Here is a 206,403-nt window from a genome sequence, read left to right as displayed (position 1 = left end):
ATCTGCCTGGTTTTTGCTCTTAGTCTGTGGAAGTTTTCTCTGAAATGTCATTCTTTACCCTTGCCACAGCAGACTTAGGCATAGGTCCACAAAAAGACCCGGTGAAATCTGGTTATCTGCCTGCACCAGTGCAATTTGCAAAACTTTTGCTGGCCTAGAATGGGACTTGGGTAGAATTGAGATACATAAATAGAAGGGTACAATTCAAAAAACCTTTGCCTGATCTCCTAGGTAATTTTAAAGGTAAAAAATTTACTCTGCGATGTGCTTAGATTTCTACTTCTGCATAGGTGTAAAACTGCTTCCTTCTTGCCAGGTCTTTGCTCGGTTTAACGCTTTTCTCATCCTTGCATCCACAGATTAGGTATCTGGTATCTTAAGTTCCTTGAAAAGCCTGATCCGGTAGCTGTGGCTGTAGGGTGCCTCATACAGGCCAATGCATCTTCAGTCTTGGTGTGAAAATCCTTATTATCTGTCCTGGTACTCAAATGAGGCTGGTGATTAAGATGGGCTGAGGAGGTGATGGCACTTGCCCTGCTTGTTGCTGAAGTTGTGCCTCGCTGCAGAATGGAAGGTACATAAGGCTGCAAGATCTAAGGGCCGGGGTACTGAGCTCTGGTCCCCACTTCTGGGTCAGTTTAAAACATTAAATGGCGTCAAAACAGCTTAAAGAAGTTCACCATCAAAGCTATTGCTAACTTCTTCAGGAGCATCACTTTCCACATGTTGGGCTTTAGGGTCTTTCCTTTAATTCACACTCTTCTGTGAGCTTCTACCTGTCTCTCTGTCCTTGACAAGCAGCACGGTAGACTGGCACTAAATTGGCAGCTACAGGTTCCAGAACTTTTTAGTTGAGTGGTGATAAAATTAACATTTTTCTTGGGTCATCAGTGGCAGCTTTTGGCATGTAGGTTGCTAAGACATATTTGTGAGTCGGCATCATCAGTGGTGCCAGCACAATCTTGGGACTTTTGAGCTTTGTCATTTTGACAATTGCTCTCAAGCACCAGAATGTGTGTGTATGTACATGTATGTATAAGCACACGTGTCTATACCTTTCTTCACCAAAAGGGCAGTCGGGCACTGGATCAGGCTGCCCAGGGAAGTGGTTGAGTCCCCATCCCTAGAGGTATTTAAAAGAGGGATAGACACGGTGCTTAGGAACATGGTTTAGTGATGGACGTGGCAGTGATAGGTTAATGGTTGGACTTGGTGATCTTAAAGGTCTTTTCCAACCTTAACAATTCTATGATTCTATGAAATAACATTTTTCTTGAATTTTTGGACTTAATTTTCCGAATCAGATTATTACAATTGGAAAGTGAGAAAAACTTTCCTCTTCATTGGCATATGCAATTTCTGATATACCTCCAATTCTTTTGAAGACAGAAAAAATAATGCCAAAGTAAACTACAGGTCTTAATTTAATTAGAGTTGCATAAATAGGAAGCCAATTAAAAAAAAAAAAAAACCACACAAATAATACACACCACCCAAGCATCTCCAATTTATGCTCTTTATTGAGTTTCTTTATACCCGGTTTTGCTCTGGTATGAATAAATACACTGTAGTTACGAGTCTTTTAAAGAAATAATAACACTGTACTTCTGCCATCATCATACTGTATTTGTACAAGCTATTTTTTTACAGATCCATGTTCCCAGCTTTTTTTTAAATGAGGAGAATATAAAACTTTCTGGAAAACAAAACAAAAAAATGCTAGAGCTTTTTGGGATGTTGCCCAAATAAAATTTTCTATATGAAAATTATTAACATTTCAGCTACATTTAAAATATGCTTTTATATTTTACTTTCTCCTGTTTTGCAAGTTTATTCACTTGCTCGGGGCATTGAGTAGGAGGGAGGGAATTTCAGATCATTACTTGATGTCTTGCTGACTGCTGATGATCCATGAACCATGGGGTGAGAAACTCCTCTCACGAATAACTTGAATTATCAGCTTAGATAGCAGTACACCTACTTCCTTTAATATTAGGAAATCACAAATCTATACTTAGAATGAGAAATATCATTTTGACAATGCTAGCATCATCTAATTAATACTAAGATTTTTCAAGAGTCAGTCATGGTACACAGAATAATTGCTGTGCAGTTTCATGTGACATTAAACCACCCCTACTGTGCTATTACAGTTTCCTTATTTATATACTAACTTATACAAGGAGAGGTTAATTAGGTTATTTTTTAATACAGCAGATATTGCATCCAATAAACTCTAGTTTTAAATAGTGGCAAAGTTCCTCTCCAAAATGGTTCCTCTCCAAAATGGTTGTATGATTTAAACACTGCATAAAGCCTGATTCTGGATGTAGTGATTTCTCCTGACTGCTGGAATTGATGATTCCTTACATGTGGCAGGTGAGTGAACAGATTGTGTTGCAAGGAATGGGAGAGAGCCTAAACACTGCAGTGAATACAATACAATATAATGAAAGAAACCTAAACAAAATTCTAGTGGACAACTCCATGGGTAAAACATTTTCTGGATGGCTGGGATCAGGAGGTAGGTGTTAAGGGGTTGTACTCTGCCCAGAAGCTGGTCTGTCCTGGGACCTCTTCTATTCAACATTTTTGTTCGTGACCTGGAGGAGACTCTCATCAAGTTTGCAGATGCCACCAAATCGCAGGAACCAGTAAATACGGTGGAAGTCAGGACCAACATTCAGGGGGACCTGGAGAGGCGGCAGGAATGGGCTGATAGGAACCCTTCACGAAATTCAACGAGGACAGATGCAGAGCCCGGCGCCTGGGAAGGAAGAGCCCCTCGCAGAACTACAGACTGGGGACTGCCGGGCTGGGGAGCGGCTCTGCTGAAAGGGACCTGGGGCACAGCAAGAAGAAGAGCCAGCATCGTGCCCTGGCAGCAGAGGAGGACAACAGCCTCCTGGGCTATACAAATGGGAGCATGGTCACTAGGTCAACAGAAGCAGCTGTTCTCCTCTACTCGGCCAACCACATCTAGCTGCTGCATCCAGTTTGGGGACTTCTGTACAGGAAAGACCTTGGCCAACCACCACAGGTCCGGCAAAGGCCACCAGGACGGTCAGGGGCTGGAGCACTCTCCCTTTGAGGAGAGGCTGAGGGAGCAGGGCTCATTCACCCTGAAGAAGAGAGGGCTGCTGGGGGACCTCACAACAGCCCCCCGGGCACCTACAGGGAGGTCAGAAAGAACAGGGGTCCAGGCTCTCACAGTCATGCATGGTAGGAAGGTGGGAGAAAATGGGCACAAATTGAAAAGGGAGGTGCGGCCTGCACATACTACTTTTTCACCCCCAAAAGAGTGCAGCAGTGACACCGATTGCCCAGAGAGGTTGTGCATTCTCCATCTTCGGGAGTGTTTCAAGACCCACTGGATAAAGTCCCGAGCAAACTGCTCTGACCCCACTGGTGGTCCTGCTTTGAGCAGCAGGTACAACTAGAGACCTCTTGAGGTCCTTCCCATGCTGCATTGTTCTGTCCTATGAGATCCAGTGGGAAAGTCAGATGGCAGAGGTATAATAGTAAACAGTCAAGTCAGGGAAGTATCCTGTAATAGTTTCTATCGGTGTTTTTTGTTTGCTTGCTTTTTTTAAAGTCCAAAGTACAACATTTGTGGCCTCAGCTAACCTTAGAAGCATAGTCAAAATAGTCTTGAATGTTTGGAGACCTGCACAAAAGAGAATATTGATATTTAATACTTCTCCATGGTGGTGTCCTGGAGCCAGTGCTCCAGAGGACTCTGAGTCCAGTCTTGGTGTTACTGGTCAGGTCAGTCCTTTGTCCTTAATACCAGGTGGTGGGAAGCTGCCTAGTCTCCACTGGGCCGGGAGCAAAGACATTCTGCCTTGTAAAACTGCCAGTGGCCTAAACAGACAGAAATATTTCCTCAAATCGTGAGCACCTAGTTAGCGGGTTCAGCAGCTGGCCAGCCTGTAATTGTTTAGTGCTTCCCTCGCTGGCGTCAGTGGGAATTACTGCGGTAGGAACTGCTGTAGGGGACAAATTGATCAGCTAAGAGAGGCTTAAAGATCTGAATGCTGAGGTTACTGACAGCAGTTGAGGTTTCCCGAACTAAGTAGAGGGCTACAAGATTCCTGGTTAGATTTTCTTTACTCACAGCTGGGGAAGAAGCTGCGGGATTCCACTCTGAGAAAAAAGTCCTTTGCAAGCTCCTATTCGTTATGTGTCTCCTGATCTTAGTGTATTATTTAACCACCAGCCCGCATCACTCTCAACAGCACTTAGATACCATTTCAACAGGGGCCTTAAATACCTGGGGTGAGCTGGAAACCAGGTGCTGTGCCACAAAGCAACATCTGCACCTTGCTTACATGCTCGGTTGGCATCTCCGTGTGCTGATATTACACAATTAAATATTTCAATCTTTGGTGAGTCAGCTTCAGTCTTTTCCACCACCCCCTTCATTAAGAATACAATCCTGCAGATGTTTCCGGGGCTCCTGCCTTCCCTTCAAGCCATCTTCTCAGTAATGGTAAAAATGCCCTCGCTATCCGCCTTTTTCTCGGTGCAGCCACTCTACCTCCAGTCTTCAATAATTCATAAACTTGCAGGAGATGCACCAAAATGATTTTAGCTACCTCCAACTTTTTTGGACAGAAGGATAATAAAAATGATTTCACAGTAACTAAAGTAAGTCAGTTCATTGGTGAAAGCACTTAAACATAACTTATTAGCTATTCAGGAGGAAGGTTTCACTAAAGGTACAATGCATTTATGTATTGAAAGTGCAGCTCAGCTCCTGAAAAATGACTACGTAAATAAGCACTTGTCACATCTTGTTTTTGTTGACTTTTTTTCTTCTCCTTCTAAATTTATTTTCTGCTGTTAACTGGGTTGCTGTCATGGTTTTAACCATGAAGTAGCTGGATTCTAGTCGTGGTGGAGTTAATTGCCAGGGAGTTACACTTGTGTGTTGCCACTGATGAGGCAGTGTTATAGGCATTCGTTCAAGACAGAAAGCGCAAGTCAGCGTCACCCATGGCACAATCTGACCTCCGAAACTTTTTGAGTGTGAGGTTTGAGATGAAAAGATCAGGCTGTGGTCCAGTTTTGTAAGTCTGGGAAAAAATTGTTATCTGAGAATACTGAGATAAATCTACGAAATTTCTTAAACTCTTAATTTCCACTGGACTTAACAGTGTAGGTGCCAGCATGTCTAGTGGTGGGTCCAGAATCACCTTGGCTTCAACAACGCCTGCAGCTCACCTAATTTCCCAGTTTCTTGATATCTGTTGGGCATAGTGGCTGTTAGCACTAATAAACTTAATCCTACCAATGTGCAGAGGGAAAACATAGTTTTGGGGAACCAGAGGTTAAATCAAGCAAAAATAGAGCTGCAGCACTTTTCAAAACTGAGGTGAAGAAGCAGCTGTGGAGGGGTTTCTGACTGCAGACATCAGAATTCAAGTTACTCAAATGTTTGGCTCCTTTTATCTATTTTGGATCTGGCTGTTAGCACCTGAGTACTTGTATACAAAGAATACTTGATAGCGCAATCACAAAAGCAATAAACAGCCTTACAAAGGCATAGATCTAAGGTGACTCCTTCAAGTGGAATCTTACTTTAAGCACGATTTCAATGTCACGTATCATAATTGCATCTAATATTAGAGACTGACTTAAAGCAACACAATGTCAATGACAATATAAAGGCAATCATGAAGAGAGAAGATAACTTAAAAATGTTTGGGGGGATGGAAGGAAAGATTACACTCTAATGAAGACTTCTGTAGACTTTACAAATCTTTTTCAGCACCACTCAGAGGGATTCTTTTTTTCTCCTGAGCTTCTGGACGCTTTAACTGTGTTTCTATTTTGATACTGGAATCTGCCTGGAATCTCTAAATGTGATTTATTTTAGGTTTTTTTCTTTTCTCTTCCTCACACTTGTGAATCTATCTACTGCTAAGCACTAAAGTTGCATATGTAAAGCTGGTTAGCAAGTTGATTAGATTACCAGCTGCTGAGAATTAAATAGGAAAGGGTTTTCTTCTTCCCCTCAGCAACACAACTCCCCTCCCCCAAAGGGATATGGCTTAAAAGGCATGAAGTGAGACTCTTTTGGCTCTATCAGAGTCTGAAGGCAGAATGAAAATGCCAGACCTCTTCCTAAATGACTAGGAGTCTCTATCAGACTTTCTGTGGACACAGGTTGCAGCAGTGTGACCTGCTTATACCAGCTTAATAGCATGTAGCTACTGAAGGCCCCCTTGGCTTGCACGTGGTTCCCCCTTGCAGTAGCACTTGTGATGGGGCTGTAATTTCAATGAACCATGTAACCACATGGTCTCTGGCCTGCACTGATGTGAATGCATAGGGGCACACAGAGGTGCTGGAGAGGAGCTGCCTTTGGCAGTGGGACATCTTAGATCTACTTATGCCAGTCACAAACTAGCATCCTCCATGTGCTTCAGGTTTGGCTACTGTATAATCTCTCCCCTCCCTTAAGTCCCCCGCCAGAGCAATGGGTGCTTGCCTATTTATGCTCAGCTGAAATTTTGAATTGACAGAACTAGCGGTAGTACCTTACAAAATCCACGTAACCAAAGCAAATGAAGACCCTTTGCAGAGGTTAATGCGGCAGCAGAAGTGAGAACAGCATGAGGGGTTAGGCTCTGAAACACAGAAGTTTGCCTGGGCTTTTTCTGCTCATTTAAACAGCTTTACCCCCCTGAAAAAAAACAAAAACAAAAACAAAAACCAACAACACAGAGGTCCAGACAGCATCAGTTGTACTCCAGTCTCACTGGTTTGTAACGAAAGTCAGGTTGCTGGAGCTGAGGTTGAGGCAAGCTTTAAAGGTGACCCTACTGGAGTCTAACAACGCCTGAATTGTCATGATCTCCTACAATAGATACGAATTCCCTTTTTGTTTCAGTGGGCTGCAATTCTAATAATGCCTTGAATGTCAGCAGTGATAACTGTTCCTAATTAGTCCTTCCACTTCTGGGAGGAAGGAAGGAAGGAATCCATAATACAAAATGCATTCTAATGAGGGACGAAACTCTCCTCCTAAGAAAAAGTGCTCCAAGAGCTGCAGAGACTTGCCCCGCTGGGACCTGGCTGACACTTTAGCTTAACACTCAAGAGTTTAAGTGACCCTACAGAATATAAATTCGCTTATGCTACTTCAGCATTAGCTGCTGAGCAGCCAGTGCTTGGGAAAGTTGACCTGTTTATTCAGGTTGACTTGAAGCTTAGCTGAAAAAACACCCGGGTTTTGTTGGATGGAGAGTGGAGGTGGGGAGGGCACATAATTTGGTCCCATCTTGTTAAAGTCTCATTTCAAAAGCCTGTCCATGGATGACAAAGAAACAGAAAAAGCAGAGTGCTGAGGTGTCCTTGCTGCCTGGTCAGCTCATGGTTTTGGGATGTCCCTGGGTGAGGATGCTGAACTCATAAGCAAATGACTTTACAACCCTGAAAATGAGTCTACCGATGCCAGCTGATGTTACCAATAGCCCTTAATAAATATGCAAGCATAGTCTTTTAAAGCCCAATTTAAAAGTTGAGAACACAATGAGTTGAAAGCTATTAATGATGCCAACGGCTAGCCTGTGTGATTCTGGACCAAAGAAGAAAAAAGCCATAGTGAGGGCTTACAAAAGGGCGGGGGCAGGAGGGAGGAAGGCAACACCATTAGTTTACAATATTTCCCAAAATTCAGCAAAAAGTGTGAACATAAATGCTTTCAAATTTTTGAATGACTCAGTGTTTCATAAAAATATGGAAGGGAAAATGATTTCACAAAAGACAAAGGCACTGTTTCAATTAAATAACTCATCCATGCCTGGAAAAGCCACCCTCTGATTCACATTTTCCTCTTCTGTATCAATCCAGCAGAGGCTGGTAATGCTTCTGATTGCAAGTATCTAGTTTTACTTCAGTCAATAAAGGTAAATGTAAGAATGCAGGTTTTTTTCCATCAACCTTTGTGCCTGCTTTTGTACCCCTGCTTGCATTTGAGAAAAAGCATTGAACAGGCCTAAATGCTCTTCATCTCTGATACCTGGTAGCCTATAGCTATACCGATGCAGACTAGTGAAAGAAGGCTGCCTTGCTTTTGTTGCTTTATGAAATACTCCGCTTGTATTTTTAGTTTTTCTGCAACCAGCAAATTGCTAATGCCTCTGACTGGCAGGCAGGATTGCCTGATCCTCATCATTGCTGCAGTTCTGCTACCAATGCCCAGGGCTGAAGAGAATTTTTAACAGCATGAAAGACAGGCTGAATATGACTAGGCGGTAGATTTGGGTTTGGACTTTTTTTTCCTGAGGACTTTGTTTCAGTTTCTTTCATGTCATATATTATTTCTCGGCTTGCGAGGGAGAAAAAAAGAAGTGTTTGTTGTTCTTCTGATTTTTTTTTTTAAAAGAGAAATTCTCCTCTCCCTTCAAAAGGGATTGACATGGTGGACCATGCTTCCAAGAGGGATGTCTCTTCAGTTTTCTTTTCTTCATCAGCCTGCTGGGCACCTTTGTGGAGGTTCAGAAAACTTCTGTTTCCAGTTAAGCAGTGTGGCAACACCTGCATATATCTGGAAATCCTAATAACCCACTCCAAGTTACAGAAGGCAAAAGCACAAAAATTATCTGAAAATTAAAGCTGTGGTGTCTCCCGTATTTTACATCATTTGAATGTGAATAATGAAAACCAGCAACCATCACTCTTGACTGTATAAAAAGTGTACATGAGCAGGTAAGCACTTTAAACAAGAAATATAGTGCCCAAGTCATCTCTGCTATAATGTCCTCAAATTCACTGGAGTTATAGTAGGGATTAATTTGCTTCATAATGTTTGAAGACTGGAGGAAAAAATGAGTTAAAGCTTTCTGCCAGAAATTCCAATCAGCATTGAAGAGAAGAAGTGAATGAATACTACTAAACATAAATTTAAAAAAAAAAAAACCACTCCTCTTATTTGCTCAAAGGTTTAAATGGATGGTTTTAATCCATTTTTTCCTCTCTATACAGTGGCTTCACTTTTAGTGAAAGTTTTACTAGCACAAATAGTTTGGAAAAATGAACTTTACAGCCAGGCACAAGTATTAAGAGAAAACAAATTTTTTTATTCATAAGTGAACATTTGCATGAACAATGCAAATGTATATATCCACTGAGACAGTGGCAACGGAAGAGCTATTGTGATTAAACTCAGCTGAAATATTCTGCAGTAACTACTTGTGCAACTATGGAGTAAAAAGAAATATTAGTGAAAGAAGAAAGGAAATTGCAGTCTGCCTGTAGGTATATTTTTGAGAGCAAAAATAGAAACAAATTTGTGCACTTGAATTATTCACTATGAATTATTCACTTAGATTTGGCCCACTATAATGGATTAAGATGAAGAACTGATATACTGTTATAAAACGTGTGCTCTCATTTGAAACCTATTCCAATCAAAATGGAAGTATTTTGAATTTTTCTAAACATGTCAGTTATGAAATCTGTGGCCAGTGGCCTGATGCTAAGAGAGAAATGGGAAACCTTGATGATTAAGCTATTTGTGAGTACAGTACAATAAATTATTCAGCAAAACAGTTGCAACATCTATAAAGGCAACAAGCCTTAGTTTCTGGCCTGATGCTGTGATGATAAAGAAAGTGCAATCTTCTGTATTGTCCATCTCCTACAGATTCCTTTTTCATGACCATAATTGAAAAAATTACTGGGAATTGCTTCAGTATTGTCTTTCTGGGATTGGGTTTTACCAATCTGCTGATTAATTTACACTGAAGTGAGTGGTTTCTCTAACTACTTTTGACCTTTAAGGTGAAATAACCCCATACATAATCTTCAATGCAAATGTTTATAGCTGCTAAACAATTTTCCAATGCAGCTGGCCATTTTTATATCTTGAAAAACTAGTAATGATACAAACGGTTGATTATGGTTTACAATGGCAATAAACCTCTCAGTATTGGTTGTTACCAAAATAAACTGCCATTCTGTTAAATGTTAAATAACAAGTCATAAACTGCTGAAAACAACCAATTTCTTGTGGATTATTGCCTGAATAAATTTTAGAAGGAAGTGCAGATCATGAAGTTCTGAGCAGCAGATCAGGCCTAATGAAATTTTATATATTTTAAAAAGCTGAAGGATCTCCAAAATAAGATGCAAATGGTAACATACATTAAACAACAAAAAATTAAGTTGCCCAATACTTTATTTTTTGCAAGACTGTTGTTATCCTCAAATACAAGCTATTGCTGTTTTCCATTTTTAGTTCAGGCATTGAAAAACCCTATCAACACCGGCACGTTGAGCCCACTGAGAAGGCAGAGAGGAGCCTGTTTAGATACAAAGCATCTATATGAGAATCCGCACAGAAACAGACGGGTTAGTATCTGCGTTGGAATAATTACTGTTGCTAATCTCAAAAGCAAAAATACCATCAAGCATTCATGGCACAGGCGCCATCTTCCCAACAGTGAGTGACAGAAGACGTCTTCACCATAGCAACGAGAGCTATCTCCTAAGAATAACATTAACCTCCCTTGTTACCAGTTTTAAATCCTTGAGTATAAACAGCAGTTGCAAGGCATGTGTGCCTTGATTGTGCATTTTCATTACTTAATACGTACCAAGCATGTATTAGTGGAAGTAAGACTAAAAAAGACATTACCAGAAGAGGAAGCAATTAAAGGGCTGGAAATACAACTATTAATAATCCAGGCCTGGAATCATGATCAGGGCGAGGTCTCCTGTTCATGCTCATGAAAATCAGACCTTTGCACAGAGAAGCCTGGCCGAGAGCGCTCTTCAACAGCAGCATCCTCCCCCTCGATCCTCAGGTTGATTTTGAACATCAGAGAGTGGTGGGAAAAGAAAGCAAAAGGAGAAAGGGAGAGAGGGTTATTTCTAATTCTCTCCTTTCCTTTCTACACCTCCCTCCTCACACACTCTTTTCTCAGGCAGGGCTGAAATCTAGGAAACTTGAACCAAATATTTTAGCTACTTTAAATTGTTGCATTATGCATTTTTTTTTTCAGAATGTCTGAGCTTCTTCGAGTAAAGCAGATGAAATTCCCCTCATAATAGCCCTGTAGGATATGGTGATATCCTGGGAGTGCCATAAAGATGCCATTAAGAGACATTTCATTTTGGCCTCCAGAGGCTCTGCACTTATCTATTTTGACTTAAACTCTTCCTTCCATCTCTGCAAGAGAGGAACATGACACAGGAGTTGCGCAAAATGAACTCAGATCAGGGAAGACAGGTTGTAAATCGAGACTCGATAGAGCTAAATCATGTTCTCTCGCTTGATCTCTTATCTGATAACTTTTATCCAAAAGGGTATTGAGGAAGTTAATTGCAACTGCTAAGATGAATCTTTAGGAAATATCATTCTCCAGAGCCTTCTTTCCCCAGCTCCCCAAACCCTATGCTGCAGTTTTTTCAAGGCTTCAGGTATGAAATGGTTATCATCTTGTGAATTTCCACCTCCTTATCCTTTCCTACAGAACTGCTCAGATGAAGAAGAAAACTGTAGCTTTTCATTTGCAAGATTTAGGAATCCAGAGAAGCAGAGCACAAGGGGAAAAGGGGGTGGCTTTCTGAATTCAAACACTCACTGTACATGGCAAGCTAAAGACAAAGGTAAAAAAAGAGGTTTATGTTCAGAGACTGAAGTATTATAGACAGTCTCAGATTAGAAACAGGCTGAGATTAGTGTTGTAAACATCTAATTACCTTCTGTGGCATGGCTTCCAGATACACTATCTTGCAAAGATATAGCGGAGTTGTGAGTACATATTAAGACAGCTCTAGGCATATAAAGAACAGGTATTGATAAAGACTGTGGGAGACCTATTTACTCTCTGAAAATAGGTATCATAAAACTCTTGGTGGCAAAATATTGTAACTTACCCCTTGCCGATATGTATTTCAATATTCTCAGGTCACCAAACTAACAACAGAGCCTGTTGTTACTTAATTGAAAGATCATAGGCATGCAAATGTTTGAAGGAAGACAAAAATACGATCAATAGCTGTTGGGAAAGCTCAGGTTATATCAGACTCAAAAGGAGAGCTCTTCCCTCCCAGATAAGATAGATGGGCAGGAAGGACATTATAGTCCATGCAATACATTGAAAATCCCACAAGGCAACTGCTAGTTTAAATTTGCGTGGTCTGTTCCTACAATATGGACGTGTTGAATGGCATTGAGACAAGCCCAGCTCAGATCCCAGAAAACTCCGCTCTGCTACTGCCCTGCTCTGCAACAGGCACAAGAATCATAGAATCATAGAATCATTAAGGTTGGAAAGGACCTCTGAGATCATCGAGTCCCACCGTTACCCTAACTGCCTGGTCCACCTCTAAACCATGTCCCTAAGCACAACATCCACACGTTTTTTGAATATTTCCAGGGGCTGTGATTGTACCACTTCCCTGGGCAGTCTGTTCCAATGCCTAACCACTCTCTCCATGAAGAAGTTTTTCCTAATATCCAATCTAAACCTCCCCTGGCACAACTTGAGCCCATTTCCTCTTGTCCTATCGCTTGTTACTTGGGAGAAGAGATCGACCCCCACCTCACTACAACCTCCTTTCAGGTAGTTGTAGAGAGCGATAAGGTCTCCCCTCAGCCTTCTCTTCTCCAAGCTAAACAAGGTGGGTTTCCAACACTGAAGGTCTGTGGTGCTGGAGACACTGCATCCAGGTGCAACCAGAATCACCTACACCCTGGCAGAACTTCACAAGCCAGCATCAGCTCGTCAGTGAAAAGAGCAATGGGTGGCCCCTAACCTTTCCCTCTTTCTCCCATGAATAACGTTGCATCTGCTGTCATGCTGTCCCCTCTGCAAGTGATTCGAGACCTCCTCTCTGCTCTGTCGCCTGTAAGGGAAGGGAAAATCCTCTAGAAAATCCAGCTACAGGGCTGTAAGTTACTGGCCAAACTCTGAGTTCAGATTAGGTGTTTTGTGATACCAAGGGTCTTCACTGCTAGATGTGCTCTGAGGATGCCTAGTGGATTGGATGCTGCACAAAACATTTTGGCAGGTGTGGGTGTCTTTCTTTGAAAACAAAAAGGGAAGTGTCCCCTTGATCTTTTTGTGTTTAGCTCAAGGGGACTCAAACCCAACTTTTGCATGTCTTTGAAATGTGCCACAGAATACGTCCCATGTCAAGGAAAGCGGTGGGAAGTCTTGGGTTTTGTTCTCTGCTCCAAAGACTGCTTAAAACACAGCAATGACCCTTGAAACAAGAACAGGAAAATCAGCTTCCACCACTCGAGGAAAGACCTGCCTCTCTTGTTTGTATTTGTTATCTGCACAACACACTGGCATCTCTCTGCTTGGCATGGACCTACTGGGAAGCCCTGTTTGATCCATCATGTGTGATGAGGGTTCTCCATGTAGGTTGCAGTTCTGCTACACACAGTGTGCATCTGCAAAGTTCTTGATTGTGGTGATGCACAAAGAATTTTGTGAAATTAGCTTTGGTTAACCAGCATAGCAAACCCTAGCAATATGCACCAGGGTGGTTGGTGTGAGATGGGCTAAATACAGTTCATAGGAAGCAAGAGGCCCCATCTGCTTTGATACCAATGCAAGCACAAACAGCTTCTAACGTTTTGCACACTTAAAATCAAGTAAATTACCATCTTGCTGACAGCTTCAGCAGTGGCACCAAAGCTGATTGGATACAGCATCTGAATTTGTGTGTTATCTGCTTCAAGATCCAAGTGATTTTATATTTTAATGTGTGAGAGAAATGGATGAGTCTGGATACTGAGCCAGCAGATGTATAAGGATCTTGATTGCTCAGGAATACCTTACAGTTATGTATGAGGAGGGAAAGGCATTCGTAAGACATTTCTGGTATGCAGCACAGAGAGAGGCTAAGAAAGTATTCAAAAGTACCACTGGATTCAGTGATCTAGTTTTTCCCTTCCTCATCTTTACGCTGCGCACAGTTAGAGGCAGTGGTTGCACAAGCAAGCATCAGACCTGGTGAACGGCACAAGAGCTGTGTGTTTGTCCAAACACATCACATCCATGGAGAGATGTGTTAATAGTGTACATGGGGAAGCACACCCATTGCATCCACTGATCCCAAGTGGAGCTCTGTAAAAGTCATCATTTTTTCCTAGGTGCTACTGTAGTTTGTATATTCCCCACCGGGATCCATTTAATTCTTGAACTCTCGTTGTATCTGGCATAGCTACTGATGAGGCATTAAACAGAATATTATTTTCATAGCTCTGCTGGCATTCACAGTACTTTTGGGCAAGAGCATGTAATTGTTTATAAGCCAAATGAGATGGCTAGTCCACAAAACCAGCAACAGGTAAGGAGGGTGTGTGGGAAGCAGAGGAGGGGGAGTAAAAAGTAAGCAGTGTGAAGCAAGAGAGGATAAAATCTTTCTGAAGACACGTTTTCTAAAGGAGAAAGAAGATTATCTAACCTTTATTACAAAGAGTTTTCCTTTTGGTGTTTTTCTTTTTGCTGAGCACGGCAGAGTAGAGCTTCATCATGAAATTTAGCAAAAGAAGCGAGTTTTGATGACGGATAAATGTAATATTTTGTTTGTTCAGTGTCTCAAGAGCTGTTCTAAGACGAAGGTTAGAGGTCATTAAACAAATGCAGGCTCCTGTTGTTTTGAAAACACTTAATGGCACATATATTTTATGCTTTGCACTGACAGTTTCTTCATACAAAGCAATCAGTGCTTTGGGTGTGTGTTTCTTTACATGCAGGTGTGGTCAAGACAAAAAGCAAAATCACAAAATGTTTTTGCAGAGTTATATTGTGCTGCAACACTGGCAGTAGCAAGTGGGAGCTCTTTGGGAGGAAAGCACTGGATAGGTGTTAACATGATACCATTTTCTGACCACTATTTTATTCATACACTTTGAAGCAGCTAGATGTTGTTGAAAGGTGGGGTCCCTGAGCCAAATACACTTTCCTCTGTATCTGCAAGTACACAATAAAAAGCATAGGCTGGGGTATGTGTGTTTCCCACCACACGTTAGCATTTTTACTGGCCAGTTGGCTTTCTTCCTTTAGAGCTCACCACCCTCTATATATGCAAGGATGCTCCATGCTGTTACAGTGCCCTGCCATGCAGCTTGCCCAGTTAACTTCATCTTTTTACACCCCATCCAAGGTAGCTGAGAATCCTTAGGAACTTGCACATCCACTTAGGGGCTCCTGTATTCATAAACGCAGAGAGCTCATAGGGCAGATGTCCCACCAAACTGAGTCAGTGGTCCTGCCTACCCCGTCTCCGATAACAGTACGTGTGTATCCCACAACTACACACCAGGCAAGGAGGCACCAGGCAGTGGGCTTCCAGTGGCGTCCCAGTAAGCGGAGGGCTTTGCTTTGGAAGCCAAACTTTATATCCCTTTTCTTTTTTCGTCCATTTGCTCTGCCTACAGCTGTTCTCATTATCTTTATGAATGCCCCATTCCACTGCTCTGCTGGATTTCAGAGTGTGGCTATGGAAGAGGTCTGACACGTCCTGTGGCACGCAGGACAGGAGCAGAAATGTATCCTCAGAACCATTCCCAAATTATCCTCATTTTGTGAAGCTGTCAGAAACCGCAGTAATGATCTTGCTGTAGAAAGGGAGTTTTGAATGACAGTTTGGTTTATGACTCTTAATTTATTTCTCCTTCAGTTGTTGGTCTCATGACTGACTCCTCCTTCCCTCTCCCACTCATGCTGCGCGGTGTCATTCTGCAACAGCTTTCCTTACATTTCACTGTACGCAGCCTCATAATTTTTACCACTGTGAAATGCTTTGGCATATAGGCAGTGAGGAAAAATCTGTGTAACAAGCCTGATGCCTTAGAAATATTTTGCGTGTTCCTCTGCAGAGGATAGAAAGTGTTTTTAAGGGTAAAGTATTCAGTGGAAAAAATGTATTGCTGTATGTCACATGAACACTGTTTTAGAGCTACAGGTACCTGCACAAAGGATAATAAAACATAATAAACACCATCCTGCTAGCCACCTATATGAGAAGCCACAGCTCAGCTGCCATGAGGGTTGAGGCTTGGTAGGAAAGGGACAGGGAGGAGAGAGGGAGAAAGAGAGGAGCCCTCAGACCCTTCCAAGCAGATGGCATCCTGCCTTTCTCATTCACATGCCTGGCCAGTGTGTGACACAGATATCCTAGCAAACCCCGAACCCACGCTTGAATGAAGCAGCAAGCTGTAATGGAAATGCTCCTGCTTGGCCCTTTGCTTGGAAACGCTCTCCTGCAGACACAGCTGGTGCTGAGCCAAGGTGGGATGATACTTTTCCTCTGTTCCCTCCACCCACTTGATGGCCTCCCTGATGGGGATGCCACCGTGGCCACCCCGGGGTGGGGAAGGAGGCCCATCTCCTACCTCCCCTCTTGCTGTGACAAAGTACCCACCTTGCTCTGCACCATATCCGCCCAAATAACGCTTTCCTCAGGAAAAAAAGGTGATGTAGGCAATGCAAGTAGCCGTGGGCTGCCTTTGAAGCGTCCTGAGGCTCTTAGCTGGTGTGCATGCATGTCTCTCTCTCCCATCAAATGATGGGAAGGGAGGTCAAAAGAGCTCAGTTGGAAACAACTGCCAAGGATAGCAAATTCTTACAAATTAACATGCCTTTTGGGAAGGAGGAAGGCAGTGCAATTTTGATGAGAAGGGCTGCTTTCATTTTGGGCTTAATCATGCAAGGTGCTGAGTGCCTTCAGTCCTCATTCATGTTGATGGGAACTGACTGTCCTCAGGCTACCTGGCAGGCATGGTTGCTAGGTCAGTTCTCATTCCCCTCTTCCCTGCAGTCTGTCATTTCACTTCCCAAAGAATGTCTTATTTGATGTCATCTGTAGCACAGGGAATTAATGAGGTTTTCTTTCAGAGTCTTTCAGTTTATCCCCAGGAAATCAGAGGGACAGATATTTCCCTCTGCTAGAAAATAAACCTCTAGGAAGACGAAGGAAGAGAACTGGTTGGATGCTTGTACCATGCCTTTCCCAGAGTGGGAAGGGGTTTGGACCTGCTTTGGGTCTTTGTAAGCCATGCTGAAAAGAAGGGGCAACTGCTTGGTGTCTGACTGCCCTTATGGGCTGTGGTTCTTCTTTCCTCTTTCAAAGCATTGCTAACCCCCAGGGAGCACCTCTGAGCAGTGACCATGCGGTTCCTCCAGAAATGGATGCAAGGCACGCTTAATGTCAATGACATCTTAATCACATGGTGTTTGAAAACCAAAAAGGCCAGGACAAGTACTTCTGTTAGCATGAGAATGATAGTATTTGATAAATAGGGACTGCATGCATCTACTTAAGACGCTCATATGCTGAGCTGTGCAATTCACAAAATGTAAATGGGGTGCTTATCAGATGGATTATTTTCCAAAAGCACAGACAAAATTACAGTAATTACTTTTCCTCCTGCTACATTATCTGTATTCCCAAGAAACTTTATGACTTCATACAGAAAATAAATAAATATTTACTTAAAAGATCAGAACAGCTGAGTAAAGGTTCCCTTCATTTCCCACAAAATCAGCATTTCTCATTAATGGAAAGCTGTTCTTGGCAGCACAAGCTTTTCATGGGGGGCGGGGAGGAACAGGTATTGTCAGTGAAAACTTTTTTCAAGGAGATCACTAGATATTAATCTAGATTTTCAAGAAGCTATAGTTTCCCTCAATTTCCACTTCTTTGACATGGCCTTAGGTGAGAAATGAGTTATCCCCACTCTTCTTCCTTCAGCAACTGAGTGCTTAGGCCCAGCTTCTTAGACATAACCACCAAAGGTATTGCCTGGGAATAATCAATATGAAGGACCCACCATTTTAATGTGAAGTAAAGATTCATCTACTTTGTCAAACCACAGCACTTTTTCTCCCTTAAGCCTGTTCATATACATGCATTTGTTTATATTTTGTGATTCACAAAGAATAAATCTAAAGGACTGGCTTTAACATAAAAAAAAAAAAAAAAGTTCATCTGCCAGGGCTGGTTCAGCTCGTCAAACTGTGTAGATCACAGTGTAATTCTAACACCAACTGGTTCTACAGCATCTCCGAGCTCTGCAGACAAGTAATAAGCAAGCCTTATAACACTCCCCCATCCATCCCAAATGCAACCATTTTAACCTGTTTTAGTTGCTTTTTTATTCTCACATATGAAAAGCTAAAAATTTCTTGGGCATTTGTGTCCTTCATTACTCTAGCGTGATAGTGCCCACAGTGTTTATCCTCAAAATTTCTACCAAATGTGGTAGAAAGTGCTATTTTGTTATAACTGAGAAACTGAAGTGCAGGAAAGTTAGAAGACTTTCCTCATGGCCACCTGGGAAAGTCACAAGGGGTCAAGACCTCAAGCCATGAACTCAGCCGGGACCTTCTCACTTCCTTTCAAGCTTGCTTTTAAGGAAAATGGGTCACAGCATCTTACATCTCTGACCTGGGAATGATGCAGTGTCCTCATGGGGTATGTCCAGATCTAAGACAACCTGGCTGACTGTACACTGTACACTGAAACAGCCCATTCATCACGTTGTTCACCATGAGCTGTGAGGACAGGAACAAGCAGCTGGGTGGTGCTACACACTTTAGCAAAAAACCCAGAAGGACAGCTATTCCCTTAGTGATAGCACCAGGATCTAAGACTACCTCCAGTTCCTAGGACACTGCTTCAGCCTCTGAACTAACCTTCTTCCCATAAAATGCAAACATGCACCATGCATGAATTAACATGCAGGTGCTTGGTAGCTGGGCAGAGACCTTATAATGGGAGCTATGTCATCCCCAAAACATCCATTTGAGTCTAAGTAATCAACACGAAAGTTCAACCTCATCCAGTCCAGTCCATGCCGTAAGTCCATGGAAGTGTCTTGAGAAACATTGCTGTCCTGTAACACATGGGTGCAAATAGTCAGAAAATATCTCAGAAGATATCAAGTAGATGTAACTGAACACCATGAGTGCACCACTGCATAAACTCCTTGAAAGAGCAGCAAAGGGTGAAAATTGCTGATGGCAATTTCCACAGTAGAGTAATTTAGCTCAGAGGCAGAGTGGTGAAGGAGAGAGAGAATCTATGTGTCAGCGTGGGAGAGGGTGAATTTGTACAAGAGGGTGTGCATTAGAGTATGTGTGAGTGTGGAGGAGGTTTAGAAGTGAGTTTCTCAGAATTAGGGCAAATTCTACATTCGTAGTAGACCTTGCAGAGAAGGTGCATGTGCGCACATATTTGGGCTTGGTCTTCTCGGGGTCCTTGGTGTTAAGACAATTCTCTGAAATATATTTCCAGTTCTTGTAAGTGTAAGGGAAAAAAAAACTTTGAAGGTGGGATTCAGGGCCAGCTGAAGACTCAAAACCCAGAAGATGTAGCAGGGATTTAGAAATATATATATATAAGTAGCAAGATTCTTTTTTCAGAAAGTGGAAGGATGGAGAGGGGGAGATGGCAAGGGGGGACTGTTGCTATAATTGCCTGTTGGAAAGAGGCTGGTGCATAGGCAATATTTTCAAAAGAGGAAATATAGGGTGGGTGGGCCTCCCGCCTCCATCACTGGGCAGAGGAAGACATGCAGAGGGTCCTGTGTCACTGAGAATAAGGAGTAGGACTTAAATTAGTACAGATTCCTCCTTCCTCCCTCTTTCACCATACCAGTGCGTTCAGATAGGCAAAAAGAAGATGCTGTTTGCTATAACTCAGGGTCATTGGATGTACACAGGAGAACACTACTTCTAAGAAATCAAAGGCTGAACCAGTGAGAAATGATGTTCTACAGCAATTTAGTAGAAAATATCTTTTTATTGAGATGTGCAGTGAAGTAAATCCAAACTCTTTATGCATACTGCATCTCCAAAATATATGCCAGGCAAACAGAGTCAGATGTTTAGGCTCTGGTTCCTACACGTTGCTGGTTTCCCTGGTAATCCACTCTAGCAGTATTCCAGCTTTGAGACTCCTAAACACAAATTTTTGGGCTCATTTCCAGTCACTTATCTTTCCAGTGGGAACAGTCTATTTCTTACTTCTCCCACTTAGGCACAGCAATTTATACTTCTGATTCATGCTGTGGAGGACTGAGGGGAAGCTTTTATAGTGGTAATACCAATTGTCCCCTATCCCACAGTAACTTTAAAGTGCTTAGCACAACCTCAGGAGGTGTGGGAATGTATGACAGGAAAACAAAGTGTTCATGTAAGTATCAGAATTGCCCTTCGCATTTCCCTTAACCCCCAAAAATCATGTTTACAAAACCAAAGTTTCTTCTAATTAAGAAAACACCTCACAAGGCAAGGATTTCACCTTTAGAGATGTTTCCTTTACCCCCATTTCTGAAAGCATTATAGAATGAAACAAATAAATATATTCTCAGTGGTCATTGATTGTAATGAGTCATTGATCTCTTGGTCAGTAGCTAAAAGACTTTACTCTGACCACATTAACCTATGGATGAATCTAACTATACATTAAGTTGTCTGTATTTCCTTTTCCCTTGCAGTGATTCACTGCAGCATTGGCTAAGGATGAACAACATTTATTGGGGCAGTTTGTGTGGAATAGCTATATTCCCCAAATTTTCAACAGTTAGAAACTCCTAGCTCCAGTAGTCCCTACAGCCAGTGTTAGGATCACATAAAGGATTAAGAAAGCCCATCATTCCTTAATTTTGTCCTTTTGCTTTAATTCTATAAGGGAAATAGAATATAATCCTGAGATTTGGGCAGGCTGCATGCTGACCTTACAGGGCACAGCCAAATTATTGGAGATCAAAGTTTCTCTTAAGATGATTCTATGCTGGTTTTTTATTATGGTCTTCTTTAGGAGTGGAAACCATCTGGGATTGACTGTCCAAATGGAACTCAATTTCTAGAAGCTTTACAGCTTTCCTACATGCATATGGCAATAATTACTTGCAAAATAAAGTCTGTGTGGATTATGTTTTGCCAAATGATTTAGGTATTTCTGATGGATTTCCACCTGTTCAAGTTCTGATTGCCAATTCACTCTATGCAGAAAAAATATAAGAAAGGATCAACATTATGTAACTGAGGTAAACACCTCTTGATCTCCCAAAAGCTGTTTAATTGTTGAAATGTCCTCTTGACTGTGGACTATCACAAACTCTACATATGAATTTTTAAATTGGTTCAAAGCATTAGGCCACAAGCTGCCAGCATCTCTTTGGAATAATTTAATGGTAATGAAGTTAAAGATAGCACTCAAAATAACCCCTTTAAGATGCCAAATCATTAACACATACTTGCATAAATTGCACTTCCAAATGAAAGCTTTTACAAGATTCTGAAAACTTTTGTGTGTTAGGGCCCAAGTACATTCATACACAACTCAGAGTGATAATGTATAAGATAAAGAAGTGACTGAAAAGTCATCAAGGCTCATAGGCCAAAAGCTACAAGAACCTCAAAAAGCCCTTTTTGGCTATGGATGAAATTAGTATTATTATAGACTGGAGAATTAAGTGGGAATTCTGGGTCTCAATTTCTACCTTGGCTCTGGAAGGCAGATATGGTCCACATTAGTCTAAGCTAAATCCCACACAAATGAACTCGTAGGTGTCTGCAATGAGGATGACTAAGCTGCTGTCATGCTCCTGGTGAGTGGAGTCTGGGGAGCTACTCAGCTGGCTGGATACAGGAGCGTGTACCTCTCCCTGAAGCAGTCATCTACATCTGGGTATCTGAATAGCCCTGCAGACTCCTTCAGCCTAGGTTAGTGACTCGCTTTTCCACTCCCTGTAATGGGAACACAGGCACTCTGCTCACATACCAACCCATACCTTTGGGAGTGTAAACTAGGGCCTCATCCTTTGCAGAACCTACATCTCTGAACTAGGTAAGCAAAGGCTTCTGTTGTGTCTCTGTGACTGGCTCCTTGTAGACATAGATAGGTTTGGAGGTCACCTGAAGGGCATTGCAGTGCGAGAGAAACTGGGTGCTATGCGGTACAGTCCCCGTGGCCTGACTGCTCCTGGGCAAGGGAGCGCTAGGCATTAAGGTTCAGGTCTTGAGATCCCTTTCCAAGCAAAGAGTCTTTATATACTAGCCTCTGGCTGATGGGGAGAAGGGGAGACACAGACCTGCAAGCCTCCAGTCTTTGTCTCAAGGCTGCTGACCCACTCTGTGTTTAATTTAAGCAGGACAAGCGGCTCAGTGTACATTGCTGAGCTGGGCTGCTGGGCAGTCCATAGACTATCTCCACCTCAGTCCTTCAGAGGAGAGCTGAGGACTTCAGAGGGCACCATGCCATGAAGATATTTCTGAGTTGCTCTGTGGGCCTGAGAAGAGCTTCATGAGTTTCTTTTGCAGTTCTCTCAGCCCCGTGTTTTGATTTTCCTTGCTGAACTGAGATATTGTCTTCTCTGTTGAGGGCAGTGAAGAAGGATACCAACTGTTCTGGAGACTAAGGTCTGTGACGGATGCACTCAGCCCCTTAACCAAACTAGCAGTAGTTTGGTACGGGCTCCAAAGCAGGCAAAGGCCTGAGCTGCTAACAGGCCAAGAACACCTCTACTTTCAATCTGTTCTCTGAAAACCCATGAAGGAGCAGAGTGACACAGTGAGCATCGATGCATATGAGCTTGGAACACCCATCATGCGATTGACACATGAATAGCGGGTGGCTTTTCCAAGACTCATCAATCAAGGAACAAGGAAAGTCCAAGGAGTCTCATGCATACCTTTCCCGTTGCATGTAATTTGACTACAAGCCAACCACTTCATTCCATAAATATGACAACCCAAATGAGCCTTCTTTGAGCTCTCCCTGCTAGGCAGCGTGGCTGCATGGAGGTGATGTCCCCTTGAGCTGGGATGCCTCTCAAGGTTACTCCTCGAGGCAGAGAGACCTTTTACCAATGACAGATCTTTGGTAAGTGACTGATAGCACGCTGAATTAATACTAATGAAACATTACTAATCCATGTAGCTATTAATTACTATAAACTTTGTGTAGATAATTCCATTAAACACAAATCATTGTCCAAGTCTGAGACTAAGATTGGACCTGGCCGCACCTAAGGTCCATCTGGAGTTTAGAAAGCAAAGGGGTCCACTCTGTACCTCATGACTCAATGGGAGTGTCTTCCTTACCCTTTTCATCTCCGGTTTCTGGGTGGATCACTCTAACTCAATTCTAACACAATTTTCCTTTGTATGTTTCTTCCATGCAGTAATTAATAAAATGAACTTTGCCATCAAACTTACTGAACCTTGGTAAACCACTGTTAAACTTTGTTAAATTCCATCGGATTTATTGAACCCTGTCAAATTATTATTCTTCCTCAATAAAACATGTTGCTGCTTCTCTCTTTTGAGTGAGGTGCATTCCACTCTTTCACGACAAAAGGTGAGGTGCATTCCACTCTCTGGTGCAGCTGGCAGGATGGCAAGTTGTAGCACTGATTACTTACTTACAGAAGCATGGAATAAGTCCGAGTCCCAGATTCTCAGAAGAATGAGCTCACAACCACTGGCATGACTGGGGTGTTATTGAAGAACAATTAAAATTAACAAGAGGAAATATTAAAAATGGTAAAGGAAAAGAAATTATTTGTATGATGTTAGGCACCTGCTTAGAAGCTGCCTGTCAGGGTAGGAAAAAGCATAATAGAAAGAGACAAGATGCGAGAGAGGAAATAGAAGGCAGGAAGGCAGCTGAGTTATTACTGTCCCTGCAAATTGAACAGGTACAGAAGCAGTTACAGGAAGAAAAGGAGAAAAAACAGAAGTTGGAAGAAAAGATCAAGATGATGCTCATGTAGGCCCCGCATCCCCCTAACCCCATGCAAATTAGGAAACTAATAGTGTCCCCAGAGGATTGAGAGGGTGATATTTGGGGTGATCCTGATGACTGTGATGAGGGAAACAGTGACCCCTCGTTCCCCTCAGATTCCTCTGAATATGAGGCTAGACCCACCATTAAAGCAGTACATTCTGATTCCAGTTGGTCCTCAACGACAACTGCTGAAATTTCTAATTGATACGGGAACACAAATTTCAATACTAATGTAACAGGATGCCAAGAAGCTGGGTATGCAACCCAGATAGCAAAGAGTTAAAGTCACCAGAGTAAACAGAGCAAGTATTATTTGCCAAACCATGAAAGTTAATTTATGGCTCCTGGGTGAGAAGTGCATGTTGTCCACTCGCTTTGCCACTGAAAAGCACAATGAAAATATTTTGGGTTTCGATGCTTTGACCGGACAAAACTGGCGCTTGCCAGATGGCAGTGTGTGGTTCCTCAGTACAAGTACTGACCCCAACCCCAGCAGAAATTGGGAGGCTACGGTACATGTACTCTGCACAGCCCCTGCACTCCCTCATTCAAAAATTACCAATGTACCACAGTGTCTGATTTCTGCTGCGGCACAAAATGGAATTACTGATGTAACAGCAGACTTGGAAAAACAGCACATTATTTCCAGAACCCACTCCCCATATAATTCACCCGTCTGGCCAGTATGAAAGTCACATGGGAGATGGTGTCTGACAATGGATTATCGGTGCCTAAATGCCAACACAGCTCCGTTAACGGCTGCAGTACCTAATATTGCAACTTTAACAGCCACACTACAAGCAGCCGCACATCCATGGATAGCAGTGCTAGATGTCAGAGGTATGTTCTTTATGGTCCCCTTGCAGGATGAGGATAAAGAGAAATTTGCTTTTATTTGGAAAGGTATACAATACACCTTTAACAGACTCCCACAGGGGTATAAATATTCACCCACAATTGCTCATGCTGGACTTGAACTTTTACAGACAGTCTCACTCCCTCAAGATGTGAAACTGTATCAATATTGTATCGGGTTTGTGTGGCAAGGTTTTGGTAGCAGAGGGGCTACAGGAGAGGCTTCTGTGAGAAGCTGCCAGAAGCTTCCCCTGTGTCCAATAGAGCCAATGCCAGCCGGCTCCAAGACGGACTCACTGCTGGCCAAGGCCAAGCCCATCAGTGATGGTAGTAGCGCCCCTGGGATAACATATTTAAGAAGGGGGGAAAAAAACCTGTGCAAATGCAGCTGGAGAGAGGAGTGAGAATCTGTGAGAGGAGCAACTCTGCAGACACCAAGGTCAGTAAAGAAGGAGGGGGAGGAGGTGCTCCAGGTGCTGGAGCAGATATTCCCCTGCAGCCCCTGGTGCAGACCATGGTGAGGCAGGCTGTCCCCCTGCAGCCCATGGAGGCTTACGGTGGAGCAGCTATCTACCTGCAGCCCATGGAGGTTAATGGTGGAGCAGATATCCACCTGCAGCCCGTGGAGGACCTCATGGTGGAGCAGGTGGATGCCTGAAGAAGGCTGTGACCCTGTAGGAAGCCCACGCTGGAGCAGGTTTCTGGCAGGACCTGTGGAGAGAGGAGCCCATGCTGGAGCAGGTTTGCTGGCAGGACTTGTGACCCTGCAGAGAACCCACACTGGAGCAGTCTGTTCCTGAAGGACTGCACCCCATGGAAAGGGACCCATGCTGGAGCAGTTTGTGAAGAACTGCAGCCCATGGGAAGGACTCACTTTGGAGAAGTTAATAGAGGACTGTCTCTTCTGGGAGCAGGGGAAGAGCGTGAGGAGTCCTCCTCTTGAGGAGGAAGGAGTGGCAGAAACAATGTGTGATGAACTGACCACAACCCCCATTCCCTGCCCCCTGTGCTGCTTGGAGGGAGAAGGCAGAGAATTCAGAGGTGAAGTTGAGCCTGGGAAGAAGGGAGGGGTGGGGAAAGGTGTTTTAAGATTTAGGTTTTATTTTTTCATTATGCTACTCTGATTTGTTTGGTAATAAATTAAATTCATTTTCCCCAATTTGAGTGTGTTTTGCCTGTGACAGTAATTGGTGAATGATCTCTCCCTGCCCTTATCTTGACCCATGAGCCTTTCATTATATCTTCTCTCCCCTGTCCAGCTGAGGAGAGGCGTGATAGAGTGGCTTTGGTGGGCACCTGGCATCCAGCCCGGATCAACCCACCACAAATATATAGATGATATTCTAATCAGAGGGACCTCCCCTGAAAAAGTGGGAGAAGCAGCAGCAGTGTGGCAGGTGCTATGTAAAGCAGAAGTTGAAATTCTACCTGAAAAATGTCAGGGACCAAGTAGAGAAGTAAAATTATCAGGTACTTGGTGGATTGCAGGTACTGCAGCAATTACACCGGATGCCCTAGGGTAAAATAGAACAACTGCAGATGCCCCAACCTAGGAAAGAATTACAACAGCTTATGGGTACTTTAGGGTACTGGAAGAAGCAGGTACCTGGGCATTCTATCATTGCTCACCCACTGTATTCACTTTTACGAAAGGGAAAGCTGTGGAAATGAAACCCAAAACATGAAGAGGCAGTCAAAATTCTAATACAGGAATTAACGGCATATCAGTCACTGGGGCCAGGATACCCCCGCAACCCTATTATAACAGAATGGGGTCTGGCAAAATATAGTATTTATTGCAATCTATTCCAGACCGGGCAGAGTGGGCCAAGGAGGCCTTTAATGTTTAGCTCAACTCCATTTTAAGAGATAGAACAGAGATATTCCGAGTGGGAAAAGGGACTTTTGTGTTTAGTCCCAGCAGTTAAACAAGTTGAGCCACTAAGGGGTAACCCATCTGGAAAAACCCCGCCGAGGCTTGTATTGTTTTCCCTTTCCAGAAATGATACCTGGAATGATACCAGCACACCTCCCCTGGAGATGAGGTTAACCATCAGAGGATCGCTTGTCCTTCTCGCAGAAGTAATCATTGCCAGCACGAACCAAATTCAGTTCACACATCAACAAGCTTGACCTGCAGGGTGGAGACCCTCACTTCTTTTATTTATGCTAATCAATATGGTAACTATAGTACATTCTGCACCATATATGCTTCTCAGTTGTGGGTGTAATTTACTGTAACAGCAATTACAAGGCAAGGTGATGAGGGCATCTTGCCCACTGAGATTTGAAAGGTAATTTGGGATAATGTGACTCAATTTGAAAAGGATTTCCATTCCTGGTGGCATCTAGCTAATTTCACTTATGACCCCACCGACAGTAAAGCCACAGCTTTTGTTTTGACGATACCCAATGCTTTGGTATACACCATATACCCAATCATCGGGCTGGGATTAAATCACGATGGAACTGTCCTCTATCCATTAGAACACAGAGTCTGGGCCCAACAAAATGGGAACAAATGGCAAACTGTCAATGTTGATGCATGTGTTGTATGGGAACAACGGGGATTTATTTGTGAAAGTAATACCATTAGGGCCCAAGATATTTGTCTTGACACTGAACACAATGTTTGTCATTTTGAAATACATCCTGATGAAGCCCCTGAAACTGTACTTGTCTGTGTTGGAAATGGATGTATTTGTATGAGACCCCTTTGTGATTCTATATTTACAGACAACACCACTGCAGACGGACATAATCACTCAAATATCTGTATTTGCAATTTTATCAAAACTATGGGATGCTACTTGAACTATTGAGCTCCTCTCACAACCCACCAATTGCGACAATCTAACCATACATTGTATCACGTTTTACTGCCTACCCCCATTGGAATGAGTCTCACATTGGTAAGAAAACTGTTGCAACATGATGACCTGAGTCAATTGCTAAAACGAATTCGGATCAACGGACAAAGAACCCTGATTACTGTCCATCATGATGCAGGGAAGATACACCATGTCCTAAATGATTCTGTGATTCTATGTCCTAGAAAGAGTGAAGAAAGACGGAGAACGTCATGGGTGGGAAAATCTTTTTGGATGGTCACCAACAGGAACTGGAATTTTGAATTTGATGCTACATCCAATTGTAGTTTTGTTAGTTTTAACCTTGTTATGTTTACTACTTATAATCATTCTGTATATCAAAGTTTGGCAAGAGATGAAAAGAATTACATCAATCCAACATGTAAAATGTATACAATCAACTGATTCTGTATGTGAAATGGTATATAACTAGCATTAATTGTGATACTTAAACAACTTATCAAATAATTGTACTCATACCACTGATCTGCAATACGCCACATACATATGACAAAGAGGCAAGAGGTAACTGTACTACCACTCTATGAGTTGATGAAGTGGATTGGCTGTAGTCACAGGGTGGAGTGTGGTGGATGCACTCGGCCCCTTAACCAAACTAGTAGTAGTTTGGTACGGGCTCCAAAGCAGGTAAAGGCCTGAGCTGCTAACAGGCCAAGAACACCTCTACTTTCAATCTGTTCTCTGAAAACCCATGAAGGAGCAGAGTGACACAGTGAGCATCGATGCATATGAGCTTGGAACACCCATCATGCGATTGACACATGAATAGCGGGTGGCTTTTCCAAGACTCATCAATCAAGGAACAAGGAAAGTCCAAGGAGTCTCATGCATACCTTTCCCGTTGCATGTAATTTGACTACAAGCCAACCACTTCATTCCATAAATATGACAGCCTAAATGAGCCTTCTTTGAGCTCTCCCTGCTAGGCACCGTGGCTGCATGGAGGTGATGTCCCCTTGCGCTGGGATGCCTCTCAAGGTTGCTCAAGGCAGAGAGCCTTTTATCAACAGCAGATCTTTGCTAAGTGACCGATACTGCGCATAACCTTGTAGTATGGTAACTTTGATTTGGTCTTGGTAACTTTAATTTGTGCCTTGGTAACTTTGATTTGGTCTTTGTAACTGATTTGTGTCTTGGTAGTTTTGAATCATTGTTCAAACGATTGTGCCATACAGTAATAGAGTGAACCTTGCCATCGAACTTCGTTAAGTCGCACTTTACAGCATCACATTATAACTACTTTTGCTAATACTTTTGGCAGTGGTTCTTTAGGTGATCTAAATCACCCGCTCATGACGAGGTCTGACCCTCATATGTAGATATATTGAATCCTTACAGAGCTGGTTGTATATTGGTATTTTGAGAAAGGAAACATTCAGGCTATCTTGCACATGGGGACTGGTTCAAACAAGTGTATTGATAATGGTTTGGTTGTGGTCAGCCTACTTAGGAGGCAGTAACTTGACACTGGGGTTAGTGCAACCAGCTCTGTAGGAATTTTTTACATTGATCTACCATGACTAGTTACACCCAGACTTGCCATTAAAAGTACATTCATTGGTCAGACTGTCATTACCTGGGATGACACTGCTGATGTTGGGTGGAAGACCTCCTTATACTCACAGAGATAAGTCATTGCTGGTGCACATGTGCTGATGGAAAAAGCATAACAACCTTTGGCCATGATGACCGAGTGGAGCAGAAGCTGCTGAAAGTGATGGAAGCCTCTCTGCAGCTGATATATGAGTGGTAAGATTCACCTCCAGACCATGCCTATTAGTCTATTAATCCTCAGACTGCCTAATGAAGGTGCAATCACCATGCACTCCTTCCAGCAGCACATCATCAGCAAGTGTCTCTTCAATATCGCCACTGTAAGAGCTCCTCACCCTGCTGAGGGAAAGAAGGCTGTGCTTGGGACCTCTGCTTTTGCCAAGGAGAGCTGCACTTTACCAGGCTGTAAGGTTGACTTGGAGAATGAATTTTGACAGCAGTTCAATGATCGTTATGGCAGATTTGGGTGGATCAACCAGTTTTAAAGTCTTTTCCTCTTTCAATACAAGTAAGGAATATGAAATTAAACTGCCTGGTTCAAAACCAAAGGAAATATTTCTTCACAGTGAGCAGTCTAGCTGTGTAACTCCTTGCCGCATGGCACAGCAGATGCCAAAAATTTGCATTAGTTCCCAAAAGATGGAATAAATTAATGGAAGAAAAATTAATTAAGGGATAATAAACACGTGGACATCAGCTCTGGAAGACACTACTTGGTATGAGTCCTGGGATGGCTGAGACTTGGTCTAAGCCGTTATGTCTGCTTTTACAATTCACCCTCTTCCCCACTTTGAGAAGAGTATTGTCCATTTACAAAGCTACATTTTGGCCTTACAAGATTTTACAAGATACATCTTTTTCAGTTTCCAATGTAGAGAAAATGGAGCCAAGGGGACATCGAAGAGGAACAGTGTTTGCCTGGCTCCAGCCCCACAAACCCATCACCGCAGGACACGGGCAAAGCAAGCGCCAGACTCAGAATTACTGCTGTGCCTGATGCATCACCATCACAGCCTGAGAATTAGAGGTGTGGATGTGTGTGTGGATCCTAGTCCTACACTCTTTTCTGGGATGACGCAGGCGTGGAAAACTGCAACAACTGGATTTCAAAAAAGCCTCACTAGATTTAAGTTTGGGTTCAAATTCCTATTTAGCAAACTGCATTGTTCTCTCAGGGTTTCTCTGTATTTGTTGACCTCCTCCTGGCAGAACTACCAACTGCTGGCTGGCATTGTATTTTCATGTGTAAGTTTATTTCTTTCTTTCTATGTCCAGGATCATCTTTATGTATCTGTGACATCTTGTTGTGGGACGTGAAAGCTACCTATGCCCCTTCCACATCAGTGAAGCTCTCAGTGTGTCTGTGACTGGTCACTTGACATCTTTCTCTGCTTACCTTACAGCATTCCTCTTTTTCTGTCAATACTTGGGACAGGTCAATCACTTTGAAAAAAAGTTTTAGATTAAATCTAAGGAATGGGAGGGAGTTTACTCAATTTGAGCTAGCACAGTACTGTATAGGGTCATTAAACAACTCTTTTTAGAAACTATTTTAAGATGCATTTATGATATATATCTATACAGCTTTTCCCCTAAGTGACTGGGATTGGAAGCAGTATGAAAAGTCATTTCATGTTTAAAATACCATCACATTTTCCTGGTTGATGATAAATATGGAATTTGACACTAGGAAAATGCTCCTCTATTAATCTGATCAGCTTTTTTGTTTGTTTGTTTTTTTAACTTGTCCCTTTAGAAACATTCTTGTAACCCCTTGGACATATTTTTTTCTTTTCCTCCTCAGAGATACTGAGATGATATTGAGTTACTTGGGAAATTGGATTTGTCAGTTTTATTTCTGGTTGCTGTCTACATTAATTTTATAATTAAAACCCAAAGATGTGTGTCTAATATGTATGAATCTACAAAAAGCAGAAAGAGGAAGTATGCTTAAGCCCATACAAAAGAAGTAGTTTGACACGTGTCAGCGTTACGTTTCAGTGCAAGAAAGGAAATTTTTTTGGCACGGAGCTCAGAGCACATGTAGGCAAACCAAGCAAAAACTCATGAATCTGAAAATTAGGCTGTGAAGTGTTTGTAGTCACAGTCAGTTTTTGCTAAAACATTCAAATACAAATTATTGGATTGCAGATTTGGTATGCACTACAGGTTTTTGCTTATTTATACATCTATTACGTATGTTACATTTTGTATTTAAAGCTGGGATAGGGAAGGAGAAAAAAGTTTAATCAGGGAACTCCTCTCCTACCCATATCCTCTCAACTACATTTTCCCCTGATTCTGATCATTCAATACATTTTAAGCAAGGGGAAATACATGGTTTCCCCCCCTCTCCTCTATTCCATAATGTCTGGCATTATTATGCACCACATACATTATAGCAAGCTATTTGCTTTGTCTGCAGCACCACGACCTTTGTGTGACTTGCCTCTTTTGGAGGTGGTGTGAATAAATCACTGCCTGCATGTGTTGGCAGTGGCAGTGTTCTCTGCTGACTGATACCTTCCCGGAGCGGCGTTGCTTTCACGGGGAAGCAGCAGCAAGGTGGTGCTCTGCAGATTTAGGAGCACCCTGGGTAACAGCAATCGCAGTCCCCACCGCTGAAAACCCTGCTTCAAGTGGCAACATTTACCAGCTATTCCCTTGTTTCACTCAAATCAGAAGGCTCTAGGATGGCTGACAAGTTGTGGTCTAGCATTTCCAGTGAGCCATAGCTGAAGATGGGTCCATAAATTCAGCACCCCCTTAACGAGGTGGCAATGCAGGATCCTGGACTGGACTGAACACTAGATCAGTCTGCTTGAGAGCCTAAACTGGGATGAGATGAAGTCACTGCCACAGACATGCTCCAGCCCTCTGTTTTGAATAAAGAAATTACTGACTGGATACTGTAACCCTTGATTTTCTACCAGCTACCTGTGGTGAAGACCAAGTGCACTTTCCCCATGCTTTTTGCCCTTCAGCTAACTGCAGTATCATGTACCTTGTCATGCTGCCTGAAAAGCAGAGTGTCCTGAGCGAAAGGTGGGAACTATTTCTCCTTTTCCAGCATGGGTGGACTATGAAGGCAAGGTCCAGCCCTGTTTGCACGGGAGCTGTTGAGCCAAGGCTGGATTCTGCCTCTACCTGCCAAATGCCAGACTCAAGTTTTGTAGCTACTTCCCCAGTCATATGGCAGGACTCTTGAGTCACGCTTGCTCTCTTGAATTTAGGTGCTGTAGTGCTGTCAGTGCCTGAACTTAGGTACTGGTAACCCATGGTCTCAGTCAGGCAGTATAGCTTGGGTTTCTGGTTTCTCATATTTGAATTAAAATGTAAGTAACTGGTACCTTTTGGTGTTTCAGGACAAAATGACTCTGAGTATGTAGCCTTTCATCTTTCAAGACTAATTAATATTATGCATTTATATAAATCTTTATGGGTTCTCAGTTGCAATTGCTTGTTCCTTACTTCTTTGTAAATTGGACAGGTTGCCATTTATGTGTAGATTTGCCCTATATATGAGATTGTCAGTGTATGTATTTTATTATGTGGCTTGGTAGACATTTTTCCTTTGCAATTCCCTTCTACCCATATGACTTCCAGTAAAATAAACAGAAATTACATAATGAACAAATTAAAAGGTGTGGTGTGCTGAGGAGATAAAAAGTCCACTCAAATGATCTTGAGACCTCACACAGACACATACACAAACCCACGTCAGTCTGTAGACAGGATGAGAGGGGATAAAGGCTGCATTAAGAAGACCTGAAGAGAGGCCTCCTTAGAAGCCCAGGAAGAATGTCCTACCCATCCATGTGCTATACTTCAAGGCCTGGTTTTCTTGTGTTTCCTTATGTTATGCAGAATGCAAGTGAGTGACTCTCAGACTTTGAATTCAGAGGACCATGGTTATCAATCATGGCTACAGGAAGGTATGCCGCAAAGACATCTGAGCACTATCTGAAAACCCAGCAGTGGCCTTAAGAATGCTGGGCAGTGCACACCTACAGCTGCAGCTAGGGGATCAGTCTGGCAGGTATCCTCAGAACATGCTGGATGGATAAAACCTTGCGCAAAGTGATGGAAACTGGGGCAGTGTGACATCTTGCTTATCCAACAGTCCAGCAGATACAGTGCTCACCTGGCCAAGGAAAAATTAGGCTCTGCTCTCTGGACTATAGCATGAAGTGGTGAGTGCCTCCAGTCACAGGATATTATGTGAAGTTAGTCAAGCGGCTAAAATCTCTCACATCTTTAGCTCTATGTCCACATTCCACCGAAAATCCTGGTACTGATGGCTTTTAAAAGCAAATTCTTGGTAGGAAACATGCATTGTCTGGCTGGGTTTTGGAGTGCTGCTGAGTAGCTTTAATATTGGTTTCAGTTACAGATTCCCATGTATGTGTTTGTTTAGTGACAGCTCTCAGACACACAGTAGTTCAGAAAGGAAAGGGCCTGTGGCTTAGCCCAAGTCTATGTTTTGCCATGTAATACATCTGTGATTAACAAGAACTTTTTAGTAGTGAGTGACATGGCACTTCTGTGACATGGCACAAAGCGGTAATTTCCCAAGATCTCTGCTGGGAGAAGAGCCTTGGTACTCATGTATAGCTTTAAACTTGTCCATCTCCTGCTTAGCTGCAAAGCCGAGACTTTGTTTATCAAGAGTTATTTTCTTTGTTACTCAGCTCTTGATGTGTGCTGTTTAGCTGGGCTCTTGTGGGATTTTGTGTTGCTTATTTTGCCAGCCTAAACATTCTCATTCGGTTTGTTTCACAATGCATCAAATAAAGAGAGTTAATGAAAACCTTACTTTAGATTAGTTACACAGAAGAACAGTAGCATTGATCTTGGGATTGCCCGCAAGGGACCTTTTTGTAACCTTCCCAAAGCATTGAATTACTCACGTGACTTAAACTCTGGAACAGCTTTTGGTTTCCTCTGAACGTTGTTGCATGCCTGGACTGGGGAACTTGGGACAGGTACGAGCCAAATGGGTCTGGGAGCTGAAACCTTATTCTGGTTATTTCTGGAAAACTTTTTGCTGTTCCATCTCCTTTGGAAATTGGCAAATAAAGTCATTTCAAGGCTTTTAGCAAATTTAGGAAGAAAGTGTCCAGGTTCTTTTTTCAATTAGGATCCACTCACTCTTGCCGCAGATAATTCATAGTTTTCTGTTGACTATACAGCTTGTTAACTGCCTGAAACAAGGTTTGAACTACTTAAAAATAAACTTTTCAGAAGAAGAAACCATGTAGAAAGAAGTCCCAAAGATGACAGCCCAGACGGTACCATATCACTTAGCCTGCGAGCAGTAAGTAGAGTGTATTGAGCTGGACAGAGGCTGTACAAACACAGCTATGATGTCTCCTGTGGCCAAACTAGCCTGTTCACTGCTAGTGTTGCTATCTCTGCACGGTACTACGTGACAGTCACATCACTAGTTAGCCTTTGATAAGGGCTCTTTGCCCAGATCCATCCAATTTACCCTCCATTGTCTTTGTCAAGACTGTATATGACAGAAATCTCACCGTTCTTGAAAGACAAACAAAAATTTGAAATCTGAGTCCTGAATACGTACAGATTTCTTGCTGATTGCATGACCAATATACGTCATTGAACTTCTCACCATCTGCCTGTGTTTTATTGCTGTAAATAAAAAGCTGTGCATTGCAGAAAAGCAACAGTTCTGTGCTGCATAAATGACCGCCCAGTTCTCTTTCACCTGCGCATGCACCTCCATGTTTTTCTTCGGATGTTTGAACTGCACGGACCACAAAAATCAAAGAAAACCCATGTTATTCCTGCTCTTGGCTGTAAACCTTTGAAACAATAGGGATTTCAGCCTACACATTGAAATCTCTTCAAAGAGGAAGATCAGTGAAGTGCTCATAAAAGATAAAACTTTTTTTTCATTGCTGCTCCATTTCCCTGTACTAACCTTTGTTTTAAGAGCATCTTATGGCTATAAACTACAAAGGGTTTTCTTTAGACTTAAAAATAATCTCAAAACATTCTGTGTGAACATAACATGAGCTCTTTCTCTGCCTCTCTAATAGGATGAATCTCTTTGTCGGCTACATACTTCCAAATCTTCTTGCTCATTGTAAAGGTTGAGGGGAAAGAATGGGGTCATCAGAGCCTGCTTCTTCATTTGTACTTCAAGAAAGGCTGCCTTCCTCTCCTCAGTCATTGGCTAACCTCCTACTAGGACAGTAGGATATCCATTTTATAGATCAGCGATTCAAATCCAGCCCTGAAACTAAACTTTTAACTAGAAGAAGTTCTGTGGCTTCAAATCAGGGTCAAATGTGCATTCTGCAGATGTCTCCTTCCTCTGCAGTTTGCACAGATGAGGCAAGGACTTCACAGGGATGGAAATGAAATGGCAGGTGATTTCTATACACCTCTGCTGGGACAATATTAGATGCCTTCCCTGTCCTGCCCTGTGGACAAATAAAACACCTGTTTCCAGAGCTGTCAATCAAGAACCTCTCAGGGTAGGAAATGTGTTTTAGAAAACTTCTGCTGTTGAACCACCATCTGGCTTCCTTCTCTGTCGATATGTTTTATTGTGCAAAACAGGCTTCGAGTATCATCCTGCAAAGCAGTTCCTGCCTTGCAATTCTTTATTAGTCAAATCAGCCTTGGACTGGTGGCACGATGTTTATCCACAGCTGTTCATCTTCTGAAGACAAAAGTGTAGATTCCACCCTGATGAGACTTTAGCCTTTTTGTCTCCATCTAACCAAGTGACAAGTTCCACCAAGTGGACAACTAGTTAGAGTAGAGGGGTAAAAATGACATCCTGAAATGAGCTTTGACTGCCTGTCAAATATTTGCTTTCCATGAGTAATATATGTCCTTGCTAGCCTTCAAGGACAAGAAAAATTTTTTTGCTAACATCACCGTTCTTTATCAACCAGTGAACTGCAGAGCTAGAGATGCAGATTTTTCTTGTGGGGGGGAGGGGGCTCCTCTGCCATTGGAAGTTGGTATTATTTGAGCAGCTTATTTCTGGGGTAGAGCCAACTGCAGAGTGATTTTGGAAGGTTCCTCTTTAGAGAGTCTCACACACACCACCCGCCCGAGCTGACCCCATGGGCAGAACCAGCTAAGGAAACTCACAAACTCTCATGCATTCAATACCACCATACTTTACAATGATTTTTGCTACGAAATCTTGTCTTTTTTTCTTCCCTGTTCGCCCTCTTAGTTTATAATAGGCTGCTGGGATGTCCTGGGATTTGTGTGGTTTTTGGATGGAACACCAGGTTCTAACAAAATCCCTCCAGTCTCTATTTTTAATCCTATTTTACGGTCTTCTGTTGCTCCACTCCCATTCCTCTCACAAGCGTGCCATGTCTCGCCCCCTGTGAAATGCAAGTCAGCTTTTAACGTCAGCAACCAGATCTGCAGAGTGTACAATTTTTCCAGCCTCCTCCCCAGACACAAACAGGCTAATCAGCTGTATTCTGTAAGGAGTTTTCAGTGATGAAAACAGAAATGCACCGGAGGGTTAATTTTTAAATATAACACCTCTCCTACAAGAACTGTTTTTTGGGGAAGGGTGAAAAAAAAAAGAGAAAACTTACCTAGTTAAGTGTATAATACTATTATACAGAGCTATTTCACAGCAACTACTTGAGAATCAATCTCTTTCTGGTCTTAGAGTCCTGGAGTAGCCCTTTAAATTCATAGCCTATCTTCTTCCAAATTAACTGGTCTTTGCAGACAAGCCCTTGGCTAACTTATTCTAAAACTCTAAAATAGACAAACCAGTGTCAACGCCAATGCCCAAGGGCCTAACTCAGCCAGCTTTTCACATTAAAGGCATTATGCCTTGTCTGCATCAGACTTCTAAAATGTATCAGCTAATATGTGCTAATGACACGCATTTAAACCCTAGTCTAGACAAAGCCTGTGCGATTGCCCTCTGAATGCTTGATGCGATCAGCTAACATCCTGACAGCAGATCTGATTACCCCTTTTTAATCACGCAAGGCTATAAACATCATAGAATTATCCAGACTTTCACCGTAGCAAAGAACAAACCCTGAAGGCCGTGCATGGGATCTAAGCCCCAACATATCCTCATGGGGCGAGAGCTTTGCCCTTGCACAAACAAGCCTATCAGCGGGGATGGAAAAGCCAGGCTTTAGCATACAGAAATGCATCTATGCAGAGGAGTCTGTTACACCAGAAGGATAAAGAAAATGACCTAGCAGCAATTTACTTGGACTACTGCTTTGACATTTGTGATTAGCTAATAGTCTGATAGGAATAGGAGGCAAAGAGCTGAATCGGAGCAGAGATGTGACTTCATGCCTGTATAGAGCATTGATCAGACTAATTCACGTAACAGCTTTTCTCCGCACATTTTAAAACAGATGTTGAAAAATTGGAAAGGATATTAAAAAAAAGAGAGATGCTTTATAGTAAAACACTTAAAAGCTCAATCTGTTTAGTTTATGAGAAAGAATACTGAGAAGTAAATAGATTACAATGTATAAATATCTTCACGGGGAGAAAATATGCAGTACTATAGGATTATTTAATCTTGTAGAGAAAAGAAAAACTGGCTAGAAGAAGCCAGAAAAAATCAAGTTAGGAAGTCAGGACACAAGTTTGACAATACTAATCTCTTCTAACAAACTACCAAGCAAAAAAGAAAAATCTTTTCCATCACTTGATAACTTTGATTACGGCTGGGTGTTTTTATGGGATATTTATTTTAATCCACCATATGCTATTGGGATCACTACAGAATTAACTGTGACATGGCTAAGATATGAGCAGTCCAAGTGGATGATTTTTTCTTTAGGCTTCAATATTATGTATATAAAAGCACATAAATTGGCAAGAAGCACTTACCAGCCAGAAGTCTGAGCAAATGGTTATAATATGGCTGTGGTAGGATTGCAGGAGTGCTCACTGCTAGGTTTAAAGGAATATGTATTTATTTTTTTCCTCTTGCTGCCCCCCAAATATCCCTGTAGAGGGGGAGTATGGCATTGGAGTCAGCCCATTCAGTCTGAACAGGCACAATGTTTATTGCCCAGTGTGAGGCAAAACACCTAACCAAAGCTACTCCTGAGTATATCCATTTGATTTTGTTTACAAATTAGGATTTCCATGTATTCAATGTAATGGGTTTATGTAGTCAGAGGATCTGCACCTTGTAAGCACAATTTCCTGATTCGGCTGCTTTTTCAGTTGACTTTTACTTGTTTTTAAAACATTCTGTTTTAACTCAGTAAGTAAATAGTCACCTTTTGCAGTCCAAGCAGTCACACTGACTGTGCTCTCGGAGAGTCTGGAAGAAGGAATGACATCCTCCGGATTGTGTCCTGCTTTATAGTCACTTAATGCCAATAAACGTAGGAAGATTTATTTTTTCCTGAGCATCTTAGAATTGCATCCAGAGGAGACTGACTACAGAACAGAACCAGAAGGAATTTGCTGCTGTTTCTACTTTCTTTTTGAGGGAAAAGTTAGGGTAAAAGAGCTGCTGATCTTACCAGGGTAACCAGAGTGACAAGTCAAGGGACAACCTGTACCCTTTCACAGGAAAAAGATGATAAAAGCCTCACATTTCAAATGCTGAACTCTGAGACGCATTTGTTAAGTGGACAAAGTGGGCATCAGGCCTGTATCAGACCTGGCTACTACTGGTAGTGGAGGCACAAAAAGAATATATCTCTCAAACCAAGCAATTCCCTTCCCTCTTCCTCTCCCCAAACCTCGTTCCCCAAATCAACTCACATCAGTGCAGAACATTTTTGTCATACTAACACTGACTGTCAAAGCCATTCTGATTTAAAAAAACCCCAATGCTTGCAAGACCAGAATTTTGACTTAAACAAACCACCCAGAATGCTCTTATGACAAATATTCTAGCTTTAGATTCCACAGCATTTACTGTACATAATGTGTAGCTAAATGTAGCATAGCTTGATACAGGATTTTCTCTAAATCTCAGTATAGCTGCTCCTTAAGTGAATGTGATGGTCTGGCAGTCGTGAGCATGCAAGTTTTGCCTGAAACACACACACTTCAATAAACAATGAGACTCCACTATGTGCAATAGCACAAGGAGATATTACAAATTTCCTTTTTAGTAATGGGGATAATGCAGTCTTCATCAAACATTGCTGTCTCTTGTGGGCATAAAATGCAGTTTAACAGAGAGGTTACACTCATCTCCCTTGAATGTGCAGGGTAAAATGCACATTTGTCCAAGGGGTTTTGCACAGTGTATCTCTTAAGCCTTCAAGTGGGAATCAAATACAGTGCAGTAAGAGGCTGGCCCTTTAAACTGATGAAAGTCAACCCTGCCATCACCCCAAGACAATTCAAAGCTGAGGATGAACTAAAAATCTCTCCTGGGAGAACAGGAGTTCCGGACAACTGAGCTTAAAACTCCCCGCAAAATACCCTCAGCATATTTGGGCAGTTAGAAACCAAATCTTCTCCTGCTCCACTAGTCCCTATTTGAGAAGAGGGGACACTGCTATAACTTTCTGCCATAACTTGCAGTTGCATGCCAGGCTATTGCACAGTCTCACCTCTTAAGCTCATGGTTAGCCTGATGATGTGGTGTCTCTTTGGACTTTCCTTCTCCTGTTTTCTTTCCCACTGCCGTTGTGAGGATCCTGCCAGCTGTAAACGGCTTTGAGTCTTTGCCAAATGCTCATCCTCCTTCAACCTGACTCAGCTGTAGAAACTTGCTTTAGGTCTTGCACTGCCTCATTTCACTAAGTACCACTTGGTCACCTCAACATCTTGCTTTTTCCGGGGGAGAGCACGCTGACTTCTGCTGCAGCTGACCAAGCCTCTGTTCCAGTCATCAGGATAAAGTGACATAGAGAAAGGCTAGTCGCCTTTTCCACCATACTGACTTCTTCTTTTATCATAGTTAAGTGGCATCACCTCATGCCATTTTCACAAGTTGCTTTGCTGCAATGCCCAATAGTGCTAAGAAGAGCACTGCCACCCACTGTACACCACATGGCTCCAGTGGTGTACAGCCACCCTCCAGGGATACACTTCCTATGGAGTACCTCTTTCTGGGCTATGATGGCATCAGATTGACTGACGCTACTGCTCAGACAAGCTGGCTAAAGGGTGCTTCACCAGAATTTAATGTTGGCTTGCAGAACGTCACTGTCTTCTCCATATATCAGTAACATATCTGCAAGAGATAGAATAGACTATTTCAGTGGGAAGGCACCTACAACAATCATCTAGTCCAACTGCCTGACCAATTCAGGGCTGACCAAGTTAAAGCATGTGACTAAGGGCATCGTCCAAATGCCTCTTACAACACTGACAGGCTTGGGGCATCGACCGCCTCTCTAGGAAGCCTGTTCCAGCATTTGACCGCCTTCTCGGTAAAGAAATGCTTTCTAATGTCCAGTCTAGATGTCTTTCAAAGGTGGCTTCCTTGATATTCATCCCATTGTATCACCTCAGGACCCACAGCTGGATCCCCCAAGGGTCATCACAAGGACATTTCAGCGGCTAAGTGATGGAGATGAGCATTTTAATCCAGTTTCCCCCAGAGCCACTGAGCACACAATGTTAAAGCCAGTTCTGGGGCTGAACTTGATCCTCATGAGGATCCCCCTTGAGTTTCAAGGTCTCAGCTGATACATTACAATATTGCAGGATGCCTACATGCTATTTATACTTAATGTTTAGATCTTCTATGGTGGTATCTAAAGGCCAGTGAAGGACGTTCCCTTTTAGCTGGTCCTACGCAAGGACTAAAAAGTCACTCTCCTAAAGCACCTGTGGTCTAGACAGACATGAAAAACCCAGGAAGGAAAAAGGAAGAGAAAACACATGCCGAGCAAATATGGTGATTAGGTTACAAGGTCCTGTCAGTTTTAAGATGTTTTGTGGCTATCTGGGATTGGAGTTGTTTTGTGGGAGAGGAGACAAGCTAAAGGGAAAAAAAAGGAGGGCACAAGAGAAAAGGGAGGACAGAATATAATGAATAAATATGGCATGAAGAAAGCTGAGGTGAAAGTTTTCTCACATCTCTTTTCCCCAGCCTAAGTGCCATCCATACACATTTATGTTACAGTACTTAAATACGAGCTGTCAGACCTAACACATTTTTGCCTGAATTATTCATAAATCTGTATGATCACAAGAGAAGACAGAGTTGTTATTTGGATTAAACTAGTTAATTTTCATTAACATAACTGGCATATAATTACTAGTTTTACCCAAGTAACTTACGTTAACACAGGTTCCGTAACAACCATAATAGAGATGTATGTTCTTTAAATTTTTGTGCATACTGGCTGAAAGTGTAATTTTCTCTCATAATAGACCTGCTAAGCCTCTTTCTTTTTCCCTTTTGTACACAATTAACATTTCATTTAATATTTCTATATTCCAGGTAGATGCCAGAACAGAAATAGGTCCTAAAGCAGTAATCACTAACAGCCATGTAGGAGAGTTCCTTCGTGACTAATTGCATTTGACACTAATTGCTGTTTATTGAAGAACCTGAGTGAAACATCACTCTGACATGTATCTGGATACTCCCTGCATCTGTTGCAATTTGCCCTATTTCCTGCTGTTGGCGCCCCACTTCATAGGGCCAGCTCTCTTGTGGCTGGCTCCTCTGCCTACACAGAGGTGTGACTTGGAGGGGGCTGCTGTTTCTTATCCAGCACCATGCTAAATGCTGTACTGATGCAGTTCCTTAAAGCAGGGCTCTGGGAGGAGCGATTCCTTCCATACTCTTCTGGCTTGGTTGATACACACACTTCAGCTTTCGCTGGCTCTTACAGGAGTGCCGGAGTACTGTGTGTTTGACGGTAAATCCTAAATGATAATTTACATCGATGTCCCTGCTTAAGGGACATCACTAAAAATGAGTTATTCCTTTCCTTGGCTGGCCAAAGGCCAGAAGCATTAGCTGGGAGTTAGAAGGAGTAACTAATTGGATGCATGGTGACTACCCAACACAACACTGAAAATGAGAAATTTGAAGGTGTTCATTTTTAACCTGGCTGCTAGTGTGAAAAAACAAATGAAATCTGTTCAGCTAAACAAAGGTCCGTGCTGGTACTTCCTCTACCAATATTTTTAATTATTTTAATCTTAGCTAATATTGCAAACTCTTTTTTGATGCCTAATTAATTTAACCAAGTTATCTACAATTAATAGTTCAGGTAGGAGAAAGGTAAGTGCCAGGAGACTCTTGCTGGATTGATAAAAATTCAAAAACATCAGAAAAAAAACCTGTACAAACAATATGGTAGAAGTCATATTTATTGATAAAAATTAATATATCTGCTATAAAATTTGTAACAGTAATGCAACTGAATATTTATTTTGATGCATAAACCTGAATGTTACATACCAAATACAATACAGTAACACTGGTTTCCTCCTTATTTACATGTTTATGAAAATTGATATGCAATCCATGTTAAAAGAACTTGTAATGGAGAATAGTTACATTAGAAAAATAATATTCTTGATAAAGCGTTCTTGAGGACTCCAATCACATTTTCAGGCCTCTTTCAATAAGGCAAAAATCCCTGGTACAGCATATAACTTAATTTACAAAATACAATAACTTCAGACACATCTTCAAGTTTTCTTTTGGTATGCTTTTCCTCACTGTAAAATTACTCCGTTTTCTTACTAAACAGAAAGAACTTTCAATAACGAAACTTAATGAGTTCTACTACATATTACATATACATCGCTGTAGCTTAGCGACCATAACCGGGCAATCTTTTTCCTTAACTGTTTGCTCAATGAGCTTTTCTTAGATGTAGGACATGTAGTATCTTGAAATCATTATGACTGTGGTATCTTTCTTCAGTTTTCATAGGAAACAGATCTGTCACATTTTGAAACTTTTTTTTTTAAAATTTTATTTTATTTTAGGAACTGGTGCACAACTACATTTCCACTCACACGAGAACGTCACAAATGTAACTAAAATTAGGCTTGGATAACTTTGAAAACATACTACTATGTGCCCAAACCCAAATTTCTTACTTTAATACTTTATAACCCTGCCATGCTCTAGGAATTATTCTTCTGCATAGCTTCATTACTAGTCACAGTCAGATAGTTTTAATTCCTTCAAAGGCACAAAACTTCCACCTCTTCTCCAGTGTTGCTCCTACACCAGTGAATTCTTGTTTAAACATGCGTGGCAGTCTCATCAAAAGCATTTCTATCTCATTCGCAGAGATCTGAGAAAGAAATAAAGGTAAAATTAAAGTAAGAAAGCTGCCCTGTAGACTGGGAAGAGGAAATATGGAGAACAGAAATAAGGGGAGGAAAAAAAATCCAGGCCAGATGAAAACAACCAACTATTATTTTTTTTTTTTTAACCTTAGCCTGACATGAATTTCCAGACTCCAAAGCAAGTGCAGATTCCTTGCAGGAATGATTCTGCTTTTGTAAGGGGCATCCCACTGCAAAAGGAGACAACTGCTATGTCAGGGCTGCTGCCCCAGTGTGGTACGAAGTCCATCTAAGAACTACAGTTGCAGGTATACTTGCGAGGAGGAGGAAGCAAATGGGACCTTATTCTTCCTTCTCATCCCATGAGCTCTTGAATCCTTCTCCCAGCTCCATCAGTTTTCCTTTTGCAAAAGAACTAACACAGGGACTTTATTTTTAATCAGCTCACTTTTGTTACTTAGTGCTGACTATCCATGGAGACATCTTCTCCCAGTTTGGCCCAGTTCAGCAGCCCCAGATAACTAGGCAGTAAAGTTCCTTGACTTGGCATTGCTCAGGATGTTTTTATGGTTTTGAAAGCTTAATGACTGGTCACCTTCCTAATGGAAAGATGCTCTCATTGCAGAAAACACTTTCGCAAAGGCAACATTTCTGGTATAATCAGAAGGGAACTCAAGAAATGAACAGTCATGGAAAATGAACCATTTTATCCTACTGTTGCTTCTTCTAAAGTGATGGTCATGAAAGGAACAGTAAAGAAATCTATGGGTGCTGCCTGTTATCCACAGGTATCTCCATGGTTTGATAGGCTTCTCTGGCAATGATTATATTTCTGCTTATTCATACTAGTAGGAACCTTCCATGGCGAAAAGTTTTCTTTTTAAAACAATACATAAATATAAAATATGCTAATTATACCTCATTCCACCGAAGGGAGGTGAGGATATATCTATCACCTCTTATTTTCCTGAAGAGGTTAGTGCAGCAGAAAGATTAAATGATTTGTTAAAGGTGGCACTGAAAATCAGTGTTGGAGGCAGTCTAAAGCTCCGGAGTAATCAGGTCCACCTTTTACGTACTCTTATGGCAGTAACGCATAGCTGGTTACTTTTGGGTAACGTATCTGAGCTCTATACTAAGCCCTCAGCCCACACGGGTATGCTGACCTTACCATTCTTGTTCAGGTGACAAATGACAGGCTAACCATGGAAAGTAATTGAAATTCATCTCTGAGATTGCATCTCTGGATTGCGCTATTAAACAGTAATTTGTTGCTACAAGCAGTTACTTCCAAAACAAACCAGCGAGGTCAAATTTTGCAGCTCGTGTTTATTATGCAGCAGGTAGGTTCAGTGGTAGCTCCAGGGGCTGGTGCGTTGGCACCTCGGAGAGATGGAGACAACGCTCCTTCCATGAAGGCTGTGTTTGCAAGTTAAGGGTTTGATCCTGGCAGCCTCACAGAAGTCAACACATTACTCATGGGAGTGGAAATTCAAGGACAGAGCCCACGGACAGGCACAAGAAGAGACCGCAGCAGTGAAGGAGGAGAAAGTTGAAGAGCTCAGTGGACAGAAGCAATGAGCAGCCCAAGGAGCTGGTATTTTAAATGATTGCTGTTGTCACTCAAGAGATACAGAGCTGGAGGGGTCAGCCAGGGGAAAAAGCAGTTGAAACTTAGCCAAATGCTGTGTGTTAAAGAAGGACTTGAAAGACGACTGAGAAGACTGGGCAGACTGGGTGCTGCAGGAACTGGGGACAAGATGAAGGAAGGTGTACATGTGACAGAGGCAGGCAACAGAGAAGCAGAAGAGGAATGGTTGCAGGTTTGAAGCTCTGGATGTATCAGGTCTTGATAAAATCAGATTTTTAAAAAAAAAATTGAAAGTCACCAGTTTCTCACCTCTTTCTACCATCCTCATCCCTTACTCCCTTTTCATTGTGGGTAGCAGTGGACTGTAAAGCACTAGCAAATCTGAGCTGCCGTGGCCTGAGCCTAGTGCCTAAGAACCTGATCATCCTTCCTCACTCATCCATGCAATGGTCTTACTTCCAGTGGGCTTCTAGCTCAGGATCTCCTCTGCTTTTAGCTATACACTTTTTCATAGAAGCAGAAGAAGGGTCCTCCAGAGGCATGAAGCAGCCCATCAAAGCAGCCCATCAAAGCAGCTGGAAGGTGATCTTGGCTATGGGTGACATGGCTGGAGAGAGTGTTCAGGAACAACATATTACCAGGAGTTGTGTCTAACGACCACCACACAAGGAGTGACACTCACATTCTGAGTCCAGGTGCACACCATAGCTACATCCTGACTCCACGTTGCAAGAAGATCTGGGCAAGCACCATCGTCTCCATGTCCAGAGGAAGTATTGGCAGATGTGGATCAGAGCTGTGCCTAACTGCAGAGTGACCCCTGCATCTGCTAAGTATCTCATGCAGTCTAGCATCCTGCAGAGCTGTCGTTTAACACTTAGAGTAGCATTCACCTGATCAAAGGTGGCTATTTCACAGCTGAGCTTCTCACCCTTGACTTGCTTAATATTCAGTGGACAGGAATAGGCCTTTTTGGGGCTTGACTTCATCTCATCCTACAGTAGATATTTAAAAGTAAGTCAAAGCATCTTATCCTACAGATATGTATTGACTATGGACTGTATGAACTGATGCATTAAAAACCACTTTGCACACTATAGTGTGTTGGCCTCACCTTTTTGTTGGTCACACCTTCTCTGAATTTAGCAATAGGATCAGCCAATTCCTTTACGAGGCCTTCTCTGCTTCCACGTGCAGATGAAGGGTATGCTTCATGGTCCATTTTTGTGTCCATGAAAGTTCATGTTCAGTGTGACCCATGACTAACAACTTTTAGAAGAATAAGGAATCATCTCCTAAAACTCTGCACAGTTTGATGGCCATGGCTACACCTGCCTCTTGTTCTGCTTTCTTTCTCCTCAGCTGTATTTCAGGATCATGTATCATAAAATCAGCTGCTATCTTTGCCATTTAAAGCTCTGCTCTTCTTTGCCACAAAGAATAGCGAGGCAGCACAAGGCAAAGACCTCAACACAAGCACGTGCACCGTAATCTGCGAATGAATAAAGACTGCAAACCCCCAAGCCCCATATCCCATTATCTTTCTAATGGAAACGCACGAAGAGTTTAACCTGCAGAAAAGAATAATACAATATTTCTATAGAGAAAACAGATTTTGATTAAATTTTTTTACCCTAGAGTCCAACTGCTGCATATAAGACCAAAGATATTCTATATTGGCTCCAAAAGGGTGGACGTGAAGAAATGTGGATATGATACCTGTATTAAAAACAAATGAACACAAAGTATTGAAATTACCTCAGACAATATATCACTAAAATAAGAAAAATAATTCTGAATAGTCTGTTCTTGCAGGTTTTTCAGTATGAATTATGATTCTTATTTTTCTTACACAACCCAATAAACATTACAAAATGGCATATTTTTAATGCAGTCATAATAACATGGTAAACACAATAGCTCATCTTCAGGAATGACAGCAGTTAGCAAGTAAGTGACCAAGATAATATACTGATGAATAAAGGAATTTCTAAACAAAGACTTGCTGGAAGCATTTCAACTACCAATTTTATGCTTGATTTACCAATATAAAATTTTGGATATTGTAATGGTAAAATTATTGCTTTTTTCCCCTTCACTGGATGCTCTGTTGTGAAAACGTTTCATATAATTCTGTCAGAAACCTCACTCCCTCAAATTTTTCTAGTAATTACGCTGATGCTGGTTATGAAAAGTGCTTAACCCATATTACCCCTAACTGCTGCTGAAGAAAACACAAATCCTTTATGACATATTTACTTATTTACTTTCTCTTAAGAGAGAGCCATTTCTGTCTATCATCTTCATTGTTATTTACAAGATTGTTGTAAAAGGTATGGGAATAAAAGTGACTTAGGAGGAGTCAGGATCTAAGTCTAGAGATTTTTTCTGCAGTGAAAATCAAGTGACAGCATAATAATGATGACCAGGGAAAACAAGATTTGGGGCATCAGAATTGCTATTAAAAGCACTATCCAATCTCTCCTCTTCTAAACAAACAGTGAAAATACAAAATGGCGTGTGTGTTACTTACTGTTTGGGGAGAGTGGAACTGTAAGAATCAGAGCAAATATTTTCAACTCTGTTTGGATGGGTTTCTTAGCTGAACCACCCTGGGGGAAGTTCCTTATATTTAAAGCATAAACACCAGGATTAAAGATGCTTACAAATGACAAAAATGGGTCAGTGTATCTTGTGTACTGCAGGCCATGCTGCTTTCTTGATGCTGAATGAATTAGGATAATCTTGGATTTCATTTTTCCCCAAATACTGGCCATGGTTGAAAATGATAAGTAAAATTTAACTCATTTTAGACTGGCTTTGCAAAGAACATCTTTTTTCCTCCCTCATTTTTCCAATAGCATTTACAAACTTGTGATCCTGCAAAGGGAGGGGCGTGTGTTTCATTTTATACTATGGCGAGTCCTAGCAGCAGTTACCTTCTTTGTGCTGTGCGTGACCATAAGCACACACACAAGAGCTCTTGAAGCAAAAGCCCAGACCATCACACTTGGATGGGTTGACTGGCAATCCAATTTGTACTCAAATCACATTTTACCAGTGGCATTGCATTTGTTATGCGTGTTCCCAAGGCTTTTCAATTCAGGTTGTTCAAAGCTAGCTCTTTCATATAATGTAAATAAAAAGTAATTTGAAAATATTTTGTAGTTATTAACTGGAGTTCCATGATAACTTTTTAGTAATTTTTTTTCTTTTATGCTCTTTTCCTCCAAGACAATATGGAATTTTGTAAAATACAGACAAACTTAGCGAATGGATGGAGGCAAGGCCCATTTTTCCCTTGCTGCACCTGAACATGCTGCAGAGGAAGAGATAACATGAAATCTATCCAGACCAATCTTTTGCCTTTGAACTGTAACAATGAGCCAGTCGTGGGGGTATTACGACCAGTAATATCTGGGCTGAGATTACACTATTTATCTGAGTGTGCTACTGGACAGCTGGCAGATGGGATCCACTTTGGGATACTGCCACCACTTGTTACAGTCAAATAATGAGTGACCTAGAAAAAAAAAGTTCATCATTCTGTTCTTAAAATCCCATCCTTGCTACCCTTCTCACAGAAGTTATCTTTGAACAGATCAAATAATACTGTGCATTGCACTTAAAAGTTCAAAATTTTATTATAACAAGCAAAATAAAATCAATTCATACATTTCTGTACATCCCACTGTTCCACATCTCACCAGTCACAGGAAGTTTGTGTACTAAGCCCTTTACACATTTAAATACATTCTTCACTTTTAAATGACCTTTTTGGTCTGAACTGTCTGAATCCATGCCCCAGCAATAAACCAGCAACTTTTCTGGTGCTTAGCAGATGCAAATGAGTTGCATTTAAACAAATTAAGGTAGTTTTGGAACTATCACCTACTGGGATACCGCTGATTTTGTGAAAAGACCAAACCAAAGAAATGAAACCTGGTCTTTCAGGTCAGCATTCCTGTGAATGGCAACCATGCCACAGGGAGCACTTTGGACCGTGGGCCTTTAGGCTCCATGAAAACCTGCCCCACTGAAACCAAATGCAAAATGTGCACAGATATAAATGGGGCATTTTCCCTCCAAGGGTAGCATGGGTACAGCCATTCCTCTGTGGCTAAATGCTAGGTACCAGTTAGCTGGCCCACTGCCTATAAGCTTTAGCTTTTAGACACTCTTTAGGAGTTTATTTTAAAGATTTTATTCTAGGTAAAGGATATGACAGTCCTTGTGGTATTCTTTATAAATATTCATATTGCTAATTCCCTCACCTAATGTCAAAAGAATAAATCTAGCTTGCTTAATACATCCAGTATACATATTTTTTGCTTGGTAGTTTGCTAATATTATTTGCATCCCCTTCTCCTTCACCATTTTGTCTAATAATCAGATAACAAGTTATACAATTCTAGCATGCTAAATCTTGATGTAAATAGAGTCTTCATACATTCATGCTGGAAGTCTAAATGCAGATCCTGCAATTTTCTTCATACCTGAAATTCTTTCATTAAACTCTGCAGAATTTTTCAGAAAGCAGAAGTTCATTTGTATTTTAGAATTTCTCTTACTAAACGCCATTATGAATACAGATGAGAAATAAAAAAAATCTTTTTTTTTTTTTACTTGTATTAGCACAAAGATGCATGTAAACACATACACAAACCAAAAACTTCTTAAAAGGCATTTTGTTCTCAAAAATCTTCTTTGGGGTTATCTTACCTATTAATAGTGCCTCTTTCTCTGATTTTAGACCTGGGCTTCGTTTCTCTGAATTTTTTTCTCTGTCTTGGTTGACCAATGCTACTGTCAATACGTTGATTTCCTATAAAGTTTAAAAAAAAAAAAAAAAAAACAACAGGTGGTCATGTAGGTTTCATTTACTCCAATTAAACCTGTCTGCTTCCTTTTAACTCTATAAAAAAGATCATTACTTTAATTCACACCTAAAGACAAGCCGATTATAAATAATTGATTTGTTTGCAGAATATTAAGACACTTTTTGAAGTACCTTTATGTCAAGAGCTGCCAAGAAGGGAAATTTTGCTTGTGGAGTAAGTAATAACTTTGGTGCTAGTGCTTCTTCATTATAACAGCTTGAAAGATGTGCAATAAAGTGTGGGGATGGTCAGAAAACTCACATTTTCTAGCTATTAAAGCTGTAAACAAAGACCGCCTCTAGGGAACATGGATGGAAACATTCAGCTACAGCTATAAGAGTAAATTCAACAGTCACTAGCAATGTTTCTCGCTACTAGAGCACAACCATCTACCCTGTTATACTCTTCAGCCAGTGCCTGGCATGGTGTTGGCCCCTATCCCAAACAATTCCCAGGCACGTTTTGGGGGTCAGCACATTTCAGGGACGATTCCTAACAGGCAGTTTGCATAAAGCTGCCTTGTTTTGAGGACTGAAAGAGAGCCAGCCTTAAGGGCAAACAAGTCAAGGCTCTTGCTTTGAGCTCCTTTTTCTGCAAACAGGTGGCCTGAACCATCCCAATCTCAGCCAAGCCATCACGTTAGATGCTCCATCAGAAGTACCGAGGCTGTTGTGTGACACAGATTGCTCTTCTCCTGGGTATATGTGAAGTAAACAAAAGTTATCTCTATTTCAGGGGCATGTAAGTGGCCTCAAAGTGCATTGCACAATATTCAAGCATATACATGGGCTGTTTCCATGGAGCAACCGATATGCAGTAACTCGTTCCTTGGTGAGGCAGTGACTCACGCTGCTGCATCTGCTCTGTGAAATGCTCAGCAGTTCCATGCAAAACCTCGGAGGCAGAGAGCATGGGGTTGGAGATATGGTGGTGTGAGGTGGGACTGTGCAGGAATGGTGCTCTTGTTCTGGTTGGGGGAGTCAAGGTAAGCAGCTGGAGGCTGCATGGGACTGGGCAGCCTTAAATGCAAGTAAATTTGCACTATTCGGTGTAATGATGTGGCCCATCTAGAACATGCACTCGGGGTGGTGCTTTGCTCCAAAACTCTTGGCAAGCATTTTTGGCGATAAAAGAGACACACTGGGCTTGGGTCGCTCTAGGGCATTTCTGAAGATGTGAATAATCCATCCTAAAAAAAGGCAAAAACTCCAAAATATGTCCGATGTGCCTCTTTATAAATGACTAAAAGCTTCACAATCTGTGAGACTGGTAAAAAGAGTCAGGCACTTCCTTTTTTCAATTAAAAAAAAAAACCCAAACAAAAACCCCTCCAACACAAAAAACCCTCAGTGATGTACTCTCTGCTCTTTATAGGCTGACTCCAAGGAGCAGCTGCCTGATATGCAGTGCCTGATGGCTCAGATGCATCATGGGTTCAAATGTTCCCTCATGTTGTGAAGAGGAACAAATTGCCATGCGTCAGCTAAGAAACTGCCTGTGCATTTGAGTGACATACATGCGTATGTGTATCCTTAGCCCCCAGCAACAAGGGGCTATGACAGACCTTAGTCCACAGTGAAGGAGGAGAGAGACGCATTGAGCCACCTGTGGTTTGCTGCAGGTGTAGTGGCCAACTGGGGCATGTCTCCTGGCCAGACGTCTATCTGTAGTTGTGTACATGTAAGCTAGTCAGCCTTTGCTGCCTTTTCAGTCAGTAGAAATGAAATAACTTTTTAGTCATGTATTTTACTTATTTACTTTAGGTTGAAATAAATTGGACCTTAGAGGTGCCTGTTTCGTATTCCTCATTGGCTGCAAAGGGAAACTTCTAGCACAGATTTAGACACCTATGGGTAGGAGGGAGTCTGCAGTTCAAAAGTTGCGGTGATCCCCTCTTAAAATAATGGTGTGCCTGAGCGCTCTGGCAGCTACATCACCTTGACACTAACAGTCCTGTAGTGTTGTAAAGCACAGGGCGCGTTATAGCAGCAGGAGTATGCTCTAAGTTGTCCAGTACTGTTGATTCCCCTCCTGATAGAGCCAAAGGCTAATGCAAACACTCATCTACTGCTGACCATGACATCCAAGAACAGCGAAAGAAAACACAGGGAAGAAACAGAAATAAGAGAACTGTTTGCATGAATTTCTCCATAAGGGCAGTAACGACAAGGGGGTTACAGATCAGAAGAACAGAGATGGATAACAGATTTCATGATACTGCAGCAGAAGAGCAGAGCACCATATGCCACCAGAGCTTGTATAGGTTAAGATGTAACTTTTGACTCCATCAGAGATAGAAAAGCAGTCTAAAAATAACAATTCCTGAGAGGGGAAGTAGAGAGCAGAGAGATGTGTATTTGATATAACAGGCCCCAAACACAACACACTAGCAGTTTCAGATGGGATTAGAAGTTTTGTCAAGCAGTGATGCAGAGAAAGAAACTATATTCCCATTGGGAACAACGAACAGATGGATTCTCATTTAATGCCTAGATTTGAGCCTGTGCAGAACATTTTGTATGATTTATAGGACAGTGTAAATGGATGCTAAAGGAAGTCACATCAAGTCTCCCTTAACTGTGGGTTGGTACAGAGGATAAAGGAGTAAAAAACTGGTTATGGGGGAGCCTGAGGAAACTAAGAGTGGCAAAGATAACTACTCAGCAAACGACTGGCTTTAGAAGAAGGTTGCAGGTTCTTGGAGGTTTGAAAAGGAGAGGTTTCTGCCATCCAAAAGTACATGCCTCACAGAAGATGATAAATTAGACAACTCTGATGTATTCAGCAGCCAAAATTAGCTTGCACAGGCCATGAGAAAATCCAGGGTGTGCATGGTCACATAAAGGATTCAGTAGCAATGCTGCTAGGAATTAATGGTGATTTAAGAGAAACAGGCGTAATTGTGTCTAAAAATGAGTGTGAAATTCACCTAGAAACCAGGCTAATTATAGTGTAAGTGAAAACCTTAAGTATCCGACTACACACTGCAGATACAAATCTGGTACCTCCGAAGCCTCTACAACAAATCCTCATGCAGTTAATTTGCACATTTTTAGAGGCGCTACTTATACCAACCCACAGAAATAAGACTTTTAAGAGTACAAAGGTGAATGAGGCAATAACTAATTGGAAACAAACAGTTAGGTCACCTCTCTGACATGAGAAAAAGCTACTGATCACCAGATGCCTGAGGAAAATTATTTAATGTATACTACATTACAGTATTTCCTTTCTTTCCTGGAGACCATCCTTTATTTAGCAAATTATATTTTCTGAGGCCCTAAGCAGTCTCCTTCAGCAGGTTTCATTATAAAAGGAATATTTTGCTACCATCTGTCAGTTACTGCATTAAAGGACAAGAACACAGCTAGGCATGTGCAAACCAGTACTTATGAGAAGCGAAATGACCTTGCAAGAACTCAATACAGTATGTGGATGGCTTAATCCAGGTTAAATCACACCTGGAGATCATTAGAGACCTGGCCATATTCATCATTCAAAAATTACGTCAGGTAGTGGAGAACATGGGGGCTCGATTTGATGATGACAGCTCCAGAGCAGCTCAGCATGAATGCAACCATTCTGTGTGATGCTCTCACCATTGCCAGCTCGGAGCTTTTCCCTGCAAATGACACTTTCATCGATCAGCAGATGATGAAAAGACACGAATTTCCCTCACAAACCCTATGATTCTGCAGACACCTCTTGGGACCAGCATTTTGATTTGGGGCTCCCTGCTTTTGAACCAGGGAGGGAAAGACAGAGAGAGAGTGTCTCTAGAAAACTTTCAGGAGAACTTGCTGGATAAAACGGAGGACAGCAAATAACAATTTTCTCACATGGACTATGAATTTCCACAGGCAGAACTCTGACACCACCACTGACATGGAGCTGATGGCTGTGGAGAGTCATACACGGCTGTTTTCGCACATGGATGCCATGTCCTGGCCATAAGGTGGGACAGAAGTTGGGTTTTTGTCATTCGCTCATGTACCCTGGCTTCTTTTGGAAGCAAATGCAGAGGCATGGGCAAGTGGATTGCTCCAAAAGGTGCCTGGTCTCACTGTCCACCATGGCCCACCACAGAGCAGCTGGGTCCCACACTGTAGACACAGCAAATAAGAGTGCAACTCCTGGGAGAGCTGCATTTGCCAGGGAGAGACACAGATGTCCTCAAGAGCAGAAGAGATGTGGTGACTTTCTACAGAGGATAGTCACAGGTACTGTAGAACAAAAGGCTAGCTCTGCACTCTGGGGACTAGCAGATCAGAAAGCGCCAGATATTTAGGCTGGATGACTTGGGTCTTTCAGTCCTTCATTGGTTTCTTTTTCCGCCCTATGGGAAAGTATGATATTAAATAAAAAGTTCTCAATCCAGACATCAGTCATCCTCTACAGGCCAGTCTTGCACCAGTGCAAAAAAGGCAGACAGAATATAAAATGTCTGCTCTTGCCTGGGGCTTCTCTCTTTAGCAAAAGTGGTTCTCATTAGCCTAAAAAGTTCTCTAATCCTGAAAACATATGCTAGCTAGCATTCCTAAAAATGGGAGAAGGGAGGACTTGCCATTCCCCATAAATGCTGACCAAGAGCTGAGCAGGGTTTGAACAGTAGCTGCTCTACCTGGAAACTACTCCTGCCAAAGTGCAGTTCCACATCAGTGCAGGACTCTGCTTGAAAGGCAGAATATGGGATTTAATGAATGTGACATTGAAGACACCTGGCATGTCATCAGGATGCAAATGACAAATATCCAAAGAGCTGAAATACTCCCTGTGCTATCTGAGTAATCCAAATATTTGATAATTACCTTTAAATCTAGGGGGAATGATGACTGCTTGCATATTGTCTTCAAAGACCTCATTCCCTTTGTTGTAGTATACGGGATTCTGCAGAATTGTGTGGTGAAGGGGTAAAATAATATTACGCCTTCTGAAAAACCCAGTTAAAAAAAAATCCTACCAAGCTCTGGAAGAGTTTGCAGGATATATTGGCATTTGTACTATATGTACAAAGCAAATTGTCTGAGGCATTAAAACAGTAGCAGAAGAAGGAAAGACTAGATGTTGGGCACAGCAGGCATATGACAGAGCAACCACTGAATGTTGTTAGATGTAAGGCGTACACCGCACTTTCTCATCAGCCAGGGGATTTATGAGAGAAAATGAGTAGAAGGAGAAAAAACCTATATATCTGAAACATAAGCAAAAATCTTGCAGGCTATTAACAGCAGGCCAGAGAGATGCTGTAAACTTGAAAAGAAAAGGTAATTCTATGATTTTGATAAAAGAAAGAACCATGCACATGTGATACCAAACCTGCAGTCCTTAAGCTCTTGAAAGGCATACATGTACCTGCTCTGAGTCCACAGAACTGGGCTTAGACTTTAGATGTGCTTGCCCAAACTGCTTATTGACGGCCAGGTTTGACGATTCTACTGCAAACATGGGTAGAAACTGGCCCGTGACATGAAGACTGAACATTTTTCATTCATTTTCATTTACCTGGGGATCTCTTAAAGTCTGGTATAGTTCTGTTTGCTTTGCCGGTCTTTCTTTAAATGTACTTCAGACCCACATCTGAAAATTTAATCTTGCTGTTTTAACCTGAATGGATCCTAATTCAATTTCCAATCAAGTGAATGGAAGCCTTGCAATAGTTTCAATGCACATCAAGTCAGGCATCTTAAATTTACGGGGACATGCAAGGTTGAGGTACAGAACAACTTCTGACAGCTTAACATGGTTGTCAGTTGAGGATGGGCTACTGTCCTTGTCTATGTTCTTATCCATGGTGAATACAAAATTATTCAATCCAAGTTGAGCTAAACTACAATGAAAGAGCTTATTTAAATTTAACTTAAATCAAATTTCCTTGCAAATGTGGCAATGTGTAAGTACACTCACAGACAGTGATCGTGACTCAGATGATCACAGAATCACAAAATCACTCAGGTGACCTTAGGAGGTCTCTAGTCCAACCTCCTGCTCAAAGCAGGGTCAGAGCTCATGGATAAGCAACAAGGGGTAATAGTCCAATGGCTGGATAAGCCTCAGCAGTTTCTCTGCAACTTCCCAGTTCTGCGCCCTCATCAAACAACATGTGGGATGTGTCATCAACAGATGTGCCTCTGTCCCATGCAGAAGGGATTTTCCAACCACCATCACTTGCTGCTTCCTCCTCATATTTGTGATTAAAGTCTTATCTCCACGAGCACAAAGAAGGACAGAGGTACCATCACAGATGGGGAAAGCCCGATAACCTAATCAGAGAAAAGAGAGTCCCCTGACCCAGCTCCTCCCAGGGCTGTCACAGGAGAGCATCAGCCCCAGGGGTCAAGCATGACACCTATCAAGACCAGTCAATGGAAGCTGTCTCTGGATCATCTTACAGACCGAGGGAGGCACTGCCCGTAGGGGTACGGCACTTGTTATGGGATGTAGGGGAAGAGCATCTTGGGATAGTACAAGACTTAGTTGAGGGTCCTTAGTGGGGAAACAAAAGGCAGGAAAAGGGAGGGATCATGGTGGTTTAAGAAGGGAATAAAAGGGACTGGTCGCATGTAAACAGGTTGTTGGTTAGTACACTTGTCTGGCCATGCCATGCCCTGATCAGTGCATCGCACTCATTAAACTCAATTTCTAACTCTTTTCCTGGGTGAGGGAAACTCTATTCTGTGTGCATGAGGGTGTGTAAGGGGGTCCAAGCACAGCAGCTGGAGTGGGACCAGGGGTCAGACAGCCGTCTGTCTGGGGTGCCGCAGTTAAGAGAGACCACTCTGTGTGCGTATGCTGCTCTGTGATCACTCGTGAGCATCAAGCCAGACCAGCCACTGAGTAGGATAACAAGCCTGGGAGCCACGTATTGAAGTGGCCATAGGTCTGGGATGGATACAGGAGAGACCGGAGAGACCAGAGAGACCGCGCGTGACCTACTGGAGGGACCAGGGGGTCTGCGCCAGCAACTGGGGACATCGTGGGGGCTGGGGGATGATTAAAAGACCTGTTTATGTGTGAGTGTATGTGTGAGGCAGGGGTCAGCTATGGGATAGACTGAGAGTCAAATGCCAGTTACTGGAGGGATCCACACTGTATATATGTGTAAGTCTGCATATATATTTCCCACTAATGGCTCTTTATCTTGATCAGCCAGAAAGGGGAGCAAGATGAGGCCATCAGTGCTGTTTGTGTTTACGAATGCTGAGCTTGTGTTGATCTGTGTGGCTGCCCATGTGTATATGTATGCACGTGACGCATGTGTTGTATACACGTGTTGGTGCACGTGCCTGTGAGGAATACGTGCTCAGCCTCGCTGCAGGTTGTTCACATGGAGCTATGACCACTTTGCCTCTGTCGGGCTGCAGGATTCAGCAGCTCCCGACAACAGCAATGCTTGGTTTGGGCCAAATGGCTCTAATTCTTCCTTTAATGGAGCTTGTTCCCCTTCACGGGCTGCTATGGCACTGTGCTGTGATGCGACATGTTGAAATTTGGTTGAGTGTCTGAACTCTGAAAGTAACTCAAAATTCTCCAGGAACATCGTGTGTGTTACACAGCTCTTCTTTCAGCATGTCCTCTTACAGTGACTGTTTCTCACTCTCTGCTGACTACTCCTCTAAAAATACTCTAATGACTAGAAAATTGCTCATAATCTTTTATTAATATAATTCTTTTGTTGCTGCAAATGAATTGATCTTGTGCTAGGAAATTAACTACTTCCTAGAAATATTGTATTTTACATGGTCCTGGTTCCTCACAGCCTAAGAGTTGATTTCAGTGAAGTGGCTGAGACTGTTAGGTGGTCTTGCTGACACACTGTCTATGTGTAGAGAGGTTTCTTGGCCTTTTCTGTGTGCACTGGGATAACTCAGTTTACAGTAACAAATTACAGTGTTGCATCACGTATAAGAAGAACACAGCAAGGAATGAGGCATCCAACCACCTGCCCAAACCCTGAGCTCTCACCAGCGGCCTGCGCTACTTCTAGACTTAGCACCAGGTCACCAATACAGTAAAAAACCCCTTGATTTTCGGTGGGTTTTTTCCAGGGTCTCAGAGGATCCTTCTGCTTCTACTGTCTACCTAGTGATGCAGAAGTAGGTATTTGCCATATGCTACACTGCTGGTGAATGTTGTAACAGTTTTTGCTTGTGACTGGTCTATCATTAGAAATGATACAGACCAGGTGTCAACTTTTCATTCAGATCAAGCCTAAACTTGACAACTTATTTTCTGCTATGCAAGAAACCAGTGTTGGTTTTGTGAGCCACAGCACACTGTAATTACTTTTAAAGTACACTAATATAGAAATTTACTTTTAAAGTACACTAATATAGAATTTACCACAACTGTAAATTTAAGAGTGCACTGGTATTAACAAATAAACAGTTGACGACTGGGTTGAAAAATTATCTGGCATTAAAATTATAGGAACAACAATGAAGAAAAATTAGAACGGTGAATATAAGACCTTGCAAACGAAGCACTTCAAACACACCTCTATGCATCTAAGATTCGTTTGTCTGATTTATCCTACATGATAGAAGTGTTTTCAGGAGCGAAGATTTATTGTATTATGGTGCTCTTGACATCCTATTTTTCCGATCCATTTGCCAGAGAGATGCTTTTAACTTTTTCATTACAAAGCTTTTACTATTATAACTTTCACCTGCTGAGTTTAGGCAACTAGCAATAATCTGAAAATGCTTTTATCATTGAAACTATCTCTTTATATTGTTCTCATTGTATTTGAGCACATCTATTTTATGGGAATGTACATATGCAAAATATGGATGACTAATATGAAAGTTACTTCATGCTTATTTTTAAAAGTATGATCAGGTTGCTTCATTTTCTAAAGCTGGATTTATGTGTAGGTTCCTGATGTCTTAACACAGATGTTTTATGTGATGTGAAGGTGGTTGTTTTGCAAGGGAAAAGGTAATTGTCATTTTGCACACTTTGTGCTAGGGAACTGAAACAAACCAATGGCTGGCTGAACGAAAGCATCGCCTGCCCACCAGCTCTGCTGAAGTCATTGTGGGAGGGGATACTTCATGTTTACTTCAGACTGAGAACTTGTGAAAGCCCTTTCAAATGGTCTTTAACACAAATACTGCTCTAGCAATCTCCTCGAGAATGATGCACTTCTAAAAAAAAAGTGGAAGACAGAAAAAAAAGGCAATTTGTTTCCCTTCTGGGATGTGTAGAATTGTTCTGAATATGTCTTTGCTGAAATAAAAGGAAATCATTGGGGGGGCGGGAAACAACCTTAAATGTTTTATGAGAGTGAATGGTTTTCAGCAAGGATTTGTATTTGAAAGATACTAATTTTAGGTATCTGAAAACCCAGGGCAACCCCCCTATTCACAGGAATCTCCACATCTGAATATATGAAAGGTACTTGAAACAAACAATTTGGAGCTCTCGTTCCTTTGGATTGGATCTTGATTAGGATGATGAACTCTTCTTCCAAGAAGAGTGTCTCCTGGGAATACTGAAGTTCCTTTCTCGCTTCTGTCACTTTTTGCTGTCTATTCCTTGAAGGACTTTGGCAGGTTGGCGAGAGCCTGGATGTGGTGTACAACCCCCAGGACTGCGGTAGCTGTGGCTGAAGCAGAGGTGGCCTGTCATCCTTCAGGTGGTTGCGGGGGAGCCTGAGTGCTCTGACAAGCCAATCTGCCTTGTACGCTGTGTGGGTTAAGCACACAGCTGCATATGTATAAGGCTGAATGTTACTCCTCGCTAGAAATGACGGGATGACTCCTGTGTATATGTGCAGTATAAATACTCGGGGAAAATGCTTTGGGATGAAAGGCTGCACAGAATGATCAGATATTATTAAAATGTCAGGTAGCTCTGGGCATTGAAGAACTGTCTCCCTGTGGAGCTCATATGAAATTTAAAGTCAAAAAACTTTTGTGATTTGCTGAGTGGGTGGCTGAATGGGTTTTATCATTGTGTCTCAGAGTTCTCTCTTCTCCCTCAGATGATGGGAATTCACTCCAATCAAAAGCCAAGTTAATGCCACTCTGACACTTTTAATTAGGGACAAGGGAAGTGGTGCGATTTCTTGCTGCACATTAACAAAGGGGTTATCGCTACAGCCCAGATCTGCTTCAGGTAGCACAGTCCGTGTCAGAATATACCTTGGTCTGCTGTAGCCGTTTGCTCCCCGTCGATTTAGACCGTGGCTGAAACCACAGAGACTGTGATTCAGCCAGCAGAGAGATCTGTACCGTGCTAATGAAACTCTATTGCCGTCCTCTAATGTGCTGGGGCAGCGAAGGGGAGAACTCAGGGGGACTTGATCTATCAGTGTGTAAGAACTTCTGAAGGCTGAGCAGGCTCTTTGATAACACGGTCCTAAACAGCCAGTTAAACTCCTGTTATTTTTCAGGCCTCACAGTATTGAATTCATGAGGTGGTCATTCCTCATGCCTGCTGTGGTAAGAAAGCTGCTGATCTGCGAATGGTCATAGCTGCTTGAATTTATCATACTCTACATGCCTTAAATTGAAGGAAATGAGAAGAAATGAGTGATGGAAGGGCTACAAATAAATGCCTGGAATGGAAAAGGCAGGGAGTAGAAAGAGGCACGGCCACTCCTCACCCCCTGGTCCTATCCCCACCGGGACAGCAGAACCTGAATACAGACAGTCAATGGGTCTCTGCAGTCCCTGGGGGCTTTACGCCTCACTCCAGTCAGGCTGCAGGCTTCTTGCACCTTCTTTTAACAACGTAACACACTCATGATGAGAAACCAAGCCCCACATGTCTCTCTTCAAGGGGCTATCCTCATCTTTGCACTGCACCATTACTCTTGCTTATCCTCTTTAGACAATTAACTGCATTTGTTCAATGAATTAGTCAACTGAATACAACCTTGCAAAGGGGAGCAGTTACAACAGAGGGGCTGGAGAGTGCACGTAGCTCATGCTCTTCTCAGAAGATGCAGCTTTGAACCTTCTCAGGTGGAGGAGAGAATCAAACCCCAACTTCTGGCATCCCCTGCGAGGGACATAACCCTTGAGCTCTCGGGTATGGAAAGGCTGCCAGCATCCCCTCCCTACCCTCAAACGCACCCAGCTGTCATCACCGCACTTTTTGCAGCACCCACCTGCTCCCATGTGCTCCAGAAATGCCTGCTGCAAGGCCAGAGGACCCCAGCCAAGCCGAGGCAGCTACTCCCTGACTCACATCAGCTTACGAACCCCAGGAACCCAGGAAGCTCAGACAGAAAAGAAACACACTTTTCCTGACATGTGCAAAACCTGCACTGGGGTTTTCTGGCCTATAACTTTAGGGCCAAATTGCTTTTATGTTAGCCATGTAGAGCATATTTTTTTATCACAAGCCTGTGTTGTTCTGCAAAGAGCAAGCCTTTTGAAGAGTGGGCTAGCCAGCAAATGGCTGTTGCACTCACAAGGAAGTGAAGCAAAAGCATCAGCAACCACTTGCGATCTTCATCAATAAGGGCAACCAACTTTTGTCCCATAGTCCCGAATCACTGGGACGATTTGAGCAGGCCTTGCACTCTTCTAGCTCCCTCTCCTCTCCCTGTGTTCAAGGGCCCTTCTCATCTCACCTGGCTTGATGTGACGCAGTCACACAGCACGGAGGTGCGCCATCCTATGGCAGGTGTGTACTAACACATACACTGACATGGGACGTTCACAGCAGGTACCCTTGGGTGCTTCTATTAAAGGTTTGCATAGTGAAGTAGAAGAACAGAACTCTGATGAGATTGATGGAATTACAGACTTCTCCAAAAATTCAAGGGGGTTAGCTTTTTAAATCTTTGCCCAGCTTGTTGCAAAAATGAGCCTCATTTAAGAGCTGTCTTTACTTGTCTTTGGTAAAGATCATCAGTGATTAACCATACTATGTGAAAAGAGAAGACTAGAATGTAGTTAGGGATAACATCACTTTCAGTGTAGCATAAAGTGAGCAATTTAGTAAAATGGTTGAAATATTTCACCCGGGGTATACTCCTCCTCAGAGTCAGGGATCATCTGGTAACTGCTTGAAAAGCAGATACAGAGGGGAAAAATTAAAGGAAGAATCAACATCAAATGTAAGATGCTTGGTTGAACTTGAGAAATGCTCTGATAACAGCTTCAAGCATTCAAATGGAAAAATGCATCCCTACTTAATATTATTGATTTCATGTTTGGAGAAAAAACCACAGAATATTGTGTCCAAGCTGCTGGAGATGCTAACTGGAGGCAGACAGATGAATGAGGTCAAAGTCATTACTTTGTTCAAACAATGAAACTCAAACAGAACAAAAAGCTGCTAAAAACACTTGTGGTGAAATCAGTTTCACTCTCTGAAATATATTCATTTTATTATACCTTGGTGATAATGAAGTAACCCTAAAAGTCTTTTGGTGAAATCCTCGCTTTTTAACCTGATGGGAATTTAATTATTGACTTCAACAGAGTCAAGACTTTACCATGCAATTGCAATCTGGGCGTTCAAAATGGTTCTGCGACCATGACCCATCTCTTGCTTTGGTCTGAACTCGGAGGATTGATAATCTTGACTACCATTTTATAGCACTTTTACAAAGGGTAGGAGTTATTCACAGGAGCTATCCTCCACCTAAGGAAGGCAGATAGCTGTCAAGGGAGAGCACCAAACTCCTGGAAGAAGATCACTGAGTACTTCTAAAGTAAGGCTTATGTAAAAAAATCTCCCTTTCTCCATTAATAATAGAGGGATACCATGGATGTTAACCTTCCCACCCCCATGCGATATATTCACCAAGGCTATATAACTGTATTTGCATGCAGTGCCCTATGTATACTGAACTCGGCAGTGAGCAAAAGGAGATCTTTCTTTGATCAAAACGCAGAATTAACCTATATACAAGAGGCTCCACAGAAAGCCACTGAACTTACAGAAACAGTGGAAGAATAAATTGCCTTTATAGAGTTAGCCACAAAACATGTGATTAGCATTTTCAGTTTGCAACATGTTCTCTACTCGAGCACACCTCCCAGGCAAGATTTTTTTTTTTAGGTTGGGACTAATCAGGTCCCAAGAATCTGGGAACATCCTGGAAGAGGATTATATCTGAAATTATAGTTGTCCATTGGCCCTTATTTTCTCTTCAGTTAAGAAGAGATGTGAATTAAATATCATTATGTGCAGCAATGAAGAGGAAATTAAATGGGGGTAGATTAGAAGCAAGAAGCAATCTTTTCCTAACCACAGGGCTGGAGGAAATGAATGCTCAGTGACAGCACCTCTGGCAGTCCTGGGTGTTGAAGTCTCTGTTAACACCAGGCCAGGATCCCAGGCTCTATGTACCGCCTGAGCCTGACATTTGGCCTTTCCTGCCACAGAGCATAGATGGGAAATGTCAATAGGCATAACAAATATTACTGCATGTACCTCTGGCAAGCCACTCATGAAACACCCTTATGACTGTTTACAGAGCCTTGTAAGATGGTTTTGCTTTCTGGAAATAACAGATGTACTGGCAATACACTAACATTTCTGTTTTTGTCCCCCCAGATTTGTGTGTGCACTGCCATGGCAGGGAGGGTAACATTGCAATTGCCGCAGCCTCTTAGTTAACTATGCTCAATTCTCCTGCAAAAACAAGAGAAAAAAAAAAAAAGATTCATCCATTTATAGCTGGGGCATATTTCAGGAGGGATGTTTTTCTTTTTCCAAAGGTGTCCAGGTCCTTGTTTCCCTTTCAGGATGGTCTCACATAATGGAAATGTAGAAGACACACCAGGATAGGTCTAAGTATATATTTTCATCTGTATCTGCTTTTGCTGAGAAAAATATTTCCCGGTTTTATTTTAAGAAACAATATTTTCTAATGTAAAATATGATGCAGACCAGTGCCATCAGCAGAAAGCCTGAGGACTGCAGAAAGTAATCTTTTTAAGATTATAGTATGGGCTTTCTTGATGTGTATGCACTGTGCCTAAAGTTTCTACTGTCTAGGAGCCTGATTTTCTGCAGAGTAAGTAATCTAAATCTGCCATAGTGTGAAGATTAGATTGTGTATTCAGTGTATAGACATACGTTGCCATTTTTTCTTACCAACACCTCCCACTATTGCTCTGCATGTAAAGGTATTTCATTTGCTGAATTCAACCTGTCAACTGTAACAAATATGTCCTAATCCCATTATATGCATCACAGCTCACTAACAACCACATAGGAGCCACCAAGCCTTTTTCTCTTTGATCATCCCAGATTTGCACACCGGTCAAGGGCAAGAACCATGAGAACAGATGTGGAGAGACAACCTGCAAGGCACAACGCCTGAGCACTACATATTTGTTATAACTGACAATTGTTTAAAATGTACCTCAACTTCCATTTTACAAAGTTCATTACTGCAAAGTTCGTTACTGCAAAGTTTGTTACTAGCAAATGCTTTAACATCCATTCTTTCCCTCTATTTCTCTATTTCCATTTGCGCTGCTACGCCTTCTCTGATTTGATGGTGGCATAATTGTTGAACACATGGCTGCAACTGTGACTCAATAATTGTAGCTGTCTGGTTTCCCTCTTCACCATTAATTTAGGTATTGACTTCTTTTCTTAGGAGTCTATGAGATCATCATGGGAAGAGCTCATGGCAAAGAGGAGCAGAAAATAGAGTTTCTATCCCATGGAAAATTCAGGCATTTAAACAATTCCTGCAATTACAAACTGGAACAAAACATTATGTTTTGAAAAATTAACCATTAACCGAAGATTATGAAATATTTTGTTTTAGATATCGGGGACTTATGTACTGACACACTCTCTTTATACAATTGAAATGTTTCATTTTAATGCTAATTCAGCCTTTATATTATATAAAAATAAAACTTTCAGGCTCTTCAGTTTTATCCAGTTACATATGAGCAGACTGATGGAAATGGAAGCATTTAGGGAATTTTCCTTTAAAACATTTCAATCTCGCAAAATATTGTTTCATCCACATTTTTTGGAGAGGAAGCAAGTTCCTTTAGAAAGTTTCTAAGTCTTACATTTCTAAATTCCTTTAGGAAACCTGCAACTAGCTGTTGTACAAAGACAAGTTCTTAGGTAGCAAATGTGAGCATTTCAAGCTCATGAGTGGATTAATGTCTTTATTTTGGTTTGCAAACAGAATCTTTCAAGGGGCAATGAGACGCTGCGCAGACAGACTGCAATTGCAGATTTGTTGGAGTTATCAGACAATATTGAATGTCTCCTGTCCAAATGCTGAGAGCTATGAGGCTCTATCGACTTCACTGCGGAAACAGACCACAATGAATGAGATTCAGGAAGGGATTAAAAAAGAGGGGACAACATTTCCTTATCACAAAGCAGTTCACAAAATTGGAGCCTTCCATTCAGGTTTTAAATAAAACTGCTTTCCTGGCTGTGCCATTAGACAACACATTGACTAAAATAGATGTTAAAATATATTAGTGTTCAGACTGCTGCTAGTTCTCTTGCCTAGGAGGAAGATATTCTATATAATCAGTTTTAATTTTCATATGTTTATGACAAAACCCAAAGCTGCACAGTTTGGATGACAAACATAGCAGGAAAGTTTTCCTTTTTTCTCTCTCCCCTTATCCAAATTGCTGTTTTGACTGCAATCATTAAGGGAATAACAGAAGCATTTTTTTAGCAGCAGGTTTTGAAAAACATGACCTTAACAAGTCCTTTAACGATTTTGGACAAAATAATGACTCAATGAATTAATTTAGTCCTCTTGTGCAAATAAACTGTTTTCAAATTATGCACATGTATATGAATCACTTCACTCAGAACTAAAATATGGCCAGCCTTGCCCAGCTGCAAGGTGGCAGCCACAGAGACAAACGGTATAACTTTGTAGCTTGAGTAATCCTGGACAGGACACTAAGGCAAAGCATTTCTCTTGCAGTCGTTTCCATGGTATCTTTAACACCCACATACAGCAAGTAGGACATTGGTTGTTAAAGTCTCATCCAAATAAATCCTACAAAGTAAATTGCATGGAACCCAATTTATCTACCTCGAAATGAAGTTTGCTGGGATTTGAACCCGTGGCTTCAGGAAAAAAAAACAGGCATTTCAAAACTGATGTACAAATCATTCAGCCGTTCTATCAGCTTTAAGACATAAATAGTAAATTTGAGACCATATGCATGCATATATATATATATCTCTAAATCTATACATAGATAGCTGTACCTACATTTGCCTGAGATTCATCATGCCCATTGATTTCTGCTAATTCCTTGGCGCTTTTTAACTGCAAAGAGTAAACAAAAAACAAAACAGAACAAAACAAGCACATTACTTGAGTATTTCACACAGTTATCTTTGATTTATTTAAGGGAGCATTTTATAAAGCTTCCAAAGAGAAAAACAGATGGAGCATATAATTCTAATGAGTTTTTGCTCAAACCATTTTGAAACCAACATACTTAAGGCTTGATAGGCTGGCAAAAAAAAAAAAAAAAGGAAAATAATAAGACTGGGTCATTATTTTTTAAATAATTAGATTAGAAAGTAGTTTCAAGGCATAAAAAGTGTACAGAATTGGCTCTCAAGAATAACAAACGATTATTTCATTTCCCATTCTTGTTGCTATTAATTTAAACTTTACAATATTTGTAAGTTGCCACTAGCTAAATAGTGTTTTGCTAATGATTACTTTTGAATGATATATTTTGGGCTGTTTAAGATGCCAAAGTGCTACTGTACGTTTCCCTCCTGAGGAAGCATCTAAATAACTGACATGGCTCCTGGGTATGATGGAAAAGGAGGTGAAGAGAAGAACAGCTCTTTTATTTAACCAGCAGCAGGAAGAACTGAGGAGATGCTGCCAATTCCAAATATATGATCTGAACAAGAACTTTTTTTCCCTCCTGAATTAGCTTTTTGGGGAAAATCCAAGATTACACTGGGGATTGTAAAAATCATTACCAAGAGATTTTAGGAATGTCCTAGCTCATGTCTTGAGCCACAGTGAAATACGCAGTTATTCATCCTTTAATTGAGCAAACACAGAAAGGAGGAGACACTGCAGCTCTCCTGAGCCTATAAGCCAAGGAGGTTTGCACACTTAAATGAAGCACTCAGAACCACCTGCTCTTTAGGTAAATCTCTGAAGAGTCGTACTTTTATTCTAACTTAATTCAGAGCAGATATCGGGTGGGGGGAGATGGGGAACAATAAACAGAACTTTCCTCTACATTCCTTGTTTTTTGCCAAAGAAGCTGGGGTTGATATAAGTGTTGATGATACAGCTGTGATCCTGAATGACAACATTCCTAAAATCCAGGTGAAATGGAACACCATTATGTTTCGATTAGGTGTCTGACTCAGACGCGTTGGCGGACTACCACCCGGGGTGGCTAGGTTACCTCCGTCATCTTTTTGCGGCGTGGCAGCAATAGCTGAACTGTGTGTGATTCAGTTCCCAGCTTCTCACAGTTTCCAATCTGACAATTAAGGTAAGCGGGCCACGATCTCTGCGTACCTTATTATGCATGGCTGTAAACTGCACCAGTTCAGGAACTGCTGCTCAAGCCACTAAACCGGTCCTGATGGAGAGCGAAGGGGGTGGCAATCCCTGATAAAGCAGTACAAAGGATAGCTGGGGACTGCAAACTCATCAGGTGTCCTGGTTCAATTCATTGATGCTCATCTTTCAATACCCTTGAAAAGTCTGCAATTTATACTGACAGCAGGGTGATGCATTTCCAACAAATACTACATGTTTTCCCTGCACTGAAGAAATAACCGTCCTGTGAAACCACCTCACTGTGAGGATGGCTGGTAGGAATGAGCTGAGAGGGCTACTTCCAGCCAAGCACCAAAGTAGGTATTTCTGCATCGCGGTGCAACCAAGAGAGACAATTCCTGATTCTGTCAATTCTTCATTATAGAAATTCACCTCACGTGAGCAGTCCTGGTGAGTTCAGCTGAATTACTCATCTGAATATGAGGTCAGGAGAGCATGCTCGGGTATGTTAAACTGCTCTGCACGCTAATGCCACGTTGTGAGTGCTCGGGGAGTGCTGTTCATTACTTACCTTTCGCCTTTCCTTTTCCAGGCTGATAAAGTGCTGTCACCTCTTGGTGACCGCTGGCTTCTTGGGCACTGCTCCGCATGCGTTCTGCTGGTGACATACCACTCCCCTGTCAGCCACATGTGTGTTTGACAGGAGAGTGGGCTCATCCTCTAGTCTACGTTGGTCTGGCAGGCTTTCACCTCACCATTGTTTCCCACCATCACCACGCTGGCACTGCTCCACCAGTTAATCTAACTCTAAAGCAGACAGGATGCTTGAGCCGTTCCATCTCTTTTATTGCCTGCCGTGCTCAGAAAAGGATGCCAGAGCTCAGGCAAGAAGGTGCTAGCATCCACATCTACACTAGGACCACTGCAGTAGGAGGTGGAGGCAAACCAGTGGAGATAACGGTGGAAAACTTGCAGGTAGAGAATGTGCAGCTGCACTCCCACAGGCTAAAGGGGTAAAGTGCCTTTTTTTCCAATATTGTTTTTTTCTAAATTAAGATTTAAATTACATTCTTCTCTCACATCCTAAATAGTGAAATGTTGGAATAGGAACCTCAGAAAAACATACAATATTGGAAAAGCAGGACTTGCCTTACCCCCTAGGCAGGCTCCATTGCAGGTCGGTGGTGAATGTGATGTTACCAGCAGAGAGCATGCTGAGGCAACACACTGAACTAGTGCCAATAACAACCAAGGGCCTACCTGAAAGGAAAGGAGAAAGGTTGGAAGTCTCTGGTGCATCTAATGCTGCGGTGGGGTAGGTGTGAAACAAACCAGTGGCCATGAATCCTTCTGACAACAAGAGCTAGCGGCCACGGGCCAGATCTGATCCAGAAGCGTCTTGGCTACAGTAATGCAACACAGTGCACAAGCAAACAGGACCTCTCCCAGCAGGATGTCCCAGCCTGGACGCAGCAGGGTTAGTGCAAGCGGATCAATGTGAGATGCTGCTGAGCCTGCAGACGTGCTCAGACACAGCTGCACCTCTCTGTGCAAGCATGCCCGTGGTGAGGCAGGCTGGGATCCCTCTGCCAGCTTGAGATGAAAAGATACATTTTAGCAAACGTATCACAAAAACAAGTCATATAATCGAGATAGGAGCCTGGTGCAATTTATTTTTGAAAGAAATGCTCATATTTACTTGACTCCGCCAGATGATTTTCAATACCCATTGTGGATAAAACACACAGATGAGCTGCGGTGCTTGTAAAGGAAAGCTGTGAGCCTTGGCAAGTGGGGGTCATTACCGCTAGGGCTTCTGCTGTTCTGGAAAGTTTTGGAACTGGTTCAGGGTTGTTGGAGAAGCACACTGGCTGCATAGCACTCCTTAGGAATTCTGGCTACTTACAGTCTTGGCCTTAGGCGTGTTTCAGAGCTAATTCTCGAGAGAAATGCAGATCCATCCTGCCTTTCTTCCAGCTACTGTTTCGTCTGTCTGCCTAGCATGAGTGCACATTTGATTCGCAATTAGTAGGAGTCTGCAGAGATTCAGAAGTCTGCCCTGGTGGTCCCTACTGGGGCCCAGTATTGTAAGATCTTCCTATTCATTTTTGCAGCATTTAATTGCTACCAAAATATAAAATAACTTCAGGAAATTTCATTTTTTTTAAAAGCATTTTATAATGTTATACCTCTAATGCCATGTAAAATGTAAATGAGATACAATTAACTCAAGAGATCTGGTGGATTCTGTGTTTATAAAGATTCTGTCACTACCAAATCCATTCTTCCTCATGACATTTTGTGTAGCACAGTTGTGCTGGTTTTGGCTGGGGCAGAGTTATTTTTCTTCACAGTAGCTAGTATGGGGCTATGTTTTGGATTTGTGCTGGAAACAGTGTTGATAATACAGGCAAGTAGTTTTCATTACTGCTGAGCAGTGCTTACAGAGAGTCAAGGCCTTTTCTGCTTCTCACCCCACCCCACCAGCGAGGAGGCTGGGGGTGCACAAGAAGCTGGGAGAGGACACAGCTGGACACATGACCCCAGCTGACCAAAGGGATAGCCCACACCATATGGGGTCATGCTCAGCAGATAAAGCTGGGGGAAGAAGAAGGAAGGGGCAGACGTTCAGAGCGATGGCGTTTGTCTTCCCAAGTAACCGTTACGCGTGATGGAGCCCTGCTTTCCTGGAGATGGCTGATCACCTGCCTGACGATGGGAAGCAGTGAATGAATTCCTTGTTTTGCTTTGCTTGTGTGTGTGGCTTTTGCTTTACCTATGAAACTGTCTTTATCGCAACCCACGAGGTTTCTCACTTTTACCCTTCTGATTCTCTCCCCCATCCCACTGAGGGGGAGAGTGAGCGAGTGACTGTGTGGTGCTTAGCTGCTGGCTGGGGTTAAACTACAACAGTCTTGCATCAGCTCTCATTTAGAAGGTTATCTTTGTAACCGTTAGTGCTAAGAACATGTATCTGAACATAAAAGCTTTTTTTCCAGAATCTAAATTATTAGTTTCTAGAATATATTTGTCACCAGACAATGATGTGGAACAATGTCACAGCTTTAATAATGAGCATTAAAAAAATCTGAAATAAGCATAATTACTTTTCCCAATATGTACATTAAATGTATAAATCTGTCTGCAGACATATTCAGACATACATGTTGAAAAATCTTGAGCATAAGAATCATCAGCATTTTGAATCTCTGCCATCTAAGCAATTCAGATCCCACAGTCTTTAAATTGCAAATACTTAACCAAGTCACTAAATATTGTAGCTCAAAGTTTATATAGAAAAGATTAAAATAAGGTCTCAAAGCAGAGATTGTGCATGTGCAGCACAGGTGGGGATTTGTGATTTCAGTGTGTTCAAGCCACACGGTCTATAGAGACAACATGTATTTGTGCACACTGTGCTTGCACACAATGCACTGTTTCATCTCTAAATTTACAGATTTAGCACTAGATTTTCTTTTTGTTGTGTAACTATCCATCGTACCATGCTTATAAAACAATTCTATCGAATATACTTCTCAGCGTCATAGAACACCTTAGTATGAAAGGCGTGATAATCAGATTTACAGAGGTTTGCTTCTCACTGGTTAAATAACTGCATTGATAACTACTTTTTTACTGTCATTATGATAAAGTTTTTTGTATACTCATATCTGCATGAATAACACAGGACATGCCAAGCTCTTTTATTTTTCAATACTAGTCTTAAAAGAAAGAGCTGTTTTGTTTCAGGCATATTTAACTCCCAATATTTATTTAAATCCAGAGAGAAAACACACATCACTGATATCTATGTAGAATAATGTAAGAGGAAACGTTACTCAAGACATGAAATTCAATATTGGATAGTATCAAATAAGGGTCTCTCTTCACTCTGTTTTCTCAAACTCTATGTTAGCCTCAGCTGTGTTCACAAATGCTAATCGGAGCAGACACACAGGCCACATAAGTTTAGGTCTTGCTCACAGCATATTCTGTGGTCGGACTCCCATGGATTTTGGAGGTGAAGCCATGAGTCCTCCGTCCCCTTAGCATGCCTAAGCCAGCATTTTTCTCCCACCAGAAACACTCACCTGTTCCTGCAGGACTTTAAGCATCGCTTGTGTATGTGTTTGCTCTTCCTTGGCTTGCTCCAGTTCAGATTTTTTGTTATTTAATTCTTCCTGTATGCTCAGCAATTGCTGCACAAACAAAAGAAGTTTCTGGTTAGCATCATCTGAATCCAAAGCGGTTTTAAATCCTCAGTTTGATAAATCCTCATTTCAAACAATGCTTTGCAGTCTGCTCCTACATTTATTATTGTTGCATAACCTGCTGTGTCTAAATGGACCAGAGGTAAATTACTTTCATCTGCATCTCCTTCTGCAGCAGTGCTCCACGAGTAATGCATCTGTTAATGTGTGTTAAGCTATTTGTTACATTAAAGTAGAAACTCCTGGTACTGTATATCACCCACAGAGCGACTGTCACATTCATCTGAACCAAAATCTTATTTGTAGAAGTATATGCGGTGGTTTTAATAATACTAGGGTAAACACTATGGTACATAAATAATTTAAAAGCATAGCCCTTTAATATAATTAGTCATTGGCCCACAGCCATTTTCATTCTATGCAAAGCAATATTCTGGAAAGCTTTCACACTGAGTTGCCAAGAAGACAAAAGCTTTCCTTTTTTTTCCCTTGTGCTGTGATATTTTATTAGATCAGGAAGACTGACACCCTACAATCAATGTATCAGCCAGGAAGACTGCTGATCTGGACTGTCAAAACAAAAAGCTGTGACCAAAACCTATTTTTATGAAAGAATTCTGGGATGTAGGGACATCTTTAAAAGCCCATGTCCCCTGGTCTTGGCTAGCTTTAGGTTCTGCATGGATTTATTGTGACTGTCAAGAGCAGGTCAGTAGATTTACTTAATTCTGAAATAATTATATATTTTTGTATTGATGCGGTGAATGTTAGACACTGCTGAAGAGCAAGAGGAGAAAAACGCGAGATTAAAAAGGAGTTTATGGTGCTTTCCCTTAGTGATCAAGCAAGGAACCTACGATTTGCTGGAGCAACATATTGCTTGTAAGCACACTCCTTTTTAAGGACTACTTGAACGAGGAATTGCTTTACAAACTTGCATTACTGACCTAACCATGTATCCAAGCATCTAAAGCTTAGTTTATGCTTGTGCTTAGGACTGGTAACTGACTCAAACCGATGTTGCAGGTGTTCAGCATCTTGGTAAGCTACAGCTAGCAAACCTAGAAATAGTCCCTGGCCTTGTTCCACTGCCCTAGAAGTCCCAGGCATCAAAGGACTTGGTGCCAGTATTGTTTTCAGAGCTGCTTGGAAACAGATGAAATTTCAGGGACTGATGGAGTTACTGGTAGCGTATTTCTGTTATAAGTGAACACCAGTATGATGGATTAATTCAGCCACTGAAGTAAAAATACATGTGGGTATATGTCTGATTATATCTCACACACTCTACAGTCCAGCTGGGTTAGCTTTTTGATGGATCCTGCCACCTGGACTGCTCCCTGGGAGCCTTCAAGACACATTCAGGTATGTGTATTCAGTCTACCACAGCACAAGAGCATTTCAAATCTCAAGATTTTACATGAAATAACAAGGTCTGTTCCACTGAGGCTCTTGCCCAACCAACTTTTGTGTGGAAAGATCTACTTTGGCATTTCCTGACCAGGAATGGATTGCCACCTCAGGCCTGCGTTCATCTTGCCTGTTGGGTACTACTCCCTACGTTTTCAGAAGATGCACCAAATCTGTGTATACTGTCATATGTCACACACTGATACCCATGCAGGTCCTTAGCACAGTTACAGCTTTCCAGACATTTCACAACTTTTTAATCCAGAAGGGACCATTTGGTAACCTCATGTAACCTCCTGTTATTACAGACCATTAAGCTTCACCCAGGACAGCTCTAGCTGATGTCTGCAATTTAGAAAGAAGGGACTCCAATCCTCGGAAGAGAAGGAGAGCATACAAGATATCAAAAAGATAGCATAAGCTCTTTCAAGGGTCACTAGCTGAGAGACCTGAGGTTTGGTAAGTAGATGTGTCACCTAATAGGGGCTGGTGAAATGTCCCCTCCTTCCCAGCTGCAACCTGTTTGACCTTACACACCTGAACATGGCGAGGGTTGTTAAGAGAAAGAAGTCTTTGCCCCTCATCTCAGAGTCTTCTCTGCGCAGTTATGTCTCACCAGTGTGGCTAGCCTCTGATGATTCAAAGGGAGGAGCCAAAATGAACGACATGATCCTCACACAAAGCCAGGAATGCATCTAGCCAATTATGTACTGGGGAAAGGAAGCCCTTGTTTTCATCTGCAGGCAATCAGCTGAAACCTTGAAGCATGGGATTTGATCATCATCATTGTCTCAGTGTGGTGCTACAAGTACTTGGGAGTTTGAGGAGGACCTCACAAGAGATCTTGTTTGCTCCACAGCCTCTGAAGGAAGTGAATAGCCATGCATATCCAAGGAGAACATCACCACCATCTAGACTGCGCCTTTATCCTGGTTCAGAGATTTTACTCCAGCTTCTGGGAGAAACCCTAGAGCCCATGCTTCTGAACAATATAAACTCCCATCTGGAAGACCCCAAGTGAGTTTTCAGTCCATCTCTGCCCCTGGAAAGCCTTTTCACTACTGATGACCATTACAAATGGTAGCTCATACCAAGTTTCGCTTCTGGGTTGAACATGTTACACTTCCACCAGAACGGAAATCTCCTTCCCCATCCTACCCACCCCCTCCCCATGGCTCTTCCATGGCCAAGTTTTACATACTGCAGATCAGCTCACAAACTTCCACTCTTTTTTTTTTTTTTCATATCTCCCACTGTGATCTCCCACTGTGACTTAGTCTAATTATACCCCTCTTCCTTTGATCCTGACTTTTTCTGTTATGCGTTTGAGGCAATTTTTCCAAAACTGTCCGAGCATGGGAGGAAGTGGTGTGGACGACACTCTCTGAGAGCACGAGAGAGAGAGAGATGCTCCCATCTCTGCATCTTTGTACTTGGCTCTGGACCGGCCAGGAACAGGGATCCCAGGAAAGCATCCAACACGCTCGGTTTCCCCGGGGTAAGAGAGTGTGCATTCTGGTTGTGGTATGAGCTACAAAGCACTTGATATGAGATAAAACCTTCCAGCAGTCTTCATGGTTTAGCTGTCAACTACTGCAGGCTTGCTGTGTTTGCATAGGCTCATATTTTCAAAGACAGCAAATGGGTCTTATTTTCACAGGGGTGGAAAAGAGAGTATCTGTAACCAAGGTACCATATTCCCAGTCACATATGAGGTTTTTCTTTCATAGAACTGGGACCTTCCCATTCAACCCCCGAAGATGTCAGAATTGTTTAAACCTTGTAGCCATCCCCTGGGGGTTTAACCTTCTCTCTTTTTCTCTCCTTCATATTTATCTCTAAAAGCTGCAGAACCTGCTCATTTTGCATGGGTCAGGTTCTGAGATTTCTTTTTCCTGAATGGTTGATGCCACCGCCAGGAAGTTGTAACAAGGAGTTATACCTGCCAAACAGCATGTTTTTCCCTTCTAGTCTCATTTTGGAAAATGAAGAAAGAGCTTTGACTGAAAAAAAAAAAAAAATCAACCCGAGACAGACGAACAGCCTGAAAAATTTCAGCACAAACACGTGATGTTTGGCAAAATTAGAAGCAAATGGGAAGAGGATCTTACACTGGCAGGAATGAGGCAAGTTTCATAACAGGGACTGCTGTCATGCCTGCTTATTAGCAGACAGCCTCTCCATAAAGATTGTAATGAATGATGCCAAGATGATGGTATTTAATTATTCAAAATTATTTTGTTTTTCACATAATGTGCTTATTAAAAATTGATCCTATAGATATTTCTTCTTCCCTTCAGATTGCTTGCAAGTATACACCATGATCAATTAAAATAAAAAATTGTTCTTGGTTTTAATGTTTGTGCTGTCTGGTACTGTTCCACCTACTTTGCCATCTCACCCAGCGTTTCTGCCAGAGCTTCCCCCCATGCCCACCCACCCACCCAGCATTGGCTACCCTGCTTCCCACCTGTTATATCCTGCTGGCTTCTCTCACAGCTACTGCCAGCACAGCTATCAAAGTGTCCCTTCCTTCAATCTTGCCTCACCTCTCTGGCCATTTCCTTTAAGCCCTGATGTCCCCAACTTTGTGGCACAGCCATGGCATTCAGACAGCAGTTCCCCAGTTTCCTCAGGCAAAGGAGTGACTTCTTGGTTACGCAGCCAGGAAATACCTGGCTCATTCTTCTGCTGTCTTCTAGTGGTCCTCAGTGTGCAATTCTTTGGGTCTCTGAGGGTCCCCTGCAAGTTATGCACGGGTCTTTTCCCTGAGCCAAAACCCCAGTGTCAGGAAGCAGAGAAGCATCTCACGGTGCTCATCGCAGCTCTGAGGATCCTGGAGAGAGACACCTGCACAGCCTAGAGCTCCACCAGCACCAGTATGGAAGCTCAGCTGGTCTGCGTGCAACCAAAACCGTTTGTCACCATGGCTGCCAGGCTGACCCTAAGAGATGAAGCTGTGTAGTAGGTCCAGATCAGACTGGTAGATGTCACCGATATCCTCTTCCTGGCATTTCCAGAGAGTAGACAGGAAGGGAGAAAAAATTAACCTACAGGTTGTCTCTCCAGAGAACAGTAAATGCATTTTAGACAAAAAAATGCAAGACAGATTTCTTGTTTCCAGTGGCAGCTCTGGAGCTGCCCTGTGTAGACATGGTAAATATCACTCTCCAGTGTTAAGCTTCCTTCATTCATGAGGACCAAATCCTCCCTGTACATAAGCGGGTAGCTAATTTCTTTATATGGGGGGAAGGGTCTGTGTGTTTTATTTTGTTTTTTTCACGCATTCCCACCTCCAATGCTGAATCTCTGTCAGAGACAGTTCAGTACCGCCCATATTGCATAGCTCTCAAAAGTGCAGATAGAAAATTACCATCTTAAACCAATCTTCGCAGCTTCTGAAACATTAAATATAGATGGCATTATTGAAGCCAGCTGAATTACTCAGACTGTGTACAATGCGGTGCTAGTGTGGCCAAGAATGCTAACAACTGAACAACACACAGTGCCTTGAAATATATGAGAAGCCCTAAAGGGAAAGTAATAGCTTGCTGTTGTCTACCACTGTGCAGCCATGAAATACTCCTTCTTTTTCCTCTCTTCCTCCCTGCCCACAGTTCTTCATTTCTCCCCAAAAGGCAGCATTACATGTGTACATTCAAATATAAATTATGGACACATCTAGAAGTGTGGTCACACACCAAGCCCAGCAGGACAGAGAAGGGTCTCAGAAGGAAAGCATGGTTTCCAGCAAGAAACCATCAACTCAGCATGCTAAGAAAAGGGAGGCAGATCAGAAGAGACCGCAGGGCCTGAGGCTATACTTAAGATACTGTAAGGCTGACAGAATAATGAAAAAGGAAAACCAGCATTTGCCACAAGTTTAGCAGTTATACTGCTGAATGGTCCTGCCCCTGCTATTTTGGTTATGGTTTTCTCTACAGCTGCTTGAAATGAAGTATGAAAAGGTTACATAGACCTTAAAGAAAGGGAAGTAAAGAGCGGACAAAAGAACACCTCTGAGGTGGGAGCGTTGACTTGGATCACAGGTTGTGCAGGCAGTTTCAGCAAACCCAGCCTGTTCAGCCATGGGAAGGAGGCACAGACTCTTTCTCCCATTTCTGGAGTAGCTGCAGAGTGTCCAGAAAAGATCTGTGGAAAACTCTTCTGAAATGAGTATATCAGTCAAAGAGGGATGGTCTTACACAGCCTAACTGAGCCAACTGAGTTGAATGGCATCTTAGAAACCTGGTGAACTTAGGCAAACCGAATTCTCCTACCCATATAATGTTTGGGGGCAGCATATTACTCTCTACTTAATACCTACAGGGAATATAGCCCTATAGAGGAAAAACGAGGAGCTCTGATTCACTAGGTGCCTAAAATGAAGGCAAAACTTGTGTGCCTCAAATAGGTGGGCTGTATCCCAACTAAGGCTATCTTTTTCAGTCCCAATGAAACCAAGGCTTGCACTCTAAACAGTAACACTGGGAAGCAGTTCTCACTTGTGCAAAAGTGCAGCCCTTTCCCCTAAACCACACAAGAATCAGAAATCTAAAAAGTGTGTAATCACAGGCATTGAAAGGACTGCAGAGTTCACCTAAAAATTAAAACACTCACTTATGCTAGCAATTTCTGAGGTTTTATTCTCTTTTTTCTTTTCCCCAACTAAAACCTTGCTGTGTCTTTTCTAACTTTATTTTATAGAAAGAAAAATAAGTTAGTTTGCCAAATGGAAAAGGGCAAAAATCAGCAAGGAAAATAAGTGTTTCAAAATTCTTAGAAGCTGTTCACAAATACAGAGGGGAAGGATGGTAAATATTTCTTTTCAGAATCCTCCTTAGGTAGAAGGAAAAGAAATAATGAATCAAAATGAAATCTCAGGTACACAACCAATTGCAAAATAAAAATACAAATCCCTGTCCCAGTACTTCCACAGACCGTCTGGAAGAGTGTTTTTCTCTTTTTGTAAGACAGACAAGATTTCATATCACAAATGGCCAGCACATGGCAGGCTTGAATAATGAGAAAGTGACTTGCCAGCTGAGCAAATATGCATTAGTAACAAGACGCTGATGAGGCCAGACAAATCACCAAGGAAACAGAAGAATGTGAAAGACAAGTCAAAGAAGCTTTAGAAATGAGCCCTCAAGGAAGTTAGCCATGTTGCAGCAGTAAGGGTAACATACATGCATCCTAATGTATGACAAGGTATTATTAAAATAAAGACTATGATTGTGGAGTTTTTTAAGGGAGTAAAAAGAAATGCAGTGTAAAAGTGCAATGTTTCGCATCTTTCCCACCTCTCAGGGACTGCCTGTGTCATAGGAACTACGAGGATGGCATTACTTGGATGGATCATGGCGTTTGCAATGACGAAAGAGTCGAAGCCCTGACCCCCCTGCCCTGGGCTGGTGAAGAGCTGCATGTGGATCAACAGCCCAGCTCCTGCTTGTTGAGCATCCACCTGCAAAGTGAGTTTTCTTGGCTCTCTGGCCAGAGGCAAAGACCATGCTGAACATGTTAGCTCCACAGGTTAACCACCTCAGAGGGGGCCAGGGAGCTGGACACACACCTGATGGGCAAGTGCATATGGTGGCACTACTGAAGAACTCTGTCCAGCTGCTTCCTTAGGGAGATGTTTGCCATGCTCCTCTCCCCCTGCTATTAGATTGACTGCAGAGGTCCCACAGCTTTACAGCACTCAGTGTAGGAGCAGACAGGACTGAACCCAAGAAATATGCCAAATGAGAAAAGAGACAGATGGACACAGACACGCTGAAACTGCCTAAAGGGAGGTTACAGAGAAGATGAAGTCAGGCTTTTCTTGGATAAGGGCTGGCGGTGAATAGTAACTTATTCAACAATTTGCATTTCTACATATAAGGAAAATATTCCACAGTGAGGGTGGCCAGCCACTTAAACAAGGGCTCAGAGAAGCTGTGGACTCTCCATTCTTGGAGGTACTGTGAACATAGCTGGGCAAGGTCCTGAACAAAACTGAGACAACTCCAGAGCTGCCCCTGCTTTGAGCAGAGGGATGGTGTGCGTGGCCTCCAGATGTACCTTCTGACTTATGTTCTTCTATGATTCTAAAGAATACCTAATAGATATCAGATAATTAGCTCTCAATTTCTTTTGTTTCTATGAGGCATAGTAATTCAGCCACACAAACTACAACAGGCAATGTTAGGGGCTGGACAGCAGGTGAAAGGAGAACATGGATGATGCAATGAATGGCTTAAGAGCCAGTCTACAGCTTTCCTTTGCCAAGTAATTTTTAAGTATATCTCTTGCTCCTCAAGAAAAACAAGTTCTCTTCAGTCAGCTATGGACTTTTGCAGCAAATGAGGAGAACACCCGAGTCCTTAGGAACCTTACAGAATCAATCCCTTCTCTCAGAAGTTAAATTCTCACAATTTACTAATAGATACTTGATGCTAGCACAGGGATCCCTCTCTGGGCTCTGACTTTCGCAGCTGATTACACAAGGTCTTTGATTTTGATGGTGGTCTGTGGACGGGAGAAGTCTGACCAAAGCCCACTGAACCTCATCAATAAAGCTCCTTCCTACTTTTGCTAAATGAGGTGATTGGCATATTACATAGCCCTTGACTTTACTGGCAATAGGTGAGAGGACAGGTGGGCTTACAGTTTGCTCTGATCCTGATCAAAGGAAGAGGGCTGATCCCACATAAGCGTCATATTCCCTCTGCCCCCGTATCTGTCCTACAAGGCAACCAGTCGGCACCTGGTACGATGCACAGTCAAAAGAAGACATGATCATCCATTCACAGCAACCTCATCTTCTCCAGCCTTTCACCTGTACCTGTCCATTGTGGATACCTCCTCACCAGGCAATTGGACTTGAACTGTATGATCCCATCTCTTCTTTCATGGTACTGAAAATGAGCATGATACAGCACGCTCTTTCTCAACAAACCAAATTAGATTTCTTTAAATTTTGATTTCCTATTCAAGAAGAAATATTTTATTTATTTTGAAGGAGAATAAAAAGACCTGACACATTTTAATTAGATGAATTACATTAGGGAAGAAAATCAATTTACCCAGTATAATTCCCATTGAAACACAATTCCTAGTAGTGGAATCAGAGTTTCTAGTAATGATAGCATCAAACACATTTGGAAACTATGTAATCAGCAAGCCAATGCTAGTATTTAGGATCTTTTAAAGAATTCATATAAGATCACTGGACTGTAAAACTTAGGAGATCTGTCCTTCGTTGCCACTAGACTACACAAGCATGCTAATGAAGATATTAGTTTATTTCTTTCATATTTTAAATAAAATGTGTGCAGCCGATTATTTCTCTCCAAAGTGTTCTTGCTGCCAATCTCAGTATAGCATTACCAGTGGTAGCAGGCAAAAAGATGCCACCCTCCACCATCTTACCACTAGAACAGCTATTGAGAACGTGGTGCTTAAAGCATCTGTGGGCCCGTATTTGCACTTCCCTTAATATCGTTGAAGTGGTGGTGGCAGAAGTGGGAAATTAAACACTACTTTCAATAAGGAAAGGTTGTTAAACACAGAGGAGAACCCATTTGGCTTGTCTGAGATCTGGTAAATAAATAGCACTTAATTGCCAGCTGCTCTTTTTTTATTTTTTTTTTTTTTAATATAATCAGGAAGAGTAAGTATTTTCTGGAAGTTTGAATGTGGACAGTACTGTACAGTACTGAAAAGCACAAGGCAACAAAGATAATATTTATGGGAACATTTCTCTCTGTCCTGGGAGTAGACATATTTCTTAACCAGTTTCCAAATATCAACCATAGGGTGAGAGAAGAAGAGACAGGCCTGGAAGTGAACATCTGGACATCGGGTCCAGTCCCTCACACTTATCTTGTATCCATCTCCTATAAAATTACCAGTGTTGATCAATATTGCCATTACTACTCCAGTGCCACTTTTATAGGAAAACAGAAAGATCTAACTGGAATTCATACTGTAAGAGTAGTAATGAAAAACATTTCCAACTTAATTATTCTGGTCTGTTTATTCAGCAGGTAAAACGCAAATAGAAGGGGTAATGTTTTTTCTGTCTTTTATTTACTCTTCTCTTTAATACTGCATTTGGAGAAGAATCAGTTTATAGTTGTGTGTAAGTACATTGGGTGGGTTATATGCTGAATAGATGTTTGGTGAGCAAAACGTAGGTGGATAAAAAAAGACTACAAATCTCCTCTGCATTTAGGCTATATTAATAAATATAGCCATAACATGCTCCATCTATTCAACAATGATGTTAATTTCAGTGCTAAACTGCTACTAGAAGCTGTATATTTAAAGGTAAATGGTTGTTATAATGGTCATGGCACTCACGTGGCACCAGAATCAGCAATTTTCAGCCAACAGCGTCTGTGTCTGTGACTTCTGACATTTCAGAAAGTTTGTATGTGAGAGAAAGGAATGGCTGTGACAGTTAACAACATCTGTGAAGGATCTGAGAGCTGCAGACCTAAATGCTAGCTGAGGCTTATTGGAATTTAATAGGTGGTAGATTGGTTAGAAGAGCGATGTGGAAAAAAGGTCTCACGATGTCCTATCCTACTAGATGTTGAAAACTCCTGGACAGAAACGTGCTTTTCCTCCCTGTTCCCACTGAAAGAGAGTGGACCATGGGAATAGTCAGTTCTTCCATTACTTGTATGAGAAAAAACTACTTTTCATATAGGATAGGAAGGAATGACCTGAGCAGTGCCATCTTTGCTTGTAGAAAAAAAATTCTGCTAGCTCAGTGAGGACACCTGAAAATGAACAAGCTCTGCTCCAGTGGCAGGGAATGGTAGAAATCCAATTCATTTCAAAGGCAGCACAGTCAGGCCAAGACTAGTTACCTCTGGCTTTTCTACTAAGAATGGTTACTGTGCATTAAAGGTATATGATCTTGCTTAAAAAGCTGAGAGATGACCCTTGTGCCATCTGGCTTAGACAAAAGGGTCCTAATCTAGCTCCCAGTGACTGTACTGTGGAAGCTTTGTCACCCCACAGACCTCGTCACCAAATATGTACCCTGGCCATCTTCCTTCGAGGGAGCAGCGAGTGTAAGGAGGGATATGCAATGCCCTCCAGCAGCTCTTCTCACCCTCCCAACCACAACGGTGAGGCATATCACAGAGTGAAATGTCCTTCCCTGTGTGAACACTGAAAGCCTGAAATGATTGCTAGTCATCTGGCATTTATCAGAGCCCTTTGAAAAAAGGTGCACAAGTCTCAGATGCACGTGCTATTTATTTTACATGCTAAATGATTAGTAAACTGCAAAAGCTAGTCCTCAGTGGGTAGGAAATGTCAGGAGTAACGTGGCCTTTGCAGTAAGACCTTGAGTTGCATATTGAACAGCAAGGACAGGAAGGTATTGAATAGGTAATGATTAACTGTGCACTCTATGTCTGCGGCACCGAACGGGGAAGGGTCTCTGAGGTACATGAAGCAAAATACGCAGGCAGTAGTTCTGGCAATTCCTGCCTTCTGAGTGCTCAGGTTCGCAATCTGCATTGCTGTTCAAGTGAAATTGATATTGTTTGGGGAAAAAAAGAAGACAAGGCAAAAAAAGACTTTCATCACGCTGCATCAGAGTGACACCCATGTGGGTCATCAACAGGGCCAGAATATGCCCATTCTCCTGCTGAGACATCCTGAGCTAACAGAGCTGGTGGCACCCGCAGCAGTCTATCAGCCTTTATGTCAGCCCTACGCCTGCCACCAACGACTGTTCCTATTGTTCTTGCTTGCCATGCCAAGCACTACTTTTAGGAGAGGCACCCCCGCGCAGCCCCTGCTCATGCAATAACCCCATGGCTAGGCTCTAATGCATCACTGCCAATGAAGGGGAGTTCGTGCTGTTGCTGTGTGTTAGGAGTATGAACCCGAGCTCAGCCAATTAATCAGTCCCTTTAGGGGACCAGGGCAATGAGGTGCCTCTTAAATGTCCCTGATACACCCCAGCATTTGCAATAGCAGAACTGTAGGCACTTGTGTACATTTTCTGGAGGAAACATAGGTGGAATCATGATTTAAATGGGGATTTCTGGATGACCACCTTGCCTGCAGGAGCTTAAATCCAGCCCATCATGCTCAGGGAGTTGTGAGAGGAAAGAACATTATCATACATTTACATGATGCAATGAAGCACCGTGCAGAATTACCAGTCTATTGGCAAGTGAACTAGTTCAGGAATCAGTACAGCTATGCAAGAATGGCCCCATACTTTGGCCAATTAAGCCTGACAAAAAGGTGGAACGAACTTGTTCAGTTAGAGAGCCATGCTAAAGGAGGTGTGCTCTACAGAATTAGGACTAACTCGAGGAGTAAAACATTGCATCAATGGCTGTGCTATGGAGGTGGTTCATGAACAACCCCGCATGACCCGTAAAAATCTAAAATTTACTTGGATATGTGCTAATGAGTGCCATCTCCTATGCGGCAAACTGACATTTTTCAAAGGCTTGTAATGTTACCAGTTTCAGGCAGATTTTATAAAGGATATGGAAACTGCATCATTAGTTCAATAGCGACTCACTGTCAAATTCTGAGTCCTTGTTTCAAAGCTTGAAGGTGGCAAGTGCATTTCCTCAAGAATTTTCTTTGGTGGACAACAAACACGAAAAGCACAGTTTTTACACTTTGTTCTTGGAACGGCTGAAACATTTTGATGAGAATTTTTTCAAAAGAATTTTGCTTGCTACTCCACATGGAATACGCTAACCCAAATGGTTAAAATTGTATACCCACTGAAAACTGAGTCTTATAATGGCAAGCATTAAGCAACACTACTAGGTGACATTTTCTGCATTACCTATAGTCATGTACCTGGTAAAACATTTCAGACAGAGAGACAAGATTTAAAAAACTCTTACATCTGTGCTGTGAAGTATTGTAAAAATAGTTACAACGAAAACATCCTTCCTTGTGATCAGAGACTTTGTTAGAGAATACCAAACACTGCTGGAAAAACAGAGCCATTCGAAAAGTGATCTGCTTGGTATGTGTGTTCTCATAGAAATAAATTGAAGGCAATACCACCTATGCAGCAGTGACAAGTTAATTCAATTTCCATCTCAAAATCAGGTAAAGTGTATCTCATTTGTTACCATGGATACAAGACATTATTTCCATTTGTTTGAGATCTCACAGTGGGTATGAAATTAAACTGTGACACAGTTTTATGGAGGAAGTTGACTAAAAACCCCATAAGTTCAATGTCATTAGTCCAAAGGATTTTCTTTTTTAGACACAATAATTAAGCAGGTTGCTACTAGTACCCATAAGGCTTCATAAGCAAACATCTGTGTGATTTTACTGATGCTACTTTGGATCAGTAGGAGTGATGGAAGAGAAAATAAACATTCATTTCATCAGTCCTGCAAATGTGGGAAAGAATCCTGAAAAATGTCCAGATGGTAGAAGTCCATTAAAAATACATTGATGTTGTGTTATATGCTATTGTTTGACACCAAATACGCTTACAAAAAAATTCTTGATTCCCAAAATGCATCCGCTTTTTCTCAGACAAATTTGCTTTTCAGGCTGCAGCTCAAATCACTTGTTCTCTAGTTTTTAAAGTTAGAAGAAGAAGATGTGTATGAAAAAGTGGGGGGGAATGAAGAGGAAAGAAGGAATACATTTTTTTAATGCTGACAAATATGCAGGGTTCAGGAATTCAATGGCATTCAGTTTACCTTGTCTGAAATTAATTTTAATATATACAAAAGGATAAAAGGGAATATAGGTCTCCTTGTTAAATTATTACTACTGAAGTCCTGGCTATATGTTTAATATTTCATAGAGAGACTGATTTCCATAGATGTTGAGCACCTGCTATACTGATGGATTTCAGCTAAGGTTGTCATCTCTCAACATTTACAAAACCAAGCTGAGATAAGCCAGAGTCTACCTACATCAAAGGTTTATTTCTAAATAATCATGCATGAACTGCAGGAAAAGCACAAAGGTTATGAGATGTCACGACTATGGCTAATCATTGAAATCCAAAGCCATCATCCAACTGCTTAATTGACTTTTAATTTCCCACCAAATATTCTGAACTCCACCTCCCCTGCTTCTGTGTTGCTGCCCTCCTCAGCATATTGTCAGACTGGATTATCTGCAATGTCTTCTCCAGCTCCTTGGGCCATCTCTAATTATATCCCATTGGGATTTAGTAGGTCTGACCCCGAGATGGCAAACTAGAAAAACTCAGAACCTCACAGCAAAATTGTCATGAACATAGAAACTCTCAGAGGAATAGGGACTACAGTGTCCATTGCTAGCTGAACAGAGAGATAAGTCGCTCTCTGTTATTCACTTGCATTATTAACATTTGCTTGAAGTTACAACAGAAATCTAGTTCTATTCTACAGACTTGATTATCCTTCATACAGACCCTAGGCAGGAAATTGTAATAATGCAAAATGAGTGTTAGGGCTCTAGCATTTTGATTTAGTAGTATTTTGTGCCCACCTTTCACTAATTTTAATGGAGCATTAGCACCAGGCTGAAATTTAGCACAATATTTACATATGCAGTTAAATTTAATGAAGGCAGTGATATTTAAGGATAAGATTGTGAATAAACCTCAAGCATATCTAAAGTATACTGAAACCTCAAGTATTTCTGATTAATGACTTTATTCCTAAATTCAGGAAAGATTTTATTCCTGAATTATCAATGACTTATTTTCTATTTTTCAAATATTTTATTCAGAATTACTCCACTATACCATAAATCACTCTGATTTTGTAAAATTCTGCAGGCTTAAAGGGGTTTATGTTCATATAAACACATGTGTAGGCTTTTCTTGCGCTCTGTTATTTGGTGTTACGCGGGATTTGCAGACTTGTTGGATTCGATGGGTACTGTGATAGCAATGCAATTCCTAACCCAATCAGGCAGTTCATATGTAAATTACTGTCTCCAGGTTTTTGTTGTTAAAAATTAGTACAATCTGGAAGTGGGTACAACTTGTCCCCTTCTGGAATCTAATAACCAGGAGTGATAGAGGAGCACACGCGCCGCTTTAGGGCACAGATAAAGGAGGCAAGATTAACCTCAGCAGTGACATCTTGAGAAGCTCCGTTCTAGATGGGAGCCCAATCCAGCGTTGTGGTGAGCCATTGCCTTTGCGCTCTGTCATGTAGCAGCTGAATACAAATGCCTGGGCAGGAAAGAGGTTATACACATGCATGTTGAATGAGGGGTGCTTATGTGTTAGTGGACAGGTCAGACGAAGCAGTGGGAGCAGTCTGGATGTGCTTGCCAAGACTTGCCCAGCACGTCAGGAGCACGCTGACAAATAGGGGAGAGTGGATAAGATAAACTGACCCCCCTGCTCCTGCAGGGACACATTGCAGTTTCTGTCTGACTGATGTCAGAGAAAAAGTTTTGTTGCTGCACCAAACCACTTTAAAATTGCCTGAATGAAAAGGTTACCTCCATGGGTCAACATAAATGATAAAAGCTCAGGAGATAGCATTGATGTTACTGTCCACTTGCAAGTTAGCAGGACAGTAATCTGGACAAGCTGGAGATGTCTCAGTCATCCTCAAACAAGAGTCAGCAGAAAAAAGACAAAGCTGAGAAGTGGAGATGCATCTAAAGATGCAGATGAATGCAAACGAAGGCACCACAGAGCACTGGCTACGCTACACTAGACAAACTTTCTTGAACATTTGTGCAGAATTAGGGCTAATTGGATTAAGTGAGGAGAGCAACAGGGGATGTACCCAAGTAATTTGTTCCTAAATAAACATGCATAAGGAGTTTTCTTGAATGATCGATGGGGTTTACAGTTTATGAGTTCCTAAAATGACTATCCCTAAATACGTCCCTAATTCTTTCTCCCCTTTCCCCCATCTAAAATCTGTAAGAATTTGACTCTGAAAAGAAATCAGGACCTTCATGGCTCAGAGTCTTGAGTACAGCACAGCCCCATGGTACCACTTTCCTAAAAAAGAAGACCCATGCTTTTCTTCCATAGCAATACCTGCTGCATGCCTTGCATTGTCTGCTGCAGGAATTGCAGCTGCTGGTCCTTCGTGAGGCTTTCTTCTGTTCGAAAGAGTTGTCCTTTCTCCTGTTTCAGGAGCTCCACTTCATTCCTATAGGCATCCAGTTGCCATCGAAGACTATCGTTCTCTTCCTTTAGTGCATACGCTTGGGCGGCTAGAGCTAAGAGAAAAAGAAAATAAGAAATCAGTAAAATGGATTGTTTCCTTACAAATAATGCAGAGGACATTGTCAGGGGAGATGACAATACAGCTGAAAGCCAGTGAGACATTTCAGAGCTGAGACAAGACCCAGCAGAGCTGAAAATGATTAGGTTCTGGCAAAGACTGTTGCTGGGAAGTTATTTCCTGGGATGGAAGGAGCCATAAAGCGACCCTGGATAATTCAAACGCTACTTGCAATCTGGCTGCTAAATTTAGGCTTATATTTTAGGAAGAAACTGGCATGCAGTCCAAGGGCAAAGCACCCACCAACTTTACAACATTTTCCCAGTGATGTTATAGGAACAGATACAACCGTTTAATAATTATACTAGTGTAGCGGCCAGATGTTCCAATCAGATTTGTGCTAAGGAATTTTGACTACGTAAAGTTGCTGGATTTAATCCCATGAAAGAGGAAACACAGAAATTCCTCTCCAATCTCACTATGAACTACTTTGTAGCAATGGTTATGAGGAACCATTTAGACAGAAAAATGATGTAATAGAGTAAAATTATATAAAATGCAAATGCTCAAAAAAAGTGTTGGCACTACAAGAACATTACTACATTAAAGGCATTGAAAGACACTTAAGTCATTTCCTTAGGAAGCTCCATTTGGCCCCTTTTCAATTTAGAATGGCATTTTTATTATCATAACTGATAGCAGGTGTTTGTGAAGAAATCGATTAGTATGCAGGGATGGAAATTACATTTGCCAAATGACTTGCACAGTCTGCAATATAAGCTAAAATTTGTGTAGCAAAAGGCAGAAGGCTATAAAGCATGTACTAGGAACATTATTTAAATAAATTATCCGAACATAAATACATATAGGGAAGTGTGGCATTCATTACTTTAGAGATGTGGTTGTCATCCTATAGAAGAACCCACTCCTCGTAGTATTTATACTTGGCAGTAGCTGTGGTCATTTGGCATAGCAAACTGCCATACTATACTATTTTCCTTCTTGGAACCTGGTAACACAACAACATTACAGAGCAGCTGTAATTAAAAAACAACAATCTACCATAGCCAATTCTATCAACATTTGGTAACTGAAGCACATAACTGATTTACATTCCTGATTAAATGATTTCAGGCTTGCTATCACAGAATTCTTTCTTGCCCACCTATAATAGCAATATGGTTAAACTCCAAATTATAGGAAATTGTATATTAACTCCATTTAATGTTAGGCCTCTGCTGACTAGACCTTCCACAGATAAAGAGTCCCCTCTTCCCCATGATAACATGATTCAACACGTTTGTGAAATTATATCAACACTTAGATAGAATGTCACAATATTTTAATACCAATAAAAATGTTTTATCTTTGGTAGGACAAAGCTACCTTTTTCTCAGATAATTTTTACTAATTTTAAAATAGTACAAATGCATTATCCAAAATAAAGTACAGTTAGCTACTATTCAAATACAGATGTGGATTGGTTATTGTGCTTAATTTGGATATTCTACAGAATCTCTCTGGAAGATTTAGCAACAGTTACAGTATTGTTACATCAAATTAAATTGTTCCAAAAAGCATGTAATCATCCTTCCATGACAAAATTTACCCTCAAGAAATTGCAATGATGAGTCCAATGGGCAAATAAGAGGATGAAATAATTATATTTTTTTTTGTAAGAGCCAACAAGCTATGCTAAAAAGAAAAAAAAAAAAGGCCAAGCAAATAAAAACCTCAGCTAACAAAAACTCAAGTCGAAATTAAATGGTTTGGGTTAGAAAGGGCCTTTAGAGATCATCTAGTCCAACCCCTCTGCCATGGGTAGGGATGTCTTTCAGGGTGGATCAGGGTGCTCAAAGTCCCATCCAGCCTGACCTTGAACACTTCCAATGATGGGGCATCCACAATTTCTCTGGGCAACCTGTGTCACTGCCCAGAGAAAAATTTCTTCCTTATGTCCAGTCTAAATCTACCCTCTTTCAGTTTGAAGTTGTTGCCCCTTGTCCTGTCACTACAGGCCTTGGTAAAAAGTCTCTCTCTGTCATTTGTATTCTCATACCAATTAGACTCTCCCTGGGAGAGCTGGTTTTGGCTGGGATAGAGTTAATTTTCTTCATAGTAGCTAGCATGGGGCTGTGTTTTGGATTTGTGCTGGAAACAATGTTGATAATATAGGGATGTTTTCATTATTGCTGAGCAGTGCTCACACAGAGTCAAGGCCTTTTCTGCTTCTCACACCACCCCACCAGCGAGAAGGCTGGGGGTGCACAAGAAGTTGGGAGGGGACACAGCTGGGACAGCTGACCCCAACTGACCAAAGGAGTAGCCCACACCATATGGGGTCATGCTCAGCAGATAAAGCTGGGGGAAGAAGAAGGAAGGGAGGGACATTCAGAGTGATGGCGTTTGTCTTCCCAAGTAACCGTTATGCGTGATGGCTGAACACCTGCCTGCCGATGGGAAGTAGTGAATGAATTCCTTGTTTTGCTTTGCTTGTGTGCGTGGCTTTTTCTCTACCTATGAAACTGTCTTTATCTCAACCCATGAGTTTCCTCATTTTTACTCTTTGGATTTTCTCCCCTATCCCACTAGGGGGGAAGTGAGCGAGCGGCTGTGTGATGCTTAGTTGCCGGCTGGAGTTAAACCACGACAATGCAATACTCAATTCCAGCCAGAAACCGCCTATCTTTCTGCTCTCTGAGAGCACAAAAGGAGACTATCATGGGCATACTCAAGTTTTTATGGTGGCTTGAGAGCAGTAGTTCATCTGCTGTCCACTGCATAATCCAGCTCTTAAAAAACTTCTGAGAGCTGCTGTATAAGTGGAGGGTATAAGGCCTACGTACTTGTTAATCACTGTCCCCACTGAAATGTGGGTTAGGACCCAGATTCAGCTGAGGTTCAGGCTGCCCTACCTGGAAAGGCTGCTGTCGTGTATTTTCTGGGTCACACCAAAGCCCAGTTGGAGATCTCCTTCTCCTTCTGTCCACCTGGGTGAGTTCAGGCGATTGAGTGGAGCGAGGGACAGCATGAGAAGTCTGCTACAGGGGCAGCAAATTAGGGGAAATGGAAAGGGCTAGGACATATTGCAATAGTAAGTAACCTGTAGGCGATGAACCTAGCAGGGTTTAAAAAATAACTCATCCAAATGGAGCAAGTCACATTCTGTATGAGCAGTGAAGGTAACTACCCATTTTTTCTTTAGAAATACAATACAGCTTTTTCACTGCTAAAAAATTCAGACTTGCACCTCTGAATGACATTATTTTATTTTGTTATTTTAAAATTATTTTTAGTATACTGTATTAAAACCTATATGACAATAATTACACTACTGTACTACCAAGAAGTCCCATCCAAGGACGGGTGACCCACTATTCTAGATTACAGATACCAGAAGACAAAGGCTGTATTTGGAAGAGGTTACAATCTATTTTAAGACAAAATGGAAATATCCCAAACAACCTAAAGTAAGAGAATAAGAATACAGCAGAGATAACTTTGTGATATTAGACAGGATTCCCAGAGGTGTACAATTTCTTATCAACATTATTATACACTCTGGTGATCTTCCTAGCCATTCATAGTAAGCAATTTAAGATGGAGTCCAAGGTAGAATTATGTCCTCAAATAAGGAGGATGCAACACATATAGCAGCAGTGTAACAGAATACTAAATTGTCACAAGCTTTTAAATGAACTAATTATAGATAAGAGTCCACAAACGATATAGCATTAAATACATGTAGTTCTCTTGCTATTTAATTTAAAGCTACAAATAGTCCAATAGTCCATTCCCAACATGCGTGGACAGAGCGGTTAGCAGACAAGGAGAATAAGTCAAAGAAAGACAGACATCTGGTGGATCCCAGGGGCTCCAGCTCATTCAGCACTGGGTAACTGTTTTAAACAAAATCAGAAACGTTCTTTATGTTGACCTAACATAACTATAATTTTAAGACATTTACATTTTAGTGAACTGGATTCTGGATGCAGACCAATGTCTCTTTTGATTCCAAACAAAATATCTATTATATGTAAAATGAATTATAATTTAATTTTTACTTATATTTCATTTATAATAATTACATATTATTATATTATATATTATATGAAAAAGGCACCTCAATGAATACTAAATTGAAATTAGAGGATAATTTTGGGGGAAAGGGAATCTGCATTTTAAAACATAAATATTTTTCAAATTTTTACAGAAATTTTTGCTGTGATTTAATTGACAAAGCTAATGAATATATTTTTTGTTGAAACAAAAAGTTTACTCAGCTCATCTCAATGCAACTTCTCATGCCATTTTAAGTCTGGTAGTTCAGATACTCATCTACAGAATCCCTCTCTGAGATACGTGTAAAAACATCTTAGGATAAAAAGACAATGAATTCTGAAAGCATTTACAGACGAACTATATACACGAAAGCTAGATCAAAAGAAAACTCCAACAAGAATCTCAAATAGCTGCCTATGCTGCAAGCAGAAGAAAATATTCCTACCTAAACAAACACAGCTGGAAACCAGCTCAATATATGCTTTACAGCATTTTCACTGAGGGATGCAAAATGATACCTGCCAGTCTCAGAGAAATGGCTGGAGGAAGAATAGACATATGTAAGTGGGGGAAACCTTCACATTGATATTTTGAGGACATCTAAGAGGTTAGTGTGATTTCCTTGTGTTGAGGCAGAAGTGCTATATACAATTTGGCAACAGTCTCAGTGGCAAGACAGACTCCGCGTAGTGGACCCAGGCTAGACTCAAAGCAAAAAGACACTCTTTTTAAAACAACAAGTGACTGGCTGATCAGAAATCCACTGAAATCTAAGGATACACTCATTGACTGATGTCTCAGAAGAAACAAACAATTTATTTTTCTAGGGCATCTATCTGGGCTAGTCAGGAGAACGCTTTCTTTATGAGTAGTACTGATCTGTACCTTTTACTTTTAGCTGGTACTCTGTGATTACATTTAACCTAATGCATAATAACGCCCGCTGGAGCCAACACAGAGTAAGTGTTCACAGGTGACACAGGGTAATTGCAGTATTTTATGACTCACATCATGTCATAGTGGCCAGGCAATAAAGTGAATACCCCTTGTCTCTGAATGTATCTATTTATTGAGGAAATTAGGGAGAATTCAAAATTTTCTACCAGTGCTATTAATGCACACCTGGGCTGTGCATTTCTCATTAGATGATGCCCTAGTAACATGACAGTTAACATTAATAGCAGACTACTAATTCACATACTGGGGACACTGAGTTGAAATGCTGGCCTGGTTTTGGCAGTAGCTTATCTCAAGAGTCTGAGGCAATCTGGAAGTAGTATCTGAAAAACAAATGAGCAAACACTAACAACAGTAACAGAAAACCCTCTTGCAAATTCAAGAGCACAGACTTCCCTTAGGTGCTCCTAGCAGAACTTTTTCTATAGATTTTTTTTTTTTCTATAGATTCTTCTACATTTGTATAGAAATAGATCATAAAATTGAAAACTTCTGTGCTTATTTGTCTGTCTTCAGACCTATGGTCTAAGCTCTTCAGCAGAATTTTGCAGCGTTTTGGAACCTCAGCCCATGTATCGATACAGTGACGTGGATGAAAATAGATGAAGAGCATATTCCCAAACCTTCCTGCCATCCGAGTTCTACTAATGCCATTATCCTAATTTCCTGACTTGAAAATAAGGTTTTAAATGATATAATGCTCCTTTTGATAACAGCAACAAGAAAAGCATCAAAAACTGTCAAAATGATGGCTGTTATTATGGTAATTTTTTGCATCACTCCCATTGCAGAGCATTTACAATGTCCAAAAAAGACACAGCTACTTCAAAGAGTTTTCAGCTTGAGGGACTGAACATATGTGAAAGGAGAGAAATAAGGACACAAAGTTCACAGCTATAAATACAAACAATAAAAGTTATCCTTGGCCTCTAGCTAGCTTGCTTGTTTTTCAAATAGGTGAATTGTGAAGCAGTACAACCAGGGGAAAATCAGCAGGTAAAAATGTTTCCAGAGGATCTGGAAGGGCATGAGCTATGCCTTGATGTTGTAGAAAACAGGTTAAGTTATACAACAATGGCATTTGTCATGCGTAAGGAATATGGTCTTAGCAGAAGTATAGCGTGGATGGTCTTAGGAGATATGTTGTGTGTTATCTTGAGAAAGGGCTCAAGTGAGCGCCAAAGAAAAGGAACGCCTGGAATTCAAACACGAGGTCATGAATTTTGACAGAATGAAGGCAGAGGTCAGACTCCAGGAAGAGCTAGGTGGAACAAAAGATGATTTTGGACCTGAGTTCAATATGTGAAGGAAGAGAAAAGGAAACGTGGCAGGACTGCTGGTGGTGGCACAAGACAGGCAGTGGCATTTTTAACAGTTACTGGGTATAAGGAGGAAGAGTTCAAAAGTGAGTAATGGGCCCTGTTTCATGTTGAATACAACGCTGTAAGAGGATACACTGGTGTGTGCGTACTGGCATATGTCAGGAAAAAGCAAAGGTGAGACTGGGGCTACCTTGAAGGAAAAAACTTCCCGTTTCATAGGCTAGATGGGACCACTGGAGCCTCATTCATTCTTACCCTATAGGGGTCTACTTAGTGCTTCAGCCCACATGAAATTAAACTGCGGTACAGTCTGAGGATCCCATTGTGGTCACTCAGTGATAGGGGGTGTGTGAGGTGATGCCAGTGAGTGACCCACACCTTGAGGTGGGTGGGAAGGTCGGGTTTGCAGGAGCTTTGCGAGGTGGCGGGAAGGAAGGCATGGCCCTCTTGCAGACGGAAAGCCGGGTGGCCTCTGAGGTGGAGACACACACTGAGCAACTAGAGAAGTGTTAACCTATGTCTCCACCATGAACTGTCAAAGCTGACCCTCTCTCTGTGTTCTTCACTAGTTGTCAGCTCCTGGCAGAATGAGTTGAGGTCATTATTATCTATAACTGCCCAGCTATATATCCACTTGTCTCACATGTGACTTTTGTAAACACTACCATAAAAACTGAACTCTCAGAACAAGTTTTAGTTACACATGTTCTGTGCACAGTTCAAAGGCATTTGGGAAAGCAACTCTTTGATGGTACCTCCAAGAAGCTTTCTGGAAAAGTAAGACTAATCTACACCTTGGTTGCTTTGAGGCATCTTCTCAGCCCACTTTGCAACAATGATGTCAGGCTCCTGAGTCCTCCGATATCTAAAGTGGTTTTGATCCATTGCCTTGAGTTCCTAGAGGACACTTTCCTTTCTTTATGGACAGTAATGAAATACCCGATCACCAGCATAAATAGTGCTCGGAAGTCAATGATGGGCACAGAGAAATACGTCTGATACTAGCAGATAAAAGCAAAATTATTCTTATACTGCATTCTTAAATAAATGCCTCTTCCATTGTTCTCCCATGTTTCCACAAAAATAGACTATGTATGTCACTTGGGTTTTTTAAAAAAAATCCTTTGGTTGAAGCTTGAAAGCAGCTAGCTAACTAGCCTGAATAAAGTCTGAAAACAGAATTAGAATGGTATAAAAATAAATAATTTGGGGCAATTACAAGCTAACCTAGCCATGAACAGTTCGTTCTTTCCCCCTTCAGACATAATATAACCAAACAGTTAAACAATTTCCACATTTTTTTTCTAATGTTAGGCACACTTCACTTGAATGTCTCAGTACCTGCAAATTTAAACTCTAAGGGCACTAATTATCCTATATGAGGAGGGGTTATTGTCATTAATGTTAGTGGGAGTTAGGGCCCACACATGGGGAGGGAGATTTACTCTTTTACAAAACCTGCTTTATTCAGGTGCAGTTGCTTCAAAGTCCTTTCCTCACCATGCAGCCTATGTTCAATGCAGAGAAGCTCATTATACCAGTTACATTCATGATGATACCAGATGTTCAAATTGAATACTCATGAGAATTATTTTCAGGCTTCCTATTCACATAAAACTTGCTGGCGAACAATTAGTAAATGGAAGGATGCTGCCAAAAAAAAGAAGAAAAAAAAAAGAAAGAAAGAAAAAGGAAAAGTTGCACCATCATTTAACTGCAATTTTATCCATCCCATTCAGTACAGACAGATGTAATATTTGAGAAACCAACGCACTTCTCTGAAGAGAGATTTTCTCAGTTTACAAAATTTCTTCCGGCTTAGCAGACTTCAGCAATAGCACTGTTCTTTCCCAGGTTTACTACACATGTGGCTCACCAGTAATTTATGATGGCTTATTATTTCTTGTGTAATGAAGCATATCTCTTTGCAAATAGCAGAGAAGGTGTAGGGAAAGGGAGGGCAGATTACAGTCCAGCTGGGCCTAATAACAAAATGTAGCACGCAAATGCTGGCTCTGCAGTGGACTAAGAATGCCCCAGAGAGCAGTGCTGCCAGTTCCTGTGGTGTTATGATGAGTCTCACGATATCTGACATTTTATTTAAAGCCCTGGAGAGATCATTAACCAAAAACCTCTGCTTTAAGTTTCTGGACTAGTGGCTTCCAAACTTTCTAGATTGTGGATCAGTACTGGCTCTCTGTATTTCACCATGCTCTCACAAACTCTGACTTTTTATTAAAAACACTAACAAGGTAATTTAATCTCACTGTTTCAGCCAGTCCAAGGAATAAGATGCAGATTACTTACTACAGTCTTACAAGTGATCATTGGCTCAGGAGCTCAGCTTGGGGTCATTTATCTAGACCTCAGGGCTGCAGAAAACTCACCTGAACAGTGAACCAACTTTCTCTAAAGGGCTCAAAAGACAGAAGGCTAATCTCCCACTTTAATCCAACCTTTCTACCCCTCTCTTTGTACCTTCCTCTCTTTTACCCCTGTACTGGTTCTGTTCAGTTCCCTTCCTCCTTCAGCTCCAAACGCATGAGTTCATCTCTTCGTTAATTTGTAATTCCCACTTGCCTGATATTTCCAGATGTTTCTCTCTTCCCTCACTCCTACTTGTTTTGCAGTACGTTCTCCAGTCCCCTCTATACCCAGTTCTGTCCCAGGTAAATTGCAGCATTAAGTGTTTTGGACTTTTCCTACAAAGATGTCACATCACATTACTGAAATGCGTATTTAGAATTTGGAAGAGACCACCTTGTTACAATAATATCAAAGCCTGTCACATTTTAGGTCTATTTTACTTGACAGCATCTCTTTGGAGAACAGGAATCTACATAGCTCGTAAATGATATTTTGACAGTTGCTAGTTAATCTGCCCCGTTGAGACCATTTTCTCCAGGTCACTTCTTTAAAGCAAAGGGCCCTTTTTCTCTCTCCTTTTTGGGCTGCATTTCTTCTACTGCCACCCATGGTATGTACCAAGCCCAACTGACTTGGCATATGCATAAGAGGAGACAGGAGAGGGAAGAGCTGGCTCTGCACAGACAACTGTGATGGGTGGACTGGTAGTTGGGCTGGTTGTTGTGTTGCCTTTCCTGCTTGGTTCTCCTCTTGAATTAGGGGCATAGGAAGCAAGCCATCATAAGAAAATGTAGGGGTATAACCTTGATCAAAAATAGTAGCAATTCTCAGATATTTTCAAAATTCAGTAAAAATGACTCCTTTTCACTGCTTATTAGAGCATTTGGTTTGTGATGAGGTGAATTTTTCAGATACTTTATGTTTACCAATAACTGCTGCCTCAGTTAAATATAATTAATCAAGTACTGAATCTCTTTTAGAGGTTCTGCTTTTTTTCCTTATTGAGAAATAGAACTGTTACAACACTTTTAGAGAGGCTGTGCTTTAAAGATGCCAGCAAAGAAGTGACTTTTTCCTCTAATCAATGATATTAAAAAAATGACTGTATTCCTGTAACACTGAAAATGAACAGAGGAGATTTTAGTCTCGAGGGGGAAGGAGCATGTTCACTCAAGTAAGAAACACGCTGGTTACTGGAGAGATGCCAAGTGGCACTGATGACCCTCTCCCACATCAGTAATGGAAAAACACTGCTTGTATTAATGGTGCTTTGCAACTGGGGGTACAGACATTTGAACTCTGCATAGCACAAGAAATGCTGATGAATGCTCAGTGTTTCATGTATGTTATGTAAATCTTACGTATATTGCATAAATGGATTGTATGTGTGTGTGTACATGTGATACATAAGTTACTTAGGATAGTCAAACATTATTGTATACAGGTAAAACTCTGTATAGGTGGGTTATTGATGGTTACTTCTTAGGAATCAAAGTAATTGCTATATTTTTATTCAGACTTAAACAATAAACACTGGCATTTATAAGATGCATGGCTGCGTTGCTGCTGTTGGCATTCGAACTAGGACTTGCCCAGCACCACTGCAACAACTTGAAAAAAATAATCTGTAGGCCTTATAAATATGAAGAAACTGTCATTGCTACTTGGAAACAAACTTGACAGTGTGCACACGAAGCTCTCAGTTTGTCACATTCACTAGGGAAGAAAAGGCTGATCTGAGTGTTTTAAGTGACTGTGGTGTTTTGAATTGTTCTGATTTACAATAGGCAAATTTGGTCATAAATGTAAAGTGCTTTCTATAAATGCAAGGATAAACCACCTTTGTACAAAATTCTGTTGCACCCTAAATTGCAGGAGAGCATTTATCCATCTGTCTCTCTGACCTTGTACTGGATTGGAGGGCTGAGCTAATATTTCTTTTAAAATTGTGCATAATACTGAAATACTTGCTCAGTTACTTTGGCCTTAGATAAAAATGGATCTTAAATATGGGAGAATGTTTTTACCCCTTTAGAAGGCATAAGCAAATGATCACATGAAGCTTGTAATTTCTTGACTCCTACATTCAGAGACAGCATTTCTTGAGCCATTTATCCCTTATGTGAATGTAAGGGTGTCCAGAAGAGCTGTATCTGCAAGCCAAAACCTCCTTTCCTCTCCTCCATCCTGCCTTCAGCATATTCAGTATCTGCAAATAGAGGCTACTGTGCTTCTTCACAATTTAACATGTTTAGCAGGTATTTTCTCAGCTACTGCAAAATAAAATGTGTTGCAAACTTGCATATGACAGGATTCTACAGAGCTTAGTGGTACTTCCAGTCCTTTCAGAAACAGACAATTTATTGAAATTTGCAAAAAGTGTGTAACTTTGAAGAGATAACTGTGAAATACTCCTTGTACCAGACTTTCTGGGAAAGTAAGTCACTGCTTAGGACTTTGTATCTGTGGGTGTTGAGCAGAAGGTGAGTGCAAACACTCCAAGCAGCAGGCAGTAGCTTGTGGGATCAAGGTCTAACAGCACAGGCATCTCAAAACCTATCAACAAGACATGATGAGACAGATGACTATCTGATAATAGAACAACATGGGGAGAGCTATTGCTTTTTATCATGTTCTTCCTTGACTGTTAGAAGTGCTCACTTGTCTTCAGCTCAGACAAATTTAAGAGGAAAGACAGTGTATATCTAACACACGACAAAGAAGCAATGAAGAAACTGGTGTTGTGGACTAGCAATGACCTTTTCAGAGAGACCCCTGTTTGACATGTGAGGTGGGCATTTGGCAGTTGTAGAAGCAGCTCAGCAATCACTGGATACAAATGCCATAAAGACATACTTGGCACAGCTCTTGCACCTGATGAAACTTGCTATGCATCAAATATTGGGAGGGTTGAATAAATAAACAAAAATATTGCAAAAAGAAAAAAAAAAAAGGGCAATTAGAACTCCTAATTTAAAAACAAACAAACAAACAAACATTAAAAAAAACCCCGACAAAACAAACTACCTTTCTTACAACACAGAAGAAACAAATTTTCCTCTTTTACAGTTCTGTATGCTGATGTTCAAAGAGTCACATGCTGGAATTAGTGGAGAAGTGGGATGAAATCGTATGGTTTTGGTATGGTATCTAGTTCTTCAGTCTGTCATTTCACATGCTAGACAACTGTTCTTTGTTTCCTCTTCTCTCCGACATGAATCTAAAACCAAATAAGACTAAAAGAAGATCACTCACCTCCAAGCAGCTTTGAATCCACTTGGCTTTCACCTTTATGAACCAAATCCTTCAATATATTGGTCACAAAAATGCTATACTATGGATATACCATGGATATGTGTCATTAGTAAGAAGCTTATTTTCTTGAGATGGTCTTTAAGCCAAAACCAAAGAGTAGGACATCATGAAACGCTTCTGAATCTAAGATTCATTCACCAAAGTAAACCAGCATCACTAACTAGTAGTAGTTTTGAGAGTTTCTGTGGCCATCCAGCTTCAAGCATGAGCTCTTCTGGGAGTGGTTTTAACTCCTGGCATGCAACCGCATCACAGACTGCCAGTCAGCTGGACACACACAGAACAAGAAGCTGCATGCTTTGAAAAGGAAGCTTTTAATGCTTTGGAAACTTCAGCCAACCTTGCATGTCTCATGACATAAGGATGGTCCCCAAACCTGCAATCATGAGTTTAGAAGCTTGTGCTGACATTGGAAAAGACTCTGCTTTCTGATCATTACCTCCTCTGACACCTTAGCAATAGCTGATATTTCTTGGATTTAACCATGGATAAGAAGGTACCTAAATCTCCACCTCAAGCAATATCTGCAAGCTTCTCTAATGTGTCAGGGTGAAAAGAGTTTCTGAAAACAACAGGGCATGAAGGGCTGCATAATTAAGAAAACCTAAACCCAAGAGCTTAGTTTAAACAATAATAGAAATGATCTTGCATTGGAGGTCAGAAACAGGGTTTAGGCTGAAGCCACTCTTGAAGGCATCTGTTCTTTATGCTCTATTCAGGATCAACCATCTTCACTGTTATAAATAGGGCTCATTCTCTTGAAGGCTGAATATGAGAGTAAGAGCACAAAAGCTTTATACTTGAGAGAGGGCACTATAAGAAAGGTCACTTTATAGTAAGCATGAAGTGTAATTTGGAGAAGAATGCTAATACCAGCTATATCAGATTGTGAGGAAGCTGAAAACAGCATATGTTCTAATATTGTCTTTTATTGATTTTGCTGCCAACATCCCACTTCAACAATGTTACAGCCGCACTTCAGGATTCTTAATGGAAGGGGATGGAGAAAATCAATATACAGAGCTTGCTTCTGCTCCCACTGAAGTCAATGTGAGTTTCATTATTAACTGCAATGAGCACAGGACAGAGTTCAGTCTGTTTTGTCGCTTTGTGTTTGTTTTTTCTTTCCCTTTTTATTTAACCTCCTAAGGGGCAATGTGTACCGTTATCCTACGTTTTAGAAAAGTTCCATTTAAATAGGGCAATTTCCTATCAAACTGCAAGTCCACACATTCAGAAATGATGCCCTGCTTTATGAAACCTAATGAAAAATTATAGCCTGTATCCTGAACTGGGGAAGTTACAATAAAAGATATAGGATTTGAAATAAATTCTAGTAACAAAATAATTTCTTTCTTAACAATATTTTCATTCAGATATAAAGCAAATCAAAACAGTTTAGCTTTTACTGACTTGTAAAATATTACTTTCCATGTGCATTGTTTGCTCTATTACAAATAGAGGGGATGCACAGAAACTTCTTTTCACTACTATTTTAATGCTATTTACATGAAATGAAATATGCTAAAATTATCTCCAAAATTATAAGCATTATCTTCATTCCAACAACATGCTGTTAATTTTGTTCTAGCATGAACACAAAACATATTTTAACATGCTGTCAAAATGAGACACTAAGAATGTCAATAAAAAGACACTAAAATAAATGTAAATTTAGATTGCTGTCACAAGTGGCTGCTTGGTTTTGTGAAGATGTTAGGTTGCTATAGCATTTTCCATAGCAACTTTGCATCTTATTACATAAATAATCCCTCAGTGTCCTTAAAGCTTACTAAAAACAGGATTAAATCTATTCTCATATGTAATGATCCTGCATAAAACCTTATCAGTACGAAATACCCAGAAAACATGATAAAATGTAATCTAGATAATAGTATTTCTGGCAGTTGAAAAGCATCAAAGCGCAACAGTCTTGTTTTGTAGTAAACGGGACAGCCTCCTAAAACCCATATTAGGAAAATGCCTTTGAAGTGTCTGTTTCCACTAAAAATTGAAAGTTAGGTTAACCCCTTCGTTGCTGTGTCCACAGGACCAGCACAAACCTTCATTCCAAAGCCGGTGTGTTGTGCATGATCCAGAGGCATTGGCCCAGTACCTGGGACGGGACAAGGCTGTCTTTATTCCCCAGGGAAGACGGGCTTGGCAACTACCTTCAGCCCTGATTCATCAAGGCATTTCTGCTAAATTCAGCTGCACAAGAAGCATTATTAGAGCCAAATGGACTTAAAACCAGGGGCATAAAATTAGGCCCCTGCCTACATGCTTCCTGAATTTCAGCCTATTTTTGTAAAAGCTGTGGGAAAAAAGGAATGCATTTTAAGGCACAAAATTGGAGTCTGCCTGATGATAACAGCTCTGAACTGGCATGCTGTGAAAGACACTAGAGCAGACTTTTCCTGGCGTAGAGGGAGTAATCATCGTGTGCTGCTTTCTAGTGATCATCCCTGATGGTCCCTGGGAGCAAAGCTGATTGTCTGCTGTGTCCAGAGCATTTCCATTCAAAGGGAAGTTACTCCACTTGGAGAGCTCAAAAGGGTTGTTCAGCTGTATTCTCCGGCCAGAGAGGGGACGGTGTCAGTACAGTGACAATTCAGAGCTTCAGATTTTAAATACGTTCTTTTCTTCAAGATTGCTTATAAAACCTGGTTAGTAGCTTCTGTTAACAGGGTTTATTTTCCTCTTCATATGCCTTTATATGTTTATTACCGCAGGGCTGATTATGACACCAGCTGCTGATGGCTTTGAAATGGTATTGATTTATTTGAGGAAAAAAGCAATGCTAGCCCACTAATTTCTAAAGTAAATACAGTTTGTTATTTTACATTACCTTTATCAATAAGCATTTAAAAGGAAAAAGGGGAAATTATGGGCTTGTTAAATATCAGTATCACCTTCATAAAATCTGATGCCGAAAAGCTATGGGATGGAGAGGTAGTGACAGAAAAATAAGTCAGACTTTTGTTTAAAACTTAATGTCCCATAAAAACAAAAGATTAGACTTACAAGAAAGGAAGGGAGAAATATCTGATCCCTGGGATCAGAAGGAAGAGGAGGATCTGACATGAGATCTGCTGTGACACTGGGCCAGTCAGAAGGAAAGGAAGAGCAAAGCTCAGCTCCACGCAGCTGGGGTTCAGTAATTTCTATTCAAAGTTGTAACAAGCTATATAAAGCTTTCCTACCAGTTTAATCCAGCTATAAAACACAGTTTCCATTCCACGTGTGCATCTCTGCATTCACACAAACCTTAGAGAATGCAAAAAGATGACTGAATTGCAGAGAAAAGATGAATAAGCATCACACAGATCATTTCGGTGTTGTTTCAGGCTTTCCTTGAAGACTTGCCAGGCTTGCAACTTTCAAGATAGACTTATGAACAATATCACAAAGCCTGTTTTACGCTGTGTGCACAGGCGTGCGATTTTCAAATACTGACTTTCATGAGGACCTACACTCTTCTGCGGGATGGACTGCCCACTATTCAGCCTGTCTCCTAGGGCAGCTGACTTAGCTGATGCTGCAAATAGGACAGATCAGTTCAGGAGAGCACTTAAAGGTCCAGGTTACTGTCAAGGCAGAAAGATCTGCAATGTTTAAGTTTGGCATCTACTTTAGGTATGTTTGAAAATCTTGCCATAGAGGCCTAAATTGTCCTGACTTGGAAGGCAGCACCAATCTTATGTGTTCAAACTGGGCTTCCACTACATAACTTGCAATTTATTATTTGCATGCAGTCCCCGAGATGTCAGTAAGTTACTTCATCACAGGTAATACAATGGTGGTGAGATGCTACAGGGGCCCAACGAATGAGCTATTGCAAGTCTGTTCACCTGGAGAGAGCCCTATACCAAGGCGTTTATCATCCACGTGGACAGGACAGGCAGTAGGTGAATGAAAGGAAGCATCGTTGCCTCCATTTGATAGCAGGGAACTGATACAACAGGAATTCATTGATTAGTCCAGACAGGGGGTATGTAGCAAAGCTGGGATTTGGCCCAGAGCTCTGGGATCCCAGTCAAAAGCCTTAACCACGCGGCCATGCTCCCCGTGTCCCTCTGCAAGCACTGTGCATTTCTTTCTTTTCCATGGTGCCAGCTGCAGTCTCTCACTGAAGTTGGAGTTGTTAGAATTAATGGCACATTGCCGAGAGCACTGCAAAAGGAAGAGATTAACCCACCTCCCCTTAAAGTAAAATTACAGGTGCCTTCTAGGCATAAACCAAACTTCAGCTCTTTTCTACAACACGCAGCTTCACTTCACTAATTCTTAAAATTACTTTGGAGGCTTTTACATGTGGATCCTTACTCCCGGTGCCAGCAGGTGGGAGACGAAGCATCCATAAATCCTGATTGTTCTGAAGATTTTCGTATATCCTCTAGACTCCAGCACTGAATCTCTTTTTTTCCCCCTGAGCTAATGCTTCAGTAGCTGCACCTTGACTTTCAAATGTATTAACTGAGTTGCCAATCATCATTATTATTTTTTTCTTAGCAATCTCCCAGCTTTACTTCAGCAATCCTCTTGTCCCCTTCAAACTCCAAATTCCACATTGCAGAAAAATCACTGTTTAAAGGCTGAATTTTGGAAAAAAAACATCATTCTAAAGGAAGAGCTGATCCCACAGGTGAGATTCACTCAGTCTCATTCCAGCCTTTTGCCAGCTTTCCCCGTAATGCAAATGACCTTTAGGCTGTGAAACCAGGAGGATTTCCTATAAACTAGGCATGCATGCAACCAACTTATTGGTTTCCTTGGGGGGATCTTCAGGGGGTCCTTGCAGCAGTTTGAGATGCTCTCCAACAGAACAAGCAGGTAGCAATGCCTTCCTTTTCCTTGAAGATTCAGCTTGCACACAATAGAGTAGGGTACTAACTAAGCCTGGGGAGCGTGACCTGTGAAACACCTGGGGGAGCAGAAGGTCTTTGCACTGGAGGCAATGTCCCAGCCCTGCAACACGGACTAGAGGGTGGAACACAGGTCCAGGAGACTGATGGTCCCCATTCTCATTCCAGCTCTGCCACTGAGTCACTGATACCAGTAAATCAGGTTCATAAACTAGAAGAGCAATTGGGAAATGAAAGAAGAGGATCTGAGTCTAGAATGGAGTGAAGCACTATGCAACAAGTTCCCCTGGAGCTGTTCTGCATTGTTGCAAGTAACAAGCCCAAATCTTCCCAAACAAATGGCTATTAGTAGATTTCTAATACAAACCATGACTTGATCTCTTGCACAACTTGAAGAAAATATGCAAATCTTTCTTACTAACAGCTTTTTCATCATTTACCTCAAATCCTCAGAACTTATTGTGTACAAAGGCCTCAGCAAAATGTAGTGTTCCTCTGAAATCTGAAGTCTCAAACCTGAAGGGATTGAGTGCACCCTCAGTAAGTTTGCAGATGACACCAAGTTGGGTGGAAGTGTCGATCTGCCGGAGGGTAGGAAGGCCCTACAGAGGGACCTGGACAGGCTGGATCATTGGACCAGGGCCAACTGTATGAGATTCAACAAGGCCAAGTGCTGGGTCCTGCACTTGGGTCACAACAACCCCATGCAATGCTACAGGCTGGGGGAGGAGTGGCTGGAGAGCTGCCCAGCAGAAAAGGACCTGGGGGTGTTGGTTGACAGCCGCCTGAACATGAGCCAGCAGTGTGCTCAGGTGGCCAAGACGGCCAATGGCATCCTGGCCTGTATCAGGAATAGTGTGGCCAGCAGGACCAGGGAGGTGATAGTGCCCCTGGACTTGGCCCTGGTGAGGCCGCACCTCGAGTACTGTGTTCAGTTTTGGGCCCCTCACTATAAGAAGGACATCGAGGTGCTGGAGCGTGTCCAGAGAAGGGCAACGAAGTTGGTGAAGGGTCTAGAGCACAAGTCTTAGGAGGAGCGGCTGAGGGAGCTGGGGTTGTTTAGTCTGGAGAAGAGGAGGCTGAGGGGAGACCTTATTGCTCTCTACAACTCCCTGAAAGGAGGTTGTAGCAAGGTGGGGGTCGGTCTCTTCTCCCAAGTAACAAGCGATAGGACGAGAGGAAATGGCCTCAAGCTGCGCCAGGGGAAGTTTAGGTTGGATATTAGGAAGAACTTCTTCACCGAAAGGGTAGTCAGGCATTGGAACAAGCTGCCCAGGGAAGTGGTTGAGTCTCCATCCCTGGAGGTATTTAAAAGCCGGGTAGACGTGGTGCTTAATGACATGGTTTCGTGGTGGACTTGGCAGTGCTAGGTTAACGGTTGGACTTGATGACCTTAAGGGTCTTTTCCAACCTAAACAACTCTATGATTCTATTAAGTCCAGCACATCTGGATAGCATTCAGGCACTGAAGTCCTTTTGCATAACTTCAGGGCTTAAATGTGTTGCACCGTGTTTTCAAATGTTGGGGCTGGAATCCACCCTCTTTCTTTCATGGTGATGAACAGGTTTCTCTTCAGATATCCTAGAGGAGAGTTTTTATTCTAACCAGTCTAGCTGTGAGGAAATGTGACACACTCAGCACCATACTATCTAGATGCTCACAGAAGTGGAGTTATTTCTGAATGAAAAAGGCTTGAGTTAACAGAAGAAATTACATTGGGAGACAGCTGAAACTACACTTTATCAAGACAGAATGAGGTCTTAGGACCCATTCTAAACTGTTGACTTCATTGAGCCTTCTTGTACTAGGGGTGATTTAACTAGGTGACCTAGTGAAAAAAGACCTGGCACAGATGTTGAAACCTCGGGGAAATCTGTCATTTGTTGTAGCTTTGGGAACGGTAACTGCCCAGGAGTGTTGTTCCCACTGTCGAGTAGGGCAGGCTGAAAAATAATGTTCTCAAGAAAATTGTTGGGATGCAGGACAGGCGGTCCAGAACTCCGGAATTATCCAAACCAATTCATCATGTCTCGTTGCTTCAACCACTTTCGGATTTAGACTTTTAAGCCTTTATGTGTGCATGCTGTCCTTGAATTGAAGAAGCACAATATCTTCTTTGTGTTATTCAGGCCTTGCCCTTCCCATGGTTAAGCATTTAGACAAACATTTTAAGAAAAGGGGTTAAAAATAAAGAAAGTGACAATGTTTTCTTACTGTGAAGAACTGTTTCTTTGTGATAAAAGATTCTTTAAAAGACATTCTTTGTAGAACAGAGGTTACCGTGAATACAAATAGCCACTCCAGTGAGATAAAGAGGTGGTTCTGGAATGACATACTAAAAAAGAAAGAAAAAAATAAAAAGAGAAGGCAGCTAACACAAATAGTAATTTTAAAAAAATGCTAAAAGAAGGAAGAATCACTTTTCTGTACATAAAAATGAAAAAATAAATGTCTTCTCACTTTCTTTTCATTTACCAATGTTTTATACCCAGTAACTTTTTTCATTTAACTCAAGTTCCCTCTATTGTCAATGACAGAAGAATCAAAACCACTTGCTTTAGTTGAGAATGTAATGTTGGAAGAAGAAAGCTATAAAATTAATTTTAGAACTGGATGACTCTACGTATGCAGCAGGCTGGATCATCTCCACTAAGATCAAGAGGATGATGAATGGTACAATGGACAATGACGGACGAGTACTCAAGTGAATTCATATCACTAAATTTTGAGTTACTATGCAACACGGTACTGGGTTTGCTGCTGTTATCACTGAGTGGACTCAAGTCCCCACATTATAACAATACAAATAAACTGAAGTTGTTTGGGATAAAATGCTGTAGAATTCTCAGATATCAAAACATTTGATAGAAATGTCCCTTTTCATGGAAGAAAACCAAAGATGGTTTCCTATTTGTGATGTTACAAAAAGAATGATCGGCATAGCTCTGCCTTAAGTATGCATACGTTAAACCTAGCTGAATTGATGAATATGACAATTCAAAGCATCTTTACTCCTCTTCTGGAGTGCAGGCTGTGGGTATTTCTGGCTCTACCTTCCTGTTGTTAATTCTAATGACTTCCCTCCTTAAGAGTGGACAGAGTCAAGGTAAAATGATTAGATATTCATAAAAATCTCTGATTGCTAGCAGTGCTTTGTCTGCAGAGACCCACTGTCTCAGCTCTGACCATTTGCTAATGGTATCTAGAAAATTCAAACCCACACAATTAGCCAAGCAAAAATGAAGGCTGCCCTTTACAGGTTTCATTGTTTCTTTGTTCTTCCACGAAAAACATTAAATCTCCCTTCAAGAGGGATGCTGTAGTAAAAATTTCTTTGCTAGAAGGACACTCCTTCCTTTTACTTCTGGAGTCATTCAACCTCACACAGCATCTTGTCACAGGAGGAGCGAAAGAGCTCTTCTGTATGTAAGCTTGAATTCACACTTTTATGCAGGCATACAAGGACCTGACACCACTGAATGGATTAAATTCTTTCCTTTCTTAATATGGTGCCTGTATGCAAAGGCCTAGATCAAAATTATCCTCATCATCAGACTCTGTTTCTTTCCATATTACTCCCTCCTTCTTTACCTTCCTTAAAGTTCACTGCTGGCTGGTAGTTCCCAGTCATGCTTTGGCTTTAGCCTCTGTAAATTTTCTTTCTGAAGATGAGTGCCTAGACAGGCAAACCCTTGTTAGCTACTCACAACTTTATTAGCCGATGTCAAGAAACCAAGCAAAGGGTCCATCCGGATCATGCTACCAGTAAGTAATTCAGGCAGCTTCTGAGCCACCTCGTGGAGTGTCCACCCTGGATAGCAGAGCATTTGTAGAGGGCTGAAAAAGTTGCTTTTCTTTCCGCATATTACAAGCACCCTTGTTCTTTCTTTCATGATAGCCATCTAATGAGAGTTAAATTAATGCAGTATGCACTACCATATTGTGAAATATGTACCCTTAAAAGTTAATTCCACAGAACACAGAGTTAAAATGGTATAGTGTATTTGTTAGAGAGCTTACACATTACTATGTATTTGTTGAAAAGAAAGGTAAGGCTTAGAGAATACTGACTAAAACATAACTTCAACTGGTCTCATAGTAAGACATTGTTACAACCATGAAATGAAAGACTGTTATGCAAGACTGCAGCACTAAAGAAACATAATGCTTCCAGCCAAGAACAGAACTGGAGAATTTTCATCATTATAGACCATAGCAGGTGACAGACACCTCCTAGAGACAGCTTGCATCATGCAAATAACTAATTTATGAGGGTTTAAATAAGATACTGTCTTATATAATCAGCTATTAATATATCACTTCTCATATGTAAGTTTTTGTTTGCTTTTAAAAAAACAACAGTTGTATATACGTGACATTACAGAGGGATTTGGCTTTACCTGAATCATCTACTCTCAGCTTTTTACTGGGATTATCACCACTGTCATCATCGGACATTTCCATCTCCTCTTCCCGGCGGATTCCCATGAGCTGTTCACTGTGAGCATTTCGGAGCTCCTAAAACCCAAAATGACCTTTTGTCAGTATTACCTTCCATAAAGTCATTATGTATTATTTAGTATCTCTTTTTAATACTGCTCTGATTTTAATTATACATCATTTATCATTGTAATCATATTTATTTGTATATGAATATTTATAACAACAGTAGCATGGGGAATTCTTCCTGTGAAAGAACGGAGTTTATCAAAGGTAACACTCGGGGAAAACAAGAGAGAAAGTGAGTCTCCACAGTGAGTGATCTTTAGTTCTACTAAACATAGCAGAATGCTTTAACATCAGGGATAATGCTGAAAATTGTGTATAAAGCAGACTGATAAAGAGATTGTCAGCCATAATTCTTGCTTCTCTCTGCGACTTGGGATAGGATTCATCCGGCCAAGTGTAGGTGTCTCCATTAAACAAAGTCATCTTAACTACACCCTAAAAGTGCCTAGTTCTCTCTGCTGATGGTAAAGGGAGCCAAAAGCAGCCAGTGCAGATGGAGCACTCTATATTGTAGGTGCCTAATGCTGGGCAAAGGAATCTCACCCTTTGTCCCTATGCCCAGATCGCCGCGGTTTTAAAAGACCCAGCCCAATAGCGCTGTCCCGAAAATCTCTGCATCTTGATCCAAAACAAGTGCCAGCACAGACAGCCCGGTTTCTGGGCGACCGCCGCAAGGGCAGGCAGGCAGGCAGGCAGGCAGGGAGCCCGCGCACATGTCGCTAGGTAAATGATCAGCAGGCTCGCGGGCTTTGTGGGAAACTAGATGGTCTTTGTTCTGGGTAGAAAAGCTGGCGCGGGTGTAGCGGCTGGCTTTTTAATGGCAGCGCTGAGAAGATTGAGAGGACTCTATTTTGTCCTAATAATCCTGTCAGGTGTAACACGGGGATGCTGCACTGTGATTAGTGTAGGCCTTTTCAGTCCGCAGACAGCTAATTTTTCTGCTGACAAAGAGCTTAATTCCCAAAGAGGTGGTTTGAAATCTTTGAAACAAGGAAGAGTCGCGTGGAAGGAGGAGACAGCATTGAGGAGTCCGACCACTGCTCCGTGCAATTAACAATAAACTGCCAGAGAGGGACTGCGTGAAAAAAGGGAAGGCGTTTCCCTTGAGCTGTACCCTTTGTTCGTCGGCAGATCTCAAATATTCTGATAAATGTATATATATCCATTAATCCCAGCAAAGGCAAGGAGGCTAATTAGTGGGTGTTTTACATGAGAATAATTTCAAATTAAAAAAAAAGTGATTAAAAAGGTAAATTGTCAACCAGTGTCTCATGCAATCAGAGGCACCTCTGGAAGAAATTAGCAAGCCATTTCTTAATTCGTTATTGGAAAAGGCCACCTGCACTTTTTCCTGGGGAAGTATATTGCATACATGAGCAGACATCCGCTTACATTTACTCCCTCTTTAGGGGATAAATGTCCTTGATGCATCAAGGTCTACATTGTCAGCAAAGCCAATAATCTTCCATGGAGAATGTCTATGTGTATGAGCGTTTGCTTTGGGTTTGGGTTTCTAGCAAAGCTTTCCTAAATTCAGAAAAAAACGGAAGGTGATCAGGTAATTAAACAAATTAGCAGATAATGTCATGGTTAGAAAATATGATTTAATTCAAAGATGCCATTTGGTACATTTCATTCATATTTCACATCTGAATAACAGCCATTTCTAAAATATATCAGTTTAGCGAGACCCTTCACATGGCTTTGAATTGTTTTTGTTGTCCTCTTCTTAGAAAATCAAAAGGCAATAATATTTGAAAGAATGAGTAGTGAATTAATATTTCTGGAAAGTCCAACTCTTACACATTTCAGTTTATTAAAGATTTAGAAGCCAGCAAATGAATGACACACCACATCCCTTTAAAGAAAGTTAGTTTAAGAAGGGATGGTCTTAATATAATTGAAATAATTTACTAGCAAATCAGATTTTCATACTTCTCTAAAAGATAAGACAAACACCAATCCCCAACTTCCCGACGTTCAATTGAACAAAGGCTTTATCCACTACTCATGTGAAATATTTGTGAACAAAATGCAAAATACAGTTTGTACCAATAAATTATGCTAACATTTTATTTTAAGTGTCCCATTATCATGAAGTCGTTTGGTATTCACCATAATAGCACTGATAATAAAGAATTCATTTGGTATTCATGCGGATGTTACATTTAGTGCCATTGGTATTCAACTGTAATTTAGCATTAGTTAATGGGCACTTAAAATGTTATCCAAATTATTTATATCACAGCACTTTAGTGTTTCTCAAACTAAGTGTACAACACTTATTTTACAAGTGTACTACAAAATAATTAAATAAGTGCACCTTACCTTCTAAAGTTTTTATTCTGAGACAGAGAAAAATCATTTAGAGGACTGTGATAGTAACAATCAACGTACTGTACTACATGAAGGTAAACCAAGTGTGTGTAAGTTGCTCATATTAAAAAAAAAAAAAAGAAGAAGAAAGAAACCAAAGACAGCGGTACTTACTTTTTAAAATACAGGCTCATAGCGTATATACTGAATTAAAAACGAAAGCTGGATGACCAAAACACAGGATGAGGTCTAGCGCTTCCTTTGCTGCCACTTGCAGCAAGGGGAGTTAGAATCCCATTTCCTCTGCTCATGCTTATGAGAGTCACACATGCATGGTCCCACATTGCTAACTCTGTGTGGTAGTATGATTACATTTATACTGGTTTCTTTGCAAGCATAATACTTAGAATCAATACAGGTGATGTATCTATCTACTTTTTTTAAAGATAAACATAAAACAAATGGGAAGGAGTATGTCATAATTCTGGACTTAATATGCTTAAGTCATTATTTAGGAAAGAAATTCTCTATTTTATTTTCAGGCAAAGTCATCTTATAATGACCATATGATGGCACAACAAGAAAAAAAAAAATCTGTGCTACAGAATACTTCTTTTAAAAACAGATCACGATGACTCCTAAAAAGATATTTTTCAGAAATAATTCTTAATTCTATCCTTAGTTGAAAATATTGTTCCTAATTTCACTACTTCAGTTCATTATTTTAGATAGTAAACATAATCCTCCAATGATTTCCCAAATTTTGCATGAAAAATAAAAACACATTGCTCTCTGTCTTAGTATTATTTAATGACTATTATCATAATGAGAGCAATGGGAGCAATTCATACTGTAGATGAGACTGTATAATGGCCAGTTGATTAACAGCTAAAATGGTAGCTGTAAATATTGCTGAATACACTATGTCCAGCTACAATCACACTCGTTCTGTGTCAATCCAGCTGTGAGATGATGGATAGAAAGTAATAATAAAATCACCAACCTCAGAATGCTTTCGCCAAATGTCTATGTTCTTTCGCTGGGCTTTCGAGAAATGGTCCCAAGCTTTTTGTCTGGTAGAAGCGTTGAAAACGGCGACAATCTGCTCAACTTTGGTGAACAAGGAAGTCAAACAAGACAAGCAATTTATGTTGTGATCACTATAGAGAAGCAAAGCAAAGACACTAGGAGTCTATGGATGATGTCATTACTGAAACAACATCATCAATATCCATCCAATGATGTGTCTTTTGTACTTACATTTTATCAATGTTGGAGATGTCTCCCTTCAAGTCTGTCTCCATAACTTTAGTCTACACAACTTATAACTATGTACCAAAAAACACGCATGCAGCTGCTTCCCCGTGATGTCTGCTACAACTCCCTGTGCAGCCACGCGCCTTTGCATGTGTGGCTATGGGTGCGTGACTACAGAAATGACACTCGAGGCATAAACCTGACACATGTTCCCCTGCGGCAGCTGCGTACAGATGAGCAGGCTGTACAAATGAAAGCATGAAAGACAAGCAGGCTCTGCTTTGAAGGGTGACTATCTGATAGTGGGAATTTGGCAGCAGATGGGAAGGGCTAAACCATACATTAATGCTGCATTCTGTAGCTACAGCTGCGGCTTCTCTTCTATTTAATGTAAAGAGGCTTACCTGTGGTAGATCACTCTGTCCTGTGTCCATGGCCTATGTATGCTCATGTACATGAACAGTCGTGTTTTTGTGCGCGTAAGATGAAGAAGAGATGTGAAATGGACTTCCCTCATTCAACTCTAATGAATTTGTTTTGAAGCCAGACATCAATAGTTAGGTCAATTATCTAGGACCATTAAGATCCTTAAGTTTTTAGCTACTTGTTCATCCTAAATCAGAAACTTTTCTCCCAACACTCTTTTCTTTCTCTTCACATCAGCTAGAAGCAACATTGTCCTTCCACAACAGTCGCCTGCCTAGAAATTATGTGATCAAGATGTAAATTGCTTTAATCTCAGTGCAGTTAACTGCAAGACCACCAAGAAACCCAGATTTTCTACAAACGACCTGGGCTGTGCTCCTGAGTGAGCAGCTGTGCTGACCTGTGAACTCAAACTGAAAAATGCTTCAAGTCTTTGACAAGGTTCTTGGCTATTTATCTCTGTAGATTCCTGGGCTGGAATGATGTCCACTGTTTTGTGAAACTGCAGCTTGCAGCACCTCTCTCCCACCTCTTTCATTGAGAAATGGTGGCAGGAGTGCTGTAATGCCCTCTGATCTGGTTTCTCATCAAGTTGATTGATGGCTGCTCTCCTTCTCCACTCAAGTCACAGATGTGGAGGATCTTATTATACATAGCAACCTATCTTTCCTAAAACAGTGAGCTCACCTAGTAAGTCAGTTATGTACCTTTCACCTCTAGATCTGAAAGTTAACCCCACGCGCTTGAATAGGAGCCCATCTGTTCTCTTTTTCTTACCACTGTTGCAGGCTGCTTTCAGATTCAGGAAGATTACAACATTTTGAATCACATATGGAAGTTTTTCTTTGCAGTCATCAGGGCTGGTTAGGTAACTTCTAAAGCCATAGAAAATAAATGTGGTGTTTTAAAATTAATATTTATATGTAGTTTATACTAAAGAAGGTGCCTCAAAACTACTGCGATGATCTGATCCATTTGTGATCCATTCAAGTTTTAACAGCAGATATGGTAATTTCAGCCTATTAGAACTCACTTGGAGTGAAGGGTGGATGTATCAAGGAAGTTATGCTCTGTATATTTATTCAATTAATTGAAAAGAATGAAAATGCTAAAGCACTCTATTATTATGTGTATAGAAACTGAGGCTAGAATTTAATTACTACCGTTGTGTTGATGACCCAGGTGCTCAGAAAATCTTGCTTAATTAACAATCTGTTTTTAGTTTGCAAGTGGAAATTCAAGTAGAAAAGATTCACAAAGATATGAGGAAGAGCTGGTTTGCCATTTTCCACTAATAGGTATTAATAAGATCATCTGAATTCTGAAAAACATTTGAACTTTAAAGTGTTTAATTTCCATTCTGTGAACAGGTGCTAAGATTTATCAAAAGTCATTAACTGATCATTTCAGAAACTCTCCTCAATGGAAACACAAGCTAGGAAGATGTCAAAGAGTTTTTCTTGCATAACCTCAGTAGACAAAGTGAGCAGAAAAGGGGTCTCTTTCACTCATCTAACTTTCAGGAATTAAAAAAACTAGAGGAGGTAGGATACTGTGAGTACCACATGCTAAAAATCAAGGCATTTAAAGAAACTTTATGCAATAGGCAGCTAGGTATAATAAAAAAGAGAAATGTAGAGGAGAATATGAAACCAGTACATTTCAAAGACCAACATCCCACTACTCTGTATTCAAAGAAAGTGTCAATGTACGTACAGCAATTTCAATATAAACAGCAATCTAGCCTATGAAGTGTTACAAACACACACAGGTAACACCTAATCTAAAAGGTCTCCAAGCATTACATTATCACTAAAGAGCAGCCAAGGCCATGGTTTGACAGAACAGGAAAGTGGCTTCACACCTCTTGGTATTGCATCAATATCCTGCATTCATGTGTTACGAGGTAGCAATCCAATATAAACCCGTTCTGCCAGTTCACATTTGTTTGTAGGTTAATTCATGTTGCATCAAGATTCATTTGTTCTCCCACAGACACCCTGGAAGCCTAAAGCTGGCATAACTCCTGTGCTCTAGGTAATTGGAAGACAAGACATCATGTAGCCGCCCCTGATCAGGATCAAGTTTCTACAGGTAAATGGTCCAGCAGCACACAGTCCATAGGGATCATAGATTCATCCCTAAGGGGAATCCAGGAGATTTTGTATCAGCTGAGAAACTCTCTAGTTAACTCATTTTTCCTCCACGTCTGGGTAAGATTTGGCCAAAGAGAGGCCCCAGATTTTGGCCTGATATCTGCAGAATCTGAGTGTAACAGTTGTTCCGGGTCTCGCTGCTGACCATGGTTTTCAGACTATTTCCTGACCTCCAGAAAGAAATTTCCAAAATGAAATAACAGATTATACCTATCTCTCTAAGGCACCTTGAACTCTAGGATGCACTGTGCTGTCAACTGTGACTGGTAAGTAGAATTATTATGTAACATGAAATATTCATTGTCAAACATCTGTTGGTAAGTTCTATGCTATATCAAATTTTCATTGACCATGTGCAAAGCTGTTTCCTTACCAAATTAGGGTTTAAAAAATCACATTGTTCTGGAAGGGTCCATACCATGTCATTGTTTTTCCTATCAATGTAACTTACAGGATGTAAATAATTGCATGTTTCCTAACAACTTATTCTGCAGCTGGTAATTTATGTGGCATGTTTCAGACAAAGAATTATTATCTAATTGTTTTTCTGCTGAGCTGTAAATAACTAAAAAGAGCCAAACAACTAAGCCTAGAGTGCTATGCAAGCATCAATGTTTAATAAATGCAATGTAACTACAATAGACTTTAGTACAGGTGCCAGCTCATAGTGAGCCCATTAAACGAAAGTTTAAACCTCAGTTTCTGTTGCCATAAAACATGCTACCAGAATAGGGTATTGTTATCAAGTATAAATGTAAAAACAAGAAAAACTAGGAACAACAACAACAAAAATCCCTTAAATGATGCCTGCAGAGGTTGCATGCAAGATTGGATTAAAGGGAAAAGCTAGAATTATCTCCAGGGCAAGAGAATATTTGACACAGGATATTTGAAAATGATACTAACAGAGAAGAACAGAAATAAATGAGAATCTAACTATAGTCTCATCTGTAGATTAAGAGGCAGAGAGAACACTTTTACTCTCCATTACATTTATCAAGCCGGCTATTTTAAATACATGATTGAGTAAAGGCTGAAATTTCTGCTTGGGTTCAGGAGACAAGAAGTAGTCAGTTTTTCCTTTGCTTATTAAGTTATCAGCTGCCATGCATACATGATTATTTTCAATTTCTTGTATGCAATAATAAAGAACATCAGCAACCAAATGTTTTATAATGCCTTATGATAAAAATGAAACAAAATAGAAACTGAAACACAATGTGTTAAAATAAAACCAAAAGTATTCACTGGCAGATAAAATAATCAGATTTCATGTAGAATTTCACTCCAAATTCCACCAATTAGGGACACAGGATGAAAAGGGCTTTGCACTAAATTACTGTAAGTGCAAGAGTAGAATATATGGCAATTTAGCTCAGAAAAATTCTGTAAGAGTGCGACGCTTAACACGCAGGGTAAAAGAAAAATTCCACCCATAAAATTACAGTGTAAAGGAAACTGTTACAGTAAATGTGTAACATGCTTTTCAAATATAGATTCGCAGCGCAGGAAGGATACAGAGTTGGCGTGGTTTGGGTCAGAAGCCTTGTTGCTGAATTCTGAGTAAGCTGGAGTCTGCCAATCGATTTGGCTCCAAGCCCAGCAAACCAAGGAATTACAGTAGTCAAGGCTAGATGCTGTAAGTGAATGGATTAGAGTCTCCAGGTCAGTTTTGGATAGGAAAGAGAATATTTTTGGCAACAGTCCTGAAAGGCATTTGGTGCTGTACTGAATAGATCTTAGCATTAAGTCCAGGGATAAAATCGCACGTAGGCGAATGACATATGACATCAATAAGAGAAACAGTAGACAGATTGCAGAGTAATGAAAGAAACATATATTTTTTTAATCAATCTGGGCCAAACACTCAGTCTTTTGGTTATGATACTGTTTACTTTCAGAAAAGAATTTGCCTTTCACACATTTACAGCTGAAAACCTGCAGCCCCTCCCTGTTACCCAATTCACATGCCACAGAGGGAGAAACAGATGCGATTGCAATTGACTGGCAGAGCAGGAAAACATAAAAGTTGGAAATATCACACTGGAGAAGACTGCAGATAATGCAAGGGATGGATCCTAAAGTAAAGCATACCGCCGGTCGTCAGCTGGATACGTAAGCAAATGCCATTACAGATTTGTATAATGAAGACATAGATTATGACAGCTATGCAAAATGACTCATCTGCCACAAATAAATGGCATTCTTGTTTTGTTTTTGTTTTGGTTTTGTGTTTGGTTGTGGGGTTTTTTTAAATCAAAACAAAAAAAAACCCAGAAAAAATCCATGGGTGTCAAAAAGAAGGTGAATCATGGCTGCAACTCCATCAGAGAAGAGGCTACTATTTGGTCTGCTTACTGGCTGGCTGGCTATAGGTTCCTTAAGACCATAGTCTTAAGACATGGCATGACAAAGGAGAAAACCACAGGACCTATCTATTATATCCCCAGATTCCACGTTTTGGGACAGATCAAGAGAACAGTGCCTCTAGTGATTTATCTTCTGAATTGTTTTGCTGTGTGGTAAGTCAGCTTGCAAGGCTGCCGTTCCTCAACTTGCCCTACTGCCAACAACTACATCTGTACTGGCGATCAAAACCAGCCAGGGACCATTCTCGTTCCCTGAAACCAATGGGCACAACATCCTGAATGTCCCTGCAGCAGCAACGCTTCTCTCTCCCCAAAAAGATGCTTTTGGAGAAACTACTTGGCCTGCACCAAACCCTAAACTGTACCCCCATTGTGTGGGAAAACGCTATCTGGCCCAGAGCAACAAGTTTCTTATGGTTGAACAGTATGGACAAGCCTGCCCTAGCTCAGCTTAATTTACTTCTGTAGACAGAGTCAGTGGAGTCATCTTTTATTAGTAGCCTCGTCTTTTCTGCTCTCCTCCTGATGCAGGGGTCTTGGTGTTGCAGAGAGCTATTACAAGGCTTACCAGAGGAAGAAGGATGTTTTCCTCTTCTGTCTACCTTGACTCACCTACCTGAATACTAGAAAGAATGAGAAACATGTCTAAGTGTCTTCTCTTTAAATTACATTGTATTATTCTACATTTCCCTTTGATTGGGCCTACAGCGGCTGAGACCAAGAGGAGGTTTGTCTGGGTTGATGGTCGATTCCCCTTCCTCTTCCATCTGACTCAGACTGGTCCTAGTCAACGTGCTTGCATGGGTTACTAAGAGGCTGAGTGAATGTCAGTGGTCTACACCTGAGTGATGCAGGAAGAAATATTTTTTCGTAATACAATAAGCAGACTCTTCCACATAGATGAAGGACAAAGTAAAAAATACTTATACCACAGCACAAAGTATAATCCCTGGTCTTGTAAAAACATCAAACCTCAGTGTCAGCAGCTGTTGTTTGCCTTTCTTCTTCTTTCAGCTAAGACACCCCGTGAGGAAGAGTGAAAGAAGGAGCATTATGGAGATACTGAAAATGCCCCCTTTTCAGGATTTATACCGAAACCTGCACAGTGACTTGTCTGAGGTATGTATATCATCAATTAATAGTTCTAGAAATGGAAGAACACTCCTTGTTAAACTTTGAAATAAAAAAATACACTCTGATTAAAGAGAGCCCAGTTTGACCTGCAAGGTATTGCTAGAAAATCTGTCTACAAAATAAGCTTTGAAAATCTTTTAGGTTGTGAAACGTGGTTTAATTTACAACAAGGAAACTGACAGCTTGGTGTAACAGCAAGTGCTGGCGCCGTGCCATGTGATAAATCACTTGGACTCAACAAGACCACTTCACCTCCATGTCATTTCTCAACAAACAGGAACCTGACATCAGGCCAGCACAACACAGTAGGGCAGGTACAAATGTACAGTACCTGCTCTTTTAATGCCACCATCTTATATTACAGAACAGACTTTATGGACCTTGTGTTGACATCTAGAAACAAACCTAAAAAAAACCTCCACGCACCAACCCCCTCCCCCCCAACTCAAAGAAATATTAAGTGAATGCTACGTCCTTCATCAGCTTGACAGGATTATAAGCCATCCCCAACGCACTGCATTTAATTAGCTGTTCTCATTGTTATTTATGGTTAGGCAGACCTTTTTTTCAGTTCTCAGATTTAAAAATAGCAATAGTAGGAACAACTGTTTTTGTAAGCCTGTCCAAAAAAGAACCCCAAGGGAACTCTGAGATGAAGGAACATCATAAAGGTGACTGAACTCTGGTTCAGATCCCATTAAGTGAAGGGACTCTTTCGAAGTAAGGATCTTGCAGATTAGAGTGTTCCTAGGAGATCAACAGGGCTATATTTGTTTTCGGGCATAATATGGTTTCTTTTGCTGAAGAAAAAGAACAGAGAGGTGGATGAAGAGGGTTCAACAGCCATAGCCTCTTCCGGCAACCAAACAAAAAATAGTCTCACACATCTTATGTGAGAACATTTACTTTACTTTGCCATACTTTATGTTCCCCTGCCTGCCATGACTTGTCCCCTTCTTTTTGTTTACTGCCTCCAGCCTCATCTTACTTCTGTATTTTTGTTCCCTCTTTCTGTGTGTGTCCATCTTTCCCTCCCACATAGTCTATCCCTTTTCAAAACTCTTTTCATGCCCCCGTAACATCTCTGTCATCATCACAAACTACACCATTTGGGACAAATCCAGTGATTTGACATGAAGCAAGACTAGTGCCTACTGAAGGGAGCAAGTAATTCCAGCAGTCATAGATTTATAGGGTTATTCATATTTACAAGGTTTATTCATTCACTTATAAGCAGCCTGAACTTCTAGATGTGCAAGCCACATGATGTGTGTGCACAGCCAACTCAGAAAACCTTTTGGGTGAAACTCCCATCTTTCCTTCTTTGCTCCAGTGCCTTACTCTCATCCCTTATTGTTCATTTCCACACATCATTTACAGCTCAGTTCTGTGAAGCATCAGGCCCTTACCGCCATCCCTACTCAGCAAGGCAGCTCAAAACCAAGCACAAATTTCCATGTGATTCAAGCACATGCTTCTTTGCCTTGAACCTTGCTTCATCATCTAGGAGATGCTGCAGGATCCAGGCAAGTGGTATGAGTTGTCAAAATGGGGCCTTGGGAAGAAGTGCTTTTATTTTGCTGTATCCTGCTCTCTCTCTTATTTTGCTTTATTTTGCTATCTCTTGGGAGGAAGTGCTTTTATTTTGCTATAAAACACCATGCATATTTAGTGGCCTACTTTAAAAAAAAAAGTCTTAAAAATAACAAGAGAAGAGCTTTTGTTGAAATTCTGGCCATGCTTGAATCGATACCGAGATTCCTATTGACTTTAGGTGGAGTGAAGGCTACAGACAATGGAAGGAACGAAGAAATTCAGAGAAAATGAAACACAAAGGAGTAAGCTATCTGAAACACTACAGGCTGCAACCACAAAGGGTTATACTGCCAGAAAGTGGGGAGGAATTATAAGAATGCAAGGTAAAATAGAAATGGAGTCTTTCATCTCTATTCTCTGCCACTGCCGCAGCATCCTGGACAGAAATGCTTTTGAGAACATGTGTACATGAGATGGAAAATGGGAGGACAAGTGAAAAAGAATAGAGATACCCAGCTGAGCTTTACTGGAAAAATTATCAGTACAGAAGCAAGCAAAGAGCACACCGACTAAAGGAGCTAATCAAAAGGGACTGGATGGATTGTGGAGGTTATTTTGTATTTAATTTTTTTTTAGAAATACATCAAGGTAGAAAGTAATAGTGGCAACTAATGACATGAATGATTAATGTTTTTATTTGTATTATAGTGGCATGCTATGACACCAACCGAGATCTGGGCTGCACTGTAAAAACACATTATATGACTCAATCTCTTTCACAAAGAGCTTAATGATGACCTAAAAATTGCACATAAAGTAAGCTCATATTTTTGAATTAGTCACTGGCAAATGAAAGAAAGACTGTAAGACCGGACAATTAAAGAGCAGGAAAATCCTTTTAAAAGTTGTTATTAATGCAGAGCAATTGAAAGAATACTCAGAAAGCATGAATGTATATAAAAAGTCTGACTGCAAAGAGAATTTTAACCAGCACGCTCTCACTATCTGTAATGAAACTGGCTTCATTTTTAGTACTAAGAGAATATACTAAAAAGTGGAAGGATTATTGGGAAAAAGGACTGCAGTACGGAATTTGAAGCAAATCAGATAAGATGGTGATTTTAGTAATCACCATCACATCAACGTAAATTCTACCTTTTCTAAAGTAAGAGAGCAACTTTTGAAGTGAACCTGTAATGAGAAAAACAAAACTGATCCCAATCCTTTTTTGAAGAAAGCTCAAAAAAGATTTTTAACATTTTTTCTTCCTTTTTTTATATTAAAAATTCAGATGCTATCTGTGAAGGCACTGATAATGTTAAAACAGATTAAATCATATCCAGAGAGATCAGAGAATGAAAATTAACAAACTTGAAGAGAGGAGAATTTTATTCAGTCTGTTGAGAATGCATTTCCCTTCAGAATTATTTAACTTCAATTTATTTTGTGGGGCAGGGGTGGGGGAGGAAGGAAATTTGTATCAGATACCTACCAGCTATTTGGAAAGAAGTCAGAGTACTGTAATACACCACTAAAGTCCTTCAGTAGGAAGGGAGAGAAAACTCGAGGTGACAATCCTGACCTTCCCAAGGAGGAGGACAGGACACATAGTCTTCTCCCCAAACCTTTGATTCATCTTAATGAGCAGCCCTACTGAATCAGCTCAAAGTTGTATCTAGCCACATACCCTGTGTCACAAATAAAAGGGCTAGCAACAAGCTAAGCAGGTAAACTGCATAATCTCATAATTCCAGGTTTCTTTGGTTTCAGGACTTCTTGAAAGATGAGTATCTGTTTTTACTTCCATGTACCCCTTTATATGCAATGCAAGAGCACAGGGAAGCAAACAAGCTTACTGGCAGCAGAAAGAAGTGGCAGACACCCTGTATATTGAGCTGTGGAGTGAAAATCAGTTTCTCTTGATAGCAAGATGGGAAGAATATCTACATGATGACTGGAACTGGACTATGCAGTTCAGATCTTGAGATCATTTTCAAAAAATGAAAGCAGACAATGGCAGGTAGAGTTGTCATAAAATTCTGGCTGACGATGCTGTGTACTTGCTTTAGATGGTCCCTAATACTCCGGTTGCTCTGGATGCCTCCCTGCCTCCCTCCTCACCCATATCAGCACAGTGCCGTAGCATGCCTGCACAGGAGCTGTTAGATTCAGAGCACCACAGCGTATTGCTCTGATCACAGCTCCTTGCAAAGCTGGGATACCATTCACATACTTCTCCTCTGCACAAGTTTTTCCTCTGTCACCACCATGGCTTTTGTGGCAAAGGTACACCAGCGACATAATGAAAATTGCAGTGCTTTTTCTGACCCTCTCAGAAGTCAGCTTATTGTCCAGGCAAAGTAGGGTGTGACTCAGATGCTGTCTCTTTCCTTCTTTGAAAGAATTAATAATGCCACTTTTATCCACAGATATGAATCCTTTTATTTTGAGACTTTGTAAGTGGCCAAAACCTACAAGGTTTTGGTCCCTGACCACAACTAGAACTGTACCAAGAAAAAGATCCCACATTTTGTACTACTGGAGATTGCATCCTGTCACTTATAAACTCCGTTAAACTTTGTAACAGTTTTGCTTTTACTGCTTATTACGATGGCATGATATTTAGTAGCTGAAATGGAAAAAAAAAGCTGCCAATATGTAGCTTGTCCACAAGGTCCCCTGGAAATATCAGGATCGCCTACTGGTATATACAGGCCCGGAATACTGAGTGCTGGGGATTGCTACACTGGATTGCCACTGGCTTGCCTAATACCAGCTGTAGGGTTGTCACGTAACTGTTGTGAATGAAATTCAGGATGGCAACCTTTAAACATGTCTAAGTGATTTAGGGGGTCTATGTTCTGTTTTCAAAAATTGCTTACTGAGAGTTAATGAACTAATTATTGCTTGCCAAGGTAGGGTGAGAACCTGCAGCACATCTCTTCTCCCTCACGCCAGCTAATGCACAAAGGGATCTCAGGGTCGCCGAGAACTCCTTTCCCTTTCCAGCAACCTCACATCTACCAGGAGGTAAGGACACATCTGTGATTAGTTTCACTGGAACAAATGACTCTGCAGGTTTATACTCCAGCTTGCCCTGTAGGATGAACCATGTGTCTATCCACACCTTCCGACCCGTGTTTTGACACTCAGGCCTTTTACACAAGTTCTAAGTCCCTGGTGATTATCTGTAATCAACTGTGATGGGTTAAAGCTCAGAGGTCCTACAAAGTACAGGGGAAGGACTTCACCCTTGGGAATGCATATAAGGCCACTGCCTTTACTAGCTGATGAACTATCCGTACACATCCCTGAGGTGGGAACGTGCCATAGATGTATGTAGCTCTTCTCTCTGTTCAGAAGCATGTTACGGAAGGCAGGGAGACACCTCCCTCCAGCTGGCCTGGCTCTGGATCAGGTGCCTAAAAGCCATCCGTCAAACACCCTGAGGAAGGTCAATATTGCCTGTCGGAGCACCAGACCTCACCATTTAGAGCACTTTCAGAAGGAGGGAGGCTTAGGTTCAGTTCCTTCAGTGGCATTCAGGGTATTTAAACATATCTTTACGAAAGATTGTCCTGACCACTAAGCACTGACATTCCCTGAAGGCCAGGGAGAGAGCAAAAGTGAAGGCTACCACGAGACAAGGAAGTAATCTGGCCAGGGGCTCCATGACAAAACCCACCCTCCCACTGTTTCCCCCCAGGCATGTGAGAGACTGATTCATAGACCCTGATGGGGACCTGGTGCCTAAGTCCATTGAAGACTTGTCCATTAGTAAAATTGATAAAAATGACCGAATAAGTGAGTGTCATTAGCTGCTCAGTACCCAGCTGTGGGGCACTTCTGTTAATTACACTGGGTATCTATCTACCTGCATACTGGAACACTTCCACCCCGCTGTGTGTCTGACTCTTGAGATATCAAATTAATTTTTGAATATGGGATTTTGGATCTTCACTCATCTATATGTACTTTTGAAAAAGTTGTCAAGGGACAGGGCACTAAATAGTCTGAAACCTCAATAAGAGGTAGACGACATTTACAGTACATGGAGGAGAAAGTCAGAGGAGAGAATTGCAGCTTTGGTGTAGTCTAAAAAACAGTCCAACGCGGATGTCTCTAGGGCTTCCATTTTTCTTAAACATGAGGATCAACATCTATAAGCCTTAGGCTGAAAAGGTGGTTTGGGAGGAAATGAAACGGAGATGCATGGAAAGTCAGGGAGCAGTGTCACATATAACTGTGCTGTGGAAGCAAAGCAGAAGAATTTAGAAATCAAACTGCAAAGACAGAACTACCCAAAATCCTGGAAAACAATCCATATTTTAACCACAGATTCAAATCTAGAAAAACTAAGTAATTGAATAAAAAAGAAGGAAGTGGACATTTTTCTCTCTTTATCCCTTAAATAACTGATGAAGCACCATAACAAGGCTAAGAGTCCCTGTAGAACTTAAATCAGAGGCTGTAAATTGGTGGTGTGACAGCACTAATACACTTTATTTCACTGATTATCCTGGCACAAGTGCCTTGGTCAGGTAATTAATTCACGTGCTGAACACTTGACCCAAATTTTTAGGGGTAATCCGCTTGGTAATCTTCTAAATACCTCCAGGCAGAAATTTGTAGCAGGGATTTCAATACCTGTACTTCTTTAGTAGTTGGGCCATAAGCTGAAATGTTCCGGCCACACTAATCCTCATTAATAAGAAAGCATTTTATACTGAGACCCACATAGACAGTGTGTGTGTTCCAGGTGAGTGCACTTGAAGCCCATTTTCTTAATGTATTTCTTCTTCACTCCCCATAATATTCACTGCTACAATGCTGGCATTTTTAGCTAAACCCAAATTCTTCCCTTATGCTACATCCTCCTGTATCAAGACTACACATAGTAAGTGGGATTAATCTGCTCTGAACAAGACATGTAAAAGTTGGACATCTGATTCTGAGCTAGACCCCTGTGAATCCTCTATGGGCAGCAGAGAAAAAATGGCATCTCCAAGGGATGATTCATTTCACTGGAAGAGCACCATGAGGTAGGTCTGATGACTCATACCCTGGAGATGCTTATTTTTCTCTCCTGACTGCAAAGAAAGCCCAGAATGGTCAGCTCGGAGTTGGACATCTGACCTAGTTCATGACAGAGGAACGTCACATGGTATTTTAAAAATGCTGTAATATTTATGTCAAATGGCCACACAGCTGCAGCATTATATTAGACTTTTGAATCCTTACTGCAAAACAGCAGAAGTGGTTTTTTGCCACTCTGCAGAATTTAACAGGCCACACAAACTTATTTTGGACATCTAGTATTTTCAAATTCTTCTTCATAAAGCAAGTGACACATTGTAACTGATAATATATGACTGTGGGAAAACAATGGAAAAGGACACATGAAAAACATTCCTCAGATCAACTCAAAAACAGGAGAATTCTTGAAAAAGGGAAGCTCATTTCACAGTCTCCATGTTTAGCAATCTTAGGCATACACACGTGTAAAGCAAAACCCATCTGTTCATAGCAAGTTTGCAGAGAATTTTAATAAGATGCATTAATGCTAATAATGGCTAATGTTTATGATGTTTATAGAATAACCAGTGTGGAGCATCTGGAAAGCTCATAAAATTTGTTCTTATAAAATCCACAGGGTGTAACACCTTTCCCTGAGCCTGTTTTGTTGCTGACCTTGTCCTATGCCAGACCTGTCAGAAACTCTCTTCTTCCAGGCATTGCTGTGACTGTGGCACTCTGAAACTCATGTTTCAGACCTATTTCTGCTTTTGTAAGTAAGATCAGCATTCAGCACATTACAGGAACAAACCAGATAGCCAAAACTGCAAGTTTCCACCTGAAACGACAGGGATTTCTATTTCCAAGTGACAGATGTTCTACAACAGTTGGTGACAAACGGGCTAATTTAGACTGATTTAACTAAAGTTCAGCCTGCTGACAATGGGGGATTTTTTTTAATGCAGCTGAAGAAGGCATTTCCGAATGCTAGGGTTGGCTGTTGCACACAAAACTACAGAGGCCCTGGTGTGAACTGAACAGCACGGCCATGCGTGGTGCCTGCATCTCTGCTCCTCACACTGCCTTTTAGTTGCTGAGATGGAAGATGACATTGCCTAGCAAATCACCAAGGGAATGAGCTGGTCTTTAAAATTTACTCACTGAACATACGTCCTCAGAAATCAAATGCCTTTGGCCCAGAATCTTGCTTCCTAAGTTCAGGCATCTAAGCTCTTAAATTAGGACATGTGCCCTGGGGTGAACTGGTCTTCTGAGATGCTGAGCTCTCCATCACGTATGCAGGAAGCTTCCACGGGCTGTTATCCTAACCCAGGCAAGTCCATCCAAGCTTCCGCCTTCAGCCCTAGCTTCTGAAGGATGACCACCGAGCGACCAGAAAAATATCACAGAAAAGCCTTTAGGGCTTATTTTTTTATGTAAAGATTAGGGGTATGATTCAGAAATGACAATGTAACAACTGCATTGTCCTCCATCTGGTGAATTGTCTTGTTTTTTGTTTTTTAACTTGCACATGAGAGCTGGATTCAGGCTCCACCCTTCTGAGTATCATAAAGACTCTTGCTTGAGCAGCCATGAGTAGACATGTTAAAAAACAGCAACAAGGAAATTAGTTTTCTTTCTCCTTTCTTCTTGTAGTTTCTTTTTTCTCCTTTCTTCTTCTCTCTTTTCTCTTCTCTTCTCTTCTCTTCTCTTCTCTTCTCTTCTCTTCTCTTCTCTTCTCTTCTCTTCTCTTCTCTTCTCTTCTCTTCTCTTCTCTTCTCTCCTCTCCTCTCCTCTCCTCTCCTCTCCTCTCCTCTCCTCTCCTCTCCTCTCCTCTCCTCTCCTCTCCTCTCCTCTCCTCTCCTCTCTCTTTTCCTTTCTTCCCTTTGAAGGACACTTGTAGGCAAGATTATTGTTTTATGAGGGAGCCTCATTAAGGTAACTTCATTGATTATATTTCTGTACTAAGGAAATAGCTGCCAGCACTAAATATTTAAGGCAGTTTATCTGCCAAATTAATACTGGCATTGTATCAGCCAAGCAGTCCCGATGCCAGCAGCGGTACACTAAATTCTTCTGCTGTGGGGGTGGCCTGTACACTGTGAATATATCCCTAAAAGTTGCTGAATCCTACTTCCTTTTACCTAAACACAGGCTAAAAATATAACCTAATTGTCCTCTATTCTGTAATTGGCCTACTTAACTAGCTGCAGCACACAGGCTACATATCTCTTCTCTCCACAAAAGCATGATCTTTGTTCAGAGCAGGGAGGCTTCTGTCTGGTCCGTTCCTGAAGCGTTTATGTCTACGCAACAGTAGACATTATGCATAGAGCACGTCTTCGTCTATTAATAAAAAAACTACTGAAACTTTGCTCACCTTGAGAAATAAGCTCTTAGGAATGGTCCTTGTTCCTCCACATTGCCACAGAGTATGGAATAGGATATGAAGTAGAATATGACTGCATTGCAACTACTTACCCCCAAACAAACAAACGAAATGATAAAAAAACCACTACCACCACCACCACCATCACTACAACAACACTGGACAAAAAGGAGTTACTTACATTGAGTGAGGATCCCTGTTAAGGCATTTTTGAAACTCTCCTTGGCTTGCTCCATTTCTTGCTCATGAGCGGCCTTTTCGTTCATGAGCCGGCGGACGTGGCTGTTGGCCGACTGCACCATCGAATAAAACTGGTTTGCAGAGCGACGATTCACCTCGCCTCGCTCAATCCAGGTAAGCAGCACTGTGATGGCCTCTGAAAACTTGCTATCATCTAGAACAATCAAAGCACAGGTTTTAAATTGCAGGCATAAATATCCTGCCGAGAACACATTTTCTGCTCCGCGTCACATTAAAATCACCATAAATCCTGCTTGCAGTATATCATTTTGGGCAACTTTTGGGTCCTTTGTTCTATCAGATGTAGGAAGCCAATACTGCCACGTGAAGCTACATAAATCTTCCTTCAAGACGTGTCTTCTGCTTATATTAATAGCTTTCTCACAACAAAAAGCACTTTCCCCTTACCTGTGGCCTGACTCCTTGCTTTCACAGCATCTCCCTTAAGCCATTCAGTAATATGCAATGACCTTAGAGCGGGAGTGAGGAGACCTCTGTGTTACCGGACCCACTGAGGAAATGAAATGTGTCCACGTTAATCTGCTCAGCTGAAAGCTCAGTCTTGGAGCTTGGGCTCAGCCATACTTTTGTCAACAGATTTCACTAACATCACATTCTTAATTAATGAACAATGACAAGGCTGAACAATTCCTCCTCAAAGCACTGATTAATTAGAAGGAACTGCTTTGAACAGATGATGTGTCTGTTTTGTATTTTGCATTTGTCTGTGGTTTGTTTTACTTTTTTTTTAAAGGAGTCCAGATGAATCCAGGCAAACACCTGGATTACAGCTTTATGTTTACCATTCTAGTAACTAAAGTGATATTTCTCTGCAGAAAGGTCACCAAAATTGGTGGCTAGGTTTTGTGCTCTCCTTCCCCAAGTAATCTTCTTTCCTCTGACAGTGCTCTCAGCTTCCTTAGAAGACTCAGCGCAGCATCCATTACACTTCTGGCTTCATCAGGATTAAGAGGACACATTTTTTTTAAGTCCCACTTAGGCTGAACTGCAAGAAAATATTATTACAACAGAGTGTCTTCCTGTGGAACCAGTTTTGCGCAATTTGATCTCATTTTTTCCCCAGGATTTTATTCTATAAAACTTCCATTTCCCAACAAATCATTTTAAACATCTCATCTAATCCTTATTGTTTAGATTTCTTTATCTATATTTTCGATGGTAGGTATACCTTTCCATAGGAGAAGGTATACAGTTATGGTGGGGAGTAGTAGTATAGTTATAACCAAAAGACACTTAAAATGAAAACTGAAAAATGTTAAACCCAAACATGTTACAGGATACAGAAATGTCGGGCATAGTTTGTAAGACTCTGCTTTCCACGTGCAAAGAATAATGAAATACTAACACTTAAGTGATGATTTGGGCTTTTATTCTTAATCAGTAATCACTTCCCTAAAAGGCGAGGAGCCTAAAGTACAGAGAGAACAAGTGACATGCTCTATGCCCACAGACTGTGAAGAATAGATTTTACACTGCCTGATCTTTAGCATCTTATTAAGTGAAACGTGATTTCAGCTACAGCAACAGGATTTGCTCTCCACAGCTGCATAGGCACGTTCACCCAAAATCCCCCCCAAAACTTGCAAAATAAGAGCATCATAACACCCTCCCTTTGTATGATGATGTATCTGCTGTGACTTTACATTAACATATGATTCATCATCATCATTCACTAAGTAATTGTCTCTGGGGAGCAAGAGTCAGTCAGGCATGTTTTCTTCCCATATTGTCCCCTTGGATTAGACTCTACATCCTAGCTTTGCTGTATACATAGGCGGCAGGTATGTATTGAGTGTCTCTGATGAGTGAGGCTGGCTGAATATGGGCCTCAGAAAAGCCAAATGTCAACAAGGCTCGTGCAAAGCCTCTTCATTGCAAGAAAACACTAGGAGAAGGCTTTCCATGCTTCGGTAAAATCTTCAGCCTGCGAAATACATAGGAGCCGGATGTCATGGATCCAATACAGCCAAGAACTCATCCCTGGAACGTAATGTTTATTATAATTACAGTAGTCAATAAGAATAACCTGTAATGGCTTCTGGCAATGTTAGCATGCAATTTCCAACAGTCTGTACAGTCAGGTCACCCTGCGGATGGCACTAGCCTGTTAACACCAAGCATGTGGCTGATTGTGAGTAGAGAGTAACTACAGCCGAATGTTCCTCTTTCTTCCTTGTAGACATCATTATCTATATCATCACACATAATTTATCACCCAACGCTGAAGTACTATTTAAAGTAAATTATCCCATTCAATCTAGGTCAAGACACGAACAGCAAAGTTGGGAGAAATGATACACAGAAGCACCTCTGAAGAGGTACACCGTGACCTGTGAAGAAACAGTGTGCAGAACTGAGTAAGAATGTTTCATGGAGATGCATGAGGAAAATCCATTGCACAGAACCATTCTCCCTTTTCTTGCTTTAATGTCTCCCCAGTACACAGACGTATGTTGTTTTGCTATAAAGTCTATATGAAATGAAAACACCCCTCCTTTTGTTTTGTTTTTATCAGGCACAGTTGGTGTCTGTGAGGGATGTTCGTAAACATGCCATCCTTCTGCCACATAGATTCTACCCATTTAAAAGGACATGCTGAAAACCTGTTTTCAACGTACTATACTGCCAGGGAGCTGCAGAGGTCTGTGGTCCTGCTAGAGTTAATTCATGGCTCTGTACTAGCAGGAAAAAATCCTTTCGTTGGCAAACATCAGCATCTTCATTGATTACATAATTAGAAGATACATTAAAGAATGCTAGAGGGTAATATATGCACAACAGGAGCACATTAGTAAATAAAATCTTTTCTCTACAGTTTTAAAATTTCCTTATTTCACCTTCATTTCTAACTTTTCTGTTCTTGAGCTGACTACTCAGTGACTGGCATAAGGTATCTCACCGTGAATTAATTTTCTTTATCCAGAATGCAGTGCCTCTTTCTGAGCAATCAGAGGTTCAATTAGAAAATCAGATTTTTATGCCGGATTGTTCATTTATTTTTTATTTAGTAGATAAATAGTAGAAGAAATGCAGCAATGGAATCTAATTTAAGCAGAGCATGAACTGCCTTATGATTGCAGCCATTCATTAAAAAAATAAAACAAAACTCCTAATTCTGTTCAAAACTATTCCCTTGCAGTAGGATGCACATAAATATACACTGTTTAAAAACATACTCTTAAAATAAATTCCTTTATGTAAGACATGCTCCCATATGTAATTGTTCTTCTAAAATGAGCATGCAGCAAATTATTTCTCACATTTAAAGCTTTTTTCTCCTCCAAGTTACAGCATGTTTTAAGAAAATAATGTAGGATTCATCTCCTTTACGTCAACATCTGACTTAGTAATCCCAGGGTCCTGGTACAGTCCATGAAAAGAGATGGACACTTGTCGGACAGGCTTCATCAGTCCTGTTTTAGCTGTCTATTTGAGGGTGAGGTGAACTGTGCCCCAGAAGTGCCTGCTTCTGGGAGCCCGGGATGACCTGCTCATATATAGGCATCTCTGCAACAAACGTCTACCTTCCGTCAGAGTAATCCCAACTGTTACACGGGTGCACCAGTTACAGAACACCTACACAGTGTTTGTGTACCTGTGTTGGGTTTTCAGTTATACTGCAAGCTGAGACACACGCTATGTTGCTTTAACATTGAGAATGGCTTGCTGGGTGTCTGTCGACAGAGATTTCCAGGTGCTGCCAGACTCAATCACAGGCCTCTAGAGATAAGATATTTCAAATTCCTCTTGTATCAACTGAAGATATTTGGCACTTAAATCCTAGCTCACAACTTAGATGAAATGAAATATAAAGAAAAGAAAATTCATCCCTAGAGCTGTCTGGGAAATTGTCAACAGGGATATTTCTATGAAAAAAAAAGGAATAATTGTTGACAAATGTTGTGCATTTTTCTGCTTGTGATTTGACCACCTCTAAGCAATCTCAGCTGGCATAAACTTTTTAATAGAAAAACCAATGACAAGAACCGCTACAAAATGGTATACTGGGAAAAAGTGCTGGAAACAGAGATTTTACTCTCAGTTTATGGAGCTTCCCTGGTGTAACACAGGGCAGAATTCAGCTCAGAGTAATCTGAAATATTGTGACTATTTATCTCTCAATGTTAAGCACCTCCATAAGGTGCTTTCACAACTTTGGTGACAGTTTCTAAGGCCTTAGACATTAGAAAGGAGATAGACTAATCCATCACTCTGAAGCCAGGTGTTCAAACACTCTTATTACTATCATTTTTACATTTACAGACATATTTCAAATATAGCTAACTTTATATTTCTGTATTTTGAGAGTGACGTTGTTTGCTGGACTTCTAGCTAGGACAAGATCAAAGACTGGGCTACAGTTGCTTTTAATCTTGTTGGTATCTTTCCAACCCTGGGCGTTCTCAAATGTCTGAAAAGTATCATTGGAGATAATTCACACAACACTTGGAGCCTGTCTAAATCACAGCAATCCATCTGTGTTGTCCTATGGGCCATGGTGTTGTCCAGAGTCAGCACATACCATCTCTGGTCCCTAATCTTGCTCCCCTGACGCAATCTCCTAGGCTTGCAAGGAGATGCTGAAAAGACAGAGCTGTTCTTTATCCTGATTACTACACCTAGAAAGCTCCTGTGCTGGCTGCATACGTTTTGAGTTGCATTAATGATCTCATTTTTCTCTGGCCCTTCTGTAAGATGGGAAGGGACAGGAGTGCCCTTATGCTAAGCTCTGCCCTGACCGGTAGAAATCCAGCTAACAAACACCCCTTGAAGGTATTCTTGTGAGCACTGAGAATGACTGTGCTGCAGGGCATATAGAGAGGGGACAGGAGTCGTGGGATGTGTCCCAGCTATTTGCCTCTGATTGACAACCTGTCCCTGTCAGCTGTATCTGTGCCATAGGAGGATGTTGCGTCCCCTGCCTCTTCCCCACCTGCTCAGCACCACTCCTTCGCTCACGGTTACACTGCCCTCAGGTCTGCCTGGAGCCGCTCACACTCCAGTTCCAGTCTGTCAAATTGGCCTCAGTCCAGCTACTACAGGAAAGGGGTAGAGGCCAGTTCAGGATGCAAACTTCTTCACTCCATATAACCGCAGCCAGGGAAGGATGTATGGCCAAGGTTACTGTTAATCTGACTTCTGATGTAATAACTTATTATGCTATAACTAAGATTTCTAAACTGCAAATACTGAATTCAATACGAAAAATAATAAACCACAGTGGGTGACTGCTGTGGGTGAATCAGGTCAGGGAAAAGGTTTACAAACCTCTCTCATCAGTAGGTTCAGCCCAGCTCCCCTGTGCATCAGGAACAATTTGCTGCTCAGCACATGCCACTTTTGGTACCACAATGATGACCTATTTTTCTCTTGGTTTAAGAGCTTCTCCTGCACCGAGTGCCTGCCACTGACCTAGAAACACAACTCTTCAGCTACCACCCTCACCTTCTTTTTTCCCCTGCTCAAATACCTTATATAATTGTGCCATGCAACACACACATCAGTCTGGTACTTTGGGGATTAATAACATTTTTAACCCAATGGCACTGCATAATAAGTGAGAATCAGGGAATACAAATTCTTACTGCCAAAGGGTTATTTTAAAGAATGATTAATATCCACCTCACTATTTCTTAAATAGCCTTAACTGTATGCTATAACCAAGAAACTTTTCCAGTTATGTAATAAACGACTAGCTGAAACTAGATTTGATAAAAATATGCATATACATTTACTAAAAGATATCTTAAAAGGTACTCCCTCCTCCCTATATCATCAAACTCTTTCTTCCAAATTAAATCACACAAGGTTCTTCCAGAGGTGGGTGTTTCATGTGAGACACAGAAATCCATTATCTTATCCTGCTGATGCCATTATTTCCAATAAAAAGTAATTATGAGGGTATTGAGTTTCCTCCCTATTCCTCAAAATCACACCACAAACTTTCAGATCGGTGAGCTGCAATTTCCCAGTTCACAGTAATTAACTTGAGTCATTTTGCAGTGTGGTACATTTAATCAAGTGGGTTTATATTAAAACCTTAAAATTCACATTGATACAATACAGATTAGGTGAAGGAGGACACTTTTAGTAATACACTTAACAGCGAACGTATTTCTTGCAGGCTTTCAGAGGAAGGTGCCCAGGGAACTGGGTTACCAGGCTGCCGATAGCTGAACCCACCTTACACTCCTCTGCCAGCAGACAAAAGTGCCCTCGCACCGTGCCTGCTCACAGCCCCTGTGCGAGGCTCTCGGAGCCAGATGTATTGTGTCAGAGCAGATGTCAGCAGCATATGGAAGAAGGAAGGAGAAAATGATGATCTAAAAACGGGAAGGGTGAGTAGAACAGATTTGACGCTAAAGCGTCGAAACATGTCTGTGGTAGGGCTCTGTCCTGATATACTACTAATAAAAAAAGATTGTGCTAAAAAAAGGTCTGGAGTCTTTCAGCAGCAATTAAACCTGGCATTCATTGGATTTGTTCAGAGGATCTCAGCTTTGCATCCCCTTCTGATATAGCCCTGCAATGAGTTCGATCCTTTCTGTGTGAGACTTGCCTCTCTGGATAACTGCACCGCTTCTGCAGCGCTCCACAAGTCTGGCTCTCAAGTGCAGAGTGATAATGAAAGCAGCGTGGTTTTCTTCTCAGTGAAATATCCTATTTCCCAAGCAATTAAATGTTGTTTATATTTCAAATGATGTGCAAGGGTTGAGATTGTCAGGCTTGATGTTACCTGAATCTTGCACAAGATGCATCCCCAGTTAGTTCATTCTACTCTAACTGCCATCTATTTATTTAAATTTCCAATCTGTTCTCTCTTCAGGGGATAATACAGTGCCTGGCAAAGAAGCAGCTTCTCAATTTTTCAAATTATATTTTTTTTAAATGGAAAACCACATGAATAACTTTCCTGTGCTCATAAAAAACCACTGTATTTAAAAGGGAGGTAAATTCCAGGGTATTGTATATAACTTGCAGATATTTATGTCTCCTTTGCTCAAAATATTTAAAAAACAGATAATCAGATATAAAGAGATGTCTTTGTTAGATGGTGCAACTATTTAGCTACCTGCAGCAAATAAGACAGATGTAGTGTTTTAAAGGAGCTTATTTGCAAGAAGTGATTTCTGAAGATGATACCATTAGGTACAGATATGCTTGAATTAAGAATACCATAATGTTCAAAATTCGGCTTTGAAACGCAAATGTCATAAGCACACAGATTAAAATGTTTTGTTCCAATGCACCTGACAGAGCAGCATTCCACTTAAGGATAAAAGGTTCAGCCTATCTCCAGCTGTGTGATGTTCTGGGCACCACATTACTCAACCGTTTGTAAAGCACCCAGGAAAACAGATGTCAGAGTATGCAAATTTGATCCTAAATATCTACCGACACATCTCACTGTGCAGTAATAATGCATCTGATTTAATACCGAGGAATTAAAATCTCAAAGACACGCACCAAACAAAATGCTGCAATGAACCGGGAGGCAAGAAGGTCACGTTTTTATAATGATGTAACAGCAGAAGACACAATATTCTGCCGGTTTTGTTAGAACAAGAATTCAGGGTCTATTCTCAAAGGCTTTTTATGGAGGCAGTTCACATTTACACTTCGCTGTAAAAGACCTTGGTTTCCCAGAATTCACATCTATGAATATCTTGAGATATTTCCTCGAGGAAACACAGATTTTTACCTAAGGCAGGAGGATGTCAAAAAGGAGGCCAGAAGTTTCATTATCCTGAGTTATACTTAGCTGTTATCTTATTCCATGGCAATCAGAGAATGTTTTGATGAAACTACTTGCAATGTCATGAAAAATTTTGGAATATTTGGATCAAAAAGTAGATTTGAAGAGCACCTTTCAAAAAAGTTAAATTTTACGTTACCATTTTAAACAACGGCACCTATTTTTTATTTTGCTTTTTCCCTTCAGATCTACTTTAGTGGTTTGGAAGGTCAAAAAACCTCACAAACAAAAATAACTTGTCATGCAAAATTAAATAGCAGTTTTTCCCAACTACCTTGCAAACCTAAAATGTGTGGTACAAACCTAAAACTCACCAGTATAGCCCTGGTATGAGAAGGAGATCATGTTTTTCCCCATGTTACCTATCTAGTTTGAATGCTGGAGCTCATTTCATTCTGATAGTCCAGGGTCAGTTCTCTTCTGCCTTCTATGTCCTGGAGCCATGAAGAAGGCTTGCAAACATGATATGGGAGTGCATGAAACAAATTTAAATCTAGTATTTTGTGACAAGTCATCTTTCCAATGTAGTAAATCTCTTCTTTTATGAACTATCATGTCCTTGGCTTCTCCCTCTTTTGGCTCTGGCTGTGACCAGCAAAGAAGATCACTAGCAAATTATCAATGCAGACCGGCTCAAAAAATGTTTAATCAATGACAGCTAGTAGCGTAGGCCTATATTTTTAGAGCTACAGGCTCAAATCCATGAGACCTACACCCAAGATACTGGCAATATGTTGCTGCCACATAGTGAAAAGTGGCAACAGCAAAACACGATAGGTGGACAGGGTGAGGAACAACATCACAGGCACTTAGAGAAAAGAAAAGTGAATACACTCTTGGCTAACAACATGAAAGATGAAGAAAAATGTCCACACTGCCAACAAGGAAAAAGTTATGAAGGATTTAATTTGCATGACCCTGGAGACCTTAGTAGAGAAAAAAAAGGAAAAGGAAAAAGAGGAAGAAAAAGAAGCAGAAAAAGAAACAGAAAAAGATAACCCATTAAATAGCACTGTCTGCCACAGGCTAAAATGGGAAGCTGTGAAGAATTACACTGCTCCACAGTTTGATGGCTTTTCCTTATTTCTGCATAAATCAAATGTTCAAACCAAGTTCTTTACAGATATGAAGCGATTTGAGATAGTCCACGTAGATTAGGGAATGGAGAAGAAGTCATAACCCCTCATGTTTTTGCAGGTATGCAAGGCCTCATATGCAATGGTGGTATCTTAGTTGCCAGCCCCAGTCACCAGGCAGTCCATTTTGAGAAAACAGTTCTCTTTTTCTATGAAACTCCATACCAGTAAAGATTTCCTGGCTGAAATTTTATAATGAACTTTTGTTTCCAATCAGCATAAAAGATCCTCTATACTCTCTCACCCAGTCTCCTCTACAGCAGTTACGGCTGTACCAGGTGACTTCAGCACGAGAGGAATAGGAATATGCTGACACTACTGGGGCGAGAGTTTCCAGCCAAGTCCAGTGCACAAAAACAATGATTTCTTTAAGTCTTATGCTGCAGTTTGCAGAAGGTGAAAAAAGATATTGTCACCTCTGTTATAGACTCAATAAATATCTAGACCACAACAGGGGACTGGCTGATGAGCCTAGTTCATCTCTGCTTGCCGTCAGATTTCCTTGCTGTCAGGAATTTCCAAGGTTATTTTGACAACAAAAGTTGCTTGGATTCAGACCAAGTTTTGTCTACATCTGTGATTGCTGAGCAGTATCTTGGGATGACAGTTCTTTGGCTATTTTGACTTGCTTTTCAGCTAGTGTTGCTGAGTGAAGTTCTGGTGGCACTGCAGGAGCTGAAACCTGCACGTTGGGCACCTGCAGCTCTGTCTCATGAGCTGGCAACAGAGCTCAGGAGTCTTTTGAAGTGGGCACCACAGGAAGGCCATGACTTTCCTTAAGAAAACAACTGCAAAGGATCTGCTCAAAACCCGATCTTTCAAGGTAAATCCTGCCAAGAATGGATATATTTTGATCCTTCTTTTCTTTAGGATGAATTGTCCACGCTTTTGCAGCAATGCAAATCTGATGATATCCAGAGATATGAGATTTTGACCACAAGTTTTATACGTGTGTGTGTGTGTACATATATGTATCTTCTGTTAGCTTCACTGAAGTCCACATTTAAATTGTGAATGTATGATGACATGAAATGCCCTTTGCCAGAGTTAAAGAAGTTTTTTTAGTGTTGCTTTACTTCTGGTTTTAGGATGTCAAAAACTGCTCATGTGGTGAATCCATGTTGCCCAAGGGAGGCCATAATTCTACCCCCCTGCCTTATAGATACTGGCTATGATGCCAGAGGAAAGGTAAAGCAGACCAGTATAATGACTGAGCCCCACCTCTGCTTTCTAGAGTACTTAGTACAGGAGACAACTCATGACCAGTGAGAAGACAGGGGACTTCTTTGCATTCTCCGTCCCCAACAATCTATACAGATCCAGAGCTGGTGTCATTAATCTCTCTACAAGGCAACTGCTAATTAGCGAAGTTTTAAAAATTGCAATATGTATTTTTGCTGGATTTTAATGATCTTCTAACCAATAAAAAATAAACTTACCTTTTTGGTTTCTTAATTTATTAGATGTAATTCTGTATGTTTCTGAAAGTTTACCTTTATTTCCAGAGAAATAGTCACGTACATGGTGTTGGTCTATATCATGCTAAAAATATTTCTATATTAAACTTGTGCATATATGCCAAGCTCTGGTCAAATGTCCCTCAGGAGAACCAAAGATCTAAGTACTTGGAATAAGTTTTAATTAAGTATGGAAACTTACCAGAATGAAAAGAAAAACCCTTCTAAATATAGACATCTTAAACATCTTGCAAAAACCCACATTCGGTTGCCCCAAGCAATGGCTAGCCATATGGAAGAAATTGTCCAGATTTCCTGCGTTTTCTGGCTTAGTTCAGGAAACCTCTAGGCCTACTACATAAAGAAAAACTTCCCTATAAAAGATTAACTCCTAAAATATTCAATTGAAAACAGATTCTGGGAACAGATGGATCTGAAACTCTGTATTGTATTGTGTAATCTCTAGAGGAGCTGGACTGGAAGCTAGGTGAGAATTAAAAATTCTTGTATTTGGGCCTCTCTCCTCCTTTTCTCCTGGTCTATCAATCCATCTGGGTTATTTTACCAATCTCCCAGTTACTTCAGAAATTACTTAATAGGGGAGTGTATGTGGTGAGAATATCAGTCAATCAAACTAGTAACAGACCAAGGTAACAGTGACAACTAACAGGGACCAATGCAGTACTCAAAGAGACAGTAGAGTGCATCTCTGCTCCATGCTCCAAGGATGCAACACTTCGCACTCTCCTTCTCCGGTTTCCCAGACATGTTTCATAGTTAGAACAGAGGCCAGTGTGTTGACAGCTAGATAGCCTAAGTCTAATCTGGATAATTCTGAAACGGTAGCAAGAATCAGAGTTTCTTGTGACCTGGCACATAGTAAAGTAACGTGCTTGGCCACCACGTGGGGAAAGAATGCCAAACACAACTGCTAAACACTTAATGAAAACAAACACAACCCTAAGGGGTATGAGGAGTTGTTTGCCTGATCTTTTTTTTAATTTCTTTACCATGAATATTTTTATTTCTTTGCTTTTTACTTTCTATGTTAACTACTAAAGACAGGAATCCTCAAGCTGCACCCTTGAAAAATACTAACTCGGTAAGTGTACCTAGAAAAAAACAAACAAGCAAGCAAACACATACCAAACCAATATGCTATCTTGCACAAGTAATTCTAACCCTAAAGAGGGAATGAAAGAATGGATGGTGTGTGTCAGAGATAAGTTGTACCACTGCATCTGAAGGGCAAGTTAAAATGCAGCTCATGAGGGCAATTTAAATGCTAGGAATTGGGACAGTCGCATGCATGTAATGTAGCAACATATCAGTCAAGGAATAAAGACATTTTAAGAATTAGGCCTTTGATATGAAGGATGTTTGTAACAGGTGGTCTTATGAGAGCGTTTCCAAGCTAGATGATGACAGCAACTGAACAGAAAAAAACCCTACTGTAGTATACTGAATGTTGTGCTTTAGCTGTTAAACCACAGGTAGATGGACAGATGTTATACATTTCTAGCAGGTGGGTGAGTATAATTACCATTGGCATAGAAATGGCAGAGGAATGGGAGAAAGCTAACAGGGCAAATAATGAAATACATCGGAGAGAAATCCGCTCCCCTGCTCTGACTTCTGGATGGCTCCTGCTCTTAAGGAATAATACACTGAAAAGTATCAAATGCTGCTTACCTTTCAATTTTTCAGCCAGCAAAGCAGCTTCGTGTTCAGAATAATGCATTATTGCCGGAGGAGAAGGAGGGCGCAGTCTGTCTTCTTCCATTTTGCGTCTGTGGCGTTCTTCTCGGGCCAGCATTCTTTGTTTGCATTCCCATTCATAAAAGTCATCTCTTGCCTGAGCAAAATCAACATGAAGGCGACCTGAATCCTTTTTGTCTGTGCTAGATCCTAATCTCATGCGGTAACCTGTAACCAACAAGCAGAACTAACTGTTGCAGGACTTATTTGCCTTTTTTTTTTTTCTTTCCCCTGAAGTGCAGTTAAGTAAAAATGTACATTAACAGATTCCCACATATCTACACAGGATCTATCAATCATTGTGCTTTCACAGAAAGATAAACATTCATCCACTCATTTTTCCTTGCAATTTTCTCCATCAACGATCAACACAGTAGATGAGCTGAAAAAGTCGACCCAGAGGTACAGAATCTACATTCCTGTTTAGGAGTCTCTCAAAAATATTTTTCTACCTGATGCTCCCAAACTTTGTAAGTGCAAAGGCTAGCTAAACAAAAAACAACTCCTGGAAAAGGATCTGTTTTGGTTATAATGTAGAGTCCTTCTTCCCCTGATCCTGTTGAGATCATTGTGCAGTTTAGTGCTTTTCTCCAGCCTGTCAAAGGAATTGGAAGTACGGGGAAAGGCTGAGTTTTATAAAAATCATTACTATAGATGAATGAGAAAATTGTGCTACATAAATGCCTGGGCCACAAAGAGGGTGGTGTCATACCTGCACTGATGCTAGATCTCAAATTTTGAGGCTTTATAATTGCAAACACTACTTCCCAGTTCCCCATTGGAAATGATCTGGCAGCAAATATAAAACCACCTACAAATGAGTTGAGTTCAGCATTCTTTAAAGTTATTTTAAAAGTGTGGATGGATTTATTAGACATTTGCAAGACCCCTGTCAGAACAAATAATGAAACCTGTTGTTCCTCATCTTTAGCGATGTTCTACGTATCCATAATTTGGTCAACGTATCATATGCTAAAGCTAGCAGACTGCAAAGGCTTCAAGTCAGAGGCTATGCAGCAGTACAACAGGGCCCTGCTCTGAACTAAAACCCTTGACTGCTGTCAGAGGACAAACAAATCATGCCAAAGCTATAAAAGGAGCTTTTTGTGACCATACTGTAGAAGAGCTTATGCTGGGCACCTATCTTTTTTCAAGTTTTATTTCCAAGTCTGAAAGATACTCGCAGAGCACTTTCTCTAACTTTCAAAATACTGATTCAGAGAAAGTGTGAGAAAGCACTATGTAGAAAGCTGCAAACAGAGCCTTCAGATGCAGGTAAATTAATCAGTCTGCACAGCTTGTTTCTCTATGCCAACCCGCTGCAGTAGCCTCAGAAGCAGAGCAGCCCAGCAGAGACTTCTCAAATCACAGGATGCTGCGGAGATGAACTCTATGCTGAGCTGGCATATAGGAAGCTCTTCAGGAACACACACTGATACAACCACTGTGTAGTAACTCCAGGGGCAGGAAGCTCCCATTCAAAATGGCAGGAAAAATGGTGTTTGATGCTTTTAAACAGCAATCCAAGAGAACCTACCGTTCAGTCTCATGCTTTGCCTGTGGTTTGAAGAGCTTCGGCACCTCACCACCACAGTTAAAACTCAGTTTTGAACTCTCTCCAGGGACAGCAAAGCTAAGACTTATGTAGTAGATTAGGAGCATCTTTGCAAAAATGCGTATCTAGGCATACTCTGTTTGTTTTACTGCTGGAAAAACATCCTGCTGTATGAATACAAGGGACTGTCTGTACTACAGCACATATGAGACAATAGCTTCAAAGACATTAAATATCAATATACATAGTGGTCCTTCCAAAAAAAATAATCCGGGTGCCTTTTGATTTGACATTTTCCTTTCAAACAACTTGTGGAGTTCAGCTAAGTAGCCTGTCAGTGAGGAAGAGATATGACTTCCATTTTCCAACAGGGAGCACAAACCCAGATGAAAAACTTGAGCTAGGTGTTTCAGAGGTCCTTCAAAGCCAGAAGGCATCAAAAACTTCCATGGAACCTACCAAACCTGGTCTCCAAGGTTCACGAGCTTGAGGTGAAGTAGAACTGAATATTGCAAAAGAGGCAAATGAGGGGATTGTTTGTTATTTTAAAGCCCCCTTTATTTTGCTCTGCTTTCCCTTGTTCAGAGGAGTAAACACTACTTTTTCCCCCAGGAGGCTATTTGCGGTCATATATGTAGCTCTAGTCACAAGGCGTTGAAGAGAAGAAATACAGATACACCATATTCAGTGACACATTATAGAAGAAGAGTGTGGGTGACCTTTCAGAGCTGGACCCTGAACTAACAAGGGGGTAATAATGTGGTTTTATCCACAGAGGTGTAGGCATGAAGGGACCAGCCAAAAGGGGTCAGTGGTGCAGCTACCCTGATAACCGTGACAAATGCTAACCACCACCACCCCCCCCCCAGTTCGACTCACCAGCTGCATTCCTCAAATAGTTATCGCTCTATGCCAAAATGGCATTATCAGCAATGTGAAAGGACACTGCCAAGGTGTCAGGTCTCGTGAACCTAAAATTAGATCTCCCAGCTGGGCTGTACTTTCCAGGCAGACAGATTCTCTCTTCCTCTCCCTCATCTTTTGCCTCTGTTGGCAGGAGCACACTGGGCATGGACAGAGAAACACAGCACTGCAGGACGCAAGACTCTTGTGGACCTCGAAGCCCCACTTAATCTGAATAAAGAACTAATGAAAAGAACCGTACATATACAGGTCGTGTGTGCACCGGCAAAGCTGAGTTTCACTAAAGTGGCCGTCATTTTTGAAGTAAATGGGGATAATGGGAAAAAAAAAAAAACATCGAACAGTGTAAATTGCAGTCCAAAACGCAGTACTCTGCGTAGCACTGGACAAATGGTTCCCTTTAGGTGACCATTTTAAGTGCCTCAAATTAACAGATTTTTGAAATTGCCCATGAATCACACTGAAAAGATCTCACTGCTTGTCTAACTCTTAAGACTGAAGGTGGCCAGCCAGCCAGGTGGTTTCCACCAGCACAGAAACTTAGAATAACCTGGGTCGGAAGGGACCTTGAATGTCATCTAGTCCAATTCCCCTCTCAGAGCAGGGTCAACTTCAAAGTCAGATCAGGTTGCTCAGGGTTTGGAATCTTTCCCTTAACAGAAAAAGAAAATGCCTTTGGCATGGCTTCTTGCACCCTCCTACATCAGGCTTTGAGGACACTACAGGACCAATGGCCTGGCCAGTGAAGAACAGACTCCTTGACGGGTCGATAGCCAGCAAGATGCTGTGTAGCAAGGGGTGCACAACTGGCAGGTCCTATCTGGGATATGGGATCCTCAGGCACTCTTTTGGGATGGCAGCTCTGAGCTGTGGGGCAGCTGGGAGGCTTGCTCTTTTCCATACCATGTCTCCTTAATGATGTTTGAGGGTATTTAAATGCATGAGAGAACCACCTGCCATTGCCTCCCCTTCACGCATGAGCAATGAATTGCCCTCACAGACCCCTTCGCCCATCTCTTTGCTCAGGACTGCAGCTAGCACTAACTGCGTGCCTCGCTTGTCATTTTTAATTTCAGTTTTGCACACGGTGGCAGAGGAAAAGATTCTGGGAGCTTGCCAAGACCCTCACTTTAAAGGAGCAGCAACAGGAAAAATTAATGAGGGTGCTAAATAAAAATCAAACACAGTATTTGCGTATCACAGGTCTAGTCAAAACTATATGGCTTGACTTACCTTTGAGTGTTGCTATATTGGGGACCAGCCAGTAGCTGCTCTCTAACTGGGGATCTAGATCAGAGTGTTGATGATGATCATTGAGAACATAAACTAAAACCAGTACATGGTACTAAATGGAAATCCACAGGGCAAAATACCAGCACAGGAAAAATGCATACACAGGTTCTTGGTATATAAACAGGTCTGTCTCAAGCCATCTGTTTGTCCCATATTTTCAAGTCCAGGGCCATCAATATTTGCAGGAGTTACTAAATTGTCAGCCACAAGAGTAAAGTACATACAGTTTGGAGAAAGAGCTTTCTCATGGGCTGGTATGTCAATTTTAGAAAGTCTTTTCCTCAGGAGATCAAAATGTAACTTTCAGGGCTAAAGAAAACCCGCCCTTCCTCAAGTCAACTTTTTAATCACAGTCTTCTACCCATCTCCCAGTCTCGTTTTCATACAGGTTTACTTGGGAATAGAAAGGAAAAAAATCAGTGATTAAACTACTTGATGGATTTTGTAATCACTTGCACTATTCTGATGATAAGCATGGGATAAGTACAAAGTTTGATGAGATTAGATGGGGTAGACAGATAAAACTGATTAGGCAGACAAAATTATCATTATATTACAGATATCAAAGGCATGACTTTCCCCTAATATAACACGCATACTATATTAACCACAAATTCCGTTTGTATGTCTCTTGTCTCTTACAGGTAAAAGAAAATGCCTTAACAATATGCTTTATCCCCACCATTTCAGAATACATTATGTCTGAGAATGGAATAAAGACTGGTTAAAACCCCCCAATATTTCAGTACAAATAAAACATGTCCCTGCCCAGTGCCAGACCTCCCTGCTCTGTGGTGGTGGGGGACAGTCAGTGCTCCCTGTTTCATCTGCACAGTTCAGCGCTGATGACAAAAAGAAGTGAAATTTGGCTGCAGCGTGCCCCTGCTTTTCTTCCTCCTCCCTATCTGCTCCACTGGTTCTTTCCCTGATCTGGTCAGAGACACTAAGTACAACCCTTTATAAGAAAGAAGAGGTATGGAGGAAAAGACAGATGGGGAGGGAGGCTGCGGAGCAGACGGTAAGAGGAAGCATAGACAGCAATGCGACTGTGACGAAAGGAAACGGAGGAAGGAAGGATGGATCAGGAACTTGGAAATAAACTGGCAGAAAATTCAGGATAAAGAAGGATGAGGAAGGGAATCTGCCACCTCCATCTCTGCTCATTTCCCTTATTATGAATGCGCACTCTAGTGCATGATGAACAAGGACACACGGCAGCACAGGGAACCTCTAATTATCAAATCTGGTCCTCCAGGATTTAAGGCATATAAAATTAAAATAAAACTTGACTTGGGGTGAAGCAAAGGGTGCAGTCAACTGACGAGAATCATAGAATCATAGAATCTTTAAGGTTGGAAAAGACCCTTAGGATCATCGAGTCCAACTGTTAACCTAGCACTGCCAAGTCCACCGCTAAACCATGTCCTCAAGCACCACGTCTACCCGGCTTTTAAATACCTCCAGGCATGGAGACTCAACCACTTCCCTAGGCAGCCTGTTCCAATGCCTGACTACTCTTTCAGTGAAGAAGGTTTTCCTAATATCCAATCTAAACTTCCCCTGGTGCAGCTTGACGCTGGTTCCTCTCATCCTATCACTTGTTACTAGGGAGAAGAGACCAACGGCCACCTCGCTACAACCTCCTTTCAGGTAGCTGGAGAGAGCAATAAGGTCTCCCCTCAGCCTCCTCTTCTCCAGACTGAACAACCCCAGCTCCCTCAGCCGCTCCTCCTAAGACTTGTGCTCTAGACCCTTCACCAGCTTCGTTGCCCTTCTCTGGACACGCTCCAGGCACCTCAGTGTCCTTCTTGCAGTGAGGGGCCCAACACTGAACACAGTACTCGAGGTGCGGCCTCACCAGGGCCAAGTCCAGGGGCACTATCACCTCCCTGGTCCTGCTGGCCACACTATTCCTGATACAAACCAGGATGCCACTGGCCTTCTTGGCCACCTGAGCACACTGCTGGCTCATGTTCAGGTGGCTGTCAACCAACACCCCCAGGTCCTTTTCCACCAGACAGCTCTCCAGCCACTCCTCCCCAGCCTGTAGCGTTGCATAGGGTTGTCGTGACCCAAGTGCAGGACCCGGCACTTGGCCTTGTTGAACCTCATGCAGTTGGCCCCGGTCCAATGACCCAGCCTGTCCAGGTCCCTCTGTAGGGCCTTCCTATCCTCCAGCAGATCGACACTTCCACTCGACTTGGTGTCATCTGCAAACTTACTGAGGGTGCACTCAATCCCCTCATCCAGATCATCAATGAAGATGTTGAACAGGACCGGCCCCAACACTGAGCCCTGGGGAACACCACTCGTGACCGGCCGCCAACTGGATTTGACTCCATTCACCACCACTCTCTGGGCTCGGCCATCCAGCCAGTTTTTAACCAGCAGAGAGCGCACATATCCAAGCCGTGAGCAGCCAGTTTCTCCAGGAGAATGCTGTGGGAGACAGTGTCAAAGTCCTTACTAAAGTCCAGGTAGACAACATCCACAGCCTTCCCCTCATCCGCTAAGCGGGTCTCCTTGTCATAGAAGGAGAGCAGGTTAGTGAAGCAGGACCTCCCTTTCATAAACCCATGCTGGCTGAGCCTGATCCCCTGGTTGTCCCGCATGTGCCGCCTAATAGCACTCAAGATGATCTGCTCCATGACCTTCCCCGGCACCGAGGTCAGGCTGACAGGCCTGTAGTTCCCCGGATCCTCCTTCCGACCCTTCTTGTAGAGGGGCGTCACATTTGCTAACTTCCAGTCATCTGGGACCTCCCTGGTTGATCAGGACTGCTGATAAATGATGGAGAGTGGCTTGGCAAGCTCCTCTGCCAGCTCCCTCAGTATCCTCGGGTGGATCCCATCTGGCTCCATGGACTTGTGAGCATCCAGGTGGAGGAGCAGGTCGGTGACTGCCACCTCTTTGACAACTGGGGCTTCATTCTGCATCCTATCTCCATCTCCCAGCTCAGGGGCCTGAAAACCCTAAGGATGACCAGTCTGTCTATTAAAGACTGAGGCAAAGAAGGCATTAAGTACCTCAGCCTTCTCCTCAGCCTTCGTGGCAATGTTTTCCCCCACATCCAACAAAGGATGGAGATTCTCCCTGGCCCTCCTTTTGTCGCTGATATATTTGTAAAAACATTTTTTGTTATCTTTAACTGTGGTGGCCAGTTTAAGTTCTAGCTGGGCCTTTGCCTTTCTGATCTTCTCCCTGCATAACCTCACAACATCCTTGTAGTTCTTCTGAGTCCCCTGCCCCTTCTTCCAAAGGTGGTAAGCTCTCCTTTTTTTCCTGAGTTCCAGCCAAAGCTCTCTGTTCAGCCAGGCTGGTCTTCTCCCCCGCCTGCTCGTCTTACGGCACAACGTCTTCTTCATCTTATGGAGAAGCAGGAAATTGAGCTAAAGGGACACTGGCTCTGGCCCAGGGTGGCAGCCTGTACGTTTCTGAGCTTTTCTTTGCTCTCTTTCTTGTCGCTGTTTTTTTTTATCATATACAGTAATAACAGCTCTTACTGAATCTGGTGAGCCCCTCCTCTACTCCGTTACTGGTGAAGATGGGGCCCCCTAGACAGAAGTTGGAAGCTGGGAAATGTGCTACTGCTTTTTACTACTGCAATGGCTGTAATCTGTCCCAATGAACTACAGCATTATGGAACTAATAAGTGAATAAACAAATAAACAGGAAGGATGGAAACTGGGAAGAGAAGATGAAGAGGGATGAAGAAATGAACTGAAAATAAAAAAATAAGGAAGAAAAAAACAGGGTGGAATGAATATCTGGAATAAAATACAGCAATATTTCAAATAAATCTTTAAACAGACCTCATAAAACTCACAATTTTCTGTAGCTCTTCAAACAGATATTTAAAGCAAGCAGCCAAGTTAGGGAAAAAAAAAAACAAACAACCACAAAACCAAACACAAAAACCTTTGTGAAACAAAGGAGCTAGGTTTTTCCTGACCACGTTTCAAAAGTTCAGGTGTTTTCTTTTCTTTCTTTCTTTCATTTTAAGATGTAGTTGATGCTGATTTGAGAGACCACTTGTTTCTAGCTGTGTGAGCTTCCTACAGACACCTACAGGACATTTGAGGTTATGTCCTTACTGCTAAACAGAAGACGTTCAGGGTGGGAGCCCAAACAAGGTATCCCTAATCGTTAGCTGCCTCCCAGGTTCCATTTGGGATCGTCCCAGTGGCTCCCTCTGAGGTCACCCTACACAGGGTGGGTGGCTGTAAGCCAGTCTGTGTCAGCTCATCTTGGCCAAAGAGCAGTCCCTGGCCCTTTTTTATTTCAGAATACCTTGCATGTGGGGTGAAAGTGTTACACTACACTTGCAGGGCAAAACAATGCTTGTGGGTCTCCCCAGAACCCAGAAAGAGAGATGAATCAGCCTGCGGAGACAAATACATACAGGGGATGAGATCCAGCTCAGAAAGGTGAAGAAGGGCTCAGTTAGGAAGCCAATCCTCATATGAAGAAGCCTGTAACCTTAAGAGGGCACTGACAGTCACTGAAGCCTGATATGTGAAAGCAGAATTGATTTTTGTCTTTCTCCTTTCTCTTTTTCTTTTTTCCCTGTAAGTTAGAGGGGTTTTTTGTCTGTTCCTTTGCTGGAAAATAAACAAGATTCTAAAATTTTACACCTGAGTTTCTGTGGCACTCATTGTCCCGTGAGGCAACAAACGTAGCTTACAGATGGGGCTCAGAATCTAACCCATGTGGTAGCTGAATACATGCACGCATAAAGGCAGACTTTATTCAGACTGCACTGCAAATCTATAAAAATATGCCAATGAAATTGCCAGCCTATCAGAGAAATTGGCACTGGAAAACAGCAGCGTTCCTGGCCTAGTGCCCTCCTCCTTCTATAACCTGTGAGCAAAACTATATAAACCTGTGTAAATCGAAAATAAGATTGTTCTGTAGTGAATTTCAGGTTCTGTTGCATTGTTGTGGGACGGTAGGAAATTGCTACCGGGTAAGCAACATACAAAACCACGCACAAGTCTTGGCAGACACAGAGAAGTACAGAATTGCCCCTTGCCACTCCAAGCTACAGCCACTGAGCTCAAGAAAGACTTGCTGAGATAAAAGCTAAGAAAATAAGCAAACATTAGCATCACAAAATACAAATGAGAAGCAAGGAAAATCCATTAAAGAATGTGAAGTACCAGAAAGGTAAATGGCTTTATCAACCATGAACTCCTCTGCAAAACGAATGTGACAAAAATTCTTCTTGCTTTTCCGAATTGCTGTTATATCTCCACACTGCTCAAAGACTTCCTGAATAATTTCCTCCGTTGCGTTTTCTGGTAATCCTCCAACAAACACTGTTTTACACCCAGGAGGTCTCTCTCTTGTTGAAGGTGGTGGAAGATCTAAGTCAAAACAGAAATCACATTGGAATACAAAATTTGTCTTTTGATCCATTGGCTCTATTCATTCCCCTAATCAGTTCTGGGCAGCAACAGTTATTTGACATAGCATGGAGGCGGAAGAGAGGGAGAAGCAAAATAATTGAATATTGCAGAGATTGTCCAAAACTGATTACTTGAATCTAAACCTTTTCAAGCTTTAGGTGGCATTTCAGAGATTAATTCCTGCCACTGCAGGTTGTTCTCCAGGACAGAAGGTAAGGTCTAAAAGGATCTTTCTTTTCCCCGCACAGTCACACAAAAAGTAGAAAATATTCTGTTTCAAAGCAGGGGAGCTTCTGTAACTGATTTGACCCGAGCACAGATCTCAAGCACTGGTGCAGTACATTCGAAGCCTGAACTTCACCATCTCTAGCTCATACCCATCACTTGCCACACTTGCCAAGTGTGCGGGCCCTCTGCAAGCCAGCCCATGCTGCGTACACCCCCCGCACATGGGCTGGACAGACACCTTTCCCTGGTCTTAGCATAATTTCATTTCTGTCTCAGAGTACAAGAGCACAGCAAACAGAAAAACAAAGTGGGAAACACAACGAAGTGACAGCATGATGAAAATGCTCTACCAGTTATCTGTTTTGTCTTGTTGCCAGATAATGGAGCAGACACCAGCACATGGGAAGGATAACCTCGCTGTTTACAAGTGTCATGAAGTGGAGTGGCTAGAAATGTTATTTTTATGTGTGTATATATATATCTAAAATATATACACACTTAAATCATGAAAACTATTAGATTTTTGAAGGTTGTATAAAAATATACTCTGTCATAACACTTCACCTTGTTTATATGTAGATTACTAGAGTATTCCTCTAAAAGTAATTCTCTCAGAAGGAATCTGATTCATATGACTTAGTTTTTTTGGCCCTTTAACACAGGAAATGGGGTTACAGCCTTAAAATACACATACATATACATATTCACACACACAGCCAGTTTCATTAAACCATGATCTGGGTACACTGCAAATCCAGAGCAGCAGACTATTTGCTTAATTTTCTCCTTTGTCTTCACAGTGATAGTGAAAGCTGCTGGTCTGATGGCTCTGAAACTAAACTCCTGGGGCTAACATACATAAAATCAGGCTTTGTGCCTGAGCTGGTGACTCAGTGGGAAGAGTTTTCCATTTGCACAAAGTCCCAGAAGGGGCAGAAGGAAGCCAGGTCCCAGCTCTCAAAGAGGAGAAACAGGTCATCCGCATGCTGCTCCCTGCAAAACAGCAAGAGAGGAGCCGTAGTCCCCCTTTCCCTCTACCTCCCCCAGGTAGGGACCAGAGCTAGCCAGCATTTGGGTGCTAGGTGCTGTGTTCAGGGACACGAGCGCAGATTGTTCCCATCTAACTGTGGGCACCTGAAGGGGAGCATGGAGATGATCAGCACCGTATAATTATTATATTTTGTGACATTCTGATCTAAAGGAAAGACAGATTTCTACCAGAAGTGTAGAACTTCAGGCTCTGTTAGATGTGTTTAAGTAATTATTTTTCTTTTTTGTACAAACTGAGTAGGTTTTTTTACATGACCTTACAGAGATGAATAAGTATGCTCTGATACCATACCACGCTTTACACACAGAGTAGACCTTAGAAGGAAACACCATACTTGCCTACACTGTATATAAAAACCATAATTTTTATTAGATAAAAAATTTTTCATGCAATATATTTAGGAAAATAACATTATTTCATCAGATCCACTTACTTGGGTTTGGAGGGAAGAGAGTGCAGCTTTTGCAGTGAATTATTTCTTTGACTACAGGCACATCTGTTGGTGGTGGTGGCGGCACTAACCCCATGCCTGGTATCATTGGGTTAATTGGAGTGATTCCAGTCATCATGCTAAGGCTTGGATCAAAGCCTGGTACACAGATTGAATCTGTAAATATATAACATAAAATCCTGGGTTATAAATCTTGAAACCACTTGTTACTATTTTCTTGCACAGACAGTTTTGCTTTAGGCTTTTTTTTTCAAGCATCACTGTTAAAAAAAGGAGAAGGGAAAAGGAAAAATGGAAAAGGGAAAAGGCAGAGCAACAGGGAGGAGAGAGGGAGAAGGAGAAGGAGAGGGAGGGGGACGTGCATTTTCAGTTAAAAAAATAAACTATGCATAAAGAAAGGAATGTTACATAATTTAAAATATTAATATGACTGAGTAAAACACAGCACATTAAAGTGTAAAACCATGCACCATGAATATCTGTTATTATCTGGAATGCAATTTTCTGTTTCATAATGCTACTGTGGGGTTTACATTGCTTTCTGACCAGAGTGTACTAAGAATATAATTTAACATCGATATGCCCTCTCCATCTAATTGTCAGACAGATTTATCACAACATAGCCTTCTCACATAAGTGACCTTGATTTACGAACACTACAGAGAAAGATCCATTTCTGGCTGTTTTATAGAAGTGTAGTCAGCCAAGACTTCTAACCATTTTACCCTGGAATACAAAGTTTCAGCTCTGTAGAATGGGGTCATTTTGAACCTTGGAATTAATTCCTTCTTGTCCTGTTATTTAATAGGATTAGTAGATTCTCTTCAACACATGTATTATTAAAATATACCACTACAACCCCATGAAGTAAAATGCATATTTGGCAAATGTTACTCTTTCTCCTTCCTGATCTCTTTGCCAAGACTTCCATACATATTATTTAAAGCTGAAAGATTTACTGGGGAGCACCAGTGCTGTAACACCAAGAATTGTAATAAGCAGATGTTTCAGATGAACTGAGAGCCAACTTCTGAAATTTTCTTTCGTTAAAAACAAGGCTTTGGGTTTCTTGAGGCATAATGAATAAAATATTTTGAGAGACTGATGTCTTTGTTGGCATAACACTGCTGCTATTTGGTATCATCAATTATTTAAAAGAAGAGAGTTACTTTGGTGTTCTACAGGTTTTCTGCTGAGTTTTCTGGCTAGCAACTGGAAAGTATTTAATGATACATGCAAACGCAGGGTTTGGTAGCTCGGGAGCTTGTTTGTTTTGAAGAAGCAAAGAGGGAAACAACTCCTTCTCTAGGATTTTTATATATATATATATTTAGGAAATTTGAGCTACATTTGCTACGAGGCAGCATGATCAATGGAATGTGACCAGAGAGGCCTGTTTCTTCATCCTAAATCTGCTGCTGAGAAGCTATGTGACCCTGGGTCAGCCCGCTGACCTTTCTGTACCTTAATTTCTGCATCTGCAAAGCAGGTACAATAATACTCACTTAGTGGTGAGGATTAGCTCACACTTTTATAGCACTTTGCAGGTGTAAAGCACTCTGTGGGGGCTGGAAATTAGCATTATGATTCCGGTGAAACATCCATAATCATCTTCTCCAGGAAAGACAAATGAGGATTGAGAACCTCTGCTCCAATAGAGGTTGTATCTGTCTTGGCCGCATGCTCCCTGCTCTCCACACATTGACTGTGAGCCTTCATCACTTTCAGGCAGTTCTGTACAACAAGCGTAGCAAGCGCATAGCAAGCAAGGATTTGCTTTAGGCTTATTGAAGACTAGTATTAATGAAAACTCATGATATTACATTACTTTTTTTAATAAGTGGGCTTATGAAAAAGGATTTGCTCTGGGTATGATGCTTTTCTTCAACATCGATGTATATGCATTGCTTTTCAGATTAAGCTTTGAAACTCAGAGCCTGTCATTTATTTCACAGGATGCAGTGGTGGCTGTATTAAATATTCATGGCTAGTGAATGCTGGGAGATAAAGTCAGAGGTGAAAGGGCAACATGCAATTCAAAGAAGTCCTTAGGCTATGCTAATTTGCTTGATCTCATTTTTAAAAGTCAGACTTCTGGCAGTCACAGCGGTCCATCCTGTGCAGCGCTCTCCTGCTGTGGGTGGAAGTCCACCATTACTACTCACTGCTAAAGCAGCCCACAGAGCTCCGCAGCACGCAAAGCAGAGCACCGCAACAGCACTCAACGCACAGTGTCATACCAATCTTCTCCTAGGATCAGGGAAAACTGGGACTGGAAAGATGCCGAGGGAGGCATCTCATCCATCCCTCTGGACAAATGTAGGATCAGCCGGATATGAAATTTCATATTAAATCCAATATCCTCAGTAGACCCATAGCGTTCTGAGGCAAGGATGGAGCAGGTGGAAACATACAAGAAGATGGGCCAAAGGCCAAGTTCTCCCTGTCCTGTATGCATCTTTCAGGTTCTATGTGACAGCCAAGGAAAAACATCATCATCTGGTGACTGCTACCACAAGTTATATATAACCATTGCTGTTCTCTCTTTAAGACAACTACTAGATATTTTTCAGTTTCTCTACAAGAGTAGTGAACTGAAACAACAGCAAGCTCTGCCCAAACCACAGACACATGCTCTCACTCAAAGGAAAAATGGCAGGTTTCAATAAGGCACAGTTTTCTGAATATTCCTTTGGTAGTGGTGAAGATACAGAGAAAAACAAATCTAAGGGAGATGGCAACAAGTAAAACTCATGTCTACAAACACTGCTAACATGGCCTCAAAAGGGACCTGAGAGGAAGCGCTTTTAGACTGCATGCTAATCGAAGCAGGTTTGTGATTTAAGCGGAAGAAAATTGTTTGCCACTAATTCCTGCCACATTCAAGGAAATGTGACTTTGTAAGTAACTTTGCCTGTGTTAAATAAGTACATGGCTTTGTCATCAGTTTCTTTTACAACTGGAATCAATCTACAACAGCACGAGCAGAGTGCTGGGGGCCAACACTCCCGAAACGTCCTTCCAGGTGCGCTGGGACTCCGTGCCTCCAGAAGGTGACTGTGCTGAGGTATATTGAAGAGGACTGAGTCAATAATTCTTGACATCTAATTCCATACCTTGCAGGAACTAATCCAAACCCCACTAAGGTCAAAGGCAAGACTACTGAAGGCATGGAGAGCTTTTAACCAGGACCAGGTTTGCTTTCTCTGTTCTCTTGAATAAATTGCTTCAGTTTCCCAATGTGTTAAATTGAGAATGAAATGCTTTCATACATCACATGAGAACTGACAGGATGCACGAGTACCATTTGTAGAGCATCCTGGAAATGAAACCATTTCTCTCAATACTAAAACCTATTACTATGCATTGCAGTGATGGAAAATTCAGCTGGATTTCTGAACAGTGAAGATCTTGTTCAGACCCCCAAAGAGAATGGTGGTGCTTGCATCTACAGAGAAGCTGATGCATGCCACCTGCGTATCGCTGACAAACCATGAAGAGAGCCTACAGATGGGATGTCCAAAGGAAATACTGGTCTGGATTCTGAGGTGCAGAGAAAAAGAAACTGATAAAGTCACTGGAAAGGAAAGTCAATAAATTTGCCACATCTGTGATAGGATCCAGAAAAATCCCAAGTTTAACTATATTAATGCTACCAAGTGGTGCAATAATAGAAGTTGGATATATAGCTCTTGTCTAGGGATAGGGGGTGATCATCCATCAGCATCACCACTGCAGTCTGCTCCACGTCCTGGCATAATGCCTATTTGGAGCAGGACCAGGACACCAGAGTTAGAGCTGGAGACAACTCCTGTTGAACTTACTGCTAAGTTTGTTGGTCTACAGAATCAAAGATACTGATAGAGTTATGCAGGATTACAAAAAATGGGAATCAACCCTGCCCACGTACATTGTTTTAACAGATCCATTTGGATACATGATTATTAAGATATTGTAGACATGGATACGCTACATTAAACACAGACAAATACATTAAATTTACATACTACACATCTGAAGAGTCAAACAAGTAATATTTTATGCTTTCAATGATCATAGCATTATTTTTAAAGGGATCTATACGTATATTCATGCAGCTAGGTAAGGGTTTATGATCTCTTGGAATTATAAAAACCAACTTGGCAGAAGAGAGAAAGTTTACATTTGAAAAATGTTCATAAATAATTACTAAATGAAATAATTAAAATGAAAAGTAATCAGAGACAATAAAGAACTTTAAGAATGGAAAAGCACATATTGGTCAAGTTAGAGCCCCTGTGGATACTGTATATAAGGCTTGAATATTCACACATTTGCACAAGAAAGTAAAAGCATTGAACATCAATATTTTCAAGTCCACGTTCTGCCTAAATTTGGCAAAATGAGCTAATTCCTATTTCATCTAATAAGAAATTGGCATGGTGGAGAACAATGAAAACCTCTGAAGAATAAATATCTGGAATTGGCAGTCAGAGAGGCAAGAAGAAAAATCTTCTTGAACACTTGGAGTTGTTTTTAAAGCTCCTTTTTCTTTCAAGTAGAATATAGGAAGAACAAAATGTTTCACATGAACTCTTTGGGTCTGGAAAAAATACAACAATAAAATCCCTTTAAGGATAACTATATTCTAATGGAGTACATAGTGTAAAACAATTGCTTTTATTAGCCTGCATTTTGGGAGTGTAGAAGCAACTTTGTCATCCATAAAAATAGCTACACAATCTTGGAGAAGCATCCTCCTTTCCTTCTTTGGCAACAGTTGCTGTCTGAATCACCTTCTGGTTTTGCCCAAATAACATGGATGCACACTCCTGCCAACTGTGCTTTTGGGGATTGCACTCCATCACCAACACTAAGTTACCACCCCATTTCCACCAGCCCTTACCACAAGTTATATATCTGCTCAATATTACTTTTTAAGGGTATAATCCCCTATGTGATTCTCAGTATTAGCCCTTGGATGTGTTATTTGTTTTGCCTACAACTGCCAATTGTTTCTGTGGTGTTTTATGACAGCTGCCAAGTTGTATTTCTGTTGGATGCATAAGAACACCCATGTGTGCAAACACGGATTTGTTTGTGTGCCCCTACTTGCATGCATGGAAGGTTTCCACCACGGACAACCGGCTGCATGCCGGTGGCTACAGTGCTCAGATGTGCTGGTTGAACACACAGAGAGACAGTGAGTGGTGAAAACAATGATCTGAATGCAAAATAGCTAACCAAACTAAAAAACATTGAAAGGGTCCCCATGGCCTGGGAGTGATAATTTTAGACCTAAGAAAAACAGTCTATTTTTTGCTTGGGTCGAAATACAAAAAAAGATCTGGTTCCAGGAATGGAGTTGCCTGCCAACATGCACTGCAAGAATTAGGACAGTCCAGGCAACAGCTGGTAATAAATGTAGTAAGATGCTCATTAAACTTTGGTTTCTGTGGATAAAAAAAGAAAATCTTCTGGAGACTAGAGATTTGATTGTGTACTTCAGAAACACCATTGACGAATATTTCAAGACTGAACATAGAGTTGATTTCTAAAAGCTGAGATTTAAGTTTTCCTGAAAAAGTCTGCCTCCTTTAAAACAAATATATATATTTATATATATATACACACACATATAGAGAGAGGAGTACATATTACTTGCAGTAGCAAAGAAAGAGTAGCTTCTTTTTTTCCTGAAATCAAGGAAGAACCTTATTAGATAAGAAAAAGGTTGTTATTCTAAAAACTTCTTGTGTTTTTATCTAAATTCTCCCTCAAAATTCTACAGTCTGCCAGTGTCTTTATCCTCATGTCAGTCTCCTTTTTTCTGTATCATTAATTAAGAATGAATATTCAGCTGCAAGCTGGAGATCAAGGTTGGATCACTGTTTTCCCTGGTCATTCAAATCTTAGCATCTTCTGGGGTTCAGAAAGCTTTTGGTAGAAGTTACTCATTTTGTCAGTATTATAGGGCTTTTCTCAATGTAACAAGCCTTCCTCACTGGAAAAAAAGAAGACAAAAGTGGGAGTGGCAGTAGGGCCCCAGATCACTGATGTCCCAAGGAGATGTGCCAATTTAATTTGGTGTTGATCCAGCTGGAGGAGCCCAGTTGTGGAGCACTACTATCAGCCCCAAAGAGCCAGACCTTGGAACGCAGCAGCATGGCAGCCACTGACATCTTCCAGTACATTTCCTTGTCTGTTTAGACATCATTAAACTTCTAGACTTCTCTGTTTCTAAAATAGATGCTGGATTGTCTGGTAAACTTGCAGACACATACCAATAAACAAAGGCGGGGGAAAAATCTGATAGCTCTTCCTTTTGACCAGCATAACCACTATCATCCTGCCTCAGAGCAAGGACCATTTGACTGTGGCCAGTAGCAGATGCCCAGGGAATCAGAATAAGAAATAGGCAGGTAAAGAGCAAACTATTTTAGCTTGTATACATTGAGTGCTTACATATTGCCCGTGGTAGAGATCACAACTGAACAATCCTTTCTCGCAGGCACCTATTCCACATGACTTGGTTTATACCTTTTCACTAAATCCTACTGTGCACCTATTTATATTTTGAATCCATTGGAACCTGTTTATATCTCTGGCTTTCACAGTGTGCTGGTATTAGGGTAGTAACTGAGTGGGGAAATGTGCTTCCTTTGCTTTGCTAAAACAAGGTATTTGGCAGGTCCAGGCATACCTAGTTCTTTCATTCTGAGAAACTGTGAATAGCTGTTCCTTATTCCCTTTATCCACAAGATTACAGATTTTATTTCTGCTTTTATATTTTGCCATCTGTTTGGCACACAATCTTTGTCTCTGCAGAGCTGCTACAAAGGAATATGGATATGGAACCTCTGACTGTGGCCCCTTTTAAAATCCTGAGGAGGTAACTGCATGTGCAGAGATGTCTTTGTAGGTGCCCATCCAGCCCTGAATTTTTTCAAGAATTAAAAGACATGGGCAGATGCTCTTAAATAAGGGCTGCATGAACCCAATCGATGAAGCACCACGTGGGCATAGGACTCCTGCAGGAACAGGAGTAAGGCACATAGCATCAATGTGCATGTGTGGGTGTGTATGTGTGTGTGTGCGCGCCCACGTGCATTCGTACATTCGGAGGAGTGGAAAGGAGGAGCAGGAAATCACCTCCTTGACCTCCAGCTTTCTCAGTTGGCCAGGGGATCCATCTTAACGCCATCCAGCAAGAGCTATATTCTGTGAAACAGAGCCTGGACTGTAGCAAAAACAAGTCTCTAAGGGAATTTTGACAAAAATGGGGCATGAGGGGGAATCCAGATGAATGTTTCTCATTAATAATAAACCAAGTAATAACTTATATGAACTCTACAGTGTCTGCCAGACCCACTCCATAAACAAAGCCCTTGTAGCATCATCAAAACACTTGCCACTTGAAAATTACTTCTATGAGACATATATCACTGACAAATCTTTAGAGCTGTATTATTGTACTTCTGCTTTTTTGAAGAAAGCGCTGTGTCTGCACAGAGGAATAGTTTACAGCAGACAATACCAAAACTTTAGATGCTGTTCCTCAGAGTTGGCTATGCTGTAGCTGCAAACACTAAAAGCAAATCTGGCTTCCTCTTGATCCCTGCCCACAAAATCACCCGACAAACACTATATTTAGAGCAATATACATGACAAAGACTAAATTAAAGAAAACCACCTTCTCTTTTTACAAGCAAATCATGGGTTGAATCACTCCTGGTTCATCCTTTATTGCTGCAGCGCTTGACCCAACAGGACCCCAATCTTGTTTAGAGCTTCTAATGCAATGCAAATAACAGGAGAGAATAGCAAATAATAATAATACAACAAAGTGTTAGCACAATAGGTGACACTCTCCTCCTAAGATGCAACTTCAACACTGTCGTGTAAAGAAATCTACAGTGTCACTGTAATGTTATTTCTATTACTCTTTCTGCTTATGGATAGCCATCAGTGCCATTTTGACCTCAGAGGAGTCTCGGACACTACCTGCCCATGGTGAATCTATTTAGTTTCCCCTTAGAACAGCTCTGCAAAGAAGTACCTGACAGGCAAGCCTGAGAATGAGCTGGAAAACTCAGGACTTGATGCTGAGGGAGTCTGATGGTTTGTCAGTTTTTCACGGCTGACAGCTGCCTGTGTAAGAAGCTAAAACCAGAAAAAATCGACTAATCTTAGTCTCCATCCACAATCGGCTGCTCTTCCATGTGTAAAACCCCATTGCCATTGCAGCGGAAACTTGTGGAGGTGAAAACTGAAGGGGGAAAAAGCAGAAAAATAGGAAAGAAGGAAAAAGGTAAAGAGAAAAACCAAAAGAAATGCAGAGAAGGAGATGAAGGAGAGGGAAAGATGAACAAACAACAGTATTGTCTGGAACCTCTGTGGCATGGGTCCATGCTCTATCTACAGGCTTTTTTGACCAGTGCCAGGATTTTGAGGGATTCAGGAGTTTATAGCACCTCACAATGTCCAGAGTGCTGACCTTCCCAAAGTCCCCGCTGCTTAAGAACCACTCCACGCAGTAGGAACAATGGGCTTCTTCCATCTCCTCATCAATAAATCACTCCCTCATATGGGGTCAGTCACAAGTTCATTGTGAAGAAAATAACAAAACTGCAACTGCAATTCTGCACACTGCCACCTGATCCCCAGTTAATAGCTCCAAAGCTGGTTTGTAAAAATACGGGACTGACCAATATGCAAGATGCAATTGCTTATACAATGTAAAATGTGCACAGCTGTTATTTCCTGACTTTCAAAAGTCTTTGTGCACTCACTATACACTGCCTGGGATAACTCTCTCCAGTTTTGCACTTCTTCATTCCTGTTCTCCAGTTTTGGACTCATCACGGTGGGCTATTCAGTAAGGCTAGCCTTAGCCAAACAAAGTAGCCTCTCTAAGCTCCCTCCATTTGAAGCTGTTCAATCTGTTTGCCTAACGAACCTCTTCTAAAGTAAAACTTTGCTATGTTCCTTGAAAACGCGATCACCTTTTGCCTCAAAGCTCTAGAAGATGAGAATAAGAAATAAATAAAACATGATTATACAGCCTAGGAACTCTTAATGGATTTTTCTTTGCTTGCTATCTAGGAAAGTGCTGTATTCCAGAAATTTGAGAGGCATTTGTATGGGCATAAAAAGAAAAAAAAGGTTATGGAAGATATAAGCACCTAAGCAGAAGTAAATGAATACTGAAAAGAAGTTGGAGAAATAGGAAAAATTTCAGTTCCCAAGTTAGGCTAATACTGAAATATAACCCTTGTAACAGATGAAACATAAAAAGCCGTCAATGCGTAAAAGATGGTAAAATACCATCTTCTGGATATTAATGTGACCTCAGAGAAAATGGGGGAAAAAATGAAATTCAGATATTCCATTGGACATTTCCGAAATGAAAACAAAAGGGACTAATTTTTCTCATGAATCATGAGAGAAATTCTGGCTATTAAACTGGGGTTACCATGTGGATCCTTCAGTCTGTGGAATGCATACAAACACTCTCCTTGCCTTTCCAGGGTCACAGGAGTAACAACAGCCTTGCCAAAACTGGAAAGAAGCTGTACAGTCCAGAAAGGCGTATCACCTGCACGGGCAAGTTCTAGCAGAAACACAAGAAAAACTGGTCTCTGTCAAACTGAAGGATCCTTCCAGCCCTCTAGCCCAGAAACCTGCCTCTAACAGCAAATCCTTAATTTTGTTTAGTACCAGAACAGGACAATCCTGAAGCGAAACCTCCATATAATGATCTCCCAGTCTCCAATACTCTGCAGCTCAGGGGCTTCCTAAGCCAGAGGAAGTTCTGTGACTCCTTCAGGTTTAGTTTTGGATGAGAATACCAACGAGCTTTATTGAATGGGATGTATTTCTCTTGGTGTCATCACTGGAGATGACAGAAAGTTGTCCTGTGAAATCAGCTGGAAAATCTTCAGTGATGGTATTTCAAACTTTTAACCAAGTTATTCTACGTGCATGCTTCTCCTTTAAAAGCCTGAGCAAGCAGGCGTAAAAGAGACTTAAACTATAATGTTAAATGATTGTTCCTGGTACTATTTTCCTAGTTTCTTTCATGTTAAATCATTTAAATAGCAGGGTCCAAACTTCTAAAACCATTGTATCTTTAACCCACAGAGTACTGGAAGGAGGGTAAGTACACTAGATGTAGTAAAGATTTGTTGTCTATAAATGAATGCAGCAAGAAATCTTGATATTTTGTATTATCCTCTACTAGAACTGTTTGACCTCCATATAGTTTATGGCAGTAACTTGTAGGACAATATTTGAATGCTCTGTGCATGGGCAGAATACCTGTTGGATTTGAATTTGATTAACTAACTGTTGAGTAAGTAATAAAGTGGTACTTGGTGAATTAATAAACTGATTATTGGTTAAGAATTAACCATGAATCCTGTCTTGAGAAATACTATGCTACATAAAACATGATCTGAAAAGAAGCCAGAGTTGATAGCAGCAAGTAATGGTCCTGAGTGTCTATAAAAAGAGCTGTCTTAATTAAACTCCAGCGCACTATGACAAAGCTCTTTTGTTAGATTTTGGCTTTAAAAGCCATCTAGCACCTCAGCAAACTGAAAACATTCCTATGTGCTTAGCTCTCACTGCAAAACAGAGTGTTAGGTACTACAGCTCTTCAGGGCCACGAGAAACCGTTAAGCGGCTTTACAGAAGCAGGTATCTTAGCTGATGGCAGGCTCAGGCCACGGGCAGCGTATCTCCACCCAAAACAGAAGGATCTGTGAGATCAGAGGGGTCTCAGCCAGGTATGGCCTGAGGACTGGGTAGCCGCGTGGGGAGGAAAAGAGTGAGTTGTGGTGACGAGAGAGCTTGCACATAGACATAGATGACAAAGGATGTAAAATCAGACAGAACAAGTGACTGAAAGAACAAGCATTTTGCATTGAGGAGTATGGGATGAAAGTCGTATAAACCAAGGGAACAGAAAGTACCACCCAAAGTACAATTCCTTCTACATTCAAAAGAAAAAGAAGGGCAAAAAAGACAATGGAATTGAGCCACAGTGCTCAGGCAACTCTCTCTTCTCCAGCTTTGGATAACTCACAACACCCTCACCTTCGGACTATCTATCTGCAACACCCTCAGTTTTTAGCTAGACACCTGCCAGAAGGGAGACTAATAAAGTGTGCTAGACAAAAATGGAGTATGCTGCTTAAGAAACAGGAGATTTTTTTTATCCTTTCCATTGTTACACCCGTGATTTGACCCGTGTTCTCAAATACAAACAAATAATTAAAAAAGATTAAAAAAATATAAACTGTAAGCTTCCACATGTTAGCATTGTCTTGATCTGCAGCTGGTAAGCTCATGAATGTAATACTGTGCTTGATCTAAAAGTATTTAGAATGATAGTTTTGGAAACATCTCTTCACTAGCTAAGGCTTCCTTTGACCACCTCTCCCCTTCTCAAATTTCTCAGGGTTTGAAAATTTCCTGATGTATTTGCTGCAATTCAAGATAATACTTCAGCTTCCCTTTCCATCTACGAATCTGACTGATTGTTTTTAGATCTTGATGATATAAGCACAAGGGCCCTCTCAGCTCTCTGAAGTGCCTGGTTTAGGCAGCCAGACTCAATGGTCAAATGGCCGGCAATGGTGGTAGCTGGAGTACTCTTCATGGCTGGTAGAGAAATCCCAAATGGGATACCCCTAACTTCATAATAAAACAATTCCCCTTCTTCAACACGCTGTTTGAGTACAGTAATTATTCCATTGACCAGTTTAGAAGAGGCATGACATTAAAACACTGTCAGGAGAGTGTGTGTCACGCTAAGGTAAATAAGGGTAGTCCATATGTTTGAAAGCTGTTATTTCAGCCTTTCAGCAGACTTAGACAGACATTTCTGCAACCTTTGACATCTGGGTCACAACCATAAAGTTTTCAAGCGCACGTACAATAATTATAACATTATGACTAGCTTTTTCAGCTCATCTCCATTCGTCTTGCATCTCCCACAGAGCAGAAAACCCTTCGCTCCACCATCTGGGCATATCTCTAGTACAAGGAAGGTCATCAGCAGCTAGAGATGCCAGAGCAGCCAGCTGCTCTGCAGGCGTCCCTCCCCAGGGCCTCAGTACCGGAGCCATTATCAACGGAACGGTGCGGACTAATAATCCTTGATTTTGGCAAATAGCCCAGGGGCAGCCAGCTGGGATGAGTTAAATTGTCCTGAGGTTCTTTTAAGTTACTCTGGGAGCTGTGCAGGGCAGTGTACAGAACTGGGTTAATGCTTTTGGCCCCCAGTGACTCCTTCCACCTCTCCTGTCTCTCACAGCAAGGGGAAATGTATGGCTCAACTAATAATAAACCAATGCTGAGCATGTGGAGAATACAGTGCCAAATATCAAACAGCTGGGGCTCTCTGGCCAGACATTAGCTAGCCCAATCACAGCATCGCCTCAAGTCATCAAGACAAGAAGTGAAAACAAGGTGGGTAAAAAAGAGACTTCCAAATCAACTGGAAAAACAAATCTTAGAACATTTGTATAAAGCTCTTGTGTCTTGTCAAGGAGTTTATTATGACATAGCTTTTATTTCCTAACAAATATAAACCTCTCATCATGTTCTTGACCAAAAAAGGGACTAAAAAGTTGAGAAATGCTTACAAGAGGAAGACGGAATCTCTCCAAGAGCACTTGCATCTCTGTACCTCCAAAATAGCTTAAAATACAGGCATTGCTCTTGGCTGTCTTTCAGCGTGGGAAAAAAACGGTTATATTTTTCCTTAGAAAGTACAATCTTGACAACATTCTTACAGTGTCATACTTCATTATCCAGTTTAACAGGGAAAAGATCTTGTTTGAAAAGAAATCAGGAGTCTTTACAAATGAACAGCATACTTCAGGAAGCAGAGTGAGACACCGTGTGCACAAAATTAGTTCAACTTCTATCCCGATTAAGGAAGAATCCAGGCTTTGTATCTCTTGTGCATAACATGTTTTAATTTCGATTGTATTAGTGGTTGTGTGCAAAACTTGCAACTTAAAATTCTTGCTGCTAGAAAATTTCATCTGTAATTTCTGGCAGCCTGCACCAAGGGTTCATCTGCTAATATTTCAGAGCAGCGAACTAAAGGCATAGCAATTTCACACACACTCACACACAGAACCAACCCCACCATTCAGAAACGAAATTAGCCTTTTTGGTATTTGCAGTTTATTATGAGAACACTCTACATGTGACTCTCTTTGACAATGCTTTCAAGAAAGATGCAGGTTTATAAACACCAAGAACAGAAGAGACATTAATTATTTCAAGAAGTATCCAATTTTTTTTTCAAATTAAAGGTAAAACCAAATGATGTCAGACAGACTTTATTTCAAATTATAATGATTCTTTATCCCATTTTTAGGGAAAATGCATTTCTTTCTTTGTAACATTTATGGGCTAGAGAATGTTATCCATATTAAGATGCTTCATTGCCTCACCATGTACATTTCCACAGCTAGGGTTCTGTCAATAGTTTTATAATAAACCATTTTTTTCAGAGGTTTGTACAACTATAAAAATATGTTTCAGGATGAAAATTGGCAGTGTTGGTTCTCAGTTCAAGGATACATGATAGTATTGTCCTTAATATATTATTTTTAGCACCTTTTTCCAACATGAAAAAGAAACTCCAACCCAAACTTCCTTCACAGGCTTTGTCAAGCATTTTTTTTAATAGGTGTTGAACTACAATCTCTACTAGTGGGGCAATATAAAAATAACATACAAAACTTGCAGCATGCAAATGTATTGGGGAAAAAGATGCAGTCATATTGGGCATTCAATGTACAACAAATGCAGCATAATTGAGGAATACTCAGTAAATAGTGTGTAATTACTTAAGCTTGCAAAAAGTCTTTGATAAAGTCCTTCCCAAGAGGCTGTGCAGGCATAAAGTGAGAGGCAAAGTCTTGTTGTGACTGAAACAGATCAGAAGCTGGCCAAAGAGACAGGAAAACCAAGACTAGGAACAGACAAGCACTTTCCATCTCAGATGAGCGATGTGATTGGAGGTAATGCGTTGATAATCGTATTGAAAAGAGAGTGAGTAATGATATAGCAAACCCCACAAAAGACATGCAATTATTTGCCTGAAAAAAGTATATATGTCAAGAGGCATTTTAGAGGAACCAAGCACAAGGAAGGCAGCTGTGCACAATGGTATCAGCGCTAACAAATCCCAAATGAGGCTCTTTGCAGAGGATGGGCTGAATAGCTCATGCAGTAAAGATCTGGCAGTGTGGCACTGTATCAAAGGGGCCAGAGAAGCCAATTAAAGGTTAGCCTGGCTAAGAGACAAGAGAAAAAAGTACGGGAGAAATACCGCAGGCCTCTTAGAAAAGCCAGACTCTCACCTGACATACCATGTTCTGAATTAGTCACCCCATCCTCCCCAAGCAATACAAAAGCACAGCAAAAATAGGACAACCAGTATCATCAGGAACATTATAAAGTGGCTTATAGGAACCACCGCTGAAAAAGCCTTGGATTGCTCACTGGGGAGAAGAGGCAGTTATGTAGGAGCATTACAAAGCTCATGAATTTTACAGAGGGGGTAGGTGGACAGGTTCTGTGGGCTCTGCTCCATGATACAAAAGGGGGAAGCATTTAGTGAAATAAATAAAGAGGTTGTAAATGAAGAACAGGTAGGCGGAAACACTTCTTAATTGCAACAAGCAATTACTCCCATGGAACTCCATGTTATGTAAAACTTAACTGAAGGAAGGCCTTATCAGAATTAAAATATAAAGAAAGAAAGAAATACAGACAAAAACACACAGAGAAATGCATCATAGACCTTAGACAACAAAAGTGTTCAAAATGATAAAACAGGAGGCAGGGCTGCTAAGGTCATCTATTATTAAAATCGTCTGACACTTCCTATTACAACACCCTGTTGTCAGTTGCTTTTAGCTTTGCCAATCATTAACAGTTTGGACTAAAATTTTACACGTCAAATACCTGCCTGAGGCTGAAATACTCTGGAAAATTTTAGTCTGAACAATTCAACTGCTGCACAAACGGAGACAGAGAAAAGTACTTGCTTTTTTTATTTCATGTTAAAAAATTTGGTGTTCTGTCTCGGCAGTTGTAGCCCCTCCAGACTTTGGAGGGAGGATGTAATATTTCAGAGGTGAAAAGCCTTTGCATTGTAGTGGTAATATTTGCCATTCTCTTTAAACCCTACCTAAAAATTCAGGCAAATTATGCCTTTGAATAAAATTATATTCGCTCATGCTCTGAAAAATAGATCTATTTTTGGCTTTAATAGCTGAAATCACAAAGGATTACATCTTCCATGAATGTGCCGGATTATGTCTGTGCCTCTGCTCTGCAACCAAGGAAAGAGTTAAAGCAGAAAGAGCTCAGCTCTTGTCAACGTTTGAAATTATTTGTTCCAGCTTTTTAAAACTTGAAACCTAAAGTTGCCTTCTACTTCTGTGCTCTTTTTGCCTTCAGTCTGCAAAGTTTCCAGCTTAGCCAGCGAGGACGAATCTAACCTTGTGACACTTGCTGAGATCAGAGTGGTTAAATCAGAACACTGTCTGAGCAGCTTGATTCTCCTAAAAGCCTGTCAGGTCTGGAGCAGCTAATTGGGTCTTGCCCCATATGTTCTGCCTGTGATTCTTCCAGCAACTGAACACGGAGAGCAACAGAGACAGCAAGCAGATTTTTTCCCAAGTTTTGCTATTCTTGTCTCTCACCTCATTTATGGGGAAAAATATCTTTCATGCTGATCCTAGGACAGGTTTGCAAAGTTCTGAAATTTTAGCTTTTTTCGCTCACTGGCTACTTCATTTGAAACATCTCCACTCTGCAGGAGTTTTGAAGAGAATCAAACTTTTCAGACCATAATCTGCAGTAGGATACATCATGATCAGGATGCATCTAGTCCACTCTGAAGCAGCTGCCAGCTCACCACCCAACACCAGTTTCACCAGGGAGGCAGAAAACAGCTTTTCAAGCAGTAAGTGAGGACCAGGCAGCTGACGGCAGCTTCTTGCAAGTACCCCAGGGCCAAAGAGAGAGCAGGTCAGAGCTGACCATATCACCTACCGTCCCTTGCCCTCCTCTCCATCAGGAGCAGCTCAGTGCACCGTGTTGGGCACAGGAAACGGCATTTGAGGGGCTGCTGGCAGGAGAGGAGAGAAGGGACGGTGAATGGCAGTGCCATCAGCTTGGTTAGCATGGGGTAGATGGCATAAAAGCTGCATGTGGCCGATGCAGCTGGGCTGGCTGAATTCAGTGGAGTCAGTAGATTTGGGTCTTTTTTTCTTTTTGCACACCAGCTGAACTGTTTAGTTCTGTGGGTCATGTTCTCAGCTGTAGTACAGCTGTATTCAGGGGAGCTTAGAGAAGTGGCTTTTAGCACCTGGGACTGTCAGTGACTGCTTTGTCCTTCGATTTGTGCTGAAGTGGCCTCAGGACACTTTTGAGTTTTGTGGGACTGTGGTACTTAACGAAGGCTGCTAATGGGCCACGTGCTCTGCTGCCCTGGTCTGCGTAATGCCGGCTCTCAACCACCTTTGCTATGCCCGTGAATTTTCAGCCTTTCACATTTTAGGCAGCTTTATAGCTTCTTTGCACTGCTGAAATGGGACAGAAGGACCAGGTTAGGAAAGGTCCTTTCTAAGTCTAGCCTGCATACCTTAAAGTCTGTTGTGGTTTAACCAATAAATTTGCCGTTCGAAGAGGTTTCCAACTGGCTCCTTTGATCTCTGGGTTCCAGCACTGAGAGGATTTATGTTTCACACCATGTACTGTAGTTCCAGATATTTAAATCAAGAACATACTCGTCCGAGCTTCACAGGAAAGTATACTACTTCAGATAGAATTATGGCCAGCATCTTTATGTTTTGTTGTCACTTAAGCATTAAACAGCTCCATGCCGCCTTGTATAATTCTCAAAACAGTCAGGTTTCTCAGATTAAATGCCAGTCTCACATTATGAAGCAGGTTGTGTTCCTGAGAACTAAATCACAAAATAACTATGGTCCTAGGCCAGGAATTCATGTGTGTTAATTTTGTACTCACCTTTTCCAGCATTTCCAGATTATAGGTTTTATGTTATCATGAACAGCCATGGTCATGGTACCCCTCAAAACATGAATCGATGTCATTCTGAATCACAGATGAGCTATAGCACATCCATCAAAAAAACACCCTACGTGGCAGAAGTAATGCAAAACCTTTCCCACTTTATCTGCCACTTTATAAATCTGACTGCACTTGTCTGAATCTTTTTCCCTAGGGCTTGTTAAATTTCAGCAGAATTCTCCTTCATGTTGTGAACTGAATATGAAAAAGCCAAGCGACCAAACTGATACTCAGCAAAGCTGAAATGCATAGTAACACTGAATTGAAAGGTGAGCAAACCACACCTTATTACTATGATTTTCTAAGAAAAAGAGTAGGGGGAAAAAAGGAAAAAACGCCTCTTCAGGGTAGAAAGAAAAAAATCTCTTATATCTTGAAAAGGAAAAAGAGGGATAAAAGAGAGACGACTAATACAAGCAAAGACTAAAATGTAAAACACCCAGCAACTCCTTCTTTGACGTTCCCCTTTGAACGCAGTCTGCTGCAGAGCAGAATATTCTAAAATAAATATTTTGGACGGAGCTTTGCATCCAGTTCCACCAGTGCGACTCCACTGCTACTAGCAGGACTGTGCCAGGGTCCCAGGTGGCAAGGATGAAAACAGAAACTCATTACGGAATGAGAAATGTAAGAATGCTTTGGTGAGAGCACGTTCCCTGCAGAGTGCCACGCAAGTAAAAAGAAGATTTAAATAATACTGGCCCTTGATCCTCTCAAAAGCTGAGAGCACATTTATTCAGCTCGAATTCCAAAAACCCAGCCACAGTTTATAAAATGTACTTGATCCCCGTGTAAGACCCTTTGGCATTTTCTTTCAGCGAAAAGATCTCCAGATGTTATTTTTACAGTTCATCTCTAAGTAAATGTATGTGTTTAGCTAAACAGGCTGAAACGCAAGAGCCACCTAAGAGAACAATGATGAAATGCTTGACTTGATTTATGGACCAACTGTCAAACCCTTGTTTATGAACATCTGGCTTGGAAGGTGACTTGAAAAGTTTTTCTGTCAGTAAATATCAGCATAGTAAGCTTTCTACTTACAGACAGCTCTAAACTGTAAATGTAATTAGTGGAGAAATGGCATCAGAGTGTACGTCTAAAGTCACGTTCAGCTTATCCATGCACACAAAATATTCATTTTACAGCACTGCTAGCATGTAATGTGTAATCATTCGCAACTTCTTAATTAACAAAATACACAAAATATCAGGTTCGGAACCAGAAAGTTGCTTTCCCTACAAGCTGCACGAGCAAGTGCAAGGCTGTCTCTCATGACAGCCCTTCAAAGTGAGCTCATGCACCTCCCTGGCAACTTCTCAGAAACCACTGTGGCCTGGATTTGGTAGCCCAGCTTTCTCCCACACCCCTGTACCTGTTCCCTCTAGCTTTGTCACACAGGTCCAGCAGGAGCTCCTGGGAGAGAGGAACCTCACCCGTCATCTGCCCACCTCCATCTATTTCTTAGCACAGTTTCTGCAGTTTCCCATGAACACAACAGCTTGCAAGGGCCTAAATGCCATAACAACATTCCTAATTCAAAGGCTCATATAATCTAAAATCTACAAAGCAGGGCTGAACCCAGGAAAATCAAATTTTTCTCTCCTTCTTCCCCTGTTTTGAGACAACATGCCAACTCTGAGATGACACAATCCAGGAACCCTTTCTGTAATTCAATTCTAGTTCTGAAGCAAAAGTCTACTTTCATCCTGGGTCTAATCTAATATCAGGGAACGATGAGGTTTTTTGTGAGGAATTTCTTTGTTCACTGAGAAACAAAGCAGCAGCTTTATTGTAGAAATTCACTTTCAGCTGAAATGAAGATAACGCCAATCTGGGACCTCACTCTAGATTCAGAGAGATTCATATCACCCACGCCAAAACATCTAACCACGGCACCTCAGACAGGAGCCTTTTCACCTCCTCATATGGCCTGTGGAAAAGGTGGAAGATGATTGTGCAGAGTGATTCAGCCCACGCACAGTAATCTCTGCACCCCCTGAAGGAGATTCCTATCTCTTTCCAGAAGCTATGACAGAAACCTACTGTCATCACACTCCTTTCTTTGGCACTCCTGTTCCACATCCAGTAAGAGGGAGGCAGAAACTTGTACATACTTCCTTGCTATAATGAAACCAGTGGGAAATTACTGGAGTACCTCATTAAATCAACAACAACAAAAAGAAATTAAATTTCAAAATTAAATTTCGAACTCAGCCTTGGTGGAAAACTTACTGTGGACCAGAGAAGCAACTTAGAACAGTCTGTTTTGGTTAAGTCACATTAGAAAAAAACTGTTATATTCCTGAGTGGCTATGCATACAAGCAACAGCCAAGACATTTACTGACAAGGATAGGATGTTCAGACAAGCTTAAAGCATTGAAGAGTTTCTTCACATGAAAACTTCACAAAAGCCATTGACTAGAAATCTGTTGCAAAAGGGACAAGATGAAAAATGTGTCAGACAACTGAAATGGAATGGTAGTCCATTTTGAACGAGGCAAAAGGGATTTAGGAGATAGGGAGCACAGGAAAAGAAGCTGGCGCTTTTTTTAAGACATTGTGGTTATAAATGATAAGAAAAATAAGTATGGAAGCAGCATATTTGTTTCAATTTCCAAAAGTATTTGACAAGTTTCCACAGGAGAGATTAATGACTAAGAGGCACAGAACAAGAATAAAGAAATAAAAAAATCTTCTGTGTATAAAAACTAGCTCAAATTGTTGTTTTGCCCTTAGAGGAAGAATATCCTTCTTACACAAGAGATCTTCTCCTTACAGACATAAATTGACCATTATCCTGTGGGTCTGGATTTGGAGGGCAACTTTAAGAATAATGTTACACATTTGTAACAGTATTGCTGTAGCTGTAATGGTCTAAAGTCATAAGAAAGACAAGGTTTACAGGCCAGTATAGTCAGAGAAAACAGAGAAGCCCATGTTCAGATCAGAGATAGAAGCAGTGAACTTCCAAGCTAAATAGAGGTAGGGAGCACATCCTTTGAGTTTAATTAGAGATGTTAAGTCAGGTAGACAAAAAAGCTGGTTGGCACCTGTAAAAGAGAAGGGAATATTAAAAGGGAAGTGGTGACACGGTGGTTATTCTGTAAAGAAATAGATAGGCAAGCCTGTGGCAGATGGAAAGATTAATAAAGGGAGGAAAATTATAATGTGCTGCAAAACTACTCCTTCCTTTGAATTCACCTTTTTTACTGTCTGCTATAATTAAAGTTTTAGTCCCCTGGTTGCCTCAGACTATCGGAGGGCTGGTGCAATTTTTTCCAGCTACACGAATTGGTCCGAGAAGCAATATAACTTTTACCCACAAAATCTTGCCTTACTTGGCAGGCACGCAGCCGTACAGGCTTGCTGTACAGCGTTCGCTTCTTTGCTCTGTGAGCAAACACATACTGGAGGAGCCCACTGTGACCCTGCCTCTTCTCCTCCCCTTTGCACTCGCAAAGCTTGATTTGTTACTGGCACACGGTCCCTGAGGTCAAGGCAGCACAGGCTGCGAGCGGGCCTGGGCATTAAATGAGGGGGTTGGTTAATTATATGTGATGGAAAAGACTTTGTTTGTTTGTTAGTTTTCCGGCTTTTCTAATCTAAAAGACAGATGAAGCCTGATCTTTTATGGTCAGATTCATTTTTCTTTATTTTACTAACACAAGGAATAAAAATGTACAACCTCTTATTCTTACTGGCTCTGCAGACTTGCATGAGTGGAAGAGGGAAACTGGGTCCTATTCTGCTCTGTATTATTAATGGAGGGACTCTCTCTGCCTAACCCCAGGATCACTCTCTCCTCTTACGTTCATCTCTGGAACTCCAGGGGGGACAATCAAGGCTCCAACCACAATATTTGGCCAGCAACATTTTACTACTGGATTTTACTGATGCCAGAGTGAAAACAGGTTTGTTACCCTTTAAATCCCCAAATGAGTTCGCAGAGCAGGCAGTACTTGCAAACCTGTAAACTCTATTTATATGCAGCCATTCAGTAACATGTACTTTTCTGATATTTTCACTCTCTAACAAAACTGTAAAAGAAAACTATGACAGGTTGTCATCTTTCGATCATAAAAGCACGGTGAGCAATAAAAAAAGTCCTCTGGAGGACTTCTTTAGTTCATGCTTACTATATACATATGTGGATGAGGCATTAAATACAGTATCTCAAGGCTACAGATGAAACAAATCTTGGAAGCACAACAAATAACAGGTCATGTAATCATGTCTAGTGAGATGTGGCTCTCATACAATGTGGTCCACAGAGGCCAGATGCCATTCTGCATCAGAAAATGTGAAATAATTGAGCTAGGATATGGTAAACAACCTAGGAAATGTGTGAAAACCCAGACTGTTTTTGAATTCTAACAAGAAAACACTGAGAAAATATCCACAACAAAATAGATCCACAACCTGATGCCTATTACCAATAAGAAGGAAGAATTAGAGTATACAGTAACAGTGGCTAGAACGTGCAGATGTGTGATCATGTTTCTGTTACACGACCCTTAGAATAATGGAGTCCCTATGTTACAACTTGAGGTAGCTAAGAGACCTTAACGCCCATTAGTAGGTATCTGTTGCATTATAGAGATTTCATTCAAATCTGTGCCAATGCTTTGTTGATGGAAAACTAGAGATCTCTGTCTGTTAAAGGAGCTGTGGTAAAAAAGCCCTCCACTGAGAACTCAGGGCCTCAAATCCCTGGATGAATAGTTGGAAGGATGGTTAGCTCTCGTGTCCCCGATGAGCTCAATTGCTGAGGTAAAACACTGGAAGAGAGGCAGTCCCTAAGGGACACCAAATGGTGTATATGAGTCATTAGCTATCATCATTTTGTTTTCTTAGAACTGCACCTTTACATTTCTAAGGTTTGCACACGTGTAGGGACACGTGCCACCCCACCAGGCAGTGCTGAAGCAGTTTGTTATAGGGAAATATATACTGTGATCCTTCATGGAGATATATGTTCCCTCCTGAGGCCCACTGCTAGGAACACCCATTCATATATAATAGCCCCCTTGCCTTGAAGAGGACAATCTTTCTCATAATGATTACACGCAAGACTGTTTCTGCAGAATTGGATGGTTTGGGTTTGTTTTATCTTAATTCCAGCTTAAATTCCACTCGGACGACAACAACAACAAAAACCAACAGAAATGTGGGCTGTTTGGTCTTTTTGAAGGGAAAATGTAAGACACATGTTCCAAACCACATTTAGATTTTAAAGCTCAGAATTAACACCTTGAATTGCAGCCAGAAATGATCTTAGTCTTGAGGCTGAAAGTCTTTAGTCTTGGGAGTCGATAAATCAGTCATGACATGCCTGAACCGGCTATGGTTTATTATAAAATCAAGCTTGATTATCTACTTGAGGTAATTAGACAGAGCAGAACAAAAGGACACAAAGTTAAAAGGCAACATATGTAGGAAGAACTAGAAGAGATATTTTACTTTACATAGGCCGGTGAATAGCAAGAATGAACTTGTACTTGTACTTGAGATTTTTTCATATACTGAATTTTGGCTAATAACATAAAGGGACCCTGCAATATTTCTAATGAGCAATTTTGTAAATCAGCTACTCTTGGAGCTGCTCAGCTGCAGATTCTCATTCTCTGCTGCCTGCACACAGCCCTGATATCCAGGTGCAGCACCCGAGCTCTCTCCTCTCGCAACCCATGACCCTTCTCTAAGTCCCTAGGGGATTACAAAAGTATTAAAAGCACAGTAAAGAAAACAGGAGTGCTATGACATTTATTACATTAAAGGACAGCAGCACTGTGTTTGGGTATAAACACACTAAATACCGGGAATTAAAAGAAAATAAAATATGTTCACTTTTCTCTTTCCTGTCCTCTTGATTTTGGTGATTTTATTGTTATTTTTAGTAAATATTGAATTTATTTATGGTACTGGCTATTCTTGTAGATAAAGTTGTAGGACATTCTGCAATGTCTTAAAAACACTTCCACAAAGCATGCTTGAAGTGCCAAAATTGTTACCAAAATGCCCCAGAAAAGAAGGTTTCAATGATTATTCCTGGAAAGGGCTCAGTCATGCAAGTCCAATTATAGATCAAGTCCCAAAACAGGAGGTTTCCAATAGAAGGGTTAAATAGATTTGACAGATGCAGCTCAAAATAGGGTAAAACTTCAACACTTCAGTTGGTTATAATATTGCACATTTATTTCTAGTGAAATGAACCATTTGAAATGCAGTTGTCTCAGAGAGAACAAAAAGAGTTGGGAGACGCATATAACTTGCCCTCTCCAGCCACTGCGGTCTGGACATCTCTTTTCTGAAACACAGGTCACGCTGCCAGATCTTTACAAAAAAAGGTGACAATAAGCACACCTGCACCTTCTCCCGTGGTGCTGTCTCCTGCAAATGCTAGCAAAGCTCTTTCCTATTCTCTCACTTCCTTTTTCCCAACCCTTTTCTAAAAATCACAGCAGCGTAGTCAAAGGGGAAGAGCAGACAGGAACTGTCTGCCTGTTCCTAATGTGCGCAATAGAGTTTGCCTGTTTCTCACTGCCTGACTCAGAATATCAGATAAAAAGAGTTAAACCGCTTTTTCACTTACCACCATATTACTGCTGTGCCAAGATACCTATAAAAAAAGCTATATAATAGGCAGGCAGCTCCGTAATCACTGCTGCTTTTCATGCCAATCAGTATTATCCCATTGTTTCCATAAGGTCCCTTACCTACCTGGTTTATCTAAACGAAAGAAAACAGACCATGTGGAATCTGGGCTGGGATTGACTCTTAAGTGTTCAGACAGTGTTTAACTTACTGGAGCTCTCTATCTCTAAGCCTTTCCTGAATGCAAATAACAAATAATTACTAAATAATACAGGCATTGTGGTCAGGAGGAGGAGATCATTTATAAAGGAAAATCAGCTAGGGTCAAGGGAACCGTTTTTTAAGAAAAAAAATCTGATTAAGAAATGTGCACATACAGGAAAGGCAGATAAAGTTGTCCTTGTTATACTAACAGACCTATTAAATTTCTGAAGCAACAATAACAGAATATCTTTAATATTTGGGCAGAACACAATCTAAATACATGCTGCAGAGTATTAGAGCATATTGTACGTATTAAGTTTAATTATCTTGCACCTCCACATCCACTAGCAGAACTACTCCAGTGACCAGCTGCTTCCCATTACAGAGACATTACTCAGAGCTGGTGATGTCACGCACATCATTTGTCACCACCGGAGCATGGGAAGGTGCGGTAAATCCACTGTTTATCTGAATGAAGTCAACATTAGCGAAGTGTTATGTTACAAGCTCCCTTGTATGCCCAGGGATTAGGCTCGCTGAAGCCCAACTTTATTCTTCAATGATGTAGACCATCAAAGACATTTTTCCACACTGATTGCCTCTGGTGATATTTCGCAGAAAGACTCCTGAAGCAAAGTGGATGTGCATCTTTATGCACTTTGTGAGACCTAATTCTCATGCAATAAGCAAAGGGCATTTGAAGGACAGGTGGCAGAAAGGGAAGAAAACCATGCTTATGTCCTTCATCCCAAGGTAAAATGTAGAAAGCAAGCTTCTCTTGCTTGCTCTCCAGGGGCCAAGCTCTAAGCACCAACCTAGCCCATCCAGGCAAAGAGAGCCTGACTAGGGAAGAACAAAAGATTTTATAGCCCTTGATTTGGGGTGACTGCCTGGGGATTCGTTCATGTTCAAGTCTTCCCCTCCCAAGGAAGCCTTGCTTAGTGACTTCTCCAGGCGGTGCCATCTGTGCCATCCTGATCACTGCACTCTCCTGAGAGTGCTCTGCATGGACCGAGTTAACAGTCCTCTTGGGACTGCTGTGCCCATCTCCTGCAGACCATCCACAGAACCTGTTAACAGCTTTGGCTTTAGGGCTTCAGGTAGCATCGCCTTCATCTTGCCATCCAGACTCCATGACTGTGCTCAGCAGGACACCTTCAAATCTGCCATTAACAAGCCTTTTTCTTCCACATAAATACATAACCTCGTATTCCTACCTTGTCTTTGATTAGCTAAAACGGTCAATTATTTGCTCTTTCTGTTGATTTCTATCCACAATAACTCAGTTTTCCCATGAGCAAACTGTACATAACACAGGGGTTACACTGGGTTCCCCATGTCAGTCAAGGAACCTGGGATCCTTGGATGGGGAGTGATGTTTGAAGGGAAAGTGCTGCAAATAAGCTGTGCTCCAGCAGAAGCGAACAGTCATTAGTGAATGGTTCCCAATAACCTCTTGGCTTACTTTATGCAGTGGGATGCTGATAATTACTCATGGACTTTCTTGTCTAGAATAAACAAACACATGGAGCATAGCGGGAATGGAGGCTTTCCAAAGTGAAATAAAAGATGGGGAAAACTTTTGCAAAGATAAAGTATTTCCTTACATTACTTTAATGTAACTTCAAATAAAAACATACCAAACAGGTTTTTGGTGGTATAACTACCAACAGCCAGGAATTAAAAAAAGAACTCCAAAACAAAAGGCCAAAACATCCAAACAATATGGCTTGCATCATAAATTTATTCCAGTATTTTGAGATAGTTAAGAAGAGTTATGCCAAATAGTAATCAATCTGTTTTCCTAAACTGTTCACTGGGCTGGACAAAAGTGTAACAAAAGAGAGAGAAATGCTGTATTCCAGGAAAAAACCTCCCCCCACATACAACACAAGCTTTGCACTTAGTAATTCCCTTCATGTGCCCCTGCTCACCTCTGAGTCTTGTTTATTTGGGACATCCAGCCCCTCATACCATGTTAAAAAGCACTATTTATCTTTAAGCACCAAGCAGATTTTAATCATTATCTTCATCCTTGGCCTCAATTAAGGTCTAATATAGAGGAGGCACTTGAATGACCCAAGAGGTACACTTAACCCTGAATAGTGTGTCAAAGGCACTTAAGAGTTTCTGCCACATTTCCTCCGGCCATCAAATCTCTCCCTCCTTTTTCTGTTGTAACCTGACTGTGTTTGTTCCTAACACTTTAATGTCCCCTGGTGTGAAGTCTCCTTGAGTAACACTCACATGATAGAAAGTGTGATTAACTCTGCAGGTGCTTTTCAGGTCAATGAAAAAAACATACTTGTTACACTAATATATAATACTTCTTTAGAGATGTTCCCAGTGGCTCGACATATTGGGATTCCCACAGTACCTATTCTCTTTCACTCTTGCTGCTCTCCTGTGTCTCAATAATAAAAATACCTAGTTTTATCTGGGTACAAGCTCGACTCTAAATCTTTAGAGTATGTTTCATACCTCTTTAATTATTCTGATCGGTCATTCAGATAATTTCAATGGTAAATCTTTTCCTCTTGACTAAAATGCAATGTTTCTGTAGTGAAGACTATAGAAGTAAAGTAGGAAGGAATTAGAATAAAATTAGGAAAATTATATGATTTTCTTCGGAGTATGCCTCATCACATTTCTCTTGCTCCATAGGCTGGCCTGTTAATGAAACACAATGTATAAAACAGGTTGGGAAGCCATAATAAATGAAAAGATGCCTTCTGAAGATACCTTGTAACCTTGAGAGGTTTGAAAAACCTATGGAAAACTCTGCAGATTTTATTAAGGCTTTTTATATCTTCTTATATTGCCAGATGTCAAGCCAGTGTAGCATTCAGAGCAAGGATAAACATGCTGTACACTACCATGCCACTGGGCTGCTGAAGTCTTCCAGCAGCTAGCTGTGGTCTGCAGCTTACAGGGGCAGGGGAACAAAAGTGCGTGGAGTGCCTTCACCTGCTGTCTGTGCACTTCAAAGCTTACATCTGGAGCACGCTAAACTTTAGTCACAAGTTATAGATGCTCAAGCATTTTTTCCTAAAAAAAGGTTACTATCTTCAGGTCACAGTACAAGTGGCTTATTTTAAAACTTTTGTGGATAGACCCTGTAATCAATTAACAGGAGCTCAGTATTAATTACAGAAAAGGAAGCTGTGTTTTGTTAGGCATGTCCTGGGCGCTTCGAGTTATGTGCTCATTGGTGCATTGGTTCAGTGGCTAAGCAATGAAGTGTAGAAAAAGGAAGCTTTAATAGGTAATGGGATAGCACGGGTAAAATGAAATGAGACTGCCAGATGGCTATCAGTGGCTCCGGGCCTCCAGTAATGGAGAGGCCACAGAAGAAGTACACACACGAGAGCTGGCAGTGTCTTCTGGCCAGCTGACTTCTTAAAGTCTTCAGCACTGCTTAATGTACAGTCTTTCTTTGGGGAACTGCTGAATATAATCAAATATACCTTGATTTCCTACTTTATTTGATTTTTCTTCATTAATGTTACAAAAACAGTACACAACAAGAACAAGGAGGGATATGTTTACAATTTAGTCAGCATATGATGATCTGCAGTCGACAATAATTCATAAAGCATGCCTCATCTATTTTAAGGTAGAAAGACACTGAAACTTAAAGGACTTCTCCATAGCCAAGGCAGACTGGTGAGGGAATTCTTAAGTCTCAGCCCACTCCTGATTTTTCTCAAATAATCCCTAGGTCTCCTCTGCATAGGAATCAGTGACCTCTTGAGATACTGGAGTGAGTACAAGAAGGAAAAGCCATCATGCTAGTCCTCCCCTTGATATGCCCATCACATGGAAAAATGCTTGAGACTAACTGGAATCTGAATATAGTGATTGCCTCATTTACAGTCTTCATTCTGAAGAAAGGGAGAGTCTGAATATTACGTCTCCAAAGACTTGGAGGTCTTGAGCTTGAAAAAAAATTCTGGGAGGGATATTTAACCTCATGTCTTGGGATTTAGGAGTCTCTAGATTGAAATTTCCCAAATTTTTCTATTATCAAAAAGTAAGTCTGGGGTTGCAGTTTCAGGATTGCGACCACTTACTGTCACAGGTGCTGCTTCCAAAAGTGAAGTTTTGCTGAGTTATGACTTGATTTGGAAACCTCTAGTGTGGGGAACTCTGTTCTATATATTAATGATCAAGAGGAGAGCCCATCAGAAGGAGAAGCACTTCAGCGCTGATTTGCCTTTTACATCTCTCCCTGTGAAGTATCTGATACTCAACACTGTCAAAAGCACAATCCTGAGCGAGGTGACCTGATTGGAACTGACAGCTCCTATGTTCTACTGAAATCAGGTCAAAAGACAAGTGTGTGGGGAAAGCACAGACAAATGGAAAAACAGAAAGGTTGATGTAAGTGTCTAATATTTCACAACCTCCAGTGTCTAAAAAATACACGCCTGAGGCCACAGAAATGGTGTATGTTTTTTCTATACCTTTTGGTAAGCAAGATGTTGGGCTTCAAAGCTTCCTAGTCTCTGATTTCACTAGGATTTTGTAGAATTGGTCAAAGTCTAACTTCAGCAAAAACAAGACTGGAGGCCATGGAAAATTTTAATATCTTGAAGCTGAGGCATGTTGGCTGGACTCAGATGGAAAAGAGTGCCTTAATAATTGTCCTGTAACTAAGTAGAAGGCATACCCTTGACTTCTAGGCAGATCTATAACTTTCATCTTGGATGTCTGCCCTTGTTTGTTTTTGTTTTTTTTTTTTTCTGTCAGAGTATACATATGCAGCATAGGGCATGAACTTAACTGAGTCTAAAAGAATTACCACTTATGTACCACTCTTCATGTTCATTTGTACCAGGGAACTTTTAGACATACGCCATTTTTGACTAACAAATGTTTGGGTCATCTAAGTCATTCTGGAGAAAAGCGTCTCAAAATTGCTCCATGTTTTTCAGGGCAATGGTTCATTAGTGAAAGGAGAACTAAACTGAACTGGAGGAGAATATAATTTTCCTGGCAGGATGTCTTCCTTTAGAAAACAGGTGACCTGATGCCATCTGCTGAAACAAATGACAGCATAAGAACACCAAATTCAGCAATGCTAAAATTGCCTTTAAAAAATACCAATGCAAAATCAAAATAAAACATTCTCAATTGGCCTGAGGTCACTGAGTTTTTCCGCTAGTGCTAAAATGTAACAAAACAGCAGACTTGAATGTACTTGAAAGATGTGCTTGAATCAGAGTTGCTGAGTGCACAAAGAGGATTCAGAACTCAAAAAGGTGGAGTACAAACTATCCTTCCCCTCTCACCTGACCATTTTTCTCAAAGTCTCAAAGCGTAGAAAAGAGCAATTTTAAGGCCTGGATAATTCAAAAGCAGTTTAGCAGATTTTCTCCATCCTTTCCAGAATTTTTTTTACTCTGGGCTGAGACCAACCGTGAGAAATTTCAGCCCAAAAGGCAATTTTTTGGAAAAAATTATAACCTGCTGAAAGGGAAGGTTTAGAATGAAAGTGCTTTTCAGCCATAACTATTCCACATCAATCTTTAACACTTTAACTAATGCATTATTAAACTACAGTTTATTGTATGAATTACGTATACATAATGTATAAATGCATATATTAGTGTACATGTAATGCAGTAGCCAAATATTATGGAAAAAGGTAAGCTTTCTGAATAACAATAAGTTTAAGCAAAATATATGTAGAAACAGAAGAGATATTATACAACTATTAACAAGAATCCATCTTTACAAATTAAAGGCTCTGACATTTGCCCAGATCAAAAATCCAATTTTACAGCACTGGGAGATAAGGAATTAAATAGAGTGCAGATATCATCTAAACTGGTATTAAAAGGTTAGCAGTGCTTAAAACTGATTAGTTACCAAGACCAGACAGCCTACATCCCAGGCTGTGAGAATAGTATTGGCCAGATGTTGAGGAAGCTTTAGTTGTCATTTTAACAAACTCTCGGGCTAGGCAAGAGCTTCACAGATTGCAAAGTGAGGAGCATAACTCTGTTACAAGGCAGGCATCCCAGCATGTTACACAGCAGCAAAGTTAACAACAGTTGCAAAAAAAACCCCATCAAAAACCTTTAAAAAGACTTAGTAGATCATATGGGCTCCATACCTACAGGAACAAAAACACCCTGCAGTTTAGGAATTAGGAACCGGTTAGTTTGGGGAAGGAAAGGAAAGTCCATGAATGGATAAGTCCTTTGGAAACTGAAAGATCAGAGAACTAAGAGATATGTCAGGATATAGAGGAATACCATACACCAAATTTCAGACTATGGCAGGTTATGTAAAGACATCCAGGAAAGATCACACTCTCTCCAAGATTAATCTAAACTATTCACTGCTTTCCTAGCTGTCACCAAGGCAGGAAAAAAAAGAATAAAATAAATTTTTAAAGACGGACAAAAAGTTAGCACCGGGACATGGGGGTGTCATGTTCACCTCTGAGAAATGTCACAGATGACAGCAGCAAAAGCAATATGTGACTTCTGGCAAAGATGAGTTCATTACTAGGATTAACAGCAAAAAAGTGAAAAAAGGCAGAAAGGGCTAAGGACTAGTTAGATATTTGGTCAAACATGGTGATGCAAACTCTCACTGAATGCAGATACAGTAAATATATTATAGCAAATAAGTCTATTAAGTCTTTTCATGGTAAATTGTAGTTTTGCCATTACGGATTTGCCGTGAAGAAAATGTATTAAAAACTTATGGATCATAAGGAAATATAATGAAGTGTCAAAGCACCTATTTACATTGAAAATATAAGAGAGTCTCCAGCAAAGGAAAGCAAAAGGAAAGAAAAGAAGTTATTCTGCACCCATAGAGAAATCAGGCGGCACTTCAGTAATTAATATTTATTACTTATGGCACCTTTCATACATTGAAAATGCTGAACAAATACCAACTGACCTGTACAACACTCCTACAATACGTGATACACATAATTATGGAAATTACAGTAGGGAGCTGGCAATGAAATAAAGTCCTGGAGATCCTCCCTTGTGGGGAAAAGCATTGCACATGACATGAGGCTGCCATGTAGGGATTGCATAGCACACCTGAGGACACAATTTACACTGAAACTGGAGAGACAGAGGAAGAGAAGAAGACAAAAAGGTGGGCGAACCTCCACGGGATATGCAACTGTGATGCTTATAAATGAAAGCAGCAGAAGCTGATTTTGACATGTGGCTATTTTCAGGTTTGGAGCTAATTGCATTCAAGTTGAGCGCAGCACCTGCAGCCAAAGCCCCACCAGAAAACAGAAAAAGCTGTTTCCCCACCAGCATGTAGAATTATAAAATGTCGTGAGTTGGAAGGGACCTACGACAATCATTGAGTCCAAGTCCTGACTCTACACAGGACAACCTAAAAGTTAAACCATATATCGAAGAGCATTGTCCAAACGCTTCTTGAACACCAACAGGCTTTGGGCCATGACCACTTCCCTGAGGAGCTTGTTCCAGTGCTTGACCACCCTCACAGTGAAGAACTTTTTCCTAATAACCAATCTGAACATGCCCTGACACAGCTTTAAGCTATTCCCTCGCGCTCTATCACTGGACACCAGAAAGAAGAGATCAGCACTGCCCTCTCCACTCACCCTCATGAGGAAGTTGTAGACAGTAATGAGGTCTCCCCTCAGCCTCCTCTTCTCTAAGCTGAACAAACCTAGTATCCTCAGCTGCTCCTCTTAACAGGCCTCTAGTCCTTTCACCATCTTTCTTGCCTCCCCTTGGACGCACTCTAATATTTTTATATCCTTCTTACCACACACAGCACTCAAGGTGAGGCTGCACCAATGCTGAGTAAAGTAGGACAATCACTTCTTTTAATCAGTTAGCTACGCTGTGCTTAATGCACCCCAGGTTGGTCCTCTTGGCCACCAGGGCACATTGTTGACTGATATTGAGCTTCCCATCAACCAAAAACCCCAGATCCCTTTCTGCAGGGCTGCACTCCAGCATCTTGTCCCCCAGTTCACACGTACATCCAGGATTATACACCGTCCCAGAATGCAGAATCCGGCATTTGTCCTGGTTAAACATCATACGGTTGGTGATTGCCCAGCACTCTAATCTATCCAGATCTCTATCAATCCAGATATTAGGCCTCTCTACCCTCAAGGGAATCAATGGCTGCTCCTCATTTAGTATCATCAGCAAACTTAGTGTAGACCCAACTCCTGCATCCAGGTCATTGATAAAAACATTGAAGAGAACTGGCTCCTGAGGAGTGGATGGCTTTGCTTGTTTCTTTTAATTGGGAGCGTGGGGTCAAAGCCAGAGACCAAGAATCAATTCATGGCCTCCACCAGCTAAACTCTCTGCTTGAGACTGATTCATTATAAATCAGCTTAGTTTACCCGCCTGTAAAACAGGTAATTCAGAGCCAGACCATCAGCTGTGAACTGGCACAGCTCCACTCGGTTCCCAGTGTCAGAAGGGGACATATTTGGCCAAAATTAAGCATCATGCATCCCTGGTGAGGCAGGCAGAGTGATTTACATCATGACCTGGCTCACTGCATCCATGTCTACATGGACGGGCGCAGATATGACAGGATGCTGCTCTGATCCAGATGTTGCACAGCTCTTCTTAAGCTGAAGTGGCAATGCAGCTTCCAGAGGGGATCTGTCATATGCCTGGCATGCGCTTGTGTCTATAAGGCACCCATCCATATAAAAATAATTTTTCTCTACCCCACAGGAGCAATGAAGTTTTATTAATTCCAACTAATCGGGCCCCTACTGTTGACAATGAAGTCTGATATGTCAGGCTCATCTGTGAAACACTGCTGGTTTGAAAATATTATTTTTATTGTTGTTTGTTAGAATAAGCAATCCCCTGCAACAGTCTCCCAAACTATGTTTGGGAAGTGAAATGGCAAAATCAAACAAGAACAACCTCTTGAAATTCAATTTATGGAGTCAGGCAGAAAGTAAATAAGCACACACCTGATAGGAAAGCTTCACTTCACTAATATCAACTGAGCATATGAATTAAACGGGCTTCATGATTTTCTGCCCAATTAACATAACTTCAAAATCTTTCTCCGGTCAAGAGTTCCCAGGACAGGGTATTCCTTGGCAGAATCTCAAGACATCCTGCTTGAACAGAGAAACAGAAACAAATGTTTCTCTTACGTGACCTGCCTCCTGGTTTTGACCAAGCATAAGGATTGATGGTTTAGTTGTTTAATTTCCCCAAAGAGTTGGCTTTTCCACAAGGTTAAAATATAATATGGATTATATACCTGCTACAAGAAGAGACCAATACACAGTATGCAATATTAATCATAGGTGATGTTTTCAGAATATAAAAATATAATATCCCCAGAAATCATTCCATGTATTTTTAAAAGGACTCAAAGAATTCATGGACAGTACAAGAGATCTCTTTAAAAAAGAAAAATATTACCTGTCACAAGCTGTTGTCCAGCTAGTCCTACTGGAACCATCCCCAGGTTATTCATAGCTGTAGCCCAAGCTGTTGGATCAGTGACTGACATGTTAAGTTGTGTTGTATCTAAAGCTATACTTCCCAAACCATCAGCTGCTGCAAGAAAAGAAACACACTGTAAGTAGAAAAGTCAACGCACCAGGATTTTTAACGAAAATCTTCAGTGAAAATGAGATATTATTTTGGGTTTGTTTTGTTTCTTAATTATGATTCACCTTTTAGACCATTGATAATAGTGCTTGGAATTGTATAGCAAAACCTAAAGACATTGGAAACATTCAACAGACATAAAATGGAACAAGAGTGATTCAGCCTGGTTATACGGAAAACTTTTTCACCATGAGGACAGTCAAGCAATGGAACAGGCTGTGCAGTTGCCACCCTTGGCAGCTTTCAAGACTCAACTTGATAAAGCCCTGAGCAACTGGTCTGGGCCCATGGCTGGCCTTGCTTTGAGCAGGAGGTTGGATTGGATACCTTCTGAAGCCCCTCCCAACCTGAATGAATTGCCCTGTAATCCTCTGATATAATTTAATTATATCTAATCTGTGGCAACTTGTCAGAAAGCTGTGAGAAACAAACACACCCTAAGGAAAGACCTGTTTTCCATAAGGTGCAATTTTTTTTGGTAAAAGATTTAAGAATACATTACCCCCTATCTAAAAAGAGGTCAAACCGAATCGATTCACTCTGGGAAATATCAAGTTTTGTTCTAAAACCAGAAGAGAATTATCATGAATATGGTCAAAATAGACTGAGCCCAGGCATGGATTTTCCTGGGTTGGCAAAGAAAGAGTGGGTCAGATAGCTAAGGGATGGTACCTTTCTGATACTGAACCCCCAAACACAAGGTGTGATTACACATTTTTGCTTCCCCCCTCCCCAGTCACAGCTGAAATCAGCTCTTTCCAGCTATTTCCTTATGACCTTTGCAGACCTGAGATATTTACCGGCAGCCATTGCTTTTCCCCAGTTCCTTTTGTTCCTGTTAGACTTCTTCAGCTAGGGATAATTAACTACTGTATTAGCAGCATCTTGAGATGGGATATCACCGAACGCAGGGCCCACACACAGCTCATTAGGCTCTGCAAGAGAAAAGATGAAATCAGCTATCAAGTGCCACAGTCAGAACATAGTTGCAAAATAACAGACCGCTTTGGGAATCCACTCGAAGCTCCTGCCCGCTCCCTCTGGATCATCAGCCCCAGCCTCCTTGCACGCATTTGGCAGCTGCTGTAGAGGCGTTTCAGTGAACGCTCATCCTTGCCTGCTGAACAAACAGCGCCACGTATGAACCTGTCAGACCGCTGAAAAACCCTTCACAAATTAGGTCTTATCAGTAGCTACACAGCCTCCTCAGCATGAAGGCATCAGCTGAAAGAACACATTAAGGGATGAATATGATTTTTTTTTAACTGTTAACAATTAATTGATGCAAGTTTCAAGGAAATAGTCTCCTGTTCTGAGATGAAAAGGAAAAAAAAAATACTCCACAATGACTTACAGAATGGAGCCTGCAGAGACATGGAAAAGTAAGAAAACCTAACAAAGCTGATGATGATGCCTGCTCCTTAACTAACACCGTATCTTTGTCTCACAAAGGTTAGCTAGCTTGAAGCAAAGGTGGAGTATCTGCTTCTAGCTAAACCACATTGCTTTCATCAGGTATCTGTCAGACCATGAATTTTACATAAAGGTAACTTTTTGCTGTTGTTATTGTTGTTTGTGAAGCTCACCACGTCAGCGCATGGCTGGTCGGAAAGGAGGCTGAATGAGCGAACGGGTAAGAGGTGTGACCAAAGGCTGTGAGCTCCCAGCACTCACGGCAAAGGGAGAAAACACTGGGGGGAGGATGATCACACATATATGCCCATGTTAGTCTTTGTGCTTTAGTTATATGTGACTGTGGGTGAAGGGGGGCTGCATTATTTTTTTGGCTGGCCAGTAGCCTAAGGAGTCTGACCTATAGTGTTTGGTACTAGTGGCCAACAACTGACCTTGGGGAGCTCATTAACGCAGTGCAGGTGCATCTCGGGGACTTGCTCAGCCCTAATATATTTGTGCTGTCTTTAAAAAAGGACTTGAAAGACCTTAATTAAGAGGTTTCTAACATGCAAACCCTAAGAATTCATCTTTAGAAAAGACACAATTGACATGATTACACTATATTTTAGCTTAGTACCTCCCACACTTTTCTTTTTTCATGCGATGTGCATGAAGCACAAGCCAGAAAGTTTTGTATTATAGTTCCCTGACACTGCACAGCTCACTTCATAGGAACGTGACCACATCAACAGCTGCAAAAGTGAAGAAAAGTCAGGATCAGACAATGCTGTACATTTTTTAGTACGTTGTAATTTTCAAATAACTAGTATACTAGGGTAAAAAGCATTTTGTTCAAATCTACAGTGGGTCTATTTAAAAGCCAATATTTATCAACTCTTAATATTTGAATTTGTAATTCCAATTCTAATTTGATCTCCACTATTCACGATTCATAACATAAAATAATTTTATGATAAAATTAGCTTTTAAATAACATCTATAAACACCAAACAAACATTGAACGGAAGTCCTCTACATGGAATGTGTCTAACATAATGCAAGTCACCTGAGATTTATGTCAAGTTTTTAAAAACCGGGTGTCTCCTGTTCAGCTTCTTAAACTTGTACTTAGCTCTTTCCACTCAGACTATAAACTTCTGACCACAAACATTTATTTCAAGGTTAGAGCTGGCTGACTTATTCCTTGTCAATAAGTTATTTCTCACACAGTACAGCCCCCCTCACTCTTTATGAATCATTCCCAAATCAATCCTGATTTACAAATACATGCTGAATAGCCCAGATGAGAGTGGTTCACTTCTTCGCGTGACCAGCAGCCTTGTTGCCTTGATGTAGGAAGGCGTGTCTGAAAACCAATAGTGATGAAATGCCTCTTCATAACTTGCTGTGTGCTAGTTGCTTGTCCCCATAATGCATCAACCTGACTACTGGGGAGGAAGGAGGTGCTGCCCCAAGGTTTTGGGGCAAAGGCATCTCAGACAGGTATGGTTTATTGGGATAAGGAGTAGAAAATGGGTGTCGGACTCTCTCCGCCACCCCCTCTCCCCCTGTTTTACTGCCTTATGAAGTGTGTGCCGGGTGACATAACGAGGTCTGCTGCCAAACTCTACACTCTCTTCCCCCTAAACCCACATTGCAGTTGTACCAGCTCTGCCAGAAATGGGAACTGGTCCATAAAGAATCAGTCACTGGGCTAGACAAATGCACCTCAGCCTGCTGGGAATTAATAGGTGACTTTTTTGGTGTTTGCCTTCTACCAGGTTGTCCACATATTTCAAATTTTGGTATACTTTCATGAATTAGCCACAAGTATTTGTTAAAGTCCTTGCAGAGGAGGAAGAATATAACAACAACAGGAATATGAAATAAAGCAGAATCAGTGGGTTAGTTGGTGAAACTCCTGTTCTACTATGCCACCAGCTCTGCCCAGTGTGCCATGAAAGTCTTTGCTCAAAACATAGTCTCATAGCCCACGCTGGCTCTGGTCAGCTTTGCTTTCTTTCTGGCCATCAAGTCTACTATTTTATCAGCAGAACATGGATGCAGTGCAGGCTGAACCAGGGGAAAAAACACAAAAGAGCACGTCAGGAGCCTAAAGTGGAACTAGTCCTATCTAACCAAGAACTGCTGCAGGCTATTTTGTCAGTGGAAGAGAGCTGAATAACAAGCATAAATGCACCTATGAACACCGAATAATTTGCAGCAAGCTGTAGGCAGAACTAATGCTACATCCTGAAGGACACAGCCTGTAGAAACTCGCTCTCTTAGAAAAATACTAATTGTGAACATCCCTTGTACCGACAACTCACCGCTTGCATTAACACAGAGCAACATAATATGGCTAAAATAATCTCACAGGCATTTCACACCTGATTTAGACTCAACCATTACCTTTTGTTTAAAAACTTTTGAAAATTCGGATGTGGGAAGGTTTCATTAATGCTTAAAGTAAAATCAGCTTTGGGCAAATGTCAGCATTTCGTGGTATAGCTCAGACACCGCACTATTATACCCTTCATGACACTGGAAACAAAACAAGCTAGGGAAACAAATAAACCTACTCACTAGGTCACACAAAAAGCAAAGTACTGCATATGATGATAAATACATCTGCTAGTAAAGATTCTTGCTTTCTTAAAAATAAAAGGAATCACTGTGATACTGGTTAAACAGGCAAGAAAGTGTAAGCTTATGCAGGGATCCTGTGTATCCTGAGCAGACATTCATCAAGACCGTTTCACTGACATCACACCTTTAGAAAGCATTCCTGATTTATAACTCATTAGTACTCCTCTGGGCATTAATGACCTGAAGATATATATAAAAGAAATCTGTGTTTATAAACACTTGTGCATGGGGGTAGCTTTGCTCCAAGGGAGTAACTTCAGAAGCAAATAAAGCCATAATCCTGATTTACAGGAGAAAATGTGTAAAGTCTTATGGGCACTGCTGTTCCTTGAGGTTTGGGAGGGGCAGGGATGTTAATACGAACTTCCTTCTTTGAGAGCTTCTAATTAACAAAATTTTAATGCCAAACACTTTCTAAAGCGATTCTATGTTACACTTTTTGTGGTCTCTCTTTTTGCAGACACAATGCAAGTACCAGTCCTTGGATGGTGGATTTTGGGAGACATTTAGACTTTCCTCAGACAGGTTGTCAGGAAGATAAAGCACCCTCAAGTCCATGCCAATGAGCATTTCTCAGTCATAGCAGTCATAGCAGATTGTACTTAGTACGCATATTTTATACCAGGCAATTAAATGCAGTTACCCAAATGAATACAGAAGTCGGTTATATATTGTGCATCAATTATCACAGGCAATGAATGCCATGAGACAAAGAAATTAACACAATATAAAACTAATTCAATAACACGGCAGATTGCTAAGTTAAAACTCTACCCTTTAGATATCCATAACACCACAGACAATGAATTACGACACAAAGCGAAGCTGATTAAATGCACCACTGTAATGAGGCTCTGTGGAGTGCCTGGGTCAGTGGCCAGCCCTGGGATGCGAGGAGGAGGTTCTCTGCCCAGCTCTGACACCGACCTGCTCGGTGACCTTCAGTCATTTCACCTCTTTTGTCTAATTTTAGTGACCACTAAATCCTTCAAGGAAAAGGCTGATGGCCATCAACCTTTTGAAACCTGGGACTACAAGTTGCAGAGACATTAAATGTTATTGGTACCAGTTCTCAAGGCAATGCAGATGGGCAGGAGCGATGTGGTATCTTGTGAACTTTTACATCTAGATGAGTTTTCCAGTTCTTACAAGAACAGCATGTGTGAGGCGTTTGTTACAGTTCACTGTGATTCATAGGACAGTGGTCATTAGGTTGGTCACACTCCACCTGACCTGCCAAAGCACAGGTCATTTACCAGACCAGCTCCAGCTGTCTTCTAAAATACATCAAGTGCTTTGTACTGGTTCTTCCTAGTGTTTTTATTTCTCCAGCTGCAGGCAGCACTCCCAGTAAAGAAGGAAGAAAAAGAAAGAAAAGGTAGACAAGGATTTGCTGTCAGTCACTATGCATTTCTTCCTGACCGTCCTAGGATGAAGAAGCAAGCTGGGAGTAGCAACAATGAACATGACACTTTTGTGCTGCCGCCATCCTACCTGGTGCACATGAAAAAAAAAGAACATCTCCAATGTGACTCTAAAGATGGCTTTTATTTAATAGTATTGCATGTGCAGTGTTTTAAGAAGAGGCGTTGTCTCATATTTTTGCATGGTTAGTGGTATGTTAACACCTAGAAAACCTGACCTAAATTCTGAAATTCAAAAGGAATTGAAGGAAAACACACATTTCTTGCAACAATTTATGAAAAACATTTACTAATTCAATTAAAAAAAAATAGATGAGGTACCAGAGCATTTTTGAAAAAGTGTCTTATTTTCTGGGATGGGACCCTAACTTAGGCATCTAACGTATACTTCATCCCCCCACAGCTCTACTGAAGAGAAGCCAGCTGCTTTCCAGGGTCTCCAGAGAGTCACCCTGTTTACCTGGTTTTGTCTGTCACGTCTCCCTCTTACAGGAGGCCTTTGAAAGCAAAGATCGATTCTGCAGGAACTGGCACTTTCCTTAAGAAAACAGCTTCATTAGGCACAAGCCAGTGAAGATAAGCAGGGTCCGACCCTTGGAGCCTAAATGGGAGCTCTGGTTATGTGTTCACTTACATAATTCTTCTGATTTTTTGTCTTATGAATGAATTACACCACCTTTGTTCATTCTAGATTTTGCCATTAAAAAACTACATTGTCATCTTATAAACTCATAAAACATATGCTGCAGCATTAAGAGATTTCACTTTTCACTATGTACAGTGAATAAGTACGGTTTTGCAGCGTTACAAAGGATCCTTTCCACCAATTTTCACTGAAAAACAGTTAACAAGTAAATCATGGCCATACTGATAGGACTAAGACAACTTAGAGAAAAATGACAATATATTTACAGTTTCCCTATAAATTAAACAAAGCCAATTTGCACAAACCACATTTTCTGGAAGAACTGCTCATTTGAGATGCTGCATTACTTAAATCCTCTGCCCCAGTACTTCTTGAAGATAACACACGGTACACACAAAGGCCAGATTTCCCTCAGAGAGCGGAACACTGGAAGATTTCAACAGCGGAAAAAAAAATAAAACAAAGGTCTTCAAGACAAACAGGTGTTCTCTTGAGATGCTTCTTGAAAGGTCACCCGGTAATATTTCATGCTAAATCCCGAACTTCAGTGGCATCTCAGAGCAAAGCCTTAACAGGTTACAAATGTGCTTTTTCTTTTGTGTGTATTTTAGCAGCTGCAGTCTGAATATGCTGAAGTCTATAAATAACAGAATCTGGATGCACATTAAGCAAAGCATTACACAAGTCCAGCTTAGTGATTGAAAAAGCATATGCACTTCCAAAATCATCTGGAAGGGAAAAAAAAAAGCAACTTTGCAGGCTAGCAATGCAGTGCAGCCTTGATAAAAACACGTCTGATTATTCCTTGAACCTAAAACGCTGTTGTGAATTGATGATTGTGTCTCTGCTTTTCAGTCTACTGAGACAGCTTGCAATTGTGAATCACTTGCTTCCCATTTAAGAGGACAGTGGCTTACTGACTAAATTGGACCAATCCTTCCTTTAAATTTCTGCATTTTAAGAATTTATATTTAACAACAAAAAAAAATTATTCTGAAATCTTTTAATTAGTTACAGTGGTATTTTAATAGTAGGCCTTGCATCACACTGTTTTCTACTAAAGGCCACCGACTGCTTTAGAAACATGACATCCCACACCACTGTATTTCACACAACAGAGAAAGCACCCAAAGCAGGTCTTGAGCAAACATACTTTAGCAACTTCACTGGAAGGCTGAATACTGAAATGAGAGGTGCTGGAATACCTCCTTGATGCCATAAAGTACCTGGGCCAGTCATTATAAGTGTGCTATACATGCTATTTCTTATCTATCTGGGCTTGAGGGAACACCTATATAAATGCACCACACTTACCACATACCTTCTCCCACTCTACCATACAATGTCCTTACCTCATGTTTACTAGAGCTACTTCAAGCAGCTGCAGTACAAAGGGTTGTTTGGTTGGAGTTTTTTAAGAAAGACAGATGAAGAAAAAAAAAAAAGACCAAGGCAACCTGGGACACACTTCCAGAAAGCGCATTTTAGCTTCCTGGCTAACCTAAAGTGAAATCACTCCCCTGCCACCTCCTGAAAAAATGAACGGCTTGACGGGTAAGCCCTGTCTGTGGCAGAGCCCTGGGGATGGTATCATACAGTCCATCAGAGGCAGGGGAGCCTCGTTACTGAATTTCCAAATGAATAGAGACTGCTCTCTTCTAGCCCCAGAAGACCAGGAGACAGTTGAGTTCCACATGGCAACATTATGTATGGAAAATCTATTTTAAGTAACTTTTTAGAAGTTTCTAAAACGCATTCATTATCATTTTTCTTCTCCTTCGAAGCCTGTATAATTGAACTCCTGGAGTTAAAGCAGCCTGTCTTTTCAGGCAGAGATTCATGGAAAAAAAACCTCTTGTCAATCAAAGCATTTTCATATTTTTAAAATATAGTTTTATCATTGGTCCAAATTGTGAAAAGAGGTGACATCTAAGTGTCCTTGGTTAAGCGCCTGGGTGATCTGCAGAGCACTTTTTCACAGAGTACTGAAGCTATCATCTAAAGTCATATTGATCAAAATTTTATGCAAGACCATCAAGTATTCTCTCAGTGATGGCTGATAAGTCAAACTCTGGAAAAGAGGTTTAGGCTTGTTTTGTTTGTTTTAATTCAAGGTTTCTGGTGATAAATTCTGCTTAAGAGAAAAACTCAGTATCTCTCCTATCAAGTTACATCTGTCCTCATTCCAAAAGCTGCCATCCCCTCTTAGCACATCACACTCAAGATCTTTTCACCAGCTACAAGCTCTGAATTGGTAGTGTGCTCCCTGGTCTCATTTATCTTTTATTCCTTCCATTCCTCTTAGTATATCTCCCGTTCTTCTCCATTTACCTCACAATACTCTTTCTTGCTTTCCTTTGTATTTTTTTTGTTTCCATCCATTGACTCCACGCTTCCCCTTACAATGGAGGCACATTTCTTGCCTTAGTCTGCCACGGGCCATTCCCTCATCCAAATATCTCTTCACAGCCAAGACAGTATTGTCTGTTATACTGTGCTGTTTTATTAGGGGAGTGAGGGATTCATCTCACCTAACTTCAACTAACGCAGACGTCTATGCCTGAGCTTTTTTGCTGCCCTCATTGCCAATGCGGAGAACAAGATACTTCCAACAGCCTGTTTCAGACACCCACCTTGCTAGGCAATGACATACACCTTGGAGGCACACACCTCACTTCTCTGGCAAGAAGTCTACACTGCAATTTTGGATATGGACACCTGCTTTGTCAGACACCCATGGGATGAGGTGAGCTGGGCTGAGCGAGCTGTGCCTTGGGAGCCCAACCACCACTCAGCTACCTGCGTGCTGTATTAATCCCAGCAAGACACTCAGTCCTGAGGGACTCGGCTCCCACTCCTGTCCTTTGCCTGCCTGATAACTCCAGCACAGCAAACCTCAGGAGAACAGAAATCATGAGTCAGTTTGGAATAAGTCATGAGAATGTCCCCAAATATAGATACATATGGATATTTAGAGAGAGAGATGGTTTGCTTTCTGATTTTTTTTCCTGCTTATCCCCAGTGAATATGCCAACATATGACTATTAGTGTTTGACAACGGGAGCTGCCCACTCAAACACATTTTCTACAACTGTGATGCCCTACATCTGCCTGTTCTCTGGAGAGAGAATTCATCTTGGACCTTTTCTACCTACTTCCAAATGAATCCCATCTCCTCAGCCCCATTTCTTTACCAGACACTTAACTCCCTTGCTTCTTGCAGCTCCCATTTTAAAGAAAGGTAAGTGTGGACCACACACACCTCTCAGCTACCACAGTCCCCTATTTCTGCCCATCAGCCTTGCCCAGGCTGCTACTGGCTTTCTTTATGCTTCATGCCATGGTTGGGGGCAGCATCTTATTTTGAGTAGGAGGTGAGGACAGCTATAGGGAGCTACCCTCTGTCCTTTCCCTTTTCCCAGGTTGTTTGCTGCAGGTAAATGAGGGGAACAAAGATTTAGCAACTCCCACAGGATGGAGCAGAGCTTCCAGGGTCTTTGTGCTCCCTCATACCCATTGGCTTTCAGCAGAGGTTGAATTAAGTTGCTAAGCAGAGTTAGGAATTTTGTCTGTTTTCTGAACATTTGTGTATGGGATCCCTAACAAGTTACTGCAGGGCTGCAGACTTAGGAATATCACATACTCGGTGCGTGTGGTCTTCTTGGACACCTTCTTTCTCTTCCATTGAGGGAGAAGCAATCCCATATTTAACACAAGGTCAGATCAGGAGAATAGCAGTTACTGTGCATCAGCTATGATCAGGCAACAAAAATTATTTCAAGGCTTCTCCCTTGTAACTAGCTGTCAGGGGGGCAGGGCGGAGGAGGCTTAAGCTGTAGATCATGGTGAATATAATGATGCTAAAAGCCCGCCCTCCCTCACTCCCTCCAGGCAGTCCTGCTGTACCTTTACCCAGCCAACAACCCTTCCGCTCCCCTTTCCCTGAAACACTTTCTTGTGTGTGCATTTGCTTTCTCCAATTTCAATTATAACTCTTCAGGGCAGGAAATCATGTGGATTTTCCCTCAGGCAGGGCTAAAACCTACTATAGACCCAGCACCCCTTGTGCTGTAATTGGACTGATGCTGGCTCTAGCCCCCTGGGCAGGGATGTCAGCGAGCCAGCGATGCTCTAAGACCCAGGGGCAAGGCCACCCTCCTGCCAGGCTTCTGCATAGCACCTCGTGCAGCCAGGCTTGTGTCCCTTTTGAGACTTTTAAGATGCTACTGTGATGTAAAATTAGGAACACCGGTGATGATAGCATCCCGCTCTCTCCTCATGCAGGCCCTCCACCCCTTTCATGTAGTTAATAATCCTTTCACCCACCCTTTTCCGAAGTGGTGTAGATTTGTTTGTCTTGTCTTATTTGAATTATAAACTCTTCAGGGCAGAGAATTTGCCTTTATCTACGTCGGTAAAGTACAATGTAAATTTACTGCACTATATAAATATTTTCTAATAACAAGGGCAATAACAAGAATAATGTATTTACTTTACTGTAACACAGTATTTCCAGGCTTCAAGATACAATCAGAAACAACCCAAAGTCAACAACAAGACCAAAAGATTTGCAGAACCTTTAACTGTGAAGTGGAAGCCATGAAGCCACTGTGCGAAACTTTGGTAAATTAGTTACTTATATTCATAAATAGAAGTTGTTCCTGCAGTAAAAATCCTTGCAAATTGGCCCTCCAGAAAATATAAAGCAGAATGTAACCAGTGTAAACCAGCAGAGCACTGCTTCACATGTGTATTATGAGGGTCACAAATGGCCTACTAGTTACTTTTTAAACAAATGCAATGTTAATACTTTCACTGCAACATTATGAATAAAGCATTTGGCCTGTAGCTATGAATATGGTAACTGATAGCTTTTGACTTGTTTGTTTATATTGTCATCCAGCAAATTTCTGTACCATGGTCTCCTGGGACTAAATCTTGACTTCACCCCTTGAATGTGCAGAGGACACAGCGTGTGTAAAGGGCGCTGGGGTGCAGCAGTTTCCCTCAGCTGCCCCCAGTGTAGCTCGATGGCTGCCGCTCGATGCCCTCCCCACAGCAGCACAGAGCCCTTCTGGCACACAGGAGGGGGAACGGGGCGCCAGGGTCAGTGTCCGTGCCGCTTTGGCACCATCTCTGCTCATGTTGTTAATGGTTTGTTTGTTCTTTTAAGCTCCAAGGTATCAAATTAATCAAAATAATTGTGATGATGCAAGGGACAAAGCCGACAGGAGTATGAACTACCCTTGTTTATCCAGGTGATACTACAGGAGGTGCAAAGCAGATGCATGTAGAGGACAAAGCCCTGTCCTTTGAATTTACCGTCTGAATAGAAAACATTTTGTGAGACTGGTGCATTTCTGTCTAAAATAGATGGTTTAATTTAGGAGCGCCTGGGTGACACTAGTGGCCTGTGATATATAAGTGGTCAGGTTAAATGACCTCTATGTACCTTCTTGCCTGAAGCCCAGAGCAACAGCCAGTGGAGCAGTCTGAATGGGTCCCATTTATTATTCTTTTAATTGCCTGCTAATATTTCTTTCAGTAGGAAAGACTAATAGACCCCTGCTATCTCCAAATGTCTTCCAAACTATCCAAAATTGCAGTTCAGCCAAAACAAATAAGGAGTCTTCAGTTCTCCAGAAATGGAAAAGCAACTGGACGGGGATCCAGGAGATTCCTGTTCCTCATATGCCTCTGCAATAGGCCTTGGGCAAGTAATTTAAACTGTCTATGCCTTGATCCCCCCACCCATGAAATGGTGTGATAATACTTTCTTTATCTCACACTTTATTAATCTTGCCTAGTCAGGCTGTTCTCTGCATATGGGGAATGTCCAGGGGAATGCACCACGCTCCACAGCGGGGAATGCACCACAGGACCATGACCTGGGCCTGCAGATAACATAGGATTGCATTAGGTCGAGGAATATTTTTTTTTCCTAGTAAAAATCAAAACCAAAGCAGAGTAGAACAAACAAAAGAAAGACAATGATCATAATTTCTTATGGAATCACTATCTGAATGTGGAGAAAATAGCAAGTTTCCTTTAAAAGGACTCGCAATGAAATTCACACTCTGTCAGGTGTAAATTACAGCCTGTATCTCATCTTGTTCTATCTACAGCTCCTTTCTTAGTCATGCATAGCAGCAGTGTACAAAAATATTTCCTGCGTGTGATCAAGCGAGTATGGGCACATAAGATGCAAACAAAATATGAGACTTTAAAAAAATTGTTTACTGGTATCTTAAAAGAGAACTAAAAGTTTGTAATCATGTCATTTCTCAATCAGGTAACTGATTTACTTGGGAACACAATTGTGCTTGGGAACACAAGTCAAATAAATCTATGAAATATTTTCTTTAGGAAGTTACAGGGAACTGAGGTAGCTAAAAATAAATGACAAAAAAAAATCTCAGGAACATGATTATATTGTGCAATCACAAATATAGTAGATCACTTAAATTAAGTCTTGATCGTAACAGAGATGCTCAGTGGAATAGCATGGGAGATATGCTTTTCATCCTTTTTTCCCAGTGTTTTACACAACACCTTCTGATTGCATATGCTTTAAGACATCTAATAGATTACTTCAGGCAAATATCTATACACCATACTGAACGCTGCAGAAACCCAGTTTCATCTACGCTCATCTTTGAAACAGTGAACTCCTCCCCACGTCCCATGGGTTGGTGACACTGTGAAGTGCATCACTGGCACACAGTGAAGCATCACCAAGTTCGGGAGGAGTCGCCAGATGGAGTTGTAGCATATTGTTGTGTCAGTCCGTATTTCAGGGTACAAACATGATTTCAGCCTTGGTAGAAATTCAGTGATGTTGTTAATCTTCTTTAGGACAACTGTGGCTAGGGGCAAGGGAGCAGCATATTCAGTTCAACTACATGGCCAGAAATGCCTGAGGTAGGAAATTCTCTCTTTTAAGTTGCCAATTTCCTTTCATCCAGGAATAGTTTAAAAAGTGTTAATTGTTAAGCTATCTATACAAAGACTATACCTAAGCTTTACTACCGATTAGCTCTCCAAATGCTTATCAATTGGTGATGCCTTGATGTCTGCCACAGCTCAGAGGAGAAGCAATAATTTTCTAGATGATAATCAAGCCCCTTTGTTTGGCACTTAAGTTAAAAATTTCCTTGTTGCATGAATAAACCAGCTTTGTATGGTTTCCAGTGAATGAAAAGAGATGCCATACTTGCTACAAATGGCAACAGATCCTCTGAAGAACCTGCAGACAAGGTACCAGATTTTCATGTTGTCTTCAGCACAGTTTTTGCACTTTCCAGGATAAGGCAATCAAGCTTTGACCTTTGGCTTCCTAGTAATCAACATCTGGGCCAGTAAATTCAGCTTAATTGCGGTCCATGCATGTTTCTTAGGGGGTTTTAACGGTGGAAAGATTCATGCCATCTCATCTCAGTGCTACGAAGTTTCACGTATGCAGATCCATCACTGAGAATGGCCTGGCCTCTGTTATCATTAATTGAAGCATATTATGAGACTTGGCAGAAAAAAAATATCCAAATTTGAAATGTCAAGAGACAGATCCATCTAGTTTCACATCCTGTTGTTATAATATACCTTAATTACAGTTAATTAGGAGATATTGTTCCTGGTGGAAGAGCATCTGACACAGCTTTCGTGGGTGATTAAACATAGAACAGAATCGGATACATTTGTTGAATGCGGGATCTGTTTATTATGACTGTACAACTCTATCTAGAATATCATTCCTATTACATAGCAAAACAAAAGAAAGTAACAGGCCAAAAATATTTCCCTTGCCTCGTGATGCTTTATTATTCCCTGCTGTCTTCTTAACTTTTCTACTGCTGGCCCCTTAGGACTCTAGCTCATGATCCAGCTCCCACTGAAGTTAATCAGGGGCTTCTCAGTTGGCTTCAGCTGAGCCACATCGGGTCCTAAATGAACAGCAGATAGAGAAAAGGGCTGAGGGAAAACAAGTGCTACAGGGATTGACCTCTGTGGAAGAACAATGCAGTTGGATGTGATGTCAATGAGGGCTTCAAAGCCATTTGTGAAAGAGCAATCTGATTTATTGGAGGAGAGTGATTAGCTGGAACTCTTTCCTCATGCAGTATAAAATGCAAAAAGTGGAAACCCAGACTGAGGCCATGAGCTCAGCTTCTGCTGGTGTCAATAAGGTTTGTGCACACTCATTGATCTATGGCTGAATATGACCCTGATATATGTTTTGCTGGGCTGCCTGAGATCATTGCTCGTGCTTAGAATAGAAATGGCAGGATTGGTTTTATCACTGAAAAGTAAGCAGTGCATGTCTTCTGCCTGAAAAGTAACCAAATTAACACTTGTGAAGTAATCTTTTTTCTCAGTTAAAAAAAAGTAGCATTATTGGCTAGATTAGTTGTACTAGAAAAAGTCTTGTTTTTCACAAACCCTATGCACGCTGGTTTCCTAAACGCTCATTTACTCTGAACTGCAACAATTGTGATAAATCATTTGCTGTTCACTCCTTAGTGCAACTACATGCTTTGGGCAAAGATTTTTTTATTATTTATTTATTTTTAAAAGCAAAACCACTCTTTTGACGCATTTTTCCATTCCCAGTGATGGATTTTATCTTTGATATGTGATCCAGCTATTTAACTACCTCTCACCACTTCTCCCATGAATTGTTTATACAGCAACTTGGCAGCACAATTTGCATATCACAGGAAAGATCCCATTACATGTTCCCAGAGGTGCGGTTTCACCAGCTTTATCACTTTCTGCCACCTATGCATATCCCCGAAGCAGAGTGTCTGCTTAATCCAGACAGGCGCTTCTTGGCTGCCAATAGTAATTAAACATTAATGGTGCAGTTACAAAATTTTCAGTCACTCAAAACTTATCTCCCCATTGTCTTCAATAAATATAATACCTAAAAAATATATTTATCTTTTCATACAAATTTTCCTGCTGCTGAAAGATCACAGACCGTTACCTTTACTGTATTCTGTTCAGCTGTTGCAGACTTGACCTAAAATAATTAGACAAGGAACAAATGCACAAAGAAGGAAAAGTTGAAAAGAAGGGATACGTGCTTAGAAGCAGAGTAACTCAATGTACCACAGAAGAGCGGGAGAATACTTGGGGCTGGAGATGGTATTTGCTCTCCGGACTCTTATTTGGTGATGGAAGGGAGCAATGGCTCTAACTGCAGGCTTCTTGGTGATGAAAAGCCCATGTTTGGGTGTATTCCAGGTTATTCTTCACCCATTGTATGAAACATAAAAAAATGACAGCAGCATAACTTTCACTGAGAGGAACACTTACTCCAAGAGCACTCTAGCAACATCAAAGCATACAACCACCGGGCATCAGGGGACAGAAATTAAAGGGAAGCCAGACCCACACCACAGTAAAACACCAACAAATTTCCTTGCACAAAGCATTGCTGCCTCCCAATAAGCAGACAAAGAGTCCTGCGCCTTCAAATAGAGTAAGTAGACTTATTAACAAAAACAGCCTCCTTAGAAAGTACTCCAGGCAACCTTAGTAACACCACCCATCAGCTGCAGACAGTGCAATAGCTGCCCCAGCAACTTTCTCTCTAGCAATGCCAAACCCACAAAATCCTTAATACCACAGAAGGCTGGAAGACAGAGAAGGGGTTGATTCACTGACAAAACTAAGGGGCTATTGAGTCAGTAGCCTTTGAGCCACAAGGTCAACCTCAGTGAACAGTGATTGAAACTTGTTATCCTCCCATAGCCCGAGAGCGCATTACATATAGTGCAACAGCCGGCAGTCACAGTGACAGAGCAAAAGGCAGATTAAGCACAGCTGTCCCCTCAGGTCTGGGGATAGCCTGGCGGGCAGGAAGGAAAACCTGAGCTGTTCCCGCCTGTTTAAAAGAGAACATCTAGTTTTCAAGCCTGTCAGCATGATCCTTTTCAAATGCATTGTGTTTACTGACATGCCACCCTGACATTTTGGTTTAGTAGTACAAAAAAAAAAAACCAAAACCCAAAAACCAAGAGGTAAGGTTATAAAATCAAATATGATGTTTTCTGCATGTTAAAAGAAGTATTGCTCCCACAGAGACCTGGAAGCTCAAACAGCTGCAGTGCTGTGCCTGTACATGAAAACCAAAAAATGGAACTGACCTGGGTTTCACGGTTCAAGCGTGCCGTGGCAGGGATCCCGGCACTACTTCCAAATTCAACACTCGAATAAACACAGTTGTAGTTTCTTGAAGTGGATGCTTTTAATGCAATCTGAAAAGGGTGAAAGAAAGGGCATACTCCTGAAGCCTATATTTCTTAGGTAGAAATAATTCTGCCTGGAGAAGCCCAGCTCGTGACTGTTTCCTATTAAGACTGTACAGGAGAGAGGGAGCGTCTTTGAGTTCACATACTTAACGCGCAGTGGTGTGTCTGTGGAGTGGCAGGAAGTAAACAACAGCGAGGAGGGGTTAACCAGAGACCTGCTGGCTAAAATCTATATGCCTGGAAACAGAAGGAAGAGGGCTGCAAGGTCAGATATAGTTTAATTGTTTCTAATAGGGGGATCAGCCACGGAGCTACCAGGCACAAAGACGCCTATCACAAAACTGTACCCACTTTCCATCTCCCCCCTAAACCCAAAACAGCAGTTGTGCACGTCATGTCAGTCTTTCTGAACCGATCTAGAATGTCCTCCTAGTCCCCAAATAGAGCATCACTGCAGAGCACCTGTAGAGTAAGTAGAAAAGGAGGACAGAGATTACATAAGCCATTCAATAAGATGCATAGATCTCCATCAGAATACCTCAAACCCGTCAATCTCACCCCAAGATGTATTCTCCATCTTACTTCCTAAAACAGCTCTGTGCCTCCTGGAGAAACGCTACCATTCTGCCATAATTGCATTAAGGGAACAGCCATGCAGGAGGTCAGATGCAAGTAAGAATGTCTCTGAGCCTGATATGAGATGCGAGAAAATCCCTTTACTTGGAGTCTGCCTACCAGAATGCCACCACTGCTCCAATAGGTTTCTCCTTTCATCACAACTGACGCAGCAGGCAGGAAAGAGAAGCGCTTGTTGAAGTCATCAGCACTGAATGCAGGCATTGGTCTAGAGTTGGGCATGGAGCACAGCACGAGTCAGAAAGTCCAGATGTGGGAAGGGCTTGAGAGGAGGAGGGAGGGCAGCTGCCCATTACGCTTGGAAATGTGCAGAGGAAGAATGAGCAAAGCTATACTTTAGAAGAGCTTGTTCAGCTGCAAGATGTAAAAGATACAGCAGACATTTTCCAGAAGATCTGTCACGAGCACTGACATTGGCAGAAGTCAGATGTGGTCGAAGACATTTTGCTAACAATCTTCCTGGTAACTTTGCTCAGAGAAAGACCTGGGGTACTGCCCCCTGTCCAAAAACCCCCCAACTCTATAACAGATTTCCTGGACAATGGTATTGAGGAAACACCCATCGTAATGGAGAAACATGCTGTAAAGCATAATGTAGTACTGTGGTTGCATACATTTTTTGCATACAGAGTATTTATAGATGCTAACTTGGGCAATTTCATATCTCTAGGTATTTATCCTATGCTTGTAAAATGAAACGGCATTTTTCATCCCATCTTGACTGGAAGAGAGAATACATTTAGGTTATAAATTGTTTAGAATTACTTGTTAATGCTATTGGCTTTTCTATATCTGCTTGTAGGAGGGACAGGAGGGAGATGGATAATGCTTTACATATAAAAATCATAGAAGAGAAAACCAGAAAGCAAGCTTTGTTTTTAACATGTTTAAACTGTTCAAATGACAGGAATCGGTTGCCTTGGAAGCAGATCTGCAGCTGAATGAAACCTTTCACCTGTCCAGCATAAGAAATATTTATTATCTGAGGGTGACTAGAAATTCAATAAAGCCAGACATACAATGCAGAAAGCAGACCCTGGCTCATCACCTCCATGAATTTCACAGGTCCTGTGGCAGCCAGATTAGATTTTGCCACAGAGAGAGGGAAGGGGGCTCAACTGCAGTATGGGGTGTAAGGAGAAATAAAACAAGAGGAAAGCAACATCTTAACTTTGTATTCGATTTAACCAGGTTGGTGAAGCAAAATGCTGATGTTCCTCCTATACTGGCTTTAGTAAGGCTGGAAAATATTACCGTTTCCAATTAGAGAGAATAGCCCACTCTCTCTTTAGACAATTACTTTTCCAATAAATTATTCTTGGCCACTTGTTTCCCCACAAAAATTGCCCAGTGTTTTTGTCTTGTAGAAGTTGTTGTGGGTTTTTTTTTCCCCCTTCTCTTTTGTGTGGGTTGGAATTAATTTATTATAGGGCTGAAACTTGGCAGAGATCCAGACACAACGATCTGAAAAATGTTCATACTAAAATTCAGTGATTGGATTCCTTGTTTATTTTATCTCAGAGCCTCGCTGAGAATTCAGTCCTGCAAAATGGAGCATAGTTGATGCATGTAATCCAGTTTGCTTTATTTTTCACGAAAAAGACTTTAGACATTTCTGTTGCTGCAGATGCAACCCTGAGTATGAACAAAAGCCAGAGCCACTATTTAAGAAAGTGATATTTTTGCATAGCTGCTTTCAGTAGCAAATCACACTTTGAAAAAACGTTGACATTTTAGCCCTTTATCACATTCATTTTTTTCTCTCAGAAAATCTGGATTTCCAAGGCCTTTGGCATCCTTACTATTGCTAAACAGCTTTAACGTCTGCATTCAAGAGGTGTTGAAATTGTTTAATTAAGCTAAGAGGTAAAAATAAAGATTAAAATCCATTGTCATCATATCCTAAATAGTACCACAATAAAGTATAATATTTCTACTAAGTCTGTGTGTGTGTTTGTGTGAAGCAACTGAAAAGTTGTAGCGAGTTAACACACAACACCAAAATATGATCGCTCCTTTCAGTTCATGCTGCTTCCTTATCACACTCCACTTGGCAATTGTATGAAGATTTTAGCAGTAAATATTGGATCAGATGATAACATAATTTCAAGTCAGGATTGCAGGCTCTTGGGTGCTGCACAGAACCGATCCTGCCCTAACAATTAAGATGGAAGAAAGGCATGAACAAGATGGGGAGGCAAGGAGGGGAGGAAAAGAGGCAATATGGTATCTGAATGATGCTATTGTACAAACTGCGCCACCACGGTTCGAAACTGATGCATACACAGCTGGAAAACGGGGATTCCTGGCTTCACAGTGGCAGGTAACATTTATCTCTTGTCTTTTTCACAAGACAGTAGACCTTAAAATATTAACCAATCCTCTGTTCCAGTTATGCTGTTCTGGCACCAGTCCTGTGCCTTAACAGAGTGCACCTCTGACCCCGGGCAGGAGCACTTCCCCATCCCTAGCACATAATACTTAGTTACATGCTCAGGAGAGCAGGCTTTTCTAGACTCTGCCTTCATTTTTATTGCTTCTGTGCAAATTGCTTCCTCCACGTCTGTTACAGTCCCTTCGCCCTCTCACAGAGCGCCGTGCTTACCCTTTCCCAAGTTTACCAGAGAGAGGTTGCTAGGCTCCAAGTGCACCAAAAAGCGCAGAACGTGCCTTCTTTCCTGCCTTTCCATATGCCTGGAATACCCCCCTCCTTTCCCGCCGTGGTACATCAAGTACCTTCCCTTTCTTTCAGAAAGCTGAGAATCCATCTGTTCCGCAAAGCGCTCCATCTGCACCGACAGCGAGTCCAGTGATGTGCTGCCAATATTTCAACAAAGGGCTCCGCTAAACCCATTCCCCTGAGTCGGTAACACAGCCCACGTCCCCAGGGTGGGGATGCTCGCAGACAGGAGGCGTGCGGGACTGGCGGACTCTATTCACTTGGTTTTCCCATTTCAACAAAATGCTTCCTCATATCCAAGGAAAGAGGCAGCAGCATTTGGCAAACGTGTTTCGGTTGCATGCCTCCTACCAGAAATGTTCACACTTGGGTTCTGGGGGAAAAAAAAAAATCCACTTTGTTAAGAGAGTTACAGAGTGTTCACCTGGAAAAAATACAAGGGATGAAGATGGTAGGGAGGGATTTGAATCCCTTTCAAGGACTGCTGGGGACCATATCTGTGTCAAGCAAATTAGGGAAAGGGCCCCGGTTGCAAGGAAGGAAATCATGCCAAATTTTCCTTTCAGCATGATCCTTGCGAAGGGCTGAGCTTTGCAAACGTGACTGGTAAGTGTGAGGACAGGGGTGAGGGAAGAGGGTTCAACAGTTAAGGCAGGCAGTTTTCCAGAAGGCAAGTGTACAGCATTTTGCCATTCATACTTCTGTATCAGGTCTGAATACATATCGTACAGTGTATAAATACAAATAGGTATATATGCATATATGTATATACACATGTATGTATAAATATTGTGTGTTAGACAGTTGCTTTTACAAACTTTGGCTGCTGCATTTGCTTCATACGCTATCCTGTCTCAGGCATTTTCAAAGTCCAGGCTTGATAGCTTTCCGTATGTGATTTACAGAGGAGTTAGTACATGCAGGTCGGGATGCTTTGGCTGAACATACTTTGGATCACCCACTTTTTCTGTCACTGCTGATCAGCTGCACAGCATTAGGTTTACAAGTTGCAATCACATATAAATGGCCAGCTGTTAAATTACATTAAACTCCCGAAGTTTTCAAAGGTGACAGTGTAATACATTATTTGCTATTTTTTAAATCAGCAATTTCTTAAATCATTTGAGGATCTTCTTAAAAAACAGGACAACTCTCTGCATTGGAAGATATAATCTATACCACTTCAACTTTCTTATCTTGATGTGCTTTTTAAATTTAAATTTAAAAAACCCTTGGACTCAACAATTCAGTATATACTTCAGCAGATGAATTTTGTCAGTTTTGAAGAATAAAGAACACAATATTAGCATCAGTGGTTGCCATCACATAGTTTAGCCTGATAGCATTAATCTATAATACATGTGCAAATGATCACACTAAATAAACTGTATTTACATGTCAGGAAGCAATTTAAAAAAATATTTTCTGATTTCATCTACTTTGGCTGCCACATAGATAGCAAAGCGTCAAGTCTCTTACCTAAAAATGCAGGCAGCGCTAATGTGTCTGTCCTATAACAAGTTCTTTCAGAGAGAAATACCGATCCTTATCTAGCAAAGCACAGCAGCACATTTTGGAGCTCACCCATCTATAGCAAACACTTTGGAACATGTTTATGTTTAAAGCATTTGTTGGACAGGCAGAGATTAAGCATGTGCTCAGTCGGTCTGTTGAACTGCGGCCTGTCTTAGGCTTCCACAAGGCGATCTGCAATGCTCAGAGCTGTCCTGCACAGACACCAAGCTGGCTCCAGCACCCCGGGTCCTCTACAAAATAGGTCCAAGGAAGGTGCTATATGAAAGATAACAAAAGGCAAGTACAGCCCAAATCCAAACATCACTGGGAAAGTTGCCTCCAAGCCAGGCAAGACAAAAGCTTTTGAAACAGAGGGCTGATATGGCCAGGAGGGCTGGAGCACCGCTGACCCATGGCACAATCATATACAGCCCCAGAAATCCTACCAACTAAACTGGTAAGGCAGGACAGCATGGGTGGAACATAAGGATCATTATTTCCTTTTTGCAGACAATAAAATGAGGTGCAGACAAAAAAAGTTACCTGCTAAAGACCTGCTAAAGCAAAGCTATGACAGAAATGTGAAATGAATCCAGATATGCTGAATTCTAGTCTGATTCTCCAACCATCAGACCAGCGTCCCTCTTGGCTTTGAAATAAGCATTCAAAGCATAATTAAAGTAATTTATATGTCCATCATGTTAGCCAGGCAAGGAATTAAAAACGCTTTGCAAAGAATTGTCCAAGTTACTTGTCACAGCAGAGATGAGCTGAACCAGTGAAGGTGGTGCAGGGTGCTCATCACTCACAAGAGCATTTTCCTCTTCCAACTAGGTGTAAGTTAATTGCCTTCTCATTTTTCTCTATTTTCTCCAAAATCTCTTAAAATCCCAGTAATGTGCCCAGCCCAGTTTTGCTTAGTTTTGATCCTGGCAAAGTATCTTATCAGTCTTCGCCCTACTTTGTGCTCCCAAAGTGACTGCGTGGCACAGAAAGCCAGTTCGTTTTCCCAGGCTGAGTTCTTTGTAATCTGTACAGCTCTCATCTGGTTAAAAGCCAGTGAACAAGAATACAACGTCCTATACAAAAAGTCAGCTCACCTTTCCTTTTGGAAAGAAAAGCTCCTGCCCTCACTGATGTATGAGTGAGGAGGAACACAAAGCCACCAGGCCTGACTGGAAAACAGAGGGGTTTTGTTGGCCTGTAAGTCCAGTAAGTTTGGGAGTAGGATGGTTCACACCATGCCATGACTTTGAAACATTCTGTATTTTCAGTCTTGTGGGGAGATGATACCCATCATACGAGCAAAGTTTGAAACTACATGAGAGAAAC

General features: G+C 41.3%; 1 protein-coding gene across 1 annotated transcript; it reads right to left on the bottom strand.

The window, feature by feature from the left end:
- Positions 1-43,177: 43,177 nt before the first annotated feature.
- On the bottom strand, positions 43,178-183,787 carry ENOX1 (ecto-NOX disulfide-thiol exchanger 1; the record flags this gene model as incomplete). The annotated part of the gene is made up of 13 exons (XM_082305147.1): positions 183,682-183,787; positions 150,322-150,495; positions 148,361-148,567; positions 139,361-139,594; positions 127,240-127,452; positions 111,779-111,885; positions 108,351-108,468; positions 86,872-87,056; positions 71,331-71,438; positions 65,965-66,021; positions 49,618-49,720; positions 46,529-46,614; positions 43,178-43,309 (listed from the first exon to the last, which is right to left on the bottom strand). Exons 1-13 carry the CDS (start codon positions 183,770-183,772, stop codon positions 43,178-43,180), a joined length of 1,815 nt encoding a protein of 604 aa, XP_082161273.1. The 5' UTR covers positions 183,773-183,787.
- Positions 183,788-206,403: the final 22,616 nt, after the last annotated feature.

This window comes from Platalea leucorodia (genome assembly GCF_965183815.1).
Source record: "Platalea leucorodia genome assembly, chromosome: 2".
NCBI lineage: Eukaryota > Metazoa > Chordata > Aves > Pelecaniformes > Threskiornithidae > Platalea > Platalea leucorodia.
Note: the sequence above shows the minus strand (reverse complement) of the source record. Positions and strands in the feature narration are given on the sequence as shown.